At 40.4% G+C, this 288,358-nt stretch overlaps 1 protein-coding gene across 1 annotated transcript; it reads right to left on the minus strand.

Moving 5' to 3' along the window:
* Positions 1–82,656: 82,656 nt before the first annotated feature.
* Positions 82,657–225,273, minus strand: KLHL1 (kelch like family member 1; the record flags this gene model as incomplete). The annotated part of the gene is made up of 11 exons (XM_081948659.1): positions 82,657–83,986; positions 86,122–86,293; positions 89,639–89,851; positions 105,782–105,944; positions 120,532–120,756; positions 129,625–129,811; positions 141,922–142,134; positions 171,699–171,895; positions 189,236–189,372; positions 195,986–196,168; positions 224,747–225,273. 11 exons carry the CDS (start codon positions 225,271–225,273, stop codon positions 83,927–83,929), a joined length of 2,277 nt encoding a protein of 758 aa, XP_081804785.1. The 3' UTR covers positions 82,657–83,926.
* Positions 225,274–288,358: the final 63,085 nt, after the last annotated feature.

Genomic DNA, 288,358 nt, shown 5'->3' on the forward strand with positions numbered 1-288,358 from the left:
TAAATAGAAAAATTAAATATGTACAGTTAAATATGGAGGAGGTTAAAATAGAATTAAAAAGAACTGTACAGTTAGCCAGTATATATAAATATAATTTTAAAACCCCTAAGAAACACACAAATTAAATTAAAAACAATACCCCTAAAATAACCAGTTAATAGTACATCTACCAGGAGGTAACTGTTGTAATTATGCCAGGCCCGCTAGTCGGAACAGGTGAGTCTTCAATTTTTGCCGGAAGGAGCGGAGGTCAGTGTCTGATGTCGGGGGGGAGGTCATTCCAATTCAATTTCAATTTCAATTTATTTGTGCTTCTAGACCGCCCTCTCTCCCAGAAGGGACTCGGGGCGGTGTACAGTCCATAGAGAATATCACAAAAATACAATAAAAAATTAAATATGTACAGTTTGGAGGAGGTTAAAATGCAATTAAAAGAACTGTACAAAGCCGAATAAATATAATTTTTTAAAATCCCTAAAACAGACACAAAAGATTAAAAAACCCTAAAATAACCAGATAATAATACATTTGCCAGGAGGGACAGTTGTAATTATGCCAGGCCTGCTAATCGGAACAGGTGAGTCTTCAATTTTTGCCGGAAGGAGCGGAGGTCAGAAGTGGTTCTAATGTCGGGGGGGAGGTCATTCCAGAGGGTTGGGCCCATCACAGAGAAGGCCCTACTCCTTGGTGTCGCCCGTTGGCATTGCCTAGTGGACGGCATCAGGAGAAGTCCCTCCCTGTGTGAGCGAATTGGCCGCAGGGATGTATGTGGGAGGATGCGATCCCGCAAGTAACTAGGTCCCGTGCCATGGAGCGCTTTAAAGATGGTAATCAGAACCTTGAAACGCACCCGAAAAACCACAGGTAGCCAGTGCAGCTCGCGCAGGAGAGGTGTTACGTGGGAGTACCTTGTACTCCCCATCACAGCCCGCGCGGCTGCGTTCTGAACCAACTGCAGTCTCCGGGAGCGTCCCAAGGGCAGCCCCATGTAGAAAGCGTTGCAGTAATCCAGGCGGGACGTCACCAGCGCATCCCGGTCCAGTAGGGGGCGCAATTGGCGCACCAGGCGAACCTGGTGGAACGCCCCCCTCGCCACGGCTGCCACATGGTCATCCATTGACAGCCGGGCATCAAGGAGGACGCCCAAATTGCGCGCCCGTTCCACAGGGGGCAATTGTTCGCCCCCTATGGCCAGCGATGGAATCAGCTGGCTGAACCGAGGTGCCGGTAGCCACAGCCACTCGGTCTTGGAGGGGTTGAGTTTAAGTCTGTTGTCCCCCATCCAGACCCCGACGGCTTCCAAACACCGGGACATCACTTCAACAGCCTCGTTGGGGTGGTTTGGGGTTGAAATATACAGCTGAGTATCATCAGCGTAGAGGTGATACTCAACCCCAAAACCACGGATGATCTCACCCAGCGGCTTCACATATGTGTTGAACAGGAGAGGCGAGAGGACCGACCCCTGTGGCACTCCACAAGTGAGTGGCCTCGGGGTCGACGTCTGTCCCCCTGTCAACACACATTGCCTCCGGTCGGAGAGGTAGGAGCCGAACCACCGCAAAACGGTACCTCCGACTCCTATCCCCTCCAACCGGCGCAATAGGATACCATGGTCGATGGTATCAAAAGCCGCCGAGAGGTCTAATAGGACCAGGATAGAGGAACAACCTCTATCTCTGGCCCTCCAGAGATCATCGACCAACGCGACCAAGGCTGTCTCTGTGCTGTGTCCGGGTCGGAAGCCGGACTGGCGTGAGTCTAGATACTCGGATTCGTCAAGGTGTTGTGGAAACTGCTGCGCCACCACATTCTCGACAACCTTCGCTAAAAACGGAAGGTTGGAGACTGGACGATAGTTAGCTAGCTCCATTGGGTCGAGTGCAGGCCTCTTAAGTAAGGGTCTCACCACCGCCTCCTTCAAGGCGGCTGGTAAGGATCCCTCACCCAATGAGGCATTCACCAGGCCCAGAAGCCAGCCTCGGGTCACCTCCCAAGATGCCAGTACCAACCAGGAGGGACACGGGTCCATTAAACATGTGGTGGGTCGCAGCCGTCCACGCAACCTATCCAAATCCTCGGGGGCAACAGAATCAAACTCCTCCCAGGATGGTCTCACAAGACTCGCTGTTGGCGGCCCGTCCGGTCCACTGAGGGGGGCCCATCTGCTCCGGATCTGAGCGACTTTATCCTGCAGATATTCCCCAAACTCCTCTGCTCTGCCCTGCAAGGGTGCCCCTTGCGTCCTCTGTGACAAGAGGGAGCGGGTCACCCTAAACAGGGCGGCACGGCGGTTATCAGCGGACGCAATAAGAGCGGCACAATATCTACGTTTGGCCGCTCTCAATGCCACAAGGTAGGTCCGTAAATAGGCTCTTGCCTGTGTTCGGTCAGACTCGGAGCGTGAGGACCTCCACCTGCTCTCTAGACGTCTCCTATGGCGCTTCATCACCCTCAACTCCTCGGTATACCAAGGAGCTCGGGTGGGTCGCTGCCACAGGAGAGGTCGCAAAGGCGCAACCCGGTCTAAGGCCCCAGCCGCCGCCCTATTCCAGGCGGCCGCTAGGTCCTCCGACTGAGCGCGGGTCAGGGCTACAGGTAATGGCCCAAGCTCCATCTGGAACCTATCCGGCTCCATCAGGTGCTTGGGGCGGTACCAGCTTGGACCGTCTGGTCCCGCCTCCTCGCGGTGGGGGGTAGCACCAGGGAAGTCCAACCGGAGACATGAGTGATCTGACCATGACAGGGGAGTAACAGCTAAGTCCCCTATTCCCAGATCACTCGTCCACTGCTCAGATACAAAAACAAGGTCCAGTGTGTGGTCACCTTCGTGTGTGGGGCCCTGAATTAATTGGGTCAGGTCCATGGCTGTCATGGAAGCCATGAACTCCCGAGCCACCTCAGATGCTGCTCCCGTTGATGGCAGATTGAAATCCCCCATAACCACAAGCTTGGGGATCTCAACCGCCGTCTCCGAGATCAGCTCGAGGAGCTCGGGCAGGGCCGCTGATGTATAGCGAGGAGCCAAGTATACAATCAGCAAACCCCACTGCCTCCCTGGGCCCCATTTCACACCAAGGGACTCACACCCGGGTATCTGAGGAACAGTGAACTCCCTCGGTTCTAGACCTTCCCGTATAACTACCACCATCCCACCACCCTTACCCAGGGCCCGAGGCTGATGGAATGCACGGAAACCCGGTGGGCACATTTCCACGAGGGGTAAACCACCTTCGTGGCCCAACCAGGTCTCCGTTATCCCTGCAAGGTCCAGCTCCCCCTCAGAGATCAACTCATTAATGAGGGGGGCCTTGTTGGTCATGGACCTTGCATTGCAAAGCATCAGCCGCAGGCCCCGGCTCTGTAGTTTCTGGCCACCTAGGTTGCGGAGGTTGGTACAAACGACCGGGCGTAGCCAGCAGCCACGGTCTCCCAACCGACCTTGTGATCTTCTCTTGTCCAACAATACCCTAGCATACAATAGATACAAACTTAAGGTAAACTGTATCAAACTCGATTGAAGAAAAGATGACTTCAGCAACAGAGTGGTCAACACCTGGAATGTGTCACCTGACTCAGTGGTTTCTTCCCAAACCTCCACAACTTTAATCTTAGACTGTCTACTGTCAACCTAACCCCATTCCTAAGAGGTCTGTAAGGGGCGTGCATAAGCATATCACTGTGCCTACATCCCTGCCCTAACAACCCCATTTATTAGTATTAATTTCATGTATCCGTAATCTTGTATGCACTTATATCTGTTCTCTTATACACCTTTTACAAAACAAATACAATAAAATACAGGCAAATAAAAAAAAGTAGAATGAGCTACAGTCACAGAAGTATGATAATATCAAAGAGAGCCTGCTTTTCTTTTGGGCCTGAAGAGTGGCCATATAATATGAGTTAAATAGACGGAGATGACTTGAATGAATGTAAAAGGGCAACTACTTAATCAACTATAAACTCCTGCATCAATCCCATCCCATTTGTAAACTATAAACAAGTCCTTCCCTTCAAATCAATGGTTATAAAATCGAAATTTGTGTTGGGGGAAAAACAGAATGGCCAATCATTATCTTGACATTGCATTGAATAATATGGGTTGGTAAGCTGATTAATTTGAAGATTGGCAGAGAGACTCTAGTCTTGGAAGGGAAAATAAACATGCTGGTTTCCTAATATATACTTCCCAAGACAGGGAAGGTGCCAGGAATGAAATCTATTTGATGGCATGCATCTCTGAATAAAAGGGACTGCAGGTTAAAACATATGAGGAAAGGTTGCTGGAACTGGGTATGTCTAGTCTGATGAAAAGAAGGACTAAGGGTGACATGATAGCAGTGTTCCAATATCTCAGGGATTGCCACAAAGATGAAGGAGTCAAGCTATTCTCCAAAGCATCCGAAGATAGGGCAAGAAGCAACCTAGAACTAAGTAGGAATTTCCTGAAAGTGAGAACAGTTATCCAGTGGAACCGGTTGCCTCCAGAAGTTGTGAATGCTCCAACACTGGAAGTTTTTAAGAACTTTGGACAATATTTGTCTGAAATCGTATAGAGCTTCCTTCCTGAGCAGGGGCTTGGACTAGAATACCTCCAAGGTCCCTTCCAACTCTGTTATTCTAAGTTCTAACATGCTTATCGAAATGGACAGCATACAGTAGATAGAATAAGTAAAATCAAAAATATTTATAATTGTAATTAATGTAAAGGAATGTTTACAATATTTAAAAAAATAACATGGTTTATAGGATTATGGTTTAGTATATGGTTTCATAATTTATTATCTGGAAGCAGCATGATAACAAGAAAGCTAAGTTCCTTTAAACTACCTTTAACCAACAACCTGAACTATGCTCCTTCCATTATTGAGAGAAAGGGCAGAGTCAGAAAAAAAGAAAGAAGAAAGAAAACTGACTTCAGAGAGAAATCAGGGAAAGGCTGAGAATAGCCATCTAACTAATAAGAAGGCATGTTACATACAGGCATGCAAAGGAAATCGCTGAGCCAATAAAGCCAATAAATCTTTGGACCGCTTCTGGATAGGAAACAGTGTTCTGCAGTATACAGAACCTAAATGCATCAAACCAAGAGCTGTGGTGTTGCACTAATTACAATGCAGTACTGCAGGCTACTTCTGTTGACTGCAGGCTGCCTACAATTTGGCTCACCAGGCTCAAGGTTCACTCAGCCTTCCATCCTTTCGAGGTGGGTAAAACGAGGACCCAGATTGTTGGGGGCAATACGCTGACTCTGTAAACCGCACTGTGGGCTGGTATATAAGGACTGTAAAGCACTGTGAAGTGGTATATAAGTCTATGTGCTATTGCTCATCTACAGCCCCTCTGATCAATAGAGTTAGACGTGCAGAAAGCTGATACATGCAAAGTTGAATTCCAGTCCCAGGACAGTTAATAACCTATCATTATAAATGTCGGCTCCCTTATTAATTTTCAGAACTGTAAAGTTTTGCAAGTTAAAGATCAACACACTAAGACTGATTTTTTTCTCTATAAAACTCTTCACACTTTGCTAGTTTGCTAAATGTAACATTTGGGTGCATTCATTATACTTAGCAGCAAATAATTCTTGCTGACTGCATCTAAGTGAAGCCCATTATTTATGGATTTCAAATAAAATATTCTGGCCATTACCTCATTGGAAAATAGTTAAGAAAGATGTATTGGATTTCAGCATCTGGAAATGTTTGGCCATGATTAGATTTTTTTTTTAAAAAAATCCATAGCAATGTGTGTTTTCCAGAATTGGAGGCAAAAAGAATCTTGTAAAGGAATCTCTGAAAAAAAATATTTAAGATCTCTCCTCTCTTAATGAAGAAGGAAGTGACCCCTGAATTTTTGCATTCCAGGCATTTCCACAAGAAAATATGGATTTGTTTTTTCCCCAATCCTGGCATGACAAGCATATGTTTGCCTGGAGGATGGGTACAATTGAATAAGGAGGCATTCAAATGAGGAGACATTCAAAAAGTGAGAAGGGAAAGAAAGGAAAATGGAATAAGGAATAATGAGCCATGGGGGTGCAGTAGTTAGAATGTAGTAACTGCAGGCTACTTCTGCTGACTGCCAGCAGTTCGGCAGTTCGATTCTCACTGGCTCGAGGTTGACTCAGCCTTCCATCCTTCTGAGGTCAATACATTGTGGACCAAGATTGTTGGGAGCAATAGGCTGACTCTGTAAACCGCTTAGAGAGGACTGTAAACACACTGTGAAGCAGTATATAATCTAGGTGCTATTGCTATAAGTGGAATGGTAGCAAGCTTTTCCCCCCACCGCTACTGTGATGGCTCAATAGTTAGAGAAGCTGAGCTTGTCAGCTATAGAACTGAGAAGCCAGGTTCGCGACCCAATCTCTGTGCAATGAGGTGAGCTCCCATTACTTGCTCCAGCTCCTGCTCACCTAGCAATGAAAGCATGCAAATGCGAGAAGACAATTATAACCCTTGTTGTGGTCTGCTCTCTTTCAACCCTTTCAGTTAGTCAGCTGGAAAGGTGAGTTGTTATCTCAAAGGTTGAGAAGCTTTGGTGGGAAGGTAACAGCATTCTGTGCACCTTTGGTGTATAGCCGTGTTAGCCACATGGCCACGGAAACTGCCTTTAGACAACGCTGGCTCCCTTGGCCAAGAGACGGAGATGAGCACCATGCTCCAGAGTTGGACACGAATGGCAGGGAAACTTTCACCTTTATCATTAGCAAACATTTGATCAGAAAAAGTAAGAGGCTGGATGATAAAGATGAGCTGGCAGCAGATTCAGACAGTGAGGAGGTTGGGGAGGAACATGGGCCAGTCCTGAAGTCTGGGGAAGGCTCTGATGAGGGCTCTATGTGGGAGGCAGAGAGGGGGCCAGAGCTATCTGACAGTTACCTGCTGCCTTCAGAGTTAGACATCAGTGAGTCGGACAAACAGCTGGAACCTGTTCCCAGTGTGCGCATGCACAGAGTTGCCAGATGAAGGGAACAGCTAAGGAACAAGGGTCGACTTGGGAGTAAAGCCACAGGTGGAAGATGAATGGCCCCTCCCAGAGGAAAGAAAAGCAAAGCAAAAGGGAAGTGGAGATTGCAGGAGACAATTAGTTCACTTCATTGGTTCGTGACTCTCCAAGAATCCTTTCCAAGTTTTGCAGATATCAGCTTGGCAGTTCTCCAAGCCAGATAAGGTCTGTGACTGTAAATCCTCCCTTGAAAGACTTTGTTGGATGTGAACGAGCAGAATTCACAGTAAATTAATAAAAGGGTTTTTTGTCGGGACCAGGAGTTTGCTTCGTGCTCTTGGGAAGCCTCAGTCAGAACAATGAGTGATTATGGGAGTAGGTTGAGAACGCTAATTATCCATCCCAATTTTTGTTATATTGAGAACCTATTAAATTATTGAAAGAACAATTGAAAAAGGATCTACTTGACAGAGTAGCATGGAAAGCATTTGCCTATACAGTCGCCAAGAGTTGAATGATTAAAACAACATTAAATGATTTCCATGTTTGCTAATACAGTTAGAACAATTAATCAGTGGAACAATTTGCCTCCAGAAGTTGTGAATGCTCCAACACTGGAAATCTTTAAGAAGATGTTGGATAGCCATCTGTCTGAAATGGTATAGGGTTTCCTGCCTAGGCAGGGGGTTGGACTAGAAGACCTCCAAGGTCCCTTCCAACTCTGCTATTGTATTGTATAATATTGGGTATTTGTTAAAGAGTTTATACATGTAGTTCAATTCCCATGTTCACATGATGCTGTTATCATAGCAACGTACAATCACATTTAAACAAAATAACTCACATTTTTCTTCAGTGCCACACTCTGTTATGTGCTGGAGAGACTATGATTATATTAGCTCAGTTCTCTTGGGGACAGGACAAAAGAATGTAACTTTTACATAGGCATTTACACCTCCATTTTCCAACGTAGTATTGAATTTTCACCTTCTAATGATATGCCAAGGTGGGAATCTCTTCTGTTGCTCGACTGCAGTGAACCTATTTATGCTCACAACTCTAATTTGCCAATAATATTTTTCACTTCATTTGCAGAAGGCTCACAAAGTTAAATTACACGAAATCCGGTTGTGATTTTTTTTTTTTCCTTCTGGGAAATAATACTGTTCATAGCATTCCGAGTATGATCAATACGGCATCGCACGCATTCTAGGACCGTGATGGCAAACCTGTGGCACGCAGAGCCATTTGTCTGGGAATGCAAGGCGTTGTCCTGTCAGCTGGCCAGCGTGCATGCATGCGCGTTGGCAAATTGACTTCAGCCTCCTTTTGAGGCCATTTTTTCACCCTCCGGAGGCTTCAGGAGCTTCTCTGAAGCCTCCGGAGCATGAAACACCGGTCCTATGGGCAAACCGGAAGTTCGGGAATGTACTTCCGTTTTGCTTGTAGGCCCGCTTTTAACCCTCTGGAGCCTTCAGGGAAGCCTCCAGAAGCCTCCTGAAGGCTTTGGGGGACAAAAAAATGGCCCTGTGGACAAACCGGAAGTCACTTCCGCTCCTAGGATCATTTTTTTTTGCACTCCGGAGCCTTCAGGGAAGCCTCCTGAAGCCTCCGGAGAGCCTCCGGGGTGGGGACAGGAGAGGCTGTTTTTGCCCTCCCCATGATTCTATAAAGCCTCTGGAGTTTGGGGAGGGTGAAAAAAAACCACACCAAAAATATGCAGGGGGGAGTGCTGGTCATGCACGCATGCACGCTGGGGTTGTGTGCATAGCATTATGGGTGTGGCATGCCCGCACATGATGCCCCCCCCTGTGCTCCCCCCACTTTTCGCATGTGAGCCACAAAAGGTTCACCATCGCTGTTCTAGGAAGTTCAGTAATACACAGCGTAAGGAAGAAATCTCCCCCCCACACACACACATATATGCATATTTGATAAAATATTACAGTGATGGCAAAGTTTTTCAGCATTGAGTGCCAAAAAGGTCATGCTGAAATGTTGCACACACATGCAGACGCTTGTCGGGGCTGCACTCCGGAAAATCTGAACTTCCAGGTTCTAGCAGACATGCACGTTCAACACTCAGCTGGCCAATGCGCATGCGCAGAGAGTGATTTTGACAGTGCTGGGCTGGAAGGAGAGCTGATCATTGCGTGCACATGCATGCCAGAAACCCGGAAGATAAACAGGCAAGGCTGGACGTGCCAGGCGATATGGCTTTGTGTCCCATAGGTTTGTCATCACCAGTGGTGGGATACGACCCAGTACAGGCTTACCGATGCCTGCTGGGAGCATCAGGTACCGTTTTGGTACAGTGCTCTGGAGGGTCCACCCGCCCACCCGCTCTCCTTACTGGTATTTGAGCCAATCAGGGCTTTCGCTCACCTGCACGGAGCATATGGCGCCTGCAAGCAGCTGGAGCATCGCAGGAGGTAGGTACGCATGCACATGCTGTGTGCATGCTGGGCGCATACTGTGCGCCTCCACGTGGTAGATGCCAGGCCCCGTTGGAGTGTACCGGTTGCAACGGGATCCGGAAGCCACCACTGGCCATCACGGATATATTCTTATCTCTATATCACCTCTCATTTATAGGAATAAAAAATAATTTTAACCCTGTCATTTTCAAATTATAAAGCTGCATATGGAGTGAAGTTGAACTAAAAAAAAACCACCCAGTTTCATGTCATGTAATTATAGGCAGCTTAGAAGTTCTTCATGCAGAATTTTCCATTTATACCACTGAAATTTTATCTCCAACTTTTCTTCTACCTAGGCCTGATCTGTCTCTTCCTCCTGCCTTGAAAATGCGACTTTGTACTTGGGAAATACATTTAAGCCGTCACATCATTAAAAAAATAAAATAAAGATGGCCTATTTCCATTGTCATCGGAAAAAGCATAAAGTTCAGCTGTAACTGTCATGGCAGGAATATAATACGGGAAGAACAGCCTAAGATATTATCAAAAAGGAGGGGGGGATTCTGCCTGTGCCATTACATGCTGTTTGTTTCAATTTTCCACACTAGAAGATGATGCCATGTACATCACTGGGGGGGGGGGGTGGAAATGAGAAAAAAATATATTTGTCAAGCCTGGAAGCCATCTTTTGCATTGGGCCTTCAGGCTGCCACATTTAGTGCTGTTGGGAAACTGGGAGGGCGGATTATATGGAATATGGGAGATATATACTCAAAATAACATTCCTTTCTCCGAGAGTCAAGGACAACTTGCCCTGCACTTGGAGGGGTGTGACTGGGAGGCATCTCTAGTTTTGGGTGGAGCCTGATTGGACCATGTAATGGACATGTGGGTGCTGGATAGGGACTTGGACTTTCATTTGGGTGGGGAAAACCCGGAAACTTTCAGATTTGGGTTTCCCAGATGTGCCAATATGACACCTCTACTAAAATGGAACTTTGAGGAAACTCAAGCCTCGGAGTCTTCTTTCGTTGGGGGTGTTCCTTGCAACCCTGACATTATCCCGAATCGTGACAATGTTAGCAACGAAGGAGAAATGGTGAGTTCACCATTTGTATGCTAAAAAGCTGTTGGAAGTAAAATCCGGTCCTTGTCTTGTTCCAAGCCTCTTGCCTCCGGAAGCTGTGAATGCTCCAACACTGGAAGTTTTAAAGAAGCGATTGGACAGTTGTTTGTCTGAAGTGATGTAGGGTTTCCTGCCTGAGCAGGGGGTTAGACTAGAAGACCTCCAAGGTCCCTTCCAACCCTGTTGTTGTATTATATTTTATTCTCTAATGTTCCCTCTACTTTAAAAAAGAAATTAATGAGGCACTTGATTGACGATTAGCTTGTATGTCCATTCACTTCTGCACGGATTTTGAATAATAATGCTCTTAAGTCTGTTGCTTGTCAGAACACCGAGACACTGGATTTTTCTATCATGGAACAAAAGGGCATAGAACTTCACAGCATCGAGAAGTTATCCATTTTTTTGTATGCTGAATACCACAGAGCTATTTTTAAAAAATACATTATCTCTGCCTTTTGAAAGATAGATTATGTATTTTAAAATTGCTTTAAAGAAATCCAAATGTTTTTTCCCCCTTGCCGTACTTCCGAGGTGCCAAAAAAGATTAGTTACATCTAATTTAAATTGGGCTAAATCTATAAATATCCCTAATTGTCATATTTAGTACTAACAATGGGAGCACCTGTTTGAAATATTCCGACCTACACAGCTAGTAGAATTTTTCATCCAGTCATTGGAAATATCATTCACAATTATAGTAATCATCTTATGGAGACTCTAGACCAAAAATGAGTTATTGGAAACATCTGTCCAAGTTTCCAAGCTGCAAGTTGCTATTAATATCATGTTTTACATGAATGGACTCTTTAGGCTGCCCTTCTCTAAGCCATATTTTGAATAATGGTTGTGTATGTCTGAGTAGCCATACAAAGGCTTACCCTATTAGTTAACAGAATAACACAATGGAAAGGGACCTTGGAGGTCTTCTAGTCCAGTTCCCTGCTCAAGGAGGAGACCCTATACCATTCCATGCAAGTGGCTGCCCAGTGTCTTCTTAAAAGCCTCCAGTGGTGGGGCACCTATAACTTCTGAAGGCAACTTCTGTTCCACTGGTTAGTTATCCTCACTGTTAGGAAATTTCTCCTTAGTTCTAAGTTGGTTCTCTCCCTGATTAGTTTCCATCCATTTCTTCTTGTCCTGCCTTGTGGTGATTTGGAAAATAAGTTGACCCCCTTCTTTGGGGGGCAACCCCTCAAATATTGGAACATTTCTATTACCCATAGTCCTTTTTTTCACTACCATACCAATTCCTTTAACTGTTCTTCATATGTTTTAGTCTCCAGTTCCCTAATCATCTCCGTTTCTATTTTTTGGACTCTTTCCAGAGTCTCAACATCTTTTTTTTTTTTGTTAAGATTGTGGCAGCCCAAACTGGATGCAATATTTAAGTTTGATCATACCAAAGCATTATAAAGAAGTACTAACACTTCACGTGATCTTGATTCTATCCCTCTGTTAATGCAGCCTAAGATTGAATTGGGTTTTTTGGCAGCTGCAGCACAATGCTGGGTCATATTTAAGTTTCTTAAGAAATTGATCTTTCAATTACACAGGTCTGCGACTAAAAAGCTATTTGATTATTTTCATCTAATTTCCATGTATTTTGGTGTGAGCAAATAAAATATTGAAAAAACTCCTAGACGTCATGATTTGCCACAACATGCAAAATTGTCTTCAAATTTATCATTTTTTTAAAAAAATTGGTATTTTTTTATATTATGGGTTATTAACCAAATTTAAAGTCCAAATTACTATTAATTAATTCACATAAGTGCATTTAAAATATAAAATGCCAAAAAAAAACTTAAAGGGTTTGTCCGAGTTATGTACAAAAAATATAGCACTGTAAATCTGATGGTCAGTAGTATATACATAAGCTAAGCAAGTTTTAACTTGGAATTGGTTCTTCATAAACTTAAACATCAAGACCATGGTTGGCAAGTGTGTGGGGACTTGAAGGTCTTGTGCATGGGCAACAAGCTGGGTATACCAAATGCCCTTGTTTTCTGTGTCTATGGGACAGTCGAGACAGACAAAATCACTGGACCAAGAAGAGTTGGCAGCCGAGGGTGCTAACAGTCGATGAAAAAAAATGTCCTCCGAGAAACTTTGGTACCTTCTAAAGTTCTTCTACCACCTCTCCACATAAAATTGGGATTGATGAAGCAATTAGTAAAATCACTTCCAAAAGATGGAGAATGCTTCAAATACTTGGTCACCAAGTTTCTATGCCTATCGGAGGCAAAATTGAAGGAAGGTGTGTTCGTTGGACCAGACATTAGAAGGCTTATAGTTGATCAAGAGTTTGTCAATACCATGACGGATCCTCAAAAAGAAGAGTGGAATGCACTTAAAGAAATCGTACAGAAATTTTTAGGCAATAACAAAGATCCTCACTACAAAAAGATCACCAGAAGAATGCTGAAAGCATTTCAAGCTTTAGGTTGCCTGATGAGTTTGAAAGTGCATTTCCTCCAGTCCCACCTTGACTAATTTCCTGAAAATTTGGGAGCTGTGAGTGAGGAACAAGGTGAACGATTCCACCAAGACATTAAAGAGATGGAAAGGAAATACCAGGGAAAATGGAGCATTACAATGATGGCAGACTACTGTTGGATGCTTCAGAGAGACATTCCAGATGCTACTCACAAGTGTAAATGCACCAAGAGGAGCCTCACGAGGAAGAAGAATCAAGTTTAGTGTGTGTAGGTGAGCTCATTTCAGTTCAAAAAAGGATTTTCATGAAAATATTGTAATAAAACTTTAATTTTATAACTCTACTTCCATTTATTTTGATGTACTGCCTTATTTAACATAGTTACTTAAATTGTCAGGAAGCATGATGTCCTATGACAAAATGGAGGTCATTTTCGGATTCAGCACACCAAAAAACATAAACATTACATGGAATAACCAAAACGGCTCTCGAAAAAAATGTTTTTTGCAGACCTGTGTTATCTAACATTACAATACCAAAGAATTAAGTCACGGTTTCCTGTCTTCATATATTTTGGTCAATCAATCAGTCCATGAACAGAATTCCAAGGAAAAGGAAGGGGTTATAATGAATCACAAAATGACTAAGAACATACACTAGGATATAGCATTGTCCACAAACAACAGACCATTTTTGTGCTTGGTTAACTTAATTTGAAAAATAAATAAATAAATGATGGTCTTAAGAACTACACTTTTCAAAAGCTCTGAGAATGAAACATTGCTTGGAATAAAGAATATATGCCCATAACTTTTTCATCATCATTTTTAATGATCCCATAATTTCTTGCAGGGTGAAGTCTGGCCAACGGAATGAAGCTGAGTATTTAGCCGGATGTCCTGAATGGAGCTGAGTGTTTGGCCAGATGCCCTTCCTGTTGCCAATGTGGAGTTATATTCAGCAGATATAATCTCAACCCAGTTCTTTTTCATAGTTCATATAAAATACTGTCTGTTTGAATTCTATTCCTGCCTGATTAAATCCCAGTGCTACCAAAAATTGATTTGAGACACAAATCAAAAATTTCTTCAAGACTAAAATATAATTATTGGAAAATCAAAGCAGATTAAAAAAAATGAAAGAGATTCTTAGCCATAGTTTTGAGTCTGCAGCACTGATCTTCTCTACTGAAAAGACATCATAGTGTCTGAAAGATGGCAACAACAAAAATAATGGCCAGTGAGTAAATGGTTTTACATACATACACACACACTAGCTAACCAACCTTTGGCTAAATGCCTTTGTTTCAAGGGTGGCAACTATATATTCCCTCTCTATTGTAAGAAAAAGTGAGGGAGGGAGGGAGGGAAAGAGAAAGGGAAAGTGGAAAGGGAAGGGGGAAGAAGGAAAGTGAGGGAAAAGAAAAGAAAGAAAAAGAAAAGAAAGAAAAGAAAAGAGCTTTAGCATTTATCTGGTCTTTATCCTCCACTGGTTTAATTTGTTCTTTCCATTCCACAACTGAAAGATGACTCTAAGATATTTAAAGGTCTTGACTATGTTATTTCCATATATATGCAATTGATGTTTACACTTCACTGAGTCTTTGAAAAAGTCTTGATCTTGGTTTTGAGCAATTTATATTTAGTTGTTCCTCAGGTTCTCGGTGCAATAAATTGCTATGGCCAAAATATTTGAACTGTGTTATAAACAGAGTGCATGCATTATCAACATATAAAGCTCACGCAATTATATCAATCTCTTTCTACCTGGGTATGGATTTCTGTTTTAATCAAAGCAGCACTACAGAGTTCACATTAATAGAATAGAATTCTTTATTGGCCAAGTGTGATTAGACACACAAGGAATTTCTCTTTGGTGCAGATGCTCTCAGTGTACATAAAAAGACAAGATCCATTCATCAAGAATCATAAGGTACAATTCTTAATGAGGGTCATAGGGTACAAATAAGCAATCTGGAAGCAATCAATATCAATATAAATCGTAAGGATACAAGCAACAAAGTTACAGTCCTGCAGTCATAAGTAGGAGGAGATAAGTGATAGGAACGATGAGAAGATTAATAGTAATAATAATGCAGCCTTAGTGAGTGGTTTGACAGTTGCGAGAGAATTATTTGTTTAGCAGAGTGATGGTGTTTGGGGAAAAAAACCTGTTCTTGTGTCTAGTTGTCTTGGTGTGCAGTGCTCTATAGCATCATTTTGAGGGTAGGAGTTGAAACAATTTATGCCCAGGATGCGAGGGGTCTGTAGTTATTTTCACAGCCCTCTTTTTGACTCGTGCAGTGTACAGGTCCTCAATCGAAGGCAGGTTGCCAATAATTGTTTTTTTTTCTGCAGTTCTGATTACCGTCTCAAGTCCGTGTCTATCTTGTTGGGTTGCAGAACCAAACCAGACAGTTATGGAGGTGCAGATGACAGACTCAATAATTCCTCTGTGGAACAGAATCAGCAGCTCCTTGGGCAGGTTAACCTAATCTAAAATATTGTGAGCCAAACATATATATTCCTATACATGAGGTTCAGCCAATAGATGGTCTTGATCACTATATCAAATTTGCATTGAAATTTTTACTGTAACATCTTCCAATGAGTATGAAATTTGCTTTTACTTATCCGTTTTTCTAATTCCCAAGTTTTCAGTATTGATTTTCTTATATACTGCCAACAAATCTGAGTAGAGTCCCTCACCCTCTTTCCCCAGAATCTTCTCTCTTTTGCAGAATGGCTCTTAAAATGGCACATGAAAATTAATGTGGTTCTTAAAGGCTTATATTCACCTTTAATGACTCTGTAATACCTTACATCTGGGGGGAATCGGAGCAATTGAACGGAGCCAGATGCCCTTCCTATCACCAATGCAGCAGAGAATTACTCATTGTTCCCAGAGAAAGAAATATATGCCACTACCTGGGATCGAACTCACAGCCTCCTGATTGTGAGGTGAGAGTTCCACCTCTAGGCCACTGCACCTCTGCAATTCTTAAAGTAATGTCAGTTGCAAATTTCTATTCTAGATTGTGTAAGGCTGGTTTAATTTTGGTCCAGTGAGACATCTACACCTTGGAATCTTCAGAGAGAAGATATCACGAGAAGTTATGATAGCCATGTTTATGTATACAATGTCGTCATCATCATCATCATCATCATCATCATCATCATCATCATCATCATTTTAGCCATTGCTTATCCACTGCAGGATGAAGATCTCTTCCTTATGTTTCCAACCTATACAGTCCTGAGTCCAATAGGGCCCACAATACTTGCCGTTGTCAACCCATCTTGTTTTAGGTCTCTTTCATGGACACTTTTGATCAAGTTGGATCCATTCTGTGACTGCTTTGGTCCACCTGCCATCAGTCCTTCTTGCTATGTGACCAGCCGATTTCCATTTCAATTTTTTTTATTCTCTTGATGATGTCATATACTTTCATTTGCTCTCTAATCCATGTGCAGCTCTTTCTATTTTGTCTTGTGATGCCGAGAGTGTATCGTTCCATGGCTTTGTGCCACTCATAACTTTTGCGTCAATTGGGAGGTTAGTGTCCATGTTTCGCCGGCAGGTAGCACACACTGGTATTTACAGTATGTAAAAGGGAAGTTAGAGGAATATGTTCAAGAACTATATTATAGGACCACGGATACTGTGTATTTATAAGTTATGGGTACATACTGTAGCTAAACATAAGGAAGAACTTCCTGAGATCTGTATAGCTGTCTATCTAAGGTGGCTTTGGTTTCTCCATCACTGGAGGATTTTAAGAAGGGGTTGGACAGCCACTTCATCTGGATTTTTAAAAATTGTAGAAGCTTGGATGAAATGATCCAATCCTACAATTCTATAATTGGTGAAATGGTATGTGCTACAAAGCAGGGGAGTAGCAATATGGCAACAGAAGATGATGCTGAGTGTGACATTAGGCTTGTCCCACATTCTTTAAATCAAGCGCTTCAGGATAAGAAAGGGAAGGAGAAATGATATTTTTCTTCTTAGGTTCCAGAGACTTCCGCACTACATCCAACTAATATAGCTGTTTCTTCTAAACTGAAACTTCTAGACTTGGATAATTTATTTTGTGTAGGGTGCAAAAAATTCTGGGAATCCCTTGGGACTTTATTCTGTAGATTGCTAATTCAAGGAAGGGGCCTTTCAGTAAAAAATGCACACCTTGTCTAATTCAAGGTTTTGCTTCTCATCAATTTGCCTGCTATTAGACAGAAATTCCCCAGATCCCAGCTATTACCTGACCACAAAATAATGTGTAGACTAATTGTTTCTATCTTTTTAGGTTTTTTCCCCCCTTTTAAATCTAGAAGCACGCAGTAAAATAACTAATCAGAGAGTTTTGCCATCTGCTTGATGATAAATGCACTTCTGGGATGGAGAGTTTGTAGAAAGGGGAATGTAAGAAAATATACAGCTTAATAATAAATCTATTTTGAGTCCGAACCTTTTAATGGCATTGTTATTAGTCAGTCTTGATAATCAGAGGCAGCCTCTTCTCCAAGCGGTTATTTATACTGAAGCATTTTCCAGCAGCTGTTGTGAGAAAGGAAAGTAGTTCCTGATAGAAGATATGCTGTAGATGATGACGGGGAGTTTCAGAATAGATGCGGGAAGAGAAATGGAAGCCAGTGAATTGCTGTCTTTTGAAAAGCATTACTTTGTTCTGCTATACACATAGTAAACAATACATTCTGTTGAAGGAAGCCAAAGAGTCAGTAGTATGTTTTGTCACCAAAGGAAGCAATGAATCCATATACTTGTGTAGAAAGGTAGGCTCTCAGCTTTCACACTTCCATCTCCTACCCTGATCCAGTTATAAATATCTCCAGCAATTACCTGCCCAATTTACAGAAGGTGCTTCTCATGCTTCTAGCCCAGATAGATAGATGATAGATAGCTAGATAGCTGGATAGCTGGATGGATGGATGGTTGAGAGATGGAGACAAGTTATAGATGATAGAGAGATAAAGATATATAGATGTAAGAGTTGCATGGTCGTCTAGAGGTGAAGACACTCACTGCCCATTAGAAGTTGGAAAGTTCAATCCTAGGCAGCAACAGATGCTTCTCTATCAGGGTGCAAAGAGAAAATATCTGATGTGAACTCCACATAGGTGTCAGGAAGGGTATCTGACCAGTAAATGTTCAGCTCCAATCAATCACCATACCCCCCTCCAAAAAAAGCAAGGGAACACAGGGTCATAAACAGAAAAAAAAGGTATAGAGGATAGAAAATAGAAAATAGATAAGTATATATATATATATATATATATATATATATATATATATATATATATATGTATGTATGTATGTATGTATGTATGTATGTATGTATGTATGTATGTATGTATGTATGTATGTATGTATGTATGTATAGATAGATCTAGAAAAAAGAAAGAAAGAAAGAATGAATGAATGAAAGAAAGAAAGAGAAGGAAAAGAGGAAGGAAGGAAAGAAGAATGGATGGATGGATGGATGGATGGATGGATGGATGGATGGAAGGAAGGAAGGAAGGAAGAAAGGAAGGAAGGAAGGAAGGATAAATAGAGCCACCAAGGTGAGATAACTAAGAGAGACAAGAAGTCATTGTGGATGTAGGTATTCCTATAAGGACTGAACAGGAGTACACTACTTTAGAACAGTTTTACAAATAATAAGAAAATAGTAGATTAAAAAAGTGTCATCACATGGATTAAAACGAGCAAAATAATGTGCTACCCAGATAAGAAACAAAATATATTGGCTTACTTAAAGCAACGTGCTTTGATAACTTTCTCTACTGAAGCCTGAAACTCCGTGGTGAAACACCACGATGTATGTTTTGTACGAAACCAAATATTTGTAAGTTATAATTACAGCAGCAAGAAAGAATGTGTTGCATTTTAACATACATTTCAAAAACTGCTCATTGCTTTGCTGTTTTATTACAAGATAATGTATCTTGGCTACGATTTCCATCCACTGTGTAATTAAGGCATAGCTCCAGAAAGTGACGAATGATGCAAAGAGCAGGGGTAATTATACTTATTTATTTACATCAGGTTAGGAAGACAAATAGCAGTTATGATCTATTTTGCCGCTTGCCAGGTAGTTAAGCAGGAAACAGGATACCATACATTAAAATTTATTTTTCCCTTTATTTTTATTTTTTTTGGCCTCTGCCCAACATCAAATAAATATTAAAAAGTTCCTATTTTCTTTTGACACAAGAAAGCAGGATCTGATACGCCATTCACTGGGGAAAATAATTTACTTCTGATGGGATTAAAAAGGTAAAGGTTTCCCTCATGCCAATGTGCTAGTCGTTCCCGACTCTAGGGGGCAGTGCTCATCTCCATTTCAAAGCTGAAGAGCCAGCACTGTCGGAAGACGTCTCCGTGGTCATGTGGCTGGCATGACTAAATGCCAAAGGCACCTGGAAGGCTGTTACCATCCCGCCAAAGGTGGTTCCTATTTTTCTACTTGCATTTTTACATGCTTTTGAACTGCTAAGTTGGCAGAAGCTGGGACAAATAATGGGAGATCACTCCATTACAGGGATTTGAACCACTGAACTGCCGACCTTTCTGATCGATAAGTTCAGCGTCTTAGCCACTGAGCCACTGGGTCCCTGTTCAATGGGATTACGTCAGGTTTTTTCAGGCAAATTACCCAAAATTGCAGGTTTATTTAAAGCAAGGAGACAGAGGCCAGAGAGAGAGAGAGAATCAATAGTGAAAGAAAACAAAATGGGGAAAAATCAATCATTCAGCCAGAAAATGCTTAAAAGCCTGGATTGACCTGTTTATCAACTACATATGAATCAGAGTTGTCCTAATTTAAGTGGTCAGGCACAATGGGACCCCAGAAATCTAGAGGCAGAAAAAGACATCTTCAGGCCATCAACCCGTCTTCTTCTTGATTCAAGAATCCAAAATAAAACAATATAGCTTGTCCAGTACAGGCAGTGCTTGATGTACAACTGCAATTGGGCCCAAAATGCCTGTTGTTAAGTGAGACATATGTTAAGTGGGTTTGCCTCAATCTTTTTAGATTGTTGCCTTCTGGCAATTCAATTCAATTCAATTCAATTTATTAAATTTATAAACCGCTCTCGGGGCGGTGTACAGTCAAAAGTTAAAATACCATATACATAAAAACATCAAAACCCCGTAAAGACAAATTACATACGTAAAAATCTATACAGTAATAATAAAATTAAAACAACATTAAAATCTACCCCAGAAATTTAAAATAACTGCCAGGAGGATTGGAGAATAAAACTATAGTTGGGCCAGGCCAGCTAATTGGAACAGGTGGGTCTTGAGTTTCTTGCGGAAGGAGCGGAGGTCAGTGGTGATTCTAATATCGACGGGGAGGTCATTCCAGAGGGCTGGGCCCATCACAGAGAAGGACCTACTCCTGGGCGCCGCCCGCTGGCATTGCTTAGTGGACGGCACCCGGAGGAGTCCCTCCCTGTGAGAGCGAATTGGTCGCAGGGATGTATGGGGTAGGATGCGATCCCGCAGGTAACTAGGTCCTGTGCCAGAAGATACAGAACAATTAAAACCTGGACCACACGTCTTCTGAATAGCTTTTATCCCAGAGCTATAATTGCACTCAACAATGAACTAAAGGGTCACTATCAGTGAGCTGTTGGGCAGCACGACTTGGTCTGTTGTGTGGATGCTTGGGTGGTTTTAGGGGTGGGGAATATTTTGGTGGGTGGGGGTGTGTCATGTGTGTTGGGCCTGGTCTCTGGGTGTTATGTGAATTTTGTTGTATGTGTATACTGTGTATATACGTACAATGACAATAAAGTTTAATAATAATAATTTATGACCTTTCTTGCCACAGTTGTTAAGTGAATCACTGCCGTTGTTAAGTGAGTGACCTGGTTGTTTAGTGAATCTGGCTTTCCTTTCCTTGATGTCTATGGAGCTTCTCAGTCATCCAGGTCATGCTTGTCCCAAAAGTTATTTTTCAAGAGGCAACTGGACTTTCTTGGTCTTTCATGGAAGACCTTTTGCTTCTTCTGAGCTAAAGAAGCTTCTTGGATGGGAAGCAAAACATCTTCAATGAAAAATTCAGAAAGTCCAGTTGCCTCTTGAAAAAAAGCACCTTTGGGGCTTCCCCTTGTTTGTCGGAAGGTCATAAAAAGGGATCACAAGAAACTGCAACGGTCATAAATATGAACCAGTTGCCAAGCATCTGAATTTTGATCACATAATCACAGGGATACTGCAAAGGTCAGAACTCTGAAACTGGTTATAAGTCACTTTTTTCAGTGCTGCAGTAACCTTGAATGGCCATTAAATGAACTGTTGTAAGTTGAGGACTACCAGTAAAAGAGAGCCCTTCACTCTCTAGTCTGATTCCTTCTCTCTTTCGGTAGAAACATTTTTTTCCTAATATCCAGTTGGAATCTGTCTCCTTTTAATATACATCCATGAATCTGTGTCCTGCATTTGGAAATGAGGAAAAACCGTCATAATCTTCTTTTACATTGTATCCGCTAATGTAATGAAGAATATTGTTATACATTCTCTTTAGTCATCTAAACATACCCAGAATTTTAACGTCTCTTCAAAAATTGTCTGTCTGTCTGTCTGTCTGTCTGTCCCTCCCTCCCTCCCTCCCTCCATCCATCCATCCATCCATCCATCCATCCATCCATCCATCCATCCATCCATCCATCCATCCATCCATCCATCTATCTATCTATCTATCTATCTATCTATCTATCTATCTATCTAGGGATGTGGTGGCTCAGTCGCTAAGGCACTGAGCTTGTCGATCAGAAGGTCGGCAGTTCAGCGGTTCAAATCCCTAGCGTCGCATAATGGAGTGAGGAGCTCTCATTACTTGTCCCAGCTTCGGCCAATCTAGCAGCTTGAAAACACATAAAAATGCAAGTAGAAAAATAGGAACCACCTTGGTGGGAAGGTAATAGCGTTCTGTGTGCCTTCGGTATTCAGTCATGCTGGCCATATGACCACATAGACATCTTCGGACAGCACCGGCTTTTCGGTTTAGAAACAGAGATGAACACCGCCCCCTTGAGTCAGGAAAAAGTAGCACATATGTGTGAGGGGAACCATCTATCTATCTATCTATCTATCTATCTATCTATCTATCTATCTATCTATCTATCTATCTATCTATGGCTTTGTTTTTGATAGTAAAAAAATAGCTCGCTCTGTCTAGAAACACCTATTTAAAACAAGCTTTTGCTACTGCTACAGCTGGAAATTTTCATCTTGCTTTTAGCTATTAGCATTTATTTCAGAATTTATTTATGCTTTTTAAAAGAAAATGATTATCTATGACCAGAGCTCAAATACATCCATAAAAATCTGACTGGTTTTTGCACACTGATCTCTGAAAGATGAGTATTCTGTTAGTGTATCCGCCTGTCTGTCTATGGAGCTCATGTGATGTTGGATAATACAGTTGTTGTAAATGTAAGTAACTAACAGAATGATACTCAAAGGCATTTTCCACTTCTACAAAATCCATAGCGCAATAATTCATTGGACCCCTTCATTTGGAATACTATACTATGAGACCATGAAACAATTTAAGGTTGTTGTTGTTGTTTTCAATTTTACAGCTGGGTATAAATCCTTCTAATTTTGCCCAAGCTTGCCTTGTAATCACTAGCTAATCCAATTTGTATACCTCCAGGGTTAAAAATGTAGAACAATGAGCCTCATTGGGATGTAAAGATTTAGATAAACAAATTGAAGGTTTTTTTTTTTTTCAGCGTAAGCCATGGATCCAACCAGCAAGATTTGTGCTCTTCTTTTATGAAATACTTTCTCTTTTGCCTTGGAGGCAATCGTGTCGGCAACCTTAAACCAAAACTAAGAAAGACGAATGCATCTTCCCGAACAGAGCGTGCCATCTGGATGTTTTGGCTGGCTAACAGGTGCTGGTGGGGTTTGGAGTCTCATTCTTGGCCCAGATTCGGCACTATGATGGGTGACTCTGCAGCTCTGTGCAATTGTGCATTGCATTAATTGGAGAGATTGGAAGAGGCGAAGAATAGTAATTAGTCAGTTGGTCATGCAGAAAAGAGAACAGTGGCTCTAAGCCATAGAGCCGAAGACACAGATGTGCTGTGCTATCGGCTTCGGCTCTCCAAGGGATCTTACTAATCTATTGCAGATCAAGTAAACAGTCCATCTTCATCCAGGTCTTCAGAATGTTTGAATCAAAAATATAAATTTCAGAAGCAAGGGCGTTGAATGGCTTAAAAGAAAACACATATGAGCCTTATAAGCAGGACTGGCAAAATGCTAAATAAACCATGTTTTTTTTAAAATTTCCAGATCAGTTCCTGAACAGTTTTAAGGCAAAGAAGGGATAACTCGTGCACAATTTTAGTTGCTCAACTTCAACAGTTCAATCCTGCATCATTCCCATGGTCCTTCCAATTGCTGAACTCCAAGGGTTCAAGAATGCTCCAAGACTGACAATAGAAATAGCACTTAGACTTATATATCACTCCACAGTGCTTCACAGTCCTCTCTAAGTGATTTACAGAGTCAGTCTCTCACCCCCAACGATCTGGGTCCTCATTTTACCCACCTCAGAAAGGATGGAAGGCGGAGTCAACCTTGAGCCTGGTGAGATTCGAACTACTGGAAGTCAGAAGAATTAGTCTGCAATACTGCACTCTAACCACTACACCACCACGGCCCTTGACAATGGGGAACGGGAGGCTGAGGCATTGGAAGAAAAATGGCATTCGCCAGCAGAATAAAATGGTAAGGCTTTTGCTTTGTATGCATGTTTGCATGTGTGTGCAGATGTGTTTGTGTGCTTAAATATTCTGATTCTTGGCCTGTTCATAAAAAAAAACTGTTGATCAAGGGCCTTGAAGAGGTGCCAGGCCATAGATCATAGGATGTGAGTCCCATTTTGTGCAGGTGGGCAGGAGAGACTTGATGAGTTGTTACCTGTATTCCATTCCCCTCAATGCACTGCAACATTACTCCTACAGATAGTTGGCCTCACTGCGGAAGTGGTGATGGAGTTCTCTAACTTTTAGTTTTGGGAAACTTCAACCAACCTTCCTTTGGGAAGGAAGTATGAACTGGTCCAGCTGTGTCAAACACAATTACAGCCTTTGACCTGATCCAACGTATAGAATAACAGAGTTGGAAGGGACCTTAGAGGTTTTCTAGTCCAACCCCCTGCTTAGGTAGGAAACCCTACACCACGTCCGACAAATGGTCATCTAATCTCCTGTTAAAAACTTCCAGTGTTGGAGCATTCACAACTTCTGGAGACAAGTTGTTCCACTGGTTAATTGTTCTAACTGTCAGGAAATTTCTCCTTATTTCTAAATTGCTTCTCTCCTTGATTAGTTTCCACCCATTGCTTCTTGTTCTACCCTCAGGTGCTTTGGAGAATAGTTTGACTCCCTCTTCTTTGTGGGAACCCCTGAGATATTGGAAGACTGCTATCATGTCTTCCCTAGTCCTTCATTTCATACTCAATTGCAACAGCCATTTTTATATGTATTAGCATCCAGTCACCTAATCATCTTTGTTGCTCTTCTCTGCATTCTTTCTGGAGTCTCAACATCATTTTTACATTGTGGCGACCGAAATTGGATGCAATATATCAACATATCAAGTTGAGAGTATAAAATTCATTCTATTTTTTAAATTTTGTCTTGGGGCAGATGCTGTGGAGTTGAATCACAACTGGACGCAAAAACAGGTGCATATGTAACACAACAGGGCACACACGTATTTCATGGATTAGGGATTTGGCAGAGAACTTTTACCTAAGAACCAAGTCAAACAGAACACGCAATGCCAAATGTCAAGTTGTTCCTCTTTATTTCTCATCACGGCATGTCTCTTATTGTTAGAAATGGACCCTATACTCAAGGATTAGGAAGGGGGGAGTATCAAGGAAGAAGAAAGAGAACATATTATCTTCTGTGCTTCCAAATAAAGCCTAAAATTGCATTCATGTCCTTGCCAGCGACATCAGCCTGCTGACTCCTATCCAGTTGGCAATCAAGTGCTATTCCAAACACTTTGCACAATTATTGCAACAGTAGCCCCATAGCTGCACATTTGATTTGTCCTTCCTGAGTGAGAAGCTCCACAGTTGAACCGGGGCAGGTGCAATCCATTACTTTCAACCCATTTCTCGGAGAGATTATGGAGATAGATAGATAGATGAGAGAGAGAGAGAGAGAGAGAGAGAGAGAGAGAGAGAGAGAGAGAGAGAGAGAGAGAGAGAGAGAGAGAGAGAGATCTGTGGCTTAGTGGCTAACACATCTGCCTAATATGTAATACAGCCCAGGTTCAAATCCCAGTAAGGGTATGGCTAGCTGATGAAAGCTAAATAGCTTGAAATAGATCTATACTAGTCTCCCTTTATTTATTTATCAGCACAAATACAACATATATATATATATATATATATATATATATATATATATATATATATGTGTGTGTGTGTGTGTGTGTGTGTGTGTGTGTGTGTGTGTGTGTGTGTGTAGAGGCATGTATGTAGGCATGTATGTATGTATGTATGTATGTATATATCTTCTGTTTTCTCCAACGTCCTACTCAATTCTGCAATCTTGATGCCGCATTGAAGAGTGGAGAGCCTGCACTTGCATTACAAATTACTTCGGTGTGTGATTATTATTATTATTATTGTAGCCAGCTTTGCATTTATCCAATTAATGTGCCATCCAGGCCAGACGTAAGCAGCATGTTAATCAGTAGTGCCATGAGATACTTCTCCAGCGTTCCTACAATCTATGAAGATGTTATCTGAGCAAAACAATGCCCGCAATCTGTAAATATGTTTAACAAATCCAGGTTGAGTGCTAGCAACTATTACAATGTTCTCAGCCTGGAATGCCCTAGAAGGCATTCTGTGGTCTTCAAAGAATTGGCTGATTGACCTGTATCTCTCCTTGTTGTAAATGGGGACGTGTCCATCTGTGTATTGCACGAATTCCAGCAACCGAGTATTTAAACAATGGAACTACATCACATTCAAATTAATCTTCATAACATTAATATGATTCAATTTACTTTCAGCAGAGAAATTAATTACTTTCCATAAATACATTAGTACATTATCATGTATAATTGGGGAGTTTAAATGTGATTAATTGCACTGGAAATTATCTGCTTATTCTTGTGCAAAATCAATACAGGGACAATGGAAATACAGATGTAGGGATTTATGCACAGTTATTCAAGTTTGCCCAGTATTTTTTTTTCTTTTTTAAAGATCTGTGAAGGTGATGGCCTAGTTTGGAAAAGGTCTTATGCCTTCAATGAGTCCAACAGGTATCTGACTTTGGCAGACGTGACATTTGGTGGATTGTGATACAAAAGAGAATACAAGATGGAATGAAATATGCTGCTTCTGGAGTCAACCCATCAGCTGTGGAGAAGAATCAGCCTTGGTGATCATTGCTGGCCTGGCCAATTCTCACTTTGCTTTCTTTTTTGTCCTTGTGAAGGATCAAAGGGAAAAAGAAGAAAAGGACCTTATTTGAGCTGCAAAAGGCCAGGAAAACCACTCCATGGCAACAAAGACATATCTCAACGATGCTTTTTCAAGAGGCAACTGGACTTTCTGGGGTTTTTTAAATTTTCTTTGATGATGTTTCGCTTCTCATCCAAGAAGCTTCTTCAGCTCTGGGTGAGTAATGGAAGCTTCTTGGATGAGAAGCAAAATGTCTTCAAAGGAAAAAAAAAATAGAAAGTCTGGTTGTCTCTTTGGGACAACCATGACTTGGATGATTGAGAATCTCCATAGACAACAAAGAGATACATAGAACCCTGAAGTTTTTTTCTTCTTATCTGAGCTGGTTCTTTTCTAGGCCAGGTAGCTGGACTTATGTCCTGATTGGCTTCTTCTTGTTATCTGCTGTCCTGCAACATTTCGCTATGCTTTAGGTGATAGCAAAATTGTCAGAGTTTGTTGCAGAAATCAAATGCAGAAAGCACATGCAGAGAACTGATTCAACAGGATTCCTTAACTTCTTTATATACATAATAACTCATGAGTAAATGTACAATACCAACAGCAGATTCTTCCAACATGGTAGAGAGGAGAGATTGGTTTCCAGTTTCAATTCAGAGAGTACACTAGATTAGTTCTCTTGCACAGACTCAGAGCTACATAGGTAAGCCAAAACCAGGCTCCGAGCCGTCTGGCATGGCTCTCGGTCACCAAATAATTCCCATTGGCTGGCCCAGTTGCCATGCCTATACATTGGCTGACCTTGTTACCACGTCCTATTCCAGCCAGTCCCCATTGGCTGACCTGTTGCTATGTCCTATTCCAGTTCATGAATATTCTGACAAAAAATGAACTCTTTTGAACGGCTTAGCATTTTTGTGAATGCAACATGTTCTCTTTTTATGGTTCTAGAAATTGTGCAGCCTCCAAAAACACAATCATTCAGTAACCAAGTTACGGGTGTTATGTGACGGCAGGCTGGATGCTTCAGCTGAAGAACCATTGAGGGTGGAAAACAACAGTTGTCTCCAAATTAATTGTTCTTTCTTTAATATATTTAGGGGGAAAAGAGGGAAGAATATGATTTGTGATATATTATGTATCAAAGTTATTCCTTTTCCCACAAGACAATGTCCAAAGTTTGCAAACTGTCCAAACATCCAAACAAATAGGGCTTTCTCAAATCTTGGGCTTTCTTGGTATCTTTCCTACAAGGTTTTGGGGGTAGAATCAAGATCACGTGAAGTTTTTAATACAAGTAAAGCTACCTTTTGTAATTATCTAAAGGGGATTTTGTCACTTGCCAGTGGTGTTCAAATGGTTCTCCAGATGTTTTTGGATTGCACCCAAGGGACCTATTACTATTGATACCAGTGACGTGCGGTGAGGTTTATGGCTGGTGAGGCTGGTGACATCATCAGGAAGGCGGGGAATGGGACCACGTGTGCTGGAGGCTGAGGCTGCCATTCCCCGCCTTCCTGAGCGCGCTCTGCCGGCTCGCGCTCCGTGATCCCCAACAGCAGCTGCTTTTCAGTGCTTTTCTGTGCGTCTGGCGTTTAGGACATCCGGCTATCTACCTAAACGCCAGACGCACAGAAAAGCACTGAAAAGCACTTCGCCTCCAAGCCACTTCGTCTTGATGACGTCGCCGACATCGCTGCTGGGTGCGGCCGGACGGAGGTAACCAGAGTGGCGCCAAGGGATCCGGGCAGACGAAAGAGCGAGTGAGCGAGCTATGGAGGATCAGGCAGCCTGATCCTCAGTTTCTTGTCCGCCGGACTGCCTCAGCGCCACTCTGGCTACTTCCGTCCGTCCGTGCATGGAAGCTGCGGCAACGTCATCAAGCCCCTGCCACTTCTAGATGTCTATTTCAGTTGTGAGGAGCGCGCAAAGTACAGCAGAGGCAGGAAGGTTATTGGCGCTTCCGAGAACCCTTCTGCCTCCGCCGGTTGCCCATCTGGCACCGCCCCGCGCACGCTCCTCCTCCTCCCTCATCTTCCTCTTATATATATGAAACTCCCTTGTGGATATTATTATTATATATTATTATTTCATGATGAGAGGTGAGGCTCTCCCGTGCCTCCAATGACCGCACGTCCCTGATTGATACTAGCTCTGCTTTCTTTAGCCACAATTGTTCTACTTCTATTTGCAAGTCTTTGTATTTTGTTATTTTATCTAGACCTTTCTCTTCTATTTTGTTGTCTCCATGGCTTAAAGTATTTGAATATCAAAGTCCTATCCTACAAACGTAAATGTTTGAGTAGTCCATTGTTGAGAAAAGTATGAATTAAGCCAAGGTTCTTGTGTTAGTCTTTAGATAAATAGATAATAAGCATGCCTACATATGATTTCTTTATTTAATATGTGAATCTAAACACTGTTCTGAAAAGCAAATCACATCTATGAAGAGAACTAAAAAAACTAAGATGATTGATAATTATTATCACATTTCCATCACCAGCATGTAAACAGTGTTTAATTTTGAGACTTTCTCTATATTTTTACAATAGCTCCCTCTAGTGGTAGCCAGAAGAATTTTGCTAGCAGACTGCCTATATTTCATAGGATACATTAGAATGGAAAAACTCCCATTCAAAACCTGACTATACAATCAAAGTCATTCAGTTGCAATCCTAAAACACTTATTCAAACCCCAAAAATGAAACTTCATGGATTGCAGTGAACTGGTATAGTTCTAAAAAAGTGGGTTGTCTTGTTTTATACAGCTTTACAACTTGTGGGAAGGTAAAATGCTTGCATTTTTCAAACCTAGAATATTGCATTCAATTTTAGTCACCATGATATTTTAAAAAAAAGATGTTGAGAACTCTAGAAAGAGTGCAGATGAGAACAACAGATAGTAATAGCACCTTAGAGTTATATACCGCTTTACAGTGCTTTGCATCCCTCCCTAAGCGGTTTACAAAGTCAGCATATTGCCCCCAACAATTTATGTCCTCATTTTACCCACCTCGGAAGGATGGAAGCAGGGGTGAAATTCAGAAGGTTCTGACTCTTTCTGTAGTAAAAAGAATTGAATTTCATCACTTGATGGAAGGCTGAGTCAACCTTGAGCCTGGTGAGATTTGAACTGCCAAATTGCAGGTAGCCAGCAATCAGCAGAAGTAGCCTGCAGTACTGCACTCTAGCCATTATGCCACCATGGCTCATAATAAAACATATGGGAAATAAAATTGGATTCGGAAATAAAACATATGAAGAAAGGTTGCAAGAATTAATACGTCCAGTCTGAAAAGATGGACCAAAGCTGACATGATAGCAATTTTCCAATATTTGGGAGGCTGCCACCAAGAAAAAAAAATGGAAGGGAAAATCAACTTATTCTCCAAAGCGTCGGAAAGCAGGACAAGAAGCTATGGATGAAACTAATCAAGGAGAGAAGCACCCTAAAACTATGGAGAATCTCCTGTCAGTAAGAAGAATTAGTCAGTGGAATGGCTTACCTCCAGAATTTAGCGACCTCCATCATTGGAGGTTTCTAAAAAAATAAAAATAAATGGACAATCACTTGTCAGAAATGGTATAATGGGTCTTCTGCTTGAGTAGGGGATTGGGCTAGAAGATCTCCATGGTTGTTTTCAATTTTGCTATTCTCGTCAGCCAAGAATCTACTTGACCTTAAACTATCAGAAAGCTGCAATGTTGAATTTATATTCTGCACCGGGAAAGATGTAAAGATTTTTCTTATTCCCTTATGCTAAATTTATCAAGAGTTTGCCTTGGTTTATCAGGCTAGATGTGAGTTTTCAAGAGATGCTACTAACAGACATTGAACTGTTTTCCTAATGATCGATAAAAAATAATGTTGATCTCTTTGTGTGTGATGAATCTGGACAAGGTAATATTTTTCCTCAAAATTCCACCTACTATAATAAATAAGCAAGAAAAGAATAGCATTTCTGCTTCTGCATCACACCATCATCACATATTATACCTCCTCCTTCTTTCTCTATCTTTATTTACATAATTTTACAAGTGAATCGTATTGCACTTTAAGGATATTTTTTTAACAAGTGAACAGGAAAAAAAATACGACAGGTGAGGAACAATCTACAAAAACAGTTAACTGTGAGAGGGCACACTTTTCTTTCAAATAACTTTCTGCTCACAGAGAAAGTTCAACCTAAATTAACTTGCTGAATATGCATTTATTATGTATGTTTACTTGTGTGTGTTAAAAGTAATTTTTTTATTAATATAAAATTATCCACACGATGGCAGTACAAGCTTAAAAAAACAAACTTATTTGCCAATTCTTTGAACTTGGAGGAAGACATTCTGTATTTTAAACATCTCCTTGTATATATACACGGATGAAATTCATGGACACACACACACAAAGAGAGTGAGAGAGACAGACAGACAGACAGACAGACAGACAGCAGATTTGTTTGTGTGAGATATGTTTGTGTCCCTATGTTTGTATGTGTGAGAGAGATCTATATGTGTATGTATGTGTACTTGTGGGTGTGTTTGTGAGGCAGACATTTGTGTGTCTCAATATGTGTGTGAGACAGCAAAATGGACAGATTTGAGGGAGAAAAATATTGAGGTAAAATGTAGACAACAGTCACATATAATAAAGCCTTGATATAATTTGTTTAAATTTTGCATAGCATATTTTGTTCCCAGGTAAATCTTCTCTAAATTTCTAACACTCTTTAAAGATGAAGGAAAGTGAAAACTGGTAAAATAATATAAACTTAATAGAAGATGATGAAGATTGTTAGAAAGGAGAGGGCCCAGGTTGTATTAGCAGGTATAACTTATACTTTGAAAGTATTAAATACAGAGAAAATCATCATATTAACATTCTAATTACAAAGGTAAGTTTAGGTTGAATTTATGGAACTTCAGATATCCGTGCTTGCATTTCTGGCAATAATACAGAAGTAGTTTTCCTTTTGTTTTCTTCTGGGATTTAAAAAAAAAAAAAAACTTCTTAGTCTACTTTGTAATCCTAGTTTATGATTTCCTAGTATTAAAAAGCTAATCCCGCTTAGCTTTATAAATAGGGTAAAATATCATCATAAATCCTTAAGGTTTTGTCTGATTTTATTGGCTTGGTATGGGAAGTCCTGAAAGAACAGCTTAAGGACAGATTTTTAGGGTGAAAAAATCTACCTGTGTGGTGCTGACGAGTCGATATTGACTCAATCAATACATCAATCAATGTGGCTTGGTCCATCCACCTTTGGCATCCAACAATAATTGTCCAGCATATGTCCAGCATTAAAGTTTAACTCTGAAGAATTGTAGGTAATTAATTATGAGATCATTATCTAGTTAAACAAGCCATAACTTCATGTTTTACATAAACTTGCGCAGAACCGAAGATCAAGACGGCGCTGCTTGAAAGAGAACTGGTTTGGGGGCGTGGCAGGCCTGGGCCGCTGCCGGTTCCAGCCACCCAGGCCGCCAAACCACTACCGGTTCGGCTAAACTGGGCTGAAACTGGTAGGAACCCACCACGGACTGTAGTGAGACTGTTCATTACTACTTACTAAACATTTATCAGTAGTCATAAAAAAAATCTTTCCAAAGGGTTCCATTTGTTTCCATAGCTCATCATGGTGGGTTGTTACTTTATTAAAGCAGCCACATTCTTTAATGTGACTTCTTAAAAATAGCTATCTCTCTTTTCTGACTCTGACAACAATATATAGCTGCTTTAAAAAGGTGCTTTAAAAAGTCACACCTGGTGAAATTCTGATCTCACCAATAACAGCTGTGACTTCACTCCTGATTTCTTCTTTACTTCTGTTGCAAATAAGAGACTTTCAATGGTTCTCAATGTACTAGAATGAGAAATAATGGTAGGGAACTGAAGGATTGTCAATGTTTTTCTCAAAGCTTTGAATGGATATTTGTATAGCCAACACCCCAGAAGACGAGCTTAGGATCCAAAAGGATCTTAACTGACTTGAACAATGGGCCTTTTCCAACAAATGAACTTTAATGTGGAGAAAAGCAAGGTTGTATACCTAGGAAAGAAAAAAATCAAAGCCACAATACAGATTAGATGAAACCTGGCTCAAAAACAATAATTGTGAGAAGGATCTTGGAGTCCTAGTGGTCAATCACTTAAATATGAGCCAGCAATGTGCAGCAACAGCCCAAAAAGCTAACACAATTCTTGGTTGAATAAACAGAGGCATAAAATTGCAAGTCTTCAGCAGCAAACAAACAAGAGAGATGAAAACAGAATAAAATAAAATGAAAGACGTTAAAGCAAAAAAAAAGGTAGTTGAAAATTAAATTAAACTAACACAAGTTTTAGAGAAAGCCCAAATGGCATACAAAATGCAAACGTACATAAAAGAACAATGAGAAGGAAAGGAAAAGGGGGAAGAGAAGTGAGGAAAGATAGGGAAAAGAAAGGAAAAAGAAGCATCGACTTTCAAATCTCTCTCTTGCAGCAAAATAAGGCATTAGCATCCAATCACAGCTTTTTGTTTTTCTGCAGTAATATGAACAAGTCATTTCTATAAAACTCTATCAATCTAATCTATAAAACCCAAAGTCTAAGTTACATTCTTTTCCACATCAAGCACGAAATTCAGAAGTGGTTTCCATGTGGAAACAAAAGTACTAAATATTTCTAAATTTTGTAATTTATCTGGAAATCCATTTGCGATACCTTTGTTAATCTAGGTATTATCTTAATTTATGATAATTTATGCTACCTTCACTTGCTTGGTTACCTTTCTTTATGCTAAATTACATGGCACATTATCATAATTTATGCTAAATCCCATGGTTCGTTGTAATAATTTATGATAAGTTAAGATTTCCCCCCTTCCTCTTCTACTTCTTCTTCCCTTCTTCATCCATTTAATCTCTCCTCTCCCCTTCTCTTTCTCCATTCTTTTGTTTCCCCTCTCTGTCTCCCTCTCTCTTTCCCTTTTTTCTTCCCTCCCTTTCTCACATATTTTCTCACATCTTAGAATTCAGTGACGTGCGGTGAGGTTTATGGCTGGTGAGGCTGGTGACGTCATCAGGAAGGCGGGGAATGGGACCACGTGTGCTGGAGGCTGAGGCTGCCTCAGCCTCCAGCACATGTGATCCCATTCCCCGCCTTCCTGAGCGCGCTCCGCCGGCTCGCACTCCGCGATCCCCAACAGCAGCTGCTTTTCAGTGCTTTTCTGTGCATCTGGCGTTTAGGACATCCGGCTATCTACCTAAATGCCAGACGCACAGAAAAGCACTGAAAAGCACTTCGCCTCCAAGCCACTTCATCTTGATGATGTCGCCGACCTCGCTGCTGGGTGCGGACGGACGGAGGTAACCAGAGTGGTGCTGAGGGGTCTGGGCAGACGAAAGAGCAAGCGAGCAAGCGAGCGAGCAATGGAGGATCAGGCAGCCTGATCCTCGGTCGCTTGTCCGCTGGACTGCCTCGGCGCCACTCTGGCTACCTCCGTCTGTCCGCGCATGGCAGCTGCGGCGACGTCATCAAGCCCCTGCCACTTCTGGATGTCTATTAGAGTCGCGAGGAGCGCTCAAAGTACAGCGGAGGCAGGAAGGTTATTGGCGCTTCCAAGAACCCTCCTGCCTCCGCCGGTTGCCCAGCTGGCACCGCCCCATGTGCGCTCCTCCTCCTCCTCCCTCCTCTTCCTCTTATATATATGAAACTCCCTCGTGGATATTATTATTATATATTATTATTTCATGATGAGAGGTGAGGCTCTGCCTCCCCTGCCTCCCTTGACCATACGTCCCTGTTAGAATTTGCCCTGGAAATATATCACAGAATGGTGGATGCATGGTTAAAACACTTTGATAGCCATCTTAATAGGTCCCATTCTAGCAGACTGCCAGAGTTCAAACATGAACCACAGAAATAAATAGAAATAGTTTGCAGGTCAGTTTTCCCTCTTCAACCTAATTCGGTGTTGAAAAACTAAAGAGAAAGACTTGAAGATCAAGAATAATACAAAGTAGGTGGAAATTAATATGATAGGGAACTACAAAGAAGGCAACAGTGATACTGTAGGGAAAGTTAATATTATAAATGCAGAGGGATTTCTTCACCAAAACCAACAACTTGCTTTTAAAAATACGACTTGTAAATAGATTTTCCTGATTTGATCTAAAACTTAAAGAGCCTGTGGCATTTGGAAAAGGTGAAATACGCTATATTGCATCAGACAGTAAAAAAAAATATTTTCAGGCAAATACACAAAGAATGAATTTCTAAATTTAATCAAGCCAAATGTAAACAATAATGAATGTATTGGCCTTTAAAGGTTTACCAGATCTTGGATATTTGCTGCCATGGACTAGTGGCTAAGATGCTGAGCTTGTCTATCAGAAAGGTCAGCAGTTTGGCCGTTCAAATCCCTAGCGCCACATAACAGAGTGAGCTCCCGTTACTTGTCCCAGCTTCTGCCAACTTAGCAGTTTGAAAGCATGTAAAAATGGAAGTAGGAAAATAGGGACCACCTTTGGTGGGAAGGGAACAGCGTTCTGTGCGCCTTTAGCATTGAGTCATGATTTTTGAATAGTTTGGCGAACCAGCAAATACCCCCTTTCGCTGGCCCTGCCCCCATCTATTCTCTGGCTCCCAAGTCCTAAAACTGTTCAAGAGGGAGATTTTGCAATATCCTTCCCTCAGGAGTGGGGAGGGAATGGGGATTATGCAGTATCCATCCCCTCTCGTTTGGGAGAAAAGCATTAATGGAAATAGTCTTCCTCAATGACATCAAGGAAGACAACAATGACAAAATTGCCCAATTGGAAACATGTACAGATAAAATTAATAATGAATTGGAGAAAAATGTCTGTTCTCTAGCTTATGTTCTGTTGCTCACTGTTGGAAGTACTATCTACCTGGTTCAGTTCCAAATGGGCACAAAGTCACTAGAAACACGGAGGCTGATTGGAAATATGGTTTAATGTGAAGCAAAACCACCAAGCAGGTGTGATTCCGGATAGCTGACCACATGGAGTTGAGAAAGAGAGAGAGAGGTATTAATACCTTCTCTTGGGCTTTGAACTTGAGCTTCCTGTTCCTGTGCAAGAACATGTATTCTATTGGCTGTAGTCAGACTCCTATGTGGAGTCATGTTTATGTGAATCAAGTATGGTTGAACCTTGGGCTGATGTAATGTCCCCAGGTGATTTCGCAATGCAGTTGTTCTGATCCAGGCTTCCCCAAACCACGAAGCAGAGTCCTTATCCTGACCAAAAAACCTCCCCTTTTTATTCAGTTACTGTGAATTCCTTTCATTCATATCCAGCAAAGTCTTTCAAGGGTGAATATACAGTCACAGACCACAGACTTATCTGGCTTGGAGAGCTGCCAGGCCGATATCTTCAAAACTTGGCTCTGAGAGTCACGAACCGATTAAACGAACTAATTGTCTCCTGCAAACTCCACTCCCCTTTCACTCCTCTTTTATTCCCTATGGGAGGGGCCATTTATCCTCCACCTGTGGCCTTACTCTCAAGTGAGCCCTTTCTCCTTAGTTGTTCCCTTCATCTGGTAACTCTGCGCGCACTGGGAACAGGCTCCAGTGATTCATCTGCCTCACTGATGTCTGACTCCAAAGGCAGCCAATAGCTGCCAGACTGCCCCATCTCTGCCTCTGATGAAGAGCCCTTATAAGAGCCCTCATAAGACTCCAGGACTGGCCCATGTTCCTCCCCAACCTCCTCACTGTTTGAATCTGCTGCCAGCTTTGCTGGCTGCTGGCAAGCCATAACAGCTGTGTGCCCTGCTGATAGATGGGTAGAGGGTTAATCCTATTATGTCCTGAGGGGGTCATGTCTTAATCCCATCACCCTGGAGTTGGAGGCCTTTGTCTTGTAGATAGGTTGGCATCAAAATATCTGCTGGGGGCAGGGAGCAGGGAGCAGGGGCTTAGTTTCTTAAGATTTCTATTTCTCTTTTAGGCAGAGGTGGTACTTAGCAGGTTCTGACCAGTAGCAGAAATTTTGAGTAGTTGGGAGAACCAGTAAATACCACCTCTGACTGGCCCCACTCCCATCTATTCTCTGCCTCCAGAGTCCCAGCTGATCAGGAGGAAATGGAGATTTTACAGTATCCTTTCCCTGCCACGCCCACCAAGCCATGCCACGCCCACCAAGTCATGCTCACCAAGCCATGCCCACCGAACTGATAGTAAAACAATTTGAATCCTACCACAGCTTTTAGGGGAAATATTCTGTCTTTTTAATATTTCCTAAAGTATTTCATTCTTCTAGGAGAGGGAGGGAGTGTTAACTTTCTGCATCGCTCTCAGGGGATCTCAAGGATTTCTTGCAAGTCTGCTTTTCAAAGTAAACGAAATGGTTTGTACTTTGAGGACTAATATAAGGATTGAAAGAAGACCATTCCACCGATTTTATTCTCCTCCAAAGGACAGGATGGTTATGTCAGGACAAAACCCACAGCAATTAATAAAAACAGAATGCACATAAAATGTTTAGGATAAGACATATTCAGAAATGTGTGTTTAGGGACAAATGTGCACTTTACGAGGAGACAGCATTTAAAAGGACATTCCGAAAGATTAAATTCTGTCTCTGTTTTAAATTGCTCATCGCTAATTTGTAAATGAGGATTGTGGATGTGTTAATGCGTTACATGCAACTCTTAATATTAACTCAGGAGAGATTGATGGGGTGGGGGGAATACATTTTCACTTTCTGACGAAAAGTGTCAGAGGAGCACCTGAATGCAAGATCAAACTGCATAAACCGAAGCTTTGGAAATGGTAGCCCCTTCACAGAAATTCTTATAAGGATTGGAAAAGGGTTATCAGCATTAAATGCCTCTTCTCAGCCCTGCACAGCCGCATGGCTCTTTGAAATAACTGCCAAATGTGATCTAGTTATTAAACAAACATTCATAAGCACGTATACAAAGCATGTTGTACCTGATTTCTTCTTGGAAGAGACATCTAAATAGTTGGTTTTAAAAACTTCTCAGATACTGGCTTTACGTCAGGTTACCACCAGGTAAGTATATAAATAATTGAATGAATGCAGTAATTGGATTCAAATAAATTAATTACCAGTTCTCTGTCCTAATGACTGGCTACATAAAATGTAGTTCAACAACAAACTTTGGAAGCTACTGAAGGTTGAAACCAAGATTTTCATGGTATGGTGTGACCCAGTGGTGGGTTCCTGCTGGATCGCACCGGATCGCGCGCGCTCCCTTTCAGCGCTCCACCTGGCTTGCACGCTCCCTTTCAGCGCTCCACCTGGCTTGCGCGCTCCCTTTCAGCGCTCCACCTGGCTCTCGCGCTCCCTTCCGGCGCTGAAACCGGAAGTACAGTCTTGCCAGACTTTTCAGGCGCTCCGCTCCGCTGAGGAAACATCTCCGTTCCCAGCCGAGCTGGTGGAGCGCAGACAGGCGTCGTTGCTTCGCCAGGGCCGGGCAAAACTGTACTTCCGGTTTCAGCGCCGGAAGGGAGCGCGAGAGCCAGGTGGAGCGCTGAAAGGGAGCGCGCAAGCCAGGTGGAGCGCTGAAAGGGAGCGCGCAAGCCAGGTGGAGCGCTGAAAGGGAGCGCGCGCGATCCGGTGCGATCCGGGAGGAACCCACCACTGGTGTGACCTCATGCCTGGTACTTTGTCCCCTCAAAAAAAAAGTAGCATTGAAAGAAAGCAGATAGTCAGTTAGGAAAGGTTTGAGTAAGAATCCAGCTGCATAATTCAGAAGCAGAATAGAGTATCTGTGCAACGTCTTTATTTCCCCAATATTAACACTGACCATTTCCACTAATCAGCTCAGCATAAACTACATTGAGTCCCTCTTGGGGAGGAAGTTTGTTTGGACATCAGTGTTATCAAAGTTTAAAACCCTTCCCTATCTATTTTCTCCTGGGGTGAAACATCATCATTATTTTCACCAGTAGGAGGCGAGGAAGGAAAATGTTTGAAGGTAGGTTTTTTGGTTTTTTCCCCCCAGCCATAAGGAGTTCACAATATACTTCATTGCAGCGAAGCCTGCAAAATTCACCCTTGATGAATTTTGAATGAATAAAGACAGACCCTGAAGAAATAAAGATCGGATTTTAATATTGGACTGGCATGTTTTCCTGTAACTCCTGAAGTCTAAAATAAAAAAGGCTATTGCATTTGAAAAGGACTGATTTAAAAAGCTTTTAAAGAGTTAGGAAGCAAAGATAAGTTTCTTAGGGACCCCTCTTGGTTGTCTGTCTCTAAGTGGGCCAAAGAGAGAATTAAGGGGGTTAACCCTTTGGTGGTGGAGGAGTTACTTTGGCAAGAAAATGACAATGTCTTAAAACACTACTCTTCACATATCTTATTCGTTACGGAGTTACACTCTTACAGCATTTGCAAGAAATGTAAAACTATACCTTTAGAATAGAATAGAATAGAATAGAAGAATGGAATGGAATGGAATGGAATGGAATAGAATAGAATAGAATAGAATAGAATAGAATAGAATAGAATAGAATAGAATAGAATAGAATAGAATAGAATAGAATAGAATAGAATAGAATAGAATAGAATAGAATAACAGAGTTGGAAGGGACCTTGAAAGTCTTCTAGTCCAATCCCCTGCCTAGGCAGGAAACCCTATACCATTTCAGACAAATGGCTATCCAACATCTTCTTAAAGACTTCCAGTGTTGAGGCATTCACAACTTCTGGAGGCAGGTTGTTCCACTGATTAATTATTCTGTCAGGAAATTTCTCCTTCCTTCTAAGTTGCTTCTCCTTGATTAATTTCCACCCATTGCTTCTTGTTCTGCCCTCAGGTGCCTTGGAAAATAGTTTGACTCCCTCTTCTTTGTGGCAACCCCTGAAAAATTGGAACACTGCTATCATGTCTCCCTTAGTCCATTTTTCCCCCCATTAAACTAGACATACCCAATTCCTGCAACCCGTCATAGTATGTTTTAGCTTCCAGTCCCCTAATCATCTTTGTTGCTCTCCTCTGCACTCTTTCTAGAGTCTCAACATCTTTTTTTTTTACATTGTGGTGACCAAAATTGAATGCAGTATTCCAGGTGTGGCCTTACCAATGGATTATAAAGTGGTATTAACACTTCACATGATATTGATTCTATTCCTCTGTTTATGCAGCCTAGAACTGTGTTGGCTTTTTTGGCATCTACCTCTAGATGGCATTTTTCCGTAGTTAACTGTCTCTTCTTGCGACTTAAACTACACTTTATGTCTTTCAGCCAGGGGAATAGGCAGCTCAGAGTAGACCATAGATACAAAAGTGTCAAACAAAGGACCAGGATCATACGTTAGGATCACGCAGCTCAAAAGATGCACTGTATTGTTCAAGCCTACACACAAGAATCTGGTCAACTGAAAGAAAGTAATAAATTGGTGCCAGATATGGGTCAAAGGAATTCAAAGCAGAGGTGGTATTCAACAGGTTCTGACCAGTTCTGGAGAACCGGTAGCGGAAATTTAGAGTAGTTTGAAGAATTCATAAATACCACCTCTGACTGGCTCTGCCCCCATCTATTTTCTGTCTCCCAAGTCCCAGCTGATCAGGAGGAAATGGGGATTTTGCAGCAATCTTCCCCTGCCACGCCCACCAAGCCACACCATGCCTACCAAGCCACGTCCACAGAACCAGTAGGTTTTTTTTGAATCCCACCACTGATTCAAAGGGGTTGAAGTTGGACCATTTGTGATAACGTAATGATTCTAAGCTGATGACGTACTTGACTCTGCCTCCTCCCAGCTCAGCCTGCTTTTCACCTTCCAAAGGAAACTGACAGAAAATATTTTGGTGTGAAATACATTTGTACACCACATTTGGTGTGATTCTTCTTTTTTTCAGCCCATCTTGGTCTGAATTGCTAGCACTGCTGAAAGCAAGTTTAAAACTTTTTTACAATAATATGGAGACAACAGTACAATCGATGCAAAGCTTAGAGAGGTGATTGCAGGTGAATCATTATTGAATCATTGATTTTGTCAAATATGTTGAAGCCAACAAAGGAAAAACACAAGTGGCATTTGCTGGAAAGCTTCTCACTTTTTGCCTCAAACACACTTTTCATCCCAACTTCACCTAGTTCAGGCCCGCGATAATATTCAGAGAGTTGATTATGACACCTGTCTCAAAAAAGAAAGTTTGCTCGCTACTCTAAAGTATTGCTTGGTGCAACAACATCTCATCCCAAGCATTATAGTCTTCATCCTGGTGGTATTGCAAGGAGATTGGAAAACATTTTACTTAATCAATGCTTCCTTACAAAAAAAGGTACTACTTTCAAAGATTGGGTGGAATCAGTTACCGTATTTTTCAGAGTATAAGATGCACCTTTTTCCTTCAAAAAAGAGAGTGAATTTTTGGCCTACTGAAACCCTGTCCCCTTTGCAAAAATGGATGTGCAGAGGGTTTAGGAGTCTTGCAAAATGCTCCTGAGGGCTGGGGAGGGCAAAAATGAGCAAAAAAGAGCCATTTTGCCCCCCCCAGCACCCAAGAGCACTCTACAAGCCTCCCAAAGCCTCTGCTTGTCCCCACCTTCTTTTGCAAAAAAAACCAGCTCATTTTTAGCTTGTTTTTTGCCCCTCCAGCCCCCGGGAGACTCTAGGAGCTTCTCAAAGCTCTTTTTTTTTTTTGCAAAAAACATAGCCCATTGTTGTGAAAAACAGGCCATTTTTTGCTAGTCCCCGCTCCCCAGGAGCTCTTTGCAAGCCTCCCAAAGCTCTGCATGCCCCCCCCCCTTTTATGCAAAAAAATGAGGCGTGCAGAGGGATTGGGAGGTCTACAGAGTGCAAAAACTTTTTTAAAAAAAACAATCCTCTTCAAAATCATGGTGCGTCTTATACTCTGGTTCATCTTATAGTCTGAAGAATATAGTATTTAAACTTTCTCTTTGTACTTTCCCATTTAAATCTGTTCTCTCTATTGCTACCATTCCATTAGTATATTTCACCTTTTAAAGTGGTACTTTATGCCTAGTTTGGTCCTTCCTTGAAGATCTGTAAGAAGATTTCAAATGGCGTCTATCATCCCTCTTGGGGCAGTTATGCACATCAGATTTTATTTTATTTTATTTTATTGAATTTATAGACCGCCCCCTCTCCCCAAAGGGACTCGGGGCAGTGTACAGACCACAAATAAAACGATATACAAAACTTACATATTTATAAATACCCATTAAAACAAATTAAATGGTAGGCTGTACAGTATAGTTAAAAATTAAAACAACCTAAAAAATCTATCCCTAAAAATTTAAAATACAGGCTAGAGGGACACAAAGACTACAGTTAGGCCAGGCCAGCTAAGTCGAACAGGTGGGTCTTAAGTTTTTTACGGAAGGAGCAGAGATCGGTCGTTATTCTAATGTCGGGGGGGAGGTCATTCCAGAGGGTCGGGCCCATCACAGAGAAGGCCCTACTCCTGGGCGTCGCCCGCTGGCACTGCCTAGTGGACGGCACCCGGAGGAGTCCCTCCCTGTGAGAGCGAATCGGCCGCAGGGATGTATGGGGCAGGATGCGATCCCGCAGGTAGATGTTCTGCAGCTATATATGTCTGATGACTCCCAAAATAGCAAACTACCTATTGGTGGGCAATATAAGTGAAAGGATCACACAGGACACATAGGCTAAAAATAGACATTTCTCATGACATAAAGTAACATCTGTATTCTCACCGCACTGAAACTTTAATATAAGGAAGGTAGATTATACCTACCATTCTAAAGAAATATTCCAAAAATTACCTTTTCTTCTGTGCTGTCCAATGCAACCATTGGGTCTCATTTGAAATGGAACGTTTTGACATTTTTGTCACACAACCATTTAGTTTGCTTTTCATTCTTTACTCAGTTGTAAACTTTGAAATAAAGCTTAGACCTGAGGACTCAGAACACTTAACAAGATAAACTCTTTTATTCATCTTGTTTTCATAAGCTTCACTTGCTTTTCTAAAGAGATGAACCTTTTATGTGAACTACTACGTTCCTTTCCTTGTTACCTTTTAGAAAACATTAAAATCTCAAATTGCTCCATCTTCATTTTTGGATTTTATTGTCCATGTTTCCTTTCTCCATTCTAAAACAGTTATTTCAGCTTTCGCTGAACAGTCAGTGTTATAGAATGCAAACGACAAAATAGCTGCAAGAAACATAAAGCTTTCCATCTTCCACCATTCAATCAGAACTGAAGAAGCTTCTTGAATAACAGGCAAAACCTCTTCAAGCAAAATAAAGTGTCAGCGTTCTAAATACCATGTATGAAATCAATCAGAGACCAAGGCAGAATCATCCTTAAAGTTCCAATTTAATCATACAGGCAAGTTAGCACATCTATGGAATTCCAACTCTAATGTTCTTCCTGGAATTCCACCCAGTTGAAAGTTCATGATCTATCCCCACACCCCATAATCCATCATATGTTCCAATCATCATCTTCCACGCTGGCATCTACACCCCTCTGCTTCCGGTCAGGTGTCGAGGTGCGGAGACAAAAGATGACCTTGAGCTTCTATAAAAGAATGACAACATACATTCCACAATCCTACTCCTTTCTATTCCCCCCTCCCAACTACTACACTAATGAAACAGCATAGGAAATTAATAAAAAGTGTGGCAGGCCAAAGATCCTAAAAAGAACATAACTACAGGCCTGACATAAAGAAAGTCCAGTTGCCTTTTGAAAAAGGATCTTTGGGGCGTGGCTTGGATGCCTGAGAATCCCCATAGACAATAAATGTTACAGTCTTATATCAGAGGTGGTATTCAGCAGGTTCTGACCAGTTCTGGAGAACCGGTAGCAGAAATTTTGAGTAGTTGGGAGAACCGGTAAATACCACCTCTGACTGACCCCACCCCCATCTATTCTCTGCCTCCCAAGTCCCAGCTGATGGGGAGGGAATGGGGATTTTGCAGTAACTTTCCCCTGCCATGCCCACCAAGCCACACCTACCAAGCCACGCCCACAGAACCGGTAGTAAAAAAATTTGAATCCCACCTGTCTTGCAATCATAATTTTTGGCTTCCAAGAAGTAAAAAGTATACAAATTTCGCTATTAGTAATAATAAAAAGTAGTAGCAAGACAGAAAAATCCTCATTTTTAATCTTTTTTTTGTTCAATACGTACTTAAGTAATATATCCCTAAAGAACCAAGTATGAAAAAAAAGGGAAAGTATTAATTAGATTTGCTCAGTAGCAAGAAAATTACAGGTTCATTATTTTATAGCAAAAAAATTCCTTCTCGTGGCTAATTGCCAGAAAACTCCATATGTGAATTTTTATCATGCTGGAATATACTTATGAAATGCCTGTGGGATAGAAATTCTAAACATTATAGAAGCGCACCAAGGGGACCAGCATGTTAAATTAAATATCACTCTACCGGCATGCCAAGCTAAACTGAGATGAGAATGTAGATGCATCCCTGGATGTTTTGAAAGATTCTAAAGCCCCAAAGTCTTCAAAGGGGGGAAACTGTCAAACTGTTTTGTTCAGAATATTGTTAAGGAAACTTACATAGTAATTTGGAATGGTGGCCTGGGATGAGATGGAAGCAGACATGGACTTTCTATCTCCTAATCTAACATTCAGAGTCATTCCTTCTTGAGACTAACATAAGAACTGGGGGGGGGGGGCGCAGTGCTTAGAATGCAGTATTGCAGGCTAATTCTGTTCACTGCCAGGAGTTCGATTCTGACTGGCTCAAGGTTGACTCATCCTTCCATCCTTCCAGAGTTTTTCTTCTCTGTTGGGGGAATAAGAGAAGTTTCATTAAACATGTGTCGTTTTCTATTGGCCAAATCTAAACTTTAAGACTTTTGCTTGCAATATCTTACACGACCACGAAGGAACTGTGGTGGTGCAGTAGAAAGAGGTGTGGGGGCGCAGTGGTTAGAATGCAGTATTGCAGGCTAATTCTGCTCACTGCTAAGAGCTTGATCCTCACTGGCTCAAGGTTGTCTCAACCTTCTATCCTTCTGAGGTCAGCAAAGTGAGGATCCAGATTGTTGGGGGCAATATGCTGACTCTGTAAACTGCTTAGAGGGGGTTTTAAGGCACTGTGAAGTGGTATATAAGTCTAAGTGCTATTGCTAACATAAGTCATTTCGGGATCATCTCAGTTCCTTTTAGTCTGTCCTGTCAATGCCAGTTATGGGGAAATCTTCTTCCATACCTTCCACTTCATAGTCTACAGATTGTAGACTTTATATATGGTTGGTAGTAGTAATAGGAGTAATAGATCTCCATAAATGTGCCAACACAAGTCTTATTTTCACCTCAAACTGCAGTCTCTCTATCCAAATTAGATGTTGAATTCTCTTAAATGGTGTCTAATTCTTTTGTGCATCTATAATCATAATCTTGACCAAAAACCCACCCTTATCAATATTCCTGTTTACAGACCAACCATGAGGATAGACAATCAAAGATATTTACAGATACCACACTAAAAATATAAAGATGTTGCATGCAGCAATGTTAGTTCTGAGATGGTGCATTTATAACATGCCCCCAATTTTTGTGCAGGTAAATAAATATAATATTTCTATCTCTATCATCTATCTCTACCAATCTCTATCTCTATCTCTACCAATATATGTCTGTCTGTCTGTCTGTCTGTCTGTCTATCTCTATCTCTATCTCTATCTCTATCTCTATGTGTATGTATGTATGTATGTATGTATGTATGTATGTATGTATGTATGTATGTATGATCTATCTATCTATCTATCTATCTATCTATCTATCTATCTATCTATCTCTATCTATCTATCTATCTATCTATCTATCTATCTATCTATCATCTATCTATCTATCATCTATCTATCTATCTATCTATCTATATGCTGGTCTTGCTGTATTCGGGTCTTTTCCTGTGTAAGATTGAGATTGTCTTGGCAACGTTTCAGCAAGGTCTCACTCACCATCTTCAGGCTGGGTTTTGGGCTTAAAGTGTGATCAGAGCTGCCATCTTTCTATAAAACTTGGGGGGGGGAGTACTGGTTCTGTTTCACTAAGTAGAATGATTGGTTGTGTCGTTGTATCATGATTGGTAGATTGGTGCTGATTGGTGCTGGCTGTGTGTCCATTGTTGTTTCGTGTTGTAACGGCCTGGGTGGTGGGTGGGGCTCATTTGTTGACTAGGGCTGGTTTCCAGATGTCTGGTAGGCAAGAGGTATTGTCACGTTTATTCATGTTGTGGGGGTGTTTCTTTTGATAGCTTCCATAATTATTCTCTTATTAAAGTGTTCTGTTTTGGAGATTAACCTGGTTCCTTCAAAATTAATTTCATGTCCTGTAGCTTTAAGGTGCTGGAAAAGGGAGGAAGTTTTTTTTCTTTTTTTCTTATTGCATTCTTGTGTTCTGCGACGCGTGCATTTATTCTCCTGTTCGTTTGACCTATGTACGTTGCAGGGCAGATTTTGCATGGTATTTTGTAGACTCCTTGGTTTTCTAACTGGATTTTGTCTTTGGGGTTTCTTAAGATGTTGGCTATTTTTTGGTCAGTGGTGAAGGCTGTCTTGATAATGTGCTTGTGGAGAATTTTGCTGATTTTATCTGTGGTGCCTTTGATGTAAGGGAGGAGGGCGATGCCATTGACATTTTTCTGTGTCTTGGTTTTTTGGGGGAGTCTCCTTTTGGATTAGGTTGGTGATTGTTTTTCTTTGGAATCCGTTGGAGATTAATACATTTGTGAGTTTGTGTAATTCAGTTTTCAGGTGGTCTTTGTCGGCTAGGCGTTTGGTTCTGGAGAGGAGGGTCTTGGCTACAGAGTTGATCTGTGCAGGGTGGTGATGGGATTTCACATTTAAGTAGCGGGGGTTTTTTTTCGGTAGATGGTGTGTCCTAGGGAGCCATTGGGTTTTTTGTAGATTAGGACATCCAGAAAGGGAAGTTGGTTGTTTGCTTCTATTTCTATGGTGAATTGTATTTTGGGGTGTAGGCTGTTGAGATGTGTGAGGAAGTTGTCCAGTTTTTCATTCCCGTGTGGCCAAATCATGAAAGTGTCATCAACATATCTAAGACAGAGTTTGGGTTTGTGTTCAGATTTATCTAAGGCGTTGGTTTCAAAATGTTCCATGTATAAGTTTGCAATGACAGGAGAGAGGGGTGATCCCATGGGTGCTCTTTCTATCTGTTTGTATCTTTGTCCATTATGGATGAAGTATGTGTTGGTTAGGCAGTGGTTGGTCAGGTCCAGGATGTGTTTAGGGGGGTTGTGTTTATTCTGGATAGCTGTCAAGGCTTCTTTCACAGGCTTAGATATGTTGAAAAAATACAATTCACCATGGAAATAGAAGCAAATATATATATGCACCTTTGCACTTATATGTAAAATAATGCCATCTGGCTATCCAGAAGGAGGCAACCCCCTGCAGGAACAAAACTGTGTGCCTTTATTTACTGCTTACTGTGGGAGCAAAAGAGACACTGCATCCAAAATGTATATTACTAAAGGGGAAAAATGTAGGGGGATTGGGGATTGCGGAATAGATAAAGAATGGAAGTGTGACGACAGAATATCTAGAGGGCATTAGGGTGCAAAATCAAGGTCTTTGAGGCAAGAACAAATACAAATAGATGGATAAAACCTAGGCAGGGGGTTGGACTAGAAGACCTCCAAGGTCCCTTCCAACTCTACTATTGTATTATTATTATTGTAAAACAATCTGGGTCCTCACTTTACCCACCTCGGATGGATGGAAGGCTGAATCAACCTTGAGCTGGTGAGATTTGAACTGCCAAATTGTGGGCAGTTGGCAGGCATCAGAAGTAGCCTGCAATATTGCACTCTAACCACTGTTTGTTTGTTTGATTGATTGTCAACATGTACAAGGTAACAGTTATTAGTATAGACATGGACATTTTTGCATGACATTGGTACAAATACATGGATAAAAATAAGTATAACATAGCCATGAACACATAAACTTAGTACATATCAATGGAGACAATAGGACAGGGATGGTAGGCACATTAGTGCACTTATGAATGCCCCCTTAGGGACTTCTTAGGAAATGTGTGAAGTTCACATACATATGTTAAAGATATGGGGGTTTAAGGAACTAACAACTGAATCAGGTAAGCTCAAAAAACACTTAACTCAGGAGAAAGTCATCACATGGCAAGAGGTGCCTGATGTTTCAGTTTTCATCAGCAGACAATTCTATAAGATTGAAAGAAGAAGAGGAAGAAAAAGTCTTGTGGTTATAATATTAGTCAAGGGATGAGAAATATATGGCTTTCCAGATGCTCCACATTCTATTCCCCATTGGTGGTAAAGTGACAATCTACCAGTTACTGAACAGACAGACTTTGCAAACCTGGAATTAGAATGAAGTGTTTGGAAGCCTTAAAAATTAAAGCCTAACTTATATAAGACAATTTATTATATATTAACCTCATCTGTTTTCACACATTAAACACACTGATGTAGCTCACGGGGTGAGAATATGCATTCTTCCTGTAATATTAAAAAAAATGTGACTCTGAACTATTAGATCAATTGAAACAGGAAATAGAACTTGCTTTATAAACTAAAAACATTGTCATCTCCAGAAAAAGAATATTGATTCCTCTCTCATAACCTGCTATTCCAAAGGATTTCTCTTTTATGAAGAACACTAATTTATATTATCTGTTCAAGCCCAGTATTTTGGCATTCCGATTCCCTGCATGACTTTCATAAGAAGGAGCTATTGATTTTTACTTTGATGTTATAGATTTTATGATTGCTCTTTAAAAACTTTCTTTTTATCTTACTCACCACGGACAGAACCCATGTACACGCAAACATATACACATGCAGGTAAACACATGCACAAATACAGCAACCGAGATCTGTGCATTTAGCTACACAGAACCGCGCAGTGTAGCATGTCTCAAAGGAGGAACTGAAGACGTACAGAAAATATGTTCTGAAAATGATTCCTTCAGGCCAACGTTATGTAAATATAAAACAAGCTATCCTAGCATTGTATGCTTAAGAGACACTGTCTTCTAAGATTTCTCTAGATAATTTTTTCAGCTGTATACATTAGGAAGAAATGTGGAGTTCGATTGTTTTTATTGTTTAAGAAGATAAGTAACCAATGCCATATATAATTTTTAAGCAGCATTCTCACAACCATATTCCAACCAACATATTCTTAGTCAGTCATGTCAGTTAAGGAAGATGGATTTAAAGTGATATGGAGGTGGTACCTAACACCACGTAAATTAAATCAAATAGATGGTAAATATACAAATATTTGTTGGAGGTGCAAGAAAGAGGTTGGAACATACAAACATATGTGGTGGGGTTGTGATAGTGCACAAAAAATATGTAGGAGAGAGATGTATCAAAAATCTAAGAAAAACCTAACTTTTGCTACAAAGCAAAACATTCATCTTTGTGTCAATTCACCTAGAAATTATAGGCCTCCTGCAAGTTTTCCAAAGTACCTTCGAATCATAAACATGTTTCTCCCTGATAGAAATCAGTCTGACAGAAATAGTCTTCAACCATGAAAAGTATTTAATTTGAATCACTGGCGGACTGATGGCAAGCATACCAACTGAGAAACCTACCACAAAAACTGCAAAAGTGCACAGATCTATTTTGGAGTTATCAAGTTTTCAACCCACTGTGATCAGCAACTTTCTTCAGGAAAGCTCCCAAGAGATTATCCAGAAGCAGTTTCCTCATTTCTGATCTATTCAATTTATTGAGTGACTATTGATCACAACAGAAGCTGACCAGCCTCTCTAATGCCTTGAAATGTTTTCCCTTTTGACAGCTGAGACACAAGGTTTCTGCCTCTTGCAAACTTATTTATCCTAATCCTATATTAGACAGAAAAAGCCCTGATTTCATTCAAAATGTCCAGACCAAACATAATTCCTAATGTTGGATTTTCCCCCTTACCAGAGGGAGATCCCTTATGGAGTACTGTGAAACCGTTACCATGGCAACTCCACTGTGCTGTACAGTAGAAGCCATTTTACAGCAGTACGGTAGAAGCCATTTGAAGACACAACAGGCTGTATCTTAACAGAACACACACCCGAGAGGGGTTAGGGGTGTTTTACTCCCACAGTATTTGTTTCCAGAGAGTAAGTCATATGTGTACCAATTTTGCTTGAGATTGCTCAAGGCGATCCAGAGATATGGTAGAACACACACACACACACACACACACACACACACACAAACACACAGCCATTTATATGCATTTGCACCAGTTGAACTGAGATGCCAAGTTACCTTCACATTATCTAGGCTACAAGAGATCCAGCTGGATAGTTTTTTGTGTTTTGTTTCTGTTTTACTAGTATCTCATGTTTGCCTGAATTTCTGTAGGACAAATACAACATCCATAGTTGGAATAGATTGGAATAAAAAGAACCTGATTTTAAGAACAGATTTCTCTCTCTCTCTCTCTCTCTCTCCCTCCCTCCCTCCCCCTCCCTCCCTCCCTCCCTCCCTCCCCCTCCCTCCCTCCCTCCCTCCCTCTCTCTCTTCTCTCTCTCTCTCTCTCTCTCTCTCTCTCTCTCTCTCTCTCACACACACACACACACACATACACACTCCTGTTTAAATAGAGGCAATTTAATTTGCTCCATCCCATACAACATGTCCACCCAAATTCTATTTCAGCTTCCTTTCAAGCAACTTACACAAAGCATTCTTTCCTGGGTCAGGAATCCCTGTTCTAAGGCACTCAAGATGTCATCTCACAGCTGGGACATTGAATAGAGGAAAATTTCTAGGGAAAATCAAAAGCCAGGGCAAGGGCATTGCTGTCACTTCCAGCCTCCTAAATGACATATCCTGTTCAAGTTTGGAGAATGTTCTGACCTAGGTTTCCCAAAAGCACGAAGCTGACTCCTTGTCCCAATAAAACCCTGTTTATTTAATTTAAAGTGAATTTATCAGGCTTGGATAGTTGCCAGGCCGATATCTTCCAAACACCATGCTGTAGCAGCAATTAAGAAGTCAGGAAGAGATATTCACCCTAAATAATTGAATTAATTTTCTCCTGCAAACTCCCTTCCCCTTTTGCTCCTCTTCCTTCCCTACGAGAGGGGCCATTCACCATTCACCTGTGTCTTTACTCCCAAGTCAGCCCTCATTCCTTAGTTGTTCCCTTCTCCTGGCAGCTCTGTGCATGCGCACACTGGGAACAGGCTCCAGCTGTTCTTCTGCCCCACTGATATCTGACTCCGAAGGCAGCTGATAACTGTCAGACGGCCCTGACCCCATCTCTGCCTCCAACACAGAGCCCTCATCAGAGCCTTCCCAGATTCCAGGACTGGCCTATGTTCCTCCCCAACCTCCTCACTGTCTGAATTTGCTGCCAGATCCGCTGGTGGGCCTCAACAGCTTTCTGGAAGAGAGTTTGAAAATCACAATTGTGCCAATTACTTTAAATGGAATACCTCCCCATGACTTGCTAAGGGTAGCACACAGCGCTGTGAAAGATAATGAAAATCAATAGGCTTAAATACAGAGATGTGTGTAGGTAGGTTTTGCATGCAGGCACAGACACACAATGCTCGGAGATGGCTTGAGACTGAGCACCTAATTTCTTCCCTGATATCAAGCAAATGTGAAAGATTTGCCCAAAGTCCTAGAAAAGTCACTAAAAGCTGAAGAAGTTAGCACTGAGATAGATGGACGTCTCTGCCTAAAGGTTGAACTGCCTACCTACATAACATTTATCTCTGAAGAGACTTTCTTAATGTCGAAAACCTAACTCACTTTGTGATTTTTGGATCTTTCTGCCCCTAGATCAGGGACTGAATGGTTGCAGGAACTGGGTGTGTCTACTTTAATGAAAAGAAGGAGTAAGGGAGACATGATAGCAGTCTTCCAATATCTCAGGGGCAGCCACAAAGAAGAGAGAGTCAAGCTATTCTCCAAAGCACCTGAGGGCAGGAGAAGAAGCAATGGGTGGAAACTAATCAAGTAGAGAAAAAAATACTTAGAAGTAAGGAGAAATTTCCTGACAGTGAGAACAATTAATCAGTGGAGTAACTTGCCTCCAGAAGTTGTGAATGCTCCAACACTGGATGTTCTAAAGAAGAAATAGGATAACCATTTGTCTGAAGTGCTGTAGGGTTTCCTGCCTAAGCAGAGGGTTGGACTAGAAGACCTCCAAGGTCCCTTTCAACTCTTATTCTATTCTATTCTAGATAGCCAATATAGAGTCTCTTTCAAACTTTCTTAAAACTTGAAAGTTCCCAGACCATCAACAGGAATAAAATAAAGTTTTGATCATTCCATCTCCTTTCCATCTTTCCCCCTCCCTTCTAGAAACGGTGGTTGGAACTCCTTCTGTCTCTGTACTTTGTTTTGCTTTGGAAATTTTCCATTTCCGCATGTCCTGTGTTCCTATACTGGGGATGTCCTTTAATTTCAGCTGCCGCAAAACTGGGAAGCCAATTTGAAACAGAACACCTGTTGTAGCTCTGCGGGGTGAGTTTTTATTGAAACAGACAACAAATACATGGTGAGCTTTGTTTTTTTTTAAAAAAAAGCACAGGGGGAGAGCAAATGTCTTTTTTTCCCCCCTTTGAATTTCATCTTGCGTGAGATTCTGGCAACAAATTGCTATTTGCTTCATTCTGTGTAGATGAACTACACTTAAGACTTAGCACTGAAGAACTCCAAATGCTGCATTGTGTCATTTATTTTTGTCTTATTGCAAAGGCCTCAAGGAAGAAAGAAAACATTTGATCTTCTTAAATTCCAGCCATTATTTCAGATAATTGCCTTTCAAATACATCTTATAGTCACAACAGAGCTGAGATAACCTTGCTCTTTAATATCAGTTAAATATTGTTTTAAATGCAAATGTCATCAGTCTGTGGGTTTAGACTGATCAGCTACAGAAAAGTCAATAGATGCGGGTAGAGAAGGGGAGAAGGAGGAAGGGAGGAAGAGAAAGAAAGAAAGAGGGAAGGAAAGAAAGAAAGAGGAAAGGAAGGAAAAAAGAAAGGAAGAGGGAAGAAAAGAAAGAGGGTGGGAGGAGGGAAGGAAGGAAGGAAGGAAAGTGAAGGAAGGAAAGTGTAGGATTTTCTTTGCTTTGCCTTCTGCTCGTTTGATGTTGGCATTTATGTTATGACTTAAGATGTTCCTTTGAAGTCTATCATGATTGTAATATAATTGTGAAGTACAATGAAGAAAGGGTGGTTGTTTGCTTGATTAAGTCAAATGAACTGAAATAGAAACCCAATTTACATGTTTGAAAGTTTTATTAGCAACAGAATAATTAGAAAGAGAAAAGAGAATTGACACAAATCAGCTTGGTAAACATCTGTTCCTGGTATTCTTGTGTATTCTGTGTCATAGGATGCTGTTTTTTTCTCTATATCTGTCATGACTTTTTCTCTGAATAATTCACTGAGCTGGTGCAGGATACAATCTGCATTCTCAGATGGAGGTTCAACCATAAGCTTATGGATGAAATAGATGGACTAGTTAGGAACTGCTTTTTCTCCAGTTCTTCTTGTAATACTCTCTTGCCTGATTATTATAACTTCAGAAAGTGTTTGGTTTCTCTTTTGTTTTTATTTGCATTAGTCTCAATAAAGATGTAAACCACTTATAGTTTTTTCATTTTTCCCCCATAGGCCAGTATTGTGGCAATTACTTTTGGATTGAATATGCTTACATATTGTTGGGATGAACATTATGGAATCCTATCAACACTCCTATTGGGTGTCCAGGCAGTGGCTTGTTATGTGTGTTGCAATATTAAAAGTTGATGAGTGTTTTGGCCTAGGCTTCCTTAAAAAGCAAGAAGCAAAGTCTTGGTCTCTGCAAAACCTCTTTTATTTACGCAACCGTGAATTCCTTTCATTTACAGTCAGCAAGGCTTGGCAAACAGTCTTTCAAAGGAATGTTTATACACACACACCTTATCTCGTTTGGAGTGCTGTCAGATAAATAGTTTTCCAACTCAGGGCAAGGCAAACTTGTCACAGAGTCTCTCATAGTCACAAACAGAAGTTTCCACCCTTGAAACGACCGAATGAATGAATTGTTTCCTGGAAAAGCCCACTCCCTGTTTGCTCCTCTTTTGTTTCCTACGGCAGGGGCCAATCACCTCCAAGGTGTGGCTTTACTTCTAAGTCGACCCTGCTTTCTTAGTTGTTCTTTCCAAAGCATCAAAAGGTAAGACAAGAAGCAATGGATGGAAACTAACCAAGGACAGAAGCAATCTAAAACTAAGGAGAGTGGTGAGAGCAATCAACCAGTGGAACAGCTTGGCTTCAGAAGTTTGCTCCATCTCTGAAGGCACTCAAAAAGAGACTGGACAACAATTCATCTGAAATGGTACAGGGCTTCCTGCCTGAGCAGGGTGTTGGACTAGAAGACCTCTGAGGTCCCTTCCAACTCCATTATTCTATGTTCTAATTTTTCAGAGATTATTTCACAGATGGGACACCTGATAACTTGAATGGTTGTACTGGTGTGTGTGTGTGTGTGTGTGTGTGTGTGTGAGAGAGAGAGAGAGAGAGAGAGAGAGGGAGGGAGGGAGGGAGGGAGGGAGGGAGAGAGAGAGAGAGAGAGAGAGAGAGAGAGAGAGATCTGTAATGAGCCGAAGGACAGAAAGGGGGAGTAGTGAGCTCCCTCCCATATTTGGGCATACCAGGGGTTGTAACCCACATACGTGTATGTATGTATGTATGTATGTATGTATGTATGTATGTATGTATGTATGTATTTGTGTTACAACCCCTGGTATGCCCAAATATGGGAGGGAGCTCACTACTCCCCCTTTCTGTCCTTCAGCTCATCACTGAAGACCATCCAGGCAGAAAACCATATTTTTATTTTTAATGTTGCCTTTTTATATTTCTGTTGTATTTGTACTGATAAATAAATAAAGGGAGACTAGTATAGATCCATTTCAAGCTATTTAGCTCTCATCATCGAATCCCAGTAAGGGTAGTCTCCCTTTATTTATTTATCAGCACAAATACAACATATACATAACTTTTTATATATAATATGAATATTATTGTAAACCATAGCCGTTCAGGGAATGATTTGTTGCCTATAAATATACAAATGAATAAATATTCTCTTAAATATTCAACCTAAATGTGCAGGCAGTTACAGCACAAATCACATTTATTTGTTTTTTTTTTTAAATGCCCTTTAAAATATGGACAATATCACTATTTGGAATGGGATTAAGGCTATAACATGTGAATAAATTTATGACTGAGCACACTATGCCTCTCCCTTATACCAAAGCACAGAATTCACATTTTTTTAAAAAAACCAAACTAACCTAAGGGTGCTTTGAAATTTAAAAGGACAGTGAGACTATGCAGTTAATATTCCTTATTAGCACAAGTCTACAGGAGCAAAATATGTTTTTGTTTTATTTGCTTGTTTACTTCTTGATTGGGCTATTACATCAAAGTCAGCCGTTTTTAAAGACATTTGCACTGACAGCTGTCAGGAGAATATAGCACACACAAGTTGGAAATTTTTTCCAAGTAGCTACCCATATGCAAACTCAGGAAGGATTCAATAGTTTTGGGTCTAACATACTTCACAAAAGTCCTTTCAGATTCATTCTAAAAGATGGCTTTCCCTCCAATTTCCTCTGATCCAGCCAACTACGAAAATGAGAAATCTTGAGAAATAAAGATCTCCGGTTGTGTGTGTGTATCAAAGCTGTTTTGAGGATCTATCTATCTATCTATCTATCTATCTATCTATCTATCTATCTATCTATCTATCATCTATATATCTCTATCTCTATCTGTATCTCTATCTATCTATATATCTATCATCTATCTATCTATCTATCTATCTATCTATCTATCTATCTATCTATCATCTATCTATCTATCATCTATCTATCTATCTATCTATCTATCTATCTATCTATCTATCTATCTATAATGTATCTATAATGTATCTATAATGTATCTATTTATCTATCTATCTATCTATCTATCTATCTATCTATCTATCTATCTATCTATCATCTATCTATCTATCTATCATTATATATCTATATATCATCTATCTATCATCTATCTATCTATCATCTATCTATCTATCATCTATCTATCTATCATCTATCTATCTATCTATCTATCTATCTATAATCTATCTATCTATCCATCCGTCCATCCATCCATCCATCCATCCATCCATCCATCCATCCATCCATCTATCTATCTATCTATCTATCTATCTATCTATCTATAATCTATCTATCCATCCATCCATCCATCCATCCATCCATCATCTATCTATCTATCTATCTATCTATCTATCTATCTATCTATCTATCATCTATCTATCTATCTATCTATCTATCTATCTATCTATCTATCTATTATCTGGTTATATTCAAGAGAGGTTTGAGAAGCCCTTGAGAAAATACTTTTAAAGCCACACTAACATAAATTTCAGACTACTTGCTAGGTATTGCTACTGAAGCTTCTTCCAACAATAACTCTATCTTAATGAAGGGAGACAATATGGAGAGAAGCAATCACATCCTGGTCTTTTCTTGGCTATTTTTGGGTTCTAACTATGGATGACATGATTTACTTAGAATAATCCCATTGTTTTCTCTCTCAAACCCTAGCAGTTACTCAACCTATTTCATGTAATGTCTGTATGTCTCCAAAAATTGAGATGCTGAATTGTTTGCTACCTTGACTACTCTGTTGCTGGTTCAATGATTCAGATAATTTAAGACCGCAATCTTCTTCTCTTTTTTCTCTCTCTCTAATAGCACAAAACCTACAGAGACTTCCCAATAAAAGAAAGATTAAAAGATTAAGGATTCTTTTCCATAAATACAGACTGTCTAAAATTCATTTATTTTTTTTAAAAAGGAAGATTAAAAGATTAGAGATTCTGCTCCAAAGCATCAGACAATCCTGATCATTTATGTTTTATTGAAGATGATACTTTCTGAGGTGTATTTCCCCAAACAGAATCCAGTCCCAAAGGGTTAGAATACAATCAAAGATTCCCCCTCACCCAAACCTTTAACATTCCTCACAGAAGTGCATCAAGAGCAAACCTGACGTGAACACTGGATTTGCCTGAGGCAAACATTAGAATTTGGCCATTCTTTTTGCTATTTCTATAACATTCTCTTCTTCTTGTTTGATAACTCTTCAGAAGAAATCCAGCATCATTTGTCTAGTTATGCAGCAAAGTCTCTGCGGAATGCTTTCATTTCATCAAAAAGATATAAAACTGTGTTATTTAACTTTGGGGCACTTCAGAAGTAGAGTTCCATAGTTAGAATTACAATCAGTTCCATTTCTAACATTTTCTCCAGCTGAAATGTGGTTAGTATAGTGTAGTGTAGAGTAGAGTGGAGTGGAATAGAATAGAATAGAATAGAATAGAATAGAATAGAATAGAATAGAATAGAATAGAATAGAATAGAATAGAATAGAATAGAATAGAATAATACAACAACACACAAGCTCACAACAGATACAAACTTAAGGTAAACTGCTCCAAACTTGATTGCAGAAAATACAACTTCAGTAACAGAGTGGTCAATGCCTGGAATGCATTACCTGATACTGTGGTTTCTACCCCAAACCCCCAAAACTTTAACCTTAGAATGTCTACTGTCAACCTCACCCTGTTCCTAAGAGGTCCGTAAGGGGTGTGCATAAGTGCACCAGAGTGCCTACCATCCCTCTCCTAATATTCCCTTGTATTCATATTCATTCATGTATACAAAATCATGTCTATACGTATATCTGTTATCTAATTCATAATTGACAAAATAAATAAAAACATAAATAAAATATTAGTATAAAAAAAGAATAGAATGGAAGGAGTAGAAGGAGAAGGAAAAAGGAAGAAGCAGAGAAGAATAGAATAGAATAACAGAATAGAGTAGAATTACAGAATGGAATGGAATAGAATAGAATAGAATAGAATAATAGTATAATGGAATGGAATGGAATGGAATAGAATAGAACAGAACAGAACAGAACAGAACAGAACAGAACAGAACAGAATTCTTTATTGGCCAAGTGTGATTGGACACACAGGGAATTTGTCTCTGGTGCATAAGCTCTCAGTGTACATAAAAATACATTCATCAAGAATCATAAGACACAACACTTAGTGATAGTCATAGGATACTAAATAAGCAGTCAAAATCATATTAGGAAACTAAATAAAACAAATGGTCAAGCTTAAAGAGACTCTACTTTCCAAATGTAATCTAAAAGAGGCCTACTACTCAAGGAAAGATGGATGGAGAGGAAAAAAGGCATGCAAAAAAAATCTTGCATCAAAGCCTAGTGTTTCAGGCTTGTTGTGAAGAACATTTGTATTGGAAATGGAAGAGCAAGACAGCCTTATTGATAGCCTAAGGAAGTCAATTCAATCCTAGGCTGTATTAATAGGAGGATAGAATCAAGATCACGTGAAATATTTGAACCGCTTTATAAGGCCTTGGTAAGGCCACATTTGGAATAGTGCATCCTGTTTTTGTCACCACAAAAGAGAATGCCGAGACACTAGAAAGAGTGCAGAGAAGAGCAACAAAGATGATTACGGGGCTGGAGATCAAATAGGGTTGAAGGAGTTGGGTATGGGTAGTCTAATGACAAGACTGACTAGGGATGACATGATAGCAGTGTTGTAGCAGTGTTGTACTATTTGAGGGACTCCCACAAGGAAGAGGGGGTCAACCTAGTTTCCAAAGCACAAGAAAAGAAGCAATGGATGGAAACCAATCAAGGAGAGAACCAACCTAGTATTAAGGAGAAACTTCCTGACAGAACAATTAACCAGTGGAACAGAAGTTGCCTTCAGAAGTTGTGGGTGCTCCATCACTGGAGGCTTTTAAAAAGAGACGGGACAGCCATGTGTCTGAAATGGTATAGGGCAATGATGGCTAAACTTTTTGCCATCACGTGCCAAAAGTGGGGGGCATGCAAGGGGGGTCATGCCCAGACATGCCCACACCCATAATTCTATGCCCATGCCCCCCACCCACAAACACATGCATGCATGACCCCTCACCTTCCCCTGCTTTTGGTGCACAATGGACCCATTTTTCACCCTCCCCAGTTTCCAGAGGCTTTAATAAAATAAAATAAAATAAAACCTGGGGAAGGTGGAAATGCCCCCCTGCCCCTCCTGGAGGCTTCAGGAGGCTTCCCTGAAGCTTCCGGAGGGAAGAAAATGATCCAACATGCATTTTTTTTATTTATTTATTTTATTTCTTAGATTTTTAGACCGCCCCCTCTCCCAAAAAGGGACTCGGGGCGGTGTACAGTCAATGCAAATAAAATACAGTCATAACAATAAAATACATTTAAAATACATTTAGAGGGGGAGATAGACTGTACAAGAAATAAATACCTAAAAACATCCCAATTAAAACCCCAAACCCAATTAAAATAAATCCCCGGGAGGTAAAACTAAGAAAGTGCCAGGCCAGCTGATTGAAATAGGTGAGTCTTTAACTTTTGACGGAAGGAACGGAGGTCGGTGGTAGTTCGAATGTCAGGGGGGAGGTCGTTCCAGAGGGTTGGGCCCATCACAGAGAAGGACCTACTCCTAGGTGTCGCCCGCTGGCATTGCCTAGCGGACGGCACCAGGAGGAGCCCCTCCCTGTGTGAGCGGATAGGTCGCAGGGACGAGTGTGGTAGGATGCGATCCTGCAGATAACTAGGTCCTGTGCCATGGAGCTCTTTAAAGATGGTGATCAATACCTTGAAACGCACCCGAAAGGCCACAGGTAGCCAGTGCAGCTCACGCAGGAGAGGTGTTATGTGGGAGTAACGTGTACTCCCCATAATAACCCGCGCGGCTGCGTTCTGAACTAGCTGCAGTCTCCGGATGCGTCCCAAGGGAAGCCCCATGTAGAGAGCATTGCAGTAGTCCAGGCGAGACGTCACCAGCGCATGAGTGACCGTGCGCAGGGCACTCCGGTCCAGTAGGGGGCGCAATTGGCGCACCAGGCGAACCTGGTGGAACGCCCCCCTTGCCACGGCTGCCACATGCAAACCAGAATTCTGTTGCCGTGCACATTGGGTTGTTTCTCACCCTCTGGAGGCTTCAGGGAATGTGCGCATGCAACTGGAGCTGACAGAGCAATGCCTCGTGTGCCCTAACAAATGGCTCCACATGCCACCTGTGGCACGAATGCCATAGGTTCTCCAGGTTCAACTAGAAGACCTCCAATGTCCCTTCTAACTTTGATGTTCTATGTCAATCTGACAAACTCCAAATAATATTCTCTTTGAGTATGGCCTTCAGGTCAATTGTTAAAGCAATGGAGAAGAGAGATAGAACTCCCTTCTTTTTCTTCAATATGGAAATCCTGATGGCCTTGGTAAGAGGAGAGGAAAACTGCCCAAAGCTACTTTATTTTTATTTTTTGCAAAAGAGCAAAAATGAACCACATTTGAATTGAATAGCATAGAGCTGGTGGCATTCTTTTATTTTCCAAGAGTAATATTCGATTGGTCCACACTTAATAGAATCGCAAGTCAAGCATCTGAGTTATTGGAGCATGATGCGAGCATACCTTAGTAGCTAAGCAGGCAAGGGAATGCTGAACTGACATTTAGTGAAAATCGTAGATTTATCTACTCTTGTTATCATTTTAATTAAGCAAGTTTCAGCCGAGTGAATATGAATGGGAAGAAAATTGAGTAAATCTTTTGTCAAAGGACAGATTTATGACCAGGAAAAAAGCAGACATGAATAATCAGGATAACAAGAAGGTAGTTAAAATCCTGTTTGATGAGTTATTTAATAGCCATTGACTTCATGGCATTAGTCATCAAGAATTCTACTCATTTCATAAGAGGGAGCGGAAATATCCGTTAAGACCACACGCCTTTATAAAGATGGTGTATGGACTATTAAGGGTGGCTTCAGTGGCTAAGACGCTGAGCTTGTCGATCAGAAGATCAGCAGTTCAGCGGTTCAAATCCTTAGCCCCGCATAACGAGTGAGCTCCCATTACTTGTTCCAGCCTCTGCCAACCTAACAGTTTGAAAGCATGTAAAAATGCAGGTAGAAAAATAGGAACCACCTTTGGTGGGAAGGTAACAGCGTTCTGTGCGCCTTCGGCATTTATTCGTGCTGGCCACATGACCATGGAAATGTCTTCGGACAGCGTTGGCTCTTGGGCTTTGAAATGGAGATGAGCACCACCCTCTAGAGTAGGGAACAATTAGCACATATGTGCGAGGGAAACCTTTACCTTTACCTTATGGACTTATGGACCTTCTATTGAGGTACTTCAGGAACTACCACTTCCTACCTTACCTCAAGAAAAAAAACTTGTTGAAATATAAAAGTGTTCATGAGTTCTCTGCTAAGAAATTAAGAAAGATAAACTGGGAAAGGAACAAGAAAGTACTATAGTTATGTTCTCCGTGTGCTCAAAGAAGAAGAAAAATCTACCTACCCAGCTAGTTACTTACCAACCAACCAACCAACCAACCAACCAACCAACCTTCTAATTATACTGGCTTTGATTTAAAAACAGCAACAACAAAACACCCAACTCCAGCATGAAATAGTTCCAGAAACGTTCTGGAGCTTCCTTTCCAGAATTCATTGCTATCACCTCAAAAGTCTATAAAATCATAGACAATGGGCTGCCTTTTTTTATAAGGCAAATATATGTGGTGCTCATTCAGGGTAGTTTTGCTGAATTGCCATTAAAATTCACCTTCTGAAAAAAACAAAAGCATGATAAGAAAAGGCACGTGTCCCAGTATAGTAGATATGACATTGATTGACTCACATGCTTAACATATAATCTGAGTTTAAGAAATGCTTTGAAAAGTTCTGGACTGAGCTCAGATTATTTTACTCATTCATTCATTCTCTCTCTCTCTCTCTCTCTCTCTCTCTCTCTCTCTCTCTCTCTCTCTCTGTGTGTGTGTGTGTGTGTGTGTCTGTCTGTCTGTCTGTCTGTCTCTCTCTCTCTCTGTGTGTGTGTGTCTGGCTCTCTCCTTCTCTCTCTCTCTCTCTCTCTCTCTCACACACACACACACATATAGGAGAGGGGAGAGGGAGAGAAGGAGGAAGAATAAAAAGGAAAGAAGGAAGGAAGGAAGACAGGAAGGAAGGAAGGAAAGAAGGAAGAAGTTTCAGTCATTCAAAACACGAGTAAATGCCACTGCTATCTGCCCATAAAGGAAAAATGTTCTGTTTGACTGGAATACAATTAACTCCATTACCATTCTTCTTGTTCTTATTAGTGTACTACAAAAGTGCACCACATAATAAATCCTTGACAATAATTTATTGAAGCAAATGGCACACATGTTTTAGACTACCACACACTAATGACTGTGTCACTTTTTTCATTCTTCTGGTGTCTTAAGATCATATAATTGTAACACATTTTCTTTAAACTATGAGCCTACTCAATCAGCTTGGCTGAAAGATTTAATGTACAATAGCTGTAAATCTTAGGTAGGTTCATCATTTCTTTAAAACATTGGCATATTTTTTCTCTCCTGAAGCTTCTGTCCAGTTCCTTCTGTAGTGTCAGAGGCAAACTCAAAAAATTACAATAATTATTCCTCATTATTCCTCTTATCAATGATGTTTCTGGTCACTCCTGTCTCTCCTCCTTCCTTGTCTTTCTTTCTTCCTTGTCTTTCTTTCTTTCTTTCTTTCTTTCTTTCTTTCTTTCTTTCTTTCTTTCTTTCCTTCCTTCCTTCCTTCCTTCCTTCCTTCCTTCCTTCCTTCCTTCCTTCCTTCCTTCCTTCCTTCCTTCTCCCCCCTCCTCTTTTTAGATTTTGGTGTCACCTGCTTTAAATCAACTCTGGTAGGCTCACAAAGTAAAGTTTTTTTTTTTTTAAGCCATTCTGGAGTGTAGAATCTACTGCATTCATTAGGACCAAGATTCTATAAGAACTAAGTTTATTTTTACCAAACTGGATCCAATATTTAATGTGTTGCCTGTCCTCCCGAAACAATTCACCAATGATGAAATGGAACAAAATGCATTTAAAAGGCAAAACTACTTTTTTTTACTTACCAGTTAAAACAGAAGAAAGTGAATTTCACTGGGGGCGGGGGGGGGAGCTTTAACATTATAGAATCAGCAGGCAAGATAGACAACAGGATCTACCAGCTCTCATTAAAACAAGGATAGCAGAAATGTGTTAGAAAATATTATGCTTTTCACTTGCTGGCAGAATTTAGCAGTGCATTCCAAATGAGAATATTATGATCATTCCAAGTAAGAAAAAGGTTTCTAATCTTTTACCTAACAGAGTAAAATTGGTAATGAAGCATCACCAGATGTTAAATACATGGCAGACAAGCAGGTTTGGGCTGGAAACTGCCTACAGCAGGGGTGTCCAAACTTTTTGCAAGGAGGGCCAGATTTGGTGATGTGAAAATGTGTGGAGCCGATCATTCAGCCTGACATTCTTTGAACCCTTAACATTAAATGCGAATTAACTACCGTATTTTTCGGAGTATAAGACGCACCAAGGTTTTGAAGAGGCAAATTAAAAAAAAAGTTTTTGCACTCTCCCAAAAATGGCCCATTTTTCATGAAAATGGGCCTTTTTTTTAAAGGGCATGAATAGCCTTTAAGAGTCTTCTATAGTGCTCCTGGGGGCTAGGGGTGGCAAAGTTGAGCAAAAAACGGCCCGTTTGTTGCTCATTTATGCCCTCCACAGCCCCCAGGAGCACTCTGAAAACCTCCTAAAGGCTATGCACAGCCATTTTGGTGAAGGGGGCAGAGTTTTGGGAGGCAAAAAATGCTGTATTCAGTGTATAAGGTGCACCCAGATTTTTAGCCTCTTTTTTGAGGGGAAAAAGATGCATCTTTATACTTCGAAAAATACGGTATTTTATGAAAGACTAAACAAATAATTCCAGTGGGGAGAAGAGGCTGCGGGCCACTTGAAATTTGAAAAAGGGCCACATTTGGCCCCCGGGCCACACTTTGGACATGCCTGGCCTACAGGAACACCTGCTGCGGAAGTGGGAGGAAACGAGAGGATTAAAAATTCAAAATGGTGGCCCAGAACCATGCAACCAAAATAGCCATGTTGACATTTTTGTCTCTTCTCTGTACATCACCCATGTCTTCATCCAAAGCAATTAAGAGCTGTGGTGGCCCAGTGGTTAGAGTGCAGTACTGCAGGCTACTCCTGTTGACTTTCATTTGGCAGTTCGAATCTCACCAGGCTCAAGGTTGACTCAGTCTTCTATCCTTCCTATTATATTGTTTCTAAGTGTTATAAGCTCCCCAGAGTCAGTATTCTTGGATGAGAAACTATATAATGGAAGGAAGGAAGGTTGACTCAGCCTTCCATCCTTCCAAGGTCAGTAAAATGAGGACCCAGCTTGTTGGGGAAAATATGCTGACTCTGTCAACTGCTTAGAGAGGGCTGTAAAGCACTGTAAAGTGGTATGTAAGTCTAAGTGCTATTGGTATTAAGGAAAGAAAAAAGACACCTAACCTAAAAGGGTCCAGATTTCATAAATTATGGTCATACATGATGATAAAACCTCTTGAGATACCATAATGCAATGAAGATATCATATGCAAGAAGGAATGGCAAAACCTGGGGGTGGAGTAAAAGGGTGGGATCAGCCTAGAATCCCTGTGTAGCCACAAATGAAATAAGACCAATTATCCTTGAGTGCTGTTGACCTTTATTTAATCTGAACCAGAAACCTACCCTTAGTTGAGAAGGTTTCTTGAGCGTAGGCTTTCAGCAATAAATAAGCTTAATTGAACCTTCATATGTGGACCTGGTCTTTTGCTCCCAACATATATTCAATTATGCAGGGTATACTTAAGATCCAAAATATACTTTTAATTCTCCTTGTTAAATTAGTTGTACAATGTGAGATGGCTGTTATTATCCCACGATCTTGACTTTCTGGTATTTTTTTTTCCTTTTGATTTCATGTTTAATGTTCCAAAATTGGTCATGTTGCTATGTTTGTACACCACCCAGAGTCATGCTACGTGAGATGGGTGGCCACAATCCATTTGCAAAAAAAAAAAGTTAATTAGATAGTTAATTAATCACCCTAAGTTGCTTTCACAGTGTGCATTAACTATAAATGTTCATGATTTTATTTAGCTCCATTGCTACATGATGAGAGTCGAGAAGTAATAAGCTATGATAAAAGATAAAGTCCCGCATCTCCGTCCTCTCCTACATCCCGTTGAGAATGGTCTCTTGCTGGTTTTATAGCTGTATTCACAGAAAACAAATAGAACTTCCCACAAGGAGGGACAAAAGTTAGGAAACCCACTGAGATTTTATGAGCGAAGCTCCCTTTAGGAAATTATGCAATCTTTTAGCAGATAGGAAGACTAAACAAGGAAGGACAACCTCATAGTTCACATGAACAGAAGCCACATAAATGTTTCCGCCCTTAGAAGATTGCTAGTGGAAGATCAAATGAGAAAAGCAATATTTGTTTGCTTGGTAGTTCATCTCCCCCCCCCCCCTTTAATCAGGGGTGGGTTCTGGCTTCTTCTATTGCTGCTTTGCTGTAATGCACTCCGGGGCATGCTTGAGGCATGCTACGGGCACATGCACAGTAGTAAAAATGCTTCTGTGCATGTGCAGAAGCAAAAAAAGAGATGGTGGCGCCTACAGCACCGCTGATAGAACCAGTTTAGGGGCGTGGCAGGCCGAGTTACTACCTACTCGGCCGAACCAGTCTGAACTGGTAGGAACCCACCTCTGCCCTTAACATTTCCAAAACAAGAGAGAGGACACAACTTATCAAATTCTTTTTGTGCAGCAGGCAAGGAGACTTATGTCCAAAGTGTTTCCAAAGTGATTGTTTTGAAAGAGTGGGACTTTAAAAATACCAATGCACAAGAAGTCCTATAAGCTCCCTTTTTATGACCCAGTAATACCTTAATTTAGGGTAGAGTTGGGTGAATGGATGGAGCTGAGCATTTACTGGCCAGCTCCACAACTTCCTGACACCACAATAGAGTTCACAGCAGATTTTTTTTTTTTTTTGGCCCTAGGAGAGAAAAATCTACTGTTAAAATATTCATGACTGGGAGAGACATGGGAACAAGGTCAGCCAACGAATAGGCATATCAACTAAGCCAACAGATCTGAGCCTGTGCAGAGAATTGGAAACAGAAACTTAAGTAAGACTTCTGGGCATGGCTTTGCTGTATTAAGCAGTCTGCTGCTCTGAGAAGTAAACTAGCAGTCTGTCTGGGCTTGTCTGCTGATATGAAACTAACTGCTTGTGTTTGCCTGTAACTCTCCTGCCTTGTGTTTACTTGGAAGAACCACCTGTTGGTATTGTATATTTATTCATCTCTTCTTATGTATATAAAGACGTTAATGAATCCAGCTGAATCAGTTATCTGTGTGTGCTTTCTGGATTTGATTTTTCTGCAACAAACTCTGATACTGCTACCTAGAATTGAAGTCTCAACCTTCCTAGTGAGAGGCGAGTGTCTTCACCACTCAACCACCATGCCACCTTGGTGAATAGGTGAGTTCACAAGGACTCACATGGACACAACCTACCCAGATGCAGTTCCCCATCCTCTTGCTTAATAATAAACCATAGGCATAACCATACATATAACATTTGCATTGTAACAAGGTGATAAGATGTAAGAAATATACCATTGCTCCCGAGCAGACCTTCTTTTAATTTAGAATAATTTTGCCATTACAAGATAAACAATCTGCTCCTGTCCATAAGGAGAGACTCCCCTTCCCCGTTTCCTGCTTTCCTTTTTCCCAGATGGTCTTTGATGGGTCTGTGTAGTCTTGTCCATCTGGCAACATATTTAATGATTGCCTTCAGTGGACTCTGCCTTTTCATAGTCAGCCACATCTGGATTCTGCATTTACTCTTGTTTAAAGGGAAAGAATGGTTCTAGCTTAGCTGCTAAGTTGACAGCTGAATTAAACACTGCATCATTTGGTCATATTAGTTATATTGTTCTACAGGCAATAACCATCTCTATAGAATACATTCAAGTTTTCACTGTGAAACAGCTTTCATTAGTTTTTTTTTTAAGTGATGTGAGAAACCATTTTCGCCTCTTCTTCTTTCTCCTCTTTCAATCTCCCTTTTGCTGCCTCCTCCCCTTAATTCTCTTTTTTTCTCTAAAGTTGAAAGCTATCTTTAGAATAAATTAAGAATTTTCTTAGGAACTAACAAAGCCAAAGCCTGAATTACAGCTGAGCCTCTAGAATTACATTTTCAGTAGAGTATTTTTCAATGTAATCAATGTTAATCGGTACTTGTAATACAGAAAGCAGAGTTAAAATGATGTCTGTCTGTCTTTCTATCTGTGTGTCTGTCTCTCTATCTGTCTATCATCTATCATCTGTCTATCATCTATCTGTCTGTCTGTCTATACTTGTAATGCAGAAAGCAGAGTTAAAATGATGTCTGTCTGTCTGCGTGTCTGTCTCTCTGTCTGTCTATTATCTATCTATCTATCTGTCTGTCTGTCTGTCTGTCTGTCTGTCTGTCTATCTATCATCTATCTATCTATCTATCTATCTATCTATCTATCTATCTATCTATCTATCTATCTATCTATCTATCTATCTACCTATCTATCTATCAGTGACGTGCAGTCACAGGAGGCAGGGGTGGCAGGGGAGGCAGAGCCTCACCACTCTCATCAGGAAAAGAAAAGAAAATCTCCCCTTTTCTCTTTCATCTCTTTCTTGTGCGTGCAAGCAAAATACCCCAGGATCACGGTGGCGGGGACAGCAACTCCTTCCACTGCATTGCGGAGAAGAGCCACAGGAAGGAGGGGAATGGGACCATGTGTGCAGGAGGCTCCTCAGTGCCAGCCTCAGATCAGCGCAGCCGCGGTCCCCTTCATGTTGGCTCAGGAAGGAGGGGAATGGGACCATGTGTGCAGGGGAAGGGGACCGCAGCTCGCACTGATCTGAGGCTGGCACTGAGGAGCCTCCTGCACATGTGATCCCATTCCTCTGCTTCCTAAGCCAACATGAAGGGCTGCCTCCTGCACACGTGGTCACATTCCCCTCCTTCCTGTGGCTCTTCTCCGCAGCGCAGCGGAAGGAGTTGCTGTCCCCACCACCGTGATCCTGGGGTATTTTGCTTGCACGCTTGCAAAGATCAAAGTTGTCACAGTCCTCCCTTCATGATGATAATTTGATGATGTCACCAGCCTCACTAGCCCTGAACCTCACCGCACGTCACTGCTATCTATCTATCTATCTATCTATCTATCTATCTATCTATCTATCTATCTATCTATCTATCTATCTATCTATCGTCTGTCTATCATCTGTCTGTCTATCTACCTACCTACCATCTCCATGTATGCATATGTATCTCCATCTCCAGGTAGAGAATATTCCTTCAGTAAAAATAACTGTAAATCCTTTGGTCATTTAAAATCTTGCTGCAAAGAAGTTAATGAAGCCTGCCCAACTTAAATGCCTTCAAGTTGAACATAGTTCACCATCCATGTATGATAACCTGAGAGGTCCTGACATCTTTGTTATCTTTGCAGATTTGATGCAGGGCTATCTGATGTCCTGATGGGCTTTTGAGGAGAAAATCTCAATGCCATTTATAAACCTAAATCTTAGATTTAACAGACCTTCAATGGCTAAATAGAACAATTTATTGCTGAATAGAACAATTTAGCAGACCTTCTTCTATTGCTAAATAGAACAGCCCATCCCTAGGAATTCTGCTAAGCTTATTAGAAACCATCTCTTTCAAAATATTTTGCATGGACAGGAATCTCTCTTTTGACTTTCATTTTCATTTATTTAAATTATTTAATAGTTGTACTATACCTGGCCTCTTGTTTAAATATATCTATATCTATATCATGTCTGTCTGTCCATCTATTTATCTATCTATCTATCTATCTATCTATCATCTATCTATCTATCTATCTATCTATCTATCTATCTATCTATCTATTTATCTATCTATCATCATCTATCTATCATCTATATCTATCTATCTATCTATCTATCTATCTATCTATCTATCATCTATCTATCTATCTATCTATCTATCTATCTTTCTTTCTTTCTTTACAAAAGATATATACTTGAATTCAAAGAGCATCAGAATGATCTGACTGGAATACCATATACAATTTTGCAAATGCTTCTGTTCTAGTAATATGCTATTTTCCATGCAGTATTGGTCATTTCTAATATAAAGGGCATATGATTCAGGAGAAAACTGACTCTTCCTTGTATCTGTATCAATGCATCTGTAATAAACAAAGAAACACACATTGTACATCTCTATATTCTTAAATGTGGAGGCACTCCCAAATAATGCTTTCTATCTGCTTCTTCATAGAATTGTGTTCTACTGTAATTACTTGACTCAGCCTAGCAGTAAGACATTCCCAAATTAGGAACATGAAGAAGACTCTTTTCCATTGAGATTCATCTGCCCTGCTAAGAATAAGCCGGTGATAGGCAGAATCTCTGTGGGTTTTTTTTTAGAATAAAATAAAGAGTGGAACATTGACTTCAAGAAATAAGTGATAAATCATGAGGATGAAAAATGTGTTTTTGTGGATGACAGTGTATATTTTCCCATCCTGTTAATATTATGCATTGATGGAATTGTTCAGAGAGAGAGGGAGAGAGAGGGAGAGAGACAGAAAAGGAAGGAAGGAAGGATGGATGGATGGATGGATGGAAGGAAGGAAGGAAGGAAGGAAGGAAGGAAGAAAATAAAATTGGTAAAATATTGTTTTTTTTTCCATTATGAAAGAAGATCCTTAGATAAGAGCTAGTTCAAAGAAAGATGTCTCTTGTGGGAAGCTACCAACCCCACCTCCCTGAAGAATGAAATATTTTGAGAAATATTTAAAAAAGCAGGATAAAATATTGCCCCTAAAAAAGAAATAAAAATCTTAAGGGAGACAGAAACTCAGAGCCTCAGCTCCCTTCCCTCCTCTCCCCAAGCACAAAACTGAGCTGAGGAACCTTTAGAAATGCAGATGTGTTAATCCATTACTCCCTGCAGCAAGGACTGAACAAAGGTAGGATTAACCCACTACCATCTAGCAGCAGAGGTCATCACATGGCACAATCTCTTAAGGACATTGCATCACTCTCCAAACTCCAACCAAACTCAGCTCAGACAACCTACAGAGCCAGCTATGACCCCTACAATAGCCAAAATAATACATGTTCTTGCACAGGAACAGGAAGCTCAAGTTCAAAGCCCAAGAGAAGTTATCAATACCCCCCACTCTCAATTCCATGGGGTCAGCTACCCAGAATCCATGTTGTTCTGTTTCATCATTAAACCATCTTTCCAATCAGCCTCCATGTTTCCAGTGTCTTTCACCTAGGTTGGAACTGAACCAGATGGATATTTCTTCCAACAGTCTGAATAAGTCTAAATGAGTCCTAACCTTAACTATTCAGTCCTTACCTTGCAGAAAGTAAAAACTCTGAGTAGACCTTCCCAATCTAAAAAGCCCGATCAGGACAGTACTTAAGTTTTACCAAGGCAGATGTCATGTTATCTTTGGACTGTACAATCATAATTAGTATGCAATCTAGGTGTTCCTCAAATTCCTTTGGTAGATCTATGGAGTCACTGGCTGGAGAGGGAAAGAAGAAAGAGGCTGGGGATGGGCAAGGAAGGCAGCAGAAACCATTTAGACAACCACTAAAGTTGGACATCTGCTATGATCCCAGGATGCTTCAATAGCTATAAAGGGTTACTTGCAAAGAAAGGATCAGGCTGGAAGATTTATTGCAACATATTCTCCATCTGAAGCAATTGCTATAACCACCATTTCCTACTTTGCAAATTAGTCTAGGGGTCAGATTTCAAAGCTCCTAGAACAGCGATCTACCTTTGCAAACTTTTCAATAATCAAAACTAATTATTGAAATAAGTTTCAATAAAGTATTAATTAAAAAAAAACTTTACGTTACCAGATATGTACCATAAATACTGTATATCCTAGAGTGGGTATGTGCTGAACATCAGTAAAGCATGTCATGAAGGACGTTGCAAATAAAAACCCAAAGATTTATATTTCCAAATTGATTTGCCCTGATTGGTTTAAAGCACCACCAAATGCTAACATCCCAAATACCTAGGCCACCTCTATTCCTTTTTATCATGATCCCAAAGAAGAAGAAAAATAGGAAATTTCATAGAGCTTATTTGGGTTATCTTGCAGGACTGTTACATTAGCAATTGTTTGGGTAGGTTATGCATAATATATGCCACTATGCATTTTTCATTCACAGTATTTGTTTAAAACCATAGATCATTACTAAGACTTTCAAGGTTGCTTCCATAGGCATTTCTATAAAAGTGCAATAAAAATGTAAATAAACCTGCTTGTTCAGCAACACATTTCAATTAAAAAATACAGCATCATAAAAGTCCACCTCTAGACTTCTAAAATAGATAGGGATCATGGCAAAGGACAGTAGTTGATTGCCCATTCTCTCCCCATTCTGCAGGAACTAGTTTTTGTAACGGATGTTTTCATCTTGATTTCAAGGGACATAAATCTTTACATGATCAGGAGACAGTAATAAAATGCCTGCTCCTCAACATCCACCCTCAATTATTCTATCAAAGATATTAATTTTCAGCTTTGATTTTTTTTATAGAACAAAATCCACACAGGCATCATTCTTCTTGTCCTTGTTTACGTACAGTTGACTATTCAATCAGTTTTAAAAAATGCAGCTCAAAAAGTTATGGAAGAGATGTTTCTTGACTATGAGGAACCATGGACAAGAATGTCAGGCGAAGAAGTCTTTGAGAACAAGAATGTTCAGAAGATGAAGATGATGATGATGTTATTCAGTTGAGTCTGACTCTTGTTGATTCTATGGGCCAGGTATCTCTACATCTTTTGATCTTGCACTTCTTCATTGAGTTGTTCTGTGCTCTGGCTGGAGTCAGCTTTGTTAGCATCCAGCTACCATGTTGTTGGGCAAGAGTAACTTTTACTAGTTACCCTTCCAAACATAATTGCTTTCTCCAGGAAATTCCCTCTCATGGCATGGCCAAAGTAAGGGAGATGCAGTTTCATGATTTTGCCTTCTAGTAACATGTCTAGTAACATGTGAGGGACACAATAGCCCAATGGCTGAGATGCTGAGCTTGTTGATCAGAAAGGTCGGCAGTTTGGTGGTTTGAATCCTTAGCCCCGTGTAATGGAGTGAGCTCCCGTTACTTGTCCCAGCTTCTGCCAACCTAGCAGTTTGAAAGCATGTAAAATGCAAGTAGAAAAATAGGAACCACCTTTGGTGGGAAGGTAAGAGTGTTCTATGCACCTTCGGCATTTAGTCATGCCAGTCACATGACCACAGAGACATCTTCGGACAGCACTGGCTCTTTGGCTTTGAAACAGGGATGAGCACCACCCTCTAGAGTCGGGAACAACTAGCACATATGTGCGAGGGGAACCTTTACCTTTACTTTAAAATGTCTAGTGGTATATGCTCCAGTAGTGCTTGTTAGTCAACTTTGTTGTCCAAAGAATATTCAGGAAACTTCTCCAGCACCACAGCTCAAACGAGTTGAAGGTACTATGGAGAACACAATAGAGCAAACTAAGATACATTTGCTTGCCAGGCTGATGTCCTTGTTTTTCCATATTTGGTTGATGTTCATCATTGGTGCATGATTCAACACCCTCTAATATTTTATTTCTGTGCTGTAGTCATGCTTTGAGGTATCTGTGACCCTAATTCAGAGCATAATGCTACAGATATTCACAGTCACATAGATAGGAGTGATCTTCAAATATGAGGTCCAAAGATTCTAATCATTAGAATCACTGCCCCGAGTCCCTTTTTGGGAGAGGGGCGGTCTAAAAATCTAAGAAATAAATAAAATAAAATAAATAAATAGGGGTTTAATCAAAGGTGGGCTTCAAAATTTTTAGCAACGGGTTCTCTGCCCGTTTGCTGGGTGGGTGTGGCCATGGTGGGCGTGGCCTAGTCAGCCTCCTGCACCATTTCAGGGGGGCTCTGGAGGATTTCCTTGAGCCTCCAGGAAGGCGAAAACAGCCTCCCCAGGTTCCAGAGGCCCTCTGGAGGCCAGAAATGTCCACCCTCCCTGAACTTTGGTAGGCCTGTTTTTCACCCCTCCCAAGACTCCACATGCACCCTGCACTTAACGGCATCCAAAACGGGCCACCTGGGAGGGGTGGGGTGGGCAGGGTGGGGCCAGCTAAGAGTGGGATTGGAGGGTTCTCCAAACTGTACAGAATCTTAGCTAGAGGTTCTCCCAAAGCCCTGCAAACCCCTAGCCTCCCACCCCTGGGTTTAATGGTTAATGCCAACTTTGCTTTGAAGGCAATTGGCAATCGATATAAATCTCTCAAGATCGGCATTATATGGTCCTTGAACATTGGTTTGGTTAATTGCCTGCATGATGCGTGAACCAATAATGTAGCATCGTCCATATACTATTTATTGATAGATCCAGGTACTGTAAGGGCTAAAGATGGTGATGCCAGAACTGATACAGCCATTATGTAGCCATTATATTGACTTAGTGAAATTTCTACTATTACTGTACTAACATGAGGTCGTTTTCTGGAGAGTTAAGATGGATTGTCAAGTTGGATATGAAGGTGGACACATTGCAGGATGATAAGTTGCTGAAATTGTTTGTATTTCTCTTAATGAAAGGGAAAGCCATTTCTTTCTATACTCTTTATTCTTTGCATTCTTTCTTTTTATATTGTTCTTATCTTACATTATTTTTTTTAAAAATCATTGGATGTATAACTGTCATAAAAATATTAAAGATGGGTCTGGACACTATTTCTACAAAAAAAAAATCTTCATTTCTCAAGTTCTCCCTCTTCCTGAGGAAAACAAAGCCTGATGCCCAACTAATATTATTTTATATGATAATATTATATAAATACAATCTTGCATTCTTCTTTTAAAAAAATGTTTTTATTAAAGTTTTTCCCCATTTTTTTAACCACAAATATCATCTTTGCAACATTTCTACATCACTAAGCCTCCATTATGCTCTTTTTATCCATACATACCTTTATATCTATATCTATATATCTATTTTTGCACATTTTTCATCTACTCATATGTTAATTTATACTTACATTTCTTCTATAGATATTACTCTTTTAGTGTACTTATTTCTATATAATACATCTTATTCTATGTACATATATTTCTCTTATAACTATTATTCTGTACTTTTTTATATACAATCTATCTTACATTTCCCCCCTCTTATTAATTATGTGGTTTTATGATTGTTTTCTAATTTTTAAATCTTTTTCCCCTCTAATGCTTTCTTATTCTTTGCATCTTTCCTCTAGCCATCAATTCCTTACTAAGTAATACTCAGATTCTTCTTTTATTTCTTTTGTAAGTCTGTCCATTTCAGTGCATTCTAATACTTTTTAAAATCACATTTTCTTCTGTTGGTGTATTTTTATATTTTGTATCTTGCGTTCTTTTCCTCATTGGTTGCTGTGAGTAACTTTCAGACTGGCCCCAAAGAGCCAGTCTTGCAACAACACTGGGTCGTTGTTGTTTCTGCTGAAATCAGTGAAAGATCAAAACTCCTTTGAGGTGACCTTATGTTCAATTTGTCAGCCACAATGAAATAAGGTATCAAATAAATGAACAGTCTATAGACTGATGATAATCCCATGCTGACATCTTTCTAAGTGCCTCACATTCTAATATAATATAAATAGCATTGCAGCCATAGGAAAGGAATTCATAGAAGAGGACAACAAACCTCTCACCACATATGAGCTATGGTGGCGCAGTGGTTAGAGTGCAGTACTTCAGGCTACTTTTGATGGCTGATGGCTGCCTACAATTTGGAAGTTTAAATCTCACCATATCAAAGTATCTAATTATCAATGGATAATTAGAACAGCAGAAAAGGCAATTGCTACCAATCTGCCTTCCATTGAGGATCTGTATACTGCACAAGTCAAAAAGAGGGCTGTGAAAATATCTACAGACCCCTCACATCCTGGACATAAATTGCTTCAACTTGTCAAAACGATGCTATAGGGCATTGCACATCAGAACAACTAGACTCAAGGACAGCTTTTTCTTGAATGCCATCTCTCTGCTAAACAACTAATTCCCACAACACTGTCAAATTATTTACTAAGACTGTACTACTATTATTCTTCTCATCCTTCCTAGTACCTATCTCTTCCCACTTATAACTATAAACATGTTGCTTGTATCTTTACAATTTATATTGTTTCGTTTCCTAGTATGATTTGATTGCTTATTAGTAACCTATGACTATGACTAAGTGTTGTATCTTATGATTCTTGATGAATGTATTTTTTTTTTATGTACACTGAGAGCACATGCACCAAAGACAAATGCCTTGTGTGCCCAACCACACTTGGCCAGTAAATAATTCTATTCCATCTACCAGGCTCAAGTTTGACTCAGCCTTCCTTCCTTCTAAGGTGGGTAAAATGAGGACCCAGATTGTTGGTGGCAATAGGCTGGCTCTGTTAAATGCTTAGGGTGGGCTGCAAAGCCCTGTGAAGCATATATAAATCTAAGTGCTATTGCTATATAGCACATCACTAAATGTCTATGGAGATTCTCAGTCATCCAGGTCATGGTTGTCCCAAAGGTGCTTTTTCAAGAGGCATCTGGACTTTCTGAAGAAGCTTCTTGGCTGAGAAGCGAGATGTCTTCAAAGCAAAACCAGAAAGTCCAGTTGCCTTTTGAAAAAGCACCTCTCTCCATGTAGGTTGTCTGGTAAGACATAATAGGAGAAGCAGGTAGAGTGAAGCCAACAACAGAGAAGGCATCCCTAAAGATTACAGAAATATCCAGGTACTTGGAACGCATACAAAAGCTTTGATGTATTGAGAAATGTATCAGAGAAAAATGTTAGGGTGGCCTGAAGCTTGTCTAATGGGATTTAATCAGCATAAATTAGCCTGGCAATTTTTGTTTGTTTGTTTGTTTCTAATCTGAGGATAACTGAAGATGACTCAGACACAAGACAGAGTCTTGAATATATTTCTAATTGTATTTCTCTGTATCAGGATTTAAAAGGAGCAATTGTGCGTTGAGCTTCTCTGTCCGTTGAAGCTCCTGAGTCTCTTTTTGACTTCTGCTGAGACACCTACTCTTCAGGTGTATATCTGGTGGAGCAGATCGTGCTGACAAAGCTAATGTATGCCACATCATTGATTTTAGATGCCACTTCAGAGAAACCTAATTTTAACAAATGATTTCTAGTGGAGAGAGAAAGAGAGAGAAAGAGAGAGGGAGACAGAGAGAGAGAGAAAGTGCTGCGTTAAGCAAATATACTTTAGGGGAAGTTCCTGTGCAAGTTCCGCTGTCCCATCGACACATTTCTCTTGCTAAATTGATCACAGCCTCACCCAACAGACATACACGAACTCAAGAACCGAAACTACTGAATGTCCTCTAGGCATCATTTTGGGAATCACACCATAGCAGCATTCATAGTTTTTCTACATATATTGACCCATTATGCTATTCCCAAATCATCATTTCTTTCACCCACCATTGCTCAGATCTACCCTTTTTAAAGGAATAAATCCAAGCCTCCTCAAGGTCCTCCAGCTATCTGAAGTACCTGTGTAGAATTTGGCCGCAGTTATGTTGAGCCCTTAATTTCCGCAGTAGAGTCTTATGTCAAAGTATATTGCTATGTAGTATGGCTATATTGCTTTTATCCTTCTCATCAGTTGCACTACGTTCTCTATTGGTGTTGTTATGATGGTTATTATGATCCTTTGTTATTGTGATGATTATTATTTTGTTGTTTTCGATGTACGGTAGGAGCTTATGTACTGGAGACAAATTCCTTGTGTGTCTAATCACATTTAGCCAATAAATATTCTATTCTATTCTATTCTATTCTATTCTATTCTATTTACTAAGATTGTATTACTGTCATTCTTCTCATCCTTCCTATTACATATCTCCTCTCACTTATGACTATAACCATGCTGCTTGTATTTTTTTACAACTTATATTGTTCTGTTTGTTTCCTAGTGTGATTTGATTGCTTATTAGTAACCTATGACTATCACTAAGTATTGTATCTTATGATTCTTGATGAATGTATTTTTTCTTTTTTTTTCTTTTATGAACACTGAGAGCATATGCATCAAAGACATATTCCTTGTGTGTCCAATCAAACAGCCAATATAGTATAGTATATTATAGTATAGTATAGTATAGTATAGCATAGCATAGCATAGCATAGCATAGCATAGCATTGTATTGTATAGTATTGTATTGTATTGTATTGTATTGAATTCCATTCCATTCCATTCCATTCCTATTCCTATTCCTATTCCTATTCCTTATCCTATCCTATCCTATCCTATCCTATCCTATCCTATCCTATCTAATAGCAAAGTAGGATAGGCATAGGGGGACAAAAGATACTTTGAAATCTACAAAGAAATATCCGAATCAGTTGCAACTGATAAGCAAGGATTTCTGACTCTTCCCCTCCCCCAAACTAATAAAAACAGTTAAGAATAATGTTCAAATCTATGGGAAATTGCTTTGAGCCATATACTGTAGCAGTAAATGGTTCTGCCGAGCCTAACTGCTATGAATATAACAGTACAGTGCTTTAGAGAATCCGACAGCAAAAAGAGTTCCATTCAAATTTGGTCTCTATTTTATTTTATTGATCAAATTTAGATGCCTCCCATCTCATTCACAACAACTTCAATTCCAGGAGCACCGTTTTCCTTTGACTTTCTTTAAACACATCTTTTTATGGGTAGAAATGGCAAACATGAATTTGCTTTTTCAGTATCGCACACATATTCACGTACCAATAACCTTGGATTCTGCATTTGCTCTTGTTTGCGTAAAGCAAATATATTATAATAATAAGTAGCAGGAGTAGAATTATTCTTCTATGCATGTAAAAAGAAATTGAAGTATTTTTTTATGTGCAGTAGAATACATGGGATTATTTTTCTTTGCATTCTTAAAATTAATTCCAAGGCTGGATAATATTTTAATCTGAGCGTTTGACTTTCAAATGCACTTTTGTTAATGGTACCTGGAAAAACAAAATAAGACATTTCTTCTTGGTCTCATTGATGTGGGGCTTCAGTATGCATTGAATAGCTCTGAAGCAGCTCTTTGGCTTAGTTTATTATATTTCCACAGTTGCACTTTTGCAAAATCTTTACCATTGACGCCAAAACAACTGTTGTCTATTATGCAGCATGCTCTCTTCCATCATATTTTTCTTGTGTTTTGCAAAAACAAAAAACAAAAACAAAACAAAAACAAAAAAAAACCACACCTGTTTTTTCTCACCCCCTTCTCTGCATAATTCTAACATCTGGATTTTGGATTCCAGAAAGAACCTTTGTTTCTGGATTTCATGCCCTTTGATTCTGATATGATGACACTTTTCTCTCTCTCTCTGCCTGCCATTCATCCGACCTGCTTACAAAAGGTTTGTGCTGTGTTCCTAGAAGGAAGGGAGAAAGCAAACATCTAACAGATTCATATCCTGCATATTTTTGTCATATTTTTTCCCTTTTCTTACCACTCAGAGCCCCTTTTGTGAAAGCCAAAACTCCCTTTTTATGATTCTGTAATCCCTTAATTTGGGCTAGGATCGGAGTGACCGGATGTAGCTGAGCATTTACTGCTTGGATGCCCTTCCTGACCCCTATGCAGAGTTCGCAGCAGATGTTTTCTCTTTGTGCACTGAGAGGAAAACATCTGTAGCTTGTTCTGACCTAAGATTCCCCAAAAAGCATGAAGCAGAGTCCTGCTCCCGACAAAACCTCTTTTATTAAATGAAGGTGAGTTCCTCTCATTCACATTCAGCAAAGGCCTGGCAAACAGTCTTTCAAAGGTGAATTTATGACCACAGACCTTATCAAGCTTGGAAAGCTGCTATGTTAATATTTTCCAAACACAGTGCTTTGCAAGGAAAGATTTGGCACAGAGTCTCTGAGATTCAGGGACAGATCTTCACACTCCTGAAACAAATGAATAAACGAATTGTTTCCTGCAAAAGTCCACTCCCTGTTTGCTCCTCTTTTGTTTCCTCTGGGAGGGGCCAATAACCTCCAAGATGTGGCTTACTCCCAAGCTGATCCTGCTTTCTTAGTTGTTCTTGTCTTCCGGCAGCTCTGCACACACACACACACTAGGAACAAGCTTCACTTGTCCCTCTGCCTCATTGCTATCTAGCTCCAAAGGCAGCTGAGAACTGCCAAATGACCTTGGCCCCATTTCTGCCTCAGACACAGAGCCCTTGTCCAAGCCTTCCCCAGCCTCCATGGGGCCCATGTTCCTCCTCAACCTCCTCACTGTCTGACTCTGCTGCCAGCTCTGCTGCCCACCACAACACAGCTATCTAGAATTGAAATCTCAACTTTCCATGTGAGCATCTTCAACATTAGGCACCATGCTGCTCCTAAATTATATTAACAAATGAATATGCAAAGAAACAAATCCAGACATGTGAAAGTAACACAGCCAGCATGGAAAAGTTTAAAGCCTGTGAAACATTATGTGACACCAAGCCCTATGTGTCTAAGGCAATGTGGCTGTGACTCTGTGCAATGTGAACATCTGGATAGGCCTCGCCCCAATGTCCAGGGTCAGCTTCACTCAACTCGGGCATTTAGCCTACATAAGCAAACACTGGTACAGAGTGAGGAGGAACATGTGTTGCAGGAAAGACAAAAAGCCTACAGAGAAACAAGTGGAGGTAACATCAGGAGATTGCCAGCTATTACCAGCAGGTAATATGGCTTTCAGTTATTCAGGACTACAAGCTATAGTGGGGAACAGATCCTGGTGAGATCTTGCTTGGAGCTCAAACCTTTGTTGGGAGCTTGATAGCAATTAGTAAAGGGAACAACCACACTAAAATAGTAGCTCAAACCAACTAGTGTAAGAACATTTGAAAAAAAACAAAGGTTGTGTGTGTTTTAAAGACTTTGAGACTTTAGTTTGAACTGAGCCTTAAAAAGAATAAGCAATTAAGGACCGGATATGAAAGACATACCATATTTTTCAGACTATAGGACACACTTCCCACACCCCAAGTGGGTGGAAATGTCTGTGCATCTTATACAGCAGGGGTGTCCAAACTTGGGAACTTTAAGACTTGTGGACTTCAACTCCCAGAATTCTCCAGCCAGCTGGGGAATTCTGGGAGTTGAAGTCCACAAGTCTTAAAGTTCCCAAGTTTGGACACTCCTGTTATACAGCAAATGTTGCCAAAGCCTCACCCATCCGCTGGCCCCCACCCTTTGGCCTCTTCCTCCCAGCAGTTTCTCTCCTTGCAGTAAACAGTTTTTGTTGTTGTCCTGAAACCCAGGGCCAATCCACAGTCGGCTTCCCTGAGCCCTAAAATGCAAATTTATTTTCCATTTGCTTCTCATTAATTTATGGCATTCAAATTATGGATAGATCACAGCATTCACACCAAGCTACCAATTATAAATGAGGACAAAATGAAAAGGCTGAAAGATCCAAGTCATTTGGACACCAATGTTTTATTTAATTAGCAAATTAGTCTGGATGGGGAAAGAGACAAGCCAAAAAAGGACTTCACATTAGCCAAAATTTTGTTCCTGCTCCAGTTGAAAATACTCTTGAAATCAGATTGCCCCTCCCCCCCCCAAGTAGCAGTGGAAATCAACATCATTTTGGTACTTTAATAAGAAAGTTCAACCATGCTTAGGATATAATACAGCCAAGAGTTACATCCATTTATGATCCAGGTGACCACAAAGATGATTTCTGCCTCTCATTCGCATACAAAGCAGAATTCTACAAAGGCAACATGACTCATTGACATAATTTTCTTCATACATGCAAAGCAGATGCTCTGCTGGCAGGGCACATCATTATGGCAAAACATCTGGACTTCCCTCCTCTTGTATATGAATGTTTCATTCCTTACAGCCAGAACAGATATCACACAGCAGCCTTACGCAACAGCTCCCCAAAGGTCTCTTTTAAATTTATTTGTAAATTAAAGATCAGATATTAAAAAAGCTATCAACTCAATCTGAAGAGAGATGGGCTTCTAAAAACCTTTCTTACATGCTACGTTTGCCACTTTGAGCCTCTTTCTTGCTTTTCAATCTGTACACATTTTGCCATTGGTAGAGAAAGCAATTTGGATGTGAGTATCTTAACCGTGTGCCAAGCAGTCTTTCTCCAAATAAACAAGTCAATCCCTGTAAGTGACACTCAAAAAAAAAAAAAAAGAGGGCTAGGTCTCCCATTGAAAAATTGGGTTAGGCCTTAGGTTCAATCATCTGCAGCATCAATCAAAAATTAATTCAAGTTAAATTGAATTACAGCGCAGCAGAGATGGCTTCTGAAAACACAAAAGACATTAGAACCTCTGTATCTCTCATAAAACAGAATAGAATAGAATAGAATAGAATAGAATAGAATAGAATAGAATAGAATAGAATAGAATAGAATATGGAATATGGAATGGAATGGAATAGAAATAATGAGTAGAGTAGAGTAGAGTAGAGTAGAATATGGAATGGAATGGAATGGAATGGAAATAATGAATAGAGTAGAGTAGAGTAGAGTAGAGTAGAGTGGAGTGGAGTGGAGTGGAGTGGAATGGAATGGAACGGAACAGAACAGAACAGAATAGAATATGGAATGGAATGGAATAGAAACAATGAATAAAGTAAATAGAGTAGAGTAAAATAGAATAGAATATGTAAGGGAATGGAATGGATAGAATTAATGAATAGAATAGAACAGAACAGAACGGAATGGAATAGAATAGAATAGAATGGAATGGAATGGAATAGAAATAATGAATAGAATAGAATAAAGTGTGTGGAGTGGAGAAAAAATAGAACAGAACAACAGAACAGAACAGAGCAGAATAGAATAGAATGTGGAATGGAATGGAATAGAAATTATGAATAGAGTAGAGTAGAGTAGAGTAGAGTAGAGTAGAGTAGAGTAGAATAGAATAGAATAGAATAGAATAGAATAGAATAGAATAGAATAGAATATGTAAGGGAATGGAATGGAATAGAAATAATGAATAGAATGGAATGGAATGGAATAGAAATAATGAAGAATAGAGTAGAGTAGAGTGGAGAAAAAATAGAATGGAATAGAATAGAATGGAATGGAATGGAATAGAGTAGAATGGAATAGAAATAATGAATAGAATAGAATAAAGTGTGTGGAGTGGAGAAAAAATAGAACAGAACAAAAGAACAGAACAGAGCAGAATAGAATAGCATGTGGAATAGAATGGAATAGAAATTATGAATAGAGTAGAGTAAAGTAGAGTAGAGTAAAGTAGAGTAGAGTAGAATAGAATAGAATAGAATAGAATAGAATATGTAAGGGAATGGAATGGAATAGAAATAATGAATAGAATAGAATGGAATGGAATGGAATGGAATAGAAATAATGAAGAATAGAATAGAGTAGAGTAGAGTAGAGTAGAGTAGAGTAGAGTAGAGTAGAGTAGAGTAGAGTAGAGAAAAAATAGAATAGAATAGAATAGAATATAGAATGGAATGGAATGGAATAGAAATAATGAATGGAATAGAGTAGAATGGAGAAAAAAAGAATAGAATAGAATAGAATAGAATAGAATATGTAAGAGAATAGAAATAATGAATAGAATAGAGTATGGAATGGAATGGAATGGAATAGAAATAATGAATAGAATAGAATAGGTGGAGTGGAGAAGAATAGAATAGAATATGGAATGGAATGGAATGGAATGAAATAGAAATAATGAATAGAGTAGAGTAGAGTAGAGTAGAGTAGAATAGAATAGAATATGTAAGGGAATGGAATGGAATAGAAATATTGAATAGAATAGAATATGGAATGGAATGAAATAGTAATAATGAATAGAGTAGAGTAGAGTAGAGTAGAATAGAATAGAATAGAATAGAATAGAATAGAATAGAATAGAATAGAATATGTAAAGGAATGGAATGGAATAGAAATATTGAATAGAATAGAATAGAATATGGAATGGAATGGAATAGAAATAATGAGTAGAGTAGAGTAGAGTAGAGTAGAGTAGAATAGAATAGAATAGAATAGAATAGAATAGAATAGAATATGTAAGGGAATGGAATGGAATAGAAACAATGAATAGAACAGAATGGAATGGAATGGAATAGAATAGAATAGAATAGAATAAAAATAATGAATAGAATAGAATATGGAATGGAATGGAATAGAAATAATGAATAGAGTAGAGTAGAGTAGAGTAGAATAGAATAGAATAGAATAGAATAGAGTAGAATATGTAAGGGAATGGAATGGAATAGAAACAATGAATAGAACAGAATGGAATGGAATGGAATAGAATAGAATAAAAATAATGAATAGAATAGAATAGAATGTGGAAGGGAATGGAATAGAAATAATGAATGGAATGGAATGGAATAGAATAGAATGGAATAGAAATAATGAATAGAATAGAGTAGAATAACAGAGTTGGAAGGGACCTTGGAGGTCTTCTATTCCAACCCCCTGCTTAGGCAAGAAACACTACACCACTTCAGACAAATGGTCATCCAATCTCTTCTTAAACAATCTTCTTACTGCCCATCTAGGTCTCAATAAGTCTCTTTCTTGCAATTGCTCAGTGATATCTCTTAGATGATGCAATGGTGGACAAACTGCCATTTTTTCCATCTTCTACATACATCTCACATGCAGGAGAAGTTCAAAAGCTTTGAAAGAAAGAAGGCTGCACATGCTTGAGTGGGGTAAATTTGGGGTCATATTCCTTTGGCTCTCCTTTATGGCATCGAACCCCAATTGTTTGAAGGTTCACTCTTCTCTCTGAAACACATTCGCTCCGCCACGCTCCATAGAAACACAATTCCATCCAAGCCATTTAGTGGAAGGACCAGTCATTGATTAGGAAAAACAATCGTGGTTGAATGTTGAATCGTTTTCAATGACGAAAAAGAACTGTGCCTTTGTACTCGATTACAGGAGGAAACAAAACTAGAATTTTGTCCTGTCTCATTATTGTCTGTGTCAGTAGCAAAGTGCTAAAATGTTTGAAGATAAGGCCTTCAGCGAAAAAGAATGCAAATAAATAAAATACAACTTTTTAAGGAAAAAAAACACCTATGTTTTACAAAGTGACAGTGTGCTGTGATGGAGTTAAAATATTTAGTGCTATGAAAACCATCAATTTCTTCAGAAAATTTGGTCTTTTGCTTGGATTCTTTTAAATAGCCAATAGATCAGTAACTGAATTTCTTCCTTTTCACATACACAGATTGGCTACTAAAACAGATTTTTCCCCCTTGTTAAATCATAAAGCAGTATACTGATAGGAAAGGGCATTGAATCCTCATTTTTTGTTCTCTTCGTTTTAATGTCTGTGAGTTGTGATCAACAGAAGGCTGAGGGTATCTATTGACCTTGTTGCCTGACAAAATTTTCTTTCTTGTTTGGTGGAAAAATCCTGCTTAGAAGTCAATAAAATCCATTACGGTTGATGTCAGGGTTGCTTTATGACTACGACGCAGGCCCCAGCTCTTCCAATATTTAGAGACGCCATCTGCAGAGAAGAAATAAATATTAAGTTGGAGTTCCAAAAGTGAAGATGAAATGCTAATAGTTTGTGCTACTGTATGTACTTCTGAGGAGTTTAAATTGACCATTCATAATTCATGAACTTGGTAAAGTTGATAAAATGTTAGCAAAATTCATAAGCAGTAGTCAAATTTATCATATCCAGAATTTCCACACGGATATTAAATCATGACAAACTTATTTAAACCTCCCTCCCTCCTTTCCTCTCTCCTTCCCTTCCCTTCTTCCTTTCCTTTCCCTTCTTTCCTTCTCACTGTTTGATTTCAATCCCTTCTTTTCTAATGTCTACAAAATGGTGTTGTTCTAGTACACCGTGAATACCACAGTGTATTCACAATTAAGATATACCGTATTTTTCAGAGTATAAGACACACCTTTTTCCCTCAAAAAAGAGGCTGAAAATCTGGGTGCGTCTTATACACTGATTACAACATTTTTTTGCCTCCCGAAACCCCGCCCCTTCACCAAAATGGCCGTGCATAGCTTTCAGGAGGTTTTCAGAGTGCTACTGCGGGCTGGGGAGCGTAGAAATGAACCAAAAATGGGCCATTTGTAGCACTCTATAAGCCTCCTAAAAGCTATTCATGCCCTTTATTTGACAAAAACATTGCTTGTTTTGAGTGGTCCCACTCCCCAGGAGCACTCTACAAGCCTCCTAAAGTATTCACACCCTTTTCTTGTGGGGGCAAATGGGCCATTTTTGGGAGGTCTGCAGAGTGCAAAAACTTTTTTTTTAAATTGCCACTTCAAAATCTTGGTGCGTCTTATACTCCGCTGTGTCTTATACTCTGAAAAATACGGTAAACAGAACAGAGGTGGGCTCTTACTGCTTTGAACCAGTTCAACTGAGTAGGTAGTAACTCAGCCGCCCGCGCCTCCGAACCGGTTCTATCAGCGGTGCCACAGGCACCACCATCTTGTTTTTTGCTCCTGCGCATGGGCAGAAGCAATTTTTCACTACTGCCCATGCACACATAGTGTGCATCAAGCATGCGCATGCCTGAAGCACATCCCTGAGAGAACTGGCAGTAAAACAATTCAAATTCCAGCCCTGAAACAGAAATAATATAACCTCAGTATAGTGACCAAGCATGTAAAAGGAGTGTTGCTTGCAATCTATTGTGAATGTATATTTATTAAAATAATGTTTTCATTCTAATTATATGGATTTAAGGAGCAAAAACCTTGTTTAGGAATCTTCTTTAAAAAGCACATAGACAGTATTTCATTTCAGATCATGTGGTCAGACCTGTCTATGTACAATCCTATGTGATAATTATTAGTATAATGAAGAAATTTGTGTTTTATCTGAAGAGAGCCACAGCAGGCGGACAACATGAAGAAGCAACTCTGATGTAGCATGTTGGTCTAGAGCTAAGCTACAGAATACACAATGGAAAATAGAGCTTCATCAACTATTTTTCTCTCAAACTAGACAAGAACTGCAATTTTAAATAAGGGAGATGAGGAAACCCTGACAAAAGTTAAATTCAAACTAAAAAGAACAACACAAGTATTCCAACAAAGGACAAGATCACAACAGTAGTGTTCAACAACTGGGAAGTTTAGTGACTAACCCATCATTTCATAAAACGTTTTCTTGATCTTGGAACAAAATATTGGCTTTCATTTAATAAGACCTTTGAGAAGTTGTAGAGCAGGGGTATCAAGCGCAATTTCATTGAGGGCCACATCAGGGTTGTGTTTGATCTGGGGGCCAACTTGGTATGGCTGGGATGGGTGTGGCCAGATCGATGTCACTCATGTTAGGGGCACTCCTCCCAGGCTATGTTTTCACTGTCAGAGCGCTGAAGGAGGCTGTTGTGGCCAAAAACAGAGCCCGGGTGGGATGCGCTTGCCCCCCCAAAGTTCTGTTTTTGCTGGTGAAGGCACCACGGACCGGTCCTTCATTCTTTCCAGGGTGGCCCTGTGGACCAGATCTAAGCACCCCTTGAGTTGAATCTGGCCCCAGGCCTTGAGTTTGACACCTCTGTTATAGAGTAAATCATTGGTATAATTGCAGTGCTGGGAAGTCTCAGCTATCCACCAATCCCTCCAAGCCTGCTATCACCTGCATGCAAAGTACACCATGAGGGATACCTGTGTCCATTCGTTGGTCTGTGGATCATACGACTCCATTGTATTTAGGTATGTCTGGCCATCGTAGCCACCCACTGCATATAACTTATCACCAAGGATGCAAACACCAACAGCATCACGAGGCATGCTCAATGGGGCTACCATCGTCCAGGTATCAGTTTTGGGGTCATACCTATGCAACAAAAGAAAAAGTATACCAGATGAGAACATATTTAGGAATCAAAATGACTTTTTAACATTGTACATCTTTCTGTCCTAGAGCTCCAATCGTTTCCTTAGGTACATATTTCCAAAATCAGTCTGTTGAGCCATAAAAGGTAAATGGTTGCCCAAATTGGGTATGTCTACTTTAATGAAAAGAAGGACTAGGGGGTAGAAATGATAGTGCAGTGTTCCAATATCTCACAGGCTGTGGCAAAGAAGAGGGAGTCAACCTATTTTCCAAAGCACCAGAAGGCAAGACAAAAACAATAACAATCACAACAACAATGGATGGAAACTAATCAAGGAGAGAAGCAACTTAGAACTAAGGAGAAATTTCCTGACAGTGAGAACAATTAATCAGTGGAACAACTTTCCTCCAGAAGTTGTGAATGCTCCAACCCTGGAAGTTTTAAAGAAGGTTTTGGATAACCATTTGTCTGAAGTGGTATAGGGTTTCCTGTCTAAGCAGTGGATTGGACTAGAAGACCTCCAAGGTCCTTTCCAATTCTGTTATTCTATTCTATTCTATTCTGTTCTGTTCTGTTCTGTTCTGTTCTGTTCTGTTCTTTTCTGTTCTGTTCTATCATGATCTAATTATTTTCTTCACTAAAATACTTTTATTTCCTTCAGAGAATTATTTTCATTCATTTGTGTGCTTAATAATGTGGCTGTTTTCTTCTTAGACCAAGCTGAACTATGCTTTGAGTATTCAAATCCCTTGCAGTGTGAAGTAAAAATGTATATTTGAAGCAGGAATGCTGTAGCGATATAATGGATAAAATATAAGATATGTACGTATGCCTTAACTACTTGGTTGGTTTCTTGGTCCATTCTGAATAATGTGATTCTAATATAAGGCAATAGTTATAGTGTAACTATTTCAATTTTCCATTAGGTCATTTTTTTTTTAAATGATCGGGGTTGGATTTAATTTTATTACCTAAAACCAAGTAAAACATCCCTTCATTTTTAACTGTATTACAGTAGTGGCCAAATTTATGGAAACCTTTTGGGAAAAGTGTATTTTAGGGTTTGATGGATAATAACACCATTTTTTAAAGTATTGCCATAAAATTATATAAATGGAAAGATAATTTAATCAAGAATTTAACGCAATAACTTTTATGAAGGATTTGCTATTAGAATAAGCAGTTATAAAGAAGAAAAGTGAAACATGTAGAAAAAACAAGATGTCCTCCTCTCAGCTTCAATACATGACATCAATAACTGAAACCTACGGTGATCTGATTGGCTCATTGCCAAAACAAGATGACACCTCATTGGCTCTCTAAATACTCATGTCCATTTGCTACGATCAGATAAAGGAAAGCTACCTGATATAACCTAAGCAAGTTGTGCTCCCTTTTTCTGGTTATTTGACTCTAACTTTTCATAGAATACAGATAATTGAACAAACTTTGTTGCATTACATTCTTGATTAAATTATATTTCATTGATATATAATTTTATGGTAAAGGTTCCCCTTGCACATATATGGTAGTCATTCCCGATTCTAGGGGGCAGTCTTCATTTCCGTTTCAAAGCCGAAGAGCCAGCACTGTCCGAAGACACCTCCGTGGTCATGTGGTGGTCATGACTAAATGCAGAAGGTGCACAGAACACTGTTACCTTGCCACCAAAGGTGGTTCCTATTTTTCTACTTGCATTTGTACATGCTTGCGAACTGCTAGGTTGGCAGAAGCTGGGACAAGTAATGGGAGCTCACTCCGTTACGTGGCACTAGGGATTCGAATCGCTGACCTTTTGATCGACAAGCTCAGTATCTTAACCACTGAGCCACCACATCCCTAATTTTATGGCATTACTCCCAAAAAAAAAAAAAAAGTGGTGTTATTAGCCATCAAACCTCAGAAATACTGTACACTTTTCCCAAAAGATTTCCACAATTTTGGCCACTATTGTATATCTTAAGAGAGTATTGAACAATCCAAAACTGTCAATATATTTCAATTCAAAATGCATATTTTTCTTACACTTTGCAGCAATTATTTCACTCTGGCTGAGGTCAAAATGCTTCAGGCAATGGAAAGCTGAAAAGCTTTTCTTCCTACCTTCAGCTCAGCAAATTGATTTCTTTTTGTATGTAAAAACTTTATGGTATCTCCTGTTTCACCTTGGGGCACATCACATTATTATGAAGATTAAGCATGCAGCCATTTTTTTAGGAGAGGAAATAAAGCTATAAAATGAAGGCAGCTTTTAAGTCTGCATGCTCATTTCTTTCTAGGTCTGTCTGGGGTAGTTTTAAGTATTCTATTACTCCCTGGCTACTCTTTTAGAAAACAAAAACAAAGAAAAACAAAATACAATTTCTATTCATTATGGCTGTGTTTTGTTTTCTGTGATGGGCATTCATCCAGATTCTTTGAGTGAAAAAAAAGACAATTCTGCAGCAAATACTATACTGAAGTTTATTGTCCTAAAGCCTATAAAATAAAGCTTATGCTTGCTAGGTATGCTTGTAAAATAAAACACCTTTATCCACAAAAATCCATCAGGCACAGGACTACAGTTGTCTTGAATCCATGATCTTTCCAAGGGTTTGAAGATAATAGGAATTATGTAGAATCATGGATAGCTGATTGAGGTTGTATCTATTTAGTACTTGGCAGGGTGGTAACTTCAAGGATTTATTGGAAAGTCAGAAAAAATATCCCAGATGAAGACAAAGGGACTACTTTGTTGTCCATACCCAAGTACCTTCCCAGTATGTATGTATGTATGTATGTATGTATGTATGTATGTATGTATGTATGTACACATGTGTGGGTGTGGGTGTGTTCCAGCATAACTCTGGAATGGCTTGAGCGATTTTAACCAAACTTGGTACACAGATGATTTACTCTCTGGAGAAAAATACTGTGTGCATAAGACTGTTCTGTTCTGTTAAGATACAGCCTGTTGTGCCATTCTGGCTTCTACTGTACAGTGCAGTGGAGTTGCCATGGTACTCCACAAGGGGGCTCCCTCTGGTAAGGGGGAAAATCCAACATTAGAAATTACATTTGGTCCAGACATTTTCCACCTATAAATAAATACCTGGGCAATACCGGGTTATCAGCTAGTTTGGAATATAAGACAACAAAGACAGAGAAAAGAAGTGAGTCAAGGAGAGAGAAGGAAAGAAGCACAACTTATATCATTTAATCTTGAACTCCCAAAATGAATTGAAAACTGTATTTCTATATCTCCGAAACCTATGCATTTTTTTTTGTGGTGATAAGACCATTTCAAATCAATGGCTTTGATTGCCTTTAGACCCATTGAAAGTAAACTCATAGAAGATGGATACCTCTCAACATAATCCAAGAGTCTGGAGCAATGGTTAGAGGCAGGGGCATCATGGCCTCCGACAGCATAAAGAAAGCCATCACAGGTGGCCACTCCAACTCCTCCTCTTCTTTTGCACATTGGAGCACACATGTTCCACTTATTGGTGTGAGGATCATAATACTCCATAGAACTCAAGCAGGAACTTCCGTCTCGGCCACCAACTGAGTATAACCTAAAATAAGCAACATAGCATTGTTAAGCATGAAAAAAACCTCTTAGTCTTCTACTACATTACCCTGATTGTATTCAGATCTGCATTCTGGAAAAGTCAGTGTCTAGTGTACAGACACTCTTGAATATATTTTGGACACTGAAGCACTTAATCTGCTGATGGATCACTCCATAGAAAGTATCTAGTCTCAGTTTTATACCCAATTTATATAGCTACTCATTGTACATGTGTACACAAACCTGTTCTGACACACACACACACCCATGCCTGTGAATAAACCAGAACACAGGCTTGGCTGTTTGCTACTGTTTAATTACTGAGATAATGAATTCTTTGGCTGAGGGCCCAGACAACTCACGTTCAATATAGCAGCTCTGCAGCAACTCAGATAATTCAAATGAAGCAATGCAGATAGTCCAAACGAATAGACACGGCTAGAATACACAGATAGATTTTCTTAACTACTCATTCGAACGGTTGTTTCCTGCAAATGTCCCCTCCCAACGCCTCCCCTAAAATCTCTCTTGGGAGGGGCCAATCCACAACCACCTGTGCTTAATCATCTTCTGTGAGTCTGCCTACAGAGTTGCTGCTTCCGTTTCTTAGCCCTTCTCAATCTGGCATCAGGGACAAACTGCCTTTGATCCTCCCCACTGCTCCATGCCTCAGGCACCTCCTGGTGGCCAACCAGCCTCTCTGGTCCCTGCTCTGAGTCTGAACCCTGCACAGGGTCCTCCACATTGTCCAAGGCAGACTCATATGGTTCTTCGCTATCTGAATCTGTCAGCAGCTCAAATGGATCCTGCTGGGCCACAACACAAACCTATATACATATCTATTTAAATTATATCTCATATGCCATCAACTTCATATTGTAAATGATGAAGCATGTTTAGCATAGGTCTTTTTTTTTTCATTCTCCTTCCATTTTATTCAAAAGTGAAATGTCTTTCAAGGCATCAAATACTCTATTGCAGTTCTCCTAGATAATATTTGAATGTTTGTGATTATTTTAGTTATAAGGAGTTTGTGAATGTTTCCAAACATGCAAAAATTTCTTCATAGTGGAGAGGACCCACTTCCGTCAAATCTAAAGGACGCTATCTTGAGACACACTCTCTCATCATCTCATCCACTTTTTATGACCCCATAATCCCTTGCAGGGTGGAGTCTGGGAAACTGGATAGAGCTGAGTGTTTACTGGCCGGATGCCTTTTCTGTCGCCAATGCAGTTTTTTTCCCCAGCAGATATATTCTCAGTGTGCCCATAGAGAGAAATATCTACCTCTACTTAGGATCGAACCCACAGCCTCTTCATTGTGAGGTGAGAGCTGCACCTCTAGGCCACTGCACCACTTTTGAGATACACTCTCTAATGAGTTTTTTTCCCCCAAACAAGATCAGGTTACAATCGAGGAAGATCGAAGGATAGTGGTAAGATATTTACAGGAGAGAATTGCAACCACACCATCTATTAACTTACAAAAAGTACAACAGGTTCAGAAACAATGCACGGTTAAGGTTGGAGATCTGTAATTGACTTAATCTTCCTTGACAAAATTGATTTCTCTAAGGAAAAAAAAATGCCCTTGATTTAGTCTCTGGTAGATTCTCGGCTGAGGTTTTGATAAGGTCTGAAAGTATTTACAAAAGGTGAAAGAACTTGCCCAGGATTTACACTGACAGAAGGACAGGAGCAGAATTTCCCCTGCGCTATTACAGCAACCTTTGAAACTGACTTTTTTTCTTTTCCCTAGTCGTATTATAACATATTCACTATTCATCACAGATGGGTATTTACAGTAATCTGGCTAATCTTGATGTTCTACCAACAATAGTTAATGAAGGGAGGCAAAGGACATTCCCGTCCAAGATGAAATCAGCCTGATGCAAAAGCTGTAACGTAATCAGCACAGATTGTCTTTGGGAGCTGTCCATGGTACCAAACCTGGCACAAAGAATTAACTCATCCCCTTTTATTTCTAAGCCTAGCAGAGAAATATTTGGAAATTTGGGGCGGGAGGGAGGGGTGAATCAAAAAGGTCACAAAATATTATCCAGTCATGACAAATTTAAAAAATAATAGAATATTTGAAAGGGTTCCGATGGATGCCCTAATTAAATCATGAGCTTCAAGCCAAGCTTCAAAAGAAATCCAGTTATTTATTAGGAGCAACATGTCAGCACGTACCCAAGTGAAGCCAGCTCTGACCCCATGTAATTTATGACCCAATTATGACCCTGTTTCTCCTCCCCCTCCCCCAGGGTGTGTTGTAAATCACATTCTCCAACAGAGCACTTTCGTGGGCTGTAGAGATCATGTCCTTCCGGCTGTGGCAGGTAACCTGGAATACAGCCTTGAGAAAGGTATGCATGGGATGTGCTTCTGGTTGTGGCTATTGTGGTACTCCATCAGTTCCCCCCCCCCTCTTGCCTATGGCAACTCAAGAGAAGATCAGGCATTCTTTGCAAGTTGACAATATCTCCATGCTACAGAGCAATTAATTTTATATTTACATTTTGATAGTTTAATTTAATTAACTGGCTCTATCTTTTATTGCAGTCACAGATCAGAGTTAAAGCTTTAAAGATTAAAATAAAATTAAGACAAATAAAGGAACGCAAAACATAATACTATATTACAGTTCGTGGTAGGGTCATCAATGAGTGACCAGAATTTTTCAAACAGTCTAACAAAATTTTGCTGTATTTGAAGAAATTATGTCATACTGATCTGACAGCAACAGCAATATATAAAAGAGATCTGAATTTCCTGGATATTTTATCAGGCAAGGAGTCATATAATAAGTTTGTAAACCCTGATAGAAGGAACAATAGCTGGGGTTTCATTGGCCCCTTGTCTACAGAGATAAAAATCTCACTCATTTTATGTATTGACTCTCTAGAACTGCTATAAGACATTTTATTACTTGTTTTATGTTGGTGTTTATATAGGAAATATTACGGCAAATAAATCAATCTGATATACCTCAAGCAGAGAAAAAAATCTAAATAATATCTATGGTACTTCTTACTGTATAAGATATGTCAGTGGAAGAAAGTGGAATACTTTAATTTACAATGCATTTATTTATATCAGTTAATTTATTATATATTGTAACTTCTCAGTCTCTTAGAATGATAAGACAATTGATATATTTCAACTATCCCGGAACATCATGTTCACCTCTCCAGAGTTAGACCTAATGCAAGAATAACCACACCATAAATATTGTCTCACCAAAAGAGAGTTAATGAAAAATGCATCTGTTTTAGATAATATAACTATTGAAGCATGGCATTCTATATGCAGCTAACAAATTATATTATGTTTGCTGGCCACAAATTATGCAAACCGGCATTTCAATATACTCATAGAAATAGATATATAAGCTGATTTATGTAGGGTTTGCCTAAGAGATACATGAACCATCACCCAGAACCTTAAGATAAGAAAACAATAGTAAAATGGAGTTATATGTGATTATTTATGTGATTCAGTTCTTTCTAGGCATATATGTAATTTGTCAGGATAATGACAATTAGCAAGAGATGTAAATCATTACTGTAAATGATGACTATATTTGTCTTCACAACAATGGGCTCTTACAAATCTGCATTTAGAAATAACTAAATTCTGTATCTAAAAAGCTTTACTTCATAAAAAGAGCCAGTTCAGTCTATTGGTTAAGACACCAGGCTAGAAACTGGGAGATTGTGAGTTCTAGTCCCACCTTAGCATGAAAGCCAGCTGGGTGATCAAAGGTGGAATTCAGCAGGTTCTGACCAGTTCTGGAGAACCGGTAGTGGAAATTTTGAGCAATTCGGAGAACTGGTAAATACCTGCTCTAGCTGGCCTCACCCCCATCTCGTCTCTGCCTCCCAAGTCCCAGCTGATCGGGAGGAAATGGGGATTTTGCAATAACCTTCCCCTGCCACGGCCACCAAGCCATGCCACACCCACCAAGCCACGACCAAACTCACCAAGCCACGTGCACACAGCCAGTAGTAAAATGTTTTGAATCCCACCACTGTGGGTGATCTTGGGCCAGACACACTCTCTCTTAGCCCAACTCACCTCACAAGGTTGTTGTCGTGATGAAAACAAGAGGATGAAGGGATTACTAGATGCGTTCACAATCTTGGATTGTTTATAAAGTAATAATAATAAAAGCAGGATATAAATAAAGCAGCAAATAAATAAATGATCAGAGGGAAAGAGGAATACCAGTGTGATGCATAAAATGATCTTTGAGTGCAGAGGATCAAAAGATCGATCCTTTTTCCCTCAGTTCTGAAATGTCTCTTTGCAGGAGGAACCAAAGCAACTGGAGATAGATCCAATGAAGTATTTTTTTTTAATTGGTCTATAGCAGGGATCAGCAATCTTTCGGACCTCAGGGACCACTGAATTCATAATTTTAAATCCTATGAATCACTAATATAATCTGCCTAATGACTGGTTGGTTGGGCGTGGCAAGGTGGCCACGTGACTGGGTGGGCGTGGTGAAGTAAATGTCACTCACATCAAGGGGCAACTTGCCTGCCTCTACTTGCCACTCCTCGCCTGCCCGCCCAGGATCCTTAGGGCCCCAACAGGAAGCAGTTGCTGCAACTAAGCAGCTACCATGAGAAAGAGTTGGCAAAACAGCTGACTCAGTTCAAATTAGATCTGACCGAGAAGGAGGCAGCAAAAACAATTCACTGAGGACTACAAGCATAGGCTTTCCAAGCAGAGGGAAGACCTGTGGGAGTGCAAGGCTAGGTACCAGCCCCTGGAAGCTCAATGGGCTGAGATGGTCAGCCAGTTCCAGGCCATGATGCAGTCCCACTGGAACAATACCCTCCAGCTCTTCGCCACCAGTCTTGCTTCCCTCCAGCCTTCGCCAAAAGCCTCACACCAGGAGGCTGAAGCAGAGCCCAAATTTGAATTTCTGACCCCCTCTGACCCGCACAAAAAGATCCCAAAGGGGGAGACTCTCTGCAGCAACACAAACATTAATTGCACATATCCAGGCCAGGGACCGTAGTTTGAGGAGCCCTGATTTAGTGCAATATAAAAAATGCAAATAATTTTTCAGTGGACCACCAAAGTTTTCAAACGGACCCCCAGTTGGTGACTGCTGGTCTATAGTATACAAACAACAGTGGTTATATGATTCCTGGCCAAAAATAATAATAAACCCTAGGGGGGAAAAGCTCAAAGAAACCAAGGTTACAAGTTTTATGCCTATGGTTTGTTTTTGTTACATCCAAAGAGGAAGAAAACATTTTAAATCACTGTATGACCTCCAAACCTGAATGGCTTTGACAAAACATTGAGGGTGACCTCACAAGGCCGTCCTGCATACAATCGGTATGAATCTTGCTAAAAAACAGTTCTATAAACAATAGTATTTATTTTGTCCATATACTGTATTTCCTCCCTTTACACCATCCTGTTCACAGGCTAAAGAAGGACAAAGCTCTTTTTTCCCCCTTTCCTGAATCTATTCCAAGGTTGCATATATGTGATTTTACTACAGTCCTGCTTTCACTAAGGTACAGTAGTGCCCAAAATTGTGAAAAACCTTTGGGAAAAGTGTATTTTTGTGGTTTGATGGCCAATAACACCAATTTGCTTTGGAGTAGTACCACAAAATTATATATCAATCAAAAGATAATTTAATCAAGAATTTAATGCAATAATGTTCATGAAGGATTTGCTCTCAGAATAGCAGTTATAAAGAACAAAAATGAAACACAGAAAAAAAAAGATACACAAAAATTGTATCTGACAAATGTCCTCCTCTCAGCTTCAATACATGACATCAATAACTGAATCCTACTGTGATCTGATTGGCTCATTGCCAAAGCAAGATGACACCTAATTGGCTCACTAGATACTCAGGCTCATTGGCTACAATCAAATGAAGGAAAGCTACCTGATATCAAAGCAAAGTTGTGCTTCCTTTTTCTGGTTATTTGGCTATAATTTTTCATAGCATATAGATAATTGAACAAACTTTGTTGCACTGCATTCTTGATTAAATTATCTTTTGATATATAATTTTATGGTACTACTCAAAAAAAGGGGAGTTATTAGCCATCAAACCTCAAAAATACACTTTTCCCAAAAGATTTCCACAATTTTGGCCGCTACTGTATAAACCATCTCCATGCAGGGAATAAAATTTTAGTTACAATAAATGAAGCATCAGCAAATCAAATCTCCACCATGCAAAGATTCCTTCAGCAAAATTCTGGTCTTATTGCAAAACGTATTGTTGCAATAACCGTGCAGTGAGCATACCAAAAGATAAACTACTCAATGGATTATTTTCTTGCCTTACTCTGATAGGCCTACTTAATGGCAGCATTTTTGTCCATCTTGTTTCACAAGACATAATTAAATAACTCAGGACACTGTGTTGCACAAGGCTTGGGATTTTATTATATCCTCACGGTATTGATCATTAGGGGAAAAAATAGTATCCATTATGTTCATTCAGGAATTATTAATCAACAGTTTTCTTCAGAAACTCTGAGCATGTATTTTTTCTGGAAACTGCACCAGCCTTTGAATTAATTTTCATCGAATGTTTCTTTCTTTTTTATCAGTCCCTTGAAATAGCAGAACAGATCAATAATGTGGCAAGACATGTCCCTAATGGGGCTTATCCTTGCTTTTCTAAGAATCCGAGTTGGACAAACAAAAGGTTTTACTTACTTTAATATCTATCTAATTTAATAGAACTAAGAAAGAATTTCCCAACAGTTAGAACAATTAATCAGTGGAATAACTTGCCTTCAGAAGTTGTGAATGCTCCAACATTGGACGTTTTTAAGAAGAGATTGGATAATCATTTGTCTGAAGTGGGGTAGGTTATCCTGCCTAAGCAGGGGGTTGGACTAGAAGACCTCCAAGGTCCCTTCCAGCTATGTTTTCTATTCTAATATTAGTTAAATTTAAGTACAATTCTCTGCAGTGTTGAGAATATATTCAGTCTTCAATTAATTACTTCGGGGGGAGGGGGATGAACCAAACTTGGAATGCCGAAACTGGCACATTTGGGGAGAAAAATGGAACATGGCTCATTCATTCATCTCATTGTATACACAATTAATCACAGTGACACCTTGACAAGATGGAAGGACACAACAGACCTAGGCATGTTGACTTTAATCCTATTGGAAGACACTGTGACTTATTTCCTGAAACCTTGAATGACGACAGCTTAGCTAACAAAGGATGTTATGCTGATGGCTAAAGGGAATATTAATATATACAGTGGGGCAAAAAAGTATTTAGTCAACCACCAATTGTGCAAGTTCTCCCACTTAAAATGATGAGAGAGGCCTGTAATTGGCATCATAGGTAGACCTCAACTGTGAGAGACAAAATGTAAAAAAAAGACCAAACAATCACATTGGCTGATTTGGAAATAATTTATTTGCAAATTATGGTGGAAAATAAGTATTTGGTCACCTACAAACAAGCAAGATTTCTGGCTCTCACAGACCTGTACCTTCTTCTTTAGGAGGCTCCTCTGTCCTGCACTCATTACCTGTATCAATGGCACCCGTTCGAACTTGTCATCAGTATAAAAGACACCTGTCCACAACCTCAAACAGTCACACTCCAAACTCCACTATGGTGAAGACCAAAGAGCTGTCAAAGGACACCAGAAACAAAATTGTAGACCTGCACCAGGCTGGGAAGACTGAACCTGCAATAGGCAAGCAGCTTGGTGTGAACAAATCAATTGTGGGAGCAATAATTAGAAAATGGAAGACATACAAGACCACTGATAATCTCCCTCGATCTGGGGCTCCACGCAAGATCTCACCCCGTGGGCTCAAAATGATCCCAAGAACGGTGAGCAAAAATCCCAGGATCACACGGGGGGACCTAGTGAATGACCTGCAGAGAGCTGGGACCAACGTAACAAAGGCTACCATCAGTAACACACTACGCCGCCAGGGACTCAGATCCTGCAGTGCCAGACGTGTCCCCCTGCTTAAGACAGTCCATGTCCGGGCCCATCTGAAGTTTGCTAGAGAGCATTTGAATGATCCAGAAGAGGATTGGGAGAATGTCATATGGTCAGATGAAACCAAAATAGAACTGTTTGGTAGAAACACAACTCGTCATGTTTGGAGGAGAGAGAATGCTGAGTTGCATCCAAAGAACACCATACCTACTGTGAAGCACGGGGGTGGCAACATCATGCTTTGGGGCTGTTTTTCTGCAAAGGGACTAGGATGACTGATCCGTGTACAGGACAGAATGAATGGGGCCATGTATTGTGAGATTTTGAGTGCAAACCTCCTTCCATCAGCAAGGGCATTGAAGATGAAACGTGGCTGGGTCTTTTAACATGACAATGATTCCAAACATACTGCCTGGGCAATGAAGGAGTGGCTTCGTAAGAAGGTCCTGGAGTGGCCTAGCCAGTCTCCAGATCTCAACCCCATAGAAAACCTTTGGAGGGAGTTGAAAGTCCGTGTTGCCCAGCGACAGCCCCAAAACATCACTGCTTTAGAGGAGATCTGCATGGAGGAATGGGCCAACATACCAGCAACAGTGTGTGCCAACCTTGTGAAGACTTACAGAAAACGTTTGACCTCTGTCATTGCCAACAAAGGATATATAACGAAATATTGAGATGAACTTTTGATACTGACCAAATACTTATTTTCCAGCATAATTTGCAAATAAATTATTTCCAAATCAGCCAATGTGATTGTTTGGTCTTTTTTTTTTTACATTTTGTCTCTCACAGTTGAGGTCTACCTATGATGCCAATTACAGGCCTCTCTCATCTTTTTAAGTGGGAGAACTTGCACAATTGGTGGTTGACTAAATACTTTTTTGCCTCACTGTAAAAGTTTAAAGGTATTTCTCATTCTGTAAAACAAACAACTCCCCAGAGACCAGTGTTTAAAACAAACAAAAAACAGATTTCTAATTATTGTATTGGTTGTTGTTGCTATGTAAGAAACTCTATGTGCAATGATTTGCAAATTTTACTTCTACACAGAATGTTCTTAGACCTTCTTTCGTTTCTTCTTTCCCTCCCTCCTTCCTTCCCTCCCTCCCTCCCTCTTTCTTTCTTTCTTTCCTTCCTTCCTTCCTTCCTTCCTTCCTCCCTCCCTCTCTCCCTCTTTCTTTCTTTCTTTCTTTCTTTCTTTCTTTCTTTCTTTCTTTCTTTCTTTTCTGTGTCACTAAATATATACACACCAATGTCTGTGCTCATGTACTGATCATCAATAAAGCTTTTTGGGAGCTTTACAATTATGAGAATAGGTGTCAAAAGATCAGACTCACATACTGAATTATGAATGAAGTCCAGATGACTCAGTAGGAAATAAATGTCAACTCCAGTTTCAGCACGTTATGTATTTAAACCTCACATTTAAAGAAAAAGGCAAAAGTCTCCAGGAAGCTAAATTCATCCAGGAAAAATGAATGAGGGCCAGGATTGTTTATAAATGTACCCGATAGCTGGTTTTCTTAAACGCAGCACAACTAAAAAATCTACAGTGATTTCTGCATATGATTTTTGACCACAAGGTAACCAAATGTGGCTGCATTTGAAAAAAACTGAAATGGGAGGAGTTCAAAGAATAAAATAAAATAATAATAATAATAATAATAATAATAATAATGTAAAATAAGATCATGATAATAAAATAATAAAATAAAATATAATAATAATAAAATAAAATAAAATAAAATAATAAAATAAAATAAAATTCTTGTTTTCAGGTGCAAAGACTCCAGAAAGGAAGAAAAAATGGAACCACTTCAAATACTTTGCATTGTATTGAAATTTATTGTTTGAGAAAACGAAAGCAAGATTTGATTTTACACCTTACTATAACTGGATCAGATAGAAGAGAATACTCATAGCTCAGGGCAAGCCACTAGTATACAAGCCACACAGAGGGCAAGCCATTAGTATATCAAAAGAAAGCAGACCTTACTCCTTCCCAGGGAAACATCTGCAAGAAAACACACCAAGATCAGAGAGCACCAAGGAGCCCTGGAACATTTCCATCACATCTCCTTTAGGATTTTGATGGAAAGGATATCAAGATGAAGAGGCCATCCTGTACAGGTGGCTAGCAACAACTCGTAAGACAATTCTGTGCAGCTATACCAACAAGACCAATGTTTCAGAGCTTAGAGGAAGAAGCTTCGTTTTAGACCACTGTGCCTTGAAATGCACCCAAAAAGCAATCACAAAACCACAATGTGTGTGTCTGTGTGTGGGGGGGGGGGGCAGTAATAATTTTGAGTATAGGTCATAAGTAACCTTTTTGAGTCTGAAACTGGGCCAGATGTTAAGCAAGAGCCACATATACCCTGTTCCCCCCCAAAATAAGACCCAACTGGAAAATAAGACCTAGCATGATTTTTCAGGATGGTTGTAATATAAGCCCCAAATAAGCACCAGTTAAGATCGTCAACCAGATGGAAGCATTCAGTACTGTATTTCCCCGAAAACAATACCTAAATGGAAAGTAAGCCCTAATACATCTTTTGGAGCAAAAATTAATGTAAGACTTATTTTTGGGAAAACATGGTGTGTGTGTGTGTGTTATTACTAAGAGAGAGATGGAAAGAAAGAAAGAAAAAGAAAGAGAGAGAGAGAGAGAAGGAAAGAAAGAGAGAGAATGAAAAGAGAGAGAGAATAGACTACATCTCAGTGAAGTACAGAAGATGTATCTTGCCATTTTGCTGAAGAGATGCACGGCTATTGAATCATGGAAAAATAGGAATATATAACATATGAAAAGTAAAAATAAAGTTTATTTTGATATAAACTAGACTGCTAACGATTTTCATGAATGCCACCAAACTAGGCAAAAATATCTAACATATACAAAAATACTAAAGCTGAGTTTATTGCTGAGATTATTCATGAATTTCTGACAATAAATGTATGCATGTATGCAGACATAAACAAGAATGTTTAAGCAGTATAAAAATTAACAGCTTGATTCTAGCATACATCACAATAAATCTGTCCTCCATGTGCTAAAGGCTGATTTTTATAGCTTACATTTTCTGTATAAATGAGGGTCAAACCTAGGTTACATTAAATATGTAGCACGCAGCTGAACCTTGAAGATACTGTAGTTGTAAGACAAAAGATGAATAATAATAATAATAATAATAATAATAATAATAATAATAATAATAATAATAATAATGAAATATTAAGTAACCTTGAGAAAAATACAAATAGAAATGGCAATCCCATTGTTTGGAAATATTGGGAAGATTTTGAGTAGTACCAAAGAGAGTGAAAATATTGAGAAATTAAGCTGGACAGCCAAAAATCTGAATAATTCAGAAGGGAGCAGTGAGTCCTTGGCCAAAGAATAAATCCCCATGGACCATCTTCAGAATCAACGTTTGGGAGAAAGCTTGAGAACGGAACTCATCTTTGTTGGCACAGCTTGGTCTTTGTGTTATCAGTTAGCGTAGCACAAAGAAAAATAAATAGCTTCAGTCCCTTCCTCTAAATCAGTTGTCTAGGTGGGTGACCTTTGCTTGAATAAATCAAATTGCATTGTAATTTTAACTTGATAAGGCTGCCAGATTGAGAACATGGATGAAGAATTGGACAGCTCATCCGAAATTTAGCAGTTCACCGGTTGGTCAGCTATTCGGACAGGCGTTCTGAGATTATGGGTCATAACACTGTAATTCCTCTATTTGGAATAAGTTTTTAAGTTTAATTATAACTATTTACAGATTTGTTATGTAAAGGGAGGGGAATATATTAGAGTTTTGATGTATCTTTCAGCATTCAGCCATTTTTTAAAAAAATTTTTTTAATGTTGGATGTATTTGGTATTTGGGGATGGATTTTTTTTATGTTGACATGGCTTTCCTCTTTTTTTGTTGTTAGTGTTGGATGTTTGTTAGTCTGTTTTTTCCCTTTTTCGGTGTTTTATTTGCTGATAAAAAATAAATAAACATGTTTGAAAAGATGGAACAAGTTTTAAATTGCAGCCACTAAGTCTTTCCTTCTCTGTATTTCTCTGTGTAATCACTCTCCCCCTCTCATATCTATCTAACTATCATCTGCCTGCCTGCCGGCCAGCCAGCCTACCTGCCTCCCTCCCTACCTACCTGCCTACCTACCTACCTATCGTCATCATCTGTCTATCCATGATCTATCTATCTATCTATCTATCTATCTATCTATCTATCTATCTATCTATCTATCTATCATCTATCTATCTATCTATCTATCTATCTATCTATCTATCTATCTATCATCTATCTATCTATCATCTATCATCATCATCTGTTATCTGTTATCTATCTAGCATATTTAAGAAACTAAACTAAAATGTAACATTTTCACTCTTGTTTTTATTCAGAAATAAAACTAAGGTTTCTGCACAATTTTAGAATTACTACCCATGTTAGGCTCCTGTTCAGATGTCCTTTGCATTTATTAAATAAATAATAAATAAATAAATGTTCAAACGACGAAGGAAGTTCTCTCTCTCTCTCCATGTCACTAACTCACGTACCCATACACTTCTTCAAACACACACACACACACTTATATCTGCACACTTCATCCACAAAGCTACTTCTCCAGATTCCATACCATCTGTCAAGAGCTAATGAGTTTCTGCATAATAGTGGCACTTTGCAATGTAGTTATCTTTGGAAACATCATAAAGAGATTTCTTTTTCAAAAGTGACAAAAAGGTTGGTTTCACGATCCTAAAATATCTGTAATAGAATATTAGTCTACTATGCTGGAATAATGTTCCCAGAACTGTCATATAACAGCTCAGTTTGTGGTATTATATTCCATGCAACAGTTGGCGTGCACAATAGCCTTGGTATTTAAAGAGTGTGAAAGTCTGTTTCCAGTGAACAACTTCTACCAAGGCGAGCCAAATGGGTGTTCCCAAGAGTCAACTGAAAACTGTGGAAGATATAAGGGTCTGTTGTGTGATTTCTCAAGACGATGTACAATGTGGAACTATGTCGCTTTACAACTCCCAGTGTGCAGATAATATTAATTTTTCCAAAGCAAAGAAACGAAACTGAAATTTTATAACGTTTTTTAAAGCCACATGGTTATCACCATGGTTATTGCATGTTTGCTAGCAAACAGATGTTATGTTACAGAGCCATAATTCTCTGTGATCAGTTGGACAGGAATGAAGGTAAAGGTAAAAGTTTCCCTCGCACATATGTGCTAGCCATTCCTGACTCTAGGGGGCAGTGCTCATCTCCGTTTCTAAGCTGAAGAGTCAGCGCTGTCCGAAGACGTCTTCATGGTCATGTGGCTGTCATGACTCAGTGCTGAAGGTGCACAAAATGCTATTACCTTCCCACCAAAGGTGGTTCCTATTTTTCTACTTGCATTTTTTACGTGCTATGGAACTGCTAGGTTGGCAGAAGCTGGGACAAGTAATGGGAGCTCATTCCATTATGTGGCGCTTGGGATTCGAACAGCTGAAATGCCGACCTTTCTGATCGACAAGCTCAGCGTCTTACCCACTGAGCCACCGCATCCCTTCTGATGTTAACTTACAGGCCCATAATTCTCTGTGATCAGTTGGACAGGAATATCTGTCCTAAAATGTCTGTTAAGAAAATAAGCCAATGAACAGCAATGCTAAATTCAGGTTTGTTTTTAGTGGCTTAGTTCTTCATGCTAGATTCTAAGCCATGCTTCACAAGTCACATACAATGGTGACAAGAACACAGAACAAAGCACATATTGGCATAATGAATATTCAGAATTTTTAAACTGGATAAATTAGTGGGTGAGTTTAAACAAATTAATTTGTATTTTAAAAAGTACCATAAAAATATGCCTTACTGTACCCAAAAAGTGAACTATGGGGGTGAACTGATGCTTACTAATTTAGAAACAATCTCCTTCTAACATAAGTTTGATTTCAGAGGAAGTTTGCTTAAAATGCTTGCTTTTATTTCCAATTCCTCTAAATTCCGCTTGCAGCCTTTAATTGGTTTGGCAATTAAAAATATAAAATGGTTACTTCAATTCTTCATAGTTTGTAGGCCCTCATTTTCTATTTTTATTCTATTTTATTGGAGGGACAGAATAAATAGGTATATTATCTATGAGCCATGGTGGTGCAATGGTTGCAGTGCAATATTGGAGTCTGACTCTGCCCACAGTTTGCAGTTTGATCCTGACTGGCTGAAGGTTGACTCAGCCTTCCATAGCAATATTAGACTTATATACCACTTTACAGTGCTTTACAGTCTTCTCTGTTAAAGCGGTTTACAGAGTTAGCATATTGCCCCCAACAATCTGAGCCCTCATTTTACCGACCTCGGAAGGATGTAAGGCTGAGCCAACCTTGACCCTGGTGGGATTTGAAGTGCTAAACTGCAGGCAGCCGACAGTCAGCAGAAGTAACCTGCAGTACTGCCCTCTAACCACTGCGCCACCGAGGCTCATCCTTCTGAGATTGGTAAAATGAAGACCCAGACTGTCGGGGGCAACATGCTGATATTTGTAAATTGCTTAGAGAGGGCTGCAAAGAACTATCAAGCAGTATATACATCTAAATGCTATTGTTATTGCTATGGCTACATTATAGAATATAAAAGCACTAATAATTGGGCATTACTAGCCAAATGTTTTAAATCAACTCTTCAAATTTTATATGCAGCTCCCCATGTGATCTTAAATTGGTAGCAACAATAGAAATGAAAGAGAAGAATTTTAAAGAGAAACATGTCTGAAAATTGTAAGGAGAAATTATGTTGATGTTAACCGTGTTTCCCCGAAAATAAGGCAGGGACTTATTTTCTTTTGACCCCCAAAATAAGCACTTGGCCTTATTTACAGGGAGGTCTTCTTATTTTTGAGGTGCAGGAGGAGGCGAGCGTGGTCACCTCCTGGCTGCTGCTGCATTGTGCATCTCTGGGACGGCCGCTCTTTTTGCGGCAGCCATTACCATGACAGATGGGACACGGTGGCTAGGTTTATGGGAGCAGCCATTAACATGTGCATGTGGGGTGCATGATGCATGTTCCCCCTCCCTTCCCCAGCCTTTTGGCCTCGCCTCCTCACCTTGTGTTGCTTGCGAGGCAAGCAACCAGAGGAAATGGTGAGGACCGGCTGCATATGTGTTTAAATATTTTCGAGGAGGGCTTATTTTCAGAGGAGGGCTTATTTTAGCATATACACTCAAAAGCCCGATTGGGTTTATTATCCGGGGAGGTCTTATTTTCAGGAAAACAGGGTAAACTGCTTGGGAGGAAAAGCTACATGGAACATGTAGAACTGTTGTGGCCCAGCAGGAGCCGTTGGAGCTGCAAACAGACTCCGACAGCGAGGGGCCCTATGAGTCAGCTCTGGAAGATGTGGAGGACCCTGGACAGGGTTCCGACTCCAAGCAGGGATCAGAGAGGGTGGTTGGCCACCAGGAGGCGCCTGAGGCATGGAGCAGCGGTGAAAGCCAAAGGGAGTGTGCTCCTGACGTCATACCTTGGAGCAGTGGGGAGGAGACAAGGGAGTTGGTCCTGGACGCCCGGTAACGGAGGGCTGATAGATGTAGAGAACAACTATGCAGATACAGAAGATAATTGGAACCAGGTGGTCGTAATTAGGCTCCTCTCAAGAGTGTATAAAAGGAGAGACTTTGTGAGGAGGCTGGTTGCAGGATTCAACTTAATTATCAATGCTGGAGAAGCTCTCATGCCTGTTTCTTATCTTGGAAGTCTGGATTGCTGCCAAGGTCTAGTCAATGTGTTAATTTACTGTAAATAAATCATCTAGCAGTATTCTTGTCTTGGAGTGCTTTGGTGTACGAAGAGGGGGGATCAGAACATAGAACGTTCTTGCAGACAGCCATTCTAGCATGCTGATGCCCAAATCTCTATATCTCTCCCAGTTGCTATTCTCAATTCCCCCTACTCACTTGCCATTTAAAGCTGCCACCCCAACGGTGCTTCTGGCAATGGACATATTGGCCACAAAGGTCCACTGTTGACTTTGTGGATCCCACCTCTCGACTGTATTCAAATAGCTCCAGCCATCATGACCTCCTACTGCATAAATGGGCCCTTCAAGAACAGTAACTCCTAAAAAGAAGAGGCAGAGAAAGAACGTGAGAACAGAACCAGCAATGGAAGGAAAGATTTCTAAAGGCTCAATGATAAGTCCTTGTCCTATGTGCTCTCTGAGCTTGGTTGGTTTCTTGCAGACATTTCATTACCAGGGATGGGATTCAGCCAGTTTGGACCAGTTTGGTTGAACCAGATGCTAATTTTACATCTGGTTTGCCAAACCAGTAGTTGCAAGGACCAGCTGGCTCTGCCCACCCCACTCCTCCCCTCTCAGAAGTCTCCACAAGGCCTCTTTTTGATGCCAGATAAATGCAGGCCCCACACGGTGGCTCTGGGAGGGTGAAAAATGGGCCTCCTGGAAGTCCCAGAAACGGGCCTATTGCCGGCCTCTGGAGGGCCTCCGGAGCCTGGGGGAGGCTGTTTTCATCCTCCTGGAGGCTTAAAGAAAGCCTCTGGATCCCAGGAGGGTGAAAAATGGGTCTCCTGGAAGTTCCAGAAGGCCTGATAAGAGCTTGTTTCTGGCCTCCGGAGGGCCTCCGGAGTCCAGGGTAGGCTGTTTTCTCCTTCCTGGAGACTCGGGGAAAACCTCCAGAGTCTGGGGAGGGTGAAAACGCCTCCTGCCATGGTGAAGGAGGCTGAGGAAAGCCACACCCACTATGGCCACGTCCACTCAGCAACCAGGCAGAGAACTGGTTGCTAATTTTTTTTTTAATCCCACTCCTGTATCATTACCCAAATGAGTTAACATCATGAAGGCTAATGAGAAATGCAAAATATATCATGGGCCAATGTAGGGAGGCATGAAGTACTGACCAGGTCATACTAACATGGAGATTCTAATGAAGAGGCATCTTAATTCCGCAGACTGCTTAGGTAGCTTAGAATGTTAGGCTAGGGATGGGAAATCTTTCTCTTTGGTGGGGGGTGATTTTTTTTTATTATTGTAGTTGTTCATTTTCCTTTGGGGAGCTATGGAAACATGGCAGTGATATAGCATGATGGGTAAAAGGAATATCGGAGTTTTTACTCCACTAATCGTAATGGACTTTAGGAGATGCTGTTCATCTTTGATTCTAGACCACTGAGCCACAGCTGTCTGAACACATTTCCGTGGTCATGTGGTCAGCATGACATCATGTCGCAGCAAAAGGTGTACAGCAAAACATAGAACACTATGATCTTCCCATCAAAATGGTACCCATTATTTTCTATTTGCATTTACATGCTTCCTAATTGCTAAGTGGGCAGGAGTTGAGGCAGATGACAGGAGCTCACTCTATCAATCACATGGCAGTAGGATTTGAACCACCAGAGTACAGAATTTCTCCAGCATCAGTGGTGGGCTGCAGGCGGTACGCCCCTGTATGGGTGTACCGGAGCCTGCCCGGAGCACCAGATACCTTTCCGGTATGGTGCTCTGGAGGGCCCACCTGCACGCCCGAGCTCGTTACCTGTCTTTTATGGCTTCTGCGCATGTGCATGGCACATACAGCGCCTGCGCGATGCTCTGCAGAGCAGCTGGAACATTGCAGAGGCTCGCGGAGGCGCTAAGACGCATGCCCGCGCTTCCATGTGGACGCCACTGGGCCTGTTCCAACTGTACCAGTTGGAAGGGGATCCAGAACCCACCACTGTCCCGCATCTTTTAAACCACTGAGCTGAGCTGCCTTTAACATGATAGGGGACAGGGTAAATACTCTGAATGGGGATAGGATTCATTTCAGTTTAATTTACACTTTGTTGCTTCTTCCTTTAAAAAAAATTGAGTTGGATTGCGGAGGCTTGGTATGCCCAACATGTGCAATTTTCACTATTTTTTTTAAAGAAAAGTGATTCTGAAGATACCAATTTGAACTTAATTTTGGCTCAGCAATCTGGAGATGCTGCCAAGGTCACAAATCAGGGCTGGCAAAACTACGCAGTCCTGCTGGTGAAAAGATGGCCCACAGAGATTCATGAAAAATATCTCAGGTTGGTGGGTTTTTTTTGTGGATATTTTTGTATACTCTAGATACCCTGTTTGCTACTTATTTTTTATTAATGGTTTGCTTTGTTTTTAGAATTTGATAGAGACCCCAGGGAAGGCTTAATGTGCATGAAGCAGATCTCCTTATTCCCAAGATTGAGATAGTTGACCCTACACTTTGGAGCTTGAGTTAAATATATTTTCTCATCCTTCCTGAAAGGTCTCCAGTATGCCTATAATAGCTTTATCTAAGAGCAGAACAGCTCCAATATTTCTTGTATGTCAAGGCTCTATGCTAGGGAATGACTCTTGCTGATCTTTCCTTCTAAGGATTTGAAATTTTTGAAAGAAGGCATTCCAACAACCCAGAGTTTTAAAGAAGGAAGAAGTTAAACATTAAATCTTTCCTTCCTGAAATTTTGCCATCAAGCCACCAGTGGGGTAAGAAGGATGGGTGGAAGGGAAGGGAGTGACAAAGTTGTGTAGTCACAACTGGAGCACAAAGCTGGACCGTTTTCTTCTGCTGGGCGTTTCCAACATCTGGATATGAACATAGAAAATGCATTCAACTCTCTTGGCTCCTAACATTGGGATGGTTTATCCTGCTTTTCCAAGCCACCAAACTCAAGCTCAATGGAATAGTTGTAAAGCTGGATGGCATCTCCCATGCAGCTCCTCTGCCACAGTAGACCACCTGTCCACTAAATGACAGCTTTTCATCCTTCGCTATTGCTCACAGGGGGGCCACGAGATCTGTAGACAAAATGAATCCTGAAACTATATGGCTTATTTTCAGACTTCAGGTCCCTTAATCATCTTAAGGAATTGTAAGCTTTATGCTGTTAATGGAACACATCGTTTTAAGCAGCTCTTATATCTCATTGAGATAACTGAAAATGGATACCTCTCAGGCAGAACAGACGGATAAAAGAGATAACTATTCCAAACGTACCTAAAGCTAAAATATTTTTCCCTCCAGTGACTATTTAACTTCCTTCTTTTAAGCTCCATTTAATTCAAGCAACATCTCTTTCTCTCTTCCCCCCTCTCTCTCTTTCATCTCTCTCTTTCTTTCATGCATCCCTACATCTAGCCATCTTCTGTCTTCTATCCTCTATCCATCTATAAAGGTAAAGGTTTCCCTTGCACATATGTGCTAGTTGTTCCCGATTCTAGGGGGCGGTGCTTGTCACTGCGTTAAATTCTTTGCTAGCCTGAACTGACGAATTGAAACTAAATAGTTAAACTGAAAGAGTTACTGCGCAGGTCATAAGGTCTTATCTGACAATGATGTACTGCGCATGCTTATCTTTTTTATTACTTAACACATTCCAGAGACTTCTCTTCCCTTTTGATCTTTGTCCGTCTTCCAGGAAAACTGGGAGACAGAATTGCTTCTTTCAAAATGTAATAATTAGATTGTTTTGTTTTATTTCCATTTCTTATTTTTTGTATTAAAGTTTGTTTTGTTAATTAGAATATGTTTTCCGGGATTTTATTTCTTTTCTTCGCACCTTAAAGATAATGCTGTTTGGAAACGCCACGGTCTAAGCCTCATCTAGTTCAGGGTGAAATAATTCTTCCCCTGACAGTGCTCATATCCGTTTCAAAGCCGAAGAGCCAGCACTGTCCGAAGATGTCTCCATGGTCATGTAGCCGACATGACCAAATGCAAAGGCAGTTACCTTCCCACCAAAAGTGGTTCCTGTTTTTCTACTTGCATTTTCATGTGCTTTCAAACTGCTAAGTTGGCAGAAGCTGGGACAAGTAACGGGAGCTCACCCCATTATACGACATTAGGGATTCGAACCGCTGAACTGCCAACCTTTCGATCAACAAGCTCAGCATCTTAGCCCCTGAGCCACCACGCCCCTCCATCTATACTTCCTTCTTTAACCGTGAGGCACAGAGCTTCCTCTGGTTGGCTTTCTGACAATAGAGGAGCCGTTCTATTAGGTATGAAGAAGTCTTTGGATAATACAAGACAAGACTTCAATTTATAACCACGACTGGGACCGGAATTTCAGTTGCTAAATTAAAAACATGAAAAATATCTCTGCTTTTTGCATATCCCTGTACGTTTTAGATATCTAAAGCAGAGTCATTAAGCAACTCATCGCATGACTGGGTCCGGTTTTTACAATCGTTTTTTACCATGGGCGTTAAGTGAATCACATGGTTCAACACGCCTGGATCCAACCATTGGCTTTGCTAATCAGAAGCTGCAAATCCTGATCACGTGACCACAGGATGCTGCAACCATTGTGAAAGACAGCCGGTTGTTAAGATTCAAATTGTGACCATGTGACCATGGGAGTGATACAATGTGTTGTAAGCTCAAGGATAAGTTAAAAGTCTTTTTTTTTCAAGCACTGTCGTAACTGTGGCTAAACAATTGGTCATAAGTTGAGAACAGCACTTAGACAGCTTCCATGATAAGATGGTGTCAGAATTTATTGAACTGTCTTCTGTCCAGGAAGGAAAAAAATATTGTTTGTTTCCAACCTAATTCTTCCAATGTATGCACATAGATGCAATACTAGGCCCAATAAACAAACAGTGGGAATCTATTTGATGCTTTTTACAGTGTGGATGTGCAGAGAATATAATATAAACCCCACAAAGGCCCTTTTGTTGAAAGGAAATAATAAACAGGGGAATTGTGTTTATTTCTTTAGCGGAGGAATCTCATTATAGGAGAATCTCCAAAATCTTGCTTTCCATCAGTTCTTTTGTATCCATATTTTTAAAGGGTTGCATTTGTATTACTAGTGTGTATAAAGGAATATTTGATTTTTAGTGTCCTGTTTAACTTAAAAGAAATGACTCTCAGGTAAAAAAATGTAAATGTGTTTTGCTGGTCAATAGAAATACATTAGAACTACTGGTAGATTATTTATCTTATCTCTGTCTCTCTCTGCCCCCCCCCTCTTTTTCTCTCTGTCTGTCTCTCTGTCTCTCTCTAACTCTCTGTCTCTGTCTACACTCTCTCTCTCTCTCTCTCTCTCTCTCTCTCTCTCTCTCTCTCTCTCTCTCTCTCTCACACACACACACACACACACACACACACACACACACACAAACACACACACACACACACACAAACACACACGAAAAGTTCATTAATGGTACCTGAATGTATCTGAGAATTGGCAATAGCAGTATTTTTTAAAATAAATATGGGGCCCTCAGGGCACTGAAAATAAATTGAAAAAGTACCACTGTTACTTAGAAAGCAATAAAACTGTGGAAGGTGTACATAAAAATCATAAACTCTTTCAAGTACACTATCCATTTTTTTACACATCCTTGGAGCTGATCAATTGAACATTTAGCTTTACTGCTCTGTTTTTATATAGGATATAAAATCTAGAAATTGAAGGGGGTACTTAGGAACGTGTGCCTATAATCTCTGACAAAGTGTTCCAGGGGCCCAACAAGAGATGTCTCCTCCTGCAAATCTCTGCTTTTGGATGGAGAGATACCAAGGGCGATTTTTTGGAATGCCACACTTTGGTGGTTATTATCTCTTTGATATAAAGATTTCACATGGTTAGAGCTAAAAGAGAGAGAAGGTGTTATATACGTTTAGTCAACAGAATCCAAAAACTACTTCTGAAAATATTGCAACGGCACACTATTTAACTATTACTGTTTAACTGTTAAGTGTAAACTAAACTATTTAGTTTATTCAGAGATCAATGTCAAATTAAATGCAGCCTTTTAAAGTTATTTAATTGAGGGGTGCTTGGTGCTCTCTGAGCTTGGTTGTTTTCTTTTTTTCTTTTAAACAATGTTTTATTGGTTTTCAAATATTTAGGGGAGGGTAAATAGGTATACAAAATTTTTTGGCAGCTTCCATACTGTTGGTAGAGATCCCAGCACGATACTCACATATATAACATTGTACAAACAAAATTAAAAGAGAAAACAGTAAACCAAATCTTACTCTATATTGTTAGTCTTGTGCTCCTACATGTTTCTCTTTGTCATTTTCTAATATATCACTAAATGCTATTGTTCCAGATAATTTTATTTTTGTGATCTGAGCCTTTTCGATATTGCTTCTTCTTCCCTGTTGCCAAAGAGAGCCTCAGTGCCCCCCTCCTTCCCGTCTTGAGTCTTACTATCTTGTGTTTTACTGTCTCTTTCACTACTCCCACTCAATTCCTCCTCTGAGAGCGGAAAGTTCTTTTTGATAAAGGCCTCCGCCTCCTGAACTGTATTAATTCTGATCCTATTTTCCTCCCAGAAGATTAACATCCCCTCTGGTATCAACCATTTAAACCAAATCCCTTTTTCATACAATTCTTTAGCTTGGTTGTTTTCTTGCAGACATTTCATTACTTAAACTAAGAGCAACTAAGACTAAAACATGTCAAGAGCAGTTACAGGATTTGAGTTTGACTAGTCTAGAGAAAAGAAGGACTAGGGGGGGGGGACATGACAGGAGTATTCCAGTACTTGAGAGGCTGCCACAAAGAGAAGGCGGTCAATTTATTTTCCAAAGCACCAAAGGAAAGGACAAGAAACAATGGATGGAAACTAATCAAGGAGAGAAGCATCCAGGAATTAAGAACAAACTTCCTAACAGTGGGGACAATTAACCAGTTGATTGCCTTCAGAAGTTGTGGGGGCTTCATCACTAGAGGTTTTAAGAAGAAGAGACTGGACAGTCACTTGTCTGAAATGGCATAGGGTCTCCTGCTTGAGTAGGGCGGAGGTTTGGACCAGAAAGCCTCCAAGGTCTCTTCCAGCTCTATTCTGATAGATTGAATCTAGATATGATCATCTAGGTGACACCACTTCTACTGATGAAGTTTTCTAGATTGGGTGATGAAATGTCCCAAAAACAACCAAACTGAAAGAGCACCGAGGACCCCTCACTTCAACCCTGAGCTACAGGTATTCTCCTTTATTGATTATTTAATTACTACCTTCCTAAATAGAAATATTTTTAATAGATTCTGGAAGGCTACGAGTGAAACAAGCAAGGCAGAAACAAGATAGGTTCTACCACCAAAAGTGCTGTCATGGGGATGCATGTCAAGACGTTGTGATATAAGCATACAGCTTCATGTCTAAGAAGACGTTGCTTCAGATATCCTGGATTCAGGATCCAGAACCAGAAACAATTTGAAACACATCTTGTCTGGGCTATAATAACCCTGCATTCTGCAATAATTAAAATTTCTAATTCAGGTGTATTACAATTATGCTATCTAGCATGGTGGCTAGATCTGCATCCTCTAACAATAGATATAATTGGCACCTGTATCATGAAAAGACCCTCCTGGACACAGTTAAAAGGAGGAATTCAACACTGAGCATCCAATCACTAACATTTTGTGTTTATGAGTGTCTAGTTTCACTTACCAATAGGACTAGACGTGATGTATTAATCTTCCCCTTCCCCCTTCCCAAAATGATTCTATTTATAAATAGTTATTGAAAACCTGCACAACTTTTCTGGAATTGCATATAAGGGCAGATAGAGCTTAATATTTTAGATGTTAGTGACACCAAACTCCAACACTCAAATTGCCTACTATAATTGTTGCCTGTTGACATTGAATTCCATGAGGATGGAACCATAAAACAAGCAAGCATCCAGAAAGCACTGAAAGCACCACTATTGTATGCACATGAATTGAGAAGAGGGGGAAAAGAGAGATGATGTAAGAATCATACAGTGCACTCAAGCCAGATCTTTGCATTAAATAAGAGACTGCAAATTAATTCAAAGTAAGAAAGAAAGAACTTGAGAATCTGTCTATGGAGGTGCTCAATCATTCAGGTCGTAGTTGCCCCAAAGGTGCTTTTCCAAAAAGGCAACTGGGCTTTTTTGTTTTCTTTTTCGTTGAAAATGTTTCGCTTCTCATCCAAGAAGCTTTTTCAGTTCAGTTCTTTCATAAGAAGTGAAACATTTTCAAGGGGGATAAAACAAGAACGTCCAGCAGCCTCGGGGTTAATGTCTGCTAAAAATAAGGATTTGATGAAAACCATGCACTCTGTCCCACGGTAAAAGGCATCAAATCCATTGCAAGAATTTAAACCTTGACTGCAACATAAATAGTACTTGTGTTTGACACATGGCAGTTCCTGAAATTCTTTCCTAATGGCTTCTTTCTGTATTTTTGTGTGGTAGAAAAATACAAACCTTTGTCCCTTTCTATCTATGCTTCCAGGCTAGCATTGGCCAGAGAAATCTGACGGGCAGATGTGCTGAAAGCAATTTTGTCCAAGTTCTGTCTCTATTCCAGAAGTCCTTATCAAGATTCTAATGGTTTTGCTTCACAGCAATTAAAAAAAATCAGATCTACCATGTGACTATAAATTTCTTCAACAGAATGTAAGATTTTCAGTGCAGAAAAATCTCCATCAAGTCCATTAGGGAGTTGACTTTTGCTTCTTTATGGTTCAATTTGTAACAAAAAATAATTCCTTTTATTCCAGCCTTAAAATTTAACATGACATAAATCTCAACGATGTGGCCAAATCAAGTTCTAACTCCTAAAAGTACAAAGCGTGCTTGCACATATCAGGATATATAGAGCGCTAAAAGTAAAGGTTTCCCTTGCACATGCGTGCTAGTTGTTCCCAAATCTAAGGGGCAGTATTCATCTCTGTTTCAAAGCCAAAGAGCCATTGCTGTCCGAAGACAACTCTGTGGTCACGTGGCCAGCAAGATTAAATGCCAAAGGCACACAGTACTCTGTTACCTTCCCACCAACTGTGGGCCCTATTTTTCTACTTGCATTTTTACATGCTTTCGAACTGCTAGGTTGGGACAAGGAACAGGAGCTCACTCCGTTATGCAGGACTAGGGATTCGAACCACTGAACGGGCTGACCTTTCTGATCGACAAGCTCAGCATCTTAGCCACTGAGCCACTTCATCCCACAGGGATGTATATAAACGGGCAAAATTCTGGTGAAGGCAAAATTTGGAATTCTAAAACATGAACTTTTAGTAGCACTTCCAACAAATGCACAAGCTTTATTCTTTGTGATCAGTTGGACAGGAATATCTGTCCTCAAATGTCTGTTAATAAAATAAGCCAATGAACAGCAATGCTAAATTCAGGTTTGTTTTTAGCGGCTTAGTTCTTCATGCTAGATTCTAAGCCATGCTTCACAAGTCACATACAATGGTGACAAGAACACAGAACAAAGCACATATTGGCATAAAGAACATTCAGAATTTTTAAACTGGATAAATTAGTGGGTGAGTTTAAACAAATTAATTAAACTGCATCCCTTAAATTAAATATTAACTACTAATAAATATATTTTGTAAGTCACCCAGGGTCTCCTGGAGTAAATAGCCATAACATCAGCAGCAATAATGTATGTCTATTTCAGTAAATGTCTTTGGTAACAAGACAGTTCTGTAAATATCAGGTGAAAACTAGGTTCTGTTAGGTTAAGTAGGGCTCAAATTCATACAAGTGAAGTTGGATTGAATCCTCACTTAAGATACAACACTTATGCAGCATAACACTTATATAGCACCCTTCTCTGTGCAATCACAGGTGATAAATGCCATCAGACAACTTTTGAACTATTCTCCTATTAGAAGATATCCCTGTCTCCTTAGTGAAAAAAAAACCCCTTAGAATATGTCTTCTTGAAGTCTAGATTTTACAAGAAAAGCAATCCTTAATGGACAGACTATTGAGTCATTCATTCCAATGTTATTTGGAATTTTCCCTAAAATATAAGCATCTTGAAATCACCAATACAAGAACTAAATTCTGTTACCAAGCAATAAGGCTACCTTATCTCAGATCCAGCATACAGACTAGGTTCTTTACTAAATTGACAAATTTTATTGCAATTTAAAATTGCATTACCATATTTTTTGGTGTATAAGATGCACTCCCCCCCCAAAAAAAAAAAAAATTAGTGGAAATGTCTGTGCATCTTATACAGTGAATGTTGCTGAAGCCCTGCCCACCTGCCGGCCACCACCCTTCATCCTCTGCCTCCCAGTAATTTGCCTCCTTGCAGCAAACAGCCTGGTCAGCTTCAGCACAGCCTGATTTAGCACGAGCAGCTGATTGGTGGTTGGATCTGCTTCCCAGAATACCACCTATCAGCTGTTCCAGGATGCAAGGATTACTACCATCCATCGCTGACCATTGCTGCTGCTGCCTATTGCCACCTCTGTGTGCCCCATTTTTGGCCTCTGCATGTCACATTTATGGCCTCCACATGTCACATTTTCAGCCTCCATGCACCCCATTTTTGGCCTGTTCCAGGTGGCAGGGATCCTTGTTGTCACCGCCTATCCCCACCATCTGCAATGGGCTGAAAATGGGATGTCTGGAGGCCAAAAATGAGACACATGGAGGTGGCGATGGGTGGCAGTGGTGATGGGCACTGATGGTGCCGATGGGTGGCAGTGATCCTCGCAGCCTGGAACAGCTGACTGGCGGTATTCCGGGAGGCAGTGCCAACCACCAATCAGCTGCTCATGCTAAATCAGGCTGTGCTGAAGCTTACCAGACTGTTTACTGCAAGGAGGCAAATTGCTGGGAGGCAGAGGCAGATTTTTTTTTCTTGTTTTCCTCCCCAAAAGCTAGGCACATCTTATAGTTCAGAGCATCTTATAGTCCAAAAAATACAGTATGTTGTTTAAACGTTTCTGATTGACCTTAAATGATAAATATTTGTTGGTATGTTTCCGTATTCATTCTAACTTCCAGTCTAAAGACTCCCTTAACAAATAGTTTTAAATTATTGTCATGAAAAGTTGGAAATATTTTCCTGTCTCTAGATATAAAACAGTGGAAACCTTCTCTTTATTCTTTTTTCAAAGTACCTATATCAGATTTATTGTCTGGGGCTACACACCCTAATCCAAAACCCAATTTTCTCTATCATATATATTTTTATGTTCTACCTGGTACAAAACAATTGGTCTCATGAAATAACTAAAATCCACATTTCAGTGAGGTTCTTTTATTTTTTTCTTGGTTAAAGTTCACAATCTGTAATAGTTGAGTCAGCCTAATGAACAAGGATTATGATCACGCTTCTGTTGGAGAACACTGCTGAACTTTAAAGAAATTGCTGATGAAAATAGGAAAGATTAGACTTTGTACCACTGCCCTGTAATTTAATCCACTGAAAACATTGACAGACCCCTTGTTAAACTGATCTAGATAATGAAGAAAAGAATATAAAGAAAAGAAATAAGAATGCTGGTAATGAAAATTACACCTTGGTTTAAAATGCAATGAAAATCCATCTGCCACAATGCAAAGGTTATCCATTGCTGTTTTCATTGAAGTAGACTTACAATGGGAATAAATTGATGAGATAGACTTTTGTTCCACGGTTATTCCGGAAGACTTCAATCAGCTCTAAGCCTCTACCAAAAGTAAGTTAAACTCATAGGACTGCTAAGAAAATGGTGCAAAACTATTAATACCTTTTAAAATTGTATTTATTAAAAAGTACCGCACAATGAATTGGTTACAGTCCCAAACAATTGCCGCTCTAGGACGCCGCACTTGCTCTCCTTAACGGGCCAGGCATTCCAGAGTTGTATTTTTAACCATTTCATTGCATACATGATGTACAATGACAATAAAGGCTATACTATATTATGTATAGTCCTTCAGATCATCTAGCAAAACCTTTCAAATCTGAACCGCAAGGAAACAGCTGCCATGCATTCAAACTGAGCTGTCTTGTTTACGTCTGAAAAGTTCTGAGCTTGAAAAAAAATCTCTCCTTGGAATCTGAAGCATTGTGTTTCAAGCATAAAGTGATTCCAACATCATCGAAACAGCATGTTCCAAGTTCAGGGCAGAGCATTTCAAATTTTTAAACATTTGCTCTGTCCCTCCAACCAGGCAATCTCTCTGTTTAGAAGATCTCTAGCATCTATGTAAATCGAAAAGCGACCATCTGTTGTTATTACCTTGAAGTTCTTCTTATTAAGGACACATCAAGCTCCCTACATTTCTCCTGGCTCATCAGTTCTGACATCTACTACGTGACAAGCGTAAAGTGTCATCCATAGAGAAGCAACTATTATTGTGCTCTACTGAAGCAAAAATCTATTCTGATTTAAGAATGCAATCTAGAAAATCTAGGAAGAATAATCCTGCTACCACCCTCTTTTTAGTTCTAAAGTTAGCTACTTTTATGGAAAAGATACAAATGCATTATAATAAAGGAGGGATAAAAATGTGGGAGAGGAAGCCGAAGGTTTAATGGCTTTTAAACATTTCTTTGTGTTATAAAGGCAGCAGCTACATTTTTTTTTTGGGGGGGGGGGGGGGATAAGGCATTATGACAAAATACTGATCAAATCTTGATAAAAAAACAATTTTGTCCCCAATTTCTTTCTCTTTTAGCTTACCACTTCATTAAAAATAGAGGGTTTTGTGACTGTTTTATGCTTTAAAATCAGTGTTAATTGCCTAGTTCTCAGATTAGAAAAATGTTAGAACTATCTTCCAAATATTCTTTGAAACACCTAACGGCCGATCTGAAGAACCCAAATGAAACAACTTGCTATGGCCAACTTGCCATGGCCAACTTGCTATGGCCAACTTGCTATGGCCAACTTGCCATGGCCAACTCGTTACAGCCAAGTTACCATGGAACAACTCCCCATGGCCAACTCCCCATGGAATAATTCTGTCCAGGACAATTCAACAAATAGAAAAGTTAAATTAATGTCAACAGAAACATGGTCAATAATAGTTTAATTTTTTTAAAAAAAATCAATCCACAACTACAAGAGTTAAAATACTTTTTGACAAAAAAATGTGTCACCAGTAATAAACGTAACTGAATGAAACAATTAATACAGCACTGAATTGTCTAGCAGCCAGTTGTTCTGTGAGAAATTGGCTGTAGTAAGTAGTCCTGTGTTGAGTTGGCCATGATGTACTGGCTGTGATGAGTTGGCCATGGCAAGTTGTCGTAGACCCCTGAAGAACAGATCAGGATTTATCTATGAGGTCATCAGCCTATCCCCGTGATGGTGAACCTATGATATGTGTGCCACAAGTGGCACTTGGAGACCTCTCTTAGGGCACACAACCCATCACCCAGGTCAGCTCCACCGTGCATGCGTGCATACCACCCATCGGCCAGCGGATTTTCATGTCTCTGCCAGGAGACACATCCGCATGTGCGGGGGAAGCATGGGGGGTGCAGCATTCCCTCTTCGTGCTCTATTTTTGGTGCCAGGAGGCTTCAGGGAGCGCCTCTGGAGCTTGGGGAAGACTATTTTTGCCTTCCTGGAGGCTTGAGGAAAAGCTCGGGAGCCTGGGGAGGGCGAAAAACAACCCTCCCCAAAGTTCTGGAAGTTCGGAAACAGGCCTGTTTCCAGCCTCCAGAGGGCTTCCAGAGGAAGCTGTTTTCACCCTCCTGGAAGGTCGAGAAAGCCTCTGGAGCCTGGGGAGGGCCAAAGCACTGGTGTAGTGCGGGAGGCTGAGTAGGCTGCGTGGGGGGGGGTTCACATGTGCATGCACAGGGAATGGGGCACACGATAGTGCATGCAAACAATTTCTGCACGCGAGGACATAAAGGTTAGCTCTCACTGGCCTATCCTAAGCACTATTAACCTTCAGAAACCGAAGCAGGAGCTCACTTCAAACATGTTCTGTTATGACAAAACTGTGGAGCTCCTTGCAATTTGAAGACTGAAATGATGATGTCCCTGTATGAATGCGTTCAGTCACTAAATTATAACTACGAGTACATTTCTTGGGAGAAAAACACAATGTGTTTGTTGCTAGTTGAAAATGAAAGAAATGTATTCTGAAGTTTATTTACAAACGATATGATATGTTATAGGTTGGTGCAGTGGTTAGAGTGCAGTACTGCAAGCAACTTCTGCTGGCTGCTGGCTGCCTGAAATTTGGCAGTTCGAATCTCACCAGGCTCTAGGTTGACTCAGCCTTCCATCTTTCACAGGTGGGTAAAAGGAGACCCACTGTAAACCGCTTAGAGAGGGCTGTAAAGCACCGTGAAGTGGTATATAAGTCTAAGTGCTACTGCTACTGGTATTCTAGAATCATAATAAAGTACAGAGTTTCAATATCTCTTTGTGCCCTGTTGATATTGCCTACCACCAGTGGTGGGTTCCTACCAGTTCAGTCCAGTTCAGCAGAACTGGTAGTAGCTTGGCGGACTGAGTTGCTGGAACCGGTGGCTACCCAGGCCTGCCATGCCTCCAAACTGGTTCTCCAAGTGGCAGCATAGGTGCTGCCATCTTGTTGTTGGCTTCTGTGCATGCACAGAGCAATTTTCATTGTACTGCACATGCATGCGCAATGCACATCAAGAGCGGGTGGATGCAGGGCATGTCCCTGAGCTGCAGAGACCCACCACTGCCTACCACTATGAATAAAGTAATGTTACGTTTACTCAATTTACTCTTATCTTACATTTGCTCTAAGTTACATTAGATATGGAAGCTGCCCTGAGTTTCAATGTCTCTTTGTTGATGGATCAGTTTAAGCATAGAGAATTATTTTCATTTTTTGGCGCTGGCTTGCATCTAGCTGACTTGCACCTATTGACACGAAATCACCCGCTTTATCTTGTGATCAATTTTTGTTTAATCGCATTTGAGACGGACATCTTTCATAAAGGGAACTCTTACCTAAGCCATGTCTGTGAGTAGACATGGGAGGCAAGACTGTCCACGCTTTTGTCTTTGGATTATAACATTCGACTGTGTTTAATGTCTTTAAGCCATCTCGCCCTCCAATAACAAAGAGCTTGTCATCAATAACAGCCACACCAAACTGTAGCCTTCTTCCATTCATGACTCCAGCCTGGATCCATATATTGGTCCTAAGATCGTACTTCTCAATGGTTGTAGCACCTGCTGAGAAACATCAAGAATGAAATTAGTGAGAGCACAGAAGGACTTGCATGATTTTATAGCATATATAAAGTAAACGTAAAGGTTCCCCTTGTACATATATGCTTGTCGTTCCCGACTCCAGGGGGCAGTGCTCATCTCCATTTCAAAGCCGAAGAGCCAGCACTGTCCGAAGACATCTCCGTGGTCATGTGGCCGACATGACTAGATGCCAAAGGTGCACGGAACTCAGTTACTTTCCCACCAAAGGTGGTTCCTATTTTTCTACTTGCATTTTTACTGCTAGGTTGGCAGAAGCTGGGACAAGTAACGGGAACTCACTGTGTAATGTGTGTGTGTGTGTGTGTGTGTGTGTGTGTGTATCTATATATCTATATATCTATATATCTATAGCCTTCTGTAACAATAAACACCCAACCCTGTCATTTATCAGCAAACACATTCATTCGACACATTTCTTTCCGTTGTAGTTAAAACAAAAGCCCAGCGATCTTGGCAAATGCACAGGTCCTTGAATCCAGTTATTAAGGCAGAGTGTATCGGTGTAATTCTCACAGTTCCTAAGCAGCCGTTTCAGGTTTTACTTCCCTATTATTTTGGCAGCTTATCATACAGCAAGCCCAGGGGAACAAATTAATTATTTTAAAATTCAGATGAGAGAATTCACACCTCATTAAAGCTCTTGGTTACTAGACATTGTGTGCATTTGGGTTTAGAATTTCTCCCACTGCTGGTTGGATCCACATATGGTGAGGCTTAGATTTAAGGATTTTTCTGTATTTTCCATCAGGTTTTACATGTTTCTGTCTTCCGTCGTGTTTCTTATTGATATGATGCGGAAGGAAAACTATGCCAAGTCCAACTTCTTTTCAAGGAATCCAAGTTAAGGCATCCTGGATAGAACCTTCAACAACCTACCAAAGAGGCGTGATATGCCAATCTGAGTTAATGATTATTAATGCTAATAATTAATCAATTCAACAACTTGCTTCTAGAAGTTGTGAATGCTCCAACACTGGGCTTTTTAAAGAAGATGTTGGATATCCACTTGTCTGAAGTGGTGTAGGGTTTCCTGCCTAAGCAGGGGGTTGGACTAGAAAACCTTCAAGGTCCCTTCCAATTCTGTTATTCAATTCAATTCAATTCAATTATTCTATTCTATTCTATACCATCCCATTGAACTGGTCTTATTCTTAGAATAGAAGATTGTAGGAAGTGGTCCATGCAAATGTATAACCTAAACCAACATAATACAAAGCAATGCAATTCTGTTTTGTTTTTATAAAACTTTTCTAAATGAGGAGGATTCAAAATCAGAGAAAGTTTGTTATTGTTTACCATTAAATATTTTTAATTTATTTCTCTACAGTTATGCTGTTTCCGTAAAGCAGTGTTTCAAAATAAAGGTTTTATAGACATGAAATAGCTACTCTCCTAACCAAAAAACAAACAAAAAAAGACCCATTAAACTCAGTTGAAATGAAAGTGTTTAATAATAAAAGATTCAATTCTATTTGAATCTCAGTGTAACAGAATAATTATAATTAATGCAACCGTAGATATTAAATTTTCTTCTAATTTGCTCCTTAGTACAAAAAAATATGAGCTAATGGCTACATTCAATTATATTTAAATGTTTTTTTCCTCATAGCTGTTAATTCTGAACAACAACTTATACAAATGCATTAACCCTCTAATTATCATGAGTTACATCCAAAATTCTTCCCATCGTATTACCAAGCACATTGCTTGAAAATATCATAGAGCTTTTGACTGTTTGGATGGTGGAATTCCAAAGCAAAACCTTGTAGTTGTAATTTGGCTAATGTGTTTAAAAAGCTTTGGAACTAATTTTGCATTAGAACTTGAAACAGAATCTTTTAGAAATTGATTTATAACTGCAGGATCCAATTGCTGGAGAGAAATTCCCTGAAGATGGGCTCCAGCATGAGTCCTAAAGCGTGGAAGACAAAACGTTTGGTCCCAGTGACCAACACAGATTGAATCCTGCAACATTATTATCCTGGGACACATATATTCACCTTCATTTATGATTTATAACTATTTATGGATCATATGATATGTTGCTTCTAACTCACTGTACTAGGAGAAGTTTTTTTTTCTAAGAGTAAACAATGAAAGCCTTAAAAGACAGTGCATTCTTGGTACCCAAAGGCCATCTTTGGATATTTATATACTCATTTTTAATTTGTATTTGGCAAGAGGTTATTATTTTTATATGACACATGATTTCAGGTGAGCAGTCTGGCCTGCTCAACATTGTTTAGTGCTGCCCCTCACACATCTTCCTGCAAACTATTTTTAATGTAAATCTACAACCATTATTCTAATTGAAAATTGTAGAAATGAGAGCTGCCATTCAAATTTTACATAAGTTCAAAGGGAACTGGAAATGTCTATTGTAGAAGCATTGGGTTAAAAAAAGGATTCCTAAAATAATGTTTTGTCAAAATGGATAGGATTAGGAAATATGTCTCTATGAAACTCTAATTCGGCATACACTTCTGTGCTACGGATAAACAGAGATTTTACATATTTAACAATGAGTTTGCTCTTAATTCTTTGCATAGATGTCACCAAATTACCAACTGTTTTCCTAAGATAAAACTCTATCAATTTGAGAGTCCATAATATAAGCTATTATATTTGATTGTCTGATATTTGACCATAGAATAAACCACATACATGTTTATTTTAAATGAAAATTTTATATAAGAATCAACTGCTACATGTTTGAACATATCGGGGGGGGGGGGGGGGAATTGCCAGATAAATATTCTTATTCTTTCTGCTGCATTGGTTATTTTCTGTCTTCTAATGGAATTCTCCTTGATATCTATGTAAATAACTCAGTTCAATAACATTTGTTCCACTTCAATAGATTCTTTTTTATTATTATTATTTCAATATATACAATTGTAGGCCAAGGTCATTAGCTTACACCTACTTGAAGCAACATTACTAAATCTTGAGCAAGTGGTTAAGGTATAGGTCAGCAGCAGTTTTAACAGGAGCAGAATCAGTCAGAATAACAGAATAAGAGGGTTGGAAGGGACCTTGGAGGTCTTCTAGTCTATATTGATATTAATTAAAATATTTTATACAGCATAAATTTCTTTTAATAACCTATCAGTGAATTTTGTTATGAATATTGGTTTAACATAAATCAACTCTTCAACTATAGGCAGTCTTCTCAACAGCTCACGTTTATTCTATTTTAGAGGTATGTGATTTAGGTCAATAGCATCCTGTTCTGTGCTTATTAATCCTATTCCCAAATAGCACCTGTTAGATACTTGCTCTAACTACAGTGGTTTCCACCAAGGTCCTCTGTTCCAGTGGGAACAAAGGTTTAATCCTATTGGTCAAAGGGTCTGACAGCTCCCTATAAAAGGGCTGCTGTCAGACTCAACTTTCGCTGGATTGTTCTCACTTGTTGTACTTAATAAAGAGCTGTTGTTACCATTAAGCCTGTGTGTGCCTATCCATTACCCAATCAAACAGCACCTAAGTTGCAAATGCTTATAAAGCCTTGTTATAAAGCAGGGGTGTCCAAACTTGGGAACTTTAAGACTTGTGGACTTCAACTCCCAGAATTCCCCAGCCAGCCATGCTTAAAGTCTTAAAGTTCCCAAGTTTGGACACCCCTGTTATAAAGCCTTCAAATTCTACAACAAAACGTCTCCTAGGAAACGTATATAGATAGAAGTCACATTGTTCCCAAGCTTAAAAACATCACTGTTCAATGATAAATTTATGTTTAAATAGAGAGCTTATTCAGGGCATTATTTCCACAATGGAATCAAGTGTTATTTTCTAAATAATACAATGGAACAGCTGAAAGTCTTAAATTAAAATGCCTTGAATGTTATTCCTATTTTAAAGGTTTTTCCCTGCAAATAGGTTCTCAGTAGTTGTTACACTGAATTTTTTTTTTTTTACAGGCAGCTGTTGGCTACTCAGCAATTTCCCCGCTCTTTCTCCACTTCTTCTATTTCTGCTTCTGTGATGATTTATTTTCAGGGTTTTGAAGGGTCTTTCTGAGACACCCTTTGCTCAATCTTTTTTCATGAAGCCTGAGTATTGATGATGATGAAGCCAACTTAGATTGGAAGGGATATTTTTCTAGGGGTCCCAAAAGAACCAAAGCATGACCAGAATTATTGGAGTGTAGAAGTTCACAGCATCTACTTATTAATTTAGCGAAGTACTTGTGTGACTAACTCTCCAGAGCAATGTCTTACATTCCTGTTTCTTCCAAATATATGATTTTTTGACTCTAAAGGTAAAGGTTCCCCTCGCACAAATGTGCTAGTCATTCCCAACTCTAGGGGGCGGTGCTCATCTCTGTTTCAAAGCCGAAGAGCTAGCGCTGTCTGAAGACATCTCTGTGGTCACATGGCCGACATGACTAAATGCCGAAGGTGCATGGAATGCTGTTACCTTCCCACCAAATTAGTCCTTATTTTCCTACTTGCATTTATACATGCTTTCGAACTGCTAGGTTGGCAGAAGTAACGGGAGCTCACTCCATTACGCGGCACTAGGGATTCAAACTGCCAAACTGCTGATCTTTCTGATCGACAAGCTCAGTGTCTTAGCCACTGAGCCACCCTTTTTGATTCAAAGACCCTAGAAAGACTCCAATTACTGTAGGAATTTGTCTTCTCCCTATTCCAGCTTTGCACAACTTTGGATGTATGTGGGGAGTTGGTTCAAGGGATTGTGAGCGCCGGCTGAGGTTGGCTCTAAGATTGTTTTGACATCAGTCATATCAGTTAAATCAGGGGTGTCAAACTCAAGGCCCGGAGGCCAGATCTGGCCTGCGGGGTTCTTAGATGTGTCCCATGGGGCTGCCCTGGAAACAGTGGTACATCTGCCAGCAAAAACAGAGCTCATGACCTTCCTTAGCTCCGTTTTCACTGGCAGAAGGTTGCAGGACGCTGTCACACCCAAAAATGGAGCTCGGGAGCCCGTTTCTACTAGCAGAGTACTTGGGCCCCACAAGAACCACCAACACAGGAGATATCAAGCTGGCCATACCCACCCTGGCCACACCCACTCCAGGCCCACGAGGTCAAACACAACCCTGATTCAGCCCCCAATGAAATCGAGTTTGGACCCCCTTAGTTAGATGATGCCCAGGATTAAAACATTGTAACTGTGCGAGCCCTGTCTTTATTAAAATTGTAAATATATCCCGATGGCTCTTGCTTTTATTGTTGTATAATTTTAATTGCTATTTAACTTTTATTATTATTATTATTATTCTTTATGGTGGCTGGATGATCCCCCAAAGGAGAGTGTGTTATAAACGAATGGTTTGTTGTGTTGAAAAGAAAATTAAAATTTTCTGAATTATGCCTGCCGTACTCTTCTTTATCCAGAAGACATGCACTTATTTATCAAAGCAATAAAGAAAACCCTAATCCAAACACAATTAATTTTGTTTTTCTGGATAGGTCAGCATTTTGATTGTATTTCCCCCTTCCAAATTCTGTTTTGCTTTTTGTTCATAAAAGTTACTATTTCTGGTCCAGATTTTTCTTTTTAATGTACAGCAAGTTTTATCAAAGTTCAAAGCTCTGCCTTTTTCTGAACTCTCTTCTCTGGAGAAAAAATTGGGATCATCGCCAACGTTCCTAGTGAAGTTTTGCAAAGCTCTAGTATTTATGACTTTGTCAGGAAAATGTGTATGTTTTTATTACTTATTTTTATTATGAGCTGGTTCAGAGAGTCCTTTAGAGTATTCCTCTTTTTCTTTTTAATTCTTTCATGCCCGTGAAACACCATGCTGTAATTCTTTTGGTCTTTGATTTTTCAAACAGTCAGCATATCAGGATGTCATTGCAAGGAGTTTTAAAAAGGATACCAGATTTTAAAAGCAAAGTAGTTTCTTAAGTTAAATAGCATTTTTTTTCCTGTCAGATCATCAATTTTGATCCACAAGGGGTAGATTGTCTTCACAAATGTCACTAGCTTTACCTACTTGCCTGGAAACCTTATCCTTAGCCAAGCCTCAAGGTGAGATTGTTCTCGGTGTCCATAAACACTAGTGCAGTTATGGCGAACATTTTTCTGCTCTGGAGTCAAAGGGGCGTGCACAAGATACTGTGCATGCCCACACTCATAATGCAATGCCCTACCCCTGCGTGTGCACGCACAACGCCCCCCGGACTCCTCTCTGTGTGCATGCAGGCCTCACTGAAGCCTCTGGATTTCCGGTAGGCCCATTGGGCCAATTTTAACCTCCCCAGGCTTCAAGAAAGCCTCCGGAGCCTGTGGAAGTGAAAAACAGGCCTAAGAAGCAAACCGGAAGTTCATTTTCTGAACTTCCAGTATGCCTGTTGGGCCCATTTTTTTTCCATCCACAGGCCTTCCCTGCCCTCTGGAAAGCCCAAAGTCAGCTGGCCAGCGTGCGGGTATGCACTGGAACTGATATAGGGCAATGCCTCGCGTGCCCTCAGATATGGCTCCGTGTGCCATCATGCAAACTAGTGCATTATTAATGTTTATGTAACCTGTTAATTTTATATCGGTGTGAAAGCAGATTGTTGATTTCTTTCTGTATAGGAAGAATTATTGGTCTAATAATAAAAAAACAGGAAATACATTAGCAACTATCATTTGGCAGTTTTCCGAGCCTCATCGTCGGATTCAAAGATCATACAGGTTCACGAAAATATTTATTTCACAACTACATAAAGAAGTTCTGTAATTTTCACAGGACACAACATGAAGGAACAGGGCAAACCTTCCAAAAGGTAAACCACATGCATATTTAAAGGAAAAAGAGGTAAATTAACCTAAGGAATTAAGGTGCCATAAACATCAAACACTGTTCTTTTTTCTTTTCTTTTTTGTCCAATGGACTGTAGTTTTTTCACGATCAGGCTTACTGTAGAAGAATTCACTTTAAAAATGTCATTTTTAAAAATTATTGTAGAGAAAATCTAATGTATGTAAATGACAGTGCAATTATAAATTCAAGGCAGTTGGCTAGAAAAGCTCGCTGTTTTTAAAGTGTTTTGTCTAACATTCAAAAGAAAAAACACAACAATGCCTCTGAAAATTGTTTTTAGCAATATATATATATATGTTCATGACGCTGGTATGTTATATACTTTTAATTTAAAAGCATTGTAGCATTTTCTATAGGAAACCCAGAACAACTCCAGCTTGGATTATTCTCCAAGCAGAATACCACAAGAGGATTTGGTTTTAGAATGGAATGGAATAGAATAGAATAGAATAGAATAGAATAGAATAGAATAGAATAGAATAACAGAGTTGGAAGGGACCTTGGAGGTCTTCTAGTCCAACTAGACAGGAAACCCTACAACACTTCAGACAAATTGTTATTTTCATTAAACTAGACATACCCAGTTCCTGCAACCGTTCTTCATATGTTTTAGCCTCCAGTCCCCTAATCATCTTTGTTGCTCTTCTCTGCACTCTTTCTAGAGTCTCCACATCTTTTTTATATCGTGGCGACCAAAACTGGATGCGGTATTCCAAATGTGGCCTTACCAAAACATTATAAAGCGGTATTAAACTTGCTGTGATCTTGATTCTATCCCTCTTTTTATGCAGCCTAGAACTGTGTTGGCTTTTTTGGCAGCTGCTGCACATTGCCAACATAGTTTGACTATGTTCTTTCTGGTGTGTTCTGACCAACAATGGTTACTGGCTTCAAAATGGCTGGTGGGACTGGATCATCAAAGTCCTGCCCCTTTTTATATGCCTGCATTGTGTGCAACACACATTGCAAAGGAGCAGGGCTTTGTATAAACACATACCCATTTTCAGAGCTTTGTGGCTGTCACTGCAGATATCACTGGTAAACACTTTAGATTTCTGTGGTTCAACAGATGACCTATGGGATATTTATTCAGCTTTCTTTCTGGGCTCCACCTGCCAGAAACTATTTTTGACACTCTAGATGAGATAAGATTACTTGTCTGAAGATTTTGGTCAAAGGGAACATTTTGTTCCAAAAAAACAACCAGAGAGACCTAAGAGAAAGCAATAGGAGATGAGTAGATATATTTTTCCTTTCTTCAACTTGCTACAACTGTCAAAAACACTAAAGCACGAGATATTTAGATCATTAGCCACTCCAGACCTTGCAGTCAACTTTGAGCTCTTTGTTATTACTTTGTGTAGTTTTTAATGACTCAAGGACTTATTAGGGTAATTTCCAATACAGTCTTGCAGAGACTATGGCTAGTCACACCAGAGAAGGTTTTAAAAAATGGATATATAGCTATAGTCCATAAAAGAAACATACTGTATTTTTCGGAGTATAAGACGCACCGGAGTATAACACAGACCAAGATTTTAAAGAGGTAAATTTTAAAAAAAAAGTTCTTGCACTCTGCAGACCTCCCAAACCACCTGCACACCTAATGTTTTTGTGCGAAATGGGGCATGCATGAACTTTGGGAGGCCTACAAAGTGCTCCGGGGGCTGGGGGGCAAAAACAAGCAAAAACCACCCCATTTTTTGCAAAAACAGGCCCGGTTTTTTGCCCCAAAAAGGGGCAAGAATGGCCTTTAGGAGGCTTGTAGAGTGCTCCGGGGGGGGGAGCAAAAATGCCCAATTTTTTGCTCGTTTTTGCCCTCCCCTGGTCCCCCAGGAGCACTTTGCAGGCCTTCCAAACCCTCTACACATCCATTTTTGGGAAGGGGCGGGGTTTCGGGAGGTCAAAAATGCTGTGTAATTCAGTGTATAAGACGCACCCAGATTTTCACCCTCTTTTTGGGGAGGGAAAGGTGCATCTTATATTCTAAAAAACACAGTAATCCTTTCCCACTGTCTGTCTGGAAAACAACTATTAACTGGTACCTTTATTGTTGTCCATTCCTCCAACAGCATACAAGGTCCCGACGGTAGATTTCCTCGGCTTTGTTCTTGGACTTTGCATAAGTGTTCGTCTTTCTGGTAAAAGATGGTATTTCATGGCTTCCAGAATCAGCTTCTGACATTCCAAGTCATCTTTAAAAAGTGCATGGTTTTCTAGGTCCGCTAAAATCTGTAAATTATACAAGTGATTTAATAGCGATCTTTTACTTTTTAATGGTCTGATCCTCAGATCTCCTTGCACAAGCCTTCAGTGATGTAGAAGGCTTGGACTTGCAAAGGACATTGAGGAGGCCTCTTGTTTCAGTAAATAAAAAGATATAAATAAATCCATAAGAACAACAATCTGGATGAAAAGGTAACAAGATGGCCATAGACTCATTTGGAGCAGTAATCGGCGAAATACCATATTTTTCAGAGTATAAGACACTCCAAAGTATAAGGCGCGCCTAGCTTTTGGCGAGGAAAACATGAGGGAAAAAAATCTGCCTCTGCCTCTCAGTAATTTGCCTTCTTGCAGCAAACAGTAAACAGTACAGATGATACACACTGTTTGTGGTGTTACATTTCATACTATACTTGTACAGATGCTGTTAAAATTGATGTGGCTTTCTGGAAGTATGGTTATTCTCTGCTATTTAAAAGAAGATACAATAGCACTGGGCTTTTTCAGATCAAGCATTTATTTTAAAAAGCTTCTTCATTTTGTTAAGCTGTCTAGAACAATAATAAAGCAGTCTTTAAAAAATAAGTCTAATAAATTGAACATTTTATAGGTATTTATAGCTATTGACTTACCTCCTTGCAGCAAACAGCCTGTTTCAGTTTAGCCTGATTGGAAGAAGAAAAATATCTGCCTCTGCCTCCCAGCAATTTGCCTCATTGCAGCAAACAGCAACTTTCACTTTCAATTTCAGCATGGGCCTCCCGATCATCAGCTGTTTCAGGCTGCAAGGATTGCCATAGCCTATTGTCCCTTCCGCAAGCCCCATTTCCTCTGTTTGCTGCAAGGAGGTAAATTGCTGGGAGGCAGAGGCCAAAGGGTGAGGGCGAGTGGGTGGGTGGGGCTACATTCAGTGTATAAGACACACCCAAATTTTCACCTTCTTTTAGGGGGAGAAAGGTGCATCTTATACTCTGAAAAATACAGTAGTTACATGGGCTTTTACAAGGTATCAGCATAGCAAGTGAGAAATTAAACTGTTAGCCATCCCACTTCTCAAAAAAAAAAAAAAAAGCAGTACATTATCAATGTGAGAAAAGAAAACAGAACAACACTTCTATGCATGGGTGAATATTATTTTCAATAGAAGTCTTAGAAAGTATAATGTTAATTCTAATTTTATTTATTCTCAAAAAAATCCCAGCATTTCAAAAATTGATGTTCCCCCTCTTTTCTCCATGGAAATATATATTTTTCCCTATGAAGAGATTCCTAAATGAGAAATGATATCTAGTTTTTCTTCCCCAATTTCATGGAAAGGAATGTCTAAATCCTAAATCTCCCTATTTTTTTTCCTGGGGGTGGGTGGGAATCTTGTTTTTATATGATGTTCTCATTCTTTATTCCCCACATCAGCAGGAGAAACACAGGATTAGAGATCTGTAACATATGGGAAATATGATTTCTTTTAAAACAATGCTATATTGACAGGGACATGTATACAGGTAAGGTAAAGGTTCCCCTCACACATATGTGCTAGTCATTCCTGACTCTAGGGGGTGATGCTCATCTCCGTTTCAAAGCCGAAGAGCCAGCGCTGTCCGAAGACATCTCTGTGGTCATGTGGCCGGCATGACTGAAGGCACACAGAACACTGTTACCTTCCCACCAAAGCTGGTTCTTATTCTTCTACTTGCATTTTTATGTGCTTTCAAACTGTTAAGTTGGCAGAAGCTGGGACAAGTAATTGGAGCTCATTCCATTATGCAGCACTAGGGATTTATACAGGTAGCCTGCTTAATACATTCCATAATTGTGTTTCCAAACAGTGGCTGACATTCAAATAACCATAATCAACTCCAGCCAATACTCAGTTTGGACAATGCAAGACCAAGGAAACTTTGAAGACTTCCAAAGCATCCTGTCTGGGAATAAGAGAATTAAGATCGTCATAAAGACTGTAATTTATTACACAATCACATACAAATGGCAATGACCATTTATTAAACTTGAAAATGGGTAACGGAAAGAGACTTTCTTAAAGAGCAGGAATCAAAATGACACTTGCTAAGATTTCTTTGATCGTTACATTCTGAAACAGCCGTTCACTTTATTAGTAACTCCACAAAGAAGAAGAAGAAACTGTGACAGATGCAAACAGATGTTTCTGGACACCTTCTAAAAGATGATACAGAGAGCACCACAAGGGAAATGTTTTGGGAGGATGAGTTCCAGAGATAATGATCACGATCATAAAAGTGAAAAGGGGAAGATTAGTTGGGAACTACATTCTTAAGTTTCCCACAATGGGAATGGCTTTGTGCATAAGAGAGAAAATGGTGGCATGTGATGAGATGCTAATAACTCCAATGGAAATAAGTTTATCCTTGAGTGAACAGGAAGCAAAAAAAAAAACAAAAAACTTGGTAGTCATGCTGCAATAAGGAATAGTACCAACTAACTAAATATTTTGCAGGTATTTGAGCAAAGATGAAAGACATGGATAGAAAGATAACCTATGCAATAACAAATTTAAGAAATTGCAAGTTATAGATAAAATATTAATTTTTAAAATGTATCTTACAGTTTAAAGTTTCCCTTTAGAACAATGTTTTAAGTTACATTTTGTTTAACAATAGCAATAGCACTTAAAATTATGTATCACTTTACAGTGCTTTACAGCTCTCTCTAAGTGGTTTACAGAGTCAGCATTTTGCCCCCAACAGTCTGGGTCCTTATTTTACCCACATTGGAAGAAAGGCAGGCTGAGTCAACCTTGAGCCTGGTGAGAATTGAACTTGCTCAATTGCAGGCAGCCGGCAGGCAACAGAAGTAGCCTGCAGTACTGTATCTAACCACTGTGCCACTGTGGCTCAATACTTTGTTTATCTATTTGTTTGTTTTGTCTTTTGTCTATAGCTTTTTCAGGAACTTTAAGATGTTAGACTCGATGCTAACCCACTTAATTTAAATTTGAAAGAAACCCACAAGATGCTAAAAGTGAAAAAAAAGAAAAGAAAACTAGGTTCTCACTTTTCAGGGTAGACTGAATGCTCTACCTGATGTATCAAAGTCCTCGGATGACCCAAAGAATTAACAATTGCACCAAAATCAGAAATTCTATCTCTCAAATTCCCATCCAGCTTTGATTAAACTGATATAAATAATGTCACTCGATATATCCCAGAGATTTATCTGGGAACTAATGTCTAATGTCAGTTTAAACAACAATAATAGCAATAAAAAAGCTTAAATATATTCTTGGATAACAGTCAAAATATATAACTAGTTTTACTGTCTAACGGGAATGAATTTAGAAATTATGGCTGTTGCTGATGCTGTAAAAATCTCCCATATAGTAAATTAACCCATAACATTGGTTCAATAAGTCTGCAGAGCAAACATTAGGCTCTTCTCCCTGTGCATTTCATCTTCCCAAAGTGTTACACAGAATAACTAAAATTTAATTAGCTGCTGCCCTTGTGCTATCATAAACCTTACTTCCCTGCCATGCATCCACAGGGGAATTGTACCGGGGTTTGTTCAGAAATAAATAATGCATCTTATGTATCCATGACAGTTTCTCCATCAAGGGACAGGCAATATTTTCCACTCCTCTCTCCGTAACATCTAAGCAACATATGCAAGGCCTGACATCACAATTTTTATGCGTTGGTCAACACAACCTGTGTGTGGAGCCAATCCGTATGCTAGGAAAACTCCCCATAAAAATGTTAAGGACGTTGGAAAGTTGTTGCGAAAGTAGCAAAGAAGAGGTAGAAGATAAGGCTGCCTTCAATACTCCAACCCAATGCTTGCTGAGGCTGTAGTTCAGTCTCAGCAATCATTATTTCATCACTATTGCTTTTAATAGAAGATTCAGGTATCTGATTTTAGTACTAACGAAAAGAGATGCATAGGAGAAGACAGAGATGCATTGGGGGGGGGGGATTGATTTGCTGGGCTCCAGGACTGAATTTTAGAGGGTTGAGATCAGTGTTAGAATTCAGCCAGTTTACACCTATTCGGGAGAACCAGTTGTTAACCTTCTAAGCAGTTTGGAGAACTGGTTGTTGGAAGAAATCTTATTTTGTTTCCCCCCCCCCCCCTTTACAGGGCTAATCCTGTAAGGAAGGCAGGAAGGAAACATTCAGGGGTTGTTTCTAGTCTATTGCCCTGCTTACAGAAACTGCCTCTCCGGTTAACCCTTATTACATTGTAACAGCTATGGTGAAGCGCCCATTGACATGAGTGACGTTGAGTTGGCCAAGCCCAACCAGTCACATGACCACCGAGTCACACCTACCCAACAGATCATTAGGGCAGAGAACCGGTTGTTAAATTATTTGAATCCCACCCCTGGTTGAGAGTCACTGAAAGATAAGGTCGACTTCATACAAGCCCACGTTCAGAATTAAAAAGTACAGTCCACAACAACATGTTGAGGTGAGTTGGGCTGAGTCAGACCGGCTGGCCCAAAGTCACTCAGTTTTTGTGTCCAAGGCAGAACTAGAACTCACAGTTTCCTTGTTTCTAGCCTGGTGCACTATCACTAGACCAAACTGGCTTTCAAATAACACAGGTTAGAAGAAAAAAAATGTTTTCTTCTAATCTTCTTCTTGATTACACTAATATTCAGTCTTCTGTCTTTCTGGATCTCAAAGAATCACCATTGTGAAAAGGATACTAGCTGATGCTCTTACTGGGACATTTTGCCTGGTGTAACAGGAGGGTAATTTAATTGCGAATTCTCAAGTTGTCCGTGGAATTAACTTTAAGACTAACTTCCGACCAGTCTCTCTGTTCAGTCCAACTTACCTCAAGCTGTGGAAATACACAGGTAGTTAGGCTGAAAGAGAGGGACTGGCCCAAAGTCACCTACTGAACATCTGCAGCTGAGGGTGAACTTGAACCCGTGTCTCCCCAGTCCTAGTCCACTGCCACATTGATGATGATGATGAAGATGGAGATGATGATTCTGAATCAACCTAATGCAAGAAAGGGAGAATTGATTAACCTAAGCAAGTAAGATTCCAATTATCTTTGAACTAATAATAATAATAATTACGTAGGTTACTTCAACAAACTGGAAGCACACATGCAACCACTTTCAGATAGAAAATTAACCATCCTTTATTGCTTTCAGGACCAACAACAATCCCTCCATATCTGCCACTACTCAAAAATTCCCATAATGTGATCAAATTCATTCCCTATAATCCACTTGATGAATCATAAAACCAACACATACTGTAGAAGAAGAAATACATTTTCATTAGAAGGGCATAACCAAATGTCAACATCATAGGAACAATCAAAAGACGAACAGCACAAAAAGTTTTGCCTCAGTCCAATCTTAATTTTTAACCTGAATTCCAAAAATCAAGGCATTTTGGGTTGTATTGTTTGTAGGTATTGGGTTGTAAATAACCTAAAATAAATTCAATTCAAGGCATTTTGCTCACAGCAAGGACAACAAGATCACAGTTGTTCGAAATGTCTGAATGCAACACTATTACACACAAAGTATTTCTGTGGTTTTGGCTGTAGCATCTTGAGGTGAATAAATAATATTTTACGTTTCTTACTACTTCATATATGAAACAATTCATAAAGTTTAACCTTTCACAGATTGAAATTATCTACAACTCATAGTCAAATAAACAGTGGTACGTAGGAGGTAGGATTTCAAGATCAATCCCACAGATATTCAGTACATCATAAAAATATGAAGATATTGAAATGTTTCTGAGATCTATCAACATTTCTCTGTAGCTTTAGAAGGTCCACGGAAGTATTTCTTAAGCTTGGCAATCTTAAAATGAATGGACTTCAAGCAGGGGTGAAATGCTCTGAAGTTTGCTACTGGTTCACTTTGCTTCAGGAGAATCAGTAGTAAAAAAGGCTTTAAAAAGTTTTTTAAAAAACAGTTCCAATGATCAGCTGTGCAACTATCAGCTGTGCTGTGTAATCATCGGAACTTTTTTTTTTACTTTTTAAAGTATTTTTTAACTACTGGTTCGAAAGAACAAATAGTAAAAAATGCTTTAAAAAGTTTTTTTTTTTTAAAGTTCCAACAATCAACTGTGCAACAATCAGCTGTGCCACATGATCGTCAGAACTTTTTAAAAAACTTTTAGAAGCATTTTTAACTACTGGTTTGAGAGAACTGGTAGTAAAAAAAAATGCTTAAAATGTTTTTTAAAAAATTTCCGATGATCAGCTGTGCGACGATTAGCTGTGTCGTGCGATTGTCGAAACTTTTTTTTTTTTTTTACTTTTTTAAAGCATTTTTTTTACTACCAGTTTGCGTGAACCAGTTCAAACCGGCAGCATTTCACCCCTGACTTCAACTCCAAGAATCCTCCAACCACCTATTCTGGCTAGGGAATTCTGGGAGTTAAAGTCCATCCATTTTAGAGCTGCCAAGGTAAAGAATACTGACTCCTTTCCCAATTGCACAGCTGGGTACAGATTTTGACAGTAGAAAAACCGATGTTTATTATGGATAGAGCAGCATCAAACACTGCTGATATTTTAAGGACGTAAGATGATCTTTTGTGTATAGATTACCCCAACTCCAAAATTTCCCTTTTTATACTCAAGTTCCAAAATTGAATAAAGGGATTCCATTTTTTTTTAACTGAAGAAAGATGTCATGCTTTCCTTTCCCTAGGTTCCCATCGTATGCTGTAAAGTAATTTCTTCAATTTAAACATCTAAATGAAATCTTGATTACCATTTTATGCATTCTCATCCTCGGACCAATATAGATGTTTGGTGTCTGCTAAATAGGGATTTAACCAGCTTTATGCTTCCGAAAAAGAATTTTATTACACGGCACTTGCCATGATATTAGAGAGAGAGGGTGAGAAATTAAGTTATTAGTTTCTAAACTCAAACGAGTTGAGCAATCTAATGTTGCGTGAGAATGCATATAGAGATTTCAGATTATAAATACATATGCACACAAACACACACACAGACATATATATATATATGTAAAAACATATGAAATTAAAATAAAGTTGTAGCAGCCAATGACACTTAAAGAAAGAATCTGTAGTTATAGAATAATTGCTAGTTCATTGACCACGAAAGCTTTCTACTATTAGAGGTGGAATGCATTTTATTCAGCTTCAGACTGGATATTATACATTTCAAACATTTTTCAAATTGTGTGAAGGGTGTATCTCCGTATCTTAATTCACCATAGATGCAGACTCTGAAACCAGGAGATTGTGGTGAGAGGTCATTAGCTTAGGCCATTGACTCTTCTGAAGTGTGGTTATTGAAATAATTATATACCGGTAATTATTATTTTACCCATTGTAACCTCACTGTAAGTCATGCATTACAGTAGAATATTTTCGAATGCTTCAAAGAAAGATCAGAGTCTATCTATCTCTTTACACCAAATTATTAAAACCCACGAGATGTAAAAAAATGACACCAATTCACATTGATCACGTATTTCAAATTTAAATAATTCACTCTGTAATCATTTTGCTAAGTCTTTAAACAAATTCAACCACTTGCAGACACAAATGTAATTATCCTGTCTTATTTAACTTCCCTCCCAGACAGAGGTGGTCCTGGAGATATCAAACCATCGAAAAATGATAGCTACACTCTTAGCACATTCTACAGTTTAGTAACAGATCGTTATCCTGTTAAGAAAATATCCTGTATTATTTTATTCATTGCGATGCAGTTTAGAAAGGCAGAATATTAATTCGAGAGCGAAATGTAATTTAATATTTTTGGAGTAAAAAGAATAAAATGAGAACAAATATATAATAATAATACATCACCTTTATTTTCATTGTATAATGTTTGTAAAGATTTATTTTTTACTTCTCTCTATCGAAGACTAGCTTCTTGATTAAAGAACAGGCTTAACAACCCATAGTGCTATTAACAGATAATTTTGATTTAAAAATGTGAATGATGATCTGTCCCCAATTTGATCCTTTAGGACTGTGGTGGTGAACTTGGCATGTGTGCCCAAAGTGGCATGCAGAGACATGTTGCCTGGCATGCCTGGTGCTGCCCATTCCTCTTCTGGGTTTCTGGTGCGCATGCGCACACGATGATCAGCTGGTCAGAAACTGGAAGAGTTGGTCTTCCATTTTTTGGCATAAGCATTCTGATAATCGCACACGCATTCTGATTGTCGCATGTGCATTCATGCCGGTAACTGGAAGACTAGCTGGCCACTGCACATGCGCAACCTGGCAACCGGAAATTTATTTTCCAGCACATGCCAGATCCCTCGGCAGCTCCTCTTTCAAATTCTCCCAGCAACCAATACAATTGGTGGAACTTTGTAGATTTAACAAGTTTAACAAACATGGAACTTGGACCTCCCCAAGACCTTTGTTTTATGTTCTTGAACTTGGTTTGCCCACCAGTAATATCTAATTTTAAGGAAGTTCTTTAAATTCCTTCCAGAATTGTGCTGCCATATTGTTATTTCTTATTTTCAAACTCTGCTCTGGGTTTTTTTTTTTTTTTATGCCAGTCAATTTTGCTTTTAAGAAGTTGGACGTCAATTGTCCCGAGAGGACACAGCCATGACAGATTTACTGTGAAACTGCTGCTTTTTGGTTTTTTTTTCCCAAGACAGCATATTATTTTTAAAAATGTTTTCAGAATTTTTAAATTTACAATAATGTCAGTCTCTTGTGAGACCCTCTATTCCAGACGAGTTTAAAGATCCCTACAAGCCAATCTTTTCACAACGATTAGACATGCATTAGAAATGCAAATGACCTTTACTATCCTAATTGATCCAGTCTTACCTTAACCAATATTCTGATTTAGTTTGCTAGCTGTAAAATAAATCCAGTGTAATTATTCTTAAACCTTGCCTGAATCTATTTTAATTAAAATCTGGCACTTTTCCACCGAAAGCTTTAAGCGGTTTTATCTTGGATAAGGTTTTAAAATGTAACACTTTACATATGTAATCTCACATAAAAGTAAAGCTGTTAAAATTAGAACAATAATTTATCGGGCTTAGCTGTAGGGTTTTCACTTCCACTGATCTATTTTGCATTCTGGTTCCCTGCTTGTAAACAAAATATATCAAGGGGAGCCACTCCAAGTCACAAAGCTGGAGTCATCAGAAAAGAAAGGAGAGAAATTAATTCCACTTTGCTCATCAACAATTGATGTCTGGAGGGTAATGAGCTGATTAGGGCTGGGCTGTAAGGAACACGTTGCAATGTCCCCTGGTTTGGAAAAACCACATCTACTATGTGTAAAGGTAAAGGCATCTTCTGCCCAGCTGTTGTGGCCTGTCGGCTGCCAGCAGAGCTAGCTGCAGAGTCAGATGAGAAGGAGATGGAGGGGGATCCTGGGCCAGATAGGGAAACAGCCGGGGCCTTCCATCCTCCCCGAGGTGGAGTGGCAGCTGTCTTCGAGGCCTGAGCTGAGTGAGGGGAAGGAACAGTTGCACGTATGCATGGAGAGGGGAGGAGAGGAGAAGAACAGAGAGCAGAGGATGTGAGGAGAGCAGAGCAGAGGATGGGTGGAGAGGAGAGAAGAGGAGAGGAGGAGAGGGGAGGGGAGAGGAGAAGAGAGGAGAGGCGAACAAAGGAAAGCAGTAAGCCGGCTCTCAGGGAGAGGCAGACACAGACAATAGCTAGGCCCTCTCTGGCTGGGAAATAAATAGGAGGGGTTTAGGAGTGGCCAGATGTCACAGACAACAGTTTGTTTTCTAGTATACAGCAAGCAATTCAGATTCCTTGGCCAGAACCAGGTTTGTTGGGACTAATTACATTTTTTTTAATCCATGTGAATAAAAGACTGTTACTGCCCAGTTATAAAAAGGAGTTTGTTTTACTCGCAAGGAAATATCTTATCACTACTTGCGAAGGCTGGGTCAGAACACCAGTCATGTCCAGTTCATCTCTGTTTCTTAGCCGAATGAACCAGCATTGTCCAAAGACGCTTCCGTGGTCAAGTGGCCAACATGAATATATACTGAGGTGCACAGAACACTGTTTATCTTCCCACCAAAGTGGTGCCTATTTATCTATTCACATTTGCATGCTTTCGAACTGCTAGGTGGGCAGGATCTGGGACAAGGAACAGGGACTCACTCCGTTGTGCTGTGCTTTGGATCTCGAACCTGGCTGTTGGCTTTCCAGTGGAGAAGTTTGGCATCTTTTATCGCTGAGTCATCACTCAGATTTTTTTTTGTGTGCGTCAAACCAGCAGTAATGCCAGCAGCAACCCACCCTGATAGACATGTTATCCCAAAGGTGCTTTTTCAAGAGGCAACTGGATACTCTGGTTTTTCTTTGAAGAGGTTTCACTTCTCATCTAAGAAGCTTCTTCAGCTCTGACTGGATGATGGGGAATGGAAGGATTTACACTCCTTGCAGACAGCTGGTCATTTGCATTCTTTCAACAGCTCCAAGAAAGCTCCATACCCATTTGCACTGCTCAGGTGACTCTGATCACACAAATAAACATCCAAGTGACCTTAATGACTCTCTAAAAGAATGCAAATGACCAGCTGTCTGCAAGAAGTATAAATCCTTCCATTCCCCACTATCCAGTCAGAGCTGAAGAAACTTCTTGGATGAGAAGGGAAAGATCTTCAAAGAAAAAAAAAAACAGAAAGTCCAGATGCCTCTTGAAAAAGCATCTTTGGGAGAGCCGTGATCTGCATGACTGAGAATCTCCATAGACATACATGTTCTTTTTTTAATTAGGGAGTGAGGTTTTCTAATGCTTATTTATTTCCTTATAGGCACATTGATGATATGCTAAGGATGTTAATCAATGAGCTTGTTTATTTACCTGATAAGTTTATCATTATGCAGGCTAATATTTTTACTTTCTTGTTTCTATGTTTAATCATATTTTGAAGAGAAAAATCTATGAAAAAGATTCACAGGAAAGGAACATAAAATTTTATTTATTTTCTACATTATGCCAACCCATCTCTTTTGGTGGTGGGGAAGAGATGCCCAATTTTTTTTCAACTGATAATCCTCCAAATCATGATGTTCTAGATATTGTCCTGCTCCAAAAAAGAACTAAAGCACCACAAAATGTTTCTTTTCTTAACTTTCAACCAACTTATATATTTCTAATAGTAATACATATTTATATGAAGTTGCAATCTGCCATTATTCAAATATTCCATGTTTTCTCTTATTATCACTCTTATTTTATTATATAAAAGTGTATTCACTAACATTCCCCTTTTCTCTTGTTTCTATCTCTTATTCTAACTTTTAACATGTCTTTCTTTCTATCCCACCTAACTTCTAATCATGTCACCAACCTACAAACAAAAAAGAAAGGAAAGAGAGAGGAAAATAGAAGCAAATCGAAACAACACTTAAAAAGAAAAATCATCTATCCATCATCTCTTGCCCACTTCAATACTTTAATTGCTATTTCTTTTCCTTTTTGACTTGTTTCCCATATTCCTTTGTAAGATCTTTATCTCTTTCTACATCTACTTCTTGGCTGTTCAATCTGAGTATTTTTCTCACTGCTAACCTCCTCCACTGCCTAGTTTCCAGGATTTCTGCTCATGCCCCTATCTCCCTTTCAAAGGTATCTTCCTGTATCTCCCATTCTCTTTTTGACACTCTTAATATATTTTCCCCCTGGTTTAATTCATCAGTCACTGTTATTTTCTTTGTTGTCTACTCCTTGTCTTCTTCTTTTATTCTCTGGTTCTTCATCTCAGCCTTTTCCTACTGTTAGCTCCTCCCTTTCCTGGGTATCTTGGTCTTTGCCACAAAATGTTTCTTGTTCATAGATTTAACTTCCAAAAACCTGCCAAAATAGATGTCCAGGTCCATCTTTAGGACAGCTGGATTGCATGCTGGAAAAGATGCAACACACTCTTAAGAAACATTTTTGTTCCTTAGGTTCTATGAATATTTCGTGTTCCAGAATTTTGTACATACCACCTAAAATGCTTATTTAATAGTTGAGAATGATATTGATTTTGAAATCCAAACCCAAACACAGAGAGTGTGTGTGAGAGAGGGAGACATATCCAGAGCAACTAAAGTCCTTTTTGGGAGAGGGGGCGGTCTAGAAGTGCGAAGAAATAATAATAAATAATAATAATAAACATTTACCTGGGGTGGAAGAAGTGGTAGTCGAATGTAGGCAAGTAACATACTCAAATCATTACATCTCCTTTGAAGATCATATTTGACCCACTTCATTAAGGCATGGAAAATGGTTTCTTCATCAGGAACATTCACATCATCACTGGCAAGAAGTTTGTGCAGTTCCTCAGCTGGCAGCAGCAAAAATTCTTGATTTCTAATCACCTCCATGATGTTCTCCTATGCAAAACAACAACAACAACAGCAACAAGTCATTTAGGCTGTCTTCCGTGTAAAAAGCAAACTGTCAAAGGACCAAATCTATACCAAATATATGGTGTATTACTCTACACAGAAGCCTGGAAAATCCACCCATTCTCAACAGACATAAGAATGGCATCAGAATCCTCTTTAGTTGTCTGCCTAAATGTATGAGAGTTTGAGTAGACGACACTCAAATTATGTTAAAAACAAGAAAAAAGTTAAGAAAACAATTGGTCCATTGCTGGGAGAAAGTGGCAAGAAGGTGACAAGCAACGTGAGAAAGCTGAACTATTTAACTCATTTTTTGCATCTGTCTTTACACAAAGGGATAGAACAGTCCAACTTATCAAAAACAGCACCACAAAAATCAGATTAGGAACACAAGTTGAAGTAGGGAAGAAAATGGTAAGTGAGCACCTGTCCACCCTAGACGAGTTCAAATCACCAGGACTGGATTGATTACACCCCAGAAGGAACTGGCGGATGAGATCTCAGAACTACTGAACTATATCTTTCAGAAATCCTGGAGCACCGGGGAACTGCCAGAGGACTGGAAAAGATCTGATGTGGTTCCCATCTTCAAAAAAAGGAAAAAAAATAGATCCAGGAAACTTCAGACCTATCAGCCTGACCTCAATACCAGGAAATATTCTGGAAAAGATAATCAAGCAACGAATTAGCGAACACCTAGAAGTAAACAAAGTAATAGCCAAAAGCCAACATGGGTTTGTCAAAAACAGATCATGTCAGACTAATTTTATTGCATTCTTTGACAAAGTGACAAAAATAATGGACCAGAGGAATGCTGTCAATATAGTTGGACTTCAGTAAGGCATTTGACAAGGTAGACCATAACCTACTACTAGATAAAGTAGAAGAATGTGGGTTAGACAGCATCACCACCAGATGGATTCATAACTGGCTGACCAACCGCACTCAATGTGTAGTCCTCAATGGAACTGCATCTACATGGAGGGAGGTATGCAGTGGAGTACCCCAAGGCTCTGTTTTAGGCCCAGTACTCTTCACCATCTTCATCAATGATTTCGATGAGGGAATAAATGGGGAACTCATCAAATTTGCAGATGACACCAAGCTGGCAGGAATAGCCAACACTGCAGAAGATAGGCTTAAGATACAGAAGGATCTTGACAAACTTGAACATTGGTCACTATCCAACAAAATAAAATTCAATGGTGAAAAGAGTAAGGTTCTACATTTAGGCAACAAAAACGAAATGCACAGGAACAGTATAGGTGGTACCTTGCTCAATAGTCATAACTGAGAGGGATCTTGGAATCCTAGTGGACAACCATTTAAATATGAGCCAGCAGTGTGCAGCAGCTGCCAAAAAATCCAACACAGTTCTAGGCTACATAAACAGAGGGATAGAATCAAGATCACGTGAAGTGTTAATACCACTTTACAATGTCTTTGTAAGGCCACACTTGGAATACTGCATTCAGTTTTGGCCGCCACGAGGTAGAAAAGATGTAGAGACTCTGGAAAGAGTGCAGAGAAGAGCAACAAAGGTTATTAGGGGACTGGAGACTAAAACATATGAAGAACGGTTGCAGGAACTGGGTATGTCTAGTTTAATGAAAAGAAGGACTAGGGGAGACATGATAGCAGTGTTCCAATATCTCAGGGGTTGCCACAACAAAGAGGGAGTCAAACTATTCTCCAAGGCGCCCGAGGGAAGAACAAGAAGCAATGGGTGGAAACTAATCAAGGAGAGAAACAACTTAGAACTGAGGAGAAATTTCCTGACAGTGAGAACAATTAATCAGTGGAACAGCTTGCCTCCAGAAGTTGTGAATGCCCCAACATTGGAAGTCTTTAAGAAGATGTTGGATAGCCATTTGTCTGAAACGGTATAGGGTTTCCTGCCTAGGCAGGGGATTGGACTAGAAGACCTCCAAGGTCCCTTCCAACTCTGCTATTGTATTATTGTATTGTATTACACATCACTGTCTCACCTGAAGTCTCTCATCTTTTTGATTAGTAAGATCAAAGTGTGCGCTCTTCCTGTGTTCAATTGGAAGTGAAAGATCAGATGATGTAATGTAAGCACCGATTAGGCCCTGCGGATCAGAGGAAAGTTCACATGTGGAGATAGGACCCAGGTATGGATGGAAAGGACATGGGAGTGAGGAATATGAATGCTGATAAAACATTTCGTCTTGTCTTCGTTTCTTTGCCTTGACAATTAAGAGCTTTGCTCCTTCCTGTCTCTCTTACTGCAGAGGGAGGAGGGGGAGTGGGGAAAGGGTTGTTGCCTCAGACAAAAGTTTTAAACTGCTTTTACTTTTCTCTGCAGAAGGAGGGGGGTCGCGGGGTTGGTGCCTCAAATAAAAAACTGTTTGTTCTTTTATTCTGCTCTGCAATAGGAATGGTGGGGCTGCACATTAACAGCAAGACAGAAGTTAGCACCTTAAAACCACTAACCAGGATATTAGGAACAGGAATAGCTCACTTATAAGAAAAAAACAAAACAAAAACCACATAGCTGGCACACTTTGCAAGATACCTGTGGCCTGGGATGAAAAACAGGTGACGTGACATTTAGCTATTTAACATAACAAGTGTAAGGGTTTAGGGGGGTGGCTGAAATCCAAATAACCAATCAATATTATCTGCTATGCATGCATTATTAAGGGAAGGGCAAAGGGTTGAATTCGGCCATCCCTTGACTGTAAAAACAACTGTAAGATTCTAATCTTGGCCCTTGGTTAGCTTTTCAAACCAGGGTCCTTATATCTTGGTACCCAAATAAAAGTATAATTCTGTGTCACACCTTGTGTCTGATGACTTATTGGCTTCGACATTGAGCAAGAGCCCAGGTTGGAGACAACAGAAGCATTATAGTTCTCATTCTCATCTGGAACTCAGTTCTCTAATAGTTCCAGATCATAGGAGATAGGTTCACGATGTTCAAGTCAAATCTTCTTAAGGCTGAATGTATGAAGAACAAAGGTGAGGCCCTTTTGTGAGAAAATCTGTCTATTTAGTTGCCAGGAATCAATGTCACCTTGATGGTACATAATCAGCCAATGAATTTCTTATCTATCGTGGTATATAGCCCTTCCCTTCTCTATCAGTAAGATAGAAATACTACTTCCATTGGTTATGTTATTGATTTTGTTATGCTGTTTACCCATATATAGAAAGATCTTAGATATACACCATATAAAAATGTACTACTTGAAGAAGAAGGGAAAAAAAACCAGTTTAGAAGACATTCTTCTTTCTTTTCTTTAATTCTTTTATTTGCCAACCCCCCCTCCAAAAAAAAATCTGGGTATAGCTTCTCAGCGCTGTTCTAGGAAGCTATATCAAAGTCAACAAGCCAGAGTAAACAATGTTATGCATTTTTCTACCAATCCGAAAGGAAGAATAGTCCCTGCTCAGCTTGAAAATGTACATTAAACTACTGTATTATTTAAAATGCCAATTAAATAGACAGAGGCTGACTCAGCACTAAGGGGCTGGATAAGGTCATTTTTGTATGTGATTAAAAAAAGAAAGCCTGTTGCACATATAGGAAAAGGTGTGTGCCATTTATTGTGCAATTTCTGAGTTAGATGAAGCAGTGGTGGTTACTCCCTGTCACGATGCTGTTAAGCACATAAACTGTGACACAATTATAGACAGAATAATATCTTTTTAAAGGACAGTTAAATGAGATGTGTATGATTTGTTTGTTTGCTTGTTTCAAATAGCCAACCTTGTAGAAAGTACCAAGACATAATTAAAGAAGACGAATTAGGGTCAACATATTTGAACTAAAATCTGGCTGACCTCTGGATGACAGATTTCTGTGTCTCTTTATTATCATCTAGTGATGAGCGGCATGGTGGCCTAGTGGTGAAGAATCTCGCCTTCAACTTCGAAGGCTGAGAGTTCAATCCTAGGTAGTGACAGATATTTCTCTCCGAGTGTGCACAAATAAAAAAAATATTTGCTGTGAACTCTGTGTTGCATCAGGAAGGGCATCTGGCTAGTAAATGCTCAGATCCATCCAGCTCACTCCAACTCTACCCTGAATTAACAGATTACAGTGTCGTAAAAAGAGTTTGTTGTCATCTAGTGGTTATCTGGAATACTGCAGTCCAGATTTAGTAAGATTAGATGAATGGACATGAACCATCTCATTCTTGCCAGATAGATGGACTATCAAAAAACACAGGCTGGAGTCTGAGAAAATATAATAGCCATAGCAAAGCAAGGTTCCTCTTTATTAAGCTTTCCATCATTAAATGTTTGGCACAGGAAAAAAAAATTGGATTTTCTGAACTATCAGCCGATGGCCAATAATTTCTCTGACCTAGCAGATGTACTGTTGAAATAGGCTTAAATATATTTAAAGTTATCATCATATGGCACAGTTAGGAAGGCACCAAGTTAGTTGTTAATTGTTGTTAATAATGTGGGATGCAAATTTAATTTGAAAAATAAAATAGCAAAATATTTGCATTTTTATTATTACAAACAATGACACAATCTATTTTATTAAACTTCAGCCTGATTTATACTCTTTTTTTTTTTGCTTGTACTATTTTTACATTGACCTTGCTGGCTTTACAGCTAGAATGTTTATTTGTGTGTTATAATTTCAAGTACTAGGGGAAAATAGTATATTATTTTATTTCCCGGCTTTAGTGTGGTGTTCAACTGAAGTTGCACAATCATTTCTCAGCCCTAGAATCAAACAATCAATATATCTTCAACCTGTCTCCAAGTTCCTGCTATGGGCCCAGTGTGGTTTTTATTTTAAGTTTAGAAACACAGGCATGTCTCAATAATTTCAAATGTTTGTTAAGGATAATTCCTTCTCATCCTTCTTTTCCACCAGCACCAACTCTATGGACCTTGAAGGTTAGGGCTAGGATACATTGTTATCTCAGAAAGCTTTGCTAATTATGGGACATAGAAAGGCAATCCCATATGCCAGATATCTAAAAATATCTTTATTGGGAGCAACATTTATGATATCAGTGCTCCTAGATGAGATTATAGCCCCTACCTATACAAGGCTTCAATGATAATTTGATTCAAGGTGCTGCTTTGTAAGGGAAATTTAAGAAAATGCTGTGTACAATCAAGGATAATGTCCCCAAAGTGCTTTTTCAAGAGGCAACTGGACTTTCTTCTTTTTCCTTGAATGTGTTTCATTTGCATTCTTTCAGAGAGTTGTTAAGGCCACTTGGAGGTGTGTCTGTGTCCTTAGGTTTGCTTGAGTAGTGCAAATGGGTGTGGAGCCTTCTTGGAACTATTGAAAGGACTCCGTTGTAGAGTGGAGATAGATGATGTTGTATCCCCCCCCCCCTTCTATTGAGAGAGAGCTATTCAGTTTTAACAGAGATGGCTTCTTTGACCCCTCTTTCATCTTTTGCCATCTACTGTATATCAGAACTGACCAGCCCTCTCTCAATAGAGAGGGAGGGATATGATATCATTTATCTCCACTCTACAACACAGTCCTTTCACTTTCAGCAGTTCCAAGAAGGCTCCACACTTTGCACTACTCAAGTGTACCTAAGGACACAGACACACCTCCAAGTGGCCTTAACATTTGCATTCTCTAAAAGAATGCAAATGACCAGCAGTCTGCAAGGAATATAAATCCTTCTTTTCCCCATCATCCAATCAGAGCTGAAGAAGCTTCTTGGATGAGAAAGGAAACCTCTTTAAAGAAAAACAAAGACAAGAAAGTCCAGTTGCCTCTTGAAAAAGCACCTTTGGGACAACCATGACTTGGATGACTGAGAATCCCGAAAGACAAACAAAAAAGAATTGTTTGTAGCTCAGGGTTGAAATGAATGGCCCTTGGTGCTTCCTGAGTTTCGTCGTTTTCTTGCACATTACTCAAACTAGATAGCATCATTAGAGTATGCAAAAAATGTCTGCAAGAAAAGAACCGAGTTCAGAGAGCACCAAGGATCCCTCAATCCAGGGGTGAAATTCATCCGGTTCTGACAGTTTCTGGAGAACCGGTAGTAGAAATTTTGAGTAGTTTGGAGAACCGGCAAATACCACATCTGGCTGGCCCCAGAATGGGGTGGAAATTGAGATTTTGCAATATCCTTCCCCCAGGAGTGGGGAGGGAATGGAGATTTTGCAGTATCCTTCCCCCAGGAGTGGGGAGATAATGGGGATTTTGCCGTATCCTTCCACCAGAATGGGGTGGGAATAGATATTTTGCCATATCCTTCCCCCAGGAGTGGGGAGGGAATGGAGATTTTGCAGTATCCTTTCCCTGCCCTGCCCACCAACCCACACAGAACCAGTACTAAAAAAAATTGAATCCCACCACTGCCTCAATCCTATATACAGACCAGATTTCCCCAAAAAGGAGTTGGTCACCAAATCCACAGCTCTCTTTCCTCTCTACTGTCCTTTTTGTAAGGACATTTAAAATGTCCCATTCAATCATTTAAAATGTCCCAATCAAGTTCTGTTGCCACCTGATATATTTTATCTCACTATTGACTGTCTCATCAAAATAATACAGTCTCTTCAAAAGTTTATTTCTGAATTATTTTGCTTAGCTTGGAATGCAAGGGTCTACCCTTTGTATCATGATGCAGTTTGTCCATCATTGTGCCTAATTGCAGGCAATTATTCCAGCATCTTAATGCAGCTCAGATCCAATGCCTCTATTTCAAATCTCAGCTTGCAAACTAAACCAATCTTAACGTCCCACTCTGAAATAAAATTAGAGTTGATTTGTATAGGCCTATAAACTGCACTCCCAGGGTGTAATAACAACCCTGTTTAGGAGCTCATGCAATGCACTAGTAATTTTGACATTTTAATTAGACATAAATTAGGAAGGCTAAACAAAGATTTGAGATCCTGTTCTGTAAATATTACAACAAATTCTGATACAGATGATGTTAGAATTCAAGAATGTCACCAAAAACTCTTTTGTCCATAGGATGATCCTGAGTTCAGAGGTGGTATTCAGCGGTTTGTACCAGTTTGTCTGAACCAGTACTGGAAATCATGGGTGGGCCTGCCCACCTGCCCCAGCTCTATGCTGTCCTATTTAGGCATGTTTTCAAGCCACGCACATGTGTGCAAGCCAAACAGATAATCAAAGCACATGTACGCCAAGCTGAGCACATACATGGATGGAGTGTGTGCTAGCAAAGCAAGCGCCCATGGCCAGATTTGCGAACTGATCCTGACACTTAAAAAGGAGAAAATACTGTGTTTTTTTTTTCCAGTTCCCACATCAATTTGACATTGGAAACTGAGTGATCCTTTTGAAAAGGTCCTGGGAAAATTTGAAGAGATGAAGAAATTGGGAAAATAGCTCTCTTGTTCCATTGTTAGAATCAGCCATTGCTAGGTACGTTCTTGAAAAAAAAAACTGTTCTCTGCCCAGAGACAAACAACAGAACCAACAGATATAAGAAAGCAATATAAAATCTTTCCACATGCAATATTTAATACAGCAAGTTTCCATTTTGCTCAAAAGGGAACAGAATGTAACTTTTGTACTTTAGATTTAAAATCGTTATTTCCGCCGAAGGTTGCTAAGCACGTAAGTAGACACTACAGGGTTCCATGATGGAGAAATAAAAATAAAACCAGAGAGAGTAGAAATTGTTTTTTTTATTAACTGTAAAAAGATTATATATATATATGATATTTCATAAGCAACAAAGTATTCATCTGGTGTAGAGGATATGCTTAAGACCGTATTGTCTAAATAAATGTTTTGAAACATTTACTAACAGCAACTATGGTTTACTTTTGGAGTTTATTTTGGTAGGTCCAGGAAACCAGAATCTTGATATGTGTATCTGAATTTCATCTAGACAACATAGCTCGCTAACTTAATATTTACTCTCTCACTCTCTGTCTCTCTCCCTTATTTCTCTCTTTCTCCCTCTCTCCACCTCTTTCTTTCTCTCTTTTCTCTCTACTCTCTCTCTCCCCCTCTCTTGTTCTCTCCTCTCTCTGACTCTACCTGTCATCTCTCCTCTCTCTCGCTCATCTATGCATTCCATAATTTATAAAATACATATGCCCAAGGATAAGACAATATGTCAGCTATGTTTTTCCATGTGCCACATGGAGTAGAAACATTTGCATACTTCATAATTCATTTCAATTAACCTTGGATTCTTGGGAAATTTTCTATCTAGGCGCCCATTAGGAGAGTACCTGCTTAAGCATGATACTCTGAACAAATGCATCATGTGTCCTTTGCACAGCACGCATAGGAACACAGACCATATCTGCATGCTGGGATTTGATTTACTGGCCCTTATGAGCTGCAGTTTAATACACAACCAGTGGCTGAAGCCTTTTATCGTTTTCAGCATATTGAAATTTGGAAAGGAAATTAATGAAAAAGAAAATAAGCTTTCAAGTTTACTGGTTCTTGTAGTGTAAAAGAGAGTTCAGGGTGTCCACACCCATGGTGTTTCCAGTTCTGGTAGAATTATTCCAACTCAACTAAAATTTTATTTTGGATTTAATAACTGCACAGTAATATGCATTATACAGGAAAGTTATCCTGCATTTTTTAAAGCAATTGTCAGGCCTACAGCCATCTTTTCTTTTGGATCTTTGGCCTGCCACACTTTCTATTATTCTGCTATGCATTTTCTATTGTGGGAAAATGGGAGGATTGTAAGGAGTTGCGTACTATGTAGCCATAACAAAATACTTTCTAGAAAGCCAAGGTCATCTTTTGTCTCTGCACCTCTGCACCTGGGTGGAATGAGATGGGTGGAACTACCAACATGGCAGTGGGAGTTTGGACCATGCAATGAACTTGTGGGTGTGGGGGCTTTCAGATTCGGGTTTTCCCCGATGTGCCAACAGGGCTCTCTTAATAAATTGGAACTTTGAGCAATACCTTGCCTTGGACGTTGATTTAATTCTGGATGCTATTTGGAACACTGACACCAGTTCTCCCAAATGTGATGGAAGAGGATGTGCTTCCGAAATGCTTTTGAAGTAGATGATAAGGTCAGATCTGTGATGATGTACATTATATATCTTCCTTGAACATTATAATGTAATTTCAAGGTTATGCATGTCCCAGCTACTCCTTTATCCTGGAATTCATCCCATTGAGCATTTCTCGAAATCAGATTAGTGTCAAATTGAAATGGAGATAAATTCTTCAATTTCCTTTGGAGAATATCTCCTTTTCACCCATTTTCTATGTCCATAAGTTCTTTGGTTCCTAGCTCTAATTATGTATTGATCAATGTATGTAGGCTTCAGTAAGATTTTAGTTCTGATTCAGAGGTGGTATTCACTTACCTTCCCTACCAGTTTCCAAATGTGAGTGCACGCACACCCGCTCCCTTTGCTCACAAGTGCCATGTCTGTGCATGTACACTGCTCGTGTATTATGTTGGGGTGGATGGGTGGAGCTTCCCACAGTCGCAGCTACCGGTTCACCCAAAACGGAGAGAACTGGCTGAATACCACTTCTGTTCTGATTCTAACATATCTATGAACGGGAATGGATAGGAAATCACATCAAAGAACTAGATCTAGAAGCATTTCCTTGATCCCTGGAACCTCATTTAACACATAACCACAGACCTGTGGTTATAGTGCCACAACAATTTTCCAAAAGACCCCTATTTTTTAGAAATGGACTGTTCCAGTGGTGCATAGCTTTTGGTTTTCCACCATCAAGAATGTAAGCAGCATTGGGCGTGCGTGAGTTATTAGATGTTTTCTGTAGTGGCATTTGAATTTGAGTTGTGATCATTTTGACTACAGATCTTTGTTAACGTATATATATATTTATAATGTCAGGGCCATGTTTTCTGCCAAAAAGAGTGTGATTTGGGGTTCCAAACTTCAAAGAAACTGCTCTAACATGGTATGAAGAAGCAGAGAGTGATCTGAGTGAGGTGGAATCGAACTGCGATGAAAATTTTGTAATGGACGATGAGGAACCCGTCTTCACCACCGATTCTGACATCAGCAATGATGAAGGTCCCAATGAAATTGATGACCAGGTACGATCTACGTTGTGGAATAATTTATATGGCAAAAACAAATTCAAATGATCTTCTGCACCTTTTGGAAGCAATAGATTCAGAACCACTAGTCACAATATTGTTGTGCAATTACCTGGACTACGGCCAACATCTAGAACGGTCACTATGACATCATGTCTATAATAACATAGCCGAAATAGTATGTCTGTGGTTACGGGTTAACTTTCCGTTTCAAAGCTATGGTTCACGGCTTGGCTTTAAAAGCCTTCATCGGCTACCAATTCTACTCTTCCCACCAGATATCAGCTTGAAGGGATCCTAATAGGAATCTCTCCAGCCCTCGGGCATGCAAATCTATGAACAGACAACAGCAGAAGGATAAGACGACAAAAGAGGAATTCCTTTTCTAGAAGAAGGCATATCTGGAAGTGGAGAGATGGCAAACTAGGTCAGATCAGAAACTCTTCCTGTTGAAGGAGCTTGATGGGATTACTGGAAGAGCATTATTTGCGAATGTCTTTTGATATTTTCAGCTAGGAATGACCCTTACTGATGGACTACTTTATTAAACTCTATCTTGATGAGTGTTCAGATTCCTCTTGCTAATGGCCTCTATATGCAGTTTCCTAGAAAGAAACTAATTTCATCATCTAGAGAAGGTGTGTCAAACTCAGAGCATATGAGTTTATTTATTATTCGTATTTATAGACCGCCCCCTCTCCCGAAAGGGACTCGGGGCGGTGTACAGTCACTAAAATGCATTATAAAATACATACATAAAACAGTTAAATAATTAAATATGTAGGTGGAGGAGGTTGCAAGACTGTATATAGAATAATAAATATATATATATAGTACATTAAAAACTCTAATAACCTGCTGGCCATGCCCATCCCTGGTTTAGCTAAGGGGGAAAAAGTTGTGTGACAACAACATGATGCCATGAGTTTGATACCCCTAATCTAGAGATAGATCAGGCATGTAATCACTGAAAAAAATCTAAGTGCAGTTGTTTGTGAAGTGTTGTGGCCAGCAGGATCCGGTTAGGCTGCTGATGGTCTCGGATAGCGAGGAACCATATGAGTCTGCCCTGGACAATGTGGAGGACCCTGTGCAGGGTTCAGACTCACAGCAGGGACCAGAGAGGCTGGTTGGCCACCAGGAGGCGCCTGAGGCATGGAGCAGTGGGGAGGATCAAAGGCAGTTTGTCCCTGATGCTAGATAGAGAAGGGCTGAGAAACGGAAGCAGCAACTCCGAGCAAACTCACAAAAGATGATTAAGCACAGGTGGTTGTGGATTGGCCCCTCCCAAGAGAGATTACAGGTGAGGCGTTGGGAGGGGACATTTGCAGGCAACAACCATTCAAATTAGTAGGTAAGAAAATCAATCTGTGTATTCTAGGCGTGTCTGTTCGTTTGGACTATCTGCGTTGCTTCATTTGAATTATCTGGGTTGCTGCAGAGCTACTCTATTGAACGTGAGTTGTCTGGGCCCTCAGCCAAAGAATTCATTATCTCAGTAATTAAACAGTGGCAAAAAGCCAAGCCTGTGTTCTGGTTTATTCACAGGTGCGGTGTGTGTGTGTGTGTGTGTGTGTGTGTGTGTGTGAACAGTGAAGTATAGACAAAAATGAGATAAAAGTGCTCATGAATTCAGACCAGCTGCTCTCGGTTTTACAAATATCACCACTATTCTGGGGAGAAAATAGGTATTTCTCTTCTTCTGCCACCGTTTCCAGTTCAAATTGATAAGTGTTTTACACACCTTAAGTTAAGACATCATAACAGAATAACAGAGTTGGAAGAGACCTTCTTCTAGTCTTCTAGTCCAACCTCCTGCTCAAACAGGAGACCCTCTATCCATGATGTTGAACCTATATCCAAGTGTGCCACAAGTGGCACCAGAGCCCTCTCTCCAGGCATGCCTGTTTCTCTTCCGGGTTCCAGAGCACACATGGGCAGCTGGTCTTCCCATATGCACGTGCCTCAGAAACCAGAAGATCAGGTGACAGGCGCACATGCGCAAACCAGGAACCAGGAACTCAGCTCCCCGGCGCACACCTGCGTGTGCCGGGAAGCTGAGTTTCTGGCACTTTTCTGGTTTCTGGCACTCCTGCATGTGTGCATCAGGAAGGTGCTCTTCCAGTTTTCGGTGCTCCCCCTGCACACGCTCCAATTTTGGCACTTGGTGCCAAAAAGGTTCGCCAACACTGCCTTATATCATTTCAGGCAAATGGATGTCCAGCCTCTTCTTAAAAATTTCTGAAGACTTGAAAATCATTATCTGTGAAGAGAGGAGGGGGGAATCCTAATCATATCTAGAGGATGGGTTCTTTAGTCCATAGATAATTGTGGGAATTTAAAAAGGAATGGATGGAAAGGCATTAAATGGAATAAACAGTAAGAATGGGCATGAATCAGAAAATAAAGATAACCTAATTTAAGTTTGCTTCTGATGTTTAAACCAAAATGGTCCGTGTCTTCTCCGTTCTTGCAGAATAAAATTCAAAACTTTTCAAGGGTTTCAGAAAGAAATAACACAAAAAGAACTTTGCTTTTGTTGCAAGAAATGTCCATCTGGGTTCAGTTCCAAGTGGGGAAAAAGTCGCTGGGTTCATAGAAGTTGCTTGGAAAGAAGGTTTTAATGGTGGACCCGATCACATGCCTTGAAGACTCTTGGGTGAAGAAAAAAGGGTGGGGATGCTGAGAGTGCCTTGGTTTTATGCCCTCTCTGGGCTTTTGAATTTGAGCTTGTAGTCTGATTGGTTGTCAGTCTCCCATGGAGCCATGCAGGAGTAACTCTGTAGGTTGTCTGTGTCCCAAGCTTGGTTGACTCTTGCTGGGTGATGATGTTATGAAAGGACTTTGGGCAATGCCTACTATGGCTCTGCCTGTGGGAGATAGATCTTTGTTATGTAGAATAGAATGGCCCAGGCCTTAATGGCACATTAACAAAGATTCGGTGAGTGTCTACCTCCCTTTTAGGGGAAATATTTTGCCCTTTTAATATTTCCTTAAATATCTCATATTCCAAGGAGAGGGGTGGATGCTAACTTTCTATACTTTCCTTTATGGTTTCAGTGCCTGAAAATGAATTGGGGTAGTAATCTAAGTAGACTGCTATTTTTGCCTAGCCTATGGAAAACTGATCAAAATCTATTTTAAATCATTTTTAAGGTTCTTTGAAACCATTTTTTTAAAATCCTTATTTAATTTTGTGTTCAATCCCCTTTATCTCTTTTGCAGAAGAAGGTGGCTTAAACCCCAGATAACTAGACTAAATCATAGGCAAAGAAATAATAATAATAATAATAATAATAATAATAATAATAATAATAATAATAATAATAATAATAATAATAATAATAATAATAAAAAACACCATAAAATATCAAGTAGAGTAGCACTCTTTTCCTAGAAGGCAAATACTAAGAACTTAGAAAGATGTACTTACTCCTTTTGTATCTGAATGAATTGAAATGATTATTTAGACATTTAGTGATTTCTTTTTCACAATCCATACCGTCAGAAGCGCACGGGCTTCTTCCCATTAGATAACAAAGCTATTTTTCCCATAAAAGTGAATATGACCTATTCTTGTGAGAGAACAAGCCTGTTCTGCCATATAATGGGAGTGAATAAATAGATTTTTTCTCCCCTCCCCCCCCCAAGTAATCTAAATTGAATTTTAAGGCACTTTTTGATGCGGTTGCATCTCATTTCCATCTTAAATGTAAAATCACTCAGTTTGAGCAGCAGGCTGACTGTTGCTCTTGTGGTAATTTAGCCTTATTTTATAGAATTGTGTGTTTTTTTAAAAGGAAATAAGGATGCAAATCCTTAGAGTTAAATTAGGCATTAGATGGCAGGCTAATTAACCACGGAATATTTACTTAACTACTCTTTGGATAGGATCTGAAGCATTTCACTCTCCTCAGCTGTCTTCCTTACATGCCTTCCAATTGACTTCTTGTACCTCTGTGGGTCCATTAAGGTTCACCTTAAGTTTCCCCCCCCCCCCAACCGAGCCTTGATAAAGTGGGTCCCTAATGCGTTACGGAAGGAGTATTCTGAATGGCAAAGCTTGTTACAAAACAGTTCCACCTTGAGATAAGTATTCTAGTCACACCCACCGATTTCCAAGAAGCAAATGCCAGATAGCAAAAATCACAAAGCAATGAGTGTACGAAAGTGCAGCTGTTGATAGCAAATACATGAGTGGAGAAAAAGCAACCTCTAAGCATCATTGGAGTCCCAAACACATCATTTTGGCTAGTGCCTTTAGCAGAAAGGAGATGCTGTGGCCCACCAGCGGCCTACGGAGGTGGCAGCAGATTCAGGCAGTGAGGAGATTAGGGAGGAACATGGGCCAGTCCTGGAGTCTGGGGAGGGCTCTGAGGAGGGCTCTGTGTCGGAGGCAGAGAGGAGCCCAGGGCCGTCTGACAGTTATCAGCTGCCTTCAGAGTCAGACATCAGTGAGGCAGAAGAACAGCTGGAGCCTGTTTCCAGTGTGCGCATGCGCAGAGTTGCCAGACTGAGGAAACAGCTAAAGAACAGGGGTCGACCTGGAAGTAAGGACACAGATGGATGATGAATGGCCCCTCCCAGAGGTAATAAAAGAGAAGTGAAAGGGGAGTAGAGTTTGCAGGAGACAATTAGTTCACTTAATTGGTTCATGACTCTCCAAGACTCCTTGCCAAGTTTTGCAGATATCAGCCTGGCAGCTCTCCAAGCCAGATAAAGTTTGTGACTGTAAATCCTCCTTGAATGACTTTGCTGGATGTGAATGAGCAGAATTAACAGTAAATTAATAAAATGATTTTTAGGAGCTTACTTCAGGCTCTTAGGAAGCCTAGGTCAGAACACTTGGTGCTTTCTGAACTTGGTTATTTTCGTGCAGACAATGTATTTCATTACCCATACTAGATAACATCATCAGTTCTAATCTTGCCTTGCGCTGTTGATGTTACCTAGTCAGATAATGCAATGTCTTCAAGAAAACAACCAAACTGAGAGAACACCATCTCAACCCTGAACTACAAATATTAACCTTTATGGGTACTAGTTTATAGTTCTTACAATGGAGATATTAAGAGGGCAGAAAGTCTTGAGTTGTCAAAATCATGAAGGGAATGGAAGTCAAGATTTATTGGCCATTGGTGATAATTACGGAACATGGAATATTATGACTTGACATGTAACAAAAATCAATGCTCATGAGCACGAATGAAATATATTTGTGTGCCTGTGAAACTAAGAGAACAAAGCCATTGAAATTCAATGGTGAAAAAAGTAAGGTACTACATTTAGGCAAGAAAAAAACAAATGCACAGGTACAGTATAGGTGGTACTTCGCTCAATAATAATAATAAGAGAGATCTTGGGAGTCGTAGTAGACAACCATTTAAATATGAGCCAGCGGTGTGCAGCAGCTGCCAAAAGAGCCAACACAGTTCTAGGCTGCATTAAGAGAGGGATAGAATCAAGATCACGTGAAGTGTTAATACCACTTTATAATGCCTTGGTAAGGCCATACTTGGAATACTGCATTCAGTTTTGGCCCCCAAGATGTAGAAAAGATGTAGAGACTCTGGAAAGAGTGCAGAGAAGAGCAACAAAGGTGATTAGGGGACTGGAGGCTAAAACATATAAAAAACAATTTCTGGAATTGGGAAAGTTTGATGGAAAGATGGACTAGTGGTGACATGATAGCAGTGTTCCAATATTTCAGGGGCTTCCATAAAGAAGAAGGAGTCAAGCTATTCTCCAAAGCACCTGAAGGCAGGACAAGAAGCAGTAGATGGAAAATAATCAAGGAGAGAAACAAACTAGAACTAAGAAGAAATTTCCTGACAGTTAGAAGAATTAACCAGTGGAACAACTTGCCTCCAGAAGTTGTGAATTCTCCAGTGTTGTAAGTGTTTTAGAAGAGATTGGACAAGCATTTATCTGAAATGTTGTAGGGTTTTCTGCCTGAGCAGGGAGTTGGACTAGAAGATCTCCAAGGTCCCTTCCAACTCTGTTATTCTATTTTAGAAGAGTCTACTAAATCTGAAGGCAAGTGGAATAGATGAAAACTTGCTTGGATGTGAGGATGCAGGTCGAATGATTAATTTAAAATATATTTTTAAAAAGAAAAAGCAGTTTGCTTAAGGAAGGTGGTGAGAGTTATTTAATGAGCACAGATACTTTGACTGTGTCTAATGACTGCCGTCGTATTGTTACTGCTCTCCTCTACCAAAGGAAAGGTTGCCAGGAGGAATATAACATCACCAGGAGGGTTTAGGTTGTTAATTACGCTGCCCAGGATTTCGACTGAAAGAGAATAAGAAGTGAAAATGAGAAAAAAAATTGGGGAAATGAAGTGCAACTTTGTACCTGCAGATTTTCCATGTGAGATTTTCATCAGGTAATTGAGAAATACATGTTTTTGTGCCATTGTTGATATAGAGCAGGGATGTCAGACTTGATTTCACTGAGGGCTGCATCACGGTTTTGTTTGCTTCCATGGGGCTGGGGTAGTGAAAATGGGCTCCTGAGCTCAGTTTTTTGCTGCAATGACTTCCTGCAATAGCAATAGCACTTAGACTTATATACCGCTTCACAGTGCTTTACAGCTCTCTCTAAGAGGTGTACAGAGTCAGCCTCTTGCCTCTTGCCCCCAACCATCTCGGTCCTCATTTTACCAACCTTAGAAGGATGGAAGGCTGAGTCAACCTTGAGCCTGGTGAGATTCCATCTGCCAAACTGCTGGCAGCCGGTGATCAGCAGAAATAGCCTGCAGCACTGCGCTCTAACCGCTGTGCTACCGCTGCTCCTGCAACCCTATGCCAGTGAAAGCAGAACTAAGGAAGACTAACTGTGCCCTTCCTGCATTCTCTTTTTGCTGGCAGAGGCACCGTGGGCCTTTGCTGTTTTCAGGGAGCCCTGTGGGCCAGATTTAAACACCCCACGGATTGGATACGGCCTGTGGGCCTTGAGTTTGACACCCCTGATAGAGAGCAATCAGGGGTGGGTTCTGGTTTCTGTTACTGCTGGTTCACTCAGGGCTGCGCATGTACAAAAGCAAAAAACAAGATGGTGCCCCCCACGGCACCGCCGATACAACCACTTCAGGTGTGTGTCTGGCTGAGTTACTACCTACTCAGCGAACTGGTCCAAACTGGTAGGAACCCACCTCTGAATGCAATCTTTAAGATGTATGGATTTCAACTCCCAGAATTCCGAGAGTTGGGGGGGCACCCTGTTTTCTCTGGCAGAGGCACCATGGGCTGATACTTTGCTGTTTCTTGGCTGGCCCCGTGGGCCAGATCTAAGCACCCCACAGACCAGATGTAACCTGTGGGTCTTGAGTTTGACACCCCTGATATAGAGCAATATTTAAGATGTATGGATTTTAACTCCCAGAATTCTGAGAGTTGAGGTCCACTCATCTCAAGGTTGCTGAGGGTGAGAAACACGGATATAGAGAAAGAGTGTGAGAAAGAGGAGCTGCTGGAGAGAAGGAGGGGGTGAGTCACAAGACAAAGACACTGAGGTGGGGGCCCTTAAACTCCATATCATTTGAATCTTCCTGAAGCTAGGATTGGAGCTGCTGGAGAGAAGGAGGGGGTGAGTCACAAGACAAAGACACTGAGGTGGGGGCCCTTAAACTCCATATCATTTGAATCTTCCTGAAGCTAGGATTGGAGCTGCTGGAGAGAAGGAGGGGGTGAGTCACAAGACAAAGACACTGAGGTGGGGGCCCTTAAACTCCATATCATTTGAACCTTCCTGAATCATATATCTATAAACCAAAATAGCAATAATACATTCTGGATTAGAGTGTTTGAGATTGTGATTTTATTTATTTCAAAATGACTGGCTTAGTTCAATGTAATAGCTGTTTTGCACCTGTCTTTCGCAGTACTCTTTTCAAATTTGGATACTGTCCCTTTTGTAAACAAATTACGAGTCTACATAGGCAGATTACCTATCTAGAATCTGTAATCTGTGCTCTCCAAGCAGAAACTAGGTGTCTACTTCAGCCATTCCACTCTATGGTGAAGCCACACTATCAGCCCCCTCTACCACAAAGATCTTGCAGGAGAAGAGCTGTCTGGACAACTGTGGGATCTGGCAGGTTGAGAGCTGTGAACCATAAACCCAAAGCTTTTGCTGTGACCCAGCAAAACAGATATAGTGCCCTTGCTGACCTTAATGGGGACACTAAAGAGATAGGTCAAGGCAGTTGTGATAATGATGACTCAAATAAGCAGGGGATCGTGGCCCAAAACGAAGAACTTTCTTCGGAAAGGCGAAAAGGGGAACCAGGTATCACACATCAGTCGCAGAAGAAGATCAAGGTATGTAAAAAGAGAAGTCACCTTCTGGTTGGTGATTCAATCGTAAGAGATGTTAATTTAGGAGAGGATACGGAGGTTTTAAAAGAGGTCAGGTGTCTGCCAGGTGCTACTGCCAGCAGAGACAAGAGGCGTATTCTTAAGATAGTCAAGAATGCAAGTAAGGACTGTGACGTTGATGCTATTATACATCTTGGCACTAATGATCTATCCCAGAAAGATGTACTTTCTGTGCAGAATGATTTCCAGAACTTGGGGTATGAACTTAATAGTATAGGTTGTAGGCTTATCTTTTCAGAGGTTTTACCTGTATATAAGGAACAAAAAGGGAAGGGCCAGCGTGTAGCAGAGTTTAATGTTTGGCTAAAGGAGTGGTGTAAAAGGGAAGGCTTTGGTTTTATTAGTCATGAAGCCTGTAGCTGGTCCAATGAAAAACTGTACAAAAGAGATGGGTTGCACCCATCCAAGAAAGGAACTGAGTTACTTGGCATTAAATTCACAGATTTTCTTGATAAACATTTAAACTGAAGAGCGGGGACGGAGAATTAATAGATACAGAACATCTCTGTCCCCAGCAAACTAAAATTCATAGGGTTATAAATGCATGTAACATAGATGTGTGTGTGGGTAAGATTATCACTCCTGCTGTCAAGCAAAACCAAGCATGTAATAGTGATTGTCATACCATGTGCATGAATCACACAAGTGGCAAGAAAATAGGGGCAGTCAGGCATAATACAGGTTATGTAGACAGTAAACACAAGGTCAATCAAAATGGACTCAAATGTCTATATACCAATGCACAGAGCATGAGGAATAAACAGGGAGAATTAGAAATTCAAGTAAAAGAGGGCAGATATGATATTATTGCCATTACAGAAACTTGGTGGGATGAAACTGACAAATGGAACATACAGATAGAAGGATTTAAATTATTTAAAAGAAATAGACCAAATAAAAGAGGAGGTGGAGTTGCACTATATATAAGAAATAACTATGTCTCTACAGAAATAGAGCACAACAATAATGAGAACTATCTTGAATGCATTTGGGTCAATATTAAAGGTTGTGGGGGAAATGACATTGCCATAGGTCTATACTACAGGCCACCCAACCAAGCAGAGGAAGAAGATGAACTTTTTGCTAGTCAGCTAACTAAGGTATGTAGGAAGCACACCACAATAGTAATGGGAGATTTTAACTACCCTGACATCAACTGGGAAACAAACTCTGCACCAAGTAGAAGATCCAACAGGTTCCTAACAAACCTAGCAGACAACTTTGTTTTCCAAAAAGTAGAGAAGGAAACAAGGGGATCAGCCATACTGGACTTAATTCTCACTAACAGAGAGGAAATGATAGAAGGTGTTGAAGTCATAGGAACCCTGGGGGCAAGTGACCATGCAATATTAGAATTCAACATTATCCAAACACAAGTAGTAGAACAAAGTCAAACTAGAGTCTTGGACTTTAAGAAAGCTAATTTCAATAAACTTAGAGAGAGCTTGGGAAAAATTCCATGGATGAGAATCCTCGAGGGGAAAACAACTCAAGAAGCTTGGGAAATTTTGAAAAATGAGATTAGAAAAGCCCAGTCTAACACAATACCAATGAAGAAGAAAAACAACAGCTCCCAAAAGAAACCAGCATGGCTGCATAAACAACTATCTGACAAACTGAAAGACAAAAAAAGTAAGTATAAAAAGTGGAAGGAGGGGGACATAACTAAGGCAGAATATCAGCAAATAGCCCGAGCCTGTAAAGATGAAGTGAGGAAAGCTAAGGCTCACAATGAAGAAAGGCTTGCCACAAAAGTAAAAATTAACAAAAAAAGCTTCTTCCAACATGTTAAAAACAAGAAAAAAGTTAAGGAAACAATTGGTCCATTGCTAGGAGAAAGTGGCAAGAAGGTGACAAGCAACAGGGAGAAAGCAGAACTATTTAACTCATGTTTTGCATCTGTCTTTACACAAAGGGATAAAACAGTCCAACCTATCAAAAGCAGCACCACAAAATTAGGAACACAAATTGAAATAGGGAAGAAAATGGTAAGTGAGCACCTGTCTACCCTAGATGAGTTCAAATCACCAGGACCAGATGGATTACACCCCAGAGTTCTGAAGGAACTAGCAGACGAGATCTCAGAACCACTGAATTATATCTTTCAGAGATCCTGGAACACTGGGGAACTACCAGAGGACTGGAAAAGAGCTGATGTGGTTCCCATCTTCAAAAAAGGGAAAAAATTAGATCCAGGAAACTACAGACCTATCAGCCTAACCTCAATACCAGGAAAGATTCTGGAAAAAATAATCAAGCAACGAATTTGCGAACACCTAGAAGCAAACAAAGTAATAGCCAAAAGCCAACATGGATTTGTCAAAAACAGATCATGCCAGACTAATCTTATTGCATTCTTTGATAATGTGACAAAATTAGTGGACCAGAGGAATGCCGTTGATATAGTTTACTTGGACTTCAGTAAGGCTTTTGATAAGGTAGACCATAACCTACTACTAGATAAAGTAGAAGAATGTGGGTTAGACAGCATCACCACCAGATGGATTGGTAACTGGCTGACCAACCGCACTCAACGTGTAGTTCTCAATGGAACTGCATCTACATGGAGGGAAGTATGCAGTGGAGTACCCCAAGGCTCTGTTTTAGGCCCAGTACTCTTCAACATCTTCATCAATGATTTGGATGAGGGAATAAATGGGGAACTCATCAAATTTGCAGATGATACCAAGCTGGCAGGAATAGCCAACACTCCAGAAGATAGGCTTAAGATACAGAAGGATCTTGACAAACTTGAACATTGGGCACTATCTAATAAAATGAAATTCAATGGTGAAAAGAGTAAGGTTCTACATTTAGGCAACAAAAACGGAATGCACAGGTACAGTATAGGTGATACCTTACTCAGTAGTAGTAACTGTGAAAGGGATCTTGGAGTCCTAGTGGACAACCATTTAAATATGAGCCAGCAGTGTGCAGCAGCTGCCAAAAAAGCCAACACAGTTCTAGGCTGCATCAACAGAGGGATAGAATCAAGATCACGTGAAGTGTTAATACCACTTTATAATGCCTTGGTAAGGCCACACTTGGAATACTGCATTCAGTTCTGGTCGCCACGATGTAAAAAAGATGTGGAGACTCTAGAAAGAGTGCAGAGAAGAGCAACAAAGATGATTAGGGGACTGGAGACTAAAACATATGAAGAACGGTTGCAGGAACTGGGTATGTTTAGCTTAAGAGAAAGAAGGACTAGGGGAGACATGATAGCATTATTCCAATATCTCAGAGGTTGCCACAAAGAAGAGGGAGTCAAACTATTCTCCAAAGCACCTGAGGGTAGAACAAGAAGCAATGGGTGGAAACTAATCAAGGAGAGAAGCAACTTAGAACTGAGGAGAAATTTCCTGACAGTGAGAACAATTAATCAGTGGAACAGCTTGCCTCCAGAAGTTGTGAATGCCCCAACACTGGAAGTCTTTAAGAAGATGTTGGATAGCTATTTGTCTGAAACGGTATAGGGTTTCCTGCCTAGGCAGGGGGTTGGACTAGAAGACCTCCAAGGTTCCTTCCAACTCTACTATTGTATTGTATTGTATTATTATAAAGCAAAATGTCTTAAATTATGGAATCTCTTGTGTGGATACGCTGTTGAAGATGTGCTGCTAAATGCAAAGGCTTGGCATGATAGAAATAAAGGAAATTGTGCAAGAATAATTTGATAGGAGTGCATAATGTTCCCTTTTATCATTTAGTGTCTTTTGGAAGAAAAATCCTGGTTCTGTTTGTGGAAAAGGGATATCGGATTGGGGGGGGGGGGCATGAACGTGTGTGTTTCTGTATGCAGATGAAGCTGGGTTGCTGACAGAGAACCTGAATGATTTTTCAACAAACCGTGCCAGGAAATGGATCCGAAAATTAATGCATCAAAGATGAAGGTATTTTCTACCAGCACCAAGGTCTTTCTGTTTGAAAAGGAAAATGGAATACACAATTGCAAGTGAAACATAAATAGTGAAAAGCTGGAATGAAAAGACCGATATGTGTGCCTTGCTAGAATGTTTATAATGCTGGAAAAATAAATATTTAGATGTTCAAATTCTGGTAGAAAGCTTGTGGCGGGTATGTGGTCAGTTACATAAATATTTGTTCCATTATAGAAAAGTGATTGTTCGGAGAAGTTGTAAAGAAGGGAGAATTGGGGACTTCCGGTTCCGGTGGCTGATGACGACGGGCAAGCTTTGCTCGCCCTGCGCTTTCCCGGTGGGCTCCCCACTCCTTGGGGGGCACAGGACGCCCCGTAGAGGCTCCTGCCGGAGGGGCGGCACCGCGGGGGATCCCCTGGATCGGAGGCAGCTGGGGGGGCCCCGCCTCACTCCAGGCACTGGGGAGCATGATGGGGAGACGCTCCGGCGTCTTCGCTGTGAGGCTGACGGAAGAATAAACAAGCAGAAGGACGCAGCTGCAGTGCGGTGAGGCGAAAACTCCCTTTCATTCCCTTTACCAGTCTGGAGAAACTGTCAGCAGTTTAAACTTTTCTTTCGGCTTGGCTGGAAAAGCGCGGCTGGAGGGAGGGGGATTTCCCCCCCCCTCGGACAGGCGGCTTGAAACAATTCTGCTCTCAGCCCCAGGGGAAGGAGGAGGGGGAGAGCCGACCAATGATGTCACGCTCTTATTAAAAACGATTTTTTGGATTTAATTCTACAATGCAATGATGATCTGGGAATTTTGGAAACTTTGAAAACTTTGTTATGCCTCTAAACCCGAAGCTGGCAGGGCAAGATGGCACACTTCCGTTGTCTTTATGAACTGTGAAAATTGACTCCACCTTTAAAACTTCAGGCTTCCGGTCTTTGTCTCCGTGCTACTCAGATAAATCTCTTGTTGATTGCTATTCTTTGGACTCCCTGGAGTGAAAAACTTTATCTTATTGCCAGTGTAACTAGAAAAATCACCTTCTGCTTGGACCTTTAATCTCCTGGACTCTCCTAGCTGTTCTACCTATCTGACTGATCACTCTCTGTATTGACTGAACTCTTTATTCTACAAACAATGTCTCGTAAAAAACCACCTCCTGGGAAGCCTGGCTTTGCTGCCTCTGCCCCAACATCTACAACATCCAGTCCTAGTACACAATCAACGATAACAGCTTTGATGCAACCTAGAACCACAGAGACTGAATTTCAACAAATGTTCCAACAACTTCTACAGGGACAAGAGGAAATAAAAAGACAATTAAAAGAGATGAAAGAAGAAATTAAAGAGAACCAGGCCCAAATTAACAAAAACTCACAGAGACTGGATCTTTTGGAGGGTGGGACAGCTGAGATGAGGGAGGGGATGAAAGGGATGCAGAAGGGGAACAAAGAACTTGACACCCAACAAATGAAAATAGAATTTGAGAGAATGTCCTTTTACCTTAGATTTCAAAATGTGGTGGAGACAGATGATGAAGATATAAGGGACATTATGACAAGTATTTTGGCTGAATACATTCAGAAAGAGAAACAACAGATGGGGTGGGAACTAGACCTGGTTTATAGAGTGAACTCAGCTTATGCTAGAACACACAACGTACCCAGGGAAGTACACATTAAATTTCTCAGAAAAAGTACAAGAGATGAAATTCTGAGTGCACAAAGGGGGCAAGCTTTGAAATACCAAGATAGGGAAATAACCATTCTGAAACAGATCCCCAAGAAAGTGAGGGAGAAAAGAAAAAGCTATTCGCAATTGGCGAAGAAACTATACCAGAAGGGGGTCTGGTTCAGATGGCTGATGCCTGAAGGTATGCTAATATTCTGGGAGGACACAAGAGTTAGAATTAATACACCCATAGAGGTGCAGGCCTTTATGGAAAAAAATAAAGCCTTCCTAGAAAAACCAGATGATTCTACAACAGACATACAGGACACGGGAGGGGCCGGAGCTCTGGCGGCAGGGGGAGATGGGGCAATACCGAGAAAACTCAGATCACAAAAATGAATAAGAAAATCTGTTTGACATAAATGGTTCGAAATTATTAATTGAACTCATATGCTGACTAGATATTACTATTTAGCAATGAATTTTGTGTAAATGTATTTTATGAATATGGAGGGAGGGGGCACCTACCGCACATCGCAACTGCCAAAATTTGTAACCATTCCTCTACCTTTTTCCCTATTATTTTTTAAAAACCAATAAAACTTTGTTTAAAAAAAAGGGAGAATTGGAAGTGTTAGATACTTGTTCTAATTACAGTGGTTTCCACCAAGCTCCTCTGTTCTGGTGGGAATAGAGGTTTAATCTGTTAAGAAGTAGGATTTACATAAATTGACTTCATTATTTTATACTGATGGTGCAGTGGTTAAGTGCAGTACTGCAGACAAACTCTGCTCACAGCCTGAAGTTCAATTGAGATGGGGCTCAAGGTCAACTCAGCCTTCCATCCTTCCAAAGTTGATAAAATGAGGAGTTGTTCTCTCTTTAATTAGTTTCTATCCATTGCTTCTTGCCCTGCCCTCAGGTGCTTTGGAGAAAAGCTTGACTCCCTCTTCTGGCCTAATCCCAGCTTAGTCCCTCAAGTCTGTATTTTAAATTTTTAGGGGTGGGTTTTAGGTTGTTTTTAATTTTTATCACTTTGTACAGCCTATTGTTTAATTCGATTTTATGGGAATTTGAGGGTATTTATTTTTGTATACAGTTTTTAATGAGATGTCTGTACACCGCCCCGAGTCCCTTCGGGGAGAGGGGGTGGTCTATAAATCAAATAAACTTAAACTTAAACTTCTTTGTGGCAACCCCTGCATTTGTCGTCTTCTTCTTCTTCTTCTTCTTCTTCTTCTTCTTCTTCTTCTTCTTCTTCTTCTTCTTCTTCTTCTTCTTCTTCTTCTTCTTCTTCTCCTCCTCTTCCTCCTCCTCCTCCCCTTCTCCTCCTCATCCCCCCTCCCCCTCCCCCTCCTCCTTTTTCCTCTTGTTACTGTTATTTTGTACTCTACATATTCTGGACATCTTTGCCATTTGTTTATGGACCTACTAATATTTCCTGGGAAATTACAATTTCTCATTTTTAAAAAGAGGGATAGCTTCTACTATCCTCAATTGATTTGGACGAAACATCCAGAGCCATCTTCAGGAAATGGATCAAGCTTCATTCCTGGGATCAACTCACAGGTCATATACAGACAGGAATACCAATGTATAATTTCCATTCAATATTTCTTGACAGTGTCTCATTAATCTTCCAGATATTTAAAATTTGTACAAAGTGCTGCTTAATATTCCAGTGAAGCTTATAGTTTCTTGAACCATGTGGGAAAACATTTATTCTAGAAGGAAGTATCTGTCAGCAGAAAATACTATCTTCATCGCCAACCAAGAACGCTATTTTGTGCTAATAGAAACCTGGCCGAGCCAAAGTGCAGCAGCTGTGTTTAAGACACAGTTCATTACTACAGGAATAATTTCAATCTAGACCAGAACAGCCACCTATTTCTCTCTAATCATGCAGTGTCTATCAGCCAAATATTATAATATTGCATTCAACCATACAGATCAAATTGAGTGCAATAAGCGTTGAATATGTTTTATCTGGGAAATCATTGTTTTATTCTTTCTCTTTCTCTCTTTTCATTTACTTTTTAGGAAATGACTTTTGATTCCTTATGCTTAAATGTTATGCAAGCATATAAGATACATCTATTTCCTATACACAATCCAGAAACCCTATTAAGATAGGAAGGAAGTTGATTCCAAGTCTTAAATGAAATCCCTTGACTATACCATGTACATTCCCGGAAATCGGAATCCCAATTTTAGGGGCAATTCATTACATTATGTTGCACTCTGCTGTCAAAGAATATAACCAGAGTTGGTATTTCAGTTCATCCGAACCAGTAGTAGAAATTGGCGTCCTATTTGGGCATGTTTTCAAGCCACGTGCATGCATGCAAGCCGTGTGCACAATCAAAGTGCATGCACAGAAGGCTCAGCGCATACCTGGATGGGACGCACACTCACATTTGTGAACTGGTGGGGAAAATAAGTGAATACCACCCCTGAATATAATCCTTCCTTTCCGATTGGATTTATTTTATTTTACGGTACATTCTACTCAAGGTACTGTATATCTGTATGAAACAAAATACCTACAGGTAGTCCTCAACCTACGACCACAATTGATCCCAAAATGTCTGTTGCTAAGTGAGGCATTGGTTAACTGAGTTTTGCCCCGTTTTATGACCTTTCTTGCCCTAGTTGTTACGTGAATCACTGCAGTGGTTAAGCAAGTAACTCAGTTGTTAAGTGAATCTGACTTCCCCATTGACCTTCCTTGAAAGAACGTCTCAAAGTTTATCACATGATCCCGGGTTCTGAAATTGTCATAAATTGCCATTGCCAGGCATTTGAATTTTGACCATGTGACCATGGGGATGCTGCAATTGCCATAAGTGTGGGGAAAAGGTCACAAGTCATATTTTCAATGCTGTTTTAACTTTGAATCATCACTGAACAAACTGTTATAAGTCGAGGACAGCAAGTGTATTTCTCACTATGTTGAATGATGACTCAAATCAGAAAGTTATAGAATAAGAGAACTTATATTAAAATTAAACAGTAATGGTATCCAAAATCTAATTTTTCTCATACATTTCCTAGCTGAAATTTATTTGGTTAGAAGTCCTAATGCACATCTTTATATGAGAATCTTAACACAAAGTGGACATTTCTATTAGAAGGCAGGAAAAAAAAATCTCCTATAGGATATTGGGTTGAACTCCTTCTGAAGTTTGCGATAAACAACAGCTTGAATCATTTGGCAATTTATTTTTCTACCAGATGTTGTAATTTTTATGCTTGATTTACGTAACAGCTGGTCCAGAAGTAACACCTGTTTCCATCTGCCAAATTGTTTTCAGTCTCAAACCAATCTGTTAACTTTTCATGTAAATGCCTGGCATAGATGTTGCACGTATTTATTTCAATAAGACTCTCTCAATAGCCAATGGATTAATACTTATACTATGATTTCATTAAAAAGGTAAACGTTCCTCTCACACATCGGTGCTAGTCGTTCCCAACTCTAGGGGACGGTGCTCATTTCCATTTCAAAGCTGAAGAGCCAGCACAGTCCGAAGATGTGGTCGTGTGGCCGGCATGACTTAATGCCGAAGGCGCACAAAACACTGTTCCCTTCCCACCAAAGGTGGTTCCTATTTTTCTACTTGCATTTTTACATGCTTTCAAACTGCTAGGTTGGCAGAAGCTGGGACAAGTAACAGGAGATTGCTCTGTTACGTGGTGCTAGGGATTCGAACTGCCGATCTTTCTGATTTACAAGCTCAGCATCTTAGCCACTGAGCCACCACGTCCCTCTTGTTTCATAATTACACTACATATCTTAAAATACAATCTTAATAGCTTCACAAAAGCCTAAGGGTTTTTTTGAAATGTGATCAAAATGCATGGGCAGTAGCCAGTTCAATCCTTTGGTTCATAATATTGTTTTAGCAACACTGAAAGCTCTTTATATCGTTGTTATCTGCTTTCAAGCATTATAAGAATCAAAGTGCAGAAAAGAAAAACCAGCTGTTCGTTAAAACGTTGGGTAGTTTATAATGTCCTGATAATATATTGTATCGTATCAGAACTTATTTAGCTTGATATAATTGTAAAACCCCTTTTGTAAACTTCTGTGCATTCTACATATCTTTTGGATTTCATGCTGTGACTTGTATTTAATTCAGAAGCACTGAGGGGCTAAAGATTGGTGACATCACCGTTATCCTGGGACATCCAGTTGGGGATTCCTTTCATGTCGCCAGCTGTTGTGGCCAGCTGGCAGCTAGTGGATCTGGCAGCAAAATGCACAGTGAGGAGGTTGAGGAGGTACATGGGCCACTCCTGGGGGCTGAGTAAAGCTCAGATGAGGGCTCTGACAGCAGTGAGGCAGAGGAACAGCTGGAGCCTGTTCCCAGTGTGTCCATGCGCAGAGCTACCAGAAGATAACAAAAACTAAGAAAGCAGAGTCAACTTGGGAGTAAAGCTACAACTTGGAGGTGATTGGCCCCTCCCATAGGAAACGAAAGAGGAGTGAATGGGGAGTGGGCTTTTGCAGGAAACAATTTGCTCCTTTGGTCATTTCAAGAGTGGAAAGTTTTGTTTGTGACTTTAAGAGACTCTGTGCCAAGTATTGCTTTGCCATGCATTTGGAAACTAGTTATCTGGCAGCTCTCCAAGTGAGATAAGGTTAGTGTTGATAAATATTCCTCTGAAGGATTGTTTGCCAAGCCTTGCTGACTGTGAATGAAACAAATTCACAGTCGTGTAAATAAAAGAGGTTTTGCTGGGACCAAGACTCTGCTTCATGCTTTTTAAGGAAGCCTAGGTCAAAACACCAGCAGGAGCTAGAGCAAAGGACAAGAGCTCAACCCTGCCTCACATCAGCTCTTGGGTATCAAACATGGGCTTGCTAACCTCCTGCCCTGGGTTCCAACCACTCAAGCTATGTTGCTCTATGTTTTCCAGATAACATTTTAACATTTTGCTTCTCTTGAATGAGAAGCAAAATGTCTTCAAAGAAAAACCAGAAAGTCCAGTTGCTTCCAGAAAAAGCATCTGTGGGATATTTGTGAGCAACCTTCATACAGGGGTGGGCTTCAAATTTTTTAGCAAGGGCTTCTCTGCCCAGTTGCAGGGTGAGCATGGGTATGGGGGGGAGGGTGTGGCCTAGTCGGCCTCCTGCACTACAGTGAGGGGAGCAGTTTTTGCCCTTCCTAGTCTCCCCAGGCTCCAGAGACACTCTGGAGGACAGAAACAGGACCTTCTCCAACTTCCAGTAGGCCCCTTGTTTGCCTTCTCCAAGCTTCCATGCACATGCTGCACTTATCTGCATCCAACACAGGCTGCGTGGGGACTCCTGGGAGGAGCAGGTTGGGGTTGGCAGCGCCAGCCAGGAGTGGGATTTGGGGGGGGGGGTCTCTGAACTGCACAAAATCTTAGCTAGAGGTTCTCCCAAACCTTGTGAATCCCCAGCTTTCCTAGCTTCTGTACATGCTATATAGTATGTATATCTTTGGATTTCATACTCTGACACTAAGCCATATCAGGACTTCCTTGTCACTGTATATCTGTGAGCAAGCTTCACAGCTTTGGTCCATTCTACATATCTTTGGATTTCATGCTGTGACAATAAGGCATATCAGCACTTCCTTACCATGGTGTAACTGTGAGCCACCTTCATAAGTTCTGTGCATCCTTGAGCATCTGCAAAAGCCCGGATTCCCAAACAGTTGGATGGATGTAAAAGCTTCATGAGGAAATGACAACAGACTTCAACTACTTGGGGGAGTTGAAGGAGACATGCAGCTGCCAGGAGGTTTTCAATGGTATCTTCCTTAAGTTCCAAACAACCTGGACAAGAGATGAAGAAACACAATTCATTTGCTACCCATAAATTTGTACATAACTTAGAGTGAGGTATTAAGATCACAAAATACTGTCAGAATTTGTTGCAGAAATCAAATCCAGAAACACAGATGGCTGATTCAGCAGGATTCATTAACTTCTCTTTATATATAAGAATATATATAAATTCCTGGATTACTGCAATGCTCTCTACATGGGGCTGCCCTTGGGACGCGCCCGGAGACTGCAGTTAGTTCAGAACGCAGCCGCGCGGGCTGTGATGGGTAGTACGAGGTACTCCCACGTAACACTTCTCCTGCGCGAGCTGCACTGGCTGCCTGTGGTTTTCCGGGTGCGTTTCAAGGTGCTGATTACCATCTTTAAAGCGCTCCATGGCACGGGACCTAGTTACTTGCGGGATCGCATCCTCCCACATACATCCCTGCGGCCAATACGCTCACACAGGGAGGGACTTCTCCTGGTGCCGTCCACTAGGCAATGCCAGCGGGCGACACCGAGGAGTCGGGCCTTCTCTGTGATGGGCCCAACCCTCTGGAATGACCTCCCCCCCGACATTAGAACCACTTCTGACCTCCGCTCCTTCCGGCAAAAACTGAAGACACACCTGTTCCGACTAGCAGTCCTGGCATAATTCAACTGTCCCTCCTGGCAAATGTATTATATCTGGTTATTTTAGGGGTTTTTTAATTTACTGTATTTGTTTTTCGGGGTTTGAATTTATTTTATATCTGCTTTGTACAGTTCTTTTAACTACATTTTAACCTCCTCCATGTCAATTGTCAACTGTACATATTTAATTTAATTTTATTGTATCCTGTTATATTTTGTATGAACTGTACACCGCCCCGAGTCCCTTGCGGGAGAGGGGGCGGTCTAGAAGCATTAAATATTATTATTATTATTATTATTATTATTATTATTATTATTATTATTATTATTATATATATACAATACCCATGCCGTTCTCAGAATCAGAAGCATAATCACAGACCCACGGTTAACAGAAGGACATATTCACAGAAGGAAGGATAATTGGAGCACACCATATATTTAGACAGATCAACTAACCTAAGTCATGCCAAGGCTCCAAGCTGTGTAGCATGGGTCTCAATCACCAAACAGTTCCCATTGGCCGACTTGTTACTAAGCCCTATTCCAATCCATGAATATACTCTGACAAATACTACAGAAATTCTCAGCCATTAGGACACCAGTGAAATCTCAGCATTGTGCAATATTTTAATTTGGGAACAAAATAACACCATTTTTGTTTTCTCTGTAGGTTCCCCTGGGTTCTCCTTCCTCAAGTATCAGTAGGTTACCCACAGCAGTTCAGGAAGATCTGGCATACAATATTACCTCATGGTACTTGCATTGCACTATTAAACAAATTAAATATTTGAAGTTTGGAAAGATACATTCCTCTGAGATCTGCACTGCAACATTTTCTTTTCCTCATGGAGTGAAACTAAGGGAAAACTGGGATTAAGCGTATGTGTGTGTTTAATGTTTTACTTTTTAGAAGTTTTGAGTAATGGATTGAAAATCATGTAGTTCATAAAATCCCTTTGCAATCTTCAACTTTACAATATAGCTGAAAGATATCAATAAATCGGATTAGGGTTTTGCCTTTTGTTTACATTTAATGCATTTAGCTTCATTGGTTGAATTGCTAAAAACTGACATGCAGATTTAAGTCTAGATAAAGTGAAAGAAAAACAATTTTGTACAAATTTATCTATTTACACCCTCACTAGGACTATAATCAGTTTCAGACAAACAAATCACAAAAGCAAAATATGAATGTTTACTCTATCTCTTTCTAATGGATGAAATGGCCAATTTTAGTTTTTTAAAATTGCATCTCTCCCTTTGTTCTGACCTAAGCTTCCCCAAGAAGCACGAAGCAGATTCCTTGCCCGGACAAAACCCCTTTCATTAAACGAATGTGAATTCCTCTCATTCACATTCATCAAGGGCCTGGCAAGCAGTCTTCCAAAGATAAAGTTATGGCCACAGACCTTATCTAGCTTGGAAAGCTGCCATGTAAATATTTTCCAAACACAGTGCTGTGCAAGGAAAGACTGGGCACAGAGTCTCTGAGATTCAGGACGGATCTTCACATTCCTGAAACAAATGCAAGAACGAACGAACAAATTGTTTCCTGCAAAAGCCCATTCCCCTTTTGCTCCTCTTTTATTTCCTATTGGAGGGACCATTCACCATCCACCTGTGGCCTTACTCCCAAGTCGACCCTTGTTCCTTAGCTGTTTTTTTTCTTCTGGCAGCTCTGCACATGCCCACACTGGGAACAGGCTCCAGTTGTTCCTCTGCTTCACTGCTGTCTAACTCCAAAGGCATCTGAGAACTGCCAGGCAGCCTTGTCCGCATCTCTTCCTCTGACGCAGAGCCCTCATCAGAGCCTTCCCCACACTCCAGGACTGGCCCATGTTCCTCCCCAACCCTCCTCACTCTCCAAATCTGATACCACCTCCACTGACAGGCCACAACACTCTTTTCCAAATAATAGACTTCCTGTAACCATATTATATGCTGTAATCAGTGGCGTAGCGTGGGTTGTCAGCACCCGGGACAAGTAATTTGCGCCCCCTAACCCGAGGGTGGCCCGACTGCAGCTGCCCCTGGGTTGGCATCAGTCAAGTGAGGCTCTCCATGCTGGCCTCCTGCCTTCCTCCCGAGGAGGAGCTCGACAGGGCAGCGGGAAAAGGCTTGACTGAAGGGAAGCAGGTGCCGCGGGGGTGGGAGGCGCACCGGGGGCTTCGGGAAGGCGCCGGCTCCCCGGGGCGCTCCAGGCGGAGCAGGAGGACGCGGTGGCGTTGCAGCGGCGGGCAGACGGAGCGCAGCGCCGCTCTCCTTCGGCTCCCGCGGGGGCGGCGCGGCGGGTCTTGCCGGCTCCGCTGGGAGGTAGGCGGTGCGCAGGAGGGCCCTGGGCGGGCTGGGGAGCTTAGTTCGCGGGCCAAGCCGGGCGCGGAAAGAGGCGGCCACAGTCCGGCAAAGGACGGCGCGGGGCGAGTCAGGGCGCCCCCCCAGATGTTGCGCCCGGTGCGGCCGGCCCCCCCTGCACCCCCCACGCTACGCCACTGGCTGTAATGCAAAATGTTTAATGTTTTTAAGTGCACGGTTGCTTGTAGCTGAGATGGATGGCACATGAATCAAACAAAGAGGTTGGGGCAGGGTGGGAGGGGGCCAGCTAGGGGTTGGATTTGGAGGTTCTCTGAACTGTCCATAACATTAGCTGCAGATTCTCCCAAACCCAGGCGAACCTGTAGCAGCCTACCCCTGAGTCTACGGTCCTTGGCTAACTTGGTCCTATCTTGCTGAGCTTCTAAGCTCAAAGGAGGAGATCCAGCTCCTGTGACCTACTGAAAGCAAACAAGGTTGGACTTGCTGCATTTCTGAGAAATCAACCTCAATGGATTAGAACCAGGGTGGGATTCTACCAGTTTGTACCTGATCAGGCAAACCGGTAGCTCCAAAGATCAGCTGAGAGTGAACTAGTTCACTCTGATCTTCAGGCGGGTCTGGCCACTCACCCCTTAGGCTATACTCACCTATATTTCCTTGGTTTTTAGCCCAGCTGATAGGCACGGCAGACAGCTGTTTTGCTGTACCTCAGCTGCAGTAGAAGGTACCATATTTTTCAGAGTATAAGATGCACCTTTTTTCCTCGAAAAAGAGGCTCAAAATCTGAGTGTGTCTTATACATTGAATACAGCATTTTTGCCTCCCCAAACCCCACTCCCTTCACCAAAATGTCTGTGCATCACCTCTAGGAAGCTTTTAGAGAGCTCCTGGGGGTTAGGGAGGGCAGAAACGAGGGGAAAAAAACGGTCCAGTTTTTGCTCAATTTTACCCCCCCCCCAGCCCCCAGGAGCACTCTATAAGCTTCCTAAAGGCTATTCATGCCCCCCCCCCTTTTTTTTTACAAAAAATGGGCCTGTTTTTGTGAAAAATGGATCATTTTATGCTCATTTTTGCCCCCCCTCCCCCAGGAACACTCTGCAAGCCTCCTAAAGGCTATTCATGTCTTTTTTGGGGTGAAAAACAGGCCGTTTTGGGGAGGTTTGCAGAGTGCAAAAACTTTTAAAAAAAAATTTCCTCTTCAAAACCTTGCTGCGTCTTATACTCCAAAAATATGGTAAGTTTTTTAGCTTTGTTTTAACCCACTATGCACATGCAAAGTGAGCCAGTTGTTCCACCGGTTGAATCACACCACTGATTAGAACAAACAGAACTGAAATGTAACCAGTGTTAAGCTAGTCTCCTTGAATTTGGGTGGATTTAAATCATAATCAATTTAAAACCCTTTGATTCACAATATCTAATATACTTGTAAGTATTATTGCTTTGGATCCAGATCAAAATCAATAAGTAAGAATGAGATGTTAAATCCCAAGGCTTCCAAGTTTGAAGCAAGAATTGATTAAAGTGAGAACGAGAAAAATGCATTAAGTAAGGTGAGAAGATTTATTGGACATAATATGAAAATAAAGGCTATTGACTACCTGCAGATGTTAATAAATTTGCTTCAATTTTTTTGCCTATCTCTGAGTAAACATTTTAATTTAATCTGGCCACCAAAGCATAAATTAAGTTAATAATCAGAGTGATAAATATTTCAGATGTTTGCCTCTTTATTTAAAACTAATTGCGTAGGATAATTTTAGGATAAATGGGCCACTGAGAGAAGAAAAAATAAAAGCTGTGAGATTTAAACCTGTTATGATATCCTAGGCCTTAAAGGCCAATTGCTAACTGAGATTATACTTGACATGGATGCTGCAACATCCATCATATTAATGTTTATATTTTGGTTTAGAATGACATCTAACCTCGGGTAAGTACGAAATAGAAAAGATTCCATTTATAAGCATCAGAGAAAAAGACAAATATTCTTCACATAACAAAGGGGGGGAAAGTAAAGGCAACATACTCTCAGTTCATAAAAGTTCCATAGGTGCTTTTTCAAAATGCATCTGGACTTTGTTTTTCCTTAAAGTCGTTTTGCTTCTTATCCATTTAATTCATATGCAGAGCACATCCTGAGAAAGGCGTGGCTAGATGAATCAAAAGTTGGAAATAAGATTGCTGAGAAAAATATCAGCAACTTCAGATGTGCCGATGATACCACTTGAATGGCAGAAAGTGAAGAGGAACTAAAGAGCCTCTTGATGTGGGTGAAGAAGGAGAGTGCAAAAGTTGGCTTGAAACTCAACATTAAGAGAACTAAGATGATGGCATTTGGCCCTCTCAATTCATCTCAAATAGATGGGGAAGAAATTGAGGTAGTCACAGATTTTATTTTCCTGGGCTCCAAGATCACCGCAGATGGGGACTGCAGCCAAGAAATGAAAATACGCTTGCTCCTGGGAAGGAAAGTTATGGCAAATATAGACAGCATACTAAAAAGCAGAGACATTACCCTGCCAACAAAAGTGCTGTCAAAGTCTGTCAAAGAAAGGAACAGAAATTTTGGATCCTGGGAAGGAAAGCTAGACAGCATACTAAAAATCAGAGATATCACCCTGCTAACAGGGTGTATAGTGTATAGTCCAAGCTATGGTTTTCCCAGTTGCAATGCATGGCTGTGAAGGTTGGACCATAGGGAATGCCAAAGAATTGAGGCATTTGAACTATGGTGCTGGAGAAGACTCCTGCGAGTCCCTTGGACTGCAAGACGATCAAACCAGTCAGTCCTAGAGGAGATCAACCCTGTCTTCTCTTTAGAAGGCCTGATCCTGAAGATGAAACTCAAATACTTTGGCCACCTAATGAGAAAGAAGGACTTCCTGGAGAAGAGCCTAATTCTGGGAAAGACTGAGGGTAAAAGAAGAAAGGGACAACAGAGTTTGAAAGAATTGATTTAGAACTGAAAATTGCCAAAGACACATAATACAGGAACAGTAAGGAGATTCTTGAAGGAATGATAGTTTTGTTTTAATGACTGCATAGATAGATAGAAGATACCTGAGTTTAAATGTTTGAACAAATATGATTAGATCCAAAGACAAGTGTTTTGTTTTGTTTTTTTAAAGCAGAACTAAAATTAAGGACAAACCGAAAAGGCATATTGCCTTTGCCATATTTTCTTAGGTCCTGAACCAAGATTGATTTCTGTTCTTGAAAAAAGTTTAGTAATATCCTGCTTTTGGCCTGATGTGGAAGAAAAAAAGATACTAAAACTAGACGCACACTTTAAGAATGATTATATTCCTTTCAAGAATCAAAGGCTGCATAAACAGAGGGATAGAATCAAGATCACATGAAGTGTTAATACCACTTTATAATGCCTTGGTAAGGCTACACTTGGACTACTGCATTCAGTTCTGGTCGCCACAATGTAAAAAAGATGTGGAGACTCTAGAAAGAGTGCAGAGAAGAGCAACAAAGATGATTAGGGGACTGGAGACTAAAACATATGAAGAACGGTTGCAGGAACTGGGTATGTCTAGTTTAATGGAAAGAAGGACTAGGGGGAGACATGATAGCAGTGTTCCAATATCTCAGGGGTTGCCACAAAGAAGAGGGAGTCAAACTATTCTCCAAAGCACATATGAGGAAGACAAGAAGCAATGAATGGAAACTAACCAAGGAGAGAGGCAACTTGGAACTGAGGAGAAATTTCCTGACAGTTAGAACAATTAATCAGTGGAACAGCTTGCCTCCAGAAGTTGTGAATGCCCCAACATTGGAAGTTTTTAAGAAGAATTTGGACAACCATTTTTCTGAAGTGGTACAGGGTTTCTTGCCTAACCAGGGGGATGGACTAGAAGACCTCCAAGAATAACAACTCTGTTATTCTGTTCTATGCAAAATAAAAACAAAAAAGCAAAATTGCCTCTTATTTTTTGCATCCTTCTAGAACTTGAAATTATATGAAACTTCCTCATTTCAACAACTAAACATTGTTTGCTGAATGATGACTCTTGTTTCTCTAGTGTTCACTTTAGGGCTCTTTCGGAGCCAGAGTAAGATTTTAAAATTCTTATAATTTTAGTTATTCTGTTGTTGTTTTTTCATGGCGTCTCAGTTCCTGCAATTGCTAGATATTGTTAGTGTTGTGTTTTTTATGTTGAACGGTTTTGCTAAAGTTAGGTGGCAGTATTTGTTTCCTTTATTGTACTGCAGAGATGGTGTAACTTACCTTGGATGGTGCAAAAGAATTTCAATAAAAATAAGCTAATCAATGCTACGATCAGAAGCGCGGGGGGAGGGGAGAGTTTGCATAATTTGTTAGTTATTTGAGAGGCATTGAGCAAGTTAGATATTTACAGAACATCTTGGAAAACTCTGAAAGATGCCTGTGGGCTCCCTTGGATGTAACCTTAAACTGTGCACCCCGAAGTGTTAAAACAAACAAAGCAAAATGCAATGAAATCTGAAGCCTTTGAGTCCTTTTATCATAATTTTGGTGGATTACTCTGTTTATGAGGAGGTTTAAGAGCACAGAATATTTGTATTTCGTATTTCTATCTAAACTTCTAAACAAGATAATTTCCTTTTGTATTTCTCTTTGTATGTGTGTGAGTGAATGAGTGAGAGAGAGAGACAGAGAAAGACAAATAAGAAGAAAGAGAAAGAGAAATAGGGAGAGAGACAGATAGAAAGGAAAAGGGGGGAGAGAAAGAGAGAGAGAAAGTGTATGTGTGAGAGAGAGAAAGTGTGAGAGAGGGGTACGGAGGGGAAGAGAGAAAGAGAGAGGGGAGACAGAAAGAGAGAGGGAAAAGGAGGGAGAGAGGGAAGGAGGAAGAAGAGGGGGAGAGAGAGAGAACTGTGCATTGATCAAAATTTACTAGAGTCCAAAGAATATATTTTTCCATCGCTACCTCTTTTTAAAATTTCTTATCAAAACAAAATGAGTTATGAAGCCCAAGCTTTTCAGATGCTGTTTTCAAAATATCACTTCTGGAATAATGAGGCAAGAAGAAAAATAGTGATCATTGTTTTGAAAAAAAAAAAAAAAACCAACTGTTTACACGTTTGAAGTTATATTGAAGTTATATTGCAATTGTGCCACTTATTTTCTGCCTTTTTAAGGTAGCTTGCATCTGTATTTTGTTGTGCATCACCCTTCCATCGCATTGTTCATAACTATCTATATTTAGTCGGTTCATTTTCCATGTGAAACAAACACGAGTTGGGGATGAAAGGATTTCTCTCATTTTTCTATACCTACACTTTTTTTTAATAAGGCGAAACAAAACCACAACCGTATAATGTTCATTCCCCCCACCACCTTTGTCAACCTATGATGACAAAATCAAGTGGAGATCTCTCTCTTCTCAAAAAATGCAAAAACCAACAAAACACCAAAAATAACAACAACAACCTTGATGAATTTGTGTGTGTGTGTGTGTTTGTAATATGAAAAAAAACCCAAAAAAACAACAACCCAGCAGCAACAACAATTTAGACAGAAAATGCAATTCCTGTATATACACTTGAAGGACTTCAGATGTCTAAATAGACATATGTAATCTTGTTTGACTGTTCAGATAATATACAGTCAAACTCGGAAAGTTTTACTTCCTATCACAAATAGAATTCCCTTTTCTAAACCAACAGAGAAAAAACCCGTCTGGGTCTAATGATATGGAAGGTTATAAAATTAATACTCTGGCCAAAACACGCACAAATTGCAGCAATGTGTTATTTGTACATTTGCATAATGTATACCATTTGAATTAAACAAGTCCTAATGAAACAGTAATTTCATTTTTGCTGTAATGAAAACATGTATTGAGTTCATACAACCACATTACGTCTAGGCATTCCCATTCAAGTTTTCATGTTTCTTAATATTCAATTAAGAGATTTAACAAAAAGGAGAACTTGAACATTGGACACTATCCAACAAAATAAAATTCAATGGTGAAAAAAGTAAGGTTCTACATTTAGGCAAGAAAAACAAAATGCACAGGTATGGTATAGGTGGTACCTTGCTCAATAGTAGTAACTGGGAGAGGGATCTTGGAGTCCTAGTGGACAACTATTTAAATATCAGCCAGCAGTGTGCAGCAGCTGCAGAAAAAAGCCAACACAGTTCTGGCTGCATAAACAGAAGGACAGGCTCAAGATCACGTAAAGGGTTAATACCACTTTATAATGCCTTGGTAAGGCCACACTTGGAATACTGCACTCAGTTTTGCTCTCCACAATGTAAAAAAGATGTGGAGAGTCTAGAAAGAGTGCAGAGAAGAGCAACAAAGATGATTAGGGGACTGGAGGCTAAAACATATAAAAAACAATTTCTGGAATTGGGCATGTCTAGTTTGATGAAAAGATGGACTAGGGGTGACATGATAGCAATGTTCCAATATCTCCGGGGTTGCCACAAAGAAGAGGGAGTCAAACTATTTTCCAAGGCACCTGAGGGTAGGATAAGAAGCAATGAATGGAAACTAATCAAGGAGAGAAGCAACTTAGAACTGAGGAGAAATTTCCTGACAGTTAGAAGAATTAACCAGTGGAACAACTTGCCTCCAGAAGTTGTGAATGTCCCAACACTGGAAGTCTTTAAGAATATGTTGGATAGCTATTTGTCTGAAATGGTATAGGATTTCCTGCCTAGGCAGGGGTTGGACTAGAAGACCTCCAAGGTCCCTTCCAACTCTGCTATTGTATTGTATGTATTGTATGGAGAGAGAGAGACAAACAGACACAGAGAGAGATTTCAGACTGAATCAATCCTCTACAGCAGGCGTGTTAAACTGGAGTTCTTTGAGGGCTGGATCAGCATTGAAGTTCTCTTCTGGAAGGTTGGACAGGTGGAGGGAGAGGGGACAGACACATCCTGCAGCACCCTATCGGCCAAAACAGGGTGTGGGAGCTGAGGTGGGTTCCTACCAGTTCAGCCCGGTTCGGCCGAGTAGGTAGTAACTCGACCTGCCGCACTCCCAAACTTTTACTATCGACGGTGCCATAGACTCAGCCATCTTGTTTTTTGCTTCGGAGCATCGCAGAAGCTTTTTTTACTACTGCGCATGAATGCATAGTGCGCATCAAGCGTGCATGCGCCTGAAGCACATCCCTGTGTGAACTGGCAGTAGCAGAAGCCCAACCCTGTGTGGGAGGGGCAGTTTGGCTGGCAAAGTGCTGCAGGAGGCCATCCTGGGCGAAAATGGGCCTCATGAGGACCACATGCAACACCCCCCCCCCCAGTTTTGGCTGCCAGAGGCACTGTGGGCTGGTCTTTTGCTATTTCCAGACTGGCCCCTTTAAGCACCCTGAGTTTGACACCCCCGCTCTACAGAAAGAATCCTGCTACTATAAAGTTTATGGATCTAATTAACCATGCTAGTCCAGTGTTGGTTGATAGATTTTTTTAATGGATTGAATGATTGATTGATCCATTTCTTACTTGGGCTGAATGATTAGCAATATTACTTTCTCCTCTTTCATTCTCCCCTCCCCCCAGATATAGCCTGTTGTAGTTTAAGATATTCCTTAGGTAAAGGTAAAGATTCCCCTCACACATATGTGCTAGTCATTCCCGACTCTAGGGGGCAGTGCTCATCTTCATTTCTAAGCCAAAGAGCCAGCGCTGTCCGATGACATCTCTGTGGTCATGTGGCTGGCATGACTAAATGCTGAAGGCGCACGGAACACTGTTACCTTCCCACCAAAGGTGGTTCCTATTTTTCTAATTGCATTTTTACATGCTTTTGAACTGCTAGGTTGGCAGAAGCTGGGACAAGTAATGGGAGCTCACTCCGTTACATGGTGCTAGGGATTCGAAGCGCCGAACTGCTGACCTTTCTGATTGACAAGCTCAGTGTCTTCCACTGAGCCACCACATCCCTAAGACATTCCTTACCTACCAGCTAAAGGCATTCTTCTGAGAGTATTGCATTGCCAAAGAAACATTATTGCTTCTTGAGACATATTTACAAGTTTACACTTTCATGTTTTATTCTTCCTCTTATGCTACCTACCCTGTAAAACTAATTTGCTTGGCCTGATAGAGTTTTAAATCAAAACCTCAGCGTTTCAGTACTGGGTTTGCTGTTCTACAAATAAGAATGGAGGTTTTTAAAGCTAGGTTTAATCTACATTTTTCAGTGAACAAACTGCCTTTGCTGGATCATTTGGCAATATCAGTGATTCAATACCTAGATATAAAATGTAACTCTAACTAAAGGTAAAGGTTCCCCTTGCACATATGTGCTAGTCGTTCCCAACTCTAGGAGACGGTGCTCATCTCCGTTTCAAAGCCGAAGAGCCAGTGTTGTCCGAAGACGTCTCTGTGGTCATGTGGCCGGCATGACTAAACGGAGAAGGCACATGAAATGCTGTTGCCTTCCTATTTTTCTACTTGCATTTTTACATGCTTTCAAACTGCTAGGTTGGCAGAAGCTGGGACAAGCTTCTAGCTATCTAGGTACAAATTCACACATAAACATTCAAACAGGTTGAGGTATCTGCTTTGTGAAAAGTGTTAGTTTATCCATCAGTTGCCTTACCTATTGCATAATATTTATGTTGTATCAAGATGTTATTGTAATATGAAACCTATAGATTGTGTATCAGGCAAATATTTATCCATAGAATAAATATGGTCTATGATTATACAGTAGTTGCACATCCATATACTTCTGTATCCTTAGGATAAGGAAAACGAACTGGCATGGACAATCCACTGTGTAACTCCAGGAATGTTTAGTTAAACACAGATGAGAATTAAATCTTTCTGAACTAAATTGGAGGTCAATTTCCAAATCATCACATATTTCCTCTCATGTTTGAAAGGGAAATCTTTGACATGGAGAGAAAGTACAGGTCATATTCAACTTATTATCACAATTGAGCTCAAAATGTCAATTGTAAAGTGAGACATTTGTTAAGTGAGTTTTTGCCCCGTTATACTATCTTTTGTGTCCACAGTTGCTAAGTGAAACACTGCAGTTGATAAATGAGTAACCCAGTTGTTAAGTGAATCTGTCTTCCCCCTTGACTTTGCTTGTCTGAAGGTCACCAAAGGGGATCCCATGACATTGGGACGCAGCAACGGTCATAAGTATGAACCCGTGGCCAAGCATCTGAATTTGGATCACACGATCGTAGGGCTGCTACGAAGGGCGTAACTATGAAAAATGGTCATCAGTCACCTTTTTTCAGTGCCATTGAAACTTTGAGGGGTCACTAAATGAGCAATTGTAAGTCGAGAAAGATCTTTTAGAAAATATCATTCAAAGGAAAATGGTTGTAACTGTGAAAAATGATAACAAATCCTTTTTTCAATGCTGTTGCAACCTTGAATGGTCATTAAATGAAGTATTGAAAGTTGAGGACTACCTGCAACTGTTAGGGATATGATGGGTGTGGTGAAGATTAGATATTGGATATAAGATGCAACATATGGAAGTTCACCTGTGGTTTTCTTTGGATTGATCAAATATACTCAGCATATATGTCAACTCGTAAAGCATTCCTGGCCTGTTCTCAAGTTGCCATAGGCAGGAGGCGGGAAGAACTGATGGAGCAGCTCGGCAGCCATGATTGGAAGCACATTCCACGCATATCTTTCTCAAGGCTATACCTCAGGTTACCAGAGCCAGCCAGGAAAAGGAATGATCTCTACAACCCGCGAAAGTGCTCTGTTGGAGAATGTGATTTATGACACACCCTGGGAGGAGGGGAGAAACAGGGTCATAGTTGAGCCATAAATTATACGGGGCAGAGTTGAATTCACTTGGGTATGTGCTGACATATTGCTCCTAATAAATAACTGGATTTCTTTTGAAACTTGGCTCAAGGCTCATGTGTTAATTTGGGCATCCGTCCGAACCCTGACAATATATCTTTATGGAAAATCATAAAACTGTGTCTCACTTATTCTGGCCATGTCATGCTCGGAAATTCACTTACTTTTGGAAGACTTGGGGGTAAAAGGAAACCAGGCCATCACAAACACAGTGGATGGACACCATCAAAGCTTACATCAGTCAGAGAACAGATGCAGTGCAAGATCAGAAGATGTGGACAGACCTGGCCCATAGAATCACCAAGAGATTGGACTGAATGGACAACATCAACATATTTTTGTACATCAGCAATGGCTCACGTAAACCGTACTGTCAATTTTTGAACAAAAAACTGATGATTGTGTCAGACCTGGAAGCCATCTTTTACATTTGGGCCTTCAGGCCTGCCACATTTTCTACTGTGGGAACATGGAAGGGGGGAATTATATAGAGTGTGGGCAGTGGTGGGTTTCAAAATTTTTAGAACCCCTTCTGTGGGTGTGGCCTGCTTTATGGGAGTGGCTTGCTGGCCATGTGACCGGGTGGGAGTGGTTTGCCAGCCATGTGACCGGGTGGGAGTGGTTTGCCAGCCATGTGACCGAGTGGGCGTGGCCATCTTGTAAAATGTGGTGAAACTCACTTAACAATGCTCTCACTTAACAACGCTCTTGCTTAGCAACCAAAATGTTGGCTCAGAAACTCTGCCATTTGAAGCACGCAAGACTTAAAGCTGTCAAGTTACAAGACCCTTCACCCCTAACCCTTTAGGGAAAAAAACCCAGGGGTGTTCAAACTTGACAGCTTTAAGACTTGTGGACTTCAACTCCCAGAATTCCTTCTTTAGTTATGTTGGCTCAGGAACTCTGGAATTGAAGTGTACAAGTCTTAAAGCTGTCAAGTTACAAGATCCACGCACCCCTAACCGTTTAGAAAAAAAACCCAGGGTGTTCAAACTTGACAACTTTAAGACTTTAAGGTTTAGATAGGACTCTCAGAGGCAGGTGGGGCAATTGGTGAGCCAGCCAATCAGTGAGCGGCGAGCGGGGCAAACGTGGTGTGGACGGGCGGGGGGAGGGAGCTGGAACCGGTTCTAAATGGCACTGTAGATTTTGTGGAACCTCTTCTATAGAAGAGGTTAGAACTGGCACGAATCCACCTACATGGGTGATATGTAGCCATAATAACATTTTTTCTCTGAAAGTCATCTTGCCCTGCAACTGCGATGAGGTGACTGAGAGGCATCACCAGTTGGGATGGTGCTTTGATTGGACCATGTGATGGACATGTGGGTGCTGGGCAGGGACTCAAACTTTCACTTGGGTGAGGAAAACAGGGAAACTTTCAGATGCGGGTTTCCCAAGATGTGCGAATATGATGTCTCTAATAAAGTGGAACTTTGAGGAGCCTCAAGACACGGAGTCTTCTTTCGTTGGGGGGGGGGTGTTACTTGGAACCCTGACAAATTGATGAGTTGCTCTCTTGAAAAAGCTACTAGTCCTCTAGACATGACAGAGAAGAAGTCAGAAAATGAGGAGAGGGAAAAAATAAGGATCTCCAAACATTCGACCTATCTGTCTTTCGTTTCCTTTAATGGAGTTTTGTCTTCCCGCAGGCAATCTGAACATTAACAGCTGCATGCCACGTTTCCCAAAGTTCAAATTAAAACATAAATATTGCATGTTCACCTGGTTGAATAGCTTTGGTTAAAGAAAAAAAACAATTGGAAGTAAACACTAAGTTAAATGGAGCTTACATGCCCAAGTAATTTATGCATTGGATTGCGGACGCAAGCGGAAATATTAATTTAAAATGTGTTATTTAATGTTCCTTTAGTTTTGAAGCATCTGTAGTATTTTAATCAATATGTTCGTTCTTTGTAGGAGAGAAGAGAAAAGCTGAAAGGCAAATGTAGAATATTTGTTTTGGCCGTGGACTCTCCTGGAGAGATGGCTGTATGAATGATTAGTATAAACTTTTGGCCTTAAAAATTTATCAGTAGGACACTGATGAACCTATTTTTTTCAAAGATCAATACAAGTGTGTACGGAGGTATTAGTCTGAGTTTCCAAGTTATTGTGTGCAATGTTTTCTTAAGTTAGCCAATGTCCTAGGAATGTGGAATAGTATTTTAAATTTATGATCATGGTCCAGATACTAGAAAAGAATAGATGAATAGATGATAGATAGATAATAGATAGATAGATAGATAGATAGATAGATAGATAGATAGATAGATAGATAGATAGATAGATAGATGTTGTGGCCCAGCAGGAGCCGTTGGAGTTGCCACCAGACTCTGACAGCGAGGGTCCCTCTGAGTCGGCTCAGGAGGATGTGGAGGACCCTGGACAGGGTTCCGACTCTGAGCAGGGCGCAGAGAGGCTGGTTGGCCACCAGGAGGCGCCTGAGGCATGGAGCAGTGGTGAAAGCCAAAGGAAGGGGGCTCCTCATGTCATGCCTTGGAGCAGTGGGGAGGAGTCACAGGATAGTGAGTCAGACATTAGCAGTGAGCTATTAGATGCTCGTTACCGATGTGCTACCCGGCGTAAGGAGCATTTGAGCAATTACAGGAGGTAATGGCTCTCAGCTGCTGATCATTAGACTCCTCTCCAGACTATAAAGGGACTGCTTGTGGACACACCCTTTGCAGGAATCAACTGATCATTGGAGTTGGAGAAGCTCAGATCTGTGTCGTACTTTGGCAGGCTGGATTGCTGCCAAAGGGTTTACCTGGATTGCTGTCAATCTGTTCCCTGGACCTTGGCAGGCAGGAGTTCTGCTAAGGTGATTATCTGGAGCTTGGCAGGCTGGATTGCTGCCAAAGTGGAACCTGTATGTCAATAAACATCTTTGAAGAGACTTTGTGTCGGAGTGTCTTGGTATACAAGAGGAGGGGGTCAGAACAGATAGATAGATAGATAGATAGATAGATAGATAGATAGATAGATAGATAGATAGATAGATAGATAGATAGATAGATATTCGGGCTTCAGCAGCACAAGAATAACACAAGAAACAAATGTTAGTACTTATAAGCCCAACAGCATTTTAAAAACCAAGGAAGAGGCAGGGAATGGTATTTATTGATCAACAGGATGAAATAAAACAGAATAGGGTTAAAAAAAAGTCAAGATGATGACTAGAATATTGCAGCCAAAGATCTGCCTGTATTTTTTATGTGTCATCATCTTGTCTTTCTCTATTGCACCCCGAGGACACTCTGCATTAATGCATTCCCATTTACAATCTGTTCCTTAACCACCAAACTATATTAGTCATAACTATGAACTTCAATTGTTTTTCATTTTAAATAATCATTCTTGCTAAAAGCACAAATTTAAGATAAACTAAATACAGAACTATTTTTACAGATGGGGGGGGGGTTTGGATGAAATAATGAATAGAGTAGGGTAGGGTAGGGTAGGGTGGGGTGGGGTGGGGTGAAGTGGAGTGGAGTGAGTGGAGTGGAGTGGAGTGGAGCGGAACAGAAGGGTACAGAACAGAGCAGAACAGAATAGAATTCTGTATTTGTCAAGGGTGATTGGACCCACAAGGAATTTGTCTCTAATGTATAAACTCACCTGGGTAGAGTAGAGTAGGATAGGGTAGGTTGGATAGGGTAGGGTAGAGTAGAGTAGAAAAGAGCAGAGCAGAGCAGAGCAGAGCAGAGCAGAGCAGAGCAGAGCAGAGCAGAGCAGAACAGAACAGAACAGAACAGAACAGAATAGTTGGAAGGGACCTAGTCCAACCTCCTGCTTAGGCAGGAAAACCTACACCCCTTCAGACAAATGGCTATCCAACATCTTCTTAAAGACTTCCAGTGTTGGGGCATTCACAACTTCTAGAGGCAAGTTGTTCCACTGATTAATTGTTCTAACAGTCAGGAAATTTCTCCTTAGTTCTATGTTGCTTCTCTCCTTGATTAGTTTCCACCCATTGCTTCTTGTTTTCCCCACAGGTGCTTTGTAGAATAGAATAGAATAGAATAGAATAGAATAGAATAGAATAGAATAGAATAGAATAGAATAGAATAGAATAGAATAGAATAGAATAGAATAGAATAGAATAGAACAGAATTCTTTATTGGCCAAGTGTGATTGGATACACAAGGAATTTGTCTCTGGTGCATTAATTCACAGCATACATACAAACAGCAAGTAATAGATCATAGATCATAAATCATAGTTACAATCATTAATCATAAGTTACAAACTGGAACATATTATCTTCTTTTCCTAATAGCAATGGAATGGAATGCTACTTTTTCCCTGTTCATATTGATAAAGTTAGCTCCAGTTTAGAGTCAACAGTATGAAAAACTATGGATGCCCGATAAACAACTGCGGAAAACATCTATACAAATAATCCACCCTTAGAAGAGCAGCAATGAGATTTTGCCTAAATTTCACGAGTTTAGCATGATATCTTTGCCAGTTCCTACCATCTATTAACCCGGATTGTATAAACTGCTGATGTATTGATATTCTATGGTTGTTCAAGAAAGATGAACCTGAAAATCAGGATTTATTCCTGAAAGTAGAATTCAACGCACGAGAGTTACCTGTATATGCGAACTGAACGAGATCCCAAAGGGCACCAGGGTCAATGCCTTCCATTTTGATTTCTTCTTGCTTGGCTTCGCAAACATCATTCGTAAACATGGCCGCAAAGTAATCCGACACTGAGCTGAGTACAAGCCTGGGGCGATAGGAGGAGAGAGAAAGGTATGAGGAGAAAGAGAAGGAACACATCTCTCTGTTAGCATACTGTGATTCAGTGCAGTCTATTTCTGAGAATACTCAACCCGCAATGAGTGTTGTAAACTTTCAAAAGTCATGAAAAACTTAGCATACTCTGGCCTGGGAAAATGGCACCCTTATAAACATTCATTTGGAAACAGGTTCTATTGAATTGCATTCTCTCCCAAGTCAAAGCACAGTCTTCCTCTGCTGGCATTTAATAAAACGCAGGAAATGAACTCTCAGAAACATTGTGCATCGAAGCATCAAGAAAAGCAGCCAAATATTTATTTTGGTGAAGGGTTTGGGGGGAAAATAAATAAATAAACAAGGGTCACATATTTTATATGCCTTGTAGGAAAATAATTTTCTTCTTCTGTTTCTTCTGCCCTTTGGTACGGTGTTATCATTTGTGGGATCAATACTTCTTCCTATTCTTAAATCCATATATAAGCCTCTCTCATCCATGTCTAAGTGCCCAAATTAAATTCCTTGGTGGTGTGTCTCTATTGGATAGATCTGGACAGATGTGATGGCCTTCAAAGATGTGATTATATAGATCAGGGGTGTCAAACTCAATTTCATTGAGAGCCACATCAATATGACTAACCCTAAGTCATGTTATATAAGAATTATGTAATATTTAATTAATTTATAATTATACAATATATTTATTTATTTATTTATTTATTTATTTATTTATTTATTTATTTATTTATTTATTTATTTATTTATTTATTTATTATTAGCGTTTATATACCGCCCCCTCTCCCGAAAGGGACTCGGGGCGGTGTACAGTCCGTATTAAAATACAACAGATTAAAACATAGAAATAACTACAGAAATACATGTATATGAGGAGGATAAAATATGCCAAACTGTACTGCTAATAAATAAATCAATACAAAAGTTTAAAATATCAGATTAAATTTAAAACACTATCCCTCTAAAAACCAGTAAGAATGTGTATGCCAGGAGGTAGGCGTTATAAATTATGCCAAACCAGCCAGTCGGAACAGGTGTGTCTTCAGTTTCTGTCGGAAGGAGCGGAGGTCAGTAGTGGTTCTAATGTCGGGGGGGAGGTCATTCCAGAGGGTTGGGCCCTTCACAGAGAAGGCCCTACTCCTCGGTGTCGCCCGTTGGCATTGCCTCGTGGACGGCACCAGGAGAAGGCCCTCCCTGCGAGAGCGGATTGGCCGCAGGGATGTATGTGGGAGGATGCGATCCCGCAGGTAACTAGGCCCTATGCCATGGAGCGCTTTAAAAATGGTGATCAGAACCTTGAAACGCACCCGAAAGACCACAGGTAGCCAGTGCAGCTCGCGCAGGAGAGGTGTTACGTGGGAGTACCTAGTACTCCCCATGACTACCCGCGCGGCTGCGTTCTGGACTAGCTGCAGTCTTCGGGCGCGTCCCAAGGGAAGCCCCATGTAGAGAGCGTTACAGTAGTCAAGGCGAGATGTCACCAGTGCGTGAGTGACTGTGCGTAGGGCATCACGGTCCAGAAGGGGGCGCAATTGGCGCACCAGGCGAACCTGGTGGAACGCCCCCCTTGTCACGGCTGCCACATGATCATCCATTGACAGCCGGGCGTCTAGGAGGACGCCCAAATTGCGCGCCCGTTCCACAGGGGGCAATTGTTCGCCCCCTATGGCCAGTGATGGAATCAGCTGGCTGAACCGAGGTGCCGGTAGCCACAGCCACTCAGTCTTGTATATAATTATGTAGTGTTTATTATAATTATATAACAATTATACCATATTATATAATGTCATATCACTATCACTAAGTGTTGTATCCTATGATTCTTTATGAATGTATTTTATTTTTCTTTGTGTATACTGAGAGCATATGCACCAAAGACAAATTCCTTGTGTGTCCAACCACATTTGGCCAATAAAAAATGCTCTGCTCTGCTCTGCTCTGCTACTCTACTCACATCAGGGTTGTGTTTGAGCTTGGGGTGCTAGGGTGGGCGTGGCCAGGGTCACCATGGCCAGGGTGGGTGTAGCCAGCTCAACGGCACTTATATTGGCGGCACCTGTGGTGGCCCAAGCATTCTGCCAGTGAAAATGGCCTCCCAAGCTCTGTTTTCATCTGCAATGGCCTCCTGCAACCTCCACCAGTGAAAAATGACCCCAAGCTCCATTTTAACTGGCAGAAATGCCGCAGGCCAGTCCTTCAAAGTTTCCAGGGTGACCCCATGGGCCACATCCAGCCCCCGGACATGAGTTTGACACCGCTGATATATGATGGATTGTTGGCACTTTCCACACAGATACCAAGTGGAACTATGTGGTTTTGCATGTAAGAGTGAGTCTTATATATGTCCACTGAGTATTTTTCATGAACATCTTTTTACACCAGAGGGGGTACTCAGCCAGTTCTTACCGATTCGGGCGAACAATAGTGGCAGCTGCTGGAGGCTCCGCCCACCCACCCCGATGTAATGCACGATCGTCTGCACAAGCACGCTCACATTTGCGAACTGGTAGCAAAGGTAAGTGAATCCCACCACTGGTTTACATGGTGTAGAAACCATTTCCTGGATATAGGCAGGATATCAAATTGTTTATAAGAGTTCTATCCTGCTCTTTTGTCATAACAGCACCTAAGCTAGCTTACAAAACCAGCCATATAATAAAATAGCACAATAAAACCACACTATCTTCATTAATGACACCACGCTAATAGCAGATGAACAAAGCAGAAGAACTATGAGGAAGAGCCACAAGCCCAACAAGAGCAAACATGAAACTCTTTGAAAAGATAGATTATAATGATAAAAATCCCTGGTGAAAAAGAAAGTTTTGTCTATATGCATAAAACCAAAAGTCAGGAAATCGAGAAAGTACCTTGAAGTACCTTTCTACTATACCACTACTCCCATTTTCCTTCTGCCTTGGAAAAAAAGAAAAATAAAGACACAGCTGTCGTTGGCAAAAATGAAAGGTAGCCTAAGTGCTTTCCTCTACAAAATAAACTCAGCCATTAAGGATGTTCATGGCTAGTGGGGAAAAAAAAGCTAAAATCCCCTTTCATTATGATCTATAATGGAATCAGTCCCAGTGGAAAAAGTTTTCAGATTTTTCTGTTGCGTTCTGATCATGCTTCTTATGCGATAGACCTGAAAGCAGGTAAATGCCTGAAGTTTTCATGTATTTTATAACGTGATCTCTTTTTTGACAAGTGAAGCTGCTGTAGGAAGTTAGCACCCACTCCTCTCCTAGAAAAATGAAACATTCTAGGAAATACTAAAAAGGCAGAATATTATATGTCCCTGGATGAGAAAGGGAGAAACATGTTTTCAGGCAGGAAACAGACTCACTCTTTATAGCCCCCACCATCCTCAACAGCAGATGTCCACATTTAAGAGATAGCTAGGTCTATTCATAGGCAAACACCCTCACCCAAGATCCAACAAAGGTAGGATTAGCCCTCTACTCATCTCACCACATGGCACCTGGGAAGATTACATCACCCAGCAAGGCTCAACCAAGCCTGGGACTCAGAACAGCCTACAGAGTTGCCCCTGCATGGCCCCATGGGAGTCTGACGACCAATCAGAACACAAGCTCATTCAAAAACTCTGAGAGGGCATAGCACTCAAGAACTCTCAGTATCTCTTCCTTTTTTCTTCTTCTTCATCCAACATCTTCAAGGCATGTGATCCTGTCCACCATTAAACCATCTTTCCAAACAGCCACCATGTTTCCAGTGCCTTTCTCCCCACTTGGAACTGAACCAAGAAGGACATTTCTTCCAACACTACAATCATCAGGCAGCATTACTTCTTCACGTCTGCATTGTTCTCTCTCTTTTTCTTACTATTTAATCAAATAGTGCCTCATAATTAATCTCATTCAGGAAATCTTCCTGAATTCATCATGTGCTCTTGAATTCAATACTTTCAAGGGCTGGAGGAAATGGTTAGTTTTGGTTAAGTAGCCTAGGTCAATAGTACTTTTTCAGGAGGCAACTGGACTTCCTTATTTTTTTTTTCTTTTGAAGACATTTTGCTTCTCACCCAAGAAGCTTCTTCAGTTATGACAGGAGAGGATGGAAGGATTTATATTCCTTGCAGACAGCTGGACATTTGTATCCTTTTAGAGGGTCATTGAAGCGCTTGGAGGTTTCTCTGTGTCTTCGGGGTGACCTGAGTGGTGCTAATGGTTCCTGTGGTAAAATTGTCTGCAATTTTCCCCCTGGAAATCCATTCCTACTCCCATATCATTCAAAAGGTGTTTATCCCAAATTGCACAGCTAAAAGTCTGTAAAGATTCTCAGTCATCCAGGTCATGGTTGTCCCAAAGGGTTTTTTTTTCAGGCAGCAACTGGACTTTCTTGTTCTCTTTTGTTTTCTTTTGAAAAAAAAGATGGGGAATGGAAGGATTCATATTCCTTGCAGATAGCTGATCGTTTGCATCCTTTTAGAGGGTCGTTGAAGCATTTGGGAATCTGCCTGCAAGGAATATACATTCTTCCATTTCCCACTATCCAGTCGGAGCTGAAGAAACTTCTTAGATGAGAAGTGAAATGCCTTCAAAAGGGAAAAAAAAAACCAAGAAAGTCCAGTTGTCTCCTGAAAATCATCTTTGGGACAACCGTGGCCTGGATGATTGAGAATCAATACACACTACGTCAATTGCATTTTAAATATTTCACCCCTCTAATTACTACTACTTCACAGGAATAAATTCTACTCACGAACCCTGCCTCTCTTATGGATTGCTGTATAATACCGTACATGGAGTCCAAAGCTTTTGACTCCAAAATTTAATTGGATTATAAATATAACCATTTCTAACTTTTCCAGAAGACATTTAATCAAACCTTCTGCTTCCACATATGTTCCTTGATTAGTTCCCAAACTGAAGTGATTTGTGCCCAAATTGGAACAATATGAAAACCAAAATTTCTTCCAACGCTCCAGAGTATTCAATGCCTCAATTGACTTTATCAGGGGATAACAAGGGTAGATACAGGTAGTCCTTAACTTACAATAGTTACTGGCCGCTGCCACGCTCTGGGCATGACTTCCAAACTCCAAAACTCGGGGCTGAGTCTTCCAGCATGGGCCACTCTAGGAGTGCTCTCTATGGTGGGCCGGCTGCCGGACAGAGAGTTTTCCAGTCAAAGAGTCTTCCAGCAGCCAGCCCACCATAGAGAGCACTCCTAGAGCAGCCGATGCTAGAAGACTCGGCCCTGAGTTTTGGAGTTTGGAAGTTATACTCAGAGCATGGCAGCGGCAGGCGGTGGCAGGCAGCGGCGGTGCCCTGGGATAGCTGCGCAAGGACTTGGACTCTGCCCGGCTGGAGAGGGGATTTGCCAGGTGGCTGCTCGTGAGCATGGTCACCTCATGGCTGCTTCACCCCTGAGACTGTGCCCGGCTCTTTGGTAGCCCACTCGTAAGGGAGCAGCCCTCCGGCGAGGCAGAACGCCACTCCCCAACCTAGCGGTATCCCAAAGGCAGCAAGCAATGTGAGCACCTTTCCCCCTCCCTCCCTGCTCCCATGGCTTGGCACCTTCGGGATACCACTAGGTCAGTGAGCGGTGCTCTGCCTGGCCGGAGGGGGGGTTGTCCATGGGGTTTATTTACAAAGTGTATCTGACAAAACTTAAATACTAGAGTTGTTTTTTTTTAAAAAAAAAATCTGATACATAGAGATGGGGTGAAAGAGCAAAAGAAAGAAAATATTTAAGGCTCCTTTGCTTGTGTGCAAAGGTGACAATCAGTGTGGCCTCAAATATGTTCAGTCTTCAAAAAAAATGTATAAAGAGCTATATAAATTTAATCACATAGTTTAAATATTTTTCTCTCCAATTTTTATCTTAGCTAGTATTTTGTCCTCTACCAATCAAGCAAACTTCTTTTTGTGGTTATAGTGGACCATTAATAAACATCTAACCTTAGTTATAAAAATACACATAGTTAAATAAAATGTCAAGGTAGGAACTGAAACCATCATATCAACAATCAGATCATCACACTTCACAGAGGTGGTATTCAGCCAGTCCTTTCTGGTTCGGGCGAATCAGTAGCGGCAACTGTGGGAGGTTCCGGCCACTGGCCCCCGGCCCCCACATAATGCATGACCTTCTGTGCATGCACAGAAAATGTTGTGCATGCACAGAAGGTGGCATGTGCAACAGGCATGAAATCCTCTTACCTTTGCTACTAGCCCGGAACCGGGAGCACGCACGTGGGGCACTTCTGTGCATGTGCAGAGCATCTGTGATGATGTCTGGGTAGGTGGGGGGAGCCTCCTGCAGCTGCTGGTTTGCCCGAACTGGGGCAAAGCAGGAGAATACTACTTCTGGCGTGCGAGTGAAGTTTGCAAACTTTCCACATTTGTGAACCGGTAGGGAAGGTAAGTACATCCCACCACTGACTCGTCATACTCATAGGCTTACACCATTATATGCTTGTTAAGAGGAAGATGTTCTTGAAGAATTGAACAACTTAAAAAAATGTAATGACATACTTTCAAGAATGAGGTGCGATTGCAGCTGGTATTGTTTCACTCTTGCCTAACCAATGGTCCTTAAGACTCTTTTACTTTAATACATACCTGTGTGCAGGTATCTTACGGTTCCCAGCAATCAAAATAACGTCACAGAGTTGCTGTTGCTTCAGGTAGCTTTCCATTTTTCTGAAGGTTTGCTCAGCATGGTGAACAGCTTGGTAGAATTCTTCAGAAGTACTAAGGTCCATATCGCATTGAGGAGTCAAAGGATGGTTGGTTGCTGAGAGCCTATAAATCACAAAAGGAAGGAAGGAAGGAAGGAAGGAAGGAAGGAAGGAAGGAAGGAAGGAAGGAAGGAAGGAAATGATGAATAGGTTTCCAAAGGTAATGACTAAATCAAAAGCATTTCAAAGCTGATAAGAATTCAATTTGCCTCCCATTCCCCTCATGATTTAAAATCTCAATAGACACAAGTCTTAGTTATCTAAATTAGGTACAAAATCAGTATGTGGTTACCAGGGGTAGGTTCTGGCAGTCACTACTGCTGGTTTGCTCGTGGCTGTGCCGCAGGCACTTTGTCACGCAAGTGCAGTGCAGAAAAAATGTTCGGGGCATGCACAGAAGCAAAAAACGAAGATGACGTCACCTACAATACTGCTGGTAGAACCAGTTCTGGGGCATGGCAGGCCTGGGTCACTGCCAGTTCCAGCAACCAGACCACCAAACCAATACAGGTTCGGCTGAACCGGGCCGAACCAGTAGGAACTCACCACTGGTCATTACTGAGAAATGTATCCTCATTTACACAGGATTATATTACACAGGAAAAAAAGCACAAAATGGAAGCATAGCTTGGTTCAGGGTTCCAAGTTACAGCCCCCATGGAAGACAACTCCGATCTTCTAGCAATTCCTCAAAGTTCCATTTTAATAGAGATGTCATATCGGCACATCTGGGTCAACCTGAACCTGAAAGTTCCAGGTTTTTTTTTCCTATCCAAAGAGAAAGTCAAAGATCCATCCCCTGCACCCACAGGTCCAGCACATGGCCCAATCATTTCATCATCCCAACTGGAGACAACCCCCCTCACTCCGCATCCAGGTGCAGGCTGAGTGTCCTTGACTCCCAGGGAAGGGATTATTGTTATGGCTAATCCTCCACCTTCTTCTTATAATCCCCCCTCCCATTTTCCCAAGTACTAAATGTGCCAACCCTGAAGCTCCAAAGAAAAAGATGGATTCCAGAACTGACAGCTAGCTTATTCATTTTATTACCTATATAACTGGTACCCTGTTGTTCTTCAGTTATAATTCTTGTTCGCCAACCATTTTCCCTAATCTTTCAGAGAAAACTGCATATAATGCACTGGACTAGTTCTGAAGATTTAATATAACACAATCATATCTTTTTTTCCTAATGAAATAGATAACAAGATGCCAGGATAGTTTTTTTTTCTGATAGTCTGCTCTTGTATGTTTCTGGCAATAAAATCTCATTGGCTCACTTAATGACTGTGGAGTTCATTTAATGACTGCCACAAAGAAAGAACATAACATTGGGTCAGTCCATTGGAAGCTTTGACTTACAACAATCATTATGTACAGTGGAAATTCCAGGCTCTATTAGTGACAAGTTGAAGTCTATGGAGATTCTCAGTCATCCAGGTCATGGTTGTCCCAAGGGTGCTTTTTCAAGAGGCAACTGGACTTTCTGATTTTTCTTTGAAGATGTTTTGCTTCTCATCCAAGAAGCTTGGATGAGAAGGTAAACCAAAGTTTCCTTGGATGAGAAGTGAAACCATTTTTTTCTTCAAAGAAAAACCAGAAAGTCCAGTTGCCTCTTGAAAAAAGCACATTTGGGTCAACCATGACCTGGATGACTGAGAGTCTCCATAGACTTCAACTTGTCACTGTAATAGAGCCTGGAATATGTAATGGAGCCTGCAAGGAGCTTCTTGGATGAGAAGCAAAGCATCTTCAAAAAAAAAAAAAAATCCCAGAAAGTCCAGTTGCCTCTTGAAAAAGTTGAAGAACTCAGAAGCTTCAGATTCGGGTTAATGTCAGCATTCCAGATAGCATCCAAAATTAAATCAGAGTCCAAGGCAAAGTATTGTTCAAAGTTCCAATTTATTAAGAGAGCCCTGCTGGCACATTTGGGAAAAACCGAATCTGAAGCTTCTCAGCTTTCCCCACCCAAGTTAAAGTTCATGATCTTCCTCCCCCCCACACATAAATCCATCACATGGTCCAATCTCCCACTGCCATGTTGGCAGTTCCACCCATACAGTTCTGGTCAGGTGCAGAGGTACCAAGACAAAGGATGACCTTGGCAATCTAGAAAGGATTTTTTTCCCCGCTACATAACATTCTACTCCGTACTATCTCCCCTCCATATTCCCCCTATAGAAAACAACATAGTAGAATAGAAGTGTGGCAGGCCAAAGATCCAAAAAGAAAATAGCTGCAGGCCTGACACTGTACCTCTCTAAGAAACTGTTTATGGGGTTACTCTATGCAACAGCCAACCCTGATCAACCAAAATAATTGGCCAATGGAATGGAAATGGTCAACGAAAAGCATTGAGAATCCACAAATTACTGAAAACAACCAATTTTGCAATCATTGTTTCTCATTGTCACGTGAAATACATCACGATTTACAAAAGGGAGGGATGGGTGAGTGAGTGGATGAATTGGATATGTTATAACATTCTATACAGCCGATTATTTAAAACGTACATTTATTTATTCATCTGAACGAACGGGCTAATTGCTAAATACCTTTTGATTCAGAGCTGAAGAAAGCATATGGCTGAACTTGCTTATTTCGAATAAAGTGACAAGTTTCCCAGGCAACGAGATGAATTCTATTTGGAGGGTGAAAGAAGTGGAAATTCAAATGGATCTTTATTGGATAGAAGTGGATAAAATAAAGTGTGATTTAATCTAAACAGGATTAAAATTAGAAAAAAAAAAACAAGCAGCTCTGTGAGTGCTTCTTTTGTTTTTCTTTTTTGGTGTGAGATTTATTTTTAAAAACGTAGTTTGATGTCTTCTGGAGATAAGGCAGCTCTCTTATAAAGGTGTTGACAACTATTTTTTTATTTATTCTTAATTCTTCCCCCCCCCCCCCTTTGGTCATACGGTGGGCCAGAATTTACCAAAACTGTATTGACAGTAAGTGAGGCTATAATAAAACATCAGATGTCTTCACTTTTCAGAATCCTGCTGGGTATTGTTCAGGAAATTATGTTCATTTTTTGCTTCAATTTGGCTACTGTAGAATAATTTTATTGTAGAATACTGCTAATTTATGAAGGAGGAGGAGCATGAAAAAGGGAAGAATGAAGAGGAGGGAGGAGGGGGAGGAGGAGGAGGAGGAAAGAGGAAGAAGATGAAGAGGAGCAGGAAAGAAGAGGAGGAGGAGGGAAGAAGAAAGAAGGAGGAGGAAGAGGAGTGAAGAAGAAGTAGAGGAGGAGGAGGAGGAGGAGGAGGAGGAGGAGGAGGAGGAGGGGGGGGGAGAGGGAGAGGAGAAGGAAAAGAAACTGAAATTAAATGTTTTACCTATACATGATTCTTTAAAAAAAAACCAAGAAGAAGAAAAAAATAGACCATAAAAACAAAAACTCAATGCTGCTTGGTGAACTGCCAAGTAGGATTATTAGAGGCAAGGTGAAGTCAACCATCCTTTAAATATTTGATCAGCTGTGGCACAAATAGTCTCAACTCCACAGTGTCTTGTCTGGCTGCAGAGAATATTTTTGGAAGTAACAAACTCAAAACAGTGAGACACCAATGACAAGATGAATTAGTATTCCATGTGAAGCATCCAGCCTTTTGAAGACCACACATATACTGTAAAATCATATCCTAAATGCCAACTCCATTTTTCAAGATCCTGTGGTGGATTTATATATATATATATATATATATATATATATATATATATATATATATATATATATATATATATATATATATATATATATATATATATATATATATATATATATATATATATATATATATATATATATATATATATATATATATATATATATATATATATATATATATATATATATATATATATATATATATATATATATATATATATATATATATATATATATATATATATATATATATATAATTTGTGTTACAACCCCTGGTATGCCTAAATATGGGGGGAAGGTCACTACACACACACACACACACACACACACACACACACATATATATATATATATGTGTGTGTGTGTGTGTGTGTGTGTGTGTGTGTGTGTTGTATTTGTACTGATAAATAAATAAAGGGAGACTAGTATAGATCTATTTCGAGCTAATTAGCTCTCATCAGCTAGCCATACCCTTGCTGGGATTTATTATATATGGACCTTATATATATATGGACCTTATACACACACAGAGACACAGACACACACACACTTAATAAGTAATGATAAAGAAACTTCTTTGGTCAAAGAAAATCCTTCTTAGATTTAGAATGAATGGATTAATACTTTGAAGAAAGCTTTCACCCATAAGGTAAAGGTGCACATATGTGCTAGTCATTCCCAACTATAGGGGGCAGTGCTCATCTCTGTTTCAAAGCCGAAGAGCCAGCAGAAAATATCTGTGATGTCATGTGGATGACATGACTAAATGCCGAAGGAGCACAGATCACTGTTACCTTCCCACCAAAGGTGGTTCCTATTTTTCTACTCGCCTTTTTTCATACTTTCGAACTGCAAGGTTGGCAGAAGCTGGGACAAGGAACGGGAGCTCATTCCATTATGTGGCATTTGGGATTTGAACCACCAAAATGCTGACCTTTCTGATCAACAAGCTCAGCATCTTAGCCACTGAGCCACTGCGTCCTTTTTTGACCCCAAATATCTGGATCCTTGGAAGAATGGAAGGATGAGTCAACCTTGAACCTTGTCAAGATCTAACTCCTGACAGGGGTCATGCAATGATATAAAGGATTAGAAAAATCTCCACCATCAAAATAAACCAAGGAAGGTTTTTGTTTTTGTTTTAGCATGACTGCAAGGCATAGCTCAAGGGATCTATTCATGTTTTCTTATCAGACTTCGAACTGCTAGGTTGGCAGAAGCTGGAAGAAGTAACAAAGCTCACTCTGTTATGCGGCACTTGGGATTGAACCACCAAACCGCCAACCTTTCTGATCGACAAGCTCAGCATCTTAGCCACTGAGCCACCGCATATTGCTCCACAAAATTATTATTTTAAAATTATTAATAAATTGAAATATTTTAAATTAAAATATTAAAATATGAATATTTGCGTATTGCTCCCCCCCCAAAAAAAAATTTGGATCCTCGGAAGGAAGGAAGGCTGAGTCAACCTTGAGCCCTGTCAAGACCAAACTCTTGAGGGGGGTCATGCAATGATATATAGGGTTAGATAAATCTCTACCATCAACATAAATCAAGAAAGCTTTTTTTTAGTATGACTGCAAGGCACAGCTAGAGGAGGTCTGCTAGCATTTTCTTTTCAGACTAAAACATTTTATACGCAGGCATAACCTTTCACACATTTTTGCAGGAAGAAAGGAAAGGGGTGGGGAAAGACAGAAAATGAGCTAATCAGGCTCCTGATTTCTTTTTTTTCTTTCTTTAGGAAGGTTATTCATAAATATTAGAGAAGCCCTTCTATGTCTTGAATTCAGTGTGCAAGAAACAGCTCCTCCTTTTTTTTTTCAATTACAGAGGGATCAGCTCAAGGATTCGCCCAGTTCACACATGCTTTGCCATGAGCCGAAATGGTAATCTGGATCTGAAGCATGTGGATCAAATACATCGAGGGTAGTAACCACGTCCATCGGTCTTCTAGGTTTTCTGTAGATATTGCAACCAGGTTGGTCACATGGAAAGCGGAATGGGCCAACTTGCCGCAGCCAACTCCCTGTGGCCAACTCATCACGGCCAACTCATGTGGGACAAATTAGCCACAGGACAATTTATCACTTTAATTATTGGAAATAAATGTTCAAATATTTTAGTTGTTGTCATTCACATCTCCTCCAGGGGTGGGTCTTCAAAAGATTGCAGCCACGGGTTTGCTGCCCAATTGCTGGGTGGGCATGGCCTCCTGCACCATGACAGGGGGGCGTTTTTAACCCTCCCCAGGGTCCAGAGGCTTTCCTCGAACCTCTGGGAGGGCTAAAATTGCTTCCCCCAGACTCAGAAGGCCAGAAACAGGCCTGTTTCTAGATTTCCAGAACCTCTGATAGGCCCATTCCCCCCTTCCCGAACCTCTGTGTAGGCCCTGCACTTACCTGGCATGATGAACAGGCTGTGTGGAGACTCCTGGGAGGGCGGGGTGAGGAGTGAGGGGTGGGGCAGAGTGGGTGTGGCCAGCCAGAGGTGGCATTTGGGGGTTCACTGAACTGGGCAGAATTCTAGGTAGAGGATTGCCGGGACCCATGCAAATCCCCAGCTGCCCACCCCTGATCTCATCCTGTCCCTCCTTTCACATTCTTTCTTCAGTGATTCTATCCCACAATTTCTGGGATATTAGTGTAACTCTTGTCCCACAGTGGGTTTTCCAATGGTGACTTGGCCATGGTGAGTTGGCCTGTGGCACAGAGGTGGGTTCCTACCGGTTCAACCTGATTCGGCTGAGTAGGTAGTAACTTGGCCTGCCACGGCCCTGAACCGGTTCTCTCGGTGGTGCCATAGGCACCACCATCTTGTTTTTTACATATGCACATAAGCATTTTAGTACTGTGCATGTGCGCATAGCATGCATGAAGGGTGCAGCGCATGTGCAGCACATCCTTGAGTGAACCGGCAGTAGCAGCAGCCGAAACCCACCCCAGCTGTGGCAAGTTGGCTATGGGAAGTTGGCCGTGGTGAATTGGCCACAATGAATTGGCTGTGGCGAATTGTCATAGATCTCATGAAAGAACAGGAAAAGAACATGGAAACCAAATTCTGAAGGCCTGAATGAATTATAAAGCCAGCAACAAGTCAAAGAAGGACACTGAATGTCTCCCGAATCAGCACTGAGACAGGAGGAAAGAGGTATTAAAGGAGAAAAGGACATTAACAATAATGTCTCCGTGCCAGCTGCTGGCCAAGTGAGAAGCTACATTTGATTACACCCTAAAAATTTAATCTTAGTTCAATTGTAGAACTTTTAGGAGCACCATCGATCAAATGCTCTTGTTTTAATCAGGATGCTATTTCTTCCGTTACTCATTTAAGTATTCATAGCTTGTAGTAAGTTTATGTTTAGAATATGTCTGTGTTTATGGTGAATTATTATATAATATTGGAATGTGCATTTTGATGAGAATCTGGGGGAAAATGTCTTGCTGAATCCTGCTCAACAGACTATCTCTAAAATTTAAATCAAAGAACAGAAAACATATCCTAAACAAGAGCACATTTTCTCTTTAGGGCAACCAATAACAATAGCACTTAGACATGTATACCACTTCATAGTGGTTTACAGCACTTTCTAAGTGGTTTACAGAGTCAGCATCTTGCCCCCAACAATCTGGGTCCTCAGTTTACAGTAAGGTGGAAGGGTGAGTCAACCTTGAGCTGGTCAGAATCGAACACCTGGCAGTGAGCAGAGTTCACCTGTAATAGTTCATTCTAACCACTGCACCACCACAGCAACTAAACTAAACTAAACTAAACCCAACTCAACTCAACCAACTAACTGGATGAATAGCCTAGATCTGTTTACTATCAAAGCAACTCCAGGGTTGCTTCCAACCCTCACATCTGCTTGGAACAATATTTGATGATTTTCTAATTTGAGACTAGGCTGACCAAGAAATGTTCAATCAGTCTTAAACCCATAACTTCAGCTCACATTGACATTATGTTGCCCTGAAGTTTCTCTGGGATCAGCATGGGAAAATTCTAATCAGCAATTCTTCACTTTTTCCAGTTTAGTACCTGAGGAAGAGGAGGTAGAAGGCTGGCTTGAAGAGTATTCTATATAATTACTAGGACGTAATGTGACCTTGTTAAAACTTCTAAAAGATAAAGGGTGTCCCATCGCACATATGTGTAGTCATTTCCAGCTCTAGGGGTGGTGCTCCTCTCCGTTTCAAAGTCGAACAGGCAGCGCTGTCCGAAGACATCTCTGTGGTCATGTGGCTGGCATGACTAAATGCCAAAGAACGCTGTTACCTTCCCACCAAAGGTGGTTCCTATTTTTCTCCTTGCATTTTTACATGCTTTCGAACTGCTAGGTTGGCAGAAGCTGGGACAAGTAACGGGACCTCACTCTGTTACACGGCTCTAGGGGTTCGAACCGCCAAACTGCCAAACTTTCTGATCGACAAGCTCAGCGTCTTAGCCACTGAGCCACCCTTAAAACTTCTGTTTGACATTAATTAGTCTTACAAACAATTATCTCTTAACTTCAGTCCTTCTCTCCTGGCTGCTACAAGTGTGGATGAGATAAATGTTCTAAATAGTATCACTAAGCACCTTTTTAAGTTACATATTAATTATAACTAATAAGGTCAGTGTTTTGTTTTTCATGGTGGCTGAATTCTTTTTTTACTCAACAGGTTATACCAAACATCGGAACTTTACTGCTTTCTGTTATTCCCACACCCATATTTTTGCAAGAAAAGATGTCTCCTTATATCTCCTGGCTTCTTTGCAGTTTGAACATTAGATATTTGGAACTTGAAAAGAGAATTGTCCAGTAATACATCATCATGCTGTTGTGCAAAGACTTAGAACTTTTCATTGTGACTTTCAGAACACACCCCTGGCTGTCTTGAGTGAAGCACAGGTAGTCCTTGACTTGTGACCACAATTGAGCCCCAAATTTCTGTTTCTAAGTGAAACATTTACCGTATTTTTCAGAGTATGAGACGCACCAAGGTTTGGAAGAGGCAAATTAAAAGCTTTTGCACTCTGCAAACCTCCCAAAAATGGTCTGTTTTTTTTCTGAAAAAGGGCATGAATAGCCTTTAGGAGGCTTGTAGAGTTCTCCTCGAGGGGTGGGGGGAATGAACAAAAAATGGCCCATTTTTTGCAAAAACTGGACCATTCTTTGTCAAAAAAAGAGAATGGATAGCCTTTAGGAGGTGCGTCTTATACTCCGAAAAATATGGTAAGTGAATTTTGCCCCATTTTATGGTCTTTCTTGCCACTGTTGTTGAGTGAATCATGGAAGTTGTTAAGTTAGTAACACGGTGGTTAAGTGACTCTGGCTTCCCCATTAACTTTGTTCGTCAAAAGGTCACAAAAGGTGATCACACAAATTGCCATAAATGTGAGTCAATTGCCAAGCATATGAATTTTAATAATATGGCCATTGGGATGTCACAGTGATTGTAAGTATGAAAACCAGTCATAAGTCAGTTTTGACAGTGCCGTAGTAACTTAGAATGCTCACTAAGCAATCCATTGTAAGTTGAGGACTGCCTCTACTGTACAAAAATGCTCCGTAGACCAGGGATCCCCAAACTGTGGGCCACAGCCCACTACCAGCCGTCAGTCTATTCACAACCAGGCCACGTGAAAAGTGTTATAGGTACTTGGAGTCTTACTTGCACAAGCATTGCAGGTACTTGCAGCCCCACTCATGCAAGAAACTGGTTTGCACATACACATATATACTTCTCACACAACACTTGTCAGTGCATTAGAGTTCAGACTGGAAGCGACATGGCAACAGGATCAGCCAATGGGGGCTGTTTACTGATCCTGACAGCAAGGAGCCTGGGTGTGGCTTAGCTTAACTTCTGTACTAAAGCTCTGAGTCTGTGCTGAGCTCTAAACCAGTCTGCTGCTCTGAACTGAAACTGTTCTCTCCTCTGCTTGTGTTTGCTTGTATTTGCTACCACAATGGAAGAACCAGCTTGAGTATTGTATACATGCCTTATGTGTTATTACGTATATAAAGAAGTTATTGAATCCTGCTGAATCAGTCATCCGTGTGTGCTTTCTGGATGTGATTGCTGCAACAAACTCTGACAAAAACCATCCTCTCTTTCTCCCCTACCTCCCCACCCCCTGCTCCTGGCCACCAACCTGGAAAGTTTGGGGAACTCTGCCATAGACCACGCATGGTTTGGTATACTTCAGGCTTAATATTTACCAAGGGAATGGATTTAGAATGCAAAAAGGAATGAAAAATGCTAGCAAAATGGCAATATGTCTCTTTTATGAAGCCGCAGGAGATAGGCCAAAAGAAATAATGCATGTATACATCACACTTACACACATCAACATTTATAAATGTGAAGCGATTTTTTGAAAAGGACTTGATTTCCAATCTGTTCACTCACCCCAATTGTTTGATTGTTATCCATAATGCGACCAATTTTAATACTTGGTGAAAATTTCAGATCGTTGTTATATGATAGCTTGAGTGGGCAAATTAAACTTTTATTCCAGATTTTAAATTTTTCATAAGGTTTAAAGTTATAAAATGTTAATTTGGAAATGAAGGTTCTGAAACATTTGGCTGAAAAAGAGCATCAATCACCCAGATGAAGTGTGCACATTTATTCATGAGCCTGACTGATTAGAAGCCTCTCACTCTTTTTTCTCCTCCTAATTTATGACTTGCAGAAACTCTGCTAAAAATCTAGTAACAGAAAATGAAACATGAGATTTCATCAAGATATTCCTCTGTGGCCATTAAAATGATAAAATATTACTAATCAATATTTATCCCGACAGGAAATTCAACAAGGCATGGAACATGATAATTCTTATACTTTCCCTCCCCCACCCCCAATCCCAGTTTCTATCCCATTATATCATAGTTCCAGGTAAGTGTTAACTCCTTCTGAATTTCTTTGCACATCTTTATGTTAAGAATTGCATGACATTCGCAGATCTATGGTTTTATATAAGAGATACCTACTTATTTTTAGTAGATTTGTTTGTAGATGTGTGGATGTGTATGGATGTGGGTCAGAGGTGGTATTCAGCAGGTTCTGATGAGTTCTGGAGAACTGGTAGCGGAAATTTTGAGCAGTTCGGAGAACGTTAAATACCACCACTGATTGGCCCCACCCCCATCTATTCTCTCCTTCCCGAGTCCCAGATGATCGGGAGGAAATGGGGATCTTACAGTATCCTTTCCCTGCCATGCCCACCAAGCCATGCTCACAGAAAAAGTAGGGAAAAAATTGAATCCGACCACTGATGTGGGTGGGTGTTTGTGAAGGTGTGTGTTTGTGGATGTGTAAAATGAACAGCTGTCCCCAAAAATCAGTTTTCTTTGAAGCTTTTAAAATATTCACAATCTGTGGCTAACATGATTTGAGCACATCTCTAAATTCTCTTCAATTCCTAATTTCCTTGCAATATTCTGGCAGTTAATACATATGTTTGAAGCATTCAAATCTTTTCTTAGAAGAACATGCTGAAGCTGTTCGCATAGCTTCCTGTACATTCTATTCTTGTAGGACATTTTTTTTTTTTAAAGTGCAAAAAGGAAACAGGAAAATCATAAGTTTAAAATGCAATTTTGTTGAAAAAGCCGTAGTGGTGGTGCTTGGCAGGTAAGAAGATATTTAGTGCCAGATACAAAGTCTGCTTTATATTGAAATTCTTATAATACCCTTTCGAACATGCTGTACTGTGAGTCCCCATGGCATTAAATCCTATTAAACATGGATCAACAGAAAAAGTGTAACAAGGTTAAATTGTGTTCCTGGAAGAGCCCAAATATGTTCATTCAGAAATAATTATGTACTTTGTAATCAGGTCAACAGCTGCAGTTTATTTACCCATCTAAGGTTAAATCAGGTTGAAATCCTCAGCAGCTTTTAGAGAGAATTGCAAAGCTGCAAGCATCGTGTAACTTGTGCTATTGTACAGAATGACAAGTACAAATTAAGCAAGCCAGCGTTTATACAAAAACAAAATTACACACCGTCAAATAACATTTATTTGTTTGTTTGTTTATTTGTTTGTTTTGTTTGTTTAGATAGTTAGTCAGTCAGTCAGTCAGTTAGTTAGACATGTCAATCCAATTTTTATGCCTGCCCATCTATCTCAGAAACTATGGATAGACAGCAACCAAAAACAGAATGGAAAAGAAACACAACATCATCGAGGACCTTGGAGGTCTTCCAGTCCAATTCCCTGTTTAAGGAGATCCTAAACCATTCCAGACTAGTAGCTATCCAGTCTCTTCTTAAAAAACTCCAGTGATGGATCATCCACAATTTCTGAAGGCAAGTCATTCCACTGGTTAATTGTTATCGTTGTTGGGAAATTTCTCCTTAGTTCTAGATTGCTTCTCTTGTTGATTAGTTCCCATTCATTATTTCTTGTAGTGCCTTCTGGTGCTTTGGAAAAGAGCAGTTTTGATAAAGCTAACTCCAACAAAACTTGGATCAAAGCTCAAACTATCCCACAGATGTCCTCATTATAGAATTCCCAACTGAGATTGTGACCCCAATGTCTGGGGAAAGAGCCAGATTTCCATTGCCTTGAGAAAAGCTAATAGAGTAAGGTGATGAAAATTCTCAGTCCTCCAGATAGAATTGCCTGGAAGTTGGGTCACAGTGATTGGACATGTTTTTTGATTGGTTTTAGATGTTTCGTTGCTTATCCAAGCACCTTCTTCAGTCTAAACAAGTAGTTTAGAGGAATCTGAGTAGGCAGACGGTTATTGGAAAAGGATAGAATAGAAGAATAGAATAGAATAGGATAGGATAGGATAGGATAGGATAGGATAGGATAGGATAGGATTACAGAATTACTGAAGACGTTTCCGTGGTCATGTGGTTATCGTGATTATATGCCAAGGTGCATGGAACGCTGTTACCTTCCCATCAAAGGTAATCTCTATTTTTCTACTTGCATTTTTTACGTGCTTTCGAAGTGCTAGGTTGGCAGAAGCTGGGAAAGCAACGGGAGCTCACTCTGTTACGTAGTGCTAGGGATTCAAACTGCCAAACTGCTGACCTTTCTGATTGACAAGCTCAGCATCTTAGCCACTGAGCCACTGTGCCCCTTCATCAGGAATACATGTAGGGAATTGTCATGAAGTACTAACCTAAGGCACTGCTAGAACAAATATGCAAATTTGTTACTTAAGAAGCCATTTTTAATAAAGAAACATCTTCAGCATGCTAGTTTCTCTTCCAAATTCATCTGAGAACAGCTGACTGTTCTTTCAGAACCTGGCATTTTTTTTGATGAGTTATCTTAGTTATTGCAACACCGTCTTTCCTGATCGGTTGTCATTGTTGCCTTGTTTGTTTCATTTTACTTGAAAGCCAAACCTATTTAGCAGTCTTTTATTGCACAGTATTTATTATTTCCTGATTTTTAGTTCAGGGGAGCCTACGATGGTCAACCTCTCCATTTCTTTCCAAGCCATTTCTTCATAAAATATAGGCATAGGCGGTGTGGCAATGGGATTTTCCTTTCAGTTGGATTATATTTAACTCTATAGTAGTGTTTCAATCATTGTGAAGTACTTATTGTAGGCTTCAGGCGATATTTACGTTCAGGATTATTCTGTATATTTCTACCCGATCGCTCTATCAAATTTCTCAAGGGGACACTTAGCAACTTTATGCTACAACACAGATGGAGAGGCAGAATCCATGTGGGTCATGATCTTTTCAATCTGTTCCCATGCAGGAATTCTGGACACGTATGCTATTTCCTTATCTCTTGGCTAGTTTTAGGAGACCCTTTCCCTTGTCTTCGGCACTCTAACATTCTGTGCAACAGCTTGTAGAACATGTCGGACATGAAGAGACTCAGTTTGACTATTTGCATCTATGCAGCCTGTAGTTAATCCTGTGCCAACTTCAAGATGTTGACAGAATCTTAGTTTTATAGCCCTACATATTTAACCAATGCCTAGAATGGTGTTATGCATACATGAGCCTCCCACCGGTGTGACTGTGCCCAGACTCATAAAACATTTCAAGTCGTGTCATCTGAAACAGTTATTTTTTTTTATCTCCCCAGACTTTTAACCCTAAATTTAATCTCTGCTTTTTAAAAAATTTGATAGCTCTTAATGTTTGTTGGTTATCCCCTCCCTTAGATTTAGGGTTAATTTTGACTCTTTTATGGAACAGGATTGTATAAGTGTGATTATTTTTAGTGTTTTATTATTTTTTCTTCTGTATAACTTTACATTGTTCACTTTTGGTACTTATGCTTTTGGTTCACTCTGCACTGGACTTCCTTTTGATTCGTTTAGTCTTTCTTTCTTTCTTTCTTTCTTTCTTTCTTTCTTTCTTTCTTTCTTTCTTTCCTTCCTTCCCTCCTTCCTTCCTTCCTGAAGGTGTTTTGTTTATGAATAGGATGGTCTGGCTTTCTTAATGGATATAAAATATCCATCTCTAAAGACTTTAGGCTTCTGCTTGAGGCTGTTTTCCTGTAGCAGGAAAACTGGGGCTGTTTTCTGCCTTTAGGAATATGTTTTTCCCCTTTTCCTTTAGGGGAAATATACTATTCTGTCTCTTTTAATATTCCCCAAAACATTTCATTCTTGGGGGAGGGGGATTGATTTTCCCACAAAATGTACTCCTGTCAAATGAGGTCCATGATTTTACTAATCCCCAGAAGAGCTGAACTATTTCAACTTGCTTTTTCTAACTCTGGGACTGCAAAGAGAGAAGGAGAGAAGAATACTTCATTTTAACGACTTCATTTTAGGATTTATGCTGGTTTTGTCCTGACTCATCACTCAAAATTATTTATAAAGATCACACCCAGCTCTCAATCTGCCTTTCCTGTATCTGACTCCAAACTGACAGAGGCCTGGAGCTTCCCTCTGCACTCATCCACAATGAATTTCTATATATTTTTATAGCTGCAAACCCACCTTCCACTTCAGAGTAAACCTCAATTACTTATATGGCTCTCAGAACGAATGTTTGAGCATTTGCTTTCTTACTGAAAGAGGCATAATAAAAGGCTGAACACTGTTCTGAACTCAAGATTAAAAATGTATGGAGGGAATAATGGTTATGGCTTGAGTCACATTCACACTTCAATGGAATGGGAAGCTTGGAGGCTGATCTGAAATGCCAGACCCATCATCTTCATGCTGGCATGGCAAATATGAGGACCCAACAGTACTTCTCTTTTTCTGTAGACTGTGGGTGGAGTCATAGACTCTTAATCATTACACTTAGGTGATATCCTGAGAATATCTGGCCACCTCATCAGATTGGATAGTGTAGGTATTTTCCAAGACCCTTCAATGCAATCCAGTGGGATCTAGGAAGAATGTTTTTGGCAAACAGGCAAGCCCCCAAATCTTTTTGTCTTGAAGGCTAAATAAAACCCCTTGCCTGCTGGAGAACCAGAGGCTGTGTCCCACTTGCACCTACCTTAGGAATGATTTGATTTTGATTTTATTAAATTTATAAACCGCTCCCTCTCCCCGAAGGGACTCGGGGCGGTGTACAGATAAAAGTTAAAATATCATATACATAGACAAACATCAAACCCCATAAAAACGAATTACATAAAATCTGTACAACAATAATAAAATTAAAACAACATTAAAATCTATCCCAGAGATTTAAAATACCGGCCAGGAGGATTAAAGAATAAAACTATAATTGGGCCAGGCCAGCTAGTTGGAACAGGTGGGTCTTGAGTTTCTTGCGGAAGGAGCGGAGGTCAGTGGTGATTCTAATATCGGCGGGGAGGGCATTCCAGAGGTTTGGGCCCATCACAGAGAAGGACCTACTCCTGGGCGCCGCCCGCTGGCATTGCTTAGTGGATGGCACCCGGAGGAGTCCCTCCCTGTGAGAGCGAATTGGTCGCAGGGATGTATGGGGTAGAATGCGATCCCGCAGGTAACTAGGTCCTGTGCCATGGAGCGCTTTAAAGATGGTAATCAACACCTTGAAACGCACCCAAAAAACCACAGGTAGCCAGTGCAGCTCGTGCAGGAGAGTTGTTATATGGGAGTACCTAGTACTCCCCGTGATTGCCCGCGCGGCCGCATTCTGGACCAGCTGCAGTCTTCGGGTGCATCTCAAGGGGAGCCCCATGTAGAGAATGAATATTTTTCAGCCTTGCCCCTGTAATGTAACCTTAACTTTTTCTCCCCAAACATTAGATGAATAGGCTGAAGCCGTCCTTTATTTATTCAGTGCTTCTGCCTTTATGTTGACATCTTCCAAGGGCAGCATCCAAGGCTCATAAAAACTGTATGGTTTTGTCAACAGATTCCTTGGCAGGCAGAAAGATATTGGGAAGTGAGGCATTAGAGGAAGGTGGGTGATAAGCAAGGCTTTTTGAGAGACGCCAAGTCAAGGATAGATGGAAAGATTTCAGTTCAGCAATGATGAAAGTCTGAGAAACGAGGAACAAAAAGGGTGTACAGACAAGTCATTGGGACAAGATTAAGGATAAAGATAGTGGAAATAATCCATGCTCTAGAACAGGGCTCTCCAACTTTGGCAACTGTATGACTTGTGTACTTCAACTCCCAGAATTCCTCAATCAACCATGCTGGCTGAAGAATTGTGGAAGTTGAAGTCCACACGTCACAAAGTTGGCAAAGTTGGAGATCCGTGTTCTAGAGCCTAGATTATTTCCACCATCTGTTTTCTCGATCTTATCCCACCACTTTGCCTGGAAATCCTTTTCCTTGTTTCTTAGACTTTCATCACTGCTGAACTGAAATCGTTCTACCCATCCTTGACTGAGCCTCGGCTCTAGAACAATTTGTCTCAACATCGACAGCTTGAAGATGTGTGAACATCAGCTCCCAGAATTCCCCAACCCAGCAGAATTTTAGGAATTGAAGTCCACATGCCTTCAAGCTGCCATGTTAAGTAACACCACTCTAGAACCCACACAGACAGCGCATAAGAAAACGTGCTTCCAAATGTATAAATTCACCTTGCATTTTCTAAATCTGAAATGATGGGAAACCTGTCTCAAGTTATTCTTAAAGTTTCTAATAAAAACATGGAAATTATCAGTGGCATACCACGGGGGGGGGGGGGGGGAATAACTCTTTCTCATGAAATAGTGTTGACAGTGGAAATTCCTTATTTTTAAAAATGACACCTGTGTAGAAGCTTAGTAACTCATCAGGTAATTAGGCAGATGGTATATAAGAAGCTTGCCTTTTTTTCTTAAATTATGTCCTTATTCATTCAAGAATTCATTTACAGTCTTATTTCTAAGAATCTTTTCTTGGAAACAAATTAAAGGGAAAGGTTATAATGGCTGAGATAGCACTATAAATAATGTCACAGAGATGATATAGTTGCATTGATTTAAAGAAATGGATAGTATTCAACATGGAAAAAAATACTTGGGGGAAACAATAAGTACAATGAAAGTATATTATCAAACAAAAAGATAGAAATAAAAAGGCAATTTGGACTCAGATATGAAAAACAGTCAGACTTCAACTCAAAATGATCATTCATATTGATTTACAGCCATTCTAAGCAATAAATAGAAATAATGATCCTGTTTGCAAAAGTGTATCAGTGTTTTCTCTTTTCCTATTCTGTAATAAAAAGCCAATTTTCATTGGCCTGATTATGGTTTCCAAATATATATATATATGTATATATGGAGGAGTATGTATGTATGTATGTATGTATGTATGTATGTATGTATGTATGTATGTGTATATATATATATATATATATATATATATATATATATATATATATATATATATATATATATATATATATATATATATATATATATATATATATATATATATATATATATATATATATATATATATATTGTGTGTGTGTGTGTGTGTATTTGTGTTGCAACCCCTGGTATGCCAGGTAGCTTGAGATAGATCTATACTAATCTCCCTTTATTTATTTATCAGCACAAATACAATACACACACACACATACACACACAATTAACTGATCCCTCGGTAGTAGCTCACTAATATGCTCTAGTTATAGGCAGGGGATGATATGCCTTTAATTACATACCAAATGGTTTACAATAATAAAACTGTATTTTTTTTTCAGGGATTTATGTTTGCATACCTGATTTTTGGAAGTTTCAGTCTTTGAAAACCACAAAACTAAATTATAGCATAAAAACTACTGTGATGTTTGGGAAATCTTAAATGATCATCATTCCCTTTCACAAATTTTCTTCCAAACCATCCATGAAATCAAATGAAACCAAAACAGCTGGATGGAAGGATTATTATTTCATTTCCCTGATCGAATATTGCAAACAATCCTGCTCGACTAATCTACTTTGTCTTTTATTATGAACTTCTGTGCTAGAATTAGAAAGCAAATTTCACAACAAAAATGGGTATGTCCTATAAGCTCTCAATGGACTGGTCCACCTTCAGAGGTTCAGAATTATTCAAAATTAGCCTGTAATTACTGGCATTAAGTGAAGATTTCTACCTTCAGACATAATGTTTGTTAATTTCAAATCATCCCTTCATCTGAACAGCTTTGAATGACTTTACTCTCCACCCCTCAGCCAAGATTGAAAAGAGAAAATTTGAAAGATGGCTGATAATAATGATAGATAGATAGATAGATAGATAGATAGATAGATAGATAGATAGATAGAGATAGATAGATAGATAGATAGATAGATAGATAGATAGATAGATAATGATATATTGATGGATGGATGGATGGATGGATGGATGGATGGGTGGGTAGGTAGGTAGGTAGGTAGGTAGGTAGGTAGGTAGGTAGGTAGGTAGGAAGATAGGTAGATAGAATGATAGAATGATAGATTGGATGGATGGATGGATGGATGGATGGATGGATGGATAGACAGACAAATGTGATAGATCAATGGATGGATAGATAGATAGATAGATTGATTGATAGATAGATGATAATGATAGATAGATAGATAGATAGATGGATGGATGGATGGATGGATGATAATGATAGATAGATAGATAGATAGATAGATAGATAGATAGATGATAGATAGATAGATAGATAGATAGATAGATAGATAGATAGATGATATATTTATAATTGGATGGATGGATAGATAGACAGACAGACAGACAGACAGACAGACAGACAGATATAATGATAGATGGATGGATGGATGGATGGATGACAGACAGACTGACTGACAGACAGACAGACAGACAGACATCCTGTTAACTCTGCTTTCTTAATTAAAAGTACTGATTAACATTGAATCACATTGAAAAATATTTTTCTAAAAATGTAGTTCAGACAGACAGATAAACAGAGAGACTATCAAAGAGACAGACAATATCTAATAGTAATTAAAGTTTGCAGCTGAAGTGTTAGCAAAGAGCTCTTCTAATCCAAGTTCAAGGTCTGCTGAAAACCTCCGTCTCAAGCCAGACCTTTTGACCCAAGGACCACCCACAGCTGTGTGAAACACATTTTCTTGGTGCATCATCCCTTGCCACTTCAAATGGACCTATGACAAGCACCATCCTAGTTCACATTCCTCTTCCCCTTTGCTTTTTCCACCGGTAAATGAGAAAGATGTTCTAACCCTTCCTGATGCTAAGAATTTTGTCCATCCATCCATCCATCCATGCATTCATCCTTCCATTGATGAATCCATGCATGCCTGCATCCATCCATCCACCTTATATGTCGCCCAACTCACAAACTGATTCTGAAAGGTTCATATAGCTTTTTTCTTTACACATTGGACACAGCTGTGGAGCACATTCCAGAATAGGGGGGGGGGGCAATCACCTTTTCTCCATATAGCTGACACTTGGCAAAAGGGATGTTCCTGCAGAGCAGGTACTTAAATCTAGCTCATGGGGCCAGCCTGAAAACAGCAATTTACCAGCCCATGGTGCCCCTGGCAGCCAAAATGGAGTGTGGGAATGTGCATAGCCATTACACACCCCATTTTTGCCCTGGATGGCCTCCTTCAGCACTCTGCCAGCCAAAATGGGGCACAGAGACCATGCAATCCCCCCGTGCCCTGTTTTGGCTGGCATGGTGCTACAAGAGGCAATCCAGGCCAAAAACAGGATGCAGGAGAAATGTGCGAGCCCCCCTTATGCCCCATTTTCGCAGGGTGCTACAGGAGGTGTCCGTCCCATCATCCCAGCACCACTGGCTGGCCCATGGAGGAGAACTCCAATGCTGATCCGGCCCTCGAAGCAATCCAGTTTAGCACCCCTGCTACTGAGATATGCCAAATGAAATGGGGCATGGAATGTGCCCCGGTTCAAATCCTTTACCCAGGCTCCAAAGCTAGTGCCATACAAACTAAAAGTCACTTCTGAACAATACTGGGAAGAGGTAGTACTCAGCCATAAGAAAACATCTGGAGAACCAGTAGCAGAAATTTTGAGTAGTTCAGAATTGTTGCTTTCCAGCCTCCCAGCTGATCTTCTTTTGTTGTCCTGAACAGGAGAACGGAGCTGGAAAGCAGGTTAGTGGGGTGAGGAGAGAATGGAGATTTTGGAGTAATCTTCCCCTGCCACGCCCACCAAGCCATGCCTACAGAACCAGTAGTAAAAAAAAATTGATTCCCACCACTGATCCAGGGGAATCAGACATATAGGCCAAAAGATTGGGTCTCTGTTGTTCAAATCTTAATTCGTTGTTCCAAAAGGTAGTTTGAAAACATTAGTTTGAACCAGCAATTTTCTTTTTCTTTCAGGTGTTCCCCATTTCTATTGTTTATGTAGCTCAGATCCTGGGAAATGAACCGAGCTCATTGATAAACACCACGAAAGCTTATTTCAAGTAGATTAAACATTATGTTCTTTCCGCAACTGAAAACATTACAAAATTTGAAAATAGTTTCTGTCAGGCTAATTCCCATCTAATGACATTCCTGTCATAGGCTGGATATATGGCTGTGCTGAAATATTTATCGTAATGTACTTTATTTATAAAATAAATAAGGATTAGACACCCATACAAAAGAGTAATTGTGCTTGCTTTTATTTACAAATTCTATTTTAGATTCACCAACAAGGAAAAGGATGAAGAAGCAGTAATTATATTATATTCAAGGACTGAAGTAAAACCAAGAAAGATTGTAAAAATTCTCTCTTCAGTACCTATAAAAGGTAAAGGTTTCCCTTGCACGTATGTGCTAGTTGTTCCCGACTCTAGGGGGCAGTGCTCATCTCCGTTTCAAAGCCGAAGAGCCAGTGCTGTTGGAAGATGTCTCTGTGGTCATGTGGCTGGCATGACTAGATGCTGAAGGTACAAGGAATGCTGTTACCTTCTCACCAAAGGTGGTCCCTATTTTTCTACTTGCATTTTTACATGCTTTCAAACTGCTAGGTTGGCAGAAGCTGGGACAAGTAACAGGAGCTCATTCCATTACCTGGCGCTACAGATTTGAGAAGCAACCTAGAACTAAGAACTAACTTCCTTAACTCCAGAGGGTCAACGTCATTGCCCAGAGGATCATTGGTTGCCCACTCCCCTCTTTGGAAGAGCTTTATAGCTTCCACTGCCTTAAGAAAGTTCAAAACATTCTTAAAGATCCATCTCATTCAGGGCATCCTTTTTTTTTGAACTATTACCATCTGGCAGACGGTACAGGATAATTAAAAACAAGGACAAATAGGCTGAAAAACAGCTTCTGTCCCAGGGCAGTAACTATATTGAATTCTACTATTTAGTGCAATATTAATGAAATATCAGGGGTTTTCAATTCAATTGCATAGATTGTGAAGGATGTGTGTTTGTGTTTTATTTTTATAGTTATGATATACCCTGAAGATGCATTTAATTTAGTTGTATGAGATGCAAAGACAATAAAGTAAACTAACTAGCAGTGGGAACAATTAGCCAGTAGAATGGCTTTCCTTTGGAAGTTGTGGGAGTTTTTAACAAGAGCTTGGACAACCATTTGTTTGAAGCAGTATAGTGTTCCCTGCTTAAGCAAGGGGTTGGACAAGGTCCCATTGAACTCTCTTATTCTGTTAAGTAGTGGCTAGATGGTGATGGAGAAAAGCTATCTATGGGATCTCTAACAGCTGACATCGATTTGATGTCACATAATTAATCAGAAGAAGAGAAGACTCACTGGAGAAAAGCCTGATGCTGGGAAAGATTGAGGGCAAGAGAAGAAGGGGACCACAGAGGATGAAGTGGCTGGATGTAGTCACTGAAGCAGTCGGTGTGAGCTTAGATGGACTCCAGAGGATGGAAGAGGACAGGAAGGCCTGGAAGTACATCGTCCATGGGATCGCGATGGATCGGACACGACTTCACAATTAACAACAACAAATTAATCAGTCAAGATACTGATTGGTTAAGCCAACCCTTCAAGAATCTCTCTCACCCCCTCCCCACTTTAAAAAGGCAAACACAAAGCACATGTTGTATACAGCAAAGCAACAGCTTGAAGCATTTTTATTTATAGAAAAGACTTTGGCTTCATAAATCTTATCCTGGGGTGCGTGTTGACCATGGAATAGTCTTCCTGTTAAGGAGGCATTTTGTAACTTGCCATGGCCAAACCTTCTTGCCAGACAGGTTTTTTTAAAAAAAGACTTCCACCACATTTCTCAAAACTGCAAATGGATCCCCAGATGGTCCTTCCTTCTAGGATAAGTCAGAAAAAAAGAAATATGTGAATTCTACGGAAGCGGGGAAGGAAAAATATATATATTTCCTATTTTTTTATCGTAATATTACAGGGGAAAAGGAACGTTTTATTCTTTGTTTATAACTGGAAATTATAACTTGTGTTATTAAAGCTTATTGTGTACCCTGAATGGGAGATTTGGGTTTGGCAAAAACGATTATCTTAAGAGGATGTAAATAAAGGAAGGTTTAGAGTTGTTCCATAGGCTGTTGAATTGAGATCTCTTTTGAGATGGTGAAAGATAAACATTAATCAATAATAACAGAGCATTATTGAATTTTAACGGCACAGACATTACATAGCGTTCCATTGGATCTAAGTGCATGTAATGTTTGAACATAGCTTAGTTGATATTTGTATACTTAAACCAGCACACAATGCTCCAGGTACTGGTGGAAGCAAAGGGAATTTATATCCATTCAATGCAAGCTGTTTTCAAGGTTTATAGTAGTCAAGACACATTTTAAGTTGAGAGAAAATGCAAGTGATTCCTGGGGTATAATGTAGCTGTAGCACAGGAGAAGGTGGATTCCATTTTCTTCTCCTTGCTTCAGTGTCTTTATTGATACAACCACAGAGAGAGAGAAAGACCTAAACACACACACACACACACAGAGAGACACACACACACACACACCTCTTTGCTCTATCAAAAGACCAAAGAACTTGGGTCTTCTGGAAACATTTCTAAGCAAAGAGATAAGCAGTCATACAAAGTCAGGGACAGAAAACTCTTGAAACAGAATTGGCGCCAGTACTAAAACGTGACACAATGGGATCCTTTGAATCTTGCAACCCTGATGCTATCCCACCTCAAACAGATCTGGTTGTGTTTGAAGGAATGCAAACATCCACAGTTGTTCAGCCAGAAACAGCAAGGAAGAAAAATGTGCAAAACTACAAGTGCCTCTTGTCTGTGGTCTCACGTCAAGAACTTTAAAAAAAGTCTACCAAACATAGTGGCATGTTCTTGGAGACATTTTCAAGAAGATAATGAAATAGAACTGAATCGTCCTGAGGTTTCCTTTGCTTTCAAGCCTCTTACTGACCCCGGGAATGCCTGAAGCAAACTTACAACACGTAATTCTGCATGTTTACTTGAAAGAATGAAGTTTCCTGGTAAACCCTTTTTTTTCCTATCCAGATTTTTTTTTTCAGAAGGTGAAATAGACTCATAGATTTATACCAGTGATGTCAAGATATCCAAGCCTTTGGGCCATCCTAGCCTACTGATCTTGCAAAAGAATATAGAATAGAACAATAACATTGGATGGGAACTTGGAAGTCTTCTAGTCCAACCCCCTGCTTAGGCAGGGAATTTCTACTTAGAGGTAGTTCTAGCTTGCTTCTCTCCTTGACTAGTTTCCACCCATTGCTTCCTGTCCTGTCCTCAGGGGCTTTGGAGAATAGTTGGACTCCCTCTTCTTTGTGGCAGCCTCTGAGATATTGGAAGACTGCTATCATGTCTCCCCTAGTCCCTCTTTTCATCAAATTAGTTAAAACCGATTCCAGCAACCATTTTTTTATTTGTTTTAGCCTCCAGTCCCCTAGTATCTTTGTTTAGGGAACTGGAGGCTAAAACATATGAAGAACGGTTGCAGGAACTGGGTATGTCTAATGAAAAGAAGGACTAGGGGAGACATGACAGCAGTTTTCCGATATCTCAGGGGCTGAGATATAAAGTCACTTTCTATTATATTTTTAATGGAAAATCTGGTGTTTTTTTTAAATGCAACTGCACAAACCCATCCTAGAAGATTTTAACTTCATGACGGTCATTCTGTAGAATCACCAACACGCTTATAAATGCTTGGATGCTCCCCCAATTTGAAAATAATAATAATAATAATGAATACCTGCAAAACTTTTCAATAAAAGAAGTCAAACAGTATTTTTAAAAAATCAGCTTCACGGCTTCCCTGTCTTGAAATGGATCCGTGTATCATTATATGCATGAACAAATTGCTCAAAGAAGACTCTTCGCTTGCCTAGCTTGGCAAAGGAGCTGATTTTTCCCCCCCACAGACTCGCATGGGGCTATTCTACTCGGCTCAATGAAATAAGCCATCTTTTTTTCCTGTTTTCCAAATGGAGCAACTCATCAAACCGGAACAGCTCACGTAATAGCTAGGATCATTTATACATTTTTTTTAATTAAAAAAAGAAATCTCACTGTCTACTTTTCATGGTCCTTTTCCAATAAGCAAGGAATGAGTTAATCTCCCATCCATGATCTTTCCTTAGCCTATTCTGCACAAGCAAACAGCATCTTGAGAGTTAAGCCACAAGTTACAAGCTATGTGCACCTTACATTAGAGGGAATGCATTGTAGTCATAAGTTTGGTATGGAAACCTGGAGGACTGGGTTATAATAGTGAAAATAAGGTAAAGGTTCCTCTTGCACGTATGTGCTAGTTGTTCCTGACTCTAGGGAGCGGTGCTCATCCCCGTTTCAAAGCCAAAGAGCCAGCGCTGTCCAAAGACATCTCCGTGGTCATGTGGCCGGCATGACTAAATGCTGAAGGCACACAGAACGCTGTTACCTTCCCACCAAAGGTGGTTCCTATTTTTCTACTTGCATTTTTTCCTACTTTCGAATTGCTGAGTTGGCAGAAGCTGGGACAAGTAACGGGAGCTCACTCCATTATGCAGTGCTAGGGATTCAAATCACTGAATTGCCAATCTTTCTGGGTGACAAGCTCAGTGTCTTAGCCACTGAGTCATCACATCCCTAATAGGGAAAATAAGCAACCCATAAATGACTTAAATTTCTTAGCCTAGTTTCCATTAAAATGAAGACAATGAAAGTTGAAGGAAACTTTTCCATAACTTTGTCCCACTACTATGCTGCTTTGATTACCTTTTTTTTCTCCCTCTTTCTATTTATATTAAATTCTGTTTGTTGGTTTTAAAATATTCATTAAGTTTCTTCAAAATGGTTATGTACTCTGTTTCTTTGAAATGCATGTGCTCTGTGTGAAGAAAGACAAATGAAGTGACACAGATTTTCTTTTTCTCTTTGTAGTCATTTGGGAGAGTGCAATAAAAGTTATAAAAAAACATTAATCAGTTCTCAGTGAGTTGAGCATCACTGGATTTCAGGGGAATCTTTTCACTTGAATGTTATGAGAAACATGAAAAATCCTAAAGTCATTTAAAAGTAGTTAAATTTCAAATTATTAGAAACTTCACTAGGAAATTTAGAAAATATGCTTCAACACTTCCAAAGCTTAACATTGGATAGGAAGGAAGGAAGGAAGGAAGGAAGGAAGGAAGGAAGGAAGGAAGGAAAAAAAAGGAAGGGAGAGAGAGAGAGAGGGAGAGAGAGAAAGGAAGGAAGGAAGGAGGAAGGAAGGAAAGAAGGAGGAAGGAAGGAAGGAAAAAGAAGGAAGGGAGAGAGAGGGGGAGAGAGAAAAAGGAAGGAAGGAAGGAGGAAGGAAGGAAGAAAGGAAAAAGAAGGAAGGGAGAGAGAGAGGTGGAGAGAGGAAGGAAGGAAGGAAAAAGAAGGAAGGGAGAGAGAGAGCAAAAGGAAGGAAGGAAGGAAGGAAGGAAGGAAGAAGGAAGGAAGGAAGAAAAAGAAGGAAGGAAGGAAAAAGAAATAAAGAAGGAAGGAAGGAAAAGAAGAAAGGAAGGGAAAGAAGGAAGGGAGAGAGAAAGAAAAAAGAAAGAAAGAAAAAAAGAAAGAGAAAGAAAGAAAGAAAGAAAGAAAGAAAGAAAGAAAGAAAGAAAGAAAGAAAAGTAGGAAATAAGGAGGAAAGGGAGCGAGAGAGAAGTCAAGAAAGAAAGAAAGAAGAAAATGAGTAAAAAGAATGAAGGAAGAAAAAAGAAGGAAGGAAAGAAGGAAGGAGAAGAAGGGAAGAAGGAAGGAAGGGAGGAAGGAAGGGAGCATTTGAGCCCTATGGCTATAGACATAATGGTGAAACAAATTCAATGCACCTGAAATGTCATAATTCTAAATAAAATATTTCAGGCTATCAATGCTCATTTAAACACCTGAATAAACCCCACTGACAACTGAGTCAGGGTTTGGTTAGCCGTATGACAGGTGCTAGAAACATTTCAGCTAAAAAGTACATACATCAGCAAATCCTAAAGGCACGGCTTAAAATTCCTTTATTTCTAGCAACTTAAAATATTGTTCCCGCTATGCTTGGCTTGTTTTCCTTTTGATATTAGATCTAGTCAAGAACCTTTAAGTCTCCTGACTTTTAACAGATGAGATTGCATGTCAGTATTCACTGAAGCAAACAGGTTTCAATATGCTTAAGTTTGATCGAATCAACTGGTTGGAATCTGACAAACAGAAGTGCTTTCTAACTTTAATTTGAAATTCAAGCCATCCCACGAGTAGAATGAATAGAAGAGCATTAAAATGAATAGTCAAAAAAGAAATAAGATTTTCAACTCTGTTAAGTGTTATCAGGAAAAAGGGGAAAATATTCTTTTTGGGGAAAAAAATGTTTCGAACTAAAAAAAATAAAAATGTTACCAGTCCAAATGGAAACTTTTTAGGCAAATATATATGAAACTCTATACCAGCATATTTATTCAGAAGCTGTTAATGGAGCTTTAATTCCAGCCTTTTGGGAATACATAATTTGTATTAAAGTGTCTGGAACTAATAGCTCAAGTGGGGCTATTCAAAACTGTAACCTTGTTTTTTTTCCCTTCTGTTTTAAATGACCTTCATTTTGTTTTATCTTATTTCTAAATCCATTTGGGTAAATCAATCCATCAATAAAATAAATTGGATACAAAAATAATGGGCTTTCCCCCACGTAATTCTTATAAAACAAACAGCTTTGCATAGTTTACCTATCACACACTTTTAAATCAGTAACTTTGGACTACTAATAGGGAATTTTCCATTTTGTATAAATATCATGAGCGCCTAGACGTATGAATATCCATATACAATAGCAGTCCAACTTACATAAAAGTTTTGCTTATTTTAGTTCTTTAAATTTAGAGTAGGAGCCTAGATGAGAGGATCATTAGTTTCAAAGCTGTAACTAATTAATAATATTATTGGGTTCTTTGTAAGAAAGCTTGGGAGACAAGATGTTAATAACTTTCTGGAAAAAAATAGTGTATAAACACAAAGACAAAAATTAAGAATGCTCACTTGTTTTGATACAACAAATCTCTAAATAATGTTGGTGACAATTTAAGATAATTAAAGTATGTGCATAAAGATAACTAAAGTATGTGCTTAAGTAAGGAAAGCCAAGTGTAATCTTACAATGTTGACTTTTGGGGGCATGGAATCCTATGATTGCATCGGTTTACAACATGATATTTACCCCTCTACACAAAAGTCCAAGACTCACACCTAAGAAACTGGTTCAGGGTGGGGGGGAGTATTGCATAAGTACTAACATACACTATTAAAGCAGAACTCTGTTGAGGATTTATTTTAGACAGGGCACATCAACTTATGACGAAAAAAGTTCGACCACGGAGTGCTTTCTCACTAGAAGCCCAGTTCTCTTGCAACCTTAAGAAACAGAGACAAATTTAGAAATTCCAAAAGAGAATTAAGGCATCGGTGAGCAATCAGATCTATTCTTCTCAAAGTTTGAATTTTGAAATGTTGTAAACCTCATGCCAGTGGGAAGGATTGAAACGGGACTTCACTGTCCCTTGGAGCGATTTAAAACACAGCTTCAGTTCTGCGTAACGGCTGCCTCTACCTATCAGTTTGGTGGTCAATCCGCTACGGAATTAACCTGGAAAGTTGTTTTAAACCCACGGGACAGCAACTGGACACAACGTTGCTTAGCATCTGCTCAGACAGCGTGCTTGCAAAACCCAACTACACCACTGTACTCTTGGTGTGCGCGAACGAGTGGCTTCCCCACCGGATCGGCGGGCGACCGTGCGATTCTTCCCCAGCGACAAAAAGGCTCCGAAGTTTGGTCGATGCCAAGACCTTCTTTGCGCAGTTGACTCCAAAGTCAACGTCAAGGGAAGGAACCGGCAGGCAGGTGGAGGGGGGCGCGCTTCTCACCCGGTGCCAGAAAAAACGACCGGCTTAACCGACGACACGAACCCCAAATCCCAGGGTCCCTGGTTTCCTAAAAGGCGACCCACCACCCATCTTCGCGCCAAGTCCCGGGTCAAGCTGTCCCCCAAATTGGCCGAGCTAACGAGTGTTTTCTCCCCATAACTGAGCAAAATAGGGCAGGGCAAAGCAAGGCAGGGAGCGTGGCTGGGGAGCTGCGCGATGTTGGGCTTTCCTTGGCCGGCCAGGGGCGCTCCAGTGCGGCCGGGCAACCCTCGCTCGCTCGCTCGTTCGCTTGGGTAGCTTACCTTTGCGCGGCGCCTTCACCTGTTGCCCGGCCGCCTCCATCGGCGAAGGGCAGCGGCTCCCCCTTGACTTCGCGCAGCACCAGCGCCTTCTCCTCCGGGCGGGGGAACTCAGCGAAGTCGCCCCCGCTGCTTCCTCCTCCTCCACCTGGCCTTTCGTCCAGAGACTCGACGTAGAAGATGGTGCGAGGGGCCGGCGGGGGGCCTTGCGGTTCGGCCAGCCCAAGGAGCCGGATGGCCGGCAGCGACGTCCCGTTGTGGGGCAGGGGAGAGACGGCGCAGGGCGGCGGGCAGGCGGCGGCTGAGGACTGCGAGGGCGAGGCGGAGGAGGCTTTCTTCCAGAAGGCGCCTCCTCCTCCTCCGCTTCGCTCCTGGCTCTTCAGCAGCCGGCTCTGGCTCGGGCCCCAGTGCTCGAAGCTGCCGTCCGGTTGCAAACAGCCGCCCGCGGGCGCCGCCGGGTGACTGAACAGTTTCCAGCGGAGGCGCAAGATGTGCTTCACGTCAAAGTCCTTCCTGCTCGAGTTCGACATCCTGCAGCGGCGGAGGCGAGGCTGGCGTTGGCTTCTCCGGCAGCGGAGTCGAGGCGAGCCCGGAGGGGGGCAAGGCGGCTGGCAGGGCCTCCCAGCGCCGGAGAGTCCGCAGCGCCCGAGGCGCAGGAAGCAGCCGGGCTGCCGCCGAGCGACTGAAAGGGGAAGGAAAGCAAGCTACGCGAAGTAGTAGCCCCCCCTCTCCTCCTCCTCCTTCTCCTCGCTTCCCCCCCCCCCCAACCACCACCACTCGGCTCAGCAACGGCGGAGGCTGCAGCTGGAGCGCCCCGTATTTTGCGCTCCGAAGGTGAGGAAGGAGGCGAGGTACCGCGCGGAAAGTTGCCGGGTTTTTAAGCGCAGGGTTAGTAGCCGGGGAAGACGGGAGGGGAGTGGGCGGGCGGGCGGGCGAGAGAGCGAGCGGGGGTCTTTCCTGAGCAAGAGGAGGGGGTGCTAGAGCTCCCTGGCGCCCCCAACCGGGCTGGCTTCTCCGGCGTTGGTCTGGAGCTTTGACTTTCTTTCCAGGCGCTGTCCAGCACCCTGCGAGCATCTCTGGAAGAAATTCTTAATGGGGAAAGGGGAGGCGCTTTTCCAGCAGCCCTTTCCAGCCTCATTAGGATCTCCACTGCCTGCCCCAATTTCCCCTCGTGTTTTCCCCCACCCCGGTTGCAAAGGAAGTCCGGGGAGACCCCACCCAAGTCACTATCCCTCAAAGAACACCGACGCCTGCTTCTCCTGACCTGGGTGCTGAATCAAGATCTTGAAAACTCAGGTAGAGCCCAGGTTCATTTCTCGTCTTCTTCTTCCCTCCTTCACCACAAGGACAGCACTTCGCCCAAGCAAACGCTGAACGAGCCTTTGATCTGGTTGACTCCAGCCAGCATTTTAGGCTGCCCGGAACTCCTGGGCTGAGTGGCCAGGATCTTCCAAGGCAAAGTCTTCTTGTTCAGAACTCTTTATCCCTCAATCCACTTCCTAAAGTGGACGTTGGGAGTTGGAGGGTGAGATAATGAAGCATCCATTCTAGGTCCTTTTCTCTGACTCTGTGCAAAAGTTTCATCAGCTGAGGATCATGCAAACTATCTCCTCCTTTCCGTCATCCCATTTTGATCCAATGTTGTTTAAACAGGAATCAAAAATGAAGCTACATTCCACAGTAATTGTAAGAGAACTCGTGTGTGAATTGCAGAGCTTTTATCCCATCTCATGTAGAGATAAGGTTGCAACATGGCTGCTAACTAAAACCTTCTTTCTCTTGGTTTTACCTCCACATGAATATTTGCCAGGCCACTCAGAAACTGGAACAAAGTTTTATTTCAGGAATAGTTCATCTATCAAAAGTTGAGAAGTCACCTGTAACTGTCTTTAATTCCTGCATTGCCACTTTCAAGCAGTGTTTGTATAGTGCTCATTCCAAAATCCTTAAGGGACGTGGTGGCTCAGTGGCTAAGATGCTGAGTTTGATGATTGGAAAGGTCGGCAGTTTGGCGGTTCGAATTCCTAGTGCTGCGTAATGGAGTGAGCTCCCATTACTTGTCCAAGCTTCTGCCAACCTAACAGTTTGAAAGCATGTAAAAATGCAAGTAGACAAATAGGAATCTCCTTTGGTGGGAAGGTAACAGCGTTCAGTGCCCTTCAGTGTTTAGTCATGTGGGCCATGTGATCACGGAGACGTCTTCAGACAGTGCTGGCTCTTCATCTTTGAAACAGAGATGAGTATCACCCCCTAGAGTCGGGAATGATTAGCAAATATGTGCAAGAGGAACCTTTACCTTTACCTTAATCCCAAAATCAAGGAGGTTGGGCAAGAAGAACTTCCACATATTCCCAGACTGATAGGTTAGATTGAGAAGTTGGGGTAACATCTAAGGAAAAGGGAATAGTAAACCAAAAAACAATACGGTGTATGTGTCAACCTTGGAGCTGGTCTTTGAAGGCGAAGGTATATTACTTGGAACCTTGACATTGTGGGTATGTCAATGCTGATGCACCAAGAACTGGGTTCAACTTGAAGAAAACTTTAATTATTTCTCTGGAGTTCTCACTTTTCCAACTAATAGAAAAATTGTGCTTGCATTCAGGACGGAATTCCACTTTTAGGGGTTTGGAGGATTCATTGGTGTTGTCATCTGTTGACTATCCAGAAGCCAACAGGTTCTTTAGGAATTAGAGGTTCTAAAGGTGACGTTCTAAAATCAATTAATTAGATAGATACTGGGACTTACAGAAAAAGGAAGTTCAACCATTCCAGATCCTTCAGCTTGCTTGGAACCTCATGGATGGCGACAGATGGAAACTTTATGCCCAGCATTCTCCTAACTGCACCTTAGCATCTGCTCAGACAGCGTGCTTGCAAAACCCAACTACACCACTGTACTCTTGGTGTGCGCGAACGAGTGGCTTCCCCACCGGATCGGCGGGCGACCGTGCGATTCTTCCCCAGTGACAAAAAGACTCCGAAGTTCGGTCGATGCCGAGACCTTCTTTGCCCAGTTGACTCCAAAGTCAACGTCAAGGGAAGGAACCGGCAGGTAGGTGGAGGGGGGGGCGCTTCTCACCCGGTGCCAGAAAAAACGACTGGCTTAACCGACGACACAAACCCCAAATCCCAGGGTCCCTGGTTTCCTAAAAGGCGACCCACCACCCGTCTTCGTGCCAAGTCCCGGGTCAAGCTGTCCCCCAAATTGGCCGAGCTAATGAGGGTTTTCTCCCCATAACTGAGCAAAATAGGGCAGGGAGTGTGGCTGGGGAGCTGCGCGATGTTGGGCTTTCCTTGGCCGGCCAGGGGTGCTGCACCTTAGGAGACTCCTAACTGCACCTTAGGAGTCTACACCAAGGTTCAAACTGTCTGTGGGATTTGCCAGACCTTTGTACTAAGAAGAGTAGTATAAATATCCCAAGCATACTTTTAGTGAAGGCAAAGTCTTCTGCGGGCAGCAGCTGAGATGCTGTGATGACACAGCTGGCCAATAATTTTGGAACCTAGAAAAATAGCACTTTGCTCAGAATGTGTTTATGGGCAGAGTGCTGCAGAATTCAGCCATTGCTCCTGCTCCCCTTAGCTGCTGTTAAATTAGGGAACTGATGTTTCTCTTAATTGTTACAAGGAGAAATACAGACAGGAGGCTTCCAAGCAAGAATGAACAACACAGTGGCGCAACCCCACAAAGAATATCTGCTAAGTGCACACATGGGGAAACACGCCATGTAAAGCTTGCATCAGCCGGATACTTCAGCACAGCCATCTCTTATATAAAATCAAAGGAAAATTAGGTTTGTTGGTGCCACTTGTTCCTCACCAAGCTTCCATGGTACCAGGGCATTGCTTTTAACTCCTCCAAACCAGTGGTGGGATTCAAATAATTTAACAACTGATTCTCTGCCCTAATGACCAGCTGGGTAGGTGTGACTCTGTGGTCATGTGACTGTGTGGGTGTGGCCAACTCAACATTACTCAAGTCGATGGGCGCTTTGCCTTAGCTGTGACAATGTAATAAGGGTTAAGAGAGAGGCAGTTTCTGTAAGCAGGGCAATAAAGATTAGGATAGAAGCAACACCAGAATGTTTCCTTCCTTACAGGATTAGCCCTGTAAAGTGGAAAACAAAATAAGATTTATTCCAACAACCGGTTCTCCGAACTGCTTAGAAAGTTAACAACTGGTTCTCACGAATAGGTGCGAATTGGCTGAATCCCACCACTGCTCAAAACCCTCTGCTCATGCTTTGGTTTCTTTTTGCCACTCTGGAATTCTGCACCTAAGCAACACCAACTAAGGATTTGGGTATGGCTAGTCTTAGAGAAAAGAAGGACTAGGAGTGACATGCTAGCAGTGTTCTGGTATTTGACGGGCTGCCACAAAGAGGAGGAGAGGTCGACTTATTTTCCAAAGCACCAGAAGGCAAGAGAAAAGAAACAATGGATGGAAACTAAGCAAGGAGGGGAGCAACCAAGAATTAAGGAGAAACTTCCTAACAGTGAAATCAATTAACCAGTGGAACAGTTTGTCATTGGAAATTGTGGGTGCTTCATCGCTGGAGGTTTTTAAGAGGCAACTGGACAGCCACTTGTCTGAAATGGTATAAGGTCTCCTGCTTGAGCATGGGGTTGGACTAGAAGACCTCCAAGGTCCCTTCCAGATTCTATTCTATTCTATTTTCTATTCTATTCCATTCCATTCCATTCCATTCTTTCTTGCTGTTCTCTATTCTATTCTATTCCATTCCATTCTTTGGTGCAACACAAACAGTATTGAAAAAAAAACATTCTCCCTCCCTCTCCCTGACAATTCACCACCAGCAAAACAATAAGCAACTGTATCAATCACATTCAAACAACTTGGGTTTGAATACGGGTTGCCTGAATCATTAAGCAGTCTTCTCTTTCTAACTGGGAAAATATGAAATGCTTTACATTGGAAATGCAGAGCAAGCTTAAGGCTGCCCTTCCACTTTGCAGACAATAGAGAACATTATATTCAACTCCAATATCATCAGTAGCCTAGGGATATTTATCTACCTCGTGGGTGAGAGGAGTGCAACGATTGCACTGTGCAATTGGAATGTTATTACAGGAGGAATGACTTTGTGGTTAGATTCTAGGAGTGAACTGGTGAAACTGTGTTACAGTGCATTGGCTTCAAGCTCATAAATCATCATCTAAAATGCATGAATGACTAGAGGCAATAAAATGGTAAACAGAGTAATGGCAAACCACTTCTCTTACTGTGTTTGAAGGTGGGGAACATGTCTCTCCTTTTGGATGAATCATGAATGAATGAATGATGAACAAATGAATGAATACATTGATACAGTAAATATAAAGGTAATGGTAACCCTCACATACATGTGCTAATCATTCCCAACTCTAGGGGGCAGTGCTCATCTCCATTTCAAATCCGAAGAGCCAGGTGCTGTCCGAAGACATCTCCATAGTCATCTGGCTGGCATGACTAAATGCCGAAGGCTCACGGAACGCTGTTACCTTCCCACCAAAGATGGTTCCTATTTTTCTACTCTCATTTTTATGTGCTTTCGAACTGCTAGGTTGGCAGAAGCTGGGACAAGTAACGGGAGCTCACTCCGTTATGCGGCGCTAGGGATTCTAACCACCGAACTGCCAACCTTTCTGATCGACAAGCTGAGCATCGTAGCCACTGAGCCACCTCGTCCCTACAGTAAATATAAAGGTGTTTCATTTTTCTTCTAAAATGCTATGCAATTAAACACCATTATAAGTTGCAGTCAATGCGATTGATGGAAAGTACAGCTTTCCTAATTCAGTGTGGGATATTTTTGATCCATTCCTAAAAAAAAAAAAAATCCCATCCTATACAAAAATGAAATTCAAAGCATGGATGTTGATACTGGATTAACAGTTCCAGTTCTGTTTGATTTAGTACCAAGCTAAATTAACTCTGCTAGAAGCATGAGTTGAGGTTGGTTTATTTCTCTGTTGTTTGTTACTGGAAAGGCTACATGTGTTTTAGCATAAAAAAAACTCAGGACGTTCCCATTTCACAGAACAAAATGCACCATTCCCCTATTTTAAATGTTAGTGTATGCAAACAGCTGATCGATAATTCTCCATCCTCAAATTTTTCAAGGCAATGAATGACCAAAGGTACTTAGAAATTAATACATTTTTTTTCAGTCGGTTTCTTCCAAGACATCAGTCAGCTGTTAAGGACAAATACATAAGGCCTATTACAATGAACGAGAGATTGAACAAAAACATGATTGCAGCCCATTTCGTTTGAATGGCAGAAGTGAGGAAAGTTGTTGATTTAGAAAACTAAAAAGTCTCAGAAAACGACGCCTTACGCACAGTCGCCTTACGCACAGTCACTCATGCGCTGGTGACGTCTCGCTTGGACTACTGTAACGCTCTCTACATGGGGCTTCCCTTGAAATGCACCCGGAGGCTACAGTTGGTCCAGAACGCAGCCACGCGGGTAATTATGGGGAGTACTAGGTACTCCCATGTGACACCGTTCCTGCGCGAGCTGCACTGGCTTCCTGTGGTCTATCGGGTGCGTTTCAAGGTTTTGATAATAATCTTTAAAGCGCTCCATGGCTCAGGACCTAGTTACTTGCGGGATCGTATTCTGCCCCATACATCCCTGCGACCAATCCGCTCGCACAGAGAGGGCCTCCTCCAGGTGCCGTCCACTAGACAGTGTCGGGGGGCGGTGCCTAGGAGTAGAGCCTTCTCTGTGGCGGGCCCAGCCCTGTGGAATGACCTCCCTCCGGATATTAGGAATACCTCTGACCTCCGCTCCTTTCGTATTAAGCTTAAGACCCACCTTTTCCAAGCAGCTGGCCTGGCTCAACTTTGATCTAACCATATCGCTCCTGACGGGTTTTTACTGGGTATTTTAATTATATTTAATTATCTAGGGGTTTTTAAATACTGTATTTTAATTGTTTTGTTTATCAGCCGACCTCCTCCTTGTGTATGTCTCGGTATATGTCTCTGTTATATGTTTGTTCTGTCCACATATTTATTTCATATGTTTCATTGTACGCCGCCCCGAGTCCTTCGGGAGAGGGTGCGGCTAAGAAATAAATATTTATTATTATTATTATTATTATTATTATTATTATTATTAAAAATGCAATGCAAAAATAGTTCTACCCCATTGCTAAGAAAAATAGCACAAGTATGTTTGTATTCTCACCAAGAATCAATTTAACTATGCCAGCAATATTAACCTTTTTTTTTCAATTTAGTGGAAGGTTTACATTGTGAGCACTATGATAGGATACTAGCTAAAAGTGTAGAAAGAAAGAAAATGCAACATGCAACTCCAGCGGCAGAATTAATATCGTGTAAGAACAAAATCTAAACTGAACAGAATATAAAGTTTTGTTTGCCAGTTATAATTTATAAATTGGGGAAAATGCAATAAACTCTCTTCACACAGCAGTGAAAATGCAGGAAAAAAAAGAATATGTTAACAAGACTGCACTTTTCTATTTTAAATCTTACATAGTCCTATTTTATGTATACACAGAAGTAAGTAAGCAGAAATAAGCCAGTGCTACTGAGAAAATGTATACATGATTGCAGTATTAAGTTAAATGCTATTAGTCCTAGTAGTTACAAGTCTACAGTTTGGCTGTTCCCAGAGTACCTGCAACTTAAACCAAGCAGTGCAGTGCTAGATCATTTGAATGTGGTGTTATTTAATATAAATAAACTACTCACTCTACTTCTCCTTCTCCTTCTCCTCCTCGTCCTCCTCGTCCTCCTCGTCCTCGTCCTCCTTCTCCTTCTTCTGCCATATCCATCATTGGATATTGGCAATCATGTTGGCAATCCTATTTTTATCAATAACAACATGAAAAAGTGCTTCTGAGTTTTGTCTAAACCAGTCCCTTAGATTTTGAAACCATTGATATTCTTCTTCTGCCTGACCTCGTTTGCCTTCAATCTTTCCTTCAATAAATAAACTAAAGAGTTGCAATCCTACAAGAGCTACAGCATTTGAGTTGGTGATCTGGGGTCATTTTGATAGACATCTGCAAAAATGAAAATGGTACAATACGTCAGAGCAATGTAACTTGAGTGATATAATGGTGTGCTCTTTTCAAAATATAAAGAGGTTAAGGTAAAGGTTTCCTGGTTCAGCCCAGACTCTAGGGCATAGTTCTTATCTCCATTTCTTAGCTGAGAGAGCCAGCATTATCCAAAGACATTTTCCGTGATCATGTGTTCACTGCTATAACCTTCCCACTGAAGTAGTACCTATTAAACTACTCACATTTGCATGCTTTGCAAATGCTAAGTGGGCAGGAGCTGAGGCAAGGAATGGGAACTCACCCTGTTGCATAGTGCTTGGGTCTCGAACCCGGGCTGTCAGCTTTCCAGCTGACAATGTCAACCTTTTTAATTGCTGGGTGATTGTGCCCCCTCAAAATGTAATGAGAGTATTCAATATTTGTCCTTAAACCCCTGGGACAGTAAACAATAATCTGAAAAAAAAATAACTCTGACTCTTATTTCCAGCTAATCAGTTTCAAAGCAGCTTTGATTTTGATTTTGATGTTTGGACATCAAATTTTGATGTTTGGACTTTCAGATTTCTGTCTTTTTTTCCTAAAAAATAAAATAAACCTGGGAAGTGAATTTCTGCTAATAATCCATTTGCCTAGCTCTTTATTTTCAGTTCACTCAATTATGAAGTTGCTTCTGGAATTATTTCTTATCTAATTACATGCTTAACCGCCATTATTTTGCTTAGAGGGCTTAAGATGGTGGTAACTTTAGCAAGGGTTCATTTGGGACCTTTGTCCTTCAGAGCAAAAAATAGGTGGGGCAAGAGAGTCCATAATCCTACTTAAAACAATTATATATGTCCATTGGAAAATATATATATTTGTAATAAATATTGCAATAAATAGGATTTGTCATTGTCTTATTTCTCTGGATGATGAGGTGGGGGGTTATTGCCATATTTTTCAGAGTATAAGACTCATTGGAGTATAAGATGCACCCTAGTTTTTTGGGAGGAAAATAGGGGAGAAATTCTGCCTACCAGCCATTCATCTGGCTAGAGTGCTTAGTCTGGTCAGCTTCAGCACATAAGTTTGCTGGTTTTAAGCGTCCACTTTTTATCCCCTGGTTGGGGATAAAAAACAGCTTCTAAAGCACAGCTGATCATTAGAGAGAGAAGCAATGAGAAAACCAGGCAAAGCAGGGAAGATCACTTCACTCGTTAGTACCTCATTAGGGCTGAAAAGAAGCTTCAAAAAACTACATTTGGAGTATAAGACACACCCAAATTTTCAGCCTCTTTTAGGGGGGGAAGTGCGTCTTATACTCCAAAAATGTGGTATTTAAAATTTAGTGGCTATTCAGAAAACTTTTTAATGAATAAATGTTTAGAGGGCAGTGCCTCAGTGAAGGACCACACTAGAGTGGTTCTTGGCTACAAAAAATAAACCAGAGTTATCTCCATTTGTCAGAGGCCTTTGCGGACATTACAAGGAACAAAAAAACATTCCTACTAGCTATTCCCTATCTTATGCCTCAAAAGATTACTTGCACTCAGTTCTGAAAATGCCCATGACAATTTAAAACATGAAATAATTTCCAATATTATGCTTTTAAGCCAGGTATCAACAAGAATCCCTCCAAGGATTAGCACTCTGTCTTGCATTAAATATCTGAATGAAGAGGGGTAGAGAAAGTGCATTGGATTTATTGTTGACATGAAATTAGATAGGACGGCTAATAGGATAGAAGATGTAAATAAAACTAAGCTTAATTGCTTAGAGAACCAGTTGAAAATAAGAAGGTGAGAGGCACAAGAGTTATTTGCTTAAGAAACAGAAACCAGTATTACATATATAGGATCAGGGAAGGGTAAATCAACTTTAATAATAGTCTTTGCCCTCCTTCAAAAGAAGAGGGAGTATGGAATAGTGGTTGACTACAAATTGCATATGTGATGTGTCTGCAGAAAATGGGCATCAAATCACAGGCTGCATCAGCAGGAGGGTAGCTCCCCTAGGACTGATGTAACACCATTACTTTAACATCAGCCTTTATAATGAATTGTTCCCCTTCTCCCTAAGCATTACTCTAATATCTTCTGGTCCTTTTACAGATTAGCATTTAATCTGGCTAATCTTGATCTTCTAGCAACAGCAGTTAATGAAAGGGGGCAAAAGATTTTCCTGTTCAAGATGAGATCAGCCTGATGCAGAAACTGTAATTGAATCAGTATTGATTGTCCTCTGGAGCTGTCCATGGTACCAAACATGGAATTACCCGCCTGCTTTGTTTGAGAGAAGAGATGGTGTTTTCCTATAAACAGATCAATCCCCCCCCCCAAAAAAACGAAAAACCCTATAACCCTAATAACCTCAATGACTCTAAGGATATTTTTGGTGTAAATAGTTTGATGCATCACTTCCCACTTTATAACACACTTAGGTGTGTATTTTACCTTTCAATATTTTAAAAATCTGTAGAGATTCTCAGTCATCCAGGTCATGGTTATCCCAAAGGTGCTTTTTCAGGAGGCAACTGGTCTTTCTTGTTTTTTTTTTTTCTTTTGAAGATGTTTTGCTTCTCATCTAAGAAGCTTCTTCAGCTCTGACAGGATACAGGCTACTATGACAGGATACTAAAAGGATGCAGATTACCAACTGTCTGCAAGGCATATAAAACCTTCCATTCCCCACTATACTGTCAGAGCTGAAGAAGCTTCTTGGATGAGAAGCAAAACGTCTTCAAAGAAAAAATAAGAAAGTCCAGTTGCCTTCTAAAACAATGCCTTTGAGATTTCAATATTTTAGTCTTTTTTAAAAATTTAATATGCTTTTATTGTTTGTGGCCATGTAAGAAATTTTGGTCTATGATTGTAATCTAAATTTTCCACTCTATTTTGCATTGGTCAGAACCAAGTGTTGTATTCAGTTCTGGGTGCCACATTTTAAGAAGGATTCAGACAAACAATTCTAGAGAAGTAATTATGAAACTAATCATTAGTAATTAGAAACTAATTAAAAAAATCCATAAACGAAGTCCTACAAAGAAATACGAACAGATATTTAGCATTGGGGGATGGTATGAGAATATTTGTCATTTTAAAATTTATATACTTTTGTACTAATTTATACTAAAATTCAAATTCCACCAACTCTGTATAATTTTTAAAATATAGGAAAAAGAAGTCATATTAAATGAAATAAATATTTCTTTCCTCTATTGTTTAAGATGGCAGGACACAAAGTATTGAAGTATGGAAAGAAGATTCTAATTGATTATTATTTTTAAAATGCCACCAATGGATAGTCAATTATATTGGGGCATAAATCCAACCAATCAAGAAAACCAGCCAGCCAATCAATCAAGCCAATTACTCAAGGAAATGACGGGCTCTTGTTCATTTCTAATAGGTTGTATTTGATGACCCAGATAGCACTTTTGGCACTAGATTTTTAATGAACTCCACATCTGAGATAAATTATGGGAATGAATATTGCCAGCAATTATCTACCAGTGAGTCTAAACAAAAGAAAACACTATAATAAATGTTCAGAACCATCTTCTCAAATAGCTGCCATAGCATCTTATGAGGTCCCTATTTTCATGTTGCTTCCTGGTGTCTTGTGTATTTCTTCCTTTCTTTGTTTTAACTTTATTTCTATCTGTACTAATATTCAAGTTTCAGCCACTCACACATCAGTACAATTCAACAGTATTGAAACCAGTTAATGCACCATATAAGATGCACTGGATTTCAAAGAGGTAAGTAAGAAAAAAAGTTTTTGTCCTCCCCGGCCCCCAGGAGCACTCGGAAGGCTTCAGCGGGATGGGAGAAGGCAAAAAAACGGTCCATTTTGTGCCTGTTTTTTTTCCCCAAAACCAGGGGCATTTTTGCCTTCCCCCAGCCCTGCTGAAGCCTGTGCTTCTGGGGCCTGGGGGAGGGCAAAATCACCTCCATTTTCATGAAAAATGGCTGGTTTCTTTGCCCATTTTTTCGTAAAAATGGGATGCGGGGGCAGGGCTTCAGTAGGTTAAAAATGGCTGTATTCAGTGTATAAGATGCACCAAAGGAGATATATATATACCCAACTGGCTTCACTCCTAAGACAGGACTAGAACTCACAGTTTCCTGGTTATTGACCCAAAGCCACCCACCAGCTTTTATGACTGATGTGAGATGAGAACTCACCATCCCTTGGATTCTAGATCAGCAACTTGACCTCTACACCACACTGACTTTCTCATGCTTTATGAAGACACTGTGGATAGACAAGCATTGACTGTGTAAGAGTACAGGTGTGACTTTGTAGAATAACAAGCATTTGGGAGTGACAGAAATCAAGATAAGGTTTTTATCTGTTTAGGATTAAGAACAATGCTTGCATGAACACTGCATGCTTTTCTTCCAAAGCTGATTTTTCCTGTTGTGGAATCTAAACTTTCTCATTAATCCAAATGAACAACTCATTCTTTCTGAAATCTCTTTTGTTTCTTCTTTATTAATTCCTTCTTTTTAGTGTGAACAAGAATGCACATGTTCTCCACTGGGAAAATGTGATTTCCTTTAAATATTATGTTATAATATTTTTTTTTATCATTCTCTCCACAGTAGCCTGCCTGGTTGTCAGTAGGCAACAATTTTCTCCCTATGCTTAAGTTTGATTCTATCTTCTTTTATATTTAATGTCAGCGAATAAGACTGAACTAATGGATAATTTGACAGAATACTCTATATCTTCCACTGCATTTTTTCCCATCAGGCATACATTAAAAGATTAGCTGGATACCCGTGCTCTGTTACGAAACTATGTGATCGGGCTTGCTAAACCGACACTTACAGTTTCAAAATTAATGAATAGTTATGATCGGCCTCTCCTATCCCCTTTTCTCCTTCAGGCGTGCCCCACAGAAGCCTCTCCTCTCTTCTCCTCTCCCCTTCTCTCCCTCAGGCTTGCCCACAGAAGACTCTCCTCTCTTCTCCTCTCCCCTTCTCTCCCTCAGGCTTCCCCACAGAAGCCTCTCCTCTCTTCTCCTCTCCCCTTCTCTCCCTCAGGCTTGCCCACAGAAGCCTCTCCTCTCTTCTCCTCTCCCCTTCTCTCCCTCAGGCTTGCCCACAGAAGACTCTCTTCTCTTCTCCTCTCCCCTTCTCTCCCTCAGGCTTATTTATTTATTTATTTATTTATTTATTTATTTATTTATTTATTTATTTATTTATTTATTTATTTATTTATTTATTTATTTATTTATTTATTTATTTATTTATTTATTTATTTATTTATTTATTTATTTATTTATTTATTTATTTATTTATTTATTTATTTATTTATTTATTTATTTATTTATTTATTTATTTATTTATTTATTTATTTATTTATTTATTTATTTGGACTTATTAGTCGCCCCCTCTCCCCACAGGGACTCGGGGCGACGTACACAAGCAACAGTCAGCACAGTGTCATACAGAGGAGGTAAAAAATAAATAAATAAATTACAATACTCAAAAAGGTTAAAACCCCAATAACATTAAAAGTTTAAAAACTAAAATTAACAATTAAAAATGACCAAGGGGTGGAAAAGTTGTCGAGTTATGCCAGGCCGGCTAGCCGAAACAGGTGGGTCTTCAGTTTACTGTGGAAGGAGCGGAGATCGGTTGTTGTCCTAATGTCTGGGGGGAGGTTGTTCCAAAGGGTAGGGCCCGCCACAGAGAAGGACCTACTCCTGGGCACTGCCCTCTGACAATCTCTAGAGGACGGCACCCGGAGGAGACCCTCTCTGTGTGAGCAAATGGGCTGCAGGGATGTATGGGGCAGGACACGATCCCGCAGGTAACTAGGCTTGCCCACAGAAGCCTCTCCTCTCCCCTTCTCTGCCTCAGCTTGCCCACGTAAGCTTCTCCTCTCTTCTCCTCTCCCCTTCTCTCCCTCAGGCTTGCCCACAGAAGACTCTCCTCTCTTCTCCTCTCCCCTTCTCTCCCTCAGGCTTGCCCACAGAAGACTCTCCTCTCTTCTCCTCTCCCCTTCTCTCCCTCAGGCTTGCCCACAGAAGACTCTCCTCTCTTCTCCTCTCCCCTTCTCTCCCTCAGGCTTGCCCACAGAAGACTCTCCTCTCCCCTTCTCTGCCTCAGCTTGCCCACATAAGCTTCTCCTCTCCTCTCCCCTTCTCTCCCTCAGGCTTGCCCACAGAAGACTCTCCTTTCCTATCCCCCTTCTCTCCCTAAGGCTGGTCCCATTGGTCCTCTCCTATCCCCTTCTATCCCTCAGGCTTGCCTCACAGAGGACTCTCTTATCCCATCTCTCCCTCAGTCTAACTTCTTAGCATCAGAGCATTTTAAGGTGGGGAGGGGGAGTAGAATGTCTAAACTCCCAGCCCACAGGCCGGATGAGTCACACACTAGCCATGTGCATGCCCAAGTGGCAGTTGGAACAGAGTTCTTTTCAGGTTGGGATGGGGAGTAGAACATCTAACTCCTTAGCAGCAGAGCGTGTTAATAATAATATAAGAAATATTTATGATCTGAAGGTCATTTCAAAATATCCTTTCTTAGCCACACCTAGAAGCCAAGAGGAACATATGTCCCAAGTTTCAGGTTTGCAGGCTTTACGGTTCTGGAGATTTCATGATGATGTGTGATTTTTCGCTTTTACCTACAGTATATATAGATTTAAAAGTAACTAGAGTCATGGAAAACAGTTTATGGGGTTGTAAAGTTGCAGAAGATATGAAGCTGGTACATTGTTTAATTTTCCAGGCAAATCGGATGCTTCTCACAAATCAGGGAAGAAAAAATTAATCCTTAGAAAGAGGTCAAAGCATGACTTTTAAGAAGTAATGAAAAATAGGAAGCTCTGCAAAAATCGGTGTTTCAACATATGCAATGCTTGAAAATGTATCAAATGTATTGTAAAAATCAATGTGGGGAGTGACAGCTCAGGGGTTAAAGATGCTAAGCTTGTCAGCCTGAAAGCTGGCAGTCTGGGTTTGAGACCCAAGTGCTGCGCAATGGAGTGAGTTCCCATTACTTGCCCCAGCTCCTGCCTGCCTACTAATCTGAAAGCATGCAAATGCAAATAGATTAATAGGTACCACATAAGCTGTGGTGGCACAGTGCTTAGAATGAAGAACTGCACTTGGCTGACTCCTGGCTGACTGTAGTTGGACAGTTCGATTCTCACCAGCTCCAGGTTGTCTCAGCCTTACATCCTTCCGAGGTTCGTAAAGGACCCAGATTGTTGGGGGCAAGAGGCTGACTCTGTAAACCACTTAGAAAGGGCTGTGAAGCTCTGTGATGCAGTATATAAGTCTAAGTGCTTTTGCTACCACTTTGCTGGGAAGGTAACAGTGGTCTATGTGCCTTGGCATATAGTCATGCTTACCACTTTCTTTTTCTGGAAACTATTAGAATATTCATGACTGGGAGAGACATGGTCAGCCAATGAATAAGCATAGCAACTAAGTCAGCCAATGGGAGCTTAAACAGATTTGAGTCTGTGCTGAGAATCGAAACTGAAACTATTCTGTCTGCTCTGGACTCTGAAATGAAACTAACTGTTCTCTCCTGCTTGTGTCCTGTTTGTAACTTCTATCATGTCGAAAGAATCTACGATTGGTATTGTACATTTATTCATCTGTTATTATGTACATAAAGAAGTTAGTGAATCCATCTGAATCAGTTACCTGTGTGTGCTTTCTGGATTTGATTTTTCTGCAACAAACTCTGACAGAACCCCTTGAGGATATTTGGGTTGCTATGAGGCTCATCATCTGAGGCTAATATTTGAGATATCTGGGATAGCTAGATGCTGTTTAATAATATTTAAAGGTATCATTGCAGAATGTAAGCTATTCCAAGGAAAGCTGCCTTCTGCAATTTACTGATTAGTTTGGTCAATGCAGAAGATACACAAGTGGCACTCCAGTTGTTTTGGGATTTATCACTATCATTAGCTCGCTTCCCAGTTCAACCTTCTCTGGCCTATTTGCACTCTGCCCCTATGTCTCCTTAATTCCATGACAGATGCTGCAGCTCTAATTTCTAAAGTAGCCTTCAATGTTTCAATGTCTCACCTCAGTTCACATTTCTTAATGTCTTAGGGCATGGAGACATTTGGTTTTAATCTTGCAGCCTTGGTAGCTGTTATGATTAGACTGAATCTGGGTTAGAAAGTAAGTGCATTTTGAAAGGACTTTTTTTCCCCCCAGAATAAATAACATCAGGACTCTTAGAACAGGTTCCCGCATAACTGAAAGGATTGAATATACCATATTTTTCGGACTATAAGACATCCCAAGTTTTTGAAGAGGTAAAGTTAAAAAGACAAGTTTTTGCACTCTGCAGGCCTCTCAAACCCTCTGCAGTCTGCACGTCCATTTTTGCGAAGGGGGCAGGGTTTTGGGAAGTCAAAAATGATGTATTCAGTGTATAAGACGCATCCAGATTTTCACCCTCTTTTTTTGGGGGGGGGGAAGGTGCATCTTATACGCTGAAAAATATGGTATGTGTAAGTTTTGTAACAATTACTAACTGCGATCAAGTGCTTCCCATCCTATCCTTTCTACTATCCTTTCTGAATGTGCTTCTTGTCTTCAGTGGATTTAAGTAAATCCACCCCTTTAACTTCCATATCTTTAAGTGAACCTCTAAATCTTTTTAATCTCCCCTAAATTCATAATCTGATCCTGCGTTTAATACCTTAGGTTGGAAAATTCAGAATAGACTAGAAATAAATCACACACCTTTTACAAGTGATTAAACAAAAAGGAGCTTCAAAATGTCAGTGTTTCCCAAGGGTCACTGTTAGAAAGTTAATGCACATAAGCATGAATATATTATGGTTCCTTCAAACCTTGCAGAAACGATGGTGAAAATTGTCTATAAATATATAAGGCAATGGGTAAACTACATGCAAAATTTGAGGCCCCTTGGTCAAATTGTATGTTTCAGTAAATCAGTAAAATGATAGATCTTGATGCAATCTCTGCATGTATAAATTTTAGCCGGAATATTTCTCTAAAAATTCTGCCATTTGAATGCACAGCTAGTATTATTCTGCTCAAAATAAGAAAACTCTCAGTGTAGTAGGAACCATGAGAAATCCTTCTGTGATTAGAAGAATCAGCATCTCTCCACCCCATTTAAAGAAATAGACACGTTTCCCAAAATTCCATATCCATGCTTAGTTTTGGTTTCCCGATGTTTTACACGAATAGTTTCATTCCTTTTGAAAAACCTTCCTTATCAAAGATGTGGATGATCCCTGAACTAAATGCTTAGTTGATACACTGTGGTGATCTCTTGCAAAACTGCAACCTGGACAAGAATATGTGAAGTGTAGATAAGCTAGTTAACTCTAAATATGTATTATATGAAGTGAAGTTTATATACCCATATTTTTCAGAGTATAAGACGCACCAAGATTTTGAAGAGGTAATTTTTTTTTAAAAAAAGCTTTTGCACTCTGCAGGCCTCCCAAACCCTTTGTATGTCTCATTTTTTGTTGAAAACATGGCATGCAGAGAGTTTGAGAAGCCCACAAAGTGCCCCTATATTTTTTTGCAAAACAGACCCATTTTGTTTACTAAAAACAGGGCATGCATAGCCTTTAGGGGAGTTGTAGAGTGCCCCTGGGGGCAAAAATAAGCAAAAATAGCCCATTTTTCACTCGTTTTTGCCCTCTCCAGCCCCCAGGAGCACTTTGCAGGCCTCCCAAACCCTCTGCACATCCATTTTTGTGAAGCATTCAAATTGTAGAATTTTTAGAGAAATTGTAATCAACCAAGCATGATTTCTTTTCGGTACCATAGGTTAAAATTCTTAGTGCTACAATTGGCTGCCAATAAAGGACAGCTACAAACTAATAAGTATTGTCATCTACTGATGGTTCAGATTTTTACTTAACTTAACTTTATTGGATTTCTAGACCGCCCCTCTCTCAAAAGAGACTTTACTGCACAGAACTGGTAGCCCTGGAGATACCTGATGTTTATATTTGTTTTCTTAATTTGTTTTTTTTTAAATAAGGAACTTATTCTATATGAAGAACAGATTGATGAAAAGATGAGAATTTCATGGGTTCTCATAGCCCCATTCAAGCATTAGAAAGAAATGTAGACTACACCATAGATCAAGGGTGTCAAAGTCAAGGCCCCGGGGATGGATCCAGCCCAAGGGATGCTTAGATTTGGCCCGTGGGACCACCCCAGAAACAGCTAGGGATCAAAAACAGAGTTCGGGAGGGTCACGTATCTTGTTCTTGGTAAGGAGCTTCCAAAAAGATAATATGGAATGTTTTACATATAAATAATTGATGTTTGCTCAGAAGAGTAACAGATGATTAGGGCACTGGAGGCTAAAACATATGATGAATGGTTGCAGGAACTGGACATGGCTAGACTAGTGAAAAGAAGGACCAAAGGAGACATGATAGCAGTGTTCCAATATTTGAGGGTCTGCCACAGAGAGGAAGGGGTCAATCTATTTTCCAAAGACCACACAATGAATAATGGATGGAAACTGACCAAGGAGAGATTCAACCAAGAAATAAGGATAAATTTTCTGACAGGGAGAACTATCAACCTATGGCACAACTTCTCTTCAAAGGTTATGGGAGCATCATCACTGATAGCTTTCAAGAAAAGCCTGGACTCCCATCTGTCAGTCTCCTGCTTGGGTGGGCAGTTGAACTACTAGATGACCTACGAGTGTCTTCCAACTACTGTTATTCTGCTATTCAGTTTTATTCCTCAAAGTTACTAATGCAACAGTTACTGTCCACCCCTCATTCTTCTGCCTTTGGAGATGAGCTTCTGCAGAATTAAGTTAAGGACCTACATTAAGTTTGCAAAAATATGCATTAGAAACCAAGGTTGCGCCAGGCTGAAATATTAGTCCCCCATTTCTAGTTCATAAGTTTTCCTGTCACTTCTTTTGGTCTAGAGCAAATGAGATCACTTGCTGAACACAATAATGAATAAAATTTTGGCAGCCGCCCTCATTTGCAATTGTAAGATTGTTGATATGGTCCAGAATAATGCCATCACTGGGGGAAATGAAAATGAGCTGCTGTGAACTTGAGAAGGTAATGTTTTCTTAATTTGTATTTAATACAGGTCTCCCTCAACTTACGGCAGTTCACTCAGTGGCCACTCAAAGTTACAATGGCACTGAAAAATGTGACTTGTGACCCCTTTTCACACTTATGACTGTTGCAGCATTCCCATGGTTGTGTGATTTACATTTGGATGCTTGACAAGTGGATCATATTTATGGCAGTTGCGGTGATCCCCTTTTGTGACCTCCGGACAAGCCAAGTTCAGCCAGATTGATTTAACAACCATGTCATTAACTTAACAAGTGCAGTGATTCACTTAACAAATGTGGCAAGAAAATGTTGTGGTTCGTCAATTGTCAGAGGAGTCAGAGGAGTCAGAGGAGTCAGAGGAGATTGGAGTGGGTGCCTGGGTTACCATCGGGACCTGAGGAGCAGGAGGTCTCAGACCAGGGGTGACATCCTCCTGGTTTGGCCGAACTGGTAGGGATGATTGTCCTTGGTTCTGTGAACTGGTAGTTTAAAAAAAAACCACCTTCCAAGGATCATTGAGCCACGCAATTGTCAGAAACTTGTTTCCCACATTTTAAAGAATTTTTTTCTGTGCCCGTTCGGGCAAACCAGCAGGGGAAAAATGCTTTAAAAAGCTTTTTAAAAAGCTTCTGATGAATGTGCAGCTCACAGCCACATGATCGTCGGAAGCAATTTTTTTTTTTAGATTTTTAAAGCATTTTTTTCTTTTTACTAGTTTGCTCCAGCAGGGGAAAAAATGCTTTAAAAATCTTTAAAAAATAACTTCCAATGATCTCGCTGCTCACAGATCTTCGGAAGCTTTTTAAAAAGCTTTTTAAAGCTTAAGGGTGAACCAGCAGGGAAAAAATGCTTTACAAAGTGAAAAAATGTTGGCCACACCCACCCAGTCACATGACACCACCACCAAGCCACGCCCACAGAACTGGTGGGGAAAAATATATATTTCACTGTCTTAGAGCCAATACAATACAATAGCAGAATTGGAAGGGACCTTGGAGGTCTTCTAGTCCAACCCCCTGCCTAGGCAGGAAACCCTATACCGTTCCAGACAAATGGCTATCCAACAACTTCTTAAAGACTTCCAGTGATGGGGCATTCACAACTTTTGGAGGCAAGCTGTTCCACTGATTAATTGTTCTGTCAGGAACTTTCTCCTCCGTTCTAAGTTCTAAGCCAGATGCAGAGCAGGGCCCATCTACTCATGCTCAGGTGGAGAGACAGCTGTTTTCAGGGCCTGAGCTGAGTGATGGGGAGGAACATCTGGGGCCTGCCCCAGATGCATGTACATGCAGAGAAGTGCGGCGAGGAAAGCAATGCAGGACTAAGTTCAGGCTATCCAGGAAAAGGAGGAGATATTAACAAGCCCCTCCCTGGCTGGGCTCTCTCTCTCTCTAGCCATCCATCCATCCATCCATCCATCCATCCAGCTATCTGTCAGCTATATATTGACCATTTATCTATCATCTACCTATTGATTATCTATCTATCATTTTTATTGATTATCTATATGTCTATGCATTGATTATCTATATCTATCATCTATCTGTCTGTCTGTCTGTCTGTCTGTCTGCCTGCCTGCCTACCTACCTATCAACCAACCTACCTACCTACCTACCTACCTACCTACCTACCTACCTACCTACCTACCTACCTATCTATCTATCTATCTATCTATCTATCTATCTATCTATCTATCTATCTATCTGAAGGAGAAGGAGAGCAACATTTCAAGCTATGATTCAGGGTGCATTAACAGAAATATAGAGGAAAGGAAGAATCTATTATTAACTCTTATTATTATTAAATCAAAATCTAGATGTAGTTGAAAGGGCACAAAGATTGCATCTTTACTGTATTTTCTTTCTTGCTGTTTACTAATTGATCAGTATGAAAATAACAATGAAATTATATATGAATTTATTTATTTATTTATTTATTTATTTATTTATGTATTTATTTATTATTCGTATTTATAGACAGCCCCCTCTCCTGAAAGAGACTTGGGGCGGTGTACAGTCACTAAAATGTGTTATAAAATACATACATAAAACAGTTAAATAATTAAATACGTAGGTGGAGGAGGTTGCAAGACTGTATATAGAATAATAAATTTAGTACATTAAAAGCTCTAATAACCCAGGAGTTAAAATATTACCCAAAATTACCCATTAAAATATATCCACCGGGAGGTAAAAAACTAAGAATGTGCCAGGCCAGCTAATCGAAACAGGTGAGTCTTTAATTTTTGACAGAAGGAACGGAAGTCAGTGGTAGTTCTAATGTTGGGGGGAGGTCATTCCAGAGGGTTGGGCCCATCACAGAGAAGGTCCTACCCCTAGGCGTCACCCGATGGCACTGCCTAGTGGACGGCACCAGTAGTAGTCCCTCCCTGTGAGAGCGGATTGGTCGTAGGGATGTGTGCGGGAGGATACGATCCCGCAGGTAACTGGGTCCTGTGCCATGGAGCGCTTTAAAGATGGTAATCAATACCTTGAAACGCACCCGAAAAACCACAGGAATTGTTCCCTATACCCTGTTCTTAATAGATCACTTAACCATATCAGAGATTATATGTAAACAAAGAGACTTCTGGTTTACAATAAGTGTTTTTCAAAGGATATACAAGTCACCCACATTGTATAAAGATAGACAGTGTGAGTGATAGTAATGATGCTTTGCAAATGAAATTTTCATCCACATACAGAACTAGTAGAGCCTACACCTTTTTTTTTGGTAACCAGTGATTTGGGATAACTGCTGTTTTTTTTTTTCCTTTTCAATTCCCTTTTCAAGACTGTAGTATTTATCAGACAATTATGTATAACTCACTCTCGCTTTTGTCTCATGCCATAGGTTCAGAATACCTATTCGCCAGCTGTTTCAGAAAGTGAGATTGTCTCTTTCTTCCAGGACTTCTTAGGACAGCAAAGTGCCAGTTTTCAAACAATGAAATTTCCCAATCAGAAGTTCAAGCAGCAGCTGGGTGAAGGATGTGCACAAATACTGTTCCTTAGGAGTGGTGACTTCAACGTCACATGTTTTGAACTTCAGTTTTTTGCTGAAACTGATCAGACTTCAATAGATAGATGGTCGGTCAGATAGATGTAGACATGGAAAGACAAAAAGAGAGAAAGATAAAAATATGATAATAGATAGATGATTGATAGATATAAAGAAAGAGAGAGATTATAAATAGCTAGATAGATGATAGAAAGATGATAGATGATAATATAGACAGAAAGACAAGGTAGATGATAGATAGATAGATAGATAGATAGATAGATAGATAGATAGATAGATAGATGATAGATAGATAGATAGATAGATAGATAGATAGATATAGACCTAAAGAAAGAGAGAGGATAGCTAAATAGCTAGATAGAAGATAGCTAGATAGATGATGGAAAGATAGGTAGGTAGGTAGATAGGTAGGTAGGTAGATAGGTAGATAGATAGGTAGGTAGGTAGATAGATAGATAGATAGATAGATAGATAGATAGATAGATGATTGATAGATTGATTGATAGATGATAGATAGATAGATAGATAGATAGACAGACAGACAGACAGACAGACAGACAGACTGACAGACAGACAGACAGACAGACAGACAGAAAGATATGGATGGATGGATGGATGGATGGATGGATGGATGGATGGATGGATGAATAGATAGATAGATAGATAGGTAGGTAGGTAGGTAGGTAGGTAGGTAGGTAGGTAGGTAGGTAGGTAGGTAGATAGATAGATAGATAGATAGATAGATAGATAGATAGATAGATAGATAGATAGATAGATAGATAGATTTAAGAGCTATTTCCTCCGCATTCATTTAAGAAATCAGGCTAAAAGACATCTGATGCCCATACCTCTCATTGGGTTTTGTGGTAAGTTACAAGTTGTAAAGATTTATCAGACAAACACAGCACACCACCGGTATATATTAGAGTTTACAAGGTGTGTGACAACTCCCTTGTTAAACAGTCTCAGGCACTCAGCCAAAGAAAGATGATCATTGATTTTGGAACAAAACATGACAGAACACATATTTCACTGATGATTGTGGACTTTTCTTCCTAAATGGACTGACTTCAGGGAGGTTATCATGAGGTCCCTGAAGGACAGCTGAATCAACTTGAAAAAGGAACATGAATTGCAAGCATCTTCTGTCTCCAGAAGGAATCATCTGCCATTAGCTTGAACCTGCTGATATTGCTGAACATGTTGCTGATTCCCTTAGACAGGAAGCGAAAGCCAAGTGCCTTAGTCACCACGACAAGATAGCCATGCTTAGACAGACACAAGGTGTTTGCAATTCAATGCAATACAACCAGTAATTGGGATTTCACCACTCAGAAGGAAAGAAAAGAAGCTACTAGTTTCCAGATTCCTGTTTTCTACCTGCCCAGCATCCTTTGCTGTCTTGTCTTTTCTTCCTGTCTGATTTGCATCTCTCCCCAGGTGATGGAACGTTTATGGTAATTGGAATTTCAAAGTCAAACTTGCTTCAGCTAAAATGAACTCTGGCAGGTGGCATGCATTTTCATGGGCAATTCCTTGACTCCAATTAAGCCAGAAGGATATTTTTTTTATATAATATCCGTCAAAAAATGCCATGACATCAGATCCAGGTTACATTTGGTTGCTCTTTACCCCACACGAAAATTGGAGGGCTGTTGTTTATCTTTGATTCTTATCCTACAATAATTAAGCAAATAATAGTACATCAACATTCCAGTTTTCAGAATATAGAATTCTACATATGCTACAGGTGCCAAATCTTGTCTTTTTTTAAACACATTTATTCCCTGGGGAAAAAAAAAACCTCTTAAAATCACTGAGGAACAAAAACTTCACTTTCTGTTTTATGTAATTTTATTGCAGCCATGAAATTAAAAGTGGGAGGAAAGCTATGGCAAATCTAGACAGCATACTCAAAAGCAGACATCACCCTGCCAACAAAAGTGCATATAGTCAAGACGATCGTTTTCCCAGTTGCAATGTATGACTGTGAAAGTTGGACCATAAGAAAGGCTGAGCACCTTTGAACTCTGGTGCTGGAGAAGACTCCTCCCTTGGATTGCAAGGCGATCAAACCAGTCAGTCCTAAAGGAGATCAACCCTGACTGCTCTTTAGAAGGCCTGAAGATGAAACTCAAATAATTTGGCCATCTAATGAGAAGGAAGGACTCCCTGGAGAAGATCCTAATGCTGGGAAAGACTGAGGGCAAAAGAAGAAGGAGACGACAGAGATGGCTGGATGTAGTCACTGAAGCAATAGGCATGAACTTAAATGTACTCCGGAGGATGGTTAGAGTACAGGAAGGCCTGGAGGAACATTGTCCATGGGGTTGCAATGAGTTGATCATGACTTCTCAACTAACAACAACAATTTTATTTTGGCAAAAGCAGTAATATTTCCAGAACAACTGCCTGATTTTAACATATCTATAGTCCATTTCAATTTATGTGATTAATTCTGAGTAGATAATATAAGCACAAAGGAGATATTAAAAATACATCTTCACAGCCCTTAAATGTTTTAGTTTAACTAATTTAGAAGTCTAATAAACTAGTGTCCCAAAAGTAATTAAATTCCATATTTTCCTGTGCATAACTATAAAATGAGTGTAAAAATGCATCTTCCCTATGTGGACAATTTTACTCACTCGGATATTAACTACGTATGAATAACTGCGTACGAATAACAATATGTGTCAGTTGAACATTGTTTTCCAAGTTGTTTTGAAAGAAAATGTAAAGTTCATTAAAAAAAAATTAGCAATTAATTGAACACTTTTTACCTAGGACTGAAGCCTTCAGGATATCAAGGATATATGGGAGTCATTAATGTGGCTGAGACTCACACAATAATTTAGACAAGGAATAATGGATGGAAACTGATCAAGAAGAGATTCAACCTGGGAAAAAGGAGGAATTTCCTGACATTGAGAATAATCAACCAATGGAATAGCTTGCATTCGGAAGTTTGTGGGAGGCCTTGCGCACAGTCACTCACGCGCTGGTGACGTCTTGCCTGGACTACTGTAATGCTCTCTACATGGGGCTCCCCTTGAGGTGCACCCGGAGACTGCAGTTGGTCCAGAACGCAGCCGCGCGGGTAATTATGGGGAGATCGAGGTTCTCCCATATAACACCTCTCCTGCGCGAGCTGCACTGGCTTCCTGTGGCCTACCGGGTGCGCTTCAAGGTGTTAGTCACCATCTTCAAAGCGCTCCATGGCACAGGGCCTAGTTATCTGCGGGATCGTGTCCTGCCCCATACATCCCTGCGACCCATTCGCTCACACAGAGAGGGACTCCTCCGGGTGCCGTCCTCCAGAGAGTGTCAGAGGGCGGTGCCCAGGAGTAGGGCCTTCTCTGTGGTGGGCCCTACCCTTTGGAATGACCTCCCCCCAGACATTAGGACAACAACTGACCTCCGCTCCTTCCGTATGAAACTGAAGACCCACCTGTTTCGACCAGCCGGCCTGGCATAAATCTACAGCTTCTCCACCTCTTGGGCATTTTTTAACTGTTAATTTTAGTTTTTAAATTTTTACTGTTATTGGGGTTTTAACTTTTTCTAAGCACTGTAATTTATTTATTTATTTTTGCCTCCTCTATATGATACTGTTTTGATTGTTGCTTTTGTACGTCGCCCCGAGTCCCTGTGGGGAGAGGGGGCGACTAACAAGTTCAAATAAATAAATAAATAAATAAATAAATAAATAAATAAATAAATAAATAAATAAATAAATAAATAAATAAATAAATAAATAAATAAATAAATAAATAAATAAATAAATAAATAAATAAATAAATAAATAAATAAATAAATAAATAAATAAATAAATAAATAAATAAACAAACAAACAAACAAACAAACAAACAAACAAACAAACAAACAAACAAATAAATAAATAAACAAACAAACAAACAAACAAACAAATAAATAAATAAATAAATAAATAAATTCATCACTTGAGGCTTTCAAGAAGAGATTGCACTGCCATTTGTCAGCAATGGTGTAGGGTCTCCTGCAAGCTAACTCTACCCACTTCCAGGAGTTCGATTCTAACCAAGGTTGACTCAGTGTTCCATGATTCTGAGGTTGGTAAAGTGACGACCCAGATTATTTTGGGCAATAGGCTTTGTAAACTCCTTAGATAGGGCTGTAAAGTACTTTGAAGTGGTATATAAGTCTAAGTGCTATTGTTATTGATATTAAGCTCTCTACAAGAATCTGAATAACTAATGGTCAATGGAAATGAGCAGGAGATAAGAGAGGCATTCATGGTGGGCTGGATCTCTTGTAGGCATGCAGGGATTCATGACCTATGACATGTTTGATCCCTCCCTTGGACTCAGGCTGCTCCTCTTAATAAAAACTCTTCGATTGAGCAATCAACCAATGGAAACAGCTTGCCTTCAGAAGCTGTGGGAGCTTCATCACTGGAAGCTTTCAAGAAGAGACTGGACTGCCATCTGTCAAAAATGATGTAGGGTCTGCTGTGGCAGGGAGTTTGACCAGATCAGGGGTCACCAACCTTTTGAACCTCAGGGACCACTAAATTCATAATTGCAAATCCCATGGACCACTAATATATTTTAAAAATGTAAAGGTTCTACTCCCACATGCGTGCTACTCATTCCCAACTCTAGGGGGCAGTCCTCATCTCCGTTTCAAAGCCAAAGAGCCAGTGTTGTCCAAAGATGTCTCTGTGGTCATGTGGCTGGCATGTCTAAATGCCAAAGGTGCACAGAACACTGTTCCCTTCCCACCAAAGGTGGTTCCTATTTTTCTACTTGCATTTTTACATGCTTTCGAACTGCTAGGTTGGCAGAAGCTGGGACAAGTAACGGGAGCTCACTCTGTTATGCAGCGCTAGGGATTCGAACCGCCGAACTGCTGACCTTTCTGATATTTAGATATTTCTGTATTTAGTGCAATATAAAAAAAAACAAATATTTTTTTTCTGCAGACCACCAACTGCAAAAGCACCAGTGGTCCACGAAACACCACTTGATGACCACAGGACTAGATGACCTACAAGGTCCCTTTCAACTCTGTTAATCTGTAAGTAAAGATGTTTTGCTTAAAATGTCTCTCATTATTTAGTCCAGAGCCTTCATGCCTCTGTCTCTTTAAAGACCTAAGGGGTCTATTTGGTTGATATCGCAAAAGCAAAATAACAACATAACTGTCCCAATCAGAATGAAAATGGCAGGGGGGGGGGGTTGCACAATTTATCCCAGCTGAGATTTTCTCTAAGAGGATTCTACTGCAGGTGTTCATTCTTTTTTTATAAAAAAAAATATGGGTGCCACCTGCTAAGTTAAACAGTGTGAAATTGCATCTCTTCTTCCCTGCATGCAAGCAAATGTATCATTTGCATGCATCCAGAACCAAGCAGAAGACGGTGGGATTATCAGCAGCCTCCTGCTTAACACCAGGATAGGCAGCATTAGAGAGTTTTGGAATAACATTTACTCTCTCACTGGTTGCAACCTGACCCAAGAATGGGGGGAAAGATTGTACACTTAATTGACAAGCAGCCTGCTGTTCATCTTACATACCTGAGTTTATGGCCTCTTTTGGATAGAATAGCTCACACTAAAGATCCCTCTTGTGCTTTTGGAAAGAACAACCTGTGTGTCTAATTTTTGTTGACTCGGGTTTAATAAAAAAAAAAAATAAGCAGCCTTCTCTGCTTTATTATTTTTTTGATAGCATCGGTTACCATTCTTTTGCAGGCAGTAAAAACGGGAAAGCACAAAGAAACACATAAGGGGAAAAGAGAACATCTTTTGTAGCCTAACTCACTGGCACTCACCTAATTTTAGAAGTTTAGAAGTCTGTAGGCTTCCTTTTAACTGGTTCATCATTGGCTCTTTGCAGAGGGAGAGCAATGATACTTATAAATAGACCCATCAACACAGGAACAATGGCTTTACAGGTAAGCATTTTTTACTCTGTACTTCAGAACAAGTGTCAACATTGTTGTAATCTCCAGCTTGATCCCTAAAAGCTTTTCCAATTGCTCTTACTTTTACTACTGCTAAAGCACAAAAGTCTGTCAAAGAAAGGAACAGAAATTTTGGATCCTGGGAAGGAAAGCTAGACAGCATACTAAAAATCAGAGATATCACCCTGCTAACAGGGTGTATAGTGTATAGTCAAGGCTACGGTTTTCCCAGTTGCAATGGATGGCTGTGAAAGCTGGACCATAGGGAGTGCCAAAGAATTGAGGCCTTTGAACTAGGGTGCTGGAGAAGACTCATGTGAGTCCCTTGGACTGCAAGGCGATCAAACCAGTCAGTCCTAGAGGAGATCAACCCTGACTGCTCTTTAGAAGGCCAAATCCTGAAGAGGAAACTCAAATACTTTGGCCACCTAATGAGAAGGAAGGACTCACTGGAGAAGAGCCTAATGCTGGGAAAGATTGAGGGCAAAAGAAGAAGGGGACAACAGAGAAGGAGGTGGCTGGATGGATTCACTGAAGCAGTCAGTGTGAGCTTAAATGGACTCCAGGGGATGGTAGAGGACAGAAAGGCCTGGAAGAACATTGTCCATGGGGTCATGATGGGTTGGACACTACTTTGCAACTAGCAACAAAATTTTGTATTCTATTAGTAATAGAGGTAAGCTTTCTTGATTCTTTGTTCTTTTCAAAAAGACACCCACTCACTGAAGGCTTCATTCCTTCTTCAGTCTGCCAAGCTGCTTACCCTCATGGTTACATTTTCAGAATTTTAGCAATAGCACTTAGACTTAGAGTATATACAGCTTCATAGTGACTTTACAGCCCTCTCTAAATGATTTACAGAGTCAGCATATTGTCCCCAGCAATGTGGGTCCTCATTTTACCGACCTCGGAAGGATGGAAGGCTGAGTCAACTTTGGGCTGGTCAGGATCGAACTCCTGGCAGTGGGAAGAGTTAGCCTGCAATGCTGCATTCTAACCACTGCACCACCATGGCATAATGTTATAAACACATACGGTAAGTATTGAAAAGAGGAAGTTCTTATTTAGAGATAGGAACAAAAGTTGTGCTAAGGTTGGCAAGATTTATACGAAGTATCAATCCTCATAAATCAATCTGTAGGGAAACAATTGGAGCTGCTTCCTTCTGAATAGTTAGAACCAATCTTGATCAATCAACCAATCCATCAACCCCATCTGATTTTGTTTTCAAATCAATGCTATTAATGTCAGTGGCTAAAACAGTATTTGGAGGGATTTGCTAGACAAAGTATTAAAGAAGCAGATGAATATGTTTCAGTGAACGCAGCAGGACCGTCTATTCCCAAAACCTTTTGCACAGCCAAGATCCTGATTTCATCTTTGGGGGGGGGGGAATATTGACCCTAAATGACCACAGCAAGAGATTGTGCAAGGGCCTTGGGGCATTATTATCTTTTGATTTCATTTTTTCTGTACAGTATAAAACGCTAATTTGGTATTGAAGGACTGGAGAATCATTCGGTGTCATTTTTCTAGAAAATCAGGATAGTCAGAGAGTCTGGTTTATGTCCCACTGGGGGGGGGGGTGCTGCCAGTTTAACAACCAGTTCGGTGAGCATGCACTTTGCGCACATGGGGACTTTGTGCCCATGCGCAGCGCTGTAAAACGTAGCATTTAAAAGCTCAGCTGATTACTTTCGAAGTCAGCAAAGGTAAGTAGAACAGTGAGGGGTGGGGGAATCAGCTGTGCCGCATGATTGAGATGAGCTGGAAAGCAGGAAATAAAGGACAGGATAGAGCAGGGGCCCAGCTCATCGTTGGAGCGAACTGGTTCGCTCCCAGCTGATTGTCGGAGCTACCAACAATCCCACCCCTGCCTGTTACATTATGAGTCCCTTGTTAAATGCTATGGGAAATAAGGAAGCAAGCATAACTTTTAAACCTTTTTTTTAAATGTCTACCAATATTTTGCTTTGATACTAATAGTTGCCCGTAAAGCTATTTTATCCTGATTCTTTTAAAAGTTGCTTCTGTGACACCTTTCTTTCACCCACTACTGGTATGTAATCTAAAGTGAAAAGATAAAATGTTGCTTTCCTTTTCTGAAAGGGGGGAAAAATGTGAAATTTAAGCTTTTAAAGAAGGAAAACAAGATCTGTGTGTTTATTTTTCAGGGAAAGGTCAAGACCAGAGGTGGAATAACTGAATAACAGAGTTGGAAGGAACCTCACAGGTCTTCTCATCCAACATCCTGATTAACCAGTAGATCCTATACCAGTGATGGAGAACATGTGCACTCATCGGGGCCGCAACCCGGAAGAGGAACTGCCCAGGGGGCATGTGCCCTCCGGAAAATGAACTTTTGGTTTCTGGCACATGCATGCGCGCCAGCAAGCTAGTCTTCCGGGTACTGGCATGTATGCATGCACTACGATCAGCTGGCCAGTGTTCATGCTCCCGCTGGAAAATGGAAGACCAGCTCTTCCAGTTTCTACCACTGCTGCATGCATGGAGGCCAACTGACTGTCACACATGCATGACTGACAGAAACCCGGAAGAGGCGATGCTGCATGTGCCAGGTGACATGGCTCTGCATGCCACTTCGGGCATGCATGCCATAGGTTCGCCATCATAGTCCTATATCATTCTAGACAAATAGCTGTGCAATCTCTTCTTGAAAACCTCCAGTGATGGAGCACCAGGTGGGTTCTGGGTGCAGCTACTGCTTGTTCGCTCAGGGCTGCGCCATGCACAAGAACTTGATGCACATTGTGCGTGCGTGCACAGTGCAACAAAAATTGCTATACGCATGCGCAGAAGGCAAAAACAAGGTCGCGGTGCCTATGCCGCTGCCGAAGGAACCGGTTCGGGGGTGTGGCAGGCCTGGGTCGCTGCCATTTCCAGTGACCCAGGCTGCCAAATTACTACCAGTTCGGCTAAGCTGGTAGGAATACATCTCTGTGGAGCACCCACAACTTCTGAAGGCAACTCAGTCCACTGGTTAATTGTTCTCACTGTCAGGAAAGTTCTCCTTCGTTCTAGGTTGCTTCTCTCATTGACTGATCTTTCCCTCCATGCTATGGGGACAAAGTGGTGACATTTGCCCCTATTTCCCATTTTACTTTGCAGTGGTCTAGAGATAAATATGCACATCGAACTGAGGTTAATTCTCTGTATCCTTTCTTTTTATCCATCAAAGTATCTCTTCTTGCACCATTTTTAATTAAAAAGTTCCATTACTAACCTGTCCCACCCTGCAAGGAATATTTACTGCAGTTTTCCGAGGAAACGGAATTAATCTTTACAGGCGCCGTCTGTGGGGTCATACAGTACAGGCAATTGAAGAGTTGCTAACTGAGATTTATAAACAGGATGGATGCAGAGTGCTATCCTCGCTTGATGCTCCTGCAAAGTTGTGGGAAAGAGCAGAAGTCACACTTTGCAAGAAAGCATGGATGTTGCTTCATCAAACATTTACATGTGCTTCAAAATTATGTAATGATGCTATGGAAATTGAGCCCTGTATATAGGCAACATAGCTTTCTCAAAATTTAGAAAGAATGCAGAGAAGAGCAACAAAGATGATTGGGGAATGGAGGCTAAAACATATGAAGAACGGTTGCAGGAATTGGGTACCGTCTAGTCTAGTGAAAAGAAGGACTAGGGGGGACATGATAGCAACGTTTCAATATCTATGAGCCATGGTGGTGCAGTGGTTAGAGTGCAGTACTGCAGGCTACTTCTGCTGATTGCCGGCTGCCTGCAATTTGGCAATTCAAATCTCACCAGGCTCAAGGTTGACTCAGCCTTCCAACCTTCCGAGGTGGGTAAAATGAGGACCCAAATTGTTGGGGGCAATATGCTCTGTAAAAAGCTTAGAGAGGGCTGTAAAGCAATATATAAGTTTAAGTGCTATTGCTATCTAAGGTCTTGCCACAAAGAAGAGGGGGGGGGCAGCTTATTGTCCAAAGCATCTGAAGGCAGGAGAAGAAACAATGGATGGAAACCAATCAAGGAGAGAACCAACCTAGAACGAAGAAGAAATTTCCGACAGTTAAAACAATGAATCAGTGGAAGTTGCCTCCAAAAGATGTGGGTTCTCCAACATTGGAAGTTTTAAAGAAGAGATTAAACAGCCATTTGTCTGCATTAGTATAGGGTTTCCTCCTTGAGCAAGGGGTTGGACTAGAAGACCTCCAAGGTACTTTCCAACCCTGTTATTCTGTTATACCAATGTGCACATCTTGTGTCAAACCATGGATCATTTAAAACCTGTTTAGAAAAGTTATCGATTGCTCCAGAGGAATGGCAAAAGACTAAACTTATTTTTTTGACTGAAGATTGTCCGCTTTTTCTCCTTCAATCTATTTTGGAGGGGGGGGGAACCATATCCTTACCATTTTAATGATAGGTGTTTCAATCTCCCCTTTTCATTAGATTTGATTGATTGCTAATGATATATACATTTCCTCTTGAGTAAACTAATGACTCTATGTGCCCATCACTCAAATAAAAGGAGATTGTTTTAGTTCCAGAAATTGTGATCGTTATTAAAATACAGTGTTGTTACTATATAAAGACACATTTCCTTCTTTTCCAACTTAAGCATTATGCTGGCTTCTATTGTTCTCACTGAAAACCATATATAATTCCAGCAGATTTTTTTTTTAAAAAAAACGTACCCTAACTGCATGAGTCATTTGTCTTCAAGAGAACTAATGCAAAAGGGAAATAGTGTACTACCAATTAAATGGAATGTTTTTTTTTCTTTCTTTCTTTTTGGTATTTTGGTCTAGGTCACATTTTGCATTGTGTCACTTGGCTGAATGCTGCAGCCAATTTCTTTATAGGTTTTTGATGGTCGTTGAAAGATGAAAATGGTACAGATGTTAACATGGCACTTCTGTCCAGAACAAGCAATTGAATGTCAGCATTCCAGATAGCATCCAAAATTAAATTAGAGTCCAAGGCAACATGCTGTTCCAAATTCCAATTTATTAAGAGAGCCATGCTCTACCAACTGAGCTAGCTGGGCCTTGGACTCTAATTTAATTTTGGATGCTATCTGGATTGCTGACATTAACCCGAATCTGAAGCTTCTTCCATTCCCCCTCCCCCAGTTAAAGTTCATGCTCTTGCCCCCACACCCATGAGTCCGTCACATGGTTCAATCTTCCACTGCCATGCTAGCATTCCACCCATCTAGTTCCGGTCAGGTGCAGAGGTGCCAAGACAAAGGATGACCTTGGCTTTCTAGAAAAGAATTTTATTTTGGCTACATAACTATTCCCCCTCCCATTTCCCCACTATAGAAGCAGCATAGTAGAATAGAAGTGTGGCAGGCCAAAGATCCCAAAAGGAACATGGCTGCAGGCCTGACACTGTAATTCTTCCTCTTTTAATGACCCCATAATCTCTTGTGGGGTGGAGTCTGGGCAACTGAATGGAACTATCAGAGTGTTTAATGGCCACTTGCCCTTCCTGTCGCCAATGCAGAGTTTTGTTCAGCAGATACATTCTCATTGTGCCCAGAGAGAGAAATATCTCCCTCTACCTAGGATCGAACTCACAGCCTCCTGATTATGAGGCAAGAGCTCCACCTCCACCACACCACTTCTAACAAGCAACTGTAATTACTGAAAGGAAATGGCAAAATGGTTTAAAATGATGCAGCTTCTCTTGTCCCATTTTCCCAGTCTCAGTCCTAGGTTAAATTAAGAGAGGGGTAGAATCAAGATCACATGAAGTGTTAGCACCATTTTATAATGCCTTGGTAAGACCACACTAGGAATTCTGCATCGAGTTTGGTCAACATAATATAAAAAAGATGTTGAGACTCTAGAAAGAGTGCAGAGAAGAGCAACAAAGAGGATTAGGAGGCTAAAACATGTGAAGAAGAGTTGTAGGAATTGGGTATGTCTGGTTTAATGAAAAGAAGGACTAGGGATAACATGATAGCAGTCTTCCAATATCTAAAGGGTTGCCACAATGAAGAGGCGGTCAATCTATTCTCCAGATCACCTGAAGGTAGAACAAGATAGAAACTAATCAAGAAGAGAACCAACCTAGAACTAAGGAGAAATTTCCTGGCAGTTAGAACAATTAATCTGTGGAATGACTTGCCTACAGAAGTTGTGGATGCCCCAACACTGGAGGCTTTCAAAAATATACTAGACAGTCATTTGTCTAAAATTGTAAGAGTCTTCTGCTTGAGCAGCGGGCTGGACTAAAAGACCTCCAAGGTCTCTTCTAATTCTGTTATTCTGTTCAAAGGCCCAAAGAGGTGTTGAGTTTCTGTAAAATTGTATCATGAAACTCAGAGGCAAACCTATGCGCCCTCTTTTCCTCCTTTCAGCAGAGGTTCTTCACCTTTCCCATTTTCTTGGTCAAGACATGAGGACTGACTTTTCAAAGCAGCTCAGCTGCAATATATCACATTTAAGTCTTTACAATCCTAGCACACTGTAGCTAAATTGAAGATAAATCCTTTCCAGTCTCTTAAACCTTCAGCCATGTCTTTGCCACTCAAACAAAAATCACACCATCCATCCTATTCTCTCTCTCTCTTTCTCCCAGATGCCCAGTATCCAAACAGTAAATTAAAAAGTTCTCCCATTTATATATATTTCCCTCTTCCTCAATGTAATGGTTTGATTCATAGAAGAAACCTCATTCTTGGAGGAGAAATCAGTCTATACGGTATTTAAAGAACAGGGAGTTAAAAGTCTCAGGCTTTTCCCTGGTGAACCTGAAGATCTGATCTCATATTGATATTGATCAAGGGGGTGTCATCCTTTTCTGGATGGTCTTAATCCCATACCTTTCTCTAACATTAATATTGACACTCACTTTTTCCTTTTCTCCCTGACAAAGTAGGGATGGTGTCAGACCTGCAAGCCATCTTTTCTTTTGGACTTCAGGCCTGCCATGGGAAACTGGGAGGGGAGATTATGTGGAGCTGGATGATGCGTAGCCATAATAACATTCTCCTTAGAAAGTGAAGGTCGACTTTGTCTCTGCATCTGGCCGGATCCGGATAGGAGGAATCTGTCTTCGTGGCAGTGAAAGATTGGAACATGTTATGAACTTGTGGGTGTTGCGGCAGGATCTTGAACTTTCAACTTGGTGGGAAAACCAGGAAATATTCAGATTCGGGTTTTCCCAGATGTGCTAACATGACATCTCTAATAAAGTGGAACTTTGAGGAAACCCAAGCCTCGGAGTTTTATTTCGTTGGGGGTGTTTTTTGGAACCCTGACAGATGGTTTTATGGACTGATCCAGTGGTGGGATACGATCAGTACAAGCATACTAGTGCCTGTACCGGTGCCTGCAGGGAGCACCAGGGAGCACCAGGTACTGTTCCAGTATGGTGTTCCGGAGGGCCCACCCGCCCACCCATCCTCCTTACCTGTATTTGAGGCAATTGGGGTTTTCATCCACCCGCATGGAGCATACCGTGCCTGTGCGATGCTCCACCGAGCAGCTGGAGTGTCGCGGGTGGTATGTATGAATGTGCATGCTGCACACTTGCTGCACGCATGCATGTTGTGGACCCAGGGCCCCGTTGCAGCATACCAGTTGCAATGGGATCTGGAACCCACCACTGGACTGAGCCTTCAATGGTAGGGCTTGTCCTTGAAAAGCAAAATCTGGAAGAGGACATGCAAAAGATGCCCCACTGTAGATCCCTTGGAAGAATCTTCTACTGACTGAGGTTCAGAAACAGAGCCATCCTAACTTGAGAGACCATTCCAAAGCCCAACCCTTAGCATTGTCTATGTGGGTCAAAGCAGAAGACGGAGAGAACTTAATGGGTAGATGGATCCCCACCTGATTTGGATAGTAAGTCATGCTGAAGCCATTCAAAGATTGATTAATGGAATGTGATCCCTATCTGAACATGGAGCAATTCTTTTTGTAGAAACCTAACAAGAAGTGACTACACCTTTAACTGGGCTTTCTAGTACCAGTAAAACTCTTGTTGACTAACTAACTTTGTCCAAATCCCTTCCAGATAGTTGAGCTTGAAATATAAAGCTTTTCTTGGAACTTTTACAATATCGTGCGACTTGGGATGGGAAGTTAAGCAGAAACAATGGAAAAGATTTAAATAACATAAACTTCTACATTATAATAAAGGCATTTTCCCAAGCAAGTAGACCCCAAACACCTCAAAGTTTAATGCTTTTTTTTAATGACATGTGCACAATAGTGTTTTAAATTTAATTCCTAAAATGGAAGGACATACCCTAAAGGTTAGGTATAAATGCCAGAGTCTCAAATCTCCAGGTGATAGCATGAGTAATTAGCAGTTCATCCAAACAGAGCAAATTAAAATGTGATACAGAAGATGTAATGCCTTAATATAATCACTGAATTTCCTCTTTGGCGATGGCAATAAGTAAGTGATACTGGCAATCAGTAAAACACCAGGACCTGTATAAATCCCACTGATGTCATGCATAACTTGGTGCAGAGTCTCATCATAAAGAGACTGTGGTTTTGTTCTTGCATTATCTTTCTGTAATTCAGTAATACCTGAAATATAAAAGAAACTTAAGGGCTGTATTTTTGTATATATATATCTTACATCCCTGACTCTGTCTCTGTCTCTGTCTCTGTCTCTGTCTCTGTCTCTGTCTCTATCTATCTATCTATCTATCTATCTATCTATCTATCTATCTATCTATCCATCCATCCATCCATCCATCCATCCATCCATCCATCCATCCATCTATCTATCTATCTATGACATATATACATACATATATAGCTGAAGAGCCAGTACTGTCTGAAGACATCTCCGTGGTCATGTGGCCAGCATGACTAAATGCCGAAGGCACACGGAACGCTGTTACCTTCCCACCAAAGGTGCTGTACAGCACTAAGAAAATTTGTTTACATGCAAACTAGAGAGTTCAAATGAAATTAAGCCATTATTTTAAGAAAGCCTATTAGGGCAATACCAACATTTTTTCAGTAGAAGAGTGGGACTAACTAACCCAATGTTTACGATGGGTCCATTGGAGGGGTTTGTTTGAGCAATAAGCCCATTGAATGGTACCTTTGAGGTAGTGGTGAAATTCATATTTTTTTTTTACCATTGGTTCTGTTGGCATGGCTTGGTGGGCATGGCAGGGGAAGGATATTACAAAATCTCCATTCCCACCCGACTCTGGGCCCAGCCAGAGTTGTTATTTGCCGGTTCTCCAGACTACACAGTTTCCACTACCGGTTCTCCAGAACCTGTCAGAACATGCTGAATTTCATGCCTGCTTTGAGGTCATTAAAGATAGAAGCTGGAAACAGAAATCTTTCTGTTTTGGCTGATCTGGTTCACTGAGTAATCTCTTTGCAAATTTAATATGAAAATGGTGTCCATTTGACTCCACGATAATGGGTTAAATGTAAGGTGACCAACCGTCCTCCTTTAGGGAGGACAGTCCTTCTTTTGTAAGTTCTGTTCTCCCTCGAAAAGTGTCCTCCTACATGTCCTCCTTTTCAATATTTGAAGACTAATCTGTTGCGCGTTATGTGACGTATTTGTATTTGACATGACAATTCGTCAAGACTCGGTATAGTGCGGTATAAGATGCGATTATGAGATGCATGCGCTCCGCACGGGAGACCTTGAGAGAGAGCGCCGCGTGCAAGTGGCTTTGTTTACTTCTTACCGAAACACAACACGGCACATACGCACGCAGTAGACTCACGGCACGTCGGCAATTGAATGACTCACGGAAATTATTTCTTTCTCAGTGAATATTCAATTATACAGAGGTAAGTACAATTCACGTTTTATTAAATAGTTTTTAATGGTTTTTTTTTTTTACTTAATCGCAAGTATATTGAACAGATACTGAATCTTGTGTTGAATTTTTATCTAAAGAAATGCTAGACATTAAAATAGATGACAATTGTCTCTTTGAAGAAATTAGAAGACTGAATGTATATTTAAATTCTGAAAAATTAATACAATGGGAAAATCAACATGTTGAAATTGATAAAAGATGGGTGGATATTTTCAGCCATTTCAAAAATGAACATATTCCATGTGAACATTTATTTATACTTGTTAAATTTACGTTGTGCTGCCCTGGAACTAATGCAGCAGTTGAAAGAGTTTTTTTTCAATTGCCAATGATTTTTCGACAAGTGAGAAATCGAGCTTGAATGTTGATACTCTAGCTGCAGCACTTGCCGTAAAATTCAATATGAAGGATATTTCTTGTTCAAATATTTCCAATATATTGTTAGAAGATGAACATTGACAAAAAATATTAATTCAATGGAAAAGTACTCATTTAAATAATAATTAACAGGCATGTAAGCATAATTACAATATAAAATGTTGCAAATGTTTTTATTATGCATATATCATATTTTAGTGTATAATTGTTGCAATGAATAAAATATTTCTTTTATTTACGATATTTTTTTTTCAATTTATTTGTCCTCCTTTTCATTGTAAAAAAGGTTGGTCACCTTAGCATTTTGGACAATAGAACGTGTTTTGTCCTCCTTTTCATTGTAAAAAAGTTGGTCACCTTATTAAATGGACTACTTCAATTTCAATTTTCAATTTATTAGCGCTTATAGACTGCCCCCTCTCCTGAAAGGGACTCGGGGCGGTGTACAGTCCATGTCAAAGAACAAAATTAAAACAATTAAAATTACTACATGGAAAATATATATATACAAATATAAAATGGATAGATGCATAAGAGGAGGATAAAAGATGTGCAGGACTGTATTGCTAATAAATAATTAAAATAAACAGACATTAAGATCCCAATACCCAATAAAATTAAGACTATAGAATAATACCCTTAAAAACCAGTAAAATATAAATGCCAGGAGATAGGCATTGAAATTATGCCAGGCCAGCCAGTCGAAACAGGTGAGTCTTTAGTTTCTGCCGGAAGGAGCGGAAGTCGGTGGTGGTTCTGATGTTGGGGGGGAGGTCATTCCAGAGGGTTGGGCCCATCACAGAGAAGGCCCTACTCCTTGGCGTCGCCCGCTGGCATTGCCTAGCGGACGGCACCAGGAGAAGCCCCTCTCTGTGAGAGCGAATTGGCTGCTGGGATGTATGTGGGAGGATGCGATCCCGCAGGTAACTGGGCCCTATGCCATGGAGCGCTTTAAAGATGGTGGTCAAAACCTTGAAACGCACCCGAAAGACCACAGGCAGCCAGTGCAGCTCACGCAGGAGCGGTGTCACATGGGAGTACCTGGTACTCCCCATGACCGCCCGCGCGGCTGCGTTCTGGACTAGCTGCAGTCTTCGGGCGCGTCCCAAGGGAAGCCCCATGTAGAGAGCGTTACAGTAGTCCAGGCGAGACGTCACCAGTGCATGAGTGACCGTGCGTAGGGCATCCTGGTCCAGGAGGGGGCGCAATTGGCGCACCAGGTGAACCTGGTGGAACGCCCCCCTTGCCACGGCTGCCACATGATCGTCCATTGACAGCCGGGCATCTAGGAGGATGCCCAAATTGTGCGCCCATTCCACAGGGGGCAACTGCTCGCCCCCTATGGTCAGCGTTGGAATTAGCTGACTGAACCGAGGTGCCGGTAGCCACAGCCACTCAGTCTTGGAGGGGTGCAAGCCCTTTCAACCAAATAGTACTTCTCTGTGCAAGCCCTTTCAACCAAATAGTACTTTCACACCCGCTGTTTGACTGTCCTTGCTGGGGACTTCACCACGTAAGATCATTACATATTAATGTTTCTGATTTATTGCTGCTCAAAAAGCAGTACATACTAAGAGATGGAAAGCTTATTCTCTGCAAACCTCCCAAAAATGGGCCGTTTTTCACAAAAATGGGCCTGTTTTTTTTTTTTTAAAAAAAGGGGGATATGAATAGCCCTTAGGAGGTTTGTAGAGTGTTCCTGGGGGCATGGGGCCCCAAAAATGAGCAAAGAAATGGCCCATTTGTTGAGAAAACAGACCTGTTTTTTTTATCAAAAAAGGGCATTAGGAAGCTTATAGAGTACTCCTGGGGGCTGGGGGGGGGCAAAATTGAGCAAAAACCACCCCATTTTTTGCTCATTTCTGGCCTCCTCAGCCCCCAGGAGCTCTCTGAAAGCCTCCTCAAAGCTGTACACAGCCATTTTGGTGAAGGGGGCGGGTTTCAGGAGACAAAAAAATGCTGTATTCAGTGTATAAGACACACCCAGATTTTCAGCCTCTTTTTTTGAGGGAAAAAGGTACGTCTTATACTCTGAAAAATAGGGTAGATCTAACATCTAAAAAAATAAAATATCCATGGAATTAAGCGCAGATATTCTAATAGGCCTAAGAGTTGTGTGGCCATCAAAATCAATGTATACATTTATAAATCAAACCAATAAAACAAAGTATCTCAAAGAATACATTCTTAAAATAAATAATTCAGGTCTTGGAATAATGTGCCCTGGGAATATCTGAACTGATTTTAAAGCAGAGTTGAGTGAGGTTTTTTTTTTTAAAAAAAGAAAAAGAAAAGAAAAGAAAAAACAAGGGAAAATATTTATCTGATCTTTCGTGCCGTTGCTATTGTTTTCAGCCATAATTCTGCAGCCTAATCAAATCCACCAGGCATTTTCCCATTGACTTGAAATAAGAATTCTTTTATAGCCAGAGAAATTCATTGATTCCATTTAATTATTTACTTGCACATTTTTTTTTTTTTGGCAGGGAAAGCTGGGAGAGCTGGCTTTACAATGCACTTCAACACAGCATGGAAGGAAACACTGCTGGGAACAAAGCAGTCCTGTTTGGTGCAAATAACCTCAATGAGATTTCAACCAAGCAATGCTAACGATTCAAAATCCTTAAATTTAGAACTCAGCAGCTCAGAAAAAAAGCGATGAAGTATGATTTATTCACACACACACACACACACACACACACACACACACACACACACAGGCACACGTACACATGGACCCCAAATCCTATGCCAAGTGGATGAGAGGGGAAAAAAAGAACATCAAGCACCAATTGACAGGCGACTCATTCTCTTTGTTGACATCTGAATCGGAAAGCATAATCAGTCATTTGATAAAGTGGAGAAGGTACCAGGAGCCAAACTGAGAGGAAAAGTGACGTCCAGTGTGAAAACAATAACAAGAAAACAAGGACATTTCTTTTTCAAGTGGGGAAGCCACACAGAAATGAAGAGAAACATGTGGTGCTGGTGAGGATGCACAGGTTTTGGGGAATTAAAAATGTCCCAAGAAATTGAAATCTGTTAATAAAAATACAATTTTAATATGTCTGTCTATCTGTCTGTCTATCTGTCTGCCCACCAACAAACCTACCCAGCTTTTCTTCCTTCCTCCCTTCTTCCTTCCTCCCTTCTTCCTCCCTCCCTCCCTTCTCATCTGTCTGTCTGTCTGTCTGTCTGTCTGTCTGTCTGTCTGTCTGTCTGTCATCTATCAATCTATCTGTCTACTACTTACCTACCTACCTACCTACCTATCTATCTGGCTATCTATCTATCTACCTATGTATCATCTGTCTGTCCGTCCTCTCCCCCCCCCTCTCTCTCTCTGTGTGTGTGTGTGTGTCTGTGTGTGTCTGTGTATCTAATTTATTTGCTGTCCATCTCATGGTTCTGATATCTCTGTGCACATGAAGATATTTGGACAGCACCTTTGTCCCATTTAAGATAGTTCCCCTTCCTTCTAAAATCCCATAGGGCACAGCTATTACTGTTGAGCAAGAAAGAAATCTGTTGAGCAAAATGTCAGATGGGTGGCTGTTATCATGTAATCACTTAATCAGTCCTCTTGACATTTCTTGACACATAGACACACAAACATTCAGAGCGATGAACCACCTTCTGCTCATACTGTTTTTGAAGTACTATTGAGGCAGAAACTGCTTAGCTTGGCGAACGAAACAGAAGAGGAAAAATGATTTACCATTGAAAAACATATCTCTTTGGTAACTACACATTCCCATTAAAATAAAGAAAAAGTAATTTAAAGAAATTGAGTATAATATCCTCAGGCTATCCCTGTTCATTAAATAGAATAACTGGTAGGTTATGCTGATGGTTACAATTTACCAATGAAGGACCTGCAAATATTTTTTTTATTTTTTAATCAAAGCCATACAAGTATTCTTTCCCAAGAAGAAAAAATATTTTCCCACATTCTCAAGGAATGAGAACAATAAAACGAGTAAATCATGACTTGAATGTAATTAACCCACATGATTTAATTCAGCTCATTTTAATGAAATGCATAAAATCCAGCTTCTTATAAAAATGCTTAAATAACTGGCAGTTACTAAGGAAAAAAAAAATTTATCCCAAACTCCAGGAATTTTAAACAGATGTAACACAGACACTGCAAATCAATATTGTAAATTAAACTCATTTTGCACAAGGTGATAGTTTTTTCTATAAATCTTCTCAGGGAAAATCAAATATTTTTTATTCTTAAATAAGATTCTTTAAAATTTAATTTTATTGTTTATCTGACAGAAATGTTTTTTCCAGAACTGTAGTAACAATAGCAATAGCACTTAGACTTATATACCGCTTTACAGTGCTTGACAGCTCTCTCTAAGCAGTTTACAGAGTCAGCTTCTTGCCCCCAACAATCTGGGTCCTCATTTTACCCACCTTGGAAGGATGGAAGGCTGAGTCAACCTTGAGGCTGGTGAGATTCGAACTGCCAAATTGCAGGCAGCTGGCAGTCAGCAGAAGCAGCCTGCAGTACTGCACTCTAACCACTGCACTACCACTCTCTAGTATAGAGATAATAGAAGAGGAGAGGAGAGGATTCCTTTCATTGGGGAAAAATACTGCCTACTCATTCTTAAAAACAGTGCAAAATAAAAATGCTACCTTTGCTACAATTATAAATGGAAACAATTTCTCCAAAATGGTTGATACCATGGATGAGAATGATTCTGGGTTATTTTCAATCCGGTGAAGGTTCTTTGGATGGAAATGCCCCCAAATTTTCTCCAATCTAATTTAGAAAGCCATAAAATTGTTTTTCCCTTCACCCAGATCTGTTCAACCTTTGAGCGACCCAAATTCCTCAATAATAGCTAGTGAGGGGACCTTCATAAATGGTTTTCCTGCATGACTGATTTTTTTTTAAAATGGAAAGAATTTGTAATGATTTGCAAGGTAAAGTATCTCTCATCTCTCTCTCTCTCTCTCTCTCTCTCTCTCTCTCTCTATCTCTCTCTCCCTCCGTCCCTCCCTCCCTCCCTCCCTCCGTCCCTCCCTCTTTCTTTCTTTCTTTCTTTCTTTCTTTCTTTCTTTCTTTCTTTCTTTCTTTCTTTCTTTCTTTCTTTCTTTCTTACACAGAATTAATGTGGCCATTACAAATATTTGATTCTTTATTATTAACTTAAAACTTTAAGACAGATAATAATTCATTATGTACTGTGTTGTGAAGCAGATAACAATGTGCAATTTTTTTAAAAAATATATTATTATCATTTAAGACATCAGATAGTGGTGGAGTGAGATTACATTTTTTTAAAAAAGGAAAAGTAATCATGAATAAATATTTTTGTCTGTATTCTACATTCTTGGTGCTTCAGCAGTTGTCAAAATGCTAAGGATTCATTAGTTGTTTGGTTTTGGAGAAGCACTTCAGCTAACATGAATCCAAGGCGATATGAATAAAATTAATTAAAATTTTAATTAATTATCGCATCATTTTCATATAAGTAAGATACAGAAGAGCAAATCTCATATGATTGTAGAGAAACTGAGTGATGATAACACATTTCAAATACCAATAGCATAGCAAACATCTATTTGCTGCCAAACAAGGAAGGAAAACAATTCTTGCCCTTAGATGTTTTGCAGCCATGGTGAATGTTGACTTGTTGCCTTCGGTAGCTGGTGGATAAGGGACATGATGACTAAGACACTGAGCTTGTTGATCAGAAGGATCAGCAGTTCAACTTCAAATCCCTACTGCCGCATAATGGAGTGTGCTCCCATTACTTGTCCCAGCTTCTGCCAACCTAGCAGTTCAAAAAGATATAAAAATGCAAGTAGAAAACTAGGAACCATCTTTGGTGGGAAGGTAACAACGTTCCATGCACCTTCAGGGTTTAGTCATGCTGCTCACATGACCATGGAGACATATTTGGACAGCCCTTGCTCTTCAGCTTTGAAATGGAGATGAGCACTGCCCCCTAGAGTCGAGAACAACTAGCACATATTTGCAAGGAGAACCTTCTGGAGCTGGCCATGCATGTAACAGGAAAATATTGTATTGATTACAGCAGCAGTAATGATATTAGATGTTTTGTTCTTAAAAAGTTGGGACTTTGCAGATCAAAACCAGAATCTGAATTCTGGAAACAAAGTATAAAATGCTGTGGATGTCACACAAATGCATTGTACAAACCACAAAAATTTCTCCAGAGTTTCTTAGGTAGGAATAAATATTCCTAAGGGTTGTATCTTAAGATTCTTGATGAATGTATTTTTTTCTTTTATGTACACTGAGAGCACATGCACCTAAGACAAATCCCTTGTGTGTCCAATCACTCTTAGCCAATAACAAATTCTAGAATAGAATAGAATAGAATAGAATAGAATAGAATAGAATAGAATAGAATAGGTGTTTGAACTATGGTGCTGGAGAAGACTCCTGCAAATCCCTTGGACTGCAAGGCAATCAAACCGGTCAGTCCTAGAGGAGATCAACCCTGACTGCTCCTTAGAAGGCCAGATCCTGAAGATGAAAGTCAAATACTTTGGCCACCTAATGACAAGGAAGGACTCCCTGGAGAAGCGCCTCATGCTGGGAAAGATTGAGGGCAAAAGAAGAAGGGGAAGACAAATGAAGTGTCTGGATGGAGTCACCGAAGCAGTAGGCATGGGCTTAAATGGATTCCATAGGATGGTAGAGGACAGGAAGGCCTAGAGAAATATCCATGGGGTCGCGATGGGTCAGACCTGACTTGGAAACTAACAACAACAACAACAACAACAACAACAACAACATTCCATTCTATTCTATTCAATGTATTGTGTACACCACAAAAGTTTCTCCTGAGTTGTCTCAGGTATGAATAAATATTCCAACTGAGAAGCTAAAGAAGAAGTTTTATACCTCTGTAAAAGGAGCAATTATGGATTTACATGCATGAAATACACTGGGGAGGCCTTGGGACAAATATTATCCCTCAACTACCTCCACACTGCAGAACTCTTGAAGCAGCAACATCACACACCCATAAGATGGAGCCTTGAACTCCTAGAGAAAAGATGAGATAAATGTTTCTGGTTTTGCTACTCGTATTATAACTTTGGGGCACAAATGTGAAAAACAGACCTTTTCAGCCCAGTGAACGTACAGACTTTCAGGATTTCTCAGTGCAATAAAAAAAGTACACACTCAAACTAAATAAAGATCATTTTCTGGTTTCAGACCTTGCTAAGACTCAACCTATCAGTCCTACTCGACTTTTGATTTTCCAGAAGAAAGGCAGCTCAACAGCTAAAGCAATAAACTAGATTTACTGACCACCTTGGATCTCAGTAAACCCTTGGTGGGCCGTCAGATTGGTACACAATGTTGTGCAACTCTATACTGCAGCTGCCTTTGTCAATACTAAGCTTGTTTCAAATGTTTTCCCCTACCTGACTCAGAAGGAAAAGAAGAAGTGGAGATTGACTGGAAACTGACAGATCTATGGCAAAAGATGCAACTTTCAAAAGCCCCAGAAAGAAACAGAAAAGAGAACTCTTACAGCGGTCAGCATTGACAAGTAAGAAGTGAACGAAAGGCAGACCGATTTCTTACTTATTTTTATTCCTTTGGGATGAACTAGTATAACTCATCAGCAGAATAGCAGAGTTGTAAGGGACCTTGGAGTCCAAACCCCTGCTCAGGCAGGAAACTTTATACCATTTCAGACAAGTGGTTATCCAAACTTTTCTTTAAAACTTCCAGTGATGGAGCATTCACAACTTCTGGAGGCAAATTGTTCCACTGATTAATTGTTCTAACAGTCAGGAAATTCCTCCTTAGTTCTAAGTTGCTTCTCTCCTTGATTAGTTTCCACCCATTACTTCTTGTCCTACCCTCAGGTGCCTTGGAAAATAGCTTGACTCCCTCTTCTTTGTGGCAACCCCTGAGATATTGGAACACTGCTATCATGTCATTCCTAGTCCTTCTTTTCATACTCAATCCCAGCAACCATTCTTCATATGTTTTAGCCTCCAGTCCCCTAATCATCTTTGTTGCTCTTCTCTGCACTCTTTCTAGAGTCTCCACATCTTTTTTTACATCGTGGCTACCAAAACAGGAAGCAGTATTCCAAGTGTGGCCTTACCAAGGCATTATAAAGTGGTATTAACATGTGATCTTGATTCTTTCCTTCTGTTTATGTAGCCTAGAACCTTGTTGGCTTTTTTGGCAGCTGCTGAACACTGCTGGGTCATATTTAAATGGTTGTCTACTAGGATTCCAAGATCCCACTCACAGTTCCTACTATTGAGCGAAGTATCACATATACTGTACTTGTGCATTTCGTTTTTCTTGCCTAAATGTAGAACCTTACTTTTTCCACCATTGAATTTCATTTTATTAGACAGTGGCCAATGTTCAAATCTGCCAAGATCCTTCTGTATCTTAATTCCTTTGGGAACCATCTGCTCTGATTATCAAAAAGCAATCTTAGAGAATAGACCAAGAAATTTGTTTTTTTTTTAAAGTAACTTTACAAGGGAGTAGTTGAAAGTCAATATATTTTAGCTTCCCTAGCAGGAAAATCTATGTTAATAATAATAATAATAATAATTTAAATTTATTAGCCGCTCCCTTTCCGAAAAGGACTCGGGGCGGCGTACAATGGAGTAAAAAACATATAACATTTACATAAATCCATGACATACATAAGTACAAAGACACACATGTTCGGAGGAGGTTAACAGATACAATACATAGACAATTAAAAACCATTAAAATACCCTAATTACAAAACCCCATGTACAATCCAAATTCAAAATGTTAAAAAACAGACAGTCAGGAGGAGTACGAGAAAATTACGGTTGAGCCAGGCCAGATAGTTGGAAGAGGTGGGTTTTCAGTTGTACACGGAAGGAGCGGAGATCGGAAGTAATCCTGATGTCCCGGGGGAGGTCATTCCACAGGGCTGGGCCCATCACAGAGAAGCAGCACCTGACCCCCAGGTAGAATAAGAGAAAAATAAGAAAAAAAATGAGATTTTGGAATTTGTTGGCCTTTCCAAATACTTCTGCTCAAGTTGTTTTTTGGAAGACCATTCAGTCTACCTATTAAGACACTTGTAATTCTCCTTAACAAATGGATGCATTTCAATCCCTATTTGACCTCTGTCTTTCTACACTTCAAACTGGTTATATAAAAATGTGTCACTGCTAGAAGAATGTGCCTTTGGCACACCCAGGAGAGGCATTAGGAAAGTCAGTCAAGTCATTAAGGAAGGAAATGGGTTACCTTTTGCTAGGAGAATATTGTGGCGTACAACCTCAGAGGCAGAAGAAATATTCATGGTTTTGGAGCCAATTAGCAGTCCATTACTCCACAGAAGGCTTCAGACATGACTCATTAATATGACAGGGCTACATGACATGCTTCAGCATAGAGTATCTGCAATAAGAACTGTCAACATTTGACTGGTCGTTTCCAAGCATGACATCTGCCTAGAAATGGGAGGAAATGTGACACTCAAGTGATTATTGATTAAAACAAACAGTGCAGAGATGTGATGCAAAAGCTTGAGTTCCTGATCTCTCCATGGAAGAGAACCAGAACAAATGTGAATGGATACAGGTGGTCTTCGAGTTATGAACATAATGGAGCCTGCTTATCACGGTTATAACTCAGAGCAGACCTACATTTTCTATCTTATTTATCGTTGCATTTGCATGATCTCCCAAATGAACCAAAATGAACCTGGGTGGCTTATACAAAATCCAGCAGAGTCAGGGAGGGAGGGAGGGAAGGGAAGAAGAAAGGAAGGAAGGAAGAAAAGGGAAGGAAGGAAGGAGAAAGGAAGAAGGAAGGAAGGAAGGAAAGGGAGAAGAAAAAGAAAGAAAGAGGAAGGAAGGAAAGAAGGAAGAAGGAAGGAAGAAAAGAAAGAAAGAACGAAGGAGGGAAAGGGGGAAGAAAGAAAGAAGGAAAGGTGAAGAAAGGAAGGAAAGAAAGAAGGAAGGAAAGAAGGAAGGGGGGAGAAAGAAAGAAAAACTACAACAGGTAAGCTAATAAACAGAAAGAAAGAAGAAGGGGGAAGGGAAGGGGGAGGGAAGAAAGAAAGAAAGAAAGAAAGAAAGAAAGAAAGAAAGAAAGAAAGAAAGAAAGAAAGAAAGAAAGAAAGAAAGACTACAACAGGTAAGCTAATAAACAGAAAGAAAGAAGAAGGGGGAAGGGAAGGGGGAAGAAAGAAAGAAAGAAAGAAAGAAAGAAAGAAAGAAAGAAAGAAAGAAAGAAAGAAAGAAAGAAAGAAAAACTACAACAGGTAACCTAATAAACAATCATAATAAAATGATGGTCCAACTTAAAGTAAAACCATTATAAGGTACTTATTGCAATGTGAAAGCAAAATGTTGAGAAACATGGTATAATATCTCCCTCTCTTTACCATCTAATTGTTTCTCTTTCTCTTCCATCATTTTTATGAATAAGTACCTCAAATATTGTCTGACTATCTCCCCAGAGAGAAAAGAAATGCTGGATGGAGCTTCTGCGAATTAGACTGGTCACAGCTGGTGGCATTTTATCTCACCAGGCACAGGAAGCTTAGCAGGACGAGCCCTGGTTAGTATTTTAGATGGAGCAACATCTGAGGCACCAGGGCTGCAAAATAGACTGTGGCATTAGGATTGAAAGGAGCAAAGCCAAACCCTTTCTGTAGGATGGCAGGAGAACTGCCAAGCTCAACTTAATTGAAATTATTATTATTATTATTATTTTTATGTCTTTTATGTCCAACTAAAATACTCTGAAGCTTTAATGGAAAACCAAATGGAAAGCAGAAATTGAGTAACTGAACCCTGGATACCAAGAATATAGAATCCTTTGATTGGCAGTGAACTTTTTAAAAAATGGATAGAATAGAATGTTTATAGATAACTGAAAGCTTTTTCAAGTTTCTGGAACTGAGATGTAGCCAAAACAGCCTTAAAGGTAAAGATAAAGGTTCCCCTCACACATATGTGCTGATAGTTCCCGACTCTAGGGGGCAGTGCTCATTTCCGTTTCAAAGCCAAAGAGCCAGTGCTGTCTGAAGACGTCTCCGTGGTCATGTGGCTGGCATGACTAAATGCTGAAGGGACATGGAACATTGTTACCTTCCCATCAAAGGTGGTTCCTATTTTTCTACTTGCATTTTTACATGCTTTTGAACTGCTAGGTTGGCAGAAGCTGGGACAAGTAACGGGAGCTCACTCCTTTACATGGCACTAGGGAGTCAAACCGCAAAACTGCTGACCTTTTTGATCGACAAGCTCAGCATCATAGCCACTGAGCCACCGCGTTCTCCAAAATGGCTTTGTGGATATATTTTTCCATTAGTGTTATTCCCCCTTCCCCGCAGCTCTAATGAACAATATAAAAATTCCTGTCATATTTCATTATGATATATTTTCCATTTCCATCGGGGATTATTATTATTACCATGAAAAATTAAACGGAAGTACTGTGTGTTCTGAAACCATAGTACAACTATCTCATTAAAAAAAAAGGCAGTTCCTATTGGTGGAGATGCTCATCTAGAGGTGGAACATCCTCCAAAATTTCAAGGAAGTGAACATAAAGAGAGGGCCAACTTGTGGGTGAAATACTTAGGTATGGAATCACCTTCAAAGCACTCCATGAAATTCCAGTTAGAGCCTATTTATATGTTAAGGTCAGATTTCACTTAAAGCAAAGACTTATTTTGAAGAATTATAGCTCAGAGTCCATGCCACTTTCTTATTAAACCTACACTAAATTGTATTTTAATTCTATAAGTAGCACCTGTAAAGAGTTGGTGATACACTGCTAGCTCTGTTCATAAATTTTGAAAGTTCAGTATACTAGCTAATATAATTCTTCATCAACTATCACCTTCTCCGGGGGTACTTTTTAGACTGATATAACAATAAATCACAATCAAGATGATGAAGGAGCATGATCACTCTCTAATGCCCATTCACTCAACCCTAAAGAACTAGGTACCATTCTGTCACTATACATTGTGTGAATATTGTGTAACAAAATGAGATTTTGTTCTTAGCGTAAATCATGGCCACCATTTGTTGAAGGGTTCACTAACCTTTTGGCAGATTCAGTTTATAATTGAAATTTAGGATACTATGTTATTCTGACTTCTGCCTTGTGATTGAAATTAAAAAGACTTTTCACTCTGGATTATTTTGTTACTATCTACAACAGGCGTACATAATTGGGGAGTAGGTTAAAAATCACATTCCACAGATATGTTTGGAATCATGTTCCAATCAAACAAAGCCAGGGAGCAAAAAAATTCACATGCAACTTAAATAAATCATACTTCGTATTATGTTCAACTTCGTTAACATAAGTTACGTTCAAAAGCTTAGCCTAGTTTAGTCATGGATATCTGCAGAAGTAGCACAAGGACAGAACAGAGTTGTATGTACATTTCAACTTTGTAATACAAACTCCTGCCTCTTCATTCTTTGTGTGTAATGTCACAATATAAGTAAGAATAACATGAAAATACATCAATTTGGCATTATGGTAGCTAGCTGCTGACAACTGTGGTTTCAATGAATTCCAAAGTGAGCAGAAGCTGTCATGATTTCTACCTGGTACAAGTATAAACACAACATCTTTTCAAGTTTGAAAACACACTTTCTATTTTTTATTCATTTTTTTACAATTTAAAACGAGAACAAGTAATTTCAATGGTACTTCGCCGCCCCCTAAAATTATGCTATAAGATAAAAGGTTTTAGAATGGCCTTTGCAGTCCCGTAATAATACTTCAGTAATATTGAGAATTTGTAGTGAGAGTTCATATAGGCAGTGGGTGCAAAGATATCAAAGAATATTTCCGAGTGAAGAAGAGTTCTGCAAAGAAGACTGGGGGGAAAAAATTCAAAAGATGATCTTGTCTGGATACAGCAAACATGTATGTTATTACTTTTTCCCAGGGATTTGTGGTACAAATGGTTAACTAAAAAGGCATTCCATCAAATGTTTAAAAACATGTCCACCAAATGTTGGAAAGGTAATCAAATAGCAGGCACATATTACCAGATGTGGTGGATGTGCCCAAAAAAACAAACCCCAAAAATTGGATCAAAGTGCATACATGGTTAGAGAAAAGTGAAGGCAATATATAGATTTCAAGTCAGAACTATTTTTGATAGGCATAATACCAGAAAGATATGATAAATGAAATGTATAATTGATATTAAATGTTTCGACAGCAGCAAAAATTATATCTGAACATATTGGAAAAATGAGGAAAGGCGTATAGAAGAAGGTGTAATTAAAAAAAAATTAGACTATGCAGAAATGGACAGATTAATAATAATAATAATAATAATAATAAGTTTGAATTTATTAGCCGCTCCCTTTCCAAGTAGGACTCGGGGCGGCGTACAATGGGGCATATAAAACACAGAAAATATATAAAAACACATAGGCATACATACAGAACATACATACAAATACACAAACACGGACTCGAACTCGGAGGAGGTAGACAATTTACATCATATAGACAATTAAAAAACCCGCATTAAGATACCCCAATTATAAAACCCCATATAGAATTAAAATTTAACGTTTAAAATACAATTTAAAACCAGTTAGGAGGAATAAGAATAATTACGATTGAGCCAGGCCAGATAATTGAAAGAGGTGGGTCTTCAGCTGTACACGGAAGGAGCGGAGATCGGAAGTAATCCTGATGTCACGGGGGAGGTCATTCCACAGGGCTGGGCCCACCACAGAGAAGGCTCTGCTCCTGGGTGTCGCCCCCCGGCACTGTTTGGCGGACGGCACCCGGAGAAGTCCCTCTCTGTGTGAGCGAATTGGTCGTAGGGATGTGTGAGGCAGGATGCGATCCTGCATATAACTAGGCCCTGTGCCATGGAGCGCTTTAAAGATCATAATCAAAACCTTGAAACGCACTCGGTAGACCACAGGAAGCCAGTGCAGCTCGCGCAGGAGAGGTGTTACAGGGGAGTATCTAGTCCTCCCCATAATCACCCGCGCGGCCGCGTTCTGGACCAACTGTAGTCTCCGAGTGCATCTCAAGGGAAGCCCCATGTAGAGAGCATTGCAGTAATCCAGGCGAGACGTCACTAGCGCATGGGTGACTGTGCGTAGGGCATCCCGGTCCAATAAGGGGCGCAATTGGCGCATCAGGCGAACCTGATGGAACGCCCCCCTTGCCACGGCTGTTACATGGTTATCCATGGACAGCCGGGCATCCAGGAGGACGCCCAAATTGCGCACCTGTTCCATGGGGGCTAGTTGGACGCCCCCGATGGCCAGAGATGGAAGCACCTGGTTGAACCGGGAGGCCGGAAGCCACAGCCACTCCGTCTTGGAAGGGTTAACACTGAAGATTAAAAAAACAAAGTATTTTCAGACTTGGAACTTGTTTTGTCAATGGTTGGATAACAGAGGTAGAAACTAGGATGTTAAAAAGTATTATTATGTCAGCAAATGGACTCAGACAGTAGGCTATTCACCCAGCAGTTATTGCATGTAAAGAGAATATATAAAAATAAATTGGAAAAATAAATAAATAAAACGGCAATCCACCCTTTTTCCTGTTGTATCTGCTTTCTTATTTTGAATTTATAAACAAAGAGTAAGCATACAGTCAAAGTTGCAGATAGATTTCTTGATTAATTATCGGTCCCTCAAAGATTGTGCCAACTTCTTGTCACTTTGCGATTCATTGAGAGATAAACTTGAGAAAAGGGACCTCGCATTTTGCTTGCAGTTGTAGGAACACAGTCATGTATTCAGCGGTAAGTTTCACATTTTGTTACCACCAGTTCACTGTGTGCTTGCTCACCTGCTTCGCAGGTGCATGCTCCCCTTCCATGCATGCTCTTGGCCTTCCGTGCATGTGCTTTGCTCATGCGTGCACCTTCTGCGCATGCGCCTGGCCTCAAAAACATGCCGAAATAGGACAGCATAGAGCTGGGGTGGGTGGGCAGGCCCACCCATGATTTCGACTACAGTTCAGGAGAACCAGTCCAAACCGGCTGAATGCCACCTCTGCATGGAGTGAATCTTGCTTCTGACACGTAAAAACCCAGCAGTTCAGTATATGGGAAAAGAGGCTTCAGAGAATTATGTCACATTCTAAGCCTCCAAGTTATGGGGCTTGCTTTACAGTTATAAAAATGTCATTTATAATAGGATATATTTGGTTGGAATGTTGATGGAGAAGATTAGCATATATTTGCAATCAGTATAGGTAGTAAATGAAAGTCCCTTGAAGCACACACATTTTTCAAATGTTGATATTCCTTTTAGTTCTGAATCTAATATACATTGGAGGCTGATTAAAGCCATCTGGAAATATTAGGAAACTTATGCTGAAGAAACTTATGCTGTGAGAAGAGAGAGAGGGAGGGGGGGAAATGGAGTCCAAAGAGACCTGAGCAAAGCTTTTGAATAACTAATTTAGAGATTCTCCCAACTTCTTTGGGTAAATAGGCATATTATGAATATTTAAAGTGTGTTGTGGGTATTTCTACAAAAGTCACATTGGGGGAACATGCCGTTTACAAAATCACTGCCAGACATCAGCAACCTTGAAGAGAAACCCATAAAGAGTCAACCTGCTGAGATGGTACTTATTTGAGGTGCAGGGAGTATGGTTACAAGTTCTAGTTTGCAACTGGGTATAAGTTTTATTTTATTTTTTCCTTTAAACAAGAAGCATTCCCAAACAAGGCACAAGCTCATGAATAACATTGCCACATTTCTTTCCTTTCTAATTATTTTTTAAAATGGGTTTTCTCTTTTAAAAAAAGACAGGCCGTGCAGAAAGTCTACGTACCAAAAGAGCAAATTAGAGTTGTTTGCTCACCTGCAGGGGATGCCTTGGGCTTCCATAGCATACAAGGCATACATACCAAAAGAGGAAAAGGTCAAAGAACGTGAGGCAGACCCAGAAGAAGTTGGAAAGATGACAAAGACACACCTAAACAATATCAGTTAACAATGGTTCAGGCTGACAGAAGACCAGGGATGGGATTCAGCCGGTTTTGACCGGTTCGAGCAAACCAGTAGTTTCAGCTATCAGTTGGCTCCGCCCACATGCCCCTGCTCTAGTCTGTCCTATATTTCCTTTGTTTGAAGCCCTGCTGATTGACACGGCAGGGCCGATTGCCGCATCTCAGCTGTTTTACACACCGGGGCTGCAGTAGAAGGTACGTTTTAGAGCTGTTTTCAAATGCACTGCACATCTGTGGAGCGTGTGTGTATGCTCAGTGAACTGGTTGTTACACCAGTTGAATCCCATCATTGCAGAAGAGCAAGAACCAGAATTTTGTATCTCTCTCAATATCTGAAGCAGAGAAGGAGGAGGAGGAAGATGGTGACACTGACGATGTGGTAGGGATAGAATCAAGATCACGTGAAGTGTTCATACCACTTTATAATGGCTTGGTAAGGTCACACTTGGAAGACTGCATCCAGTTTTGGTCGCCACGATGTAAAAAAGAGGTGGAGACTCTAGAAAGAGTGCAGAGAAGAGCAATGAAAATGATTAGGGGACTGGAGGCTAAAACATATGAAGAAGGGTTGCAGGAACTGGGTATTTCCTGTCAGCTAGAACAATTAACCAGTGGAACAACTTGGCTCCAGAAGTTGTGAATACTCCAACACTGGACATTTTTAAGAAGATGTTGGATAACTATTTGTCTGGTGTAGGGTAGTAAAGGGTTTCCTGCCTAAGCAGAGGGTTGGACTAGAAGACCTTCATGGTCCCTTCCAACTTTATTATTCTATTCTATTCTAAGAAGAGGAGGAGAAGGAGGAGTGTGAGGGATCTTGGAATCCCAGTGGACAACCATTTAAATATGAGCCAGCAGTGTGCAGCAGCTGCCAAAAAAGCCAATCCAGTCCTAGGCTGCATAAACAGAGGGATAGAATCAAGATCACGTGAAGTGTTAATACCACTTTATAATGCCTTGGTAAGACCACACTTGGAATATGCATCCAGTTTTTGTCGCCACGATATAAAAAAGATGTGGAGACTCTAGAAAGAGTGCAGAGAAGAGCAACAAAGATAATTAGGGGACTGGAGACTAAAACATATGAAGAATGGTTGCAGGAACTGGGTATGTCTAGTTTAATAGAAAGAAAGACTATGGGAGACATGATAGCAGTGTTCCAATATCTCAGGGGCTGCCACAAAGAAGAGGACACAAAACTATTCTCCAAAGCACCTGGGGGCAGGACAAGAAGCAATGTGTGGAAACTAATCAAGGAGAGAAGCAACTTAGAACTGAAGATAAATTCCCTGACAGTTAGAACAATTAATCAGTGGAACAGCTTGCCTCCAGATGTTGTGAATGCCCCAACACTGGAAGTCTTTAAGAAGAGGTTGGATAGCCATTTGTCTGAAATGGTATAGTGTTTCCTGCCTAGGCAGGGGGTTGGACTAGAAGACCTCCAAGGTCCCGTCCAACTCTGCTATTGTATTGTATTGTATTGTATTGTATTGTATTGTATTGTATTGTATTGTATTGTATTGTATTGTATTGGTAGGAAGCACATTGGTGCAGATACAAACTGGTCCCTCAGGTCAGGTCTCTGAGCTCCATAAAAACAGTTTTTAATTGCTTCCTTTTTGTGAGAAATTATGATGGCATATGACACAACACATGCATTACTTATTCTAAATATATAACAGAATCAGGGCTAGGTAGAGTTGATCAATTCTGCAAAAAAATGTGCAAATGTGCAAAATGTGTAAGCAATGCACTGGCAAAAAAAAAAAAACCCCAAACCCCTTATTGTTTCTCTGGTTCTTTGTAGACTTCCACTCGAAAAAAAGTTCTTTCAAATCTGCACAAAAACAATGCAGACTAATCTTCCAAAAAGACCCATGCGGATTTTTGGGAACATCTTAGATGCAAAGAAAGGAAGCTGTTTTTGAGTTTACCCGATTTAGGGAGCAAAAGTATTATCTCAGGTTAAGCTAGAAACAAGACGTACAAAATTCATCGTCCATCCATCCTCATAAGCTTGACTGTTTTTAAGCAAAAAGTAACAAGCTCATTTCAAGAGTCGATCTATTTTATTCCTTGTTAGGATGAGGATCTAACATTTGTTTGTGATGACTGGAATGGAAGCAAAGCTTAAAAAGTCCCTTTTTGTGACGATGGGGATGCACCAATCCTTGGTCCAATGGCTTGGCTAAGAAAACAACAGGGATCAGAAACTTCTCCCCTCTGGCTTTGCTTTGTGTTAAGGGAAAAAAAATGCCTTCAAAGACCTTTGACATACAAGCAAAAGGAGCAAGTTTAAGGGCAGGCCTTATTTCAAGGTGACTATGATCTTTTGAGCATTTTTCTTTCTGCTTTGCTTTTGGCTACCAGCTCAAGCAGAAGAAAACAATTTCTCTGCCTTTTTTATACACATTTCAAACGCATCATTCTTGCCTGATGCATACTGCATGCATTTCAAGCATAGAGTTCTTTTCCTACTGCTGCCTCATCCATTTGCTATTTATAATTGGCATCTTTCTCTTTTAGCAGTGATTCTGCAACCCCCACCTGTACTTCTGCTCTTTCTTACTCCACTGATGACCTTCTGTCTTTTAGGATCAGCACATGCGGGAAACAGAGACTTCTGGGAGCTCAGGATGAAACGCGTCCTTCTTTTTGTATCCGGTTTCCCCTTGGTTACTGGACCACTAATAAGCTTTTATTGGTAGCGTGTCACCTTGTTGGAACCATTCAGCTTCAATGAATTATTATTTCGGACTCTGCTTTTTCTCAGGGGAGACATCCCGTTGTTAACGGTCACTTTAATATCCTACCAGGTTTCTCGGGGATAGCTTAAAACATCTGAATTTGGAAGGATTCAAACAGGGTTGCTAAACCTGTGCATTATCTGTTGTGTAACTTAGTTTTCAGTCCTGGAGATGGTCCAATGAGCACCTCATCCAAACTCAATTCTTATTCTGGAACAAGCAGGGGGACCAATTTTCACTCTCTTACACAGCATCTACGGCAGGGGTGTCCAAACCTGGGAACTTTAAGACTTGTGGACTTCAACTCCCAGAATTCCCCAGCCAGCCATTCTGGGAGTTGAAGTCCACAAGTTTTAAAGTTCCCAAGTTTGGACACCCCTGATCTACGGCTTTGAGGGTTTGCCTAAATTGGTCTATAATTTGTAGGAAAGTTAGACTACCCTGAGGAGATTATAGATTAACAGAGTTGGAAGGGACCTTGGAGGTAATCTAGTCCACTCCCCTTGCCCTACAACATATCTGACAAATGACGGTCCAATCTCTTCTTGAAAGCTTCCAGTGATGAAGCTCCCACAACTTCCGAAGGAAACTTCTGTTCCATTGATTGATTGTTCTCACTGTCAGAAAATTCCTCTTTATTTCCAGGTTGAATCTCTCCTTGATCAGTTTCCATCCATTATTCCTTGTCTGACCTTCAGGTGCTTTGGAAAATAGCTTGACCCCCTCCTCTCCATGGCAACCTCTCAAATATTGGAACACTGTGATCATGTCTCCCTTGGTCCTTTCCTTCACTAGACTAGCCATGTCCAGTTCCTGTAACCATTCTTCATATGTTTAAGTCTCCAATCCCCTAATCATACTGGTTGCTCTATACGATGAATAATACAATTGTTTTAATAACCCCAAAGTGCTTCCCCCCCCCCAAAGGCAGCTGGACTTTGCTTTTTCCTTGAAGATGTTTTGCTTCTCATCCAAAAAAGATTCTTCAGATCTCTGACCAAATGGTGGAGGATGGAAGGATATATGGGCAGAGATAAACCTTCAAGTGGCCTCAATGATTTTCAGAAAGAATGCAAAATGAGAAGATGACTGGAAGGAATATAAATCCTTCCAACCTCCATTTGGACAGAGCTAAAGAAGCTTCTTGGATGAGAAGCAAAATATCTTCCAGGAAAACAAAAACAAAAACAAAGTCTAGTTGCCCTTTGGCAAAAAAATACTTTGGTGACAACAATGACTTTGGATGATTGAGATTCTCCATAGACAATGGTTTTAATATCCACCCAGGAGTTTCCACATTTTAGGCTATTTTGACTGCAGTCACTCATTGCCCAGATAGGTTCCACAGCTGTCAGTGATCCTTTTCCGGAACAGCCTGATACTTTCCAACCACAATTTCTCTAGTGACCCAAACAATTAGGCTAACCCTCTGGACTATCAGAGTGGCTATTGCTTACAACAGGGGTGTGTGTGTGTGTGTCAAACTCAAGGCCTGTGAGCCAGATCCATCCCATGGGGTGCTTAGTTCTGGCCTGTAGGGCTGCCCTGGAAACAATGAAGGACCGGCCCTCAGTACCTCTGCCAGCAAAAAATGGAGCTCTGGAGGGTCACATGCGATCCTCCCGAGCTCTGTTTGCAACCGCAACGGCCTCCTGCCAGCCCTCTGCCAGCAAAAATGGAGCTCAGGGGACAATGTGGAGGACTGCAGGAAGCCATCATGGTGAAAAAGAGAGCTCAGGAGGACCAAACATAGCCACCATTCACCCCCAGTTCCATTTTTGCTGGCAGAAGGCTGCAGGAGGCAGTCACTGTCAAAAACAGAGCTCGGGGCCAGTGGTGGGATTAAACATTTGTACTGCTGGTTCTGGGGGTGTGGCTTGGTGGGCATGGCATGGCTTTGTGGGTGTGGCTTTGTGGGTGTGGCTTTGTGGGCATGGCATGGCTTGGTGGGTGTGGCTTGGAGGGCATGGCAGAGGAAGGATTCTGTAAAATCTCCCTTCCCTCCCCACTCCAGGGGAAAGATACTGTAAAAAACCCATTTCCACCTGATCAGCTGGGACTCAGGAGGCAGAGAATAGATGGGGGTGGAGCCATCCAGAGATGGTATTTACCGGTTCTCCGAACTACTCAAAATTTCCTCTAACAGTTCTCCAGAACTGGTCAGAAACTGCTGAATACCACCTCTGGTAGAAAGGGAGGGAGCGAGGGAGGGAAGGAGGAAGAGAGAGAGAAGGAAGGAGGGAAGGAAGGAGAGAGGAAGGGAGAGAAGGGAGGGTTAGGGTTAGAGTTAGGGTTACTACTGGTTCTGTGGGTGTGGCTTGGTGGGCATGGCATGGCATGGCTTGGTGGGTATGGCTTTATGGGCATGGCATGGCTTGTTGGGTGTGGCTTGTTGGGTGTGGCAGAGGAAGGATACTATAAAATCTCCATTCCCTCCCCACTCCAGTGGAAAGTTACTGCAAAATCTCCATTTTCCTCCTGATCAGCTGGGACTTGGGAGGCAGAGAGTAGATGGGGGTGGGGCCAGTCAGAGGTGGTATTTGCCCGTTCTCTGAAAATTTCTCAAAGTTTCCACAACCGGTTCTCCAGAACTGGTCAGAACCTGCTGAATACCACCTCTGCTTGGGGTGCCGTGCACATTTTAGCTGTCAGAGAGCTGCAGGAGGCCATCACAGCTGAAAATGGATGTCAAGCTGGCCATTCCCACCCTGGCCACACCCACCCAGCACCCTGAGGTCAAACACATCCCTGATGTGACCCTCAATGAAATCAAGTTTGACACCCCTGGCTTACAAGGACAAAACACAAGAAGGAGAGGGTTCCAACAGCCTTGTATTGTCTTCCCGACAGTATTCTATGTAAGGAAAAAAATAGAAATAGAAGCTTAGGAATGGATGATTTGTGAGAAGCAAAAAAAAAAAATGACTGAAAAACAAGAACTAAGCAAAAATTAGCATAAGTGAAAATATATTGTCATTAATTAAGTTGAATACACACACACAGACACAGACACACACACACACACACACACACACACACACACACAGAGTTATTTATCGGTGGCTGCCACATATCTGAAGAATTCTGATACAAGGTGGTATGGGGATTTCATTTTATTCTCTCTTTTTTTCCTGATAGAGCAGTCAAATTTTACAACCTAGTAAATTAGCAACATGTGAAATATTTACTAACACAATTAACCTTTAAAACAGGCATCTGTGCCCACCCCCAAATATCAAGCTTTACAGTCTCTATTATGATGACAAATTGTTTGTTTGTTTGTCATCGCTGCTGCTGATGTTGTATTCCTGGAGTTAGAGAAAGCAGAATATTCGACCTAAATGCTGGGCTGTCTGAAGATTTACAGTCATGAAGAACATCCTCTACTCTCTCCCACTTGAAAATTCTGCTAATTAAAATAACACTTTGGCATACTCATCAGTTTTGGCCTCTTGTTTGCTGTAGATTGTTCTCATTCCCTCAACATGTAAGCAATTGTGTGTGTGTTTTTTCCAGGTTTAATTAATTGTGCCCTTGTAATGTTGATGTGTCATCCTTAGAGGATTTCTTTTCTTCTCTTCCTTCCCCAGCCTCACTGTATTGTCCTCTGACTTGATTGGCAATTTTTATGCTTAGCCATCTGTCTTTTTTTTTTTACTGCCAGAAAGAGTTTACCCTGAAAAGTGATTTCAGAGATAAAGGACTAATACTAGGAATTATGTTTTAAATACAGGCTGTGAATGGCCTGGTCCCTGTATTATTTTTTTTCCGTAGAGCATAACAATAATGGAAATATAACGAAGATGGATTTCGCAAATACTTCGTAATCATACACCTGAGACTTTGAGCGGAAATGGAATGTACTCTGTAAGTATTCTACCCATTAAGGCAGCTTGCCAAAAAAAAAAACAAAAAAAAAACCCACCAAATCCTAAACTCCATCAATTAGAATTGTCAGCTAAATCGATAAAACCTGGTCATTGCTCTCCAAGGATTTTGGAAATTTTTAATTTATGGCCCCATGTTGGATTAGGAACTTGCCCAAAAATTACACAGAAATTTATACAGGTAGAATATTTAAAGGACTGCTATAGCAAAATATCACTTATATACCGCTTTATAGTGCTTTACAGCCCTCTCTAAGTGGCTTACAGAGACAGCATATTGGCCCCAACAATCTGGGTCCTCATTTTACCCACCGCGGAAGGATGGAAGACTGAGTCAATCTTGAGCCTGGTGAGATTCAAACTGCCAAATTGCATGCAGCCAGCAGCCGGCAGTCGGCAGAAATAGCCTGCAGTAGGCTGTGGCTCTTAATACCACTATGGCTCTTAATATCTGGAGATCTACATTGCATCCATTCTGTTCCATCATTAATTCATTCAGTCAAGACTCCTGGTGACTATCTAGAGTGCTAGACTATCCCCTGGAAATTGGCAAGGTTTTTCAGATGTGGTTTGCCACTGCTGCCTGCCCAGGGCTAAAATCGAGGTTCCTGTTAGCCTTGTTAATGTGACTACCATGTTCTTGATCTAACCTGCTTTCCACTGTTGAAGAAAAAATCTGATCCAGTTTCAATCCAGGAGAAAGATGCCGGAAATAAAATGGAGGCTGATTGGAAAGAAGGACTCAATTTATTGATGAGCAGAACCAAGAGCAGCATGAAGTTCTGGGACAGCTGACAAATTGCCTTGATGGATTTGTATAGGGTTCTGAGATGCTCCAGGGGGTTGTGCAAAGATGCTGCAAAGGGTTGTGCAATGTAGTGATCCTTGTGCCTTTTGCTATTTTAATGGTGGTGGGTTAATCCTATTATGTTCTAAAGGTCATGAGCTTTTTCTTAGATTTTGGGTAAAGGGGGGGAGGGATGTAAATTCTTAATTCCATCAAGTGAAGCTGAAGGTGCTTTGTTTGTGAATAGGTTGTCCTTGGATTTGATAAGGGGCACAGAATCTCCATCTCTAAAGACTTCAGGCATCTGCTGGAGTCTGTTAGGGCTGCTTCCTGCCTTTGTTAAGATTTTTCTCCATTTCTCCTTTGGGGAAATATAATATTATAATATTCCCCAAAAATATTTCATTTTTGTTTGTTTGTTTGTTTGTTTGTTTCCAGTGTCAGTAATTTAGAAGCAAGCACTGAATGCCTTCAGTGTTTCAGCCCCTGGTCATACTATTTTCTTTAATGGTTCAGGAAAGCAAGATAGAATCCATTCTTCTCCTCCTCCTCCTCCTCCTCCTCCTCCTCCTCCTCCTCCTCCTCCTCCTCCTCCTCCTCCTCCTCCTCCTCCTCCTTTCTAGAATGGTTAATCTGGGTTCTGGAGCATGGGACAAATAAGGAATACAAACGGCTTCTGCAGCAACCTCAGTGTGAAGCCACCAAATTGTGCATCAAAAAGGTCACTGTCTTTCAAATTTGACAAGTATTTAACACACAGGACAGCAGTAATTCCCAGAAAATAAGAATACTTGACTGCATAATCCCCTATGCCGAAGGGCCCTGGCAAAAGGCATGAAAATATTTATCAAATGAAAAAAACAACAACCCTATTTTTCCATTCTCTGATGAAGACTAACATGTAACAAAATAGATTGCATTGTTTGCAAGGGCTGTAAAGAAGATATGAAAATGTACACTGATGAATAGCCTCTAATACAGGGGATATGTTGGATTGCTGTAAATGTTTACAAATTTTGCTGAACAATGCATGTTTCAATTCAGTTCAATCTTTATTACAGTCATGGGCCAGCCCGAAAAAAATGAAACATTAACATAAAACAAAACCTAAACAGAACTGAACAGAAGAAGGAACAGCAAATATATTACAATTTGACGGTGAAATCAATGGGTGACCGAAGTCTGTCTAATTTTACATACACCGTAAACAAAACTTAGCTACATTTAGAGAAACTGAATTATACTGACCTGATAATAATAGTTTTACATGAAAATGATCAACGTTTCTGGGATATTTAGATATTTAGTCAAGTAAGTCCCAAAGGTGCTTTTTCAAGAGGCAATTGGACTTTCTGGGGCTTTTTTAAATATGTTTTGCTTCTCATCTAATAGCAGAATAATTGCTACCAACCTGCCTTCCATTAAGGACCTGTACACTGCACAAGTCAAAAAGAGGGCCGTGAAAAAATTTACAGACCCCTCACATTGTGGATATAAATTGTTTCAACTCCTACCCTCAAAACAACACTATAGGGCTCTGCACACCAGAACAATTAGACACAAGGACAGTTTTTTCCCCCACAAAGGCCATCACTCTGCTAAACAACTAATTCCCACAACACTATCAAACTTTTCACTAAGGCTGCATTACTATTACTATGAGTCTTCCCATCGTTTCTATCACCCATTTCCTCCCACTCATGACTGCAGGACTGTAACTTGTTGCTTGTATCCTTACGATTTAGATTGATTGTTTCCTGATTGCTTATTTGTACCCTATGACTTTCATTAAGAGTTGTACCTTATGATTCTTGATGAATGTATCTAGTCTTTTTATGTACACTGAGAGCATCTGCACCAAAGACAAATTCCTTGTGTGTCCAATCATACTTGGCCAATAAAGAATTCTCTTCTCTTCTCTTCTCTTCTC

This window comes from Natrix helvetica, assembly GCF_964273705.1.
Source record: "Natrix helvetica genome assembly, chromosome: 3".
Classification (NCBI taxonomy): domain Eukaryota; kingdom Metazoa; phylum Chordata; class Lepidosauria; order Squamata; family Natricidae; genus Natrix; species Natrix helvetica.